Source organism: Sphaerodactylus townsendi, linkage group LG17 (genome assembly GCF_021028975.2).
Source record: "Sphaerodactylus townsendi isolate TG3544 linkage group LG17, MPM_Stown_v2.3, whole genome shotgun sequence".
Taxonomy (NCBI): Eukaryota; Metazoa; Chordata; class Lepidosauria; order Squamata; family Sphaerodactylidae; genus Sphaerodactylus; species Sphaerodactylus townsendi.
The window spans coordinates 16151532-16439889 of record NC_059441.1 but is presented as its reverse complement, the minus strand read 5'-3'; the positions used below and the strand labels follow the sequence as shown (position 1 = coordinate 16439889).

Below are 288358 nucleotides of genomic sequence, written 5' to 3'. Positions count from 1 at the left end.
GCTCTTGTCACTTTTTCAAACCCATTGCATGATTTTATAAACCTCTGTCATGCCCAAGAAGGAAGTGGCATAAGAACAGAAGAACGAGCCTGCTGGATCAGACCAGAGTCCATCTAGTCCAGCACTCTGCTACTCGCAGTGGCCCACCAGGTGCCTTTGGGAGCTCACATGCAGGAGGTGAAAGCAATGACCTTCTCCTGCTGCTGCTGCTCCTGAGCACCTGGTCTGCTAAGGCATTTGCAGATCAAGGAGGATCAAGATTGGTAGCCACAGATCGACTTCTCCTCCATCAATCTGTCCAAGCCCCTTTTAAAGCTATCCAGGTTAGTGGCCATCACCACCTCCTGTGGCAGCGTATTCCAAACACCAATCACTCGTTGTGTGAAGAAGTGTTTCCTTTTATTAGTCCTAATTCTTCCCCCCAGCATTTTCAATGTGTGTCCCCTGGTTCTAGTATTGTGAGAAAGAGAGAGAAAAAAATTATCTCTGTCAACACTTTCTACCCCATGTGTAATTTTATAGACTTCAATCATATCCCCCCTCAGATGTCTCCTCTCCAAACTAAAGAGTCCCAAACGCTGCAGCCTCTCCTCATAAGGAAGGTGCTCCAGTTCCTCAATCATCCTCGTTAAAGGCATGATATAGCCTGATGGTCCCACCAGATCTTGGAAGCCAAGAAGGGTCAGTACTTGGATAGGAGGCCACCAAGAAAGACTCTGCAAAGGAAAGCAATGGCAAACCATTCTGTGGCAGCCATTTTGTGGTTCAGCCCACCACCCTGTGTCAGAATTCCAAGGGGTCAACAGCCTCAAAAGGTTTTGGGACTCTCTGGAGTAGTCAATACTGACCTTAATACTAAAGACATGGAGGCTCACTGGGCGACCTTCAGGCTATTATACACTTTCAACTTAAGAAGAAGAAGAAGAAGAAGAAGAAGAAGAAGAAGAAGAAGAAGAAGAAGAAGAAGAAGAAGAAGAAGAAGAAGAAGAAGAAGAAGAGGAGGAGGAGGAGGAGTTTGGATGTATACCCCCCCCCTTTCTCTCCTGCAGGAGACTCAAAGTGGCTTACAATCTCCTTGCCCTTCCCCTCTCACAACAAACACCATGTGAGGTGGGTGGGGCTGAGAGAGCTCCGACAAGCTGTGACTAGCCCAAGGTCACCCAGCTGGCATGTGTGGGAGTGTACAGGCTAATCTGAATTCCCCAGATAAGCCTCCACAGCTCAAGCGGCAGAGCGGGGAATCAAACCTGGTTCCTCCAGATTAGTTACACGAGCTCTTAACCTCCTATGCCACTGCTGCTCCTTAATGGGCCACACAGGTCTGTGATGATCAAACGGAGGAGATGAGAACGTTTTGGGTTCCCGTTGGGAGAAAGGCAAGATTGTCAGCGAAGTGAGTATATAAATGCAACTGTGACACTGTGAGGTTTCAGGTTTCAAACTGTGACAGGTTTCTTTCCTGGCCAAGTCCACCAGAAAACTACTTAAACAGATTTTCACTGTATCAGTAGCCACATGCTCTTGGACACATTAACATCAACGTATGTCTTTTAACACATTTATAAGGAGAGCGACCAGTGAGTATCTCCTCATGGCCATGCTAACAGGGAGCAGTGAAATCTGTAAGCAGCTGCTATGAGCTGAATTTCAGACTGACACACAGTTTGTTTTTCAGTTCTTGAATAAGCCAGCCCCCCTTATCTCAAGCCGGCCCAACACATTCCTTTTAAAACCGAAGGAGTGTTCCACGGCCTTTTTCTTTTCCTTGTCTTACTTCCAGCAAAAGCCTTTGACCTTGTACTACAAGAACGCTTTTTTTGTTTAGTAAGTGTTATCAGAAATAATAGCAACTGCTGTTAAAAGAAAGGGAAAAAATGTTACTTCAAAATAAGGGACAGAGCCTATTTTGCATGTGAAGAAATAGGATAATTCTATTATGTTCTAAGACACTACTGTTGTTTTAATTATATGTATGTTTTTAGCTGATGTTTTATCTGTACACCACCCTGAGCCCTTTGGGGATAGGGGGGTATATTAAATTTAATAATACTAATACTAATACTAATAATACTAATACTACTACTACTACTACTACTACTACTACTACTACTACTACTACTACTACTACTACTACTACTAATAATAATAATAATTATTATTATTATACTTCTAGATCAGGGGTCTGCAACCTGTGGTTCTCCAGATGTTCATTGACTACAAATCCCATCAGCCCCTGCCAGCATGGCCAACTGGGGCTGATGGGAATTGTAGTCCATGAACATCTGGAGAACCACAGGTTGCAAAACCCTGTTCTAGATTAATGAAGTTCCCTAGGTGAATCCACAATCAGAGTTCACGGACCCACTAAAATAATGAGTTACCGTTTTTGAAGAGCAGACATAATATTCAAATACATTTTCCTGTTTTTTCCTGTACTGCAGGAGCAGCAGTGGCGTAGGAGGTTAAGAGCTCGTATATCTAATCTGGAGGAACCGGGTTTGATTCCCAGCTCTGCCGCCTGAGCTGTGGAGGCTTATCTGGGGAATTCAGATCAGCCTGTGCACTCCCACACACGCCAGCTGGGTGACCTTGGGCTAGTCACAGCTTCTCGGAGCTCTCTCAGCCCCACCTACCCCACAGGGTGTTTGTTGTGAGGGGGGAAGGGCAAGGAGATTGTAAGCCCCTTTGAGTCTCCTACAGGAGAGAAAGGGGGGGATATAAATCCAAACTCTTCTTCTTCTACTGTATTTTCTCTTCCACGGAGATCTCTTCCCTGCAGATAACTGTAAGGAGACTCTCCACAGAGGCAGAAAAAAACACACACATCTGGGCCTGTTCTCAAAAACCTCTAGTTCTGAAGTTACAATATTACTTAAGAAATACCTCCTTGAATTTCAAGCTGGCAAACTGGGATCGCGGACCTTTTGCTAATTTTGCTTCCTTACCATGTCCAGATGTGTTTAAGGGTGTTTTTATCCCTTGTTAGAAGTGACAGTCTCATGCAGCAAGCACTCATCAACTGTGCAATCAATTTCTTGAGACTCATGGTTGCCATATTGTGTGAACAGAGATGCTGTATGTGTTTACTATGCATACACCATTCTGGTACGGAAAAACTGCTAAGTGGAGTTTTCAGAGTTCATGCTAACACATACTGACGATGTACACATACAGTAAATAAACACATTGCCCCTGTTCACACAATGTGGTGACTCTGCGACTCGAGAAATGCTCAGAGAATGCATGGTCCTAATATGCCTGGTTTGGAGGATCCTTGCACAGGTGACTATAATGTCTGAAAAGTACCTTTACAAGACACAAATCTTTCCCTTTAAAATGGAGGGGTGGAACAAGTTTGAAATAATTAGACCCAACCCACCCTCAGCCCTCTTTGCTCGACTCTGAAGTCCCTTCCGCACCCGCAGAATAACGCACTTTCAATCCACTTCCACAATTCTTTGCAAGTGGATTCTGCTGTTCCGCACAGTAAAATCCAGCTGCAAAGTGGATTGAAAGTGCATTATTCCGCATGTGCGGAAGAGCAAATTGAGGCAGCATGACCTCACACTTTGCGTTTTATAGACAGGTCAAGACACATGACCTTTGCCTCATCTCTTCAAGTCCTAATTGGTGATGCTAGGAATGGAATCTGACCTCTGGCATTCATAGCCAGCATTCTGCCGCTACGTAGTGGCCTCTTCAAGGAAAACTCAGCACAGAACAATGCAGTTGTGCAGTTGTGACGTAAATGCAGTTCAGGTTTGGAGGTGGGGGAGTCTGGTGCGATAATCTTGCCCAGTTCACTCCACGGCAAAAGAGGGGTCATAGCTCAACTCATATTAGGAACCTGTGGATCGGGCAGAGGTGTAGCAAGGGGGGAAACGCCCGGTGCACTGGTGCTCCGTCCCATTCCCGGCACGGAACACCCCCGCCACACCTCTGAAACTCCATGCCATGCCACGCCCCCACCACGCCCCCATAAGGGCATGCCCCTGATGCGTTGTGCCCCTTATCCCCTTGGAGTTACGCCTCTGGGATCGAGCTGGTCTTCACTTTGAAACATTTCAGACCAGGAAGAACCACTTAGATCTCCTGCCCACAGCTATATTTGGTTGACACCATGTGTCAAAGCCACAAAGTCTACTCCGCCTGATGCCTCGGGGTCCTTGTTGCTCCCCTTATCTCTGTTTCACATGCACACATTAAGTTGTGTATGTGTGTTGGAACAATCTGCCAGGCTTCACAGCTGGGCAAGACAAGGTAGGGGGAAGGACGGGACGCAAGCCACATCGAAACTGCAGCTGGGGAAGGGACTCTCTGCTCCTCAATTGTTGCTTTCTTCCTCCCCACCTCTCGGCTCTGAGCCTTTCAGACAGAATAATAAACATTGCATTTGGAATGAAAGGAACTTCGGAGGCGCCATGCTGGCTCTCAAGAGCCATTTTGCCTTTCCCCGGCCACAGCAATCAGGGAACAGAAGCACAAGAGATTGCAGGATGCCAGAGAAAGAGGGTTACTTCAGAGCATATGTTTTTGCATTAAGAATCCCTGGACCAAAATGATCCTTACCTCTATGAAGCAGTGCATATCAGGTCCGTGCAGCAGAATTATCTTGCAATGTCTTGACAGAGACGCCCACCTTAGGGAATGGGCTCTCTGGCCCCTTCCGCACCTGCAGAACAATGCACTTTCAATCCACTTTCACAATTGTTTGCAAGTGGATTTTGCTATCCCGTAAAATAAAATTCAGCTGCAAAGTGCGCTGAAAGTGGATTGAGAGTGAATTATTCTGCAGGCGTGGAAGAGGCCCCTGGGGAGACTGGGTGGGGGCAGTGATAGAGCAAAGCTCTGGGGAGACCCCGGCCTGTCTGAGAAGCTGGTAGAGATCTTTCAAGGGTCTGTATAAAGGCAGTCTCATATGTTGGTCTGTATTCTGCTGCCTGCGTGGGCCAAACTTTGTTCAACACTTTCCCATTAATATTCATGGAGAAGGAAACCCAATCTTATTTGGGGCATCCATCCTCAGGTATAAATTATTGCATGAAAAACTGGGGGAGAGGGGAAGAGGGGAAGCAAGGGATGTTTAGGGGTGACCGGGTTCTACATTTGGGCATGTGTAAGGGGGCAAGTTTAACCATAACGGAGTTCGGGGAATGAATCCCAGAACATAGCCCACAACATGCTAACATTGCTGCCAGTTTGGCATTGGAAGTGGCATTTTGGGGTGACATGATGCCAATGTACCTGCCCCCATCCTCCAATTGCTCGCAGAGGATTGCCCTACATATTCATTCATTCATTCATTCATTCATTCATTCATTCATTCATTCATTCATTCATTCATTCATTCATTCATTCATTCATTCATTCATTCATTCATTCATAGGTGGGATCCAACCAGTTCTCACCACTTCTCTAGAAGTGGTTACTCATTTTTTTCTGAGTGCCGAGAAGGGGTTACTAAAGCAACCTCCCTGCCCAATAGGGACTGGAGGTGCGTGTGTGCGGCGGCGCCACTGTTTGAATCCCACCACCATCGGAACCTGTTATTAAAATTTTTGGATCCCACCGCTACATACATACATACATACATACATACATACATACATACATTCATTCATTCATTCATTCATTCATTCATTCATTCATTCATTCATTCATTCATTCATTCATTCAACTTTTATGCTGCTCACCCCCCAAAGGGCTCTGAGCGGTATACAACATAAACAACATAACACGGCCATACAGCCCGGAAACCACACAGCGCCCCAACATAACGTAACTTAACAAAAGAGCACAACTTAAACATAAACACAATATAAATATAGGCTCTAAACATTAAAATAATTAAGGCCATTTAAAACACAGCGTACAAAATATAGCGTCCAGACGATCTAAAAAGCCCCTCTTGAGAGGGAGACAGAAAGGCCCATAGATGAATAAGGGCCGCAGAAGGGGAGAGAGGGGCCCCTTTCACATGTGCAGAATAATGGATTTTCAATCCGCTTTCACAATTGTTTGCAAGTGGTTTTGGCTATTCCGCACAGCTGCAAAGTGCCTTGAAAGTGGATCGAAAGTGCATTATTCTGCAGGTGCGGAAGGGGCTGAAACCGGAGGCCGTTGTGGGGGTCGATTGTTCCTTTCCACAAAGCACACCAGCTTATCCAGAACAAATGCTGGGTGAATGAAAAACAAAGCTGTGTTTGGAAAGGGGAAGAAATACAGAGCCGGGTTCCAAACTAGGATTTTCTGAATCTCAGCCTCTCACAGATGAAAATGTGGGTCCTTGTGTTCCGTTTCTTTGGGCAGTGAGCTGTTTGCAACTTGCATTCTGTTATTTTTGTTCTTTAACTTACAGCAAATATTTAGGAGGCCGGTGCCAAGGAACTGAATTCAGTCTACTCTCTGGATGGGAAATGTATCTGGAAGGTAGTCTGGTTCATTATAAATAATCTGTCTCATTTGGCAACCATCGCTGCTTTTCGGAGACGGCTAGCTGCGAGTTGCGGCCGAGGCCGCTCTATCAGCTGATTATTATTTTACCTCAGGGCATATCAAGGCAGAGTTCAGCCTGTCCTTTGTCACGCTTTATTTCTCCTAAATTAGCTCTGAGAAATACATGATTAATATAGCAACAGCTCGGGTGCCCTGTGGAGACCTCCTCACCATTTGGCCTCATTACCAGTAGGCCGGCAAACGGCCCCGCTGCATAAAATGTCTTCACCAACGTGCCTCCCACATCCGTCCGTCCAGGAGCGACCTTCCCTCAGAGACGCTACCGCCTGCCTCTCCCCCTCCTCTGGTGACGCAAGAAAAGCAAGTAGCAATTTCTCAGCCCGTCACTGTTTTTCTTTTTAAAAAGGTCTGGAATAGATTCCCTCTAATTCACAAAACCTGGTGACTGAAAGTTATTAAACTCTGGAAAGCTTTCCTGTCACCGACATTCAGGATCTTCAGAGGTCTGGGTCACTTCCAGATTTTGACGCCTCGTGTCAGAATCAACAATGGCGACACATGACATGAATATGAAGAAGTTGTCAACTGCTGAAAAATTAATATGTGTTTAAATTTGAGCTTTGAGGCCAAACGGTATCAGTCCTGACAATATTCAGGTTTTTTTTTAAAAATCTTTTTTAAAAATTTGTAAAATACTAAACTTACAAGCAGTGGTGGGATCCAAAAAATTTAGTAACAGGTTCCCTCGCCAGCCCCACCTCAGCAAAGGGGGCAGAGGCGTACCTAGGCAAACCTGAGCCCTGGGCAAAACCTGAGTTGGATACCCCCCCCCCCCCATGGGCAGCCACCCCACCATGACCCCAAAAATTTAGGTCATTTCTAAATCATCATCACATTATAGAAAATGCCCCAACTCACAAATCTGAACACAGCAATGGTGAAACACACAGGTTCTTTGATAGTGACTGGTGAGATAAAAGGTACGAAAGGCTGAGAATCAATGAATTGCAGTACCTGGAAGGGATTAACCCAGTTCAGGGAGTTACATTATTAGTCGCAATTGCTATATGGAACCTTCACGTTCAAAGGCAGGATGCCTCTTGGGGAGGCAAGGGCGTGGAGATGGAAAAGCGGACCCAATTAGTAACCCCCTCTCGGCACACACAAATAATTAGTAACCCACTCTCGGGAACTGGTGAGAACCTGCTGGATCCCACCTCTGCTTACAAGTTAAGTCGCGGTCACAATGCAAATTCTACCACAGGACCATGATGAAGGTGCATGGTTTGAAAAAAATCTCTTTAACTTGATTTGTGACGTTGGTCAAAACTTGTGCACGTAGCAGAATAAAATGAACAGCGGAGAAGATGTCGCAGTAATCGTAGTGCCCAGGATCACAAGAGATTCCGTGACCCTGTGCAGGTTACACAAAACTCAGGACAATCAAGGGAAAGCAGGATTTTGAATTTTGATCGCTGATTTTCTACTTTGTCCATGTGTTGATTAGGTCTTCTGAGCAAAGCTCGATCAAACTGCCCTTTACAGAGTTATTTATTTATTTATATTTATTTATTGGTTATATTTATATACCACCCTCCCCCTTAGGCCCACTGAGTTCCATGGACTGAGGCCCCTTCCGCACATGCAGAATAATGCACTTTCAATCCACTTTCAATGAGCTTTGAAACTAGATTTTACTCTGCGGAATAACAAAATCCACTTTCAAACAATTGTGAAAATGGATTGAATGTGCATTGCTCTGCATGTGTGGGAGGGGCCTTAGAAGGGTATACCTCGGCTTAAGACCACAACGTTTGTCAACATGTACAGATCAGAATGTGGGGTATGCAGATACAATCCTGGATCGCATGCCATCTGCACAGGATTTAGGCGTTCCCAAATGTCAGGATGCATACAAAGAGATTTTGGACTTCTTTCTCGGAACAGAAGGCTTACCATACTGTATCACACAAACGGCTTTGGAAAGTCCCATCCAGACATTTGCCATGTGGCATAGAGGGCTGTTGTTCATGAAACACAAGTACAAAGCTCTCTCGGGTACCCAGAACTAGTTGTGTATGCGCTTTGGACCACATCCAACACATAAAAGTGCTATGCAATAAAACATAATTGGGGGGGGGGACAACCCCTTAATAACAGCTATCAAATCCTCTCTTCTTCATTAAGGATATAAAGCACACGTTCCCAACAAACAGAACACAAACTATGAAATACTGCTTGTCAGTTTTTTATTTGTAGACCACACATTTCATTTCTTACCTCGGGGAATTAATCCCCTTTTCTCTCAGCGTTTTTCTGATACAGAGGGCAGGTCTGTTTCGCTCAACACATTTCCTACTTTGAAAAATCTCCAAAGGAACTTAAAAATCAAGAGAGGAGTCATGAAACTTGACAACACACACACACACACACACACACACACACACACACACACACACACACACACACACACACACGTTTGCTGTAAATACTAATGTGGTTTTGCCTGCCATATAGATTGAGTAACCAAAAGGTTCATAAAAAGCATCAAAAACACGAATTAGGAAATGCATAATTTCATTAAAAACCAGAAAGATATGATGATGATAATGATGATGATGAAGAAGAAGAGGAGGAGGAGGAGGAGGAGGAGGAAGAGGAGGAGTTTGGATTTGTATCTCCCTTTTTCTCTTGCAAGGAGACTCAAAGGGGCTTACAATCTCCTTTCCCTTCCCCCCAGACCTCCCTGCCCAGAGAAATATGTATATCAAGGAAGGGAATACCAAAGTTGTGATGCAGAGACAGGGAATAGCAAACCACCTCTGAAGTCTTTTGACTTGAAACCCCTAAAGGGTGGCTGTGACTTGTTGGCAAAATAACAGTAATAATGACAATGACAACAACAACAACAACTGCACATTTATTTATTTTTCCATTTATACCCCAATGTTCTCCTCAATGGCACCATCTACTAGCCAGGTCTCCAATTAACAAGCGGCACCAATTAAACAAATACTAGGTCTTTCATTCACTTCTTTCCTAATGGCTGGAAGCTCCATGTCAATGAGCAGAGAGGCACCATTTTGATTTTTCATCTCTGGTACCCAAAATGGCGGATCCTGATTGCAAAACACGGAAAGACGGCCATTTTGAACCCTAAACAATATGGTGGTTCTTTGATTCAGTTTTCATATGTAGAAAAACACCCGTCTTGGCTTGTGAAAACACCCTTTATTCCAATCATTTCCAGTTGAATTTCCCCCTTCCTTAGATTCCCATACAGTTAGAGATTTACATTGCTGTTCGCTGCCCTGCGAGCTTGACGGCTGAGTGGTGGCAGCTAAAAATCGTTAAAAGCCACAAAGCTAAAGCAAACAAAGCAGTTAAAAAAGAAAACATGCTTCAAGAATGCAATTGATGGCTGGAAGCGGGAAAAAACCCAAAACAAAACCTTTAATTAAGGCAAGCAACCCATCCATTTAGGAAGCTGCGGTTGGCCCCCAGATATTGAAAGCAGGCAAGCAGGACTTGGCCAATGAATTATTTATTGTGCATTTTTTTACAGCACACTACTGCTCCACCCACCACAACAAACACAGAGACTGTGTTGCGGCATTCACCTGGCACAAACTTGGGAGGCGGCTTCAAACATTTTTAGTGACAAATCTGCTACCCAGATCCCTTGTTCCTCCCATGTTCAAAATGACAGTCAGTCACTTTAACCTGTGTGTCGCCTTGGGGGGAATTAAGATGCACAGTTCGAGTCCTGTAATCCTGTTAGCGCAAAGTGATTCTCAATAGCTCTTGATGGCGCGTAGCAGGATTGCCTCGATGAATTAAAAACAAAACAATTCCGTTTTTTATGTACCTATCAGCGCTTGTTGACAAGCGTTTAAATTGTTTTAATAGCCGGCTCTTATGAAGGTATATATCTTTGTAGTTAAAATCCAATACGTTGCAAACTATCCTCTGCACACCAAATATTAGGAGTTCTAGAGCTCGTACGAAATACTGCAAAATAAATTACACAGCAGTTAGAAATGCTTGGTGGGACACTTGGCTGTACAATATGGAATCTTGGCCAACGATGATTATTGCCTGAATAATGAGATACTCAAGGTAGGGATGTGCTCTCTCTCTCCGCCCCCCCCCCACCGCCCCAGTATTTTTCAGGTTCAAGTTTAATAAACCTATACTTTTTCAAAACATCCACAAAAAGCAGAACCCCTACCTAGTATGGGGTGTTTTTTTCCAGCCTTTTTTTTTTGGAAATTCATAAGAACATAAGAACAAGCCAGCTGGATCAGACCAAAGTCCATCTAGTCCAGCTCTCTGCTACTCGCAGTGGCCCACCAGGTGCCTTTGGGAGCTCACGTGCAGGATGTGAAAGCAATGGCCTTCTGCGGCTGTTGCTCCCGAGCACCTGGTCTGTTAAGGCATTTGCAATCTCAGATCAAGGATTTGCAATCAAGATTTGCAATCTCAGATCAAACGTGAAAAATTCCATGCCTCCCAACTCCATGCAGGTCTCAGAGGTGGCAGGTGATGCAGAGCGGAACCCTGGGTCTAATCAGCCAACAGGTAAGTGAGGGGGAGAAGAAGGGGAATTTCTCTGAGCCTTTTTTAAAATTGCAGAGGCCCAAGTGGCCCCCCAAATGCCATAAAAAATTCAGCATTATTCAGGACCAGCCTTTTGGCTCCCTGAAATCACCACTGTTTTTCTCTCCAGCTTTCCTGAATGCACACCTCTAGTTCAAAGTACTAAAGAGCTTTATTCTTGGCTTGCTAGCTACATGAAGGCCCCAGGTAGCATGACACCCCAGGTAGTATGAGAGCCAGCGTGGTATAGTGGTTAAGAGCAGGTGGAGTCTAATCTGGAGAACTGGGTTTGATTCCCCCACTCCTCCACCTGAGTGGTACAGAATTATCTGGTGAACCAGGTGTGTTTCTGCACTCCTACATTCCTGCTGGGTGACCCTGGGCTAGTCACAGTTTTCTCAGAACTCTCTCAGCCCCACAAGAGGTCTGTTGTGGGGAGAGGAAGGGAAAGGAGCTTGTAGGCCAACTTGACTCTCCTTACAGGAGAGAAAGGTGGGATATAAATCCAAACTCCTGCTCCTGCTCCTGCTCCTGCTCTTCTTCTTCTTCTTCTTCTTCTTCTTCTTCTTCTTCTTCTTCTTCTTCTTCTTCTTCTTCTTCTTCTTCTTCTTCTTCTTCTTCTTCTTCTTCTTCTTCTTCTTCTTCTTCTTCTTCTTCTTCTTCTTCTTCTTCTTCTTCTTCTTCTTCTTCTTCTTCTTCTTCTTCTTCTTCTTCAAACCTAGGTACGAATAATTATCCTCTGAGTCCCACCATTCCATATTTTCCTTCTGTGGCTGACGGGAGGTATTTTTCAACAATAGCCACTGTGGCAAAGAAAGCAACTACTAGAGGATAAACCAAGCATTGACTCCCTCTGGTTGTCTAATGATCATTTTGGGGGCTGAGTAGCTCTAACAGCTGAATTCCTTTGACCCATAGCATCTACCTTCCAAAGTGGCCATTTTCTGCAAGTGAACAAATCTCTGTCACTTGGCGATCAGTTGTAATCCCAGGAGATTTCCAGTCATCCTCAACCTTGCTGTAGAGCCGCAGCCAATCAGAGCCCATCTTTACGGCCTAGCTGGGCCAATGATGTGACTCGGTATAAAGCGGCTTTCTGTACTCGTGAATGAACTGACTTATTCCCTACGTCAAACCGTGCCTCTTCTGGTGGCTCACAGAACACACAGTTCTCCTCTCGAGAGTGTAGACAAGATGCATCTAAAATCTGGGGCATGCCCCTTGAAAATACAGCAGGAAGGAAAGACGTGGAATTTCCAGCCATTTCGACATTTCACAACGAAAACATGCCTCATCTTCATGTGTGGCAGGCTGTAAAGACAAGCCCTCACCTGCAAATGAGTTGGCGCTGTGTCAGCCACCGTCTAAATACTGTTTTGCTTGGAAATCCACTGCCGTAAAAGTTGACCAAAAAAAAGCGAACTGCGATATTGTTAGCTTCTAATCCTTAAAAACAGCTTACTTGAAGCAGCCTCTAACACAGATCCCCACCTTGAGTCAAACAAAGCATAACTCTTCCAAGGGAATGATTTGTTTACGTGAAAAGTCCATAATGCCTGTCGAGAAAAGCAAGACGGACGTCTGCCTTGATGGCTCTTGAATATTGAGGCCCATTTTTGATGCTTCGTGAGTCAATCACATGCACATGGGTACGTAAAAATGGGGATGGCGAAGTATATATTAAGCAGGGTCGGTACTTGGATGGAAGACCCCCAAGGCAGATTTTGAAGAGAACGGGAAGGGCAAACTACCTCTTCTTCATTCCTGAAAATAATCAACCCAGACTCTAGGTGTCAAACTCGTGGTCCTCCAGATGTTATGGACTACAGTTCCCATCATCATGCTGGCAGGGGATGATGAGAACTGTAGTCCATAACATCTGGAGGGCTGTGAACTTGACATCTGTAGTTCTTGCTACTACAATTGATCTCTGGATGACCAAAGTCAACTCTCCTGGATTAAAATGGCCACTTTGGACGGTGGATTCTATGCAACCGTGACCCGTTCCAGACAGCAAATTTAAAGTGGGTTGCAGACATGAACCTGTCCTCGCCCTGGGCTGTTCACACGGCTGATTGTCCCATGGACAGCCAGCACATCGGCCGGGGTGCACACCTTTGCACGGAGGTGCTTCTTTTTAAAAAACTTTTTCCACTTACCAACCACCGATGTGCAGCTACCGTGTTTCCCCGAAAATAAGACAGTGTCTTATATTAATTTTTGCTCCCAAAGATGCACTATGTCTTATTTTCAAGGGATGTCTTATTTTTCTGTGTTCTGTTCGTCGGGCATGCTTCCAAACAAAAACTTTGCTATGTCTTACTTTTGGGGGATGCCTTATATTTCACACTTCAGCAAAACCTCTACTACGTCTTATTTTCCGGGGATGTCTTATATTCGGGGAAACAGGGTATGCAGGCAGGCACACATGAACCCCCAGAGCCTTGCAGATGCCCCACGTCCCCAGAAGTGCCTGAGCTAAACAAAAAGTGGAAAGCGCAGCCGCATGACATGCCCGGACATTCGGTTGGCCGCGGCTGCGAGGCGCGTTAAAACAAAAGAATCGCACAAATCGCAATTCTTGAAAAACCCGGGTTCAGGGGGAAAACGCGGAGCGGACTTGCATTAGGAGCAGGATCCATGCAAAGTTGCGCCCCAACCTGGGTTTTATCCCACCCTTAATCTGTGTTCATTGGTCTGTGCGGAAGGGGTCTATATTATGGTGAGGCACGACTGTGAGGTGCGTTAAAACAAAAGAATCACACAAATTACAATTCTTGAAAAACCCGAGTTGGGGGGGTGGGGAACACAGAGCAGACTTGCATTAGGAGTGGGATCCATGCGAAGTTGCCTCCCCAACCTAGGTTTTATCCTGCCTTTAACCCGTGTTTATTGGCCCGTGCGAAGGGGTCTATATTATGCTGAGGGTCCTCCGCAGGCTCCACCCCCAAAGTCTCCAAGCTCTCAACACTAAACAGGAATGATGCGTCATTGCTCCCAATGAACCAGTGCGTTTGCTGAGGCACATACAATAATTGCAAAACACTTAAACTGAAAAGAAGCAGGCAGCTCAATTTCCAAAATTTTGTTTCTAAGGTGGGACAAGACTATCAAATCATCTCTTGGACGCTGGTAAGAGACAGCGTTTCCCTCTCTTCTGTCTTGTATGTTCGGGATTGCGCTGCACACTGTTGTTTCGATTTAGAGAGGAATTTACATTCCTGCTAGCTTTCCGCTGTGTCATTTGAAATTATCGCTGTTTATCTTGATTTTGATTGCTATCTGGATCTTTCTCGAGTATATTACATTTTGCCCACGGCCATAACTGGCAAGCTATCTCCTCCACCACCAACTGCTATTTGCCATTAAAAAAAAAAAGATCGGGCTGCTTTCGGAGCCAAAAGGGAAGTTGTACATTTACAGCGTATTCCTAGGTAGAGTTACATTCTTCTAAAGCCACTTACTTCAATGGACTTGGAAGGTCGTGTCTCTGTTTTAGGATTGCAGAACTAATGGCTAAATAAAGATGGAAATACGAGTTTTTCCAATTACAGAATGCATAAATAATACACCGAAAAGGAAGGCAGATATCTCCTTTCTGCAAAATGGCCCCCATCCCCCAATTCTAGTACAATCTGCAATTTTGGGTTACTGTAGATCTCCCCTACCCCGGAAAATGGTGCCTGCTGTCCTTTTAACAATTCCTTCTTTATAATAGCAATATGTTACCTCTACCAGATGATAATTTAAATAATGCACTCTAAAAACTCTAATGCTGTTCTGTTTACTTCAAATGCATTCTGAATGCGCCGGGTGACGTGACTCTGGAGGAAATGCTCAAACAGTGGAGCTCAAAAATGGGAGCAGATACAAACCAGGCATGTAATTCCTTCCCTTTGGCTGTCAAGTTGCACCCAACTTATGGTGACCCTGTAGTGCATAGGTGTCAAACTCGCGGCCCTCCAGATGTTACAGACTACAGTTTCCATCATCCCCTGCCAGCATGATGCTGGCAGGGGATGATGGGAATTGTAGTCCATAACATCTGGAGGGCCGCGAGTTTGACACCTGTGCAGTAGGGTATTCAAGACAAGAGATGCTCAGATATGGTGGGCTATTGCCTGGCTCTGCATAGCACCTTTGGGCTTTCTTGTTGGTCTCCTGTCCAAACACTGACCAAGGTCAAGTAACCCTGCGCTACCCATTCCCCAAGGAGTCTCAAAACTACTACTGCTCCTATAAAGTCTGGACCAATTTTCAATGCATCATAACAATGACAGCCAGTGTGGCCTAGTGGTTAGAGAGTCAAACCAGGATCCGGGAGACTCTGCTTTGAATTATACTTGCTGGGTGACCGTGGGCCAGCCACACCCTCTCAGCCTGACCCACCTCACAGGGTGGTTGTTTTGAGGATAACATGGAAGAAAAGAGAACAATATAAGTTGTTTTGGATCCCCATTGGGCCGAAAGTCAGGGGATAAAAAAGCAATAATTAACGAAGTAAACTGTGGACACATCTCCCTGAAGACCTTGTCAAGGCATTTCTCTCCCTCAAGATCCCTTTAATCCAGAGGTGTGCAACCTGCGGCTCTCCAGATGTCCATGGAATACAAATTGGCCAATTCATGGACTACAAATTGGCCAATGGGCCATGCTGGCAGGGGCTGATGGGAATTGTAGTCCATGAACATCTGGAGAGCCGCAGGTTGCAGCCCCCTGCTTCAATCTATCAAAACGCATTTCTATCGTGTGATGTGAAAAACCTCTGGCTGAGAAATTGGAAAGCCGGCGCCAGAGTAGATATTACTGAGCGTGAAAGACCAGAGGTCTGGCAAAATATAGAGTATCTTCCCATCTTGATGTGTTTGGGAATTCAGCAAACTCAATCAAGAACTTGGCTGAACTGGGGGCGTATCAGTGACTCCGGCCCCTGCCTCATCCTTTCAAACGGATTCACTCAACAGGGCTGTACAAGGAAAAGTGACAAACGGCTTTCCGCCTTTGGGAAAGCTGTCAAACGGGCCTGCCTGGGTGACATCTTCATCCCAACCCAGATGTTTCCACTGGTCACTCTACTGCCTTCAGGCGGTCCCCAGTGAGTCTCCAGGGAGCTTTCACGGGGGCGAGAGAATGGCTCGCATTTGCATGTTAAAAGAGGCAAGTCGACTCTGCGAGCTCCTTTGCCGCTGCCTCGCAGAGCGCAGCTCCATATGCGAAGCGTCTCCCCTGCAGATGGCAGGACGGCGCATGCATGGGAATGCCTCCAAAAGCCGCAGCCCTCTCGTTTGTTCGGCGCACAACAGATCGTCCCCGGTGTCCTATAATTCTCTTGTTCAGTGTTGCTAAAATGCCTTGAACTCAGGGAAGGCAGCTGGGTGGCTGGTCAAAGGCTTCGAGGAAATCCAACTTCCAGGGCCGTAGCCAGGAGCCGATGGGGACGGAGGCTGCTGAATGTGGACTGAAGGCTATATAAATTAGTGTGCCTGTTCAAAGACATTTGGGTTCTTCTGTGGGAAGCAGGCCTTGGCCTCCGAGAGGGTTCGTCTTTTGGCAAAGGCGGCGCAAATCAATAAGCAGGTTATGGAACAGACGGGGATGAGCAGGCAGGCCATTGTGTTCGGGGGCGACGGCCATTCACAGTGTCGGCAAGGGGAGATTTGGACGGCCGAGAGCCCGTCTTGGAGCCCGGCCGAAGTATCAGACCCATCTGCTTGATATGATATTTCAGTTGTTTTGGCAGGTTGGCATTCATTCATTAGGGGGGAAAAAAAACACCCAACAGACAAAAGGAAAGGGAAAGAAAAATGACCAAAATAAAAAAAAATCCCTTTGACGATCTGACGTGCCCCGCTCGAAATTAGAAACTAATGAAAACAGACTGTATTTAAGGGATTTTAATATAAATTAAGTCAATGGTGACATCTCCCAAATAGCGCACTCAGAATCAGTCTGTAATAACAGCCTAACAGATGTTGGCACTTTTATTATTAATTATACATTTCATTATCATATGATTATTGTCAAACATCGTTTGACAGCAGAAACACCATCCATGAATCATACACATTTTGCTATCAGAGCGGCTGTCCGTGCCTGAATTTTTAATGTGTCAACTTTAATAAATTAATGCAGCATGTTTGTTTTTTTAAAAAAACAACCTGCCAGCCTCCGATCAAGAATATTTATATGCCTTTGTTAGAAGGAGAGGACACAATATAAATCATTAGAGGATTTTTTAAAAAAATCCAGAAAATCCAGAAAATTCCCCCCCCCATATTGGGGGGGGGGGGGGGAAAGGGGCTCTAACACAGAAGAAGAAGAGTTTGGATTTATACCCCACCTTTCTCTCCTGGAAGGAGACTCAAGGTGGCCTACAAGCTCCTTTCCCTTCCTCTCCCCACAACAGACACCTTGCGAGGTAGGTGGGGCTGAGAGCAGTCAGAGAGAACTGACTAGCCCAAGGTCACCCAGCAAGAATGTAGGAGTGCGGAAACACATCTGGCTCACCAGATAAGCCTCTGGAGGAGTGGGGAATCAAACCCGGTTCTCCAGATTAGAATCCATCTGCTCTTAACCACTACACCACGCTGACTCTCACGTAAGGCCTCTATCTTGCACGTGAATGGTCTGGGGTTCAAATCCTGGCAAGGGGGGGGGGACCGCTATTGAGGTGTACCTTGCTTGCTGCCCACCTTCTCTGCTTTGTTTCTGTCACTTTCCTGTTTTGTACGCATGAAGTCCGAGCATGGTCATAGAAATAAGTCCTTCCCATATTTCATTTATCACAGTGATGGCGAACCTTTTTGAGACCGAGTGCCCAAATTGCAACCAAAAACCCACTTATATATCACAAAGTGCCAACACGGCAATTTAACCTGAATACTGAGGTTTTTGTTTTGAAAAAAACAGTTGCCTCTGAGGCGTGCGTTACTTGGGAGTAAGCTTGGTGGTAGTTGGTGGCTTTGCTTTGAAGCAACCGTGCAACTCTTCCAATGGGTGAATCATGACCCTAGGGGGACCCTAGCCCCATTGCCAGCAACTGATCTTACCCCCAGGTAAAGAATTGCGCTTTAGTTTTTCGCATGAAAATCAGCGGGGTTTAACAGCACTTAACAGGGTTACCTTCACTGCTTCTCCAAAACTAGGTCTTAGGTTTAATGGTGGTCCTTCACGGCCTCTTTTCAATTGGCTGTAAGTGAGGCTGGCCACTGGATTCAGAACTTGTATTTTAATTATCTTTGGTTGTCATTTGAACTAGGCACTTTTGTAAGCTGTGTCGGCTCCTGGCTAGGCCAAGCTAGCCCGATTTTGTTGGATTTCAGAAGTTAAACAGGACCGACCCTGGTTAGTATTTGGATGGGACACCACCAAGGAAGTCCAGGCTGCTACTCAGAAGCCACTGGGTGTTTCTTCCCTTGAAAACCCTATGGCACAAGTGTCAAACTCGCGGCCCTCCAGATGTTATGGAGGGGATGATGGGAACTGTAGTCCATAACATCTGGAGGGCCGCAAGTTTGACTCCTGTGCCCTATGGGGTTGCCATGTTGGCTGCAACATGATGGCAAAATATGGTTCTACATCAGAGTCAAAAGCAGGGTAGTGAAGTACCAAAACAAATGAATGGGAAAAGGATTTGGACTCGCAAGTCTGAAAGAGGTTTCTGCCAGAGATCTTCTGAAGCAGATGCCCGCCAGATTTAATGAAACCAAACTTGAAGGGACTAGGGTCTGACAGGGTAGGAGACAGAGGGGTTAGGTACCACGCTTACGTCCTCAGCTCAATTTAATTAGCAGCAGAAGGCAAAATACCAAATGCGCGCCCACAGCAGGTGTCCTTACGTTAGTCCTTACATTACGAAACAGCCCTGCTGCCAATTCGCAGAGAGAGCAAGTCGGCGTTGCATAGAAATGGAATCCAAGAGCTCTTGACTTCAGCAATAGCTGTAGGGTCGAGCAAATTTAAGAAAAGACCGTATTTCTTTCAATAATGAAGATACAGATGTTCTTGAACAGACAGCTAAATGTCTTTGCTTTGTAATTCTTAAACGTTTTTAACTTTATATTACAAGCACTATGGCTATTTTAATGTTGACTTTTATATCTGCTGTGCCTAGGTTTTTAGGAATAACCTTATTGAAACTTATATGCCAATAAAGGTTCCATACTAAAGAGTAAATTTCACTTCCAATATTTCCCCTCCCCCCCAAATTTAAAGGTGCCCATCTTCAAGTCAAAGGCCGAAGAGATGTATCTTCAAATCATGTTACGGGTAGCCTCGAAATGTCAGTATCAGCACTTTTCTCTGGAAGTACAATAAATGCGTCCACAAGAATATTGGCTACGAGGGACAAAATTTGCCCAGTGTGTCAAATGTGGGTAGATCCGAACTCTCCAATTCAAATGCTGATACGTTTATCTGTATAATTATTCAGGGTTTAGAGATGTCAGGTTTGTTTCTTTGTCTAACAGTTGCTAAGTCGGCATAATCCCTCTCATTCACGGAAACACACTGCAAAAGGCATTAATCTCCAGACGACTTTCGTTTGAAATCATCCAGTGTTGCGTCAAAGACGTTTTCAGGAGAGGATTGTTTTCTGTTTCCTATTTGAGTCGCAATTGTGACGGAGCCAGTGTTAAAGAAAACCAGAAGTGTACCAGGGCCAAATGGCGCCCGGAGACAAATTGTCTCCAGGACGCCCCCAGGCTCTGCCCCCCACCACCCTAGCTCCGCCCCTGATGCCCCCAGGCTTCCCCCCACTGCCCTCAACCCTGCCCATGTCACCATGGACATGGGCAAGGTCTAGGGTGCCCACCTCCCCCCCCAGACTCCCCCTGCTGGCTGGGTTCTGCAGTCTCTTCTGAAGAGAGGGGGGAGTCCAGGGTGGGGTTGAGGGCGCTTGGAGGCAGCAGGAAGTCCTGCTGCCTTGTCGTTTTTTGCGTGCCTCGGATGGGGTCAGGGCACGCGAAAACGAGACAGCAGGATTTCCTGGTCACGTGGGGGGCGATTTTGTGCCCCCCACGTGACCAGAAGAGTGGCGCCCGGGGAGTGGCGCCCCCCACGTGACCAGAAGAGTGGCGCTCTAGGCAGATACGCCACTGAAGAAAACCATAACCGACACTGTCAAACTCCATCAACTTGTAAACTCATGTCTTGGATACCCTTTGCTTTGGGAAGACACTAAAAATTCAAGCAGTCTCAATTTGGGGGACTGAATAAGTTCCCTTACATGGTCTCCCCACTTCAGAATGATACCTTTTCAGTAAGCGTCTTGTGTCATTTCCATTGCTTGCAGTCAATGATTTCTGTTCCTTTGCTGCCATTGCTCACAAGAAAAGCCATTTTAATTTCATTTTCTAAGGCTTATGTTCTTTAATGTACTTATAAGCTATGACTGGAAAATATCCATTATCCAAGAGCTGTGATTGTAACTGTAGATTACTCTTGGTTGAATCACAAAAAATTGTTTAGTGCCAAGAAAGAAAGAAAGAAAGGAAGGAAGGAAGGAAGGAAGGAAGGAAGGAAGGAAGGAAGGAAGGAAGGAAGGAAGAAAGAAAGAAAGAAAGAAAGAAAGAAAGAAAGAAAGAAAGAAAGAAAGAAAGAAAGAAAGAAAGAAAGAAAGAAAGAAAGAAAGAAAGAAAGAAAGAAAGGGGTGTTGGATTATTATTATTATTATAATTATTAATAATAATAATAACAATAATAATAATAATAATAATAATAATAATGATACTACTACTACTACTACTACTACTACTACTACTACTACTAATAATAATAATAATAATAATAATAATAATAATAATAATAATAATAATAATAATAATAATAATTTGTTTAATTTAATATACCGCCCCATCCTCGAAGGGCATGTTTCTTGGGCAGGAGGGGGAGGGGAAATCACAACCTTGACAAAGGAAATTTTATTCCATGGTAGCCCTGCAAATATTCTCTTAAAGTAGGACAGTCTGTTCATTAGCATACTGCTCAATTCTTCACAAAGAGCACTTCCGCACATGCAAAATAATGCACTTTCGATCCACTTTCACAATGGTTTGCAAGTAAATTTTGCTACTCTGCACAATCAAATCCTGCAATGAAAGTGGATTGAAAGTGCTTTTTTTTTGCATGTGCGGAAGTGCCTAAAGTCTGCAATCCCATGCATAACTATTGGTTTAGAAAATTTATATCCTGCCTCCCCTCCCCAGGCTTGCTTGAGACGGCTCACCATTAAAATAGCAAAAACAATGAAAACCACATCAACAAGAACAAATAAAAACAAACTTAATAAAATCAGTATCAATAAAAGCGTTGCCTGCTTAAAGATTTTAGCAGAGAACGGTAGTTGTCACATTCCCTGGACCGAAGAACACCCCTTCTGTCTGGTGCTGGAGGGGTAGCCATGTTGCTCAGAAGTAGGACAGTTAGATATGAGTCCAGAACAGCAGTGGCGTAGGAGGTTAAGAGCTCGTGTATCTAATCTGGAGGAACCGGGTTTGATTCCCTGCTCTGCCACCTGAGCTGTGTAAGCTTATCTGGGGAATTCAGATTACCCTGTACACTCCCACACATGCAAGTTGGGTGACCTTAGTCACAGTTCTTCTGAGCTCTTTCAGCCCCACCTACCTCACAGGGTGTTTGTTGTTAGAGGGGAAAGGCAAGGAGCTTGTAAGCCCCTTTGAGTCTTCTTACAGGAGAGAAAGGGGGGATATAAATCCGACTCTTCTTCTTCTTCTTCTTCTTCTTCTTCTTCTTCTTCTTCTTCTTCTTCTTCTTCTTCTTCTTCTTCTTCTTCTTCTTCTTCTTCTTCTTCTTCTTCTTCTTCTTCTTCTTCTTCTTCTTCTTCTTCTTCTTCTTCTTCTTCAGTAACATATTTTTGTTTATTTGTTTTCTGGGGTGGGGGGAGGGAAGGTTATTCCTGGATGCCCACGGCTCACCCAGACTGTCTGATCCTAGGTTTTCTCAGAACTAATAAATAAATAAATAACATCGAAATATAGACACATCTGGCCTCCCGTGGGCGCAAGGAAGGGGGAGGGGGGAGCTTCTGATGCCATCTGAAATTTATGTAATTTATGCAATTTATGGTTCCTTAATTAGTGGGGGTTGATTGTTTTTAGCTGATTTTAAATGTTAGATATAGGATTGTTGGACACCGCTCTGAGCCCCTCAGGGGAGGGCGGTATACAAATAAAATAAATAAAATAAAATAAAATAAAACTAGTGGGTCCATATCAACTCCTTTCTAGTCCACTGGTTGAATTGAAGGTCCCCAGTATCTGAGGAGGTGAGAGCCAAGAGGAACTCGTCAAGAGAAACAAGTCAGCAAAAATTGCACCTTTCAACAAGAATGGTTAGGAGCACTCAAAGGTGGACTGTGGTTCTGTTGAGAGATTTTACTGTCTCGAGTCCAATTTTTTGGCCGGGGGGAGGGAGGGGGAGGTGGACTACAAATGTTTATACAAGCTATGTCAAGTAGAAACTAGATGCTACAGCCCACAAATCCAAACTCCTCTTCTTTTTTTCCAGATGAAAAATGATTTTGGATTTATATCCCACCTTCCTCTCCTGTAAGGAGACTCAAGGTGGCTTACAAGTTCCTTGCCCTTCCTCTCCCCACAACAGACACCTTGGGAGGCAGGTGGGGCTGAGAGAGCTTGGAAGAAGTGTGACTAGCCCAAGGTCACCCAGTAGGAACGTAGGAGTGCGGAAACACATCTGGTTCACCAGATAAGCCTCTGCCACTCTGGTGGAGGAGTGGGGAATCAAACCCGGTTCTCCAGATTAGAATCCACTTGCTCTTAACCACTACACCACACTGAGATGGAAACAGTAATACCTCCCACCAGTTGTTAAGGGAGTTTTTAAACTACTGCTTGGGACATGTTTCCTTGCCTTACACTGCTATATAGTAACCTCAGGTAAAGGTTTCATTTGGACGTTCAATCCACTTCATCTCTTCCTGTACAGTCACTGTTTCAATAGGAATGTTACTGGCCTTATCAAAGAGCTTTTTGAAACATGATGCTTCCGTTTAATCTACGGCACCTCTAGCAAAGGGATTTGTGTATCGTTCTGACCTAAATTTCCCACAAGCCATATTTGAACCACTGATTGACAGATAAAGCACGGCCCCAACTTTCCTTCCTGGTGACTTTACACCAAGAAAAACCACGCAGAGCCATCACCTGACACCACAGATAACAAGGTCCTTCTTGGATTACCCATCCCTGGTCCTCATAGACCTTGGCCAAAAGCCAATTCCCTGCGTAGTTCAGCCAGCAGTGGACAAGCTATTCACAATAAATAATTTACCCTACAAATGTAGCTCCCTTTTCCTGCTTTGACATCTGTTCGTGAGGAACCTATAGCTTGTTTTGAGTTATTCATTATTCACAGTCAGGGGTCTCGTTTCAGTCAATAAATCTTAGTTTTGTAGGATATCCTAACTTTTCTTGATGCTCAACATGCGAGCAGTTGGTTCACGGAGGGCAGGTCAACCCAATACTTGTCAGTGGCTGGCAGATCCATCTTCCAAGTGGCGATGATTCTCTTATGTGTGCCTGCATAGCTATAAAGACGGCTCTTGGTATTTTTTTTTTTAAATAGAAAAACTATATAGTGCTGGATTCAGCAGGACCAGCTGAGCACAGCTATTCTTCTGGGCTGAAAAGGCTCCCAGGACCAGAGCCTGCAGAGCAAACACCTTGGGGCCAGTGGTGGGATCCAAACATTTTAGTAACAGGTTCCCATGGTGGTGGGATCCAAACTGTGGCGTAGCGCCAATGGGGCTGGGTGGGGCACAACGGGGGCGTGGCCGGGCATTTCGGGGGTGGGGTATTCCTGGGCGGGGCTGTGGCAAGGACGCAGCCGCTGCGCCGGTCCTTGGGCAGGAAACGAATGCACCCAGGCGCAGGCTGCCACACATGCCGGTGCACCTCCTGCTAGACCAGGGGTAGGGAACCTTTAACACTCAAAGAATCATTTGGACCCGTTTTCCATGGGAAAAGAAACACTTGGAGCCGCAAATAATTTTTGACATTTAAAATAAAGATAACACTGTATATATTGGTTTTTTTTTAACCTTTTACTCCGCTCATTCTGGATGCATGGATGCATGGATGCATCCGCCCTGCTGTCTGCAGGGCGGGCAAGGATGGGGCCAGCAGCTCGGCCTCGCCAGCAGCTGGGAAAGCATCTGCCCCGCTTCAATGGGGTGGGAGAGAGGGGAAGCCCGTGGCACGGCCCAGCCAGCTGTGGGCAATTGGTGCACCCGCCCTGCTGCCTGCAGGACGGGCAAGGATGAAGCCAGAGGCTCAGCCTTGCCGGCCGCTGGGAAAGCGCCCGCCCCGCTTCAACAGGGTGGGCGAGAGGGGAAGCCCGCGCCACAGCGCAGCCGGCCGTGGGCAGTTGGTGCGCCTGCCCTGCTGCCTGCAGGGCGGGCAAGGATGGGGCCAGCAGCTTGGCTCATGGAGCCACAGTGCAAGGGCAGAAGAGCCGCAGGTTCCCTACCCCTGTGCTAGACTGCTTCAAGTTCTGTGTGCTACTGCTGAGAGGAGGGGCGTAACTAAGGCAAAAATCACGTGGCAAAATCACCAGTTAGTAACCCCCTCTCGGCACACACAAATAATTAGTAACCTGCTCTCGGGAACCTGTGAGAACCTGCTGGATCCCACCTCTGCTTGGGGCTACTTTCGGCAAATGGCAGCCAGGAGAATCCCTTCAGCTGCACACAAAATGTCTGGTGCAAGCTGAGGGTGAAACTGGCCAGAGAGCCTCTTTCCCCCTCTGACGCCTTTGCTGTCTGCAAAGCACCCAGAAGCGACCTCTTTTTCAGACGTCTCATGTTTTCTTTTGGGCATGCAGAGTAAAAAGAGGCAGTTGCCTCTTTTTAAGGCGTGCGGAATGGACTTTAGTCTCCTGTAAGGTATGCTGGTCTATCTTACATAGAATCAACTCAATAACTTTTATTAGGCATAATTTAAAACAAACAAACAAATAAACAAACAAATAAATAGGGTGCTGTGTGGTTTCCGGGCTGTATGGCCGTGTTCTAGCAGCATTCTCTCCTGACGTTTCGCCTGCATCTGTGGCTGGCATCTTCAGAGGATTTGCCAGCCACAGATGCAGGCGAAACGTCAGGAGAGAATGCTGCTAGAACACGGCCATACAGCCCGGAAACCACACAGCACCCAAGTGATTCGACCATGAAAGCCATCGACAATAAGTAAGTAAGTAAGTAAGTAAGTAAGTAAGTAAGTAAGTAAGTAAGTAAGTAAGTAAGTAAGTAAGTAAGTAAGTAAGTAAGTAAGTAAGTTAGTTAATTAATTAATTAATTAATTAATTAATTAAAAGGGGAGGAAAACAGAATAAAACCTAATCAGATTAACTAAATTTTGTTCAGGGCCAAAGCAAGAAACTTTGCCACACCCTTGGTCCGTTTAGAACAACAATTGTTGAGGAGTATCTGAGTCTTAACCCTGTCAAGTCAAGTCAAGTCAAACCCTGTCAGAAAGAGCAGGTTTTGAGTTTATATACGGCTCAATAAATTGTTTACACAAGTCAGTGTGACGGGGACAATACAATAAAACGTGTTCTGTCATTTCCATCGTGATTGAGGAACATGAACAGGTCCTTTCTTACATAGAATCATAGAACCATAGAATCATAGAGGTGGAAGAGACCCCCAAGGGCCATCAAGTCCAACCCCCTGCAATGCAGGAACACACAATCAAAGCACTCCTATCAGATGGACATCCAGCCTCTCTTTAAAAACCTCCACAGGAGGAGACTCCACCGCTCTGAAGTAGTGTGTTCCACTGTCTAACATCCCTCACTGTCAGGAAGTTTTTTCCTGATGTTCAGGTGGAATCTCCTTTCCTTTACCTTGAACCCATGACTCCTGGTCCTAGCCTTTGGAGCAGCAGAAAACAGGTTTGCTCCCTCACCAACATGGTGATAATACTGAATGTAAAGTGTTTAAACACGGAAGGCTCTTTGTCAGAGGTCTCCAACAACGTATCCGTGGGTGTCCTGGTGCCTGCTGACACCTTTTCCGGTGCCCAGGTCATGTTTTCAGAAAGTAGGTGTGGTCTTATGGGTCTCTTGCCCAGAAGGGCCCCTGACTGGACACCAGAGTTCAGCGCACAAACTTTGCTAGGGTGGTGTCAACCGCTTCCCTCCCAACCGAAGGCTGGATAGTTAGCGGTCTGCTCCAGCAATTTTTGTCTTGATGATTTACTGATGCTGTGGGATGAACTACGATGGGAAATAATGTCAGCTTCACTCCTTCCTGTCTCCTGCAGCGTGCATAAAACTGGCCAATTTGGAAGACAGCTTACTTAACTCCCTTTTTTCGGCATGTGCAAATGGTTGGGTTGAAACGGGCTCCTGGGGCAGTTGGTGACCTCTGCAGTGGTCCTGTCTATTTATATATGCTCATTTGCCTGCATCACCCAAGCTAGCCTGATTGCATCAGATCTCATAAGAGCATAAGAACAAGCCAGCTGGATCTGACCAGAGTCCATCTAGTCCAGCTCTCTGCTACTCGCAGTGGCCCACCAGATGCCTTTGGGAGCTCACATGCAGAGTGTGAAAGCAATGGCCTTCTGCTGCTGCTGCCGCTCCCGAGCACCTGGTCTGCTAAGGCATAAGTGTCAAACTCGTGGCCCTCCTAATGTTATGGACTACAGTTCCCATCATCCCCTGCCAGCATCATGGTGGCAGAGGGTGCTGGGAACTGTAGTCCATAACATCTGGAGGGCCGCGAGTTTGACACCTGTGTGCTAAGGCATTCGCAATCTCAGATCAAGGAGGATCAAGATGGGTAGCCATAGATCGACTTCTCCTCCATCAATCTGTCCAAGCCCCTTTTAAAGCTACTCAGATTAGTCGCCATCACCACCTCCTGTGGCAGCATATTCCAAACACCAATCATGTGTTGCGTGAAGGAACGTTTCCTTTTATTAGTCCTAATTCCTCCCCCCAGGATTTTCAATGTCTGCCCCCTGATTTTAGAAGCTAAGCAAGGTCAGCCCTGGTTAGTACTTGGATGGGAGACCACCAAGATAATCCGGGGTTGGGGGCAGAGACAGGCAACCTTCCTATGTCTCTGGCCTTGAAAACCATACTGGCTTGCCATAAATTGACTGGCACTTCACACGCACACAGGTGGGCTGCAGGTGCTGTTGAGAGGTTTTACACCATGCCTGCAAATTGTCTTGAGCCCCATATTTTGGGGGGTGAGAGCAAGGGAGATGGACTACAAATATTTACACAAGCAAAGTCAAGTAGTAACTAGATCCGTGGTGGCGAACCTACGGCACTCCAGATGTTCATGGACTACAATTCCCATCAGCCCCTGCCAGCAATTGGCCAATTGGCCTTGCTGGCAGGGGCTGATAAGGTATGGTATCTGGAAGAACCTGATTAAGCCACCAATGAACTAGTCGCTCCCGCCCATCTGGGGCTGCTACCAAAAACAGAACCTTTCTGAGCCAGCGTGGCGTAGTGGTTAAGAGCAGGGGCACTCTAATCTGGAGAACTGGGTTTGATTCCCCGCTCTGCCACTTGAGCTGTGGAGGCTTATCTGGTGAACCAGATTAGCTTGTGCGCTCCAACACATGCCAGCTGGGTGACCTTGGGCTAGTTACAATTCTTCAGAACACTCTCAGCCCTACCCACCTCACAGGGTGTTTGTTCTGGCGGGGAGGGAAGGGAAAGGAGATTGTAAGCCCTTTTGAGTCTCCTTACAGGAGAGAAAGGGGGGGGATATAAATCCAAAAGCTGCTCTCCACAGGCCTTGGGAATTGTCCGATCAGACCATTGTACCAACTATTTGTACATTTTGTGCAATCCCAAACAATGCAGAGCGTACACTTTGGCTCGTTTTAACGCTCTGCCTAACGCTATGACTCTTGGCAGGTATAATAACACTCCATATGAGAACATGTTATGCCAATGTAATATGGGCGTTGTTGAGACCATTCAACATGTACTATTGGAATGTCCAATGTACATCTGTCCATTGATAGAGAGCTCAAACGATGTCAGGCTACCATCTACTATGAATTTTCTACTCAACGGTTCCTGTGATCTCGTATGTGAGAATGTTGCGAGTTTTTTGAGGAACTATTTGGTCAGGCGCAATCATTGCTTACATAGTAGTAACAGCTAGAATTATTTTATGTGTGCGTGAATGTTGTGAAGATGTTCAACAACGTTGTTTTTAATGTATTTTAATATTTTTAATGTCTCCAAAGTTAGTGGATAAATGTCTCCCTTTTTACTAACTCTGTAATTTATAATGCCAATAAAGGCTTTGGAATTGGAATTGGATTGTAAGCCCTTTTGAGTCTCCTTACAGGAGAGAAAGGGGGGGATATAAATCCAAACTCTTCGTCTTCCTCCTCCTCCTCCTCCTCTCCGATCCTGGCCCTCTGGCAGCGTGTCGAACACCGCTATGTAAAACTTCCCTGGCTTTTATTTTTGCTCACATTATTAAGTCATGCTTAGAAGTCTATCGTTTCGAAGAGCAAATTTATATATTTAAGAACTGGCACCCAAAACACTTCTAAATCCCAATTAAAAGGCAGACTAATGGAAAAAAGTCCACCTGCTTCCGCTGGAAGGTGAGTAAGGCGACACCAGCCCCATTGTAAAAGCATCATTACTCATGCGTCGGCTGCCTCTACTACAAGAAGCAGATAGCAAAGTTTGTAGCCTAGAGAGCGGATGTCTGGAGGCAGGGCTTTTTTTCTCTTCCTGGTTGCTGGAGCCCCTCCTGGGGGAAAAGAAGCAAGGGCGAGGCTGGGGGGGGATGGACTCGTTCAGGAATCCCTGCCAAGCGACTGACACCACACTACAAGTGACAGGCACTGAGTCGCCGTGGTACGCTATGTATGCACTCAACGAGAGTCATCGGTGTGTGTCATTGTCTGGGCCGGAGTCTCGTTTGGGTGGCATTGCCACATGGATGCTGGCACTAGCAGGTTCTTTCTATTGTTACACAGCCCCGACACAAGCTCTCAACGGGATCCTCAAAAGGAAGGCAATTCAAGAAACGCTGGCCAACCACCAAGATATGAAGAAGAAGGTTAGGTTAGGTTAGAAGAAGAAGAAGAAGAAGAAGAAGAAGAAGAAGAAGAAGAAGCACAAGAAGGAGAAGAAGAAGGACAAGAACAAGGAGGAGGAGGGAGGAGGAGGAGGAGGAGGAGGAGGAGGAGGGAGGGAGAAGTTTGGATTTATATCCCAGCTTTTTTCTCTCCTGTAGGAGACGCTCAAAGGGGCTGGACAATCTCCTTGGCCTCCCTTCCCTCTCCCACAACAGACACCCTGTGAGGCAGTAGTGGGTGGGAGCTGGAGAGAGCTCAGAAGAAGAACTGTGACTCAGCCCAAGGTCACCCAGCTGGGCGTGTATTGGAGTGCACAGACTAATCTGAATTCCCCAGATATGCCTCCCACAGCTCAAGGCTGACAGAGGCCGAGCTGGGGAATCCAAACCTGGTTCCTCCAGATTAGAGATGCACCTGCTCTTCCAAATCCACTACAGCCACTGCTGCTTTTTTTCTATGGAGTGAGACCTCTTTGGTATATCGGCGATGGCAGAAGAGTTTGGATTTATACCCCGTGGTCCTGTGGTAAGGGAGACTCCAAGGGAGCTTATACCAGTGATGATTGCCAGACCTTTAGCACTCCAGATGTTATGTGGACCACAATTCCCATCAGCTCCTTTCTAGCATGGCCCAGGCTTATATATATTTCCTTTCCCTTCCTCTCTCCCACAACAGACTCCTTGTGAGGCAAGGTGGGGCTGAGAAGAGGTATGGAAAAGAATCCGTGGCAAAGATATCCCCAGATCAGGCGTCATGCTGGAAAAGAGCAGGGAAACAAATCCAGTTCTCCAGATAAGTCTGCCACTCATGTGTGTGGAGGAGTGGGGAATCAAACCCTGTTATCCGGATTAGAGTCCACCGCTCTTAACCACTACATCACGGTGGCTCTTGTTTGGGTTTGGAAGTCAGTATTGTCCTCCCTGGCTGGCAGTAGAATCATTAGAATCATAGAGTTGGAAAAAGACCCCAAAAGGGCCATCAGGTAGCCCAACCCTCTGCAATGCAGGAACACTGAGTGAATTAAAAGCACTCCCGACAGATGGCCCTCCCAGCCTCTCACCCTGGAAAACCTGCAAAGAAGGAGACTCCACCACACTCCAAGGTAGTGAATTCCACTGTCGATCAGCCCTTACTGTCAGGAAGTTTTTCCTGATGTTTAGGTGGAATCTCTTTTCCTTTCCCTTAAACCCATTACTCCTGGTCCTAATCTCTAGAGCAGCAGAAAACAAGCTTGCTCCCTCACCAACATGACGTCCCTTCAAATATCTAAACATGGCTATCAGGTCACCTCTTAACCGTCTCTTCACCAAACTAAACTTGAGCATAGGCAGAGGCCAATGGAAATCCTGTTGGAGGGACAAGAGGAAGAAAATCTCATGGTCTTGTAAAGCCCATGCCTTCTATACATGCCCTATCTTAGGAACCCTTTAATGACAGCAACTTACACAATGCACTGCAGTTTATGCCCACACCACACTAAACACACTGGATCTTATGGTTGCTGAGGGTTTTCCGGGCTGTGTGGCTGTGGTCTGGTAGATCTTGTTCCTAACGTTTTGCCTGCATCTGGGGCTGGCATCTTCAGAGGTGTATCACAGAAGGGAGTCTGTTGCACACTGTGTCCAGTCTGTGATAAACCTCTGAAGATGCAGGCAAAATGTTAGGAACAAGCTCTACCAGACCTGACCAACTTTCTAGATACTGGACAAAATGTTAGGAACAAGATCTACCAGACCATGGCCACACAGCCCGGAAAACCCACAACCAGTCAAATCAGTCCGTGAAAGCCTTCGACAATACATTAAACACTGGATCTTATCTGATTTTGGAAGCTAACCTGTGTTTGGGCCTGATGACCTACCCACTGTGTGTGTGAACATCTGTAACTCTAAGGTAGAGCAGGTAATACAACAAATGCAACTTAGAAACACCCAAGGAGCGGCGGGAAGAAGCTGATCTCAGACCCATATTTACAACCCCGATGAAGGAAAATAAATTGCTGCGTTCAATTATTTCACGACGATAACACAACTATAAAACTAAAAAGGTGAAGCCCTAATATCGAGAATTTCCTTTTGCCAAAGCTAAAACTGAAAACAGTGTGATATGCATGGGTTTAAAAATCTCAAAACGAACTCTTGTTTTTCCAGACTCGTCTAGGGTTTTTAAAAAACATCTGCCTGATATGGTAATAACAGGTCCTGGGGCCATATGTTCAAATGCATTAGAAGACTTGATGACTTTGTTCTAGTTTCTTACGGCTAGCAGCCTTTGGAGCCGAAGGAGATAAAGCTGTTTCCGAACCAAGCCTCAAAAGTTGCGGTGCACAAATATGCTGTTTGAACATGCAAGGGCCTTTCCGCACGACACGACAAAAGCGCGAGATAAAAAGGGGGCGCCTGCTTGCTTAAACAGCTCTCCCCGTTCTCCGTGCTGCCTCGTGCCTAGAACTTCTCCTCTGAACGGATCCACGGGGTCACTTCTCAACTCTCTTCAAGTTCCTGCACAAAGCTCCTTCCACATGAAGCTTTTGCTTTAGAGACAAATAGTGTGCAAAACCAGAGATCTCAGACTGAAGAAGAGAAGCAGAGGCGTAGCTCCAAGGGGAAGAGGGGTCTGCGATGCCTGCACTGGTGCGAGCCTGTGAAGTGGTGTGACGAGGGCATTCTGGGGCGTGATAGGGGTGTTCCGGGGTGGGATGGGGGCTTTCCAGGGCAGGACGAGTGCAGAGGCAGAGGTGGGATCCAGCAGGTTCTCACAGGTTCCTGAGAGTAGGTTACTAATTATTTGTGTGTGCTGAGAGGGGATTACTAATTGGTGATTTTGCCACGTAATTTTTGCCGTAGTTATGCCCCTCCTCTCAGCAGTAGCGTGCAGAACTTGAAGCAGTCTAGCAGGAGGTGCACCCGCGTGCGTGGCAGCCTGCGCCTGCGTGCATTCGTTTACCGCCCAAGGACCGGAGCAGTGGCTGCGTCCTTGCCCCGCCCCGCCAGGAATGCCCCGCCCCTGGAATGCCCTGCCCAGCCCCATTGGCGCTATGCCACAGTTTGAATCCCACCACCATGGGGACCTGTTACTAAAATTTTTGGATCCCACCACTGTGCGGAGGACGCATTGGTGCACCCGGCGCTTTCCCCCCTTGCTACGCCTCTGAAGAGAAGAGTTTGGATTTATACCCCGCTTTTCTCAACAGTAAGGAGACTCAAGGCGGCTTACCAACTCCTTCCCTTCCTCTCCCAGCAACAGACACCTCACGAGGCAGGTGGGGCTGAGAGAGGTCTGAGAGAACTGTGACTAGCCCAAGGTTATCCAGTAGACTTCTTGTTTGAGAAGGAGTAGGGAAACAAACCCGGTTCATCAGATTAGAGCCTGCCGCTGATGTGGAGGAGTGGGGGATCAAACCTGGTTCTCCAGATTAGAGTCCACCTGCTTTTGACCACTACACCGCACTGTCTCCCACAATGTGGTAATTTAGCTGCCAAAAAGCAACTGTAGGGATATGAATCAGGACCATGGGCCTAGGAAAGTGCTGTCGTCCCGTTACAGTTTCCCCCACTGAAATGTCCTCTGTGCACTACTTCAGACTCTGGTGTATGTGTGTATAGTGGGGAAGACATGTATGGATACATACGCATCTTCCTCCCCCCTTGCATGCCACCCTCTCCCTATCTCCCCTCCTCCCCTCACTTCCCTTCCCTTGCATGACACTCCTTCCTCCCGCTCCCCTCCCTCCACTAGGGTGGGTGGGCCATGTCTAGATGCTGGGCCCCGCCCCCCTCCTCCCCCCTGCACCACCCACCAGCCCTCTCTCCCCTCCTCCTCCTCACTTCCCTTGATTGACACTCCTTCCTTCCACTCCCCTCCCTCCACTAGGGGGGGTGGGCCATGTCTAGATGCCGGGCCCCTCCCCCTTCCTCCCCCCTTGCATGCCACCCTCTCCCTATCTCCCCTCCTCCCTCACTTCCCTTCCCTTGCATGTAACTCCTCCCCCTCGCTCCCCTTATCTGTTATTTCCTTCACACAGAATCATACTGTCGGTTCGTCGAGATAAACGTTGTCATCACAGACCAGCAGCCCCTGCAAGCTCAAAATGATGGGGGACCCCTGATTTAGGTCCCGTAAATGATGGGGGACCCCTGATTTAGGTCCCGTAAACTCTCCCTCCTGGAGGCCCTCTAAGCAAGCAGTGATTGTCCAAGGTCACGATCTGGTCTCTTGCTTCATACATTACAGGAGATGTCCTAACATTTTAAGCCTGAAGGGGGGGAAAATAGCCTGATTGCCAATAGACGGCGTGGGCATTGTGAAAGAAAGCTGTCCTGCCCCAGGCGTCCCCCAGAACCTCTGCAGACAAAGAGCTCTGATGACTGCCTTTGATAATCTTCACCTGGGTGGGCAGTCTGGGCGTTCTTGCAGGGCGCTGCTTTTAGCACAGGCTGCTTGAGACATGCATGGTTGCAACGATCCCTCTAACACGGGCACTAGCGCAGCATCCGTTGGTCCAAGCTCTGCTCCGTGACAGGTCCCTTCACTGGCCAGATGGCTTCCTGCGCCCACGTCTCCATCTAATTCCCTGTTTTTCCCTTCGCAAATTGCTGATGTTTATCGACATGGCGACTCACCTGTCAGCTGCATGCGAGGCAGATGTTTCCAGCAGTGAGAGAAAAATGCCGAATAAATATAGTTTTGTCAGGGAATGAGATCTCACTAGCCCTGTTTGTAAGCCCTGAGTTTTGGAATCCTTTTTGGCAGAGAGAAAGGCTGGTAATCAAATGCCACTTTTCTGGTGTTCGACTGTTACAAAGAGAGCGTGAACCGTAGTGGTTAAGAGCAGGTGCATTCTAATCTGGAGGAACCGGGTTTGATTCCCCGCTCTGCCGCCTGAGCTTTGGAGGCTATCTGGGAAATTCAGATTAGCCTGTGCACTCCCACACATGCCAGCTGGGTGACCTTGGGCTAGTCACAGCAGATCTCTCAGCCCACATACCTCACAGGGTGTTTGTTGTGAGGAGGGAAGGGCAAGGAGATTGTAAGCCCCTTTGAGTCTCCTACAGGAGAGAAAGGGGGGATATAAATCCAAACTCCTCCTCCTCCTCCTCCTCCTCCTCCTCTTCTTCTTCTTCTTCTTCATCATCGTCGTCATCATCATCATCATCATGGCAATCACCTGATTTCTGTCGGACTAGTATATAAAATTAAGGAATCCAGGAAACATATTTAATGGATGTTTTTAGGGAGCTCCTTTATGTCCCTGGGTTGTTTATTGGCTTATTTTTATGCTGATAATTTGTGATGTTTGTTTATGATTTTTATGGCATAGTTTTTACTGTCTCTAGCAGAACTCTGGAGCAGTGGCGTGCCAATCCCCTAAACAAAGAAATAAACATCCATAGATAATATTGCTATCATCTGGTTTCTGGTACACCCACTAAAATTATTCTCAGGTAAAGTTAATGTAAGTTTTTTTTCTTTGTTCATACCTTGTGAAATCTAGAAGAAGAAGAGCTGGATTTATATCCCCCTTTCTCTCCTGTAGGAGACTCAAAGGGGCTTACAATCTCCTTGCCCTTCCCCCCTCACAACCAACACCCTGTGAGGTAGGCAGGGCTGAGAGAGCTCCATAGAACTGTGACTATCCCTAGGTCACCCAGCTGGCATGTGTGGGAGTGTTCAGGCTAATCTGAATTCCACAGATAGGCCCCCACAGCTCAAGCGGCAGAGCGGGGAATCAAACCCGGTTCCTCCAGATTAGAGTGCACCTGCTGTTAACCACTAGGCCTCTGCTGCTACCAGCATCTACTTGGCATCCGAGATGCATTTTATCAACTATTGATCGTTGTATGTTCAACCGAATGGGTTTCATTTTGGCTACTTTTCCCCCCAGCATGCCAGGAATGCAATCTATGCCACATCCTGTGCCAGGGGTCCTCAATTCAGTGCCCACTAAGTGTTCTTAGAAAGCAGATGGGCATGGATGGATTACTGCAATTTGTTCTAAGTTGGGCAGCCCTTGTAGACAACCCAAAAACTGCAGCTGGTCCGGAACACGGCAGCCCAACTGTTGACTGGGCAAGCCAATCAGAGAATACAATTTGAAACAGCTGCGCTGGTTGCCCTTTTAGTCTCCAAGACCCAATCAGAGGGCTGTTTGTGACCTCTGAAGACCTTCATGGCCGGAGGCCCACATACGTTCCTGTACACCAGCTACAGTTTTCAGGCTGCCCTCTGCTGGTGGTTCCCGGTATTAATCAGAACCTGAGATTCTTTTAGTGGGATTGCCATAGTGCAGGGGTCTGCAACCTGCGGCTCTCCAGATGTTCATGGACTGCAATTCCCATCAGCCCCTGCCAGCATGGCCAATTGGCCATGCTGGCAAAGACTGATGGGATTTGTAGTCCCATGGTTTATCTGGAAGCCGCAGGTCTGGGCTTCACTATAGTGGAACTCTGGCTCTGTGGCATGGGCTCTCTCAAGGTTCCCCCTTGCTTGAGCAGCAGTGGCGTAGGAGGTTAAGAGCTCATGTATCTAATCTGGAGGAGCCGGGTTTGATTCCCAGCTCTGCTGCCTGAGCTGTGGAGGCTTATCTGGGGGATTCAGATTAGCCTGTGCACTCCCACACACGCCAGCTGGGTGACCTTGGGCTAGTCACAGCTTCTCGGAGCTCTCTCAGCCCCATCTACCTCACAGGGTGTTTGTTGTGAGGGGGGAAGGGCAAGGAGATTGTAAGCCCCTTTGAGTCTCCTGCAGGAGAGAAAGGGGGGATATAAATCCAAACTCCTCCTCCTCCTCCTCCTCCTCCTCGTGGTCTTCTTCTTCTTCTTCTTCTTCTTCTTCTTCTTCTTCTTCTTCTTCTTCTTCTTCTTCTTCTTCTTCTTCTTCTTCTTCTTCTTCTTCTTCTTCTTCTTCTTCTTCTTCTTCTTCTTCTTCTTCTTCCTCTTCCTCTTCCTCTTCCTCTTCTTCCTCTTCTTGCTTGATATCCTCAGGAGATACAGCAAATCATGTTTTATAGTCTGTGAATAGCAGACATCTTTTGGGAAGGGAAGTATCTGAGGTTTGTTATTTCACTTTTGGGCTTAACGTGTAATGTTTTAATTACTCCTGCAAGGTGCCTGGAACCAAGAGGAAAGGGCAGATGAAATATTTTAAACGAATCAAGCATTTGAAGCATTTCTTAGAAGGTGGTCTTTAACAGTCCAGGTTACTGACGCCAGCCCCTCGATGCCAATTTCCCTTCCCAAATTCGTTTAGTATCCTGGAACATTGCGGGTTGGAACAACAAAGTTGCAAGACCTGAGTTTAGGGAAATGTTAACGGGCTATGATGTTATCTTGCTGCAGGAGACTTGGTCTGCATCTCAGATCTTTCTCCCGGTTTTATCATATTGTGTCCCAGCCTTTAAGCAAATTTAAAAGGAAGAGGGCCCAAGCAGGAGTTTATCAATACTAATTAACTCTAACTTTGATGTCCATGTGAAGGTTCTCCCAGCAGCTTCCAAATTTGCACAATCTGTTCTGTTAACTAATGAACATTTTAACACAATTTTAACAAATGTATATTTACCTCCACTTACAGATAATTTCGGAGTTATCCAACCAATGGCATGATTTTTGTGGTAACTATTTTGAAGAGTTACTGGTGAAAATTCCCTCAGCTGACTTCATAGTAGCTGGTGATTTTAATGCCAGACTGGAAATGAACAGGCCCTATATGATGCTGTTGGGGTTGACCCAGAGTTCTTACCAGAGGGGCTGCTGTCTATCTAGAATATCTAAAGAACAAGACAATTAATGTAGCTGGAGTTTATTTGTTTAAATTTTGTATCAGTTTCTAATCTGACTATTTTAAATGGCTTGACCAATTTTAACGGATCAAGGTGAATTTACATATCTCAAAAGAGGGTGCAGTGCTCCTGACAAGGTCTAGTATCCTCTAAGATCAGGAAACATGTTAAAGAATTTCAGATTGGTTTTAATCATATGGCGATCATCTACCACTAACTATCACCATATCAATAAACCACTCCTTTTCTGAGGCTAAAACCAGCTAGCCCGTTACAAATTGTTAGAATGAGTTGGCCTAAAATAATACTGGGAAGTCAGCACCATACTCTATTCCCATAAGCTCATGACTAAAGATCACTCACTCTTCAAACTATTAATCCTGTTTGTGTTTTCGCACATTTGAAGAGCTAGCAGAGATTATTGCCACTACTACGATGCACCAGTCATGTGGAAAAGAACCAAATCAAGTCGACATGACCTAGTACTAAATGATGAATACTATATAAACAAGGGACTCTTCACGGAGACATATGCAATCTTTAGAGATACCTCCTGTAGTAACACCTTGGGTACATATTTCTCCCTAAAGAACCAACTTCATAGTATTCTCAAAGACCGTAGAATTGATACTACTAAATGATCACTGGGAGCAACTTGTACAGGCAATAAACTGTAACGACTCAAGGAAGTTTTGGTCCCTTGTATTCAATGACTCAGGTTCACTTAGTTTCCACGCAGCTTGTATACCCAGTCATATCTGGCAGAAATACTTCCTTGATGTTTTTTAATGAGACCCTTCATTTTCCTAATTTGCATGTTTCTGCCTACATAAGCGACAGTCCAGTGGCCTGTCTGTGCAGAAGTGCGTGAAATTGTGCTTAAAATTAAGGACCACAAGGCTCTCAGGACCCGGCGGGTTTCCCCAGAGTTATTCAGAACTTTGTTGACTGGTGGTCCCGGTACTAGCAGCTCTTTTACATCCGTTAATCAAACAGCTCTTGTACCATCAGATTGGACCATGTGATTATAATTCCTGTCTTCCAAAGGGAGATTTTTTGCTCCCTTCAATTACCGAATCCGATTAGTTTAATTGTCCATCACTGGCGAGTATATGCAAAATACTTGCACAATAAACTCTCTTCATGGATTACAGAAAACAAAATCATTGGCCCAGAACAAATAGGATTTCAACATGGGAAATCTACTTTAGATCATTGTTTGATCCTTAGGACTCTCGTCACAAAATACACCAGTGACCAAATCATCCCCTGTTTGTGGCCTTTTTGGACTTAAAGGGGCATTTGACTCTGTCTCCAGAGATCTACTGTGGAAAACTTGTTAATCTAGGAATTGACAGAAGGCTACTTACACTAGTAATGGCCTTACATCATGAAACACTACCTGTCAAGTCAAATGCTCTCCTGATGGTATACTTAGTCCTTATATACCAATTAACAGGGTGTCAAACAGAGGGTGTGTTTTGGCCCCAACCCTATTTAATCTTTTTTAAGTGATCTGGCTTCGCTTTTTGATGGAGGATTCCTCACTGCCCTGCTTTGAATCATATGACCATACCTTTACTTTTGTATGCTGATGGCCTATTATTACTCTCCACGTACAAAGCTGGCTTGAAGCGGCTTACTGGCAGCTGTGTTGAATATTGTAGTCATAATAACCTGGCCTTAATTTTGCAAAGTCAAAATAATGGTTTTGCTTGTTCTTGGAGACCATTTAGTTGGCCAATAAATAATGAACAGCTTGAACAGGTCAAACATGTTTAAATATCTGGGTCTCCATTTTAATTATAACTCCTCTTGGGTTACCCAAAAGGAAATTGGCCGATGAATCAAGCAAACTTAGTTGCAAGGCCATTAGCAGCTATTTTACAAGGTCATGAATTTGTACCTGCAGCCATTAAGGCATTTAATGCTAAAATCACCATGCAATTACTATCACGGAATCCACTGTGGATACAAGCATGGAGCTGCTGATATGGAAAGAGTTCAGTCATGCTTTCTCTATAGTATACTACATTACCTCACTCCAGTCCCATATGCTGCGGTCTGTTTGGAGGTGGGCCAACATCTCTCCATACAAGAGCATGGTGCATGACCTTCCAATTCTGAGATCACGATTGTTGCTTTAACAACTGTCACAAAAGTTTTACCTACCAGGCTCTTTCTTTCATAGCCAAAACCGAGTGGTGGTCGCTTTGTTGAGAAAATCCACAATGGAGTCTATCCTTGGATGCATTGGTTTTAATGAATGCCAATGAGCTAAAGCTGACTATCAAAGAGGTGTATGATCTAAGTATAGTCACCTGATGCAGCAGGCTAATAAATGCTGCTCTCCCTTGCACTTGGGTATACCATTAAAACCCTATACCATGGCCAAGTATTTCCATTTGGTCTTAGAACCCAAGTGCGGCAGAGCCCTGACCCTTGCCAGGTGCAATATTCTCCCTTCAGCTACCACTCAGGGCAGAATACAGAAAGTGCCTTTTAATGAAAGATTTTGTCCCTGCAGTTCAGCTTACGAAGAATCAATCCAACCGCATTGATATTACGCACCACTTACGTTACACGAAGTTTAGCCAGGAATAAATATCTAAACCGTGGATTTAAAACCCCCATTGATAATATTAATATCAATTGTGGTAGCGATGTTGGATTGTGGTTCTGCAAGTGTATTGGAAGCGTTGGCTAACTTTTTGTGCTCTGTCATCCCGTAGCGGTTATGGTACTGGAGATTGTATCATTACACTGAGGTCGCCATTTTTCTGGTATATTGCTGCTGTTTTAATTATGCCATTAAAGGTTTATATATATATAACAGTCCAGGTTGCAAAATATTATGCACTCTTATGTAAGGCCCCGACAACTCATTGTAGCCTCAATGAATTAATTTGATGGTAATTTATTTTATATGGTTAGGTTTTGTTCTGTTTTTAACTGATGGAAAGCCGTAAATAAATTATCTATCTAGCTAAATCCATAAACTTGAAGCATTTCTCAGAAAGTTGGTCTCTGAAAGGATTCGTTTTTTTTTTTAAGTGGGCAAGCCAGTAAACAGGAGGAAAATCCCTGCTGATGGATGCTTACCATGATGTAAACAAATTTTTAAACCAGTTGTGGTAATTTTTGTTCTGATATCACGAGGAGGTAAAATTATCCACCAAAGGAACTATCCCTGCTTTTCCTTTGGGTGATCTAGCTTTGCACTAGAAGAACCATAGATCTAGAAAATTAAATGCTGTTATTTGTTGCAAGGGAGTAAAAAGAAAGAAAGAATTTATTGTACCACTTAAAAACGTGGCAGGATTCTTCCAGCCTCTTATGACCTACTTCTGTTACCGGGTATCAAGGCTGGTACTTAAAAGAAAGCAAAAATAATAATAAAAAAAGAAATCCATATATTTCTGCTTGCTGTTATCTGTCTTGGCACAGGGTGTTTTCCTTTCTGGAACAAACATTTATTATGTAATCGATTGGAAGGCCGTGACACAGAGACCATTTTAATCCTCTTTACTTATTTATGGAATTTCCAAACCACCATTTTTTTCTTGCCAAATGTGCAACTTAAAAGAAACAATTCATATTTAAAACACAACTAAAAATGCTGCTGTAGAAGTCAAGCCATAAAACACAACGGATAAAATATCACTGTAGAACCGAACAGTGTGCTGAGAGCAACTGTGTGGATTATTCATTTGTGTGGATATCTTTACCCCATTTTTCTCTCCAAAAACGGCTTGTGACAACTTTCCTACATGCCCCCCGGTCTCACAACCACCACCCTGTAAAGCAAGCCAGGCTGACAGACGTGCCCGAGCAAGTTTTCATGGTGGACTCTGATGTTGTAAGCTGCTTTGTATTCCGACAGGAGAGAAAAGCAGGGTATAAGTATTGAAATAAATAAAGCTCACGTCTGCTGCAAACTACTTTGGAGGCCTTAAGGAAGCTACTCCTTCTTTGTCCTGGCCATACAGAGATAATAATATCTTTTAGAGTTTGGAGAACATAGAGAACTAGCCTGCTGGATCAGACCAGAGTCCATCTAGTCCAGCTCTCTGCTACTCGCAGTGGCCCACCAGGTGCCTTTGGGAGCTCACATGCAGGAGGTGAAAGCAATGGCCTTCTGCTGCTGCTGCTCCTGAGCACCTGGTCTGCTAAGGCATTTGCAATCTGAGATCAAGGAGGATCAAGATTGGTAGCCACAGATTGACTTCTCCTCCATAAATCTGTCCAAGCCCTTTTTAAAGCTATCCAGGTTAGTGGCCATCACCACCTCCTGTGGCAACATCTTCCAAACACCAATCACACGTTGCGTGAAGAAGTGTTTCCTTTTATTAGTCCCAATTCTTCCCCCCAGCATTTTCAATGTATGCCCCCTGGTTCTAGTATTGTGAGAAAGAGAGAAAAATTTCTCTCTGTCAACATTTTCTACCCCATGCGTAATTTTATAGACTTCAATCATATCCCCCCTCAGCCGTCTCCTCTCCAAACTAAAATTGGCAGCTGCAGCACCTCTCCTCATAAGGAAGGTGCTCCAATCCAAAGGGTAGCAAAGATTGTAGTGCTTTGCATATGCAAAATACTTTGAACACTGAAGGTGCTATACAAATGCTAAGCATTATTACCTAACAGTGGACTGGGAACGGTGATTTTAGCATGAGTGAAGGCATTCCAATACAGGCTGCATTTCTTCAGTAGATACCCCTTTCTCTCTAGATTTTACAGCTAGATTCCACGATGCTTCGATCTCTGAGAATCTGCATTGTATTTAACAGAAGGCCTCAGATGCTGAGAGATTAAAAAGAGAGTCAATGGGTAACCCAAGAGATATAATTTCCCCCCCTCAAGCTCACCAGATAAGATTCCGCGGCTCACGGATGAGCGGGGAATCAAACCCGGTTCTCCAGATTAGATCCACCATGCTTAACCACTATCCCGTGTTGCATCTGGAGGGCCACTGCCAGTCTGAACAGACAATTCTGACCACGATGGACTTATACTCTGATTTAGTATAGACAGTTTCATTCATGTGTTTCTACACAGAGGTGGATTTTTTTTTAAAAGCCCTATATTGTTTGGAGAAGAGACATATGGACCTCAAGTGATTATGTCCAAAGGTCTCCCCCCCTTTTGTAGTATTTTTTAGTAGCAGTGAGCAAGCACAAGCGTGTTAAAAAACCTGGTGCTGATACCGATGATATCCTCACTTTGGAGTCGATGATTATGGCCTTGTGAACACAAGGGAGCTCATATTCCAGACCTGTCTTCAGAAGGGTGAATTTATCCACCGTCGGAGCCTCCCATCTGGTTCCTCTGTGAGCCATCTGGTGACCGGGGAAGGAAGTACTGAAGCATCGCAGCATGCGCCAGGACTGTCTCGGCTCCCAGCCCGAGTTTCACAGGAACAGCTGCCTCCTCGCCCGAACGTTCTCCGAAGCACAAAGCTTCCCAGCTCATCCATTCGCTGCTCACGAACAAAGCCAGCTAACCAACAGAAGTGTAAAAACAACGGCGGACCGACCAGTCAGTTTGAAGCCTCCAAAGTACAAGGGAGCAGAAGCGACTGCGCTCGAGACTCTTGCAGCCAATTTGGTGACGAATTTAAACCGAGCGTCGAGTGTTATGCATGGCTGGGGTTGGGGACCTGCAGCCAGTGTTTCACCTGGCCCGCCAGGTACACCTTTGCATAGCCCAGAGGTCTGCAACCCGCAGCTCTCCAGATGTTTGTGGACTACAATTCCCATCAGCCCCTGCCAGCATGGCCAATTGGTCATGCTGGCAGGGGCTGATGAGTATCAGTCCACGCAGAACTACGAACCCCTGGCATAGCCAAAGGGACTTCTTTCTTCTGAGAGTCAAGAACTTCCATCTCGGTGACAAGAAGAAGAAGACGAGTTTGGATTTATATCCCCCCTTTCTCTCCTGCAGGAGACTCAAAGGGGCTTACAATCTCCTTGCCCTTCCCCCTCACAACAAACACCCTGTGGTGGGGTGGGAGCTGAGAAACTCAAGAAGCTGAGAACTGGCCCCAGTCCTTGGCCGGCGTGTGGGGGAGCGTACAGGCTAATCTGAATTCCCCAGATAAGCCTCCACAGCTCAGGTGGCAGAGCTGGGAATCCCTCTTCCTCAGGTGGATCTCACTGCCTCGGGTGGATCTCACTGCCTTCTCTCGTGATGTTCAAATCAAGGGGAGAGGCCAGTCTGGTTGGTTCTCTTGCCTATAAACCGGGTCTAAACTGCAGTTTACAATCCTGGCTTGCAGGCAAGGGGCCCAGCCACAGACTCATCATTTTAGAAGAAGAAGAGAAGAGAGTTTGGATTTATATCCCCCCTTTCTCTCCTGCAGGAGACTCAAAGGGGCTTACAATCTCCTTGCCCTTCCCCCCTCACAACAAACACCCTGTGAGGTGGGTGGGGCTGAGAGCTCGAGCTGTGACTAGCCCAAGGTCACCCAGCTGGCGTGTGTGGGAGTGTACAGGCTAATCTGAATTCCCCAGATAAGCCTCCACAGCTCAGGTGGCAGAGCTGGGAATCAAACCCGGCTCCTCCTGATTAGATACACGAGCTCTTAACCTCCTACGCCACTGCTGCTCCCAAATTCAGGGTTGCAACAGACTGTGTTTAGTTCTGAGCTAGGAAATCTCCCGTTTCCCAGCTGCATGCAAAGGGAAGAAAGGAGGGAAAGGAGAAGATGGATGTCACCCTAAAGAGATTCCACCTAAACATCAGGAAAAACGTCCTGACAGTCAGGGCTGTTCGACAGTGGAATGCACTACCTCTGAGTGTGGTGGAGGTTTTTAAAGAGATGCTGGACGGCCATCTGTCAGGAGTGCTTTGATTGTGTGTTCCTGCATGGCAGGGGGTTGGACTTGATGGCCCTTCAGGTCTCTTCCAACTCTGTGATTCTATGTGGAAGAGCGGGGAATCATACATCCAGATTAGAGTCCACCACTCTTAACCATGACCCCACGTTGCCTCTCTTTGGGGATATTTTTGACGTGTTTGGGGATATTTGGGGGGGGATATTTTTGAAGAGCTATTCAAGACTGTGTGACTGAACGTGGCCATTCCTCCCCCACCCAAAAAAAATTAACAAGGGATTCTGCAATGGGAGAAGGAGACATAGGAGAAACCAACAGGGTAGTACAGATTTTCTGCTTTCTGTTTCTGTCATGGAAATAACTGAGGTAGGGCTGTTTCTTATAACAAAATGATGACGATGAAGAAGAAGAGTTTGGATTTTTGCCCCACCTTCCTCTCCTGTAAGGAGATTCATACAAGCTCCTTTCTCTTCCTCTCCCCACAACAGACACCTTGTGAGGCAGGTGGGGCTGAGAGAGCTCCGAGAGAACTGTGACTAGCCCAAGTCACCCAGCAGAGTCTGGGAGTGCTGAAGTACATCTGGTCCACCAGGGCCAAACTCGCCCACTCCAGGTGGAGGAGTGGGAATCAAACCGGTTCTCCAGATTGGACCCGCACCTGATCTTAACCACTACACCGCATGCTGGAGAAACCAGCGGGGTAGTACAGATTCACTGTTTTCTGTTTCTGTCATGGAGTACTTAGGAGTAATCTTATTTCAAGATGTTCCTGGGCAAGATGTCACCATAGATGGCTCAGGGGCATCCCTTAAGCTGCAAACAGGGCAGGAGAGCACCTAGAGTTCCTGGACAATGGGAATAAATTTTGCAGAGCTGCATGGCAGCTGTGAAAAAGGCAAACTCTATGCTGGGGATAATTAGGAAAGGAGTTGATAATAAAACTGCAAGGATTGTCATGCCCTTATATAAGGCCGTGGTGCGACCGCACTTGGAGTTCTGTGTTCAGTTCTGGTCGCCACATCTCAAAAAGGATATCGAAGAGATAGAAAAAGTGCAGAGAAGGGCAACGAGGATGATTGAGGGACTGGAGCACCTTCCTTATGAGGAGAGGCTGCAGGGTTTGGGACTCTTTAGTTTGGAGAGGAGACGGCTGAGGGGGGATATGATTGAAGTCTATAAAATTATGCATGGGGTAGAAAATGTTGACAGAGAGAGGCACTAGCTTTCTCACAATACTAGAACCAGGGGCATTCATTGAAAATGCTGGGGGGGATGAATTAAGGACTAATAAAGGAAACACTTCTTCACACATTGCATAATTGGTGTTTGGAATATGCTGCCACAGGAGGTGGTGATGGCCACTAACGTAGATAGCTTTAAAAGGGGCCCGGACAGATTTATGGAGAGAAGTCGATCTATGAAACCCCAATCTCGATCCCCTTTGATCTCAGATTGCAAATGCCTTAGCAGACCAGGTGCTTGGGAGCAGCAACAGCCGCAGAAGGCCATTGCTTTCACATCCTGCCTGTGAGCTCCCGAAGGCACCTGGTGGGCCACTGCGACCAGCAGAGTGCTGGACTAGATGGACTCTGGTCTGATCCAGCAGGCTAGTTCTTATGTTCTTATGTTCTTATGTTTTGCTATAATAAATGTCTCCTTCAATGAGGTCAATGAGAGAGGAGAATCATCCCAAGGTTATCGCAAGTTAAAAAGCAGAAACGAGATCTTGCATTGCCAAGATTCATTTGCCACAGGATTTATGGCTGTACTGAGAAACACGAAGGAAAGTTGAAACACGATCTTTGTGGTGGTTGTTTTAATGCAGATACTGTACATCAGGCACACACTGCCAAGGTACAAAAGCAACAAAAGTACACACCGCTTGCTGCAGATATTCCAGCTGCGGGTGGGGCTACGTCACGAGCCCCCTGCTGTCTATGCACGTCCGTGTACACAATTTTGAATGTCTGAACAGGCTTGCAAAGTCAGTGCCAGGAAGCTGTGTTTCAGCTTCTGGCTGACCATATTTGTCCTAAGCATGCCTCTCGCCCGTATGGGTTCGGCGATGCGCCATGAGAGGGCTACAGTCCCCCCCTCCGTAGAATGTTTATTACTGAGCACTCCATTTTAGAATCAGCGTAGCGGCTAAAATACACCAGGAAATCAATAAGAAGGGGATGGAAAGGAGGCCACTGAAATCGCACTGACTTAATAGGACCAGCTCCCTTGCTGAATTGCTGGGAGTTAAGCAGTGGGCGATGCAGGAGAGCACATAAGAGCAGACTGGAAACAAAGCGGAAAGCGACCGAACCCAGCGATCCTAATTGCCGGGCAGGAACTTGAGTTGGGAAGCAGCGTTCTGAAGGACTCACAACAAGCGAAACTGGGAAAATATTTTTTGCCAAACAAGCCAGCGACAGAACAAAATCTCCGACTACATTTTGAGCAAATGGTATGAATGGTGGCACTCGCTTTCGCACACCTCTCGCAGGTCCAGGACTTGGCTGTAGAGTGACTGTACAGCAGATCTAAGAAAACGCATCGCAAGGGAATACTCACCGTTTTATGTTGCAAGATCGGATCGATGTTACCTCCATATTGAAGGGCGTTTTAAGCGAAAGAGTGTTGCAGGCTGTACCAAAACCTACACCTGCCGGGGGTGATGAAACTGGACTGCCACTTTAGGAAATGTAAGAATTTGAAGATGCGAGGACTTCCCTTATTATCAAAGCCAGTCTCTTAAGCTACTACACTACACCAGTGAAGAAGAAGAAGAAAGAAGAAGAAGAAGAGAGAAAGAAGAAGAAGAAAGAGAGAAAGAAGAGGAAGAAAGAAGAAGAGAGAAGAAAGAAGAAAGAAAGGAGGAGGAGGGAGGGGCCAGCAGCAGCAGGGAGTAATGAAGTAGTAGTAGTTTGGATTTATATCCCCCTTTCTCTCCCTGCAGGGAGACTCAGAGGGGCTTACTGAAATCCTCCTTGCCCTTCCCCTCACCTCAGCAGGTGGGTGGGGCTGAGAGGAGACTCAGAAGAAGAACTGGCCAGTGACTAGCCCAAGGTCCACTTGGCTGGCGTGAATCCCCAGACTGAGCCTCCACAGCTCAGGCAGCTTAGGCCGGAGGAATCCAAACCGGTTCCTCAGATTAGATACGAGCTTTTAACCTCCTACGCCACAGCTGACACTTGAATTCAAAAGTCTTTGTTCATTGGCCAAACGGTAATCATACCTTCTGTGACATCACAGCAGCCTAACCTATGTTGGCTAGAGACAAAGAACAATCAATGAGGAGCCCAGAGGATTTGAGGGAAGAAACTACCGAGTGTTTCCCCGAATATAAGACAAGTGTCTTATATTAATTTTTGTGTCTTATTTTCAGGGGATGTCTTATTTTTTCTGCAATGTTCTGTTAAATGTGGGCATGCTTCCAAACAAAAACTTTGCTATGTCCTTTAGCCTTTGGAGGATGCCTTATATTTCGCACTTCAGCCAAAACCTCTACTAATGTCTTATTTTTAGGGGATGAAGCTTATATTATTAGGAAACAGGGTACAAGCGGTCCAAGAGAGAAAAGAAGGAACAGAAGGAAAACACATTCCCATCATAGCAATGGCCCTTAAGCTAGCCTGAATTCTCTTCAAGACTTGCATTATCTTCCCCTTTAACTATTTTGGGAAATTGAAAAGTCTCAAAGACAGTCCCCGATAAAAACCCCTTACGAAGCAATCTGGATTTAGCGACGGAGCTTCGAGGGCTCCCATTTCTATTGGAGTTACTTATCCTGTTTAATTGGATCGATGGAGACAACCGTAATTACCAGAGATGAGACCTGCTTGTACTGTAATTACTTGTCAATCTTCAGCGCGAGTCGGACTGTAGGATATTTACTGTACATTCTTTCAATTACAAACAGGTTAAAGAGACCGAGATGCGTTGGCGCTAATCATGTTTGTTATTGTGTAAGAGAAAGAACAGGGAAGAAATGGCAGAAGCTAAAAAGGAATTTCTAATCTAGAAGAGGCAACTTTCCTGATTCAAAAGGCCTTAATCCCACAAAAGCTTTACTGCTACATGGTTCTGCAAGATAAACACAATAGTACAAGAGAAATGAGAAGGTTTTGTTTTTTTTTTAAAGACACCACCCTAAAAGTATTGCCAAAGCTATTCTTAGAACTGGCGGTATGCCAGCCATCAGTAAAAGATGCCCACGTTTTTTTCTTCTTCTTGTTTAGCTAAGAAAGAGCTTCTTCTATCCAAAGTGCACGTTAAATCTGAAAATAATTTTAGTTGCTACGGCTGCTCCTTCTAAAGAGGTTTGACGTTATATTAGCACGTGTGCTAGTCGTATGAGACATCGGGAAAAAAAGCAAAGCATTTCGCTAAATATCCGTAGGAGTCAGAATTTACTTAATGCTTGTGAATTAATGGTTATTTGTACGGTTGGAAGACTGTGGAGGACCATTAAAGCTCGAGTAATATTCTTCCGCTAGAGCAGGGTAGGAACCTCGGCTCTCAGATGTTCAGGAACTACAATTCCCATCAGCCCCTACCAGCATGGCCAATTGGCCATGCTGACAGAGGCTGATGGGAATTGTAGTTCCTGAACATCTGGAGAGCCGCAGGTTCCCTACCCCTGCGCTAGAGGTTTCAGACCTACATTACCAGAATGACTTCAAACTTTATTGATGCATCTATACAAAACAGTTATCAAGTTGCTTTTCTCCCCAATAACTGGGACCCCAAACGGATAACAATAAAAACAGCACTAAAACACAATTCCGAAGATAACACCACCAGATAACACCACCCCTAAAATAATCACCTTGTGGAGGCAAATGCCCTTCAAAAGAGTTCTGTTTTACAAGCTCTCCAAAACTAGAAGAAATACATCTTTTAACTTCCTCTGGAAGTTAAACATTGGAACAACCACAGAAAAAGTATGTCAGAAGGGTTAGGACTAAAAGTAGAACCCCAAGAAGAAGAAGAAGAAGAAGAAGAAGAAGAAGAAGAAGAAGAAGAAGAAGAAGAAGAAGAAGAAGAAGAAGAAGAAGAAGAAGAAGAAGAAGAAGAAGAAGGCCTATAAGTTCAATAAAATAAAAAAAAATAAAAGAAGAAGAAGAAGAATTTGATTTACCGGTATATCCCCCCTTTCTCTCCTGTTGGGAGACTCAAAGGGACTGACAATCTCCTTTCCCTTCTCCCCTCACAACAAACACCCTGTGATGTAGGTGGGGCTAAGAGAGCTCACAAGAACTGTGACTAGCCCAAGGTCACCCAGCTACCATGTGTTGGAGTGAACAGGCTAATTTGAATTCCCCAGACAAGCCTCCACAGCTCAGGCGGCAGAGTGGGGAATCAAACCCGGTTCCTCCAGTTTAGAGTACACCTGCTCTTAACCACTACGCCACTGCTGCTCCTCCAAGAGACAGAAATGCTTGCAACCCCACCTTCAGTAGGTCTCTGGAGAAGCATGTTTTTAAATAAGCAAATATGACTTTAAGCAAAACCAACAACAAAAAGGTTACAAGTATTACTTCCGACAATCGGAACTGGACTCAGGAATCAGCATTGCTGGGCAGGTGCCAAGGCCCCCATGATCTTCAGAGGGCCTGTCTCTGCCCCCTTCCGCACATGCAGAATAATGCACTTTCAATCCACTTTCCATGCACTTTGCAACTGTGCGGAATAGCAAAAATCCACTTGCAAACAATTGTGAAAATGGATAGAAAGTGCATTATTCTGCATGTGCGGAAGGGGCTTCTGTCTTGCATTAGCCTACCTGGGTCTGTTCTTTCTGTAGGGTTGGAGCATGGCCCCCTTGCCTATTAACCCCTTCACTTCCTTCTCCATCCCTTGGCAGATGCATGCACACCTCCGCCACCAGTTGGAGCCACCGGCTCTTCTCCTCTTCCTCCCTCCTTCCTCTTCTGGGCTGCCTCAGTCCCCTTTTTGCTCATCTGCCCAACCAAGCTGTTTTGGCATCTCGGAGTAGTGGCTGCCAACCAGAAGAAGACAGCAGGTGAACAATCCGCGCTGGCTGCTCATTTACCGATCTTGGCTGAGCAAAGCCAGCTCAGCGATGCTCTTTGTGCGCCTGAACTTTTTATCCCCAGCACAGCTATTATTTTTCTCTCTTTCTCCCAATACTAGAACCAGGGGGCATCCATTGAAAATGCTAGGGGGAAGGATTAGAACTAATAAAAGGAAACACTTCTCCACACAACGTGTGATTGGTGTTTGGAATATGCTGCCACAGGAGGTGGTGATGGCCGCTAACCTGGATAGCTTTAAAAGGGGCTTGGACAGATTTATGGAGGAGAAGTCGATTTATGGCTCCCAATCTTGATCCTCCTTGATCTGAGATTGCAAATGCCTTAACAGACCAGGTGCTCGGGAGCAGCAGCAGCAGCAGCAGAAGGCCGTTGCTTTCACATCCTGCATGTGAGCTCCCAAAGGCACCTGGTGGGCCACTGTAAGTAGCAGAGAGCTGGATTAGATGGACTCTGGTCTGATCCAGCTGGCTTGTTCTTATGTTCTTCTAATGTTCTTATATTACCGGACAGCCTTTTGCCCGTGGTCCCCCAAACCCCCAAAACAGGACCTGCCTTTAATGCCACAACGTATCAGCAGTGACCTCTTCAGCTTTAAGAGATGTGTTTTGTCTTAGAAAGGTCTGCGGGTCCAAACCATCCCTCAGAAAATAGAGCGAGGGGCGTGGGGTTCTTCGAGCTAAGCACAGGTCTAGGCAGCTGCCTAGCACCGGCAGCTTGGCGTTACCTGAGATTTTAATAACACACTTTACAAACCAGGGGTGGGTGCCCATTATGGGCTGACCTCTTAGTTTAAGTAACAATGGAGAGAAGTGTCCTCCTTCTTATACTTTAATCTTGCCAAATGAGATCCAGACATTTTCCTCAAGGCTCTGATTGATGCTATTTGAAAGCTGAACAACTTGGTTAATTAGGCAGCCCCGCAAAGGGGCTCTCTGAAGTCGCTGAAAAAAGCCATAATTAAAATGGTGCGTTACAGTCATACGTGGAGGCAATCTGCTAGGGGGGGGTGGGGTGCATGTTATTTAAAAGTTCAGTCTCTCCGGCGGACTCCCTCAAAGATTATGCTGCCTTTGCTAAGAGACCCGCACAAGGACTCCGCCATGTGATCTTGCTTCGGAGTGAAAAGGCCCGTCCCTTCATAAAAGGATTAATCAGAGTGGAAGCGAGGAGACAAAAAAGTCTCTTTTCTCTCACTAAGGATCTGGGCGTTCAGCCAGTCCCAGCCTGCTTTGTTTCTTTGGATCTTTAATTCCTAAAACACAACAAAGAAGGAGTCACTTTTCTGGGGCCTCAGAGGCCTCTGGGCTGCAGAGATAGGGCCATGACCGAAATACATTTCCTGTCCTTTGCTTCTCCCTTTGTGCAAATCAAGGCTGTGAGTCTTTACTTTTGCACTGTTTTGGTTTACTGCACCAACTTCTCCCATAAAAAGTATGCATTTTCAATTAGACCTGCGTGCCTCCACGATTCCCTCTCCTGTGTACTCCTAAAGTGCTTGGTTAAGCTGATTTCCTTTAATTGATTCTCAACTACTCTTAACAGTCTGTGCTATATGCAAAACACTTACAAGTCTTCAAGAAGAAGAAGAAGAGCTGAAGATTTATATCTTCCCTTTCTCTCCTATAGGAGACTCAAAGGGGCTTACAAACTCCTTTCCCCTCCCCCTCACAACAAACACCCTGTAGGTGGGGCTGAGAGAGCTCAGAAGAACTGTGACTGGCCGAGGTCACCCAGCTGGCGTGTGTTGGAGTGCACAGGCTAATCTGAATTCCCCAGATAAGCCTCCACAGCTCAAGCAGCAGAGCTGGGAATCAAACCCGGTTCCTCCAGATTAGATACACGAGCTCTTAACCACTCACGCCACTGCTGCTCCTACCAGGTTTTAGTTTCCCCTCTTCTTTTTTTTCTTTAAGTTCTACGAGAAATCGTATTTTTTTGTGCATCTGAAAGTCTCCCCTTCCCCATGGGTAGAAACACCCTGCTTATCCATGACTGGCATGATTTTACTGCTCTTGTGATCACTGCAGGGACTAGACAGTTTACTATTCAGAAGGTAGAACAAATATAAAACATGCATTATACACACACACACACACACACACATATACACTGTACATATAAACACTGTGAGCAGTATGTATCTAAATAATACAGTGTGCATAAATAATGTAAAGAGATCTATAAAACCAATACAGGTGAGCCACCGTGGTGTAGTGGTTAAGAGCAGGTGCACTCGAATCTGGGGAACCAGGGTTTGATTCCTCCCGGCTCTGCCACTTGAGCTGGGAGGCTTACCTGAAGTGAACCAGATTAGTTTTGCAACTCCAATATATGCCAGCTGGGTGACCTTGGACTAGTCACGGTTCTTGACAGCTCTCTCAGCCCCACCCACCACACAGGGTGTTTGATCTGGAGTGGTGGGGAAGGAAAGGAGAGTGTAAGCCCATTTGAGTCTCCTTACAGAAGGGGATATAAATCCAAACTCCTCCTCCTCCTTCATCATAATCATAGCAAAGGATGGTGCTGACCAATGAGCTCAGCACTGCTCTGCTCAAGGTCCAACAGCTGGAGTCTTCCGCTGTCATTCTTGAGGTTCGGTAGCAGAGGGAGGCTAGGGATATTCTCTGTTTGAGCCTCTATTTGTTTTTTTGTGGCTCGTTTATATCTGATCACGATTGAAATTTCAATAAAATTGTTTTCCTTCACCACTGATCTGCTTATTGCCTTTGAATCCTTGGTGGAAGAGACTTCTTTGGCTCTTGGCAAGAGAGAGTCCTGGGCAGACGCCAGTTCAAAAGCCCACTCAACCACAGTAGTAACCGAGTTGCCCTGACCTAGCCGGTATCTCCCCTTCAATTATTCCATGGGCTTGCTGTGAGTTTAGAAGGGGAGAGGACCACAGCTCTATCCCAAGAATGATAAAAAAAGGAGGGATAATAAAAGTTATTACAAAACAACAACAATAAAAAACTTAAAACCGCACTTGCCTTTCAGAAGACTGGCTGCTGAGCGGTGAGACTAGAGAAGGGGGGAAAAAAATGAAACGAATCAATCCATAACATCCTGTTCGTAATGAAACTATATTATTTTACTTTCTAGCACATGTAAACGCTGAAAGAGTAGGTAACCATGAAATGCAGAAGGGGGTAAATATGCAAATAATGTTATTTGGACACACCTCAGCGTGTTAAGTTTGCAAAGACAGATTTAGTCGGCTCCTGCTCGCAACAGACCTGCCTCGCTGTGACGTTGTTTAAGTTACTCGTTTCTTCTGAAAAGCCTATTAAAGTTGGGTGACCCGTGGGCTAGTCCAGTGGTGGCGAACCTATGGCACGGGTGCCAGAGGTGGCACTCAGAGCCCTCTCTGTGGGCACATGCAAACAGAGTCCCCACACACACATGTAGGCTGGCCTGGGCCACTGGGCTCAATTATTAGCATTAAACCTAAGACTTAGTTTTGGGGAGGCAGTGTAGGTAACCCTGTTAAGCGCTGTTAAACCCCACTGATTTTCATGTGAAGAACTAAAGCGCAATCCCTTACCTGGGAGTAAGTTCAGTTGCTGGGAATGGGGCTTGCTTCTGAGTAAACCCTCCTAGGGTCGTGATTCACCTGTTGGAAGAGTTGCACGGTTGCTTCAAAGCAAAGCCACCAACTACCACCAAGCTTACTCCCAGAGCCTTGGAGCCAACTGTTTTTTCTAAACTAAAACATCAGTATTCAGGTTAAATTTCCGTGTTGGCACTTTGTGATGATAAATAAGTGGGTTTTGGGTTGCAATTTGGGCACTTCGGTCTCGAAAAGGTTAAGCCATCACTGTTCTTGAGACTCTCTCAGCCCGCCCACCTCACAGGGTGTTTGTTGTGGGGAGTGGAAAGGAAAAGGAGCTTGTAAGCCCCTTGGAGTCTCCTTACAGGAGAGAAAGGGTGGGGGGGATAAAAATCCATACTCGTCTTCTTTTGCACTATATTTGGTTTGCTGCACTAGTCTTCTTGATTGATTCCCCACTTCAAAAATGAAAAGTAGATACAAACCCGGTTTGGTAAGATTCGGGACCTTTTGAACATGGTTTCATGGTCCCCCACTGCAAACTTCTCCCTTGTTCCCAGAAGCGCAGCAGCCATGCAGGAATCCCCACTGTCAGCCCGAATCAGCAGTGATCGCTCAGGGGCTATCCTGATTGGCTGCTGCGTTGTGCTGAAGCGATTTTTTAAACTTTTCAAACTGACGGATCCGTCTGTGCGAGCATCATGCAGAACGACTCAACGCTGAGATGAAGAAACGGGCGATTAAAACAAAGCCCTGTTTCCACCCGTCTCCGTGTCTCGGATCCACGTGGACTCTGACGATGTAGCACTGCTTTGTATTGCCTTCTACTCAGTCAATCGGATTTAGTCATTGACCGTAAATAAAGTCTTCTTCTTCCAGTTAATCAGTCAAAACTGGCCCCATGTAGAGTCGTATCCACGTGGGATCTCTGGTCTGCGAAATTAAAACAGACTCTTCGCATCATGCACAGCCCACTGCGTTCTCATTGGATGGGAGGCTCTACTTCACTACCAGCGGCAGGAAAAAAAGCGAATCTGGATTCACCCCTCCAACTTCCCCACCACTCCACATTGCCTGCCACACATTTTTTTGAAAAGGTCTACTTCCTTCCAGGTTCTAAAACAACGTGTGTGTGTGGGGCGACAGAAATGGGCTGAATGCACATTCGACGCTGGTGTAGTGGGGAGTTCTGCAGGAAACCTGGATATTTGGATTGACGAGGCGCATTTGTCGCGGAGTGGGAAATTGACCTCCTCCTCCTCCTCCTCCTCCTCCTCCTCCTCCTCCTCCACCCTCCTCCTCCTCCTCTGTGGCTTAGTGTTGATGTGTTTGGGGCTGTGTAAGGATGGGTGGAGGAAGAGGGGAAAAAATGAGGATGGGATGAGTCTGAAATTGTGTGCATTGAGGAATGCTGCTGTATAAAATTTTCGTTGTCGTGCTGTGACAATAAATGCTTATGCTTATTATGCTAACACGGCCATTTTATCCAGGTGAACTGAACTGTATCACCTGGAGCTCAACAAGAGGAGATCTCCAGCTAGTGCCTGGAGGTTGGCAAACCTCTTTGGCATTCATACCCCACCTCTCAAAGTCCACCTTAACACACTATTCCTTGAGGAATGACGAAGCAATCAATAATGCAGCCTCTCCCTGCCCAGAACCGGGAGGTCAACTCTTTGAATAAGTTTTCCCTCAGTCACTTCTGAAGGAAGATAAATCTCTTTTATTGAGCCAGCTGTCAGTAAAACTCCTCTCGCAGATCTGATTCATTCCTGGATCCCGACACGCATTGTAAACAAAGCCCACAGATGGGCGAACTATCTCGACGCAATCAAGATGTATAAATACATACCCCTTTTGGACTTTGCCACTGGATATGAAACATTTCATTTTTAAATACGGGGAAAATGAAGCATTTCAGCTTTTAAGCTGAAGGGCTTCGTCACATACACAACGCTCCACACATCAATAAATCTAACTGCTACAATATATGTTGCTGTAAGAATCTGCAAGTTTTGTTTACCAAGAACTGGAGGGTCCTATTTGGATGAGCAGGGCTAGACCCCCCCTTCAAGTATCCTTAAAGAGATAAATGAATCTGGCCTTCATGCAAGGATATCAATTAGAACAGCTTTAGAGTAGAATTAGAATAGCCTTTTAGAATATTCTATTCAATTAGAATAGAATGGCAACACAACCATCAAAAAATAGCTGTGTTTATGGCCTTCAAAGGTACAGAAGGTAAGTATGGAAAAGCAGTCAGGAAGAAATTTGATTCTTTTGCAATGTAGGTGTAGGATGAGAGTTTTTTTTTACAGATATTCTGGAGTACCAGGTTCAAATTCCTGCTCTGCCCTAGAAGCCTGCTGAGTTCCCTTGAGCCAGTTACATACTCTCAACCTAACCTACCTGGCAGGGGTTGTTGGGAGACAAAATGGAGAGCACAATGATGTAAGCAACGTTGGGGTCCCATTGTGGAAGAAAAAAGTGGAATATAAATGAATAAGAAGTGAGATGGATGGACAGATTGGACAGTTGAGACCCAGGACAGGTAAACTGAGCTTCAAAAAGTATATTCTCCCAGACCTTTGGGTGTAAGATTTTAAATGAAGAAGGAATAAGTAAGGAGCAGCAGTGGTGAGTGGTTAAGAGCAGGTGTACTCTAATCTGGAGGAACTGAGTGATTCCCTGCTCTGCTGCTTGAGCTGTGGGAGGCTTATCTGGGGGAATTCAGATTAGCCTGTGCACTCCCACACACACCTTGGGCTAGTCACAGTGCTTCGGGCTCTTTCAACCCCACCCATCTCACAGGGTGTTTGTTGTGAGGGGGGAAGGGAAAGGAGTTTGTAAGCGCGTTTGAGTCTCTCCTTACAGAAGAGAAAAGGAGCATATAAATCAAAATCCTCCTCCTCCCTCCTCCTCCCTCCTCCTCCTCCTCCCTCCTCCTCCCTCCTCTTCTTCTATTCCCTCCATGTGTCTAAAGCCACCTTTAAAGGTTTATATTTTTTTGATGCATGGGAAAGGGTCAGTTCCTTTGACACATTTAGCAAAAACTTTTCAAACTTTTTCTTGTCGTGCAAATATATATAAAAAGAGTACCATCCAAAACTTTGTCTTATTGAATTGCTAGATTAAATTCTCCCTCTGTAATCCTGGAAGAGGAGGAAGTTTTGATGATGTGTCAGACATGTCTAAACTATCTCTTTAGTGTAACTCATGGGTAGGTTAGTGTGAAGGACGCAGTCACCTTCGTGTGTTGGGCAAGGTATCTGGAATCCCTGATTTAATTATTCATTCCAAGGGGGAATATGGGGAGATTAATGCTCATCACAGCAACCTGTCACTAACCTGTCTGGACCAAATTTATTGCTACCTTGCTGCTGCTTCTGTCAATCATGGGGAAAACCCCAATGACAAATCATAGTTAAAGATGGTCGACCCTTAAAAAAAATGAGAAAATGATTTGAGTCTGCTGTCAATGCTATGCAGAGCGCCACATTTCCATAAATCAGGAAACCAGGGAGAATTAAATGTTGTTCGACGCAGGTTTGGGAACATCATGGATTCAGAGACACTCCAAAATCACTGAAGTCAATAGTGCTACATGAGCATCAAACTTTCTGGGCCATGTTGAGCAGCTGTGGCTGAATTTAGAACAGGGAAGTGTCGTCTTAAACTCTGGCCCCTTCCGCACACGCAAAATAATGCGTTTTCAAACCACTTTCACAACTGTTTGCAAGTGGATTTTGCCATTCCGCACAGCTTCAAAGAGCATTGAAAGCAGTTTGAAAGTGCATTATTCTGCATGTGCGGAATGAGCCTCTGTGACTACAACCAAATATGCCAAGCAATTGGAATCCAACCAGCAGAAGGCACAACTCTGTTGAGAAGGCGAGAGCAGATAGCCCACGCGGAGAGCCAGCGTGGTGTAGTGGTTAAGAGCAGGTGGAGTCTAATCTGGAGAACTGGGTTTGATTCCCCACTCCTCCACCTGAGTGGCAGATGCTTATCTGGTGAACCAGATGTGTTTCCGCACTCCTACATTCCTGCTGGGTGACCTTGAGTTAGTCGCAGTTCTTCGGAAGTCTCTCACCCCACCTATCTCACCAGGTGTCTGTTGTGGGGAGAGGACGGGAAAGGATCTTGGAAGCCACCTTGAGTCTCCTTACAGGAGAGAAAGGTGGGGTATAAATCCAAACTCTTCTTTTCTTCCTGGTATTCATATCATGCCTGGCTAATCCTAAGGGTCCTTATTGCCTGCCAACCAAAGGGAATGATGTGTCAGCTCTCGCCTTCATAGGGTTCTGAGTCATCAGGGCAAGTCCAAGGCCCGGAGTCACTGAAGTCAAGAATAGGGTGATCAACTTCCAGGTAAGGCCTGCAGATCTCCTGCTTTTACAACCACTGTCTAGATTAGCGGTTCTCAACCTTCCTAATGCCGCGACCCTTTAATACAGTTCCTCATGTTGTGGTGACCCTCAACTCTAACATTTATCCATTTTACAGATGGAGAACACTGATACAGAGAGTCTTAGGCGACCCCTGTGAAAGGGTCGTTCGACCCCCAAAGGGGTCCCGACCCACAGGTTGAGAACCACTGGTCTAGGTGACAGAGATCACCTCCCCTGGAGAGAATGGCGGCTTTGGACGGTGGGTTCTGTGGCATATTCTTGGTGGATGTCCCTCCCTTCGCCAAATCCCATCTTCTGCAAGCTTCACTTCTGAAATCTCCAGCTGTTTCCCAACCCAGAACTGGAAATCCTAGTTAGGGATGATGGAACAGAAATGGCCAGGATATTCAGTATAGCAAAACCTAGGACACCTAATCCACGTGCACAGCAGTGGCGTAGTGGTTAAGAGCAGGTGTACTCCAATCTGGAGGAACCGGGTTTGATTCCCCACTCTGCCGCTTGAGCTGTGGAGGCTTATCTGGGGAACTAGATTAGCTTGTGCACTCCCACACACGCCAGCTGGGTGACCTTGAGCTAGTCACAGCTCTACGGAACTCTCTCAGCCCCACCCACCTCACAGGGTGTTTGTTGTGAGGGGGGAAGGGAAAGGAGATTGTAAGCCCCTTTGAGTCTCCTTACAGGAGAGAAAGGGGGGGGGGATATAAATCCAAACTCTTCTTCTTCTACAACAAATCCATAAAATTGCCTTTTAAAACTGAGCGCTCTCAGGGCAAATCTAACCAAATGTATATGCTAACGGGTTCATTTTCACAAAGTCAAAGTTGGTATTTATTTACTAATTACTACCAATTAAAAGGCTGAGGGCACATATGTCTGCCACTAACCAAGACAGAGGAATATGAAGTTATTAAACATTTAAATTAATCGCTGTAAATATCCAAGGGCTAAGCGAAGGGCATCTAAAAAAAGAAAGAAATTAAGGGTCTTTTCAGATTTTTCCTTAGGCCAATTCTTTAGTAGGCCAATACACAATTTCCTGTTCTCAGGGAAAGAGGGAAATAAAAATGTGAGCATTAGAACATTGGGGGGAGAGAGAGTTTAGCCATTGAACAAGTAAAATATATGAAAAAAAATGTTTTCTGTAAGAGCTAAGAGTGCTGTTACTTTATAATAGCAATCATGAGCTGTATAGAATCAGGGTGGCATGGCAGTTACAGTGTTATACTAAAAATGGGGAATTGAATTCAAAATTCTAACTTAAACCTCACAGCGTTTATAGCGTTTAAACCTCACATAGGCCACTCCCTCGTTCTCAGCCTCGATTACCTTGCAGCATTGTTGAGATAAAATGGAAGGAAAGTGATCCGTATATGCCACTCTCAGCTCCGTACAGGAAAAACAAGAACAACACTACTAGCAGTAGCACCATTAACATAGAATCATAGAGTTGAAGAGACCCCAAGGGGCATCAAGTCCAACCCCCAGCAATGCAGGAAGACACAATCAAAGCACTCTCGACATATGTTCATCCAGCCTCTGTAGTAATGCACCGCTGACCCAGCAGCACCGTGGTAGAACGTTGGCACACCAGCGGACCTACGGCCTTCTGGTCGCACCGCACCCCCACTCCTCATCCCCCTATGAGTCACGGGTCATGAACTGTCTGGCTCAGTCACCGGGCGCAGGGACAATGGTCTTGCCCCCAGGTAAGGATTAGGCTCAGACGCTTACGCTCCTCTCCGCACGTAGCCAGGTGAGATCATGCATCACATGATGATCTCCAGGTCTCCCGGTGTACCGCTCATCTCCCTACCCACCTCCTTTACACTCCCGCAATGAAACCCTAATAAAAGGTTCGAGAGACCAGCACAGGGCAGAGCTGTCACGATCACAAATCCAGCTTCCTGTTGCTGACGCTCTCCACCAGATGGAACCTCCTCAGCGTCTCGCCTATTCATGCGCGGCGACGCCTGCGGGATGACTACAAGCTGGTGCGAAACCCGGGGAATCCGCCAGACCTCCCACCCTGCTCACCGTCGCCTGGGAAGGGCGATGCCGAAGTCCGCTGGATCGGTAGCATCCAGGGACCACCGATTTCGGTATCGCCTCGTCCTCCTGGATCGAAGGCGCGGCTCCCAGAGAACAGCGTCCTAGGACACTCGTCGGCCGGAACACCGGTGAGCATGGGAGCAAAAGCAGGGCTTATGACAAGCACGTTGGCCGAACTAAGGCGTTAGCGAAATGCGGCAGGAGTCCCCGTAAAGAGAAGGGATGCGCAAATTGGTTGAGGAGATTGAAGCTCAATGTCCATGGTACCCAGAGGGGGACATTGAATCTTAAGGACTGGGAAGGCGCCAGGCACTCTTCGCACAGAGCCTCGCCCGATGTCACTGCACTACTGATGTGGAGACAATGTTATGTCGCCATCAGCCTGCAGACCCTATGGCTCCCTTGCCGTAGGCAGCCCTCCTTCGATCTTTCACCTTCAGTTTCAACCCGGAATTTTCTCTATCCACTAAATTGGGCGCCCTGTCCTCCTTTTGCCTTGCTCCTCCGCCCATTTCAAATTCTCCAGCGGCTCAGCCGCCCTCTCCTGCTCCGCCTTCATTTTCCGGCAGCCACGCCTCCGTCAGCCCGGCAATGGCGGCGGGTTTCAAACTCTGCATAGAAGCGTATTAGCCCACGATCTGCGAAAGAAACCCTGGCGGAAGACGATGCCGATATTCTCGCATTGTGCCCCGTCCATTTCACAGATACCGAGGGGATGGCATTGTTCGGCGGGTTGTCGAGTACCGCCCCTTAAGCTATAACATCCTCACTGAGCTCCGCAAAGCGATGCGGGACGTAGGAGCCACTAGCCCCTACGTGAGAGGCATGCTGGAGGCAATCGCGAGGAATCACCTAATGGTTCCGGACGACTGGAAGACCACCTGCCGCATGCTCCTGAGCCCTGCACAATTTGTGATCTGGGAAAGCGAGTTCCGCCAGCAGTGCTTCAACAGGGCAGCCACCTCTGGCGGCGCCTACACCGCCCAGCGCTTAGCTTTACGGCTTCGATGCCTTCACCAACCCCAACGATCAGATTGTCCTGCTCTGAGGCCACCCTTACGGTCGCCTCTGGAGTGCGCCTACAAGGCGTTTATCAAGGTTCCCAATGCCGGCCAGCCAACCCAGAGTTTCTCCACCATCCGGCAAAAACCCCAAGAGCCCTATGCCGAGTTTGTGAACAGGCTCCAGGAAGCTCTCAAAAGGCAGGTTGACAACGAGGAGGCCCAGGGCGAACTCCTTAAGCGCCTCGCCAAAGAGAACGCCTCCGCTGAGTGCCGCAAAGCAGTCACAGGCTTAGGTAGGAACCCTGAACTGGCCGACATGCTCAAAGCTTGCCAGGACATCGGGTCTTTAGCCCATCAAGCCAGCCTTCTAGCTGCAGCCCTCTCCGCTGCCCTGAGACAGCCCCGAGACAAGTGTTTCAATTGCAACAAGCCAGGACACCTCCATAAGGGACTGTAGACTGCCCGGCGCGGGGCCTACAGCCCGAACGGAGGGGGGTCTCCCCAGAGGGCGAAGACTCCCAGGGAGGTCTAAGACCGGGTGCTCCCAAAGCCTGCTGGGAAGGCCCGCACCCGGGCATCTCCCCAGCCCGGAACCAAGGCCCGCACCTCAAACCCTTCCCGGAGCTCCCCACGAGATCTTGGCTGCTACAGCTCAGTATAGTGATCACATCCCCACGGACACCATTATGCAGGTCTACCAAACAGCTTCCGCCGCTGAACAGAGTTTTTTCATCATCCCAGGGGTCATCCACTCCATGCACCAGGAAGCCAACCACATCCAGGTATGGACAAACATCCCGCAGAAACTGCCGAAGTTCATCTGAACACCCTGCCTCTATGCTCTCACTTTCGGAGTCTAATCTAAGTTCAGCTAATCTAAATCTCGTTGCTCGCTCCCCCTCTACGTCTATACTTCCTGCTCTGCTAGCCCCTTCTATTTCCAAAGTCACCATGCCTCCGCCAGTGCCACAGAGTGGCACGCATTTCAAAATCTCTGCAAGAGTCCACAATCACTGAACTACAAGCAGCTGTAAGGATCAAATCAGATCTCGTAGCCTCTGAGCCTGTGCAAAGCCCTAAGCTCAAAGCTCCCAGTGGCAGCAAAATCGTCAATACCTCAGAGAGAGCAAGATCTCAAATCAGAGTTGCAATCCTCCTCATTACTTTATGCGCGCTCTGTATGTCTTACCCCCTTTCAAGAGACCCCTAAAATTTTCCCTTCATCAGAGGGATTTGTCCATTGCTTCTAAGCTATGCTCTTATGCTTCAATTAAAGTCTCTCTCCTTTTGATTATGTGTGCCAATGCCTTGAAAGGCTTCACCCATTACAGCATCAACCTTAAACAGGACGCAGCTTCGTGCATGCTCCCTAGGAGGCCCGATGGGACCTGCTTCAGGCCGCCTCCATCTTAGTTTAAACCCTCAAAACTCTTCTTCAAACCTTTCCTTGAGAACCTTTTCCTTCGTCCATCTGAGCCTACACTGCCACATTGGTGGCGCAAGTTTACATATGAAGCCAAAATCATTTTCATGCTCCCACATTCTCTGCTGAGCGCTCCCTGGCTAGTCACAGTGCCAAGGGGGGTCTCTCAGCCACACCTATCTTACACAGCCTCCGCTGTGAAGGTAGGAAGCGAGCTCAAACCGGCCAAAGTCCCCTTACAGGAGGGAAGGTAGAGCTGACTTCCAAACCCTTCCCCCCCCTGCCTTCCTTTCTGCACACCCTCCCTCTTTCTAATGGGCTGACGCACCCCACCTCTAGATCTAGGATCTGATAAGCGGTTTTTTGCAAACCCCTCTCAATTTGCTCCTGTGATCAAACCTCAAGCCCAGGAACTGTTCTCTTTGCATCTTCTCTACATCTTTCCTATAGATGCTATATTACGATATGACTATAATTGTGAATTGTTTAAGTTGCTTTGTAAAACCCACACCTTAGACGGTGATTGGGATTGTTTTACAAACAAACATCCGACCTGGATATGACTCTCCCTTCTCCTAAGCCTTCCGGGCAATTCCCTGCCTTGTATCTCTTAACGCCTTGAATGTTGCAAGTGATCGTTGTCGGAATGGGCCAACTGCGCCTAACGAAAGCTTGGCCAAAACAAACGAAAGAAAGGGGAGTAGTCCCCTATCGACCCAATCAAGGTCTCATCCAGCAGACCATATCCAAAGTATCGTTCTCTATCACTCATTCAAAAAAATTGCTCGCCCCACTCAGGGCTCAGGTCCTCTATTGTCATCTACTAACCCAGCCAGCAGCGCAAACCCCCTGGGGAAAAGCGTTGCTTGTTTTTCTCTTCCATACAGGAGTCCAGCTCGCCATGCCAGGCCAGCCCCATCCCGGAAATGGAGCGGGCCTCCCTGGAGGATCCAACCCAGCCGCCCTGTCGAGAGGGCCCGATGGCCCCCCAGCCTGGGCCGAGATGGGAGGGATCTCTCTGGAGCCAGCACACCCATTCTTCCACAAGTATCACAGCCCCCGCTGGGGCCACCCCTGGGGAACGGCAGCCTGGGCCAGCTGTGGCTCAGAGGTTGATGCAGCGTGTTGCTGCTCCTCATCTAACATAGCTATTCTCTCCCCCTCTCTGCCGCCCCTGGCTGAAGCTTGGAGTTGCAGCCAGGGACATTCCTGATAGATTAACCCTTGGAACTCTCCGCTGTTCTCAGCCGCTTGAATATTGTTGGAACACGCCTTCTCTCACAACCTTGCTCGTGAGAATCACTGAACCTGCAATGCTAAAGACTATCAGTAGCTCTCCCTACGCTCTTGAGAAATCCATGGACTCTAACGCCATCGCTCTGTAGCTTTGGTAGTCAAACAGCAAGAGCCATGCATTGGACAATTATGCAACCACGGGTTGCCTTCCTTCCATACATCATCCAGCCTATGTATCGTTTAGCCATGTTTTATTGCTTACTGTGAACCAACTATTGCTGAAGTTATTGCATGCCTTAATTTTAGAAGTTATGTTATTTGTTGTTGTTGCATTTCCGCCTGTGTCTGCCGGAACTCTCTGCTACCGCCTCACCATCGTTCTGCCTCAGGCTTCACCCCGGAAGCCCAAGCACAGCCACCGCTCCGCCCTTCCCCTCGACCCCCTTGCCGGAGCGACGCGGCGGCTCTAGCCAAGGCGGAGTGTGTTTCCCTCGCAACTTCCCTTGTGGGAGTCCCCGGACTTGTTTCCTGTAACACCAAGACTATTGGCCGGCTGGCCTGTGCCCTTGCGAAGTCTATCAACTCTACCTCCATTGCTCTGGATGCCCTGGCCTCGAAAGCAGCAGGAACTTCGTCAAGCGACTTTAGATAATCGTGCCGCCATTGATTATTTGTTGTTATTGCATCACCAGGGTTGTGAGAATGTACATAATATGTGTTGCTTTAATCTCTCTGATAATTCCCAGTTGATTCATATGAAAGTGCGTGAGTTGCAAGAAGTTGTATCCAATCTGAAATAATGCATGTATTGCCCCATTGGTGGTCAGCCCTCTGGAGCTGGCTGCCGGGAGGATGGTTGAGTGCTATTGTGCAGCTCTGCATTGGTTTGATTGTATGCCCCATCGTCGGGTCTTGTTTTGTTCAATGTGTATCTAATATTGCCTGTAGCGTGTGTAAGAAGCCACTGGAATTTGCCCTGCCCCGCAACCAAGTTCTAACGGTGCACAAGCAGCTCGGTCAACTCGACCAAACAGCGGAGGGGACAAGCGTCCCCCTAAATCGCCCCTCAGCATTTCGGCCTCCCTTCTAAAATGTAAAAAAAGGAGGAGATGTAGTAATGCACCGCTGACCCAGCAGCACCGTGGTAGAACGTTGGCACACCAGCGGACCTACGGCCTTCTGGTCGCACCGCACCCCCACTCCTCATCCCCCTATGAGTCACGGGTCATGAACTGTCTGGCTCAGTCACCGGGCGCAGGGACAATGGTCTTGCCCCCAGGTGAGGATTAGGCTCAGACGCTTACGCTCCTCTCCGCACGTAGCCAGGTGAGATCATGCATCACATGATGATCTCCAGGTCTCCCGGTCTCCCGCTCATCTCCCTACCCACCTCCTTTACACGCCCACAATGAAACCCTAATAAAAGGTGCCAGAGACCAGCACAGGGCAGAGTTGTCAGGATCACGAAATCCCGCGCTTCCTGTTGCTGACGCTCTCCACCAGATGGAACCTCCTCCGCGTCTCGCCTATTCCTTAGCGACGACCCTGCGGGGATGACTACAAGCCTCTCTTTAAAAACCTCCAAAGAAGGAGACTCCACCACACTCTGAGGTAGTGAATTCCACTGTCGAACAGCTCTTACTGTCAGGAAATTTTTCCTGATGTAGGTGGAATCTCTTTTCCTTTACCTTGAACCCATTACTCCTGGTCTCTGGAGCAGTAGAAAACAAGCTTGCTCCCTCACCAACATGACATCCCTTCAAATGTCTAAACATGGCTATCATGTCACCTCTTAACCTTCTCTTCACCAAACTAAACACACCCAGCTCCCTAAGTCTCTCCTCATAGGGCACAGATTCCAGACTTTCTACCATTTTGGTTGCCTTCCTCTGGACCCGTTCCAGCTTGTCAATATCCTTCTTGAATTACAGTGCCCAGAACTGTGCCCAATATTCCAGGCGAGGTCTGACCAATGCAGAATGGAGAGGTACAATTACATCCCTCGATCTAGTAATAATAACAGTAATAATAATAATACAAATAGTAGTACTACTAACCATAGTAATACTACCAGTGGTAACACTAACAGCTCAATCCAGATAGTGAGGTGGCTGGGAATGCACTCACGATTAAATGGACTGTTGCCACCTGTAGAGGCAATTCAGAGATGGTTGGCCATTGGCTGGACATCTTTGTGGTGGCCCATCTAAGAACAAGGCAGGGCCAACCTTGCTTAGCTTCCAAGATTTGATGAGACTGGTCTAGCCTGGGCCATTCACTATTCCTGGTGCAATTTGCATCAAGTCCCGCTCCTTCTTACACCCCCTGTCAGGACAGCTCTTCTGCAGTTCTGCGCTTTGGGATCCAAACTTCTACCCAGCTTGCCAGCGCCTTTGGACAGCTCCAGTGCTGATCTGCATGGAACCTGGCAGCCCTTGACCTACATTATCCTGACAAAGACTGAGCTGAACTCCATCTTGCCCAAATGGGAGAAGGTCTTCTGCAGTCCTCTCTTCAACAACATCCCCAGGAAGTTCTCAAGACTGTGACAAAGGGCTGCAGAAGCAGGCAAAGCCTGCCCTGACCTGGATGTCCCAGGCTAACCTAACTTTGTCAGATCTTGGAAGCTAAGCAGGGCTGGCCCTGGTTAGTATTTGGATGGGACACCACTAAGGAATTCCAGGGTTGTGATGTAGAGGAAGGCAATGGCAAACTACTTCTCTTGCCTTGAAAGTCTCTTGCCTTGAAAACCCTATGAGGTCATCATAAATCGACTGCAACTTGATGGCACTTTAAACGCACAGGGTTTCCAACTGCCTGGATGAGGTCAGCATCATCCACGTGGCCCTCTAAACGCAGCATCCAGCTGAAGCATTTTGGCAGGTATCGGAACTGAGAATGAAACCATCAGGTATCCCGTAGCTGAGTGCACAGGGAGGACACAAGACTGATTTACTGCCTACACATCTATTACCAGAACATTTTAACGACACTGCTGCAGCCATTCCCATTTTAGTCTCTGCCTCAACTTTTACCATGATAAACAAGACTGACTCCCAGCTGGAAATGTCTGAGGGTTAGTCAGAGTGGGGAAGAGAAATGGATGCTCTTTCCCTTTCTGCAGAAGATATTGTGTTATTTTGGTGCGGTGGTTAAGAGTGGTGGATTGTAACCTGTTGAACCGGGTTTGATTCCCCACTCTTACACATGAGTAGTAGACTCTCTCTGGTGAACTGGATCTGTTTCCCCACTCCAAACACATGAACTCTGCTTGATGGCCTTGGGCCAGTCACAGTTCTCTCTGAACTCCCTCAGCCCCACCTACGTCACAAGGTGTTGGTGGTGGGAAGAGAAAGGGAAGGAGCTTGTAGGCCACTTTTGAGATTCCTTCTGATTGTGAAACGCAGCATATAAATCCAAATCCAAACTCTTCATAACTTCGAAATACTTTTAAAAAAGCAGGACAGATGTGTTCATATATAACACTGGTGGTTTTTGTCTTGCATATCTCTGTTCTAACCCCTGACTTGGCCTGGGCTAGCCCAATCCTGTTGGTGTTCAGAAGCTAAGCAGGGTCAGCCCTGGTTGGCATTTGGATGGGAGACCACCAACAAACACCAGGGTGGCTATGCAGAGCTAGGCAAACTACCTCTGCCCATCTGTTACCTTGAAAACCCTATGAGGTCACTGTAAGTCAACTGTTAGTGTTTAAGGTGCCACTGGATATCTGCATTATTAAGCATCTCTCACCAGCAGCGGATGCTGTGGACCTCAGCAGCTGCCCCAACATACTGACCACTGATGCCGGACCTAACATCAATCTTTCCTGTGCCACTAGCTTTCCGTGGCTGAATCTCTTCTTGCTGAGAGATAGACAGGGCTGGCACTCTGGTTCAGTACTTGAGACTCAACCAGCGTGGTGCAGTGGTTAAGAGCAAACCTGGAGAACCGGGTTTGATTCCCCGCTCTGCCACTTGAGCTGTGGAGGCTTATCTGGGGAACCTGATTAGCTTGTGCACTCCAACACATGCCAGCTGGGTGACCTTGGGCTAGTCACAGCTCTTTGGAGCTCTCTCAGCCCCACCCACCTCACAGGGTGTTTGTTGTGGGGGGGGGGGTAAAGAAAAGGAGATTGTAAGCCCATTTGGGTCTCCTACAGGAGAGAAAAGGGGGATACAAATCCTCCTCCTCCTCCTCCTCCTCCTCCTCCTCCTCCTCCTCCTCCTCCTCCTCCTCCTCCTCTTCTTCTTCTTCTTCTTCTTCTTCTTCTTCTTCTTCTTCTTCTTCTTCTTCTTCTTCTTCTTCTTCTTCTTCTTCTTCTTCTTCTTCAACCATGTTGTTAATCATCATTTCAAAAAACAACCCCCAGTTTCTCTTCCGTTTCTCTTCAGGCTGTTGCATGGCTGGACTGTGGCCATCAAGGTGACAGCTCAGCGCTCAAAGTTCCCTGAAACCCAAAATTTATCCATTGGGCTCGGGCAACTCGGCAATTCTTCTGGGCAGGTAACTCCCCCCAAACCCTTTCTCAAAGCGAACCGGGCCTGACAAATTTGATTTACAGAAGGAAAACTTCGGCATGGTGGGCTTTTATCAAAAGCATAAATCTTCCAAGGTGAAATGTGGCAGCAGTAAAATCTTTGTGTGTGTGTGTGTGTGTGTGCGCGCGCTCCTCCCCACAACTGCGACAAACAGGAAAATAATGGCCTAGACGTGCAATTAATAACTGGCCACCGTAATGCTCTCACATCAAGCAAGGCCTATCTCAAGACCGCAGCAGGGGCCGGCAGCTGCGTCCGACAGCTCCGTATTTCACGGAGAGCGTTTGAGGGTGTTAAGAGGATCAGACCAGACACAAGCAGGTGTACGACATGCAGCTTGGGGTGCCAGGCAACCGGCCCTCGGTGTGGCTTCATCATCGATTGTGATTGCATTGCGGCACGGCATCGCTGTCCAAGGAGGCAGAACGAGGCTGCTTCTTTGGCTCACTTCTACACGGCTAGCATCCATCGGGTCTATTGTTAGACTAATTGTTGTTGTTTTCACAGCCATCTCATTTGACTGAGTGCGGTGGGATGGAAATATTTTGAATAATCGTCAGCGTGGCCTAGTGGATTGAGCGTAGAACTGGAATCAAGGGAGGTTTGAAGTTCCACCTCCACCGGGGAAGATTGTTGGGTGACCTTAGGCCAGTGGTGGCGAACCTCTGGCACGGGTGCCAGAGGTGGCACTCAGAGCCCTCTCTGTGGGCACATGCAAACAGAGTGCCCCCCCGCCCACATCTAGGCTGGCCTGGGCTGCTGGGCTCGATTATTAGCATTAAACCTAAGACCTAGTTTGGGGGAAGCAGTGTAGGTAACCCTGTTAAGCGCTATTAAACCCCACTGATTTTCATGCAAAGAACAAAAGCGCAATCCTTTACCTGGGAGTAAGCTCAGTTGCTGGCAATGGGGCTTGCTTCTGAGTAAACCCTCCGAGGGTCGTGATTCACCCGTTGGAAGAGATGTACGGTTGCTTCAAAGCAAAGCCACCGACTACCACCAAGCTTACTCCTGAGTAACGCACGCCTCGGAGCCAACCGTTTTTTCTAAACTAAAACCTCAGTATTCAGGTTAAATTGCCGTGTTGGCACTTTTGCGATAAATAAGTGGGTTTTGGGTTGCAATTTGGGCACTCGGTCTCGAGAAGGTTCGCCATCACTGCCTTAGGCCTATCACAAACTCTGTGTGGCCTACTTCACTGGGTGGTTGTGAAAAAAAAAGGGGGGGGGAGAATGATGTTACAAACTGCTTTGAGTCACAACTGGAGAGAAAAGGGAGACATAAACAAACACAAAGGCAGTGCTATTAACACACATTTTGAGCCTTCTACCCTCTTTCTTGGTCAGTATGTGTTTCTAGTACCTGGGAAAGGAAGTAAGACATAGACATGGCATAGTTGTTAGTATCAGCAGAGTTAAAAAAGCAGCCACTCTGGTTAAGATGAGAAGATCTTTGGTCTTCTTGCACTCACTGCAACCTTCTACCACTCTTGGAAAAGAATACTCTTCACACAAGATGTTTTTTTTCCATAGGAAGGTTTTACTTTTGCAGTTGCAAGGTTACACAAATCTATTCTATGCAGGACTATCAGACTATACAAAAGTCTTCAGCAAGGACAAAGTTCTATACACACACAACTTAACTCAGACTCTATTCCTATCAGAACTTAGCATATACAATACATACATCCAACAGGATACTTTTCCCCACCCAGGCAACAGCCTCTCGTTGGTCTAGAGTTACAGTTGAACTAACCAATCATGTTAAAGGTCAATCGTTGCTACTTCTTGCCCCTCTAGACTGACTGTCTCCGGCCTCTGGGTTTTGCAAACTTCTGCTAACTTAGAAACGACCCTTTTGTGAACTTTTACACTCTTTTAAAATATATCATGACAGTTCGTATCTTGGACTAAGCTTTGGGAGACCTGGGTTCAAATGTACACTCCGTCATGAAGCTCACCTTGGGCCAGTCACAAAAGCTAACCAATCTCACAATATTGTTGTGATAATAATGAAGGCAGGAGGGGCTGTGAGGAGTTTCCTGAAGAAAGAGCAGTATAAAAACATTCTGTAATGACAGAACAAAGGTGTACTAAAACTGTATTGGCACTTTATATTCCTAGGAGAAGACATTAATAAAAAAAAGGTGTTTTTTTTATTAAACTCCCGTCTGTTCTCCTACCTGCAATGGCTTTGGCATACCATTAAAATAATAAACAAACCCTAGCAATTAATTTCAAAGTTTGGTGGAATGCTGATATATAATTACCAATGGAATAATAGAATATTTAATGACCCCTCATCAAAAAAAAAATGTATGCTAACAAACTCCCACGCTGCATAAGCGTGTTCATTTTTTTTGTTCCAGCGCCTGCTGTATAAGGAAAAACAGCTTCGGATTTTTGAAGAACTTAAAAAAAAAAATTCCCCCAAGAGGCTTCTTTTAAAAGAAAACCTGAATATTTTAATTGAATAAATTTGGCTCGGAGTGGTGGAGTTTGTGCTTAATTTGCAGTTCCTGCCCACAAGAGGAGCGCAGACAACCCCACAGGGGCGGTGCGTAGATTACAGCTGACACCAAAAACAAAACAAAAATTTCAGACAGTTTTGGCAGCCCTCGTATTGCTGCGGCTGATAACGTTCCAAGTTCTGGTGGCCTTATTTACAACAGTAAGGGGTCTCGCAAGGCTTGGGACAACTTCCGATATCATTCTTCAAGATTTGGTATTTCACACTCGGGAACGGAAAATGACATATGCGGGTGCCTTTTGCCAAGTCAGCTCAGTTATTTAGCACTGATAGATATGACAGGAAGAACCACATGGGTGTTTATTTGTGTGCAGAAGATGTTTTGTTGTTTGAGCCTTTCCCCCTCCCAGTGGCGTCCTGAGGAAGACAGAAAAACCGGCAGGCAACAGAGAAGTGGTAAGATTTAGGCCCCTTCCGCACATGCAGAATAATGCACTTTCAATCCACTTTCAATGCTCTTTGTCGCTGTGCGGAATAGCAAAATCCACTTGCAAACAATGGTGAAAGTGGATTGAAAGTGCATTCTTCTGCAGGTATCGGAAGGGGCCTCAGAGACACGTGCCCCATCGTTTCCTTTTAAAAATACGAACACACAAAGATGCCTTATATTGACTCTCTTATTCGTCATTTATGTGTTTTATAAAATTTCTACACAGCTTCTCTAGCAACCTGCCGGGCTACAAAATGACATGAATATGAAGAAAGCATGGGGTGTGTGTAAAGTCCTCCAAATCAGGTCCCCTGGAGAAAAGAAGAAGAAGAAGAAGAAGTAGAAGAAGAAGAAGAAGAAGAAGAAGAAGAGGAGGAGGAGGAGGAGGAGGAGGAGGAGGAGGAGTTTGGGTTTATATCCCCCCTTTCTCTCCTGTAGGAGACTCAAAGAGGCTTACAATCTCCTTGCCCTTCTCCCCTCACAACAAACACCCTGTGAGGTAGGTGGGGCTGAGAGAGCTCCAAGAAGCTGTGACTAGCCCAAGGTCACCCAGCTGGCGTGTGTGGGAGTGTACAGGCTAATCTGAATTCCCCAGATAAGCCTCCACAGCTCAGGCGGCAGAGCGTGGAATCAAACCCAGTTCCTCCAGATTAGATACACGAGTTCTTAACCTCCTACACCACTGATGCTCCAAAAGAGCAGTCTCAGAGTCTATGTCACAGAACAGACTTTAGGGCAAACCTCTCTCCAAGTTTTCTCCTCCGAAAGCACCATCCCCAAATCTCCAGGAATTCCCCAGGTCAGAGTTGGCAACCCGACTGCAGACTAAGGAGCTCGACTTCTGGACCGTACCATTCTGACTTCAGGCAAGGTTCCCCAGTGTCCCTTAAAATGCTCTTCTACGTTACATCCAAAGGTGGGATCCAACCAGTTCTCACCACTTCTCTAGAAGTGGTTACTAATTTTTTCTGAGTGCTGAGAAGGGGTTACTAAAGCAACCTCCCTGCCCAATAGGGACTGGAGGTGCGGGTGTGCGGCGGCGCCACTGTTGGAATCCCACCGCCATCGGAACCTGTTATTAAAATTTTTGGATCCCACCACTGGTTACATCTTAAATGTTGTACACTAACAGATCAGGAAAACAGAGATGGTGCAGATCTCCCAAAATGTGCTAGTGAACAACACCCAAAGGGATTTTACATGGGGCAGGAAAGTAAAGATATGCTCTCTGGAACTTCAAGACAGCAAGAACTCACATAATGCCAAGTAACCCACAGCCATTCCCTTCACCCGTGGGACTCACAAACATGTTTTCCAAGACAGGGGCTTTTGAAAATACTTGAGAGGAAGGCTGACTTTTTTTTTTTAAGAAATTAGCCACTGGAATAGATACAGCATGTGGTTTAGTCAGGCAGCCGAAGCCACGTGCCAAAAGCCGGCAGATTGGTTGTTTCCGGACCACTGGCAGAGCATGAATTGCCATCGCAGCTACTAGATCCATTGGACTGAAGTCAGACTTGTATCATGTCATATCCGCGGGCTTATGTCTTCATGTGTGGGCACGTTGCTTTCAAAAAAAGGTTAGACAAATGCGTGGTGCGCAAGGCTATCAATAACTACTAGGCACAGTGGCTCAATGTGGTTAAGAGCAGGTGCACTCTAATCTGGAGGAACCGGGTTTGATTCTGGAGGCTGGAGACAGTCAGTCTAGAGCCAAGTATCTACAGTTAACTTTTAACATGATTGGTGAGTTCAACTGTGACTCTAGACCAATGAGAGGCTGTTGCCAGGGCGAGGGAAAAAGTAGCCATGTTGAATGTATAAGTTGCAATGCATTGTATACGCTAAGTTCAGACTGAGTCTAAGTTGTGAGTGTAGTTCAGTGTGTGTTCATTGTGTTCTTGCTGAAGAGTTCTGTATAGTATTTTTTTTTAAAAAACCTCTGTAGTCTGTGCATGGCCCCAATAAGCAGATTTAAGAATCCACAGGGAAAATGTTGATTCTTAGATATATTGATCATATTGTACATTATATAATTCTGTATTAGGACACAACCTTTTGCAATCTCACACTAATTAAAAAATGTAGGAATCATCCATGCCTTTCCTTCATTGTAGGGGTTTTAAATGTCAACACAAACTTCCCATTCTGAGTATTCAATATGCCTTTAGCAATTACAGCGGGAATATAAACCTGGCCATAGCACACGCAATAACCATAATGAAACCTTTTGCTGGAGTTAGGTGTGCATTAAAAAGGTCTAACGGTTTCATAGCACTAAAATCATTATTACTTTTGAAACAGCTTTAACAAGCAGGCAGTTAAAGAAATTAATTGGCAGAGAGAAGCAAAGAGATGATACATTAAAAGCAAATATTTGCGTCCGTAGAAGCTTAAATGGCAGCTTTGTAAGTCCTATGTGGAGCACGGTGAAAACTTCATAACCTGCTCTGCCTGCTACATCTGAACTGGAAGCATTTCCCGTTGTCAAACAAAAAGGGATTCCTGAATATGGCATTTTTGTAGTGCTGTAGTGTAGTGTCTTTTCATTTGGGTTCATATTTATTTCTTCCATACTACCCACCTCCGTTGGTAGCCTTCACAATTTATGAGTTAAGCTACACACAGTTATGGAATTTTACAGTATTTATATCCTATATGCCACTGTTTCATAAATATAGGCATTTATTTTGACAGCAATTTTAGCTCCTGGATTTTTCTTCACTGATTTCAACGGGTGCAAATCCATTTAGGGCTATCAGGAAAAAAGAGGCTCCAATTGGAAAGCCAAAAAACCAACAGAGACGTTCCAATTTTTATAGTCACAAAATTCAGTAACATTTCCATAAAGAGGGATCACTTAAATAAGGTTTAGAAAGACCCCCAAACACTTTCCATTTCATACAAAACAGATAAAGGACCTTATTTTGGAGTACACTAAGTTACCATCCAGGTGTCACAAACAAGCCACAATTTATTGTCGAAGGCTTTCACGGCCGGATTCAACTGGCTGTGGTGGGTTTTCCGGGCTGTGTGGCCGTGGTCTGTTGGGTCTTGTTCCTAACGTTTCACCTGCATCGGTGGCTGGCATCTTCAGTAACATCGGTGGCTGGCGTCTTCAGTTACACACAGTAACAGAGTTCCCTCTGTGATACACCTCTGAAGATGCCAGCCACCGATGCAGGTGAAACGTTAGGAACAAGATCCACCAGACCACGGCCACTCAGCCCGGAAAACCCATCACTACAAACCACAATTTGCTCGAGCCATGAATGAGTTCTAAACCCTCATACCCCTGCATCCCTTCCTCCTCTCCTAAAGCAAAGCGTTATGACTGAAGACTTTCTGGTTTAGGAAAGTTTTGATTAACCCACAGTTTGTTGCAATGTGAGAATTGCCCCCCATGTTCCTCTGGCAGATACGCCACTGTCTGCATGGAAGTCGGATGAAGGGAGCCATGCTCAACCGTCATCAATTTGAATGCAGCTTAAGGTTTGCAAACCTCTGCCCCTTTCTATAGAAGCAAGACCCGCTGAAGGCAGTGGGAATTGATATTGGGGGTGGAATTAATTTTGTGTCTACCACATTCATTGGTTGAACTTGCCTGGTTTGGTTGCGATAATCAGACACGACCCAGTCACCAGGTGTGTTTGGTTTTGCATCAAACAACTCAAATGACTGCCAAAGAGATGGGCATCCTTTTTAAAAAGAATCCCAACTGCATGAAATCACTGATGGGCAGCCATGAATGTCATTGAGGACTACCCACTGAGTTGTTGGGTAACATAGCTGGGCTGACTTGATTAACCTTCAGCAGTGGCGTAGGAGGTTAAGAGCGCGTGTACTCTAATCTGGAGGAAGCGGGTTTGATTCCCAGCTCTGAAAGGAATAAGTAAGGAGCAGCAGTGGCATAGTGGTTAAGAGCAGGTGTACTCTAATCTGGAGGAACTGAGTTTGATTCCCTGCTCTGCCGCCTGAGCTGTGGAGGCTTATCTGGGGAATTCAGATTAGCCTGTACACTCCCACACACGCCAGCTGGGTGACCTTGGGCTAGTCACAGCTTCTCGGAGCTCTCTCAGCCCCACCTACCTCACAGGGTGTTTGTTGTGAGGGGGGGGAAGGGCAAGGAGATTGTAAGCCCCTTCGAGTCTCCTGCAGGAGAGAAAGGGGGGATATAAATCCAAACTCCTCCTCCTCCTCCTCCTCCTCCTCCTCCTCCTCCTCCTCCTCCTCTTCTTCTTCTTCATTTGCAAATCAATTGACACCACATTGATGAAAAACTGCTAATCGCTTCTGGATCAAAAATTAATTGAAGCTCAGCCAGAGAAGCTGTTGCAGTCTAAAAGATTTCCCAGCCTCCAGATCTGTGTTCTTGGAAGGTGTTTTGCGGCCAGTTGTACTTCTGAAGCAACAGGGACCTAGTGAGTTGCCTGTGACTTTCTTCCAATGAGCCACAGCTTGCCCACAGCGACCCAGCAGTAGAGATTAGAACCGGCAACTTCCCAATTCAGTGCCCGTCCTCGGCCACCGTGTGGCATCCCTTTCGCGGCAGAAGCCGTTCACGCTGTTCAATCGTTCAGAACTCCCCGTTTCGTACAGCGCTAGGCAGCCTCTGTGAAAATGTAGACATCAGATGATCCTTTCACATGTTATCCTTCCCTCTCTGAGGGTTAATGGGGTACAGCTGCAAAGCAGAAGTTCAGGTTCTGAAACACAGCTGGATGGGATCACGGACGTTGCAGATGCCAGAAGTAAAAGTGGAGAGGAGGGGGCATCCCCCCTCCTCCATCATTCTTGGAATGGCAGCTGGTGTAGCTCCAGCCAGAAGCCAGAGTCTGGGATTATCTAGTGGCTATGAAGCCATTGCATCTGAAGCAATTCTGCCCTGTTTTAGAGTTCAGTGTAATACTGACATTTGGCTCCCAGCCACTGGTGTCCGTAGTAGAGAAGACGAGTTTGGATTTATACCCCTTTTCTCTCCTGTAAGGAGATTCAAAGCAGTTTATACACTCCTTCCCTTCCTTTCCTGACAACAGGCCCCTTGTGAGGCAGGTGGGGCTGAGTGAGGCCTGAACAAACTGTGAACAGCCAAAGATCACCCAGCAGGCATTGGGTGTAGGAGTGGGAAAACAAATCCAGTTCACCAGATAAGCATCCACTGCTTATGTGGAAGAGCAGGGAATCGAACCCCATTCTCCAGATTAGAATCCACCTGCTCTTAACCACTACACCACGCTGGCTCTCAAACCCCATTGCCCTGATGAAACCTCGCCACCTGAGGCCGCAGAATAGGTGGTGTAATGGGAAAGGTGACTTGAGGCCGTTCTATTCATCACACACACACACACACACACACACACACACACCAATTTCTGATGTATCTTTATAAGAAGATTATTTTGGATCTATATCCCACCTTTCTCTCCTGCAAGGAGACTCAAGGTGGCCTACAAGCTCTTTTCCCTTCCTCTCTCCACCACAGACACCTGGTGAGGTAGGTTGGGTGAGAGACTTCCGAAGAACTGTGACTAACTCAAGGTCACCCAACAGGAATGTAGGAGTGCGGAAACACATCTGGTTCACCAGATAAGCCTCTGCCACTCAGGTGGTTCACCAGATAAGCCTCTGCCACTCAGGTGGGAATCAAACCCGGTTCTCAAGATTAGAATCCACCCGCTCTTAACCACTACACTCAGCTGTCTCTAACACAACACCTGCCTGATCTCATGGCTGGGCTAATGGGGGAGCCATTATTTTGTTTTTCAGAATTATCTACGGCTCCATTGAGAAACCAATGTGCATCTTCGCAAAACCCTTGAGTTTCCTGCCTTTAGCTACTTAGACCCAAACTATGAGGATTAGGATCTTGTTTTTCCGTCTTTAATTAGGCGAAAGCTGGATGCACTAATTAAGACCACTGAGGGAGAATATTGGCCTATTAAAGGTCAGTACAGCCTACGCTGATTGGCAGCTGTTCTCCAGGGTCTGAGATGGACATCTTGCACTTCACCAAATACCTGGTCCTTTTAACTGAAGCTAGGGACTGAACCTGAGATTTTTTTGTAGGCAAAGCAGATACTCCACCGCTGAGTCGAACTCCCCCAGAGGCACTGCACAGAGTCATGCTATGTATATTTATCTGGAAGTCAACCTCAATGTCCCGCCTTCCTTTACGTTTCTGAAGAACAACGGACATCTGGTGCAAGACCAAGGAAATAGTCTTGTCGACTTCCTGCAATAACTGGTGGTGGACGGGCGTCAAGCCTAAGAACCCACTCAACGACAGACTCTGGGTTTCTATCAGAAGCCTTTATTGAAATGAATACCATGCACCTGCCTCGCAAAGCCAATTCTAACCCGTTCCCCAACTACCCCTTGGCTTCATTCCCTCTACTGCCCACACCCCCTCCTTCTCCTTCCTACACAAGTGAAAAGCGGGAAGAGTGGAAGAAAGCGGAAGTCCATCTCCAAGGCCTTCAAGGAGATAGGGAGCCATCTTCCCAACTCCTGCTTCCCAGTGAAGGCCAGAGATGCCACTGTTATCTACAGTTACTCGCACAGAGGAAAGGAGGGAAAAGATGAAAGACCCAGAAACTCATAGAGGCCCGGTTCAGGAACTAGGGGAGCCCAGACATTAAGCGTTGGTCTTGAGTCTTGACCTTCAAAGCCATTCACGGCCTTGGACCTGCATACCTGAGGGACCGCCTCTCCCCATATCGCCCTGTCAGGCCCCTCCGTTCTTCGGAGGAGGACCTATTGGTGATCCCTGGACCTAAAACAATCAGGCTGGTCCCCACCTGGTGGAGCAGGCTTTCGAGGGAGATCAGGGCCCTGCGGGACCCGCAGACTTTCCGCAGGGCCTGTAAGACGGACCTGTTCTACCAGGCATTTGGCCAGCCTGGTTAAGAACATCGCTACCATTCCATCTGGCCTCCTGTGGGCAAAAGGGTGGGGAGGGATATGTCACCATCTAATGCTATATGGTTCCTGGTTTTATTAAGTGATATTTAGTTCTTTTATACTGCTTTTTAAAGCTGTATTTTATATTATGGTTGTTCACCGCCCTGAGCCCCTTGGGGGAAGGCGGTCTATAAGCCCAATAAACAAACAAACAAATCTCAAAAAGGATATCGAAGAGATAGAAAAAGTGCAGAGAAGGGCAACGAGGATGATTGAAGGATTGGAGCACCTTCCTTATGAGGAGAGGCTGCAGCGTTTGGGACTCCTTAGTTTGGAGAGGAGACGTCTGAGGGGGATATGATTGAAGTCTATAAATTATGCATGGGGTAGAAAATGTTGATAGAGAGAAATTTTTCTCTCTTTCTCACAATACTAGAACCAGGGGGGTTGAAAAATGCTGGGGAAGGGAAGGTTAGGATCAATGTGGAAACACTTCTTCACACAGCGTGTGATTGGTGTTTGGAAGATGCTGCCACAGGAGGTGTCAGTCAGTCAGTCAAGTATTTATTGTTTGAGCCATTGGCTATAACAATACAAAAATACATGCAGTTAAAACAGTAACTTAGTTAAAACAATAATTTAAATTAAAACAATAATTTAGTTTTACATTAAAATATAAATTATGAGTGTTCGCAATCTCTAAATTAAAATGCCCCATCAAATACATCAGATGTTTTTGCAGCTTCTTCAGCTAGTCTAAATTAATCTCCAGTACTTAACAACATTAGTTCAAACAGCGCTTTAAATAGTTTGCTTGTAGTTTCCTAGCCGCCAGGGCAAAAAGAGCCATCTTATAAGAAACATGGGAATCAATATCAGATAATAAGAAAATCAGTTTCTCATCATCGGACAAAAAAGCTGTCCTAGGTAGTATTGGCTCCAAAAACCTTTTCCTTATTTCAGAATATAAAGGACAGGAGAGTATGTAGTGGAAGAGATCCACAGGCGGTGGTGATGGCCACTAACCTGGATAGCTTTAAAAAGGGCTTGGACAGATTTATGGAGGAGAAGTCGATCTATGGCTACCAATCTTGATCCTCTTTGATCTCAGATTGCAAATGCCTTTACAGTCCAGGTGCTCGGGAGCAACAGCCGCAGAAGGCCATTGCTTTCACATCCTGCACATGAGCTCCCAAAGGCACCTGGTGGGCCACTGCGAGTAGCAGAGTGCTGGGCTAGATGGACTCTGGTCTGATCCAGCAGGCAAGTTCTTATGTTCTTATGTTCTTAAACAAACAAAGCATCCCAGCCATACTGACAATGAGAAACGTCTATTCCGCCCTTTTTCATTTGTAGTATTCACCCAATATTACATCATGCAGCACAAGCAAGCTCTCGTTCTGACATTCATCGGGATAATTAATCAACCATCGATATCAAAATTACTTGCGGCACGCCGTCGCGTTAAGCCTTTCTGTGAAGCAGGTTCTAAACCAGGGGTAGGGAACCTGTGGCTCTCCAGATGTTCAGGAACTACAATTCCCATCAGCCCCTGCCAGCATGGCCAACATCTGGAGAGCCGCAGGTTCCCTACCCCTGTTCTAAACACACAGTAGACAATAACAGCCAGCTGTTTTAAGGGTAATTATTTTAGGGAGCCGTCCGCTAATCAGAACGAGCCTATTTTTTGATCCTTTTAATTAGCTTGCTTAACATTCATGATGGAATGAATGGGACGTTTGCTCCCGTCCCCTCGAGCCTCCTTAAAATGGAAATGGCTGCAAAAAACGTTGTTCTGGTGAGGGCAATATTCTTTGAAAAAGAAGGTAATAAATAGTTCTTCAGTCAAGATGTTGGGATAGGCTTCTTCTAATGGGATTGAGGGACACAGTACCTTCCTAGTATGAACTGATGACAGGCGTTGTTTGGCACAGCTGTAAGTAGGGGGGATGCAGGAGGTGAGGCCCCAAATGTAGGCTGCAGTGAGTCCACTCTGCATGGAAACAGGTGCGCCAAGCCACAGAATTTGCAAGCTCAGGTGCATGGCTCACCCAGATTAAATACCGTAGGCTGCATTCTAATGAAGACCAAAGGGCATGAAGAAAGGTGGGACGCTTCCCCGACTGCTATGGAAAGACACTGCTCCAAATGATCCATCTTTAACACTGATTGGTCCAGACAGCACCGTTTGAGTCTTAAAATTGTACCTCACAGAGTCTTTTACAGCCAACTGCCACGCTGACGGGTCGGTACCATCCCTAGACCAAAATGCACCCCAGGTGAGCACAATTTTCAGCATCCCTCCGTTCGCATTTAATAATATCGCTAGTTATTACCCTGGTAGCTGATTTCATGGTCCTGGTGCACAATTTGCATGCATGATTGATGGCTGTCCTAAAAGATGACAGGATAGGCTAAGCATCAAAAGGAGCATTGCATAGTCATGGGGCTTAGTAATTCCAACGGCGCTTGAATATTTGTCATGATTGGAACTGCTGATCTTGTAAAACTTTGCTCAGCTCCGCCGGGCCTTTGGGGAGGCTGCCCATGGACTGCCTGCCCCCCTTGATGTCCCATATAACATCCGTTGTACCACTTTTGGCATTGGATCAGGCGCTGATAAGTACGTGGGATTCTGCTGCTGTTTTGAACACTTTTAATGTGTTCTTTATATTTATATTCTGGATTGTTGTATCTTGTTGTGGCCTTTTGGCCTTACTGTACACTGCTCAGAGCCCTTTGACGGTTGGGTGGTGCACGAAAATTAATACATAATAATAACTCCCTGCTCCCACACACAAACTTGACAGCAGGATGGTCACACAAACAAGTGAGGTTAGTTACTGAAATGAAACATACCCTAAGGTCATTGGAAGGGTTGTGAAATCAACTTGGGGAATTTCTGGAGATTTGGAGGAGGAGGAGGAGGAGGAGAAGAGTTTGGATTTATATCCCCCCTTTCTCTCCTGTAAGGCTTACAATCTCCTTTCCCTCACCCCCCCCCCCACAACAACAAACACCCTGTGAATTGGGTGGGGCTGAGAGAGCTCCAAAGAACTGTAACTAGCCCAAGGTCACCCAGCTGGCATGTGTTGGACTCCACAAGCTAATCTGGTTCCCCAGATAAGCCTCAACAGCTCAAGTGGCAAAGCGGGGAACCAAACCCAGTTCTCCAGATTAGAGTGCACCTGCTCTTAACCACTACGCCACTTCTGCTCCTTGGGGAAGGCAAAGTTTAGGGAGAAGAGGGGATATGACATCATAGAGTCCACCTGCCAAAGCTGCACTTTTCTCCATTGGAACTGATTTTTTTGGAGGTCATTCATACTTCTAGGAGAACTCCAGGCGCCACCTGGAGGTTGGTAACCTCAGCCACGGGAGTCCTATCTCGGGAACTGAAAACATTCCACCCGTCTGCACGAATGACCATCTCTGGACTTTTCCAGAGTCTCTGGACTATTCCAGAGTCCTCAGTGAGCACATCTGAGGAAGCGGGCTTTGGCATCGACAGGCTTAATCTTCCAAGAATCTGGTGCCAGAAGACTCATTGCTTTCTCCTTGCTGCAAGAGATTTGACAGAGCTTCTCCATTCAAACCGCCAACAACAGCAGGTGGCATTTGGGTGGTAAACGAAGAAGGTTTATTCTGGATGATATTACTAAGAGTTGTGAATATTAGGACCTTCCGGGATAATTTGGTTGGCAAAGGCTCACGCCCGTACGCAAACGCGTTGCTGAAAGGTTGAACACAACTGCCGCGGAACCGGATAACCAAAGAAACACCAGATGCCTCCTCACCAGTTGTGCTTATCGGACCACTGAATGCTGTTCCTGGATCGCACAGGTGCAATCCAAAGAGAACGGGGCATGCTTAAATCCTATTGAAATGAACAGGGCACAAATTCAGAGTTCAGTATGTTTCAACCCGCCCTGAGCATGCACAAGTATTTTTTTTGGCTGTGCTGCACCTTCTACTGACCTGGGTGAAAGTTATTCTCACTGTCCAGCAGGGCAGTAAAATCTTGCATGATTCCAACTTGATTGATTTAGGTTCTTATTCAGCATTTGGCCCCAATGAGGACGCTAAGCCCCTTACAATGCCATTCTCAGAGACAGCGTGGTGTAGTGGTTAAGAGCACAGAATCATAGAGTTGGAAGAGACCCCAAGGGCCATCAAGTCCAATCCCCCTGCCATGCAGGAACACACAATCAAAGCACTCCCAACAGATGGCCATCCAGCCTCTGTTTAAAAACCTCCAAAGAAGGAGACTCCACCACACTCCAAGGTAGTACATTCCACTGTCGAACAGCCCTGACTGTCAGGACGTTCTTCCTGATGTTTAGGAGAAATCTCTTTTCCTTCACCTTGAACCCATTACTCCTGGTCTTAGTCTCTGAAGCAGCAGGAAACAAGCTTGCTCCCTCACCATCAAGACATCTCTTCAAATATCTAAACACGGCTATCACGTCACCTCTTAACCTTCTCTTCACCAAAGTAAACATACCCAGCTCCCTCAGTCTCTCCTCATAGGGCCGAGGTGGCGAACCTTTGGCACTCCAGATGTTATGGACTACAATTCCCATCAGCCCCTGGGCATGGATTCCAGACCTTTTACCATTTTGGTTACAGGTGGACTCTTATCTGGAAAACCAAGTTTGATTTCCCACTCCTCCACATAACTCGTATCTGATGAACCAGATTTACTTCTCCACTCCTACATGCCTCTGGTGACTTTGAGCTGGTCACAGTTCTTCGTAACTCTCTCGGCCCCACCTGCCTCGCAAGGTGTCTGTGGTGAGGAGAGGAAGAGAATGTACTCATGTGCCCAAAGCACAATTGCACAGTCTTCCCCCACCCCCACCTTGAGCATTCCTTCCATCACATTTCCCCTGCCAAACCCTAACAAGTGCTGAGTCTGTTTTCGATATTTAGGTGCCTCTGATTAAAAACAAAACAAAGCTCTTCTTTCACTGACCGGCCACGCAGAAGACTCAGAGTGGTCTGAAAGCTTGGTTTGCACCTGCACAAAGAGTTATGCTGCCGCTGTGGATGGAATGGTGTCGAGGGGCCGTTGCTGGCTCAACCCCCCACTTCCCTTCCACTCCCCCCTCCCTGAACTGAGAGCCAACAATATGTCTCTACGGTGTAGATCACAGGTGTCAAACTCGCAGCACTCCAAATGTTATGGACTACAGTTCCCATCATCCCCTGCCAGCATGATGCTGGCAGGGGCTGATGGGAACTGTAGTCCATAATATCTGGAGGGCTGCGAGTTTGACACCTATGGTGTAGATCCGTGGTGGCTAACCTTTGGCACTCCAGATGTTATGGACTACAGTTCCCATCAGCCCCTGCCAGAATGGCCAATTGGCCATGCTGGCAGGGGCTGATGGGAACGGTTGTACATAACATCTGGAGGGCTACGAGTTTGACACCTATGGTGTAGATCCGTGGTGGCTAACCTTTGGCACTCCAGATGTTATGGACTACAGGGGCGTACCTAGGCGAACTTGAGCCCTGGGCAAAACCTGAGTTTGATGCCCCCCCCATGGGTGGCCACCCTCCCCCACCATGACCAAACAATGATTTTTTCCACCAGGTCGTTTCAAAGTCACCATCACATTATAGAACATCCCCCAACTCACAAATCTGAACATAGCAATGGGCCATGCCACACAGCCGAAATAATATTTGGAAAACATTTTGAAAATGTTTTCTAAAATGTTTTTATTACTGCTATGAAAACATTTCTCTTATGGTGTTGTATCCAGTCCCCCCCAATTGGGGGGAAACAGCATCACTTTCAATGTTATTTAAACTGGGGCAGTGATTTCTCCCTTTAAGGTGTGGATTTAAATCTGGGCTCCCTAGTTTAAACAAGTGTTGCTGGAATCCACCCCCAAACAGCATCAGTTTAAATGGTGTTTAAACTGAGGACCTCAGATTCTCCCTTTAAATCCATGCCGAAGGGGGTAGATTTGATAACAACAACAACAACAACAACAACAACAACCTTTATTAGGCACTGGAGAGAATAAAAAGAAAGAAAGAAAAACAAGGCATTGGTGGGAAGGGAGTGAATTTAAAAAGAGAATCTGGGGAAATTTAGGGTGTGCCTGTTGTCAGGGGTGCAATTAGAGATATCGAAAGCACCAAACCCTTTCAGAGTATTCTTCGTGCAGATCTTCTTACTGACGATACCATCTTCAGATTTGGTGAAGTTCGGTTCAGGGTCCAAAGTTATGGACCCTCAAAGGTGTAGCCCTCATCTCCTATTAGCTCCCATTGGAATCAATGGGGGATGGGGGCACTCCCTTTGGGAGTCCATAACCTTGGACTCCCTAAACCAAACCTCACCAAACCTGGGTGATATCATCAGGAGAGTCTCCCAAAAAATCCCTGAAATTTTGGTGCTGCTAGCCTAAAATCTGCGCCCCCTGCAGGCCAAAAAACGGAAAAACACTGAAAATACAAAATCCCTCACAAACCTGCAATTTTGTTGCCCACCACAAGGTGGCGCCCAGGGCAGCTGCCCACTTTGCCCAATGGGAGGTACGCCTCTGATGGACTACAATCCCCATCAGCCCCTACCAGAATGGCCAATTGGCCATGCTGGCAGGGGCTGATGGGAATTGTAGTCCATAACATCTGGAGTGCCAAAGGTTCACCACCACTGGTGTAGATGATCCATATAATGAATCCTGAGTACATGAACACCATGAGGCATCTCTGCGGCAGAGGTCCAGCGTCTTCTTTACGACAGGAAGTGGCATTACCTTCTGTGTGCGCGGGGTGGAAAGGGGTGCAGTTGCTCATTTGGGCAACCTAACAACTTTTTTCCCTGTGTGCTCGCGGGAAAAAGAAAAACAGCGACAGGAGGTCGGGCTTTCAAAAAGGAAAAAATGAAAGCCGTGCATTAGAGCAGGGACATGTAATATCTTCCTGAGATCTGGAGGGAATACTCTGCCCTGCTGAGATTGATATACTGCAAAGGAAACAGCTGGAACATCTTTTATGCCTTTGCACCGATTTCCATTAGACAGGGAGCATATTTTGTCGGGAGGAGTATTGAAGATAGTCCTCCTAGACCTAGACTTTCAGCCAGGGATGTATTTTTCCCCCCAAAAAAATTGATTTTGCACATGTCTGTGCTCTGAGCGATAAAATGTTCAAAATGTCTTCCTCGGCTTTATTTCTATTTCCTGTAGGAGGCCAGCACATCAGCCAAAAGATGTAGGTCGCTGTAAAGTTCAAACGTGGCCAGGGGAGCATTTGAAAGGACTTCCTCACAACAAGATACCACGCTATTTAAATAGACTCTCATCCATATATGCCTTACAGAATTTCTATTTATTTGTTCATTTACTTTGTTCGTATCCCGCCTTTCTCCCCAATAGGGCCTCAGAGCAGTTTACAACATTCTCTTCTCCGGCACTGTAGCCTCACAACAACCCTTTGAGGTAGGCTGAGAGTGTATAACTGGCCCAAGATCACCAAGCAAGTTTCCACAGCTCAAGTAGGAATTTGAACTGGGCTCTCCCAGATCCTAAGTCTGATACTTTAACCACTACACCAGGCTGGCCTTCAAAGCATACAGAAAAGTGTGTTCTTCTACAGAAAAGTGATGTGGCACTGCACCATGGGTTCTGTTTGGTCCAGAGGCTAGCTTCTGAGATGTCTTCAAGGGCAGCTCCACACAAAATGTGGTCCAGCCAGGTCATTTATTTACAGGAAAAGGGGCAGTTAGCACACTGATATAGTCATCTTTATCCTAAGCAGAGTTAAAGCACTTTCTAAACCCACTCACTTTGAAAGGCATAGTTCTGCTAGGAATTGCACTGGTAACACAAAGCGGTAAAAGGCAACTTATGGTAAAGGTTGGTAGAAGGAGGAGGAGGAGGAGGAGGAGGAGGAGGAGGAGGAGGAGGAGGAGGAGGAGGAGAAGGAGAAGGAGAAGGAGAAGGAGAAGAAGAAGAAGAAGAAGAAGGAGAAGGAGAAGAAGGAGAAGAGGAGGAGGAGGAGAAGTTTGGATTTATAGCCCCCCTTTCTCTCCTGTAAGGAGACTGAAAGAGGCTTACAATCTCCTTTCCCTCCCCCCCCCCCACACAACAAACACCCTGTGTGGTAGGTGGGGCTGAGAGAGCTCTGAAGAACTGTGACTAGCCTAAGGTCACCCAGCTGGCATGTGTTGGAGTACACAAGCTAATCTGGTTCACCAGATAAGCCTCCACAGCTCAAGTGGCAGAGCGGGGAATCAAACCCGGTTCCTCCAGATTACAGTGCACCTGCTCTTAACCACTACACCACACTGGCATCTGAAGTCACAAAAGCCTCTTCAAACACACAAAAATCAAGTGTCAGCAGAATTCTTAAGAACAAAAGGCTTTCTCCGTACCTTTCTGACAGATGGCACGGAAAAAAACCCACAAACCCTCAGCCAACGTATTTTATTTCATCTCTGTGTGTGCATATGTGCGGTTGTTTGGTGTTAGGTCTCGGATCCTTAAGCCACCAGACGGACTCTGAAGTATTGATCAGTAGCGTTTATTGAGTAGGCACTGAAGCACCACACTGATAAAGCCGGTTCTGGAATCCACAGTCCCCTTTATCCCCCAAGTGAGCCACCTCCCGTTTCCCCAAGTATTTGTGAAAAACAACCTTTAAAGCTCAGGTGCCCCAAGGTCGGCAGCAGATAGCAAGAGAAAGCCACCTGGCTTCCTGCCCCACGAGATAACGGATGAAACATAGTTCCCACGGGACAGGAGCACCAGGGGAATCCTAGTTGTCTACAAGCGGGTGAAGCCATAAAGTAAAGATCGAGGAAAGAATGCACAGATGGCAGTGGTTACATATATCAGGCTGGTTACGTATATCTTAATAGCGGCAGCAATGTGTTATTTCAAGCAGGTACATGGGCCCGGGAATGCATCTCAAACAACTAGATGGCACCCTCCTGACATTTGGCAACCCCGGTTGTAAATTTTTACAAAGGAAAGATTCCTCGTTGAGATTTGCGGTCAATAATGGACCAAGGCAAAGCTCTTGCTGCTGGTTTATTGACTATTAGAGCTGTCTTTCCTGGCCCTCAAACCTCCCTCCCTCCTTTTCGCTCGCTATTAAAAGGGTAAAATTAGCTCCCTGCACGCACATTTGGCTTCCTTTGTTCTTCCATTGACTCCTGAAGATTCTGGGACTGTTTTAAACCCTCGAATCTTTTTTCTTCTTTAAAAAAACCCATAATACAACAAAAACATCAAAAAGAGTTTCTTACATACGAATCTAAAGGCACCAAAGAGAAGCAGCTGATCTAAGATGAAAAGAAAGAGCAACTGAAGAAACGAAAAATCAGCTCTCACGGAAGCAAGGCACGGACACGGTGTCAGAGATCTCAGGCACCGGCACAGTCAAACTTTTGTGAACTATCGCAGGCTCACGGTAACACCGCGGTGTAGCTGAAGCACCTTTTAAAGTCGATAGTTTGGGTGACTTTTTTAAAAAGAGAGAAATCAAAACAGTTTTGCTTAAAAACAACTAGCCCAATATCACCCAGCATCAGTGGTGGGATCCAAAAATTTTAGTAACAGGTTCCCATGGTGGTGGGATTCAAACTGTGGCGTAGCGCCAATGGGGCGGGGCGGGGCATGATGGGGGTGTGGCCGGGCATTCTGGGGGCGGGGCATTCCTGGGCGGGGCTGTGGCAAGGACGCAGCCGCTGTGCCGGTCCTTGGGTGGGAAATGAACACACGCAGGCGCAGGTTGCCACGCACGCCGGTGCACCTCCTGCTAGACTGCTTCAAGTTCTGCGCGCTACTGCTGAGAGGAGGGGCGTAACTAAGGCAAAAATCACATGGCAAAATCACCCATTAGTAACCCCCTCTCAGCACACACAAATAATTAGTAACCTACTCTCGGGAACCTGTGAGAACCTGCTGGATCCCACATCTGCCCAGCAGGCTTCATGACGAGGAGGGGGGAAACAAATCCAGCTCGCCAGATGAGTCTGCTGTTCATGTGGAGGAGTGGGGGATCAAACCCAGTTCTCCAGATTAGAGTCCACTGCTCTTAACCATGACACCATGCTGGCTCTCTCTTAAGAGACAGAGTTGCAAACACTAGGCCGGAAGGACACCAAATGTACAACCACATCACAATTACGGTACTCTTTGGAAGCGTTATTTAAAATCAAAGTGTGTACGCATACTGATAATACCACGGGGGGGGGGGGGGGGGAAAAGGAATTCAGGTACTGAAATATGCGATGAACTGTAAATGCAAGGCATTCTGTCCACCTTTTAGGAAGAGAAAATGGAACTTAGGGTGTTGTGGGTTTTCCGGGTTGTATGGACGTGTTCCAGTAGCATTTTCTCCTGACGTTTCGCCTGCATCTGCGGCTGCATCTTCAGAGGATCATGAAACTTGGAACTGCTGAGAAATGGAACTACCGAGCTATGCCGAGTGCATTAATTCCACTCTGCAAATGAGATCAGGTAATTCAGAATTTCCAAATTCAGGGGGAGGTTCAGATAAGCAGAATTGCAAAAGGCTCCGTACTCCAAACAGCACGTTTACCTTTTAACAACCCTAGAAGGCAGGTTATGTCTGCAAACGGAATCCTTTGCTACCCAGTAAGTATTACAGCCAAGAGGGGAATCGAACCACAGTTGGTAACTTGAACCCAGCAAAAGAACCTCCTTCCCTATACAGGTGGCCTGACCACTGCAATCACCCCAACATCTGCTTCTGAAAGTGCCTTCCATTACATCTCTGGGTATTTTAGCGGTGACACCTAAAGCTTAGCAAAGCGAGGTAAAATTTAAGTGAGGTTTTTTCCCCTAACTAACATCTGTCTGATATATTGTCGAAGGTTTTCACGGCCGGAATCATGGGGTGCTGTGTGGTTTCCGGACTGTATGGCCATGTTCTAGCGGCATTCTCTCCTGATGTTTCGCCTGCATCTGTGGCTGGCATCTTCAGAGGATCTGATGGTAGGAAAGCAAGTGGAGTATATATACCTGTTGGAGTGTCCAGAATGGGGGAAAGACTATGGTTAACAGACAATGGTTAGAACACGCTAGAACACGGCCATACAGCCCGGAAACCACACAGCACCCCAGTAACATCTGCCTGCTTTGGTCCTTGTTTTGAAAGCTGGCTGTTGCTGATCTGTAAATATATTCCTGCTGCTGATCTGTAGGTATATTTTGATGCAATCTTAGGCCCCTTCCGCACACACAAAATAATGCGTTTTCAAACCACTTTCGCAACTGTTTGCAAGTGGATTTTGCCATTCCACACAGCTTCAAAGAGCATTGAAAGCAGTTTGAAAGTGCATTATTCTGCATGTGCGGAATGAGCCTAAATGTCCTTATTGCTGTGTGGCATGGAGCACATTTGGGAGGCCACACAGAGCACAACTAGGAGTATGCTTTTGAAAACTCTTACAAGGCTCAGACTGTCTTCTGAGCCACGAATAATTGCAAAAAAAATGGCTCCCTTTTGTGATCCACAACAATTCATGCTTTAAAAACAAAACAACACCAAAGAAGCCTCGTTCATTTGAGATACTCGATCATGAGGCGTCAGTTTTTGAAAGGAATAATAAGAAGAGAAGGACATTTTAAATATAAAACCCAGAATGAAAAACCAAAACGAACCACCTGCAATAACAAAGCTGTGTTCGTTTTCAGTCTCCTGGTGAGGCAGGTATTAGGTTTAATGTGTTCATTCAATATGGTATCGCTTTCTAGGCCTGAAATCATTCCATAGCCCTAGACTGAGCTGCATATTCTTTTGAGAACTGTTGTCATTTGCAAGAGGGAAACAGGCGCACACACGAAAAAACTATCTGTAAATTATACAAATCCCCCCCCCCCCCCGCATTACTCCCCCGTCTTTTGCAACAGACTTTATGGTAAGGCTGGGCAAGCAATTTATATGCGTTCCGTTGCTTCTTCTCTGATAAATCAATCTGAAGGGTGATTTGCACTCAAACTATCGAGGATTTAATAATGTACTGATGGACAAAACGGAGATTATGTTGTGTGCATGGGCATTTTGCAGGAATAGGTGTGCGGAGGAATGCGCCGCTGTGTAGGGTCTATGCATATTGGAGCTTAATTGCAAGGCAATTGCAGTCTCTTATTGTGTCACATCCTGGATTTGTGTGGCCAAGACGTGAAAATCATGTATCGGTGCCATTCTCCCCTGAATCTAACTCTGTCTGCAGAATTTAAATTCAATGCGGCATCTTCAAGTGCCTTTCGCTCTCTGTGCTCTGGTTTTTGGGCATCAAAGTTTTAAATATGAGCTGAAGAACAGCATGGGTATTTCCATTCAAGGGACTCCTTGGAATATATGGTTTTAGTTCATTGTTAAGTCTTCCAAGGGAGGGTATTTTAGTTAGCCCCTGTCCCTTTAAGACATTTTCCCAGTAGGCAGTTTCCTTTCTTTACCCAGCAATCCCCTGTTTTAGTTCTAGCCAGTCAGTCAGAGTGAGGTGCTAAGGGTAGTTGGAGACTGGAATATTTGTGACGTACATATTAATATATGGTGGTCCATAGAGCACAAGTTAAGTTTAACAGCAGTTAGAACTAGACAAAGGCTGAAAGAACTGAAAGGAAGCAAGACACAGTGGACTTTCTTGAAAGCAGCCAAGAGAAGACACAGTCTACAGCTTCAAACCTGCTCAAGACAAGCAAGTACTCTGATTTAGGTAGACCCAAGGGAGGAGTTAGGGTCTTAATTCTCTCAAGTAATAAACCGATTGTATGAACTGTTGAACCTGGCTTGGGTCTCCCCCCACTCTGTCCTAGCCAAGTACAGGGCACCAAAAATAGATTCACTTGCGGGACAGAATAGATTCTGTACATCTCCCATTCATTCATTCATTCATTCATTCATTCATTCATTCATTCATTCATTCACTCACTCACTCACTCACTCACTCACTCACTCACTCACTCACTCACTCAGTCACTCAGTCACATTTCAATTTACAGGCCGCCCTCCCCCAGAGGGCTAAGGGCGGCGAACATAAAATATACAACGTAATATAGTAATTTAAAACAACAACAAAATCCAACCTGTTACCAATAGCTATAATAGGAACTATATCAGCTAGATGACAGTAACCCTCCCCCTCAACTGAACCCACTGGAGGCCTAGATGGTAAAATCACACTCCACCCGGCTGGCCAAACCCCTGGGTGGAACAGGTCCGTTTTACAGGCCCTGAGGAAACCCTGCAAGTCCTGCAGGGCCCTGGTCTCACTAGGGAGCCTGTTCCACCAGAGAGGTGGAAGGCATTCCCATCTCTCCCAGGCCCCTTCTGCACCTGCGGAATAATGCCCTTTCAATCCACTTTCAATGCACTTTGCAGCTGGATTTTACTGTGCGGAAGAGCAAAATCCACTTGCAAGCAGTGGCGAAATTGTGGATTGGAAGTGCATTACCCTGTTTCCCCTAATATAAGACATCCCCGAAAAATAAGACATAGTAGAGGTTTTGCTGAAGTGCGAAATATAAGGCATCCCCCGAAAGTAAGACATAGCAAAGTTTTTGTTTGAAAGCATGCCCGACGAACAGAACACAGGGAAAAAAAGACATCCCCTGAAAATAAGACATAGCACATCTTGGGGAGCAAAAATTAATATAAGACACTGTCTTATATTCGGGGAAACACGGTATTCTGCAGGTGCGGAAGGGGCCTCAGAAAACACGCAGCCCAAGCAAAGGAGAACCTGCTTCCGGCACACAAATCAAAGAAGTATTTCTTTCCATGGCGACAAAACCATAAGTCTAAACAGTTAAATGAAGGCCAAACCCCCCCCCCCCCCCCCCCCGGGCCCCTCCACACACATAATGTAGAGGAGCAGCTGAAAGAGAAATATTTGCAGGCTCCTATCGCAGCCACTAGGGAAGTTTGAAGCGGTCCTATAAATGTATCATGACAGTTGAAATTAAATCATCAGCCAAGCTGATTCAAACGCCAAAGACTCCTTTTTTATGACCTTTGCTGGTGAAGTAGTCTGCAAAACCGTTTTGCTCCGTCCATCCTGAAAACGCCTCCAAACAATCAAGCGAGAGGAAGCGAGAGACGCAGAGCCTGCGCGCATTTTGATGCCACTCTGGAAATCTCCAAGTTTGCGCCGCTAAGGTATATTAAATTCTCCGATTAGCCAACGTTTCTTTATTCTCTTTTTAAAAACATTACTCATACGGAAAAAAGCCCCTTCCACCTCCGCCCCTTGAAGCTCTCGAAGCAAAGCGTTTTATGGACTGTTCCTTCGGAAACATTTTCAAGTTTTCCCAATCGCTTTCTCAGAAGATTCCTGGCTTTTCAGTAGAGAGAGAGAGACAGATTAAATTTTCTTTGGAACGCGTCTCCCCTTTCAGAGCAATCAAAGCCAGCCAGGAATTGTCATTCAAAAAAACCCCCCAATGTTTAAAATCTCTTTGTTTTCAAAGTTAATAAGGATTATGTGCTCAACAACCATTGAACGCGTGCCAAGTTTAAGAAACAGAAACACACGGAGTAAGTCGTGTCTTCAGTGTCTATCTGTAAGCCTATTTCTGTCTACATAAGATCCAAAATCCGAGTAATACCAGACACCTAAAATGGCTTAAGACATAAATTCCCTTAAGCAAGCCTCAGACAGACCTGAAGTCATTTAAATGTCTAATTCTCAGTGTTCTTATGCCTGGTAGCGATGTTTACCATCTGCCCAAGTCAGCCTGTTGAGGTAATTGCGACTCTATAAATAGGGGGAACATATGCTGCACATATTTGGGCCTTAACTACAACAGGCTTTGTGTAAGATAGCTGGAAATAACATGAGGATTCAAGTTGACGGAGGTTTCTGGAAGGCTGGCATATTGTTCTTTTCTCTGGTAAGTTCTCCTACTTAGAGCCACGCACAACGGCTTTGCCAACGGTCTCCTCGTCAACAGGTTGCTCTTTCAATTGGTCTACTGAGAAAATTGAGGATCTTCTCGGTTTTCTCCTCAAAACCACTTTGTAAGGTAGGGAAGGCCAAGAGGGGGAATCTGGCACAAGCAAAGTGTGGGTCCAAACCCAAGACTCCCTATACAAAGCTTTAACCATTGCGCACTACAGCCTTAAAACTGACTCACTGGATCAGACTGAAACACATTGAGAACTTCTCGTTAAAATGATGCTTGTAAACAACCAGTTGTTAAATTATTTGAATCCCACCACCGGAACCGGTTGTTAAATTATTTGAATCCCACCGCCTTGTTACACGGCAGATTTAACAATCAAGAAAAGTCAATAAAGGTTAGATTGTGCCCATGTAACATTGACTTAGTCGAATCGTTGACCCACCAATTATTATTCTGTCCCAGTTTCAAGGAAATCAGATCCAAACATGTGAATCTTAATCCTTTATTTTCAACTGATCTCCCTGATATATTTAGATTGCACTACTTGCTGAATAATCCAGATCCTTCCATCTGTGTGACAATAGCAGACTTCCTCTTGGAAATTATCAAATGGCAGAGCAATTTTTACTTAACGTTTTATTCTTTGCTCCGTGTATCCATGTTTTTAACCAGTTTTCTCTTGCTGTATTTGTTTTATTGTTTACTATGCCAATAAAGGCTGGATTGATGGATTATAAATGGGCACCTAGATACACCCAGGGGATGTGGAATGTATTGTACAACCTGATCTCATCAAATCTCAGAAGCTAAGTAGGTCAAGGGCTTGGATGGGAGACCACCATGGAAGGCTTTGCAGAAGAAGACAATGGGAAACCCTCTTTGCTCAGTCACTTGCCTTGAAAACCCGACGCGATTCCCATAAGTCAGCTGAGACTTGACTGTATACCCAAAGATGCATACAGATATCAATCCAACCTTTGTCTGAGGCACAAATGTGCTCCCTGTGGTTTATTTGTCTATTTGATATGTTTATACCTTGCTTCCCCTGAGAGCCAGCATGGTGTAGTGATTAAGAGCGGTGTGGTTCCCCCTCCTACACATGAGGCCTGCTGGGTGACCTTGGGCTAGTCACAGTTCTCTCAGAACTCCCTCAGCCCTACCTACCTCCCAAGGTGTCTGTTGTGGAGAGAGGAAGGAAAGGAGTTTGTAAGCCACTTTGAGGCTCCTTGCGGTTGAGAAAAGTGGGGTATAAATTGAAACTCTTCTTCTTCAGAACTACTTACATCACTGTTCTCCCCACCTCCATGAGAGCCCAAAGGAAGTAAATATGTAAATCAAGAATTTATCCTCACAATCACTTGTGGGTGGTTGGACTGAGCCTGTATGAAGTCACCTGGTGAGTGGGGGAGTGAAACGTGGGTCTATCAAAACCCAGTCTAACGTATAACCACTCCACTACAGTGGCTCTCAAGAGCAAAAGCAAGATTCTAAACCACGGTTTAAAAACTGGTGTAATAAAGAAATAAACCCCAATTTGTCAAAAAGTTGCATATGCTAACAAACTGAAGTTCCTCAAAGATTACTGGTTTTCACGTTCTGAGTGTCAGGTATGACAGGAACAAGTTAATTTTTCTCACACAAATAGGATGTTTTTTTGTGGTATTTAACACAGTAAATGGCCATCACCATTCGATACTGAAATCTGTATCAACATGGTATTTTTATAGCAGCTGGTGCGAATTGCTGATAGACCCTCTCGAAACCACCCAGTTCCCATAGGATGGAATTCCAAAGCAAATCAAACACTTTAAGGGGATCGCTATAGGCAACCCACGATATCCCATGATAGTAAACGAAAGGAAATGCATTTCCAAGAAAGGAAATGCAGAGAAATTGGACCGGTATCAAAGCAAGCAATGCTTCCTGTCCCTCAAGCTGGAGCCATCACACATGCTGGAATTAAATGTTTTTCTGGTCGTAGGGAGAATGGGAACGCTGACGATGATCATTAGGAACATATGGAAGATAACTTTATACTGGCTGTGGGAGCTTTCCTAGGGCTGTTCCTCCATTTATGTCTTGGGACAGCTGCCATTGTTTTGGGGGAGCGTCCAATATTGGATGGGATCAAAAACATTTTAGGGACCTCTAGTTTGACTTCAGGCCCCAACTGGTTCAGATCTGGGAGTACTTTCTCACGAGGGTTCAGATCTGGGAGTACTTTCTCATGAGAACTAAACTAACAAGGAAAACTGTGTGCTCCTCCTCCAATTCTCAGAATTCTAGTTACTTTAACAGGGTCATCCTAAACAGAGTTATACCATTTTAATTCAGTGGATTCAGGAAGGTGTAAGAACATAAGAACATAAGAACTAGCCTGCTGGATCAGACCAGAGTCCATCTAGTCCAGCATTCTGATACTCGCAGTGGCCCACCAGGTGCCTTTGGGAGCTCACATGCAGGAGGTGAAAGCAATGGCCTTCTGCGGCTGCTGCTGCTCCTGAGCACCTGGTCTGCTAAGGCATTTGCAATCTGAGATCAAGGAGGATCAAGATTGGTAGCCATAGATTGACTTCTCCTCCATAAATCTGCCCCAAGCCCTTTTAAAGCTATCCAGGTTAGTGGCCATCACTCACCTTCCTGTGGCAGCATTATTCCAAACACCAATCACACGCTATGGAAGAAGTAGCGTTTCCTCCTTATTAGTCCTAATTCTTCCCTCCAGCATTTTCATAATGAATGCCCCCTGGTTCTAGTATTGTCAGGAGAAAGAGAGAAAAATTTCTCTCTGTCAACATTTTCTACCCCATGCATAATTTTTTATAGACTTCAATCATATCCCCCCCTCAGACGTCTCCTCTCCACACCAACGAGTCCCAACCGCTGCAGCCTTTCCTCCTAAGGAAGGTGCTCCAATCCTTCAATCATCCTCGCGTCTCTAGTCTCTGCACCTTTTTTCTATCTCTTCGATATCCTTTTTGAGATGTGGCGACCAGAACTGAACACAGTACTCCAAGTGCGGTCGCACCACTGCTTTATATAAGGGCATGACAATCTTTGCAGTTTTATTATCAACTCCTTTCCTAATGATCCCCAGCATAGAGTTTGCCTTTTTCACAGCTGCCATGCATTGAGTTGACATTCCCATGGAACTATCAACTAAGACGCCCAAATCCCTTTCCTGGTCTGTGACTGATAGCACTGACCCCTGTAGCGTGTATGTGAAGTTTGGATTTTTTGCCCCTATGTGCATCACTTTACATCACTTTGCCCGAGGGTTGCTGCGGGCAATTCCTGGCGCGCGCCCTGGCTTGCCCACGACCCCGCGCTATGCGGGGGGTCGTCAAAAGGCACCATTTCAAAAGGCGCCAGGAATTACGCGCCTTGAGGGGGCGGAAGAGAGGCAGCGTCAGGGCGGCTGCGTTCTCGCCGCCCCTGAAGTGGGGAAGGCAGCTGGACCCCGCGCTACTTGAGGAGAGTAGCGCGGGGCTTAAGGAAAGTGGGGAAAGGGCCATGGATGTATTTTACAAGTCTGTTTATATTGAAGGCCAAGAGATGTACCACTGGAGAAGGGGTGTTTTCAAAATGTTTCAGCCAGAGAATTGTTTTAAAATGGGATTCATTAAAAACGTTTCAAGGCTGCAAATTAAACGTTTGGGGGTAAAAACAACACAGAACTCCAAGGAAGAAACATTTCATTTATGGCCTCACAGCGTTTTAAATGTTTTGCGTAGAAAGGACCATGGTGAGAAGAATCTCTAGCAGTTATTAGAGCGGCCACCTCTATGCTCTGACTTCAAAATCTCTTGCAAGCATTCAAGAACAGAGCTCCAATGGGTGCATCTGAGCCTTCCTGGATCCCAAAATTCCTAAATACAAAGACTCAAGAAGAAGAAGAAGAGGAAGAAGAAGAAGAAGAAGCAGCAGAAGCAGAAGCAGCAGCAGCAGCAGCAGCAGAAGAAGAAGAAGCAGCAGAAGAAGAAGAGGAGGAGGAGGAGGAGGAGGAGGAGGAGTTTGGATTTATACCCCACTTTTCTCTCATGTAAGGAGATGCAAGATGGTTTACAAGCTCCTTTCCCTTCCTCTTCCCACAACAGACACCTTGTGAGGTAGGCGGGGCTGAGAGAGTTCAGAGAGAACTGTGACTAACCCAAGGAATGTAGGAGTGCATAGGCCCAGCAGGAATGTAGGAGTGTGGAAACACATCTGGTTCACCAGATAAGCCTCTGCCACTCAGGTGGAGGAGTGGGGAATCAAACCTAGTTCTCCGGGTTAGAATCCACCTGCTCTTAACCACTGGCTCTCAGCTGAACCAGATTCCACCACAAGAGCCTATCAGGTCATGGGGCAATTCTGCAGCAACCGATTTGCAAGCTTGAAATTTCCATTCCACATTAAAAGAATGTGATCACCAGTTTCTATTCCATTTTATTCTATTCCAACTTCTATTCCGTTTTGAAGGAACGTGATTACACAGCTGAGACAGTGATGCCAACCTGGGAACTTCTGCCATCGAAGGCTTAGTTGCAAAGCCGGCATTAACTCAATGGGGTGCTTGTGAAATATTAGTATGTAAGTTAGACAGTCAACAGGGCTGCCAAAGGCAAAAAAAAAATATGGCACCACTATGCCTTTCCTGTGACACTCGATCTTTATACTGGTGTCCCCCGAGGCAAGGTTTGTTTGAGGCCGAATACAAAACGTGTCTATAAAACATGTATTGATTACTTTAACCAACTCATTAAATTTGAGTAACCTCTTCTAAGACCATTAGCTTATTCTTTCCCCTCGTTTCCAAGCTGAAAGACACCTTTATGCTAAGGTGAAGAGTACCTTGCAACTACCTCATACTTTTATTGGATAAATTTATGGTTAAGCAGGGGTTCTGGGTTTTGGAAAGGTTCTGGAATTCACAACACAGTGTACAAGCACAAGTTTTTTCCCCTACTTTTCTTTTTTGGTGATCATGTTGCAGAGAAGCATATACATGGCCCGACGCCTTACTACACAGCTATAAACTTGTTTTATTGCCTGTAAAGACATTCAGATGTGAATTCAGGCCATACAGAAAGCCCAATGCCTGCGGGATGGTGTAATATATTTGCCCTGCCAATTGCTACAAGCCCAGTAGTTAGAAAGCACTGCTAGTAGTTGGAGAAGGTGAGAAATGTCCATGTTTTAACAGCAACTTGAGCCCTGAAACTTGGCAAACTGAGTGGGTTTGGTGTTTCCATAAGGTCTAGTATTCCCGCAGATCTTGTGGACTACTGATTTCTGTTCTCCATTCACATGGCCTCTTCAACATCATAGTGGTCATAATTCTTCATCTGTCTAGGATGACTTTTTGGTGCACTGATGTCTGGACCTTCAGACCATTATTCCTGGAAGAAGGAGAAGAAGAAGAAGAAGAAGAAGAAGAAGAAGAAGAAGAAGAAGAAGAAGAAGAAGAAGAAGAAGAAGAAGAAGAAGAAGAAGAAGAAGAAGAAGAAGAAGAAGAAGAAGAAGAAGAAGAAGAAGAAGAAGAAGAAGAAGAAGAAGAAGAAGAAGAAGAAGAAGAAGAAGAAGAAGAAGAAGAAGAAGAAGAGGAGGAGGAGGAGGAGGAGGAGGAGGAGGAGGAGGGAGATGAAGAAGAGGAGGGAGATGAAGGAGAAGAAGAAGGAGATGAAGAAGAAGAAGAAGGAGGAGGAGGAGGAGGAGATGGAGAAGAAGAAGAAGAAGAAGAAGGAGATGAAGAAGAAGGAAAAGGAAAAGGAGATGAAGAAGGAGAAGGAGAAGAAGAAGAAAAAGAAGGAGAAGAAGAAGGAGAAGAAGGAGATGAAGGAGAAGAAGGAGATGTAGGAGATGAAGGAGAAGAAGGAAAAGGAGAAGGAGATGAAGGAGATGAAGAAGAAAGAAAAGGAGAAGAAGGAGATGATGAAGAAGAAGGAGAAGAAAAAGAAGAAGGAGATGAAGGAGGAGGAGGAGGACCACCAGCTACCAATGCTGAGTGAGAATGTGGCTCCAATTCTAGAAACTGGGCAACACAAGCTGCTTAACTGCTGGATATCTGTCTGACACTGCAGTAGTGGCCCCAATCCCCACCTGTAAGAGTGCTGGATTCCCCTCTCTGGTTTGTGGTAGTTCTCCAGAGAAGTGCCATGTGAGACAAATCCTGGATTACAGGCACCGGTCAACAAGATAATGTCTCACATCAGGTACCAAAAAAAGCACACCATGGAGTCATTCATAGATGCCTGTAGTTCAGTGTTAGAAAAGAGAAATGTGTGGGCAATAACAGCAGTTTGAATTACAGGGAAAGCCAACGATATGCGTAAAAGCCTTCAGCGGCGGCTTGTTGTGAAAAGAAGTTGCATTAACTGCTCTCCAGTCAAACGGCCCATTACTAAATTACAGAAATGGCCCACCGAGCTAGTATTAAACTTCTGAAGTAGCGCTCTGAATGTCAGGTTTCCTATTTGTGATGTTAATGTTTCCCGGAATTTCTTCCAGGGCATTCACAAACAACTTCTGCAAGCTCTTCATTGGCTGCTTGTTGTATTCCAGCAAAGACCTTTTGTTCCAGACACGTATATATTTGCAGCTAATGGATATCATGCACTATATCCAATTTAAGGGGAAAGGACGAGACTGCGTTACTTGAACGCAGAAAGTCACAGCCATTGAGGCTGGTTCGTTGCTGTTGATAGTCTCCTCGCTGTTTGCTTTCCAAAAAGTAATTTGCAGACAGAATGGAAGATGACGCTGAACTCACTGGCAAAAGAGAACAGGGGGCTTGAACTCATGAGCCCAGCTCCATACTTCAACACGCAAGCGTCCATTCTGGTTTTCAGCCACCAGTCCTCCAACAGGAGAGACAAAATGTCTCTAAGGCTGATTCCGCACTCACTAACTCAACCTAGGTTTGATCCGTCGGGCTGGAAGTGGCGACGTAGGTCGATTCCTCTGTTACTCCCCACAGCAGCCGAGGTCGTCCTGCTGGAGCCGAGATCAGAGGGCGGGATCACCTTGGTGCATCATTCACTCCTTGTTCCTGATAGGCTGCTGTGTTGCTATGAGCAGCGTGTAATCTGCCCTCCGTTTATGCGCATGGCCATTGCTCCTATACAGAAGCGGAGGGGGAAAAGGTGCGCTTTTCGCCGGCACAGGTCTCCCGTTCCGTGCATGCCCAAGACATTCATCTGTGATTGGCTGAACGGGCGAATCGAGGTGACGGAGATTCCCCACTTCACCAGCTTCGACATGGGTTCGACGTAGGTTCCCCGGAAAACTGTACCTCGGAGGTGGAGTCGGAAATTTAACGGTGGGACAGAGCTGAGCAGGAACGCACCAAACTCGCCGTATGTGGGGAGTACCTATGTCGAACCTAGGTTAAACCTAGGTTGAGTTAGTGAGTGCGGAATCGCCCTTAGAACAACAGGAAGTAGGGACTACATCTGTGAATAGAGTTTCAAGTGGACAGTCATGTTGGCCTCCAAGAGAAGATCTAGATTTGAATCCAGTAGCATCTTAGACCAGCAAGATTTCCAGGAGACCAGCTTTCAAGAATCAAAGAATCAGATAGGACTTGCATTTGACCAAAAGGGCTCTGACCCATAAAGATATCTTGTCAGTCTCTAGATATCAGTCAGTCATTCAGTCATTCTAGATATCTAGATATCTTGTCGTCATTCTAGATATCTTGTCAGTCTCTAAAGTGCTGCCGGACTTGAATCTAGTTCTAACTATCTGTAAACGAAGCTCAAGAATGAGGATCCAACCAAGGAGAGAACACGAAAATAGGTTCCCCACAGTTCCCAACAAGTCCTGACATAGCACTGAACAGGAATTCGGGGAGGTGCTGAGGCACTAGATTTTGCTCGCTGGACAAAAAACACATTCCAGGTTGCATTTCTGACTTGGTCAATTGCTTTCAGCAATTTAATACTTATCTCAGGCAGAGGACTGAAATGTTCTAACTGCCAAAATTCAGAGCAAGAGGTCAACAATAAGTCAAGGAAGCATCTCTAAGAAGCCTTTTAGTCTCATCAGAACCCTGCTGGGTCGCTTGGTTCTTATACCGATTATTCCCTTCTTCTTCTGGTTACTGTACCTCAGCGTAACGACTGAATTGTTTTTAGAGTTATATTTGGTTTTGCACTAAGTCACATTGAGACGCCCCGACACGGATGCTTTCAAACCAGCAGTTAGGACTGGGTGTGGTAGGTTTTCCGGGCTGCGTGGCCGTGGTCTGGTGGATCTTGTTCCTAACGTTTTCCTGCATTTGTGGCTGGCATCTTCAGAGGTGTATCAGAGAGGGAAGTCTGTTACACACTGTGCCCAGTGAGAAGGGAATGTTTTTAGTGGGATATACATTGTCCTTTTCTCAGTACGGGGAACCAGTCAGTAAGTGTTTGGGTGGAACTTCCTATGAAAAGGTATGGTTGATAGTATTGTATTGCGGGGTGGTGGTGGTGGTGGTTCAGGCCAGGGAGTGACTCACATTTGCATTCCCTGCAGCAGCAACAGTCTTAGTGAATGCAAACCCTGTGTCTGGGTGGAGTCCATTGTTCATGGACCTAGCATGCCCTTGGCCTTTGATTCTGGTGTTTTTAATTACTGGTAGCCAAGTTAGTTAAGAGTCTACAGTTAGGAGTTTGTGTGGTTCCTGACCCGTGGCTTCCAGTGGTAAAAAATGCAGTCAAGTGGCAGATATCTTAGGGTGCACCAGCAGGGTTTTCAAGGCAATTCACAAACAAAGGTGGTTTGCCATTGCCAGACTCTGAATAGAAACCCTGGACTTCACTGCTAGTGTCCCATCCAAGTACCATCCAGGGCCAACCCTAGTTAGCTTGAGAGTCAGAGTGATGTAGTGGTTAAGAGCAGGTAGACACTGATCTGGAGAACAGAGTTTGATTCCCCGCTCCTCCACATGAACTATGGAGTCTTATCTGGAGAACTGGATGTGTTTCCCCACTCCTGTACACAAAGCCTGCTGGGTGACCTTGCACTAGTCACAGTTCTCTCAGCCCCACCTACCTCACAAGGTGTCTGCTGTGGGAAGAGGAAGGGAAAGGAGTTTGTAAGTCCCTTTAAGTCTCCTTACAGGAGAGAAAGGAAGGGGAATATAAATCCAAACCTCCTCCTCCTCCTCCTCCTCCTCCTCCTCCTTTCTTCTTCTTCTTCTTCCTCTTCTTCTTCTTCTTCTTCTCCTCCTCCTCCTCCTCCTCCTCCTCCTCCTCCTCCTTCCCCTTCCCCTTCCCCTTCCCCTTCCCCTTCCCCTTCCCCTTCCTCCTCCTCCTCCTTTTGGGATCTGATGATATCAAGGTAGCCTAAGCCATTCAGGTGGCTTTCAGGTTACTTCCTTAATCACGAACCTTTGGTTTAGAGGCCGTATAAATCTAAATATTCTTTCCCCCTTGGTTTGTATTTTGGGATGCCAAAACTGAGGTCCTTGTCAGTGGGGTCAGACCAGGGTTATTTATTTTTTTAAAAAACCCAGATGCCCTTTGCTCCTCTCAATATTTCAGCCTTACAAGACTCATCTTTTATTGCCCAGTTGGCTGTTCAAGATGGTATAGTTACAGCTTGTGTCAGCACCTCTTCTATAAAACCCATTTATGAGAGGTTTATAACTCGAGCTATAAAAAATATCCTCCAGATGAAAGCTGCGACACACAAGTCTCAGATGCGGAGACCCTTTTTTTGCCTTTCCCCCCCTCCCCTCGAGAAAAACCACCCTTTGCAAATTGATTTTGCTATTTCAAGCTTTTATGTGCATAAAGAGCAGTTTACTGATTTAATAATTTTCTTTTGCTTGGATAGCTCAGAAACAGCAGCTGAGCTACCAGGCGGCCTTTCAGAGTTCCAAAAAGCACAAGAGCGAAGCAGGCACACACAGATATACCTGGTTGGAGATTTGGAATCAGATAGGAGACAGCATTCAGCAGTTTTTATCGACACAGAAAGATCAGGAGGATCTTGCAAGAAGCAAACAAAACACACCAAGTTCCTTCACTAAACAAATAACTAAGACTTGTGGACCAGCAGCTATGTTGATGGGTGGAGCACTTCAGAACTGGGAGAGGGGAAAGGTAGGCCAAGCTGTTGATACCCTAGTGGTGTAAATACAGACTCTACTGGAAGAAGAAGAAGAAGAAGAAGAAGAAGAAGAAGAAGAAGAAGAAGAAGAAGAAGAAGAAGAAGAAGAAGAAGAAGAAGAAGAAGAAGAAGAAGAAGAAGAAGAAGAGAAGAAGAAGAAGAAGAAGAAGAAGAAGAAGAAGAAGAAGAAGAAGAAGAAGAAGAAGAAGAATAAAGAAGAAGAAGAAGAGGAAGAAGAAGAAGAAGAAGAAGAAGAAGAAGAAGAAGAAGAAGAAGAAGAAGGAAGAGGAGTTTGGATTTATATCCCCCCTTTCTCTCCTGCAGGAGACTCAAAGGGGCTGACAATCTCCTTGCCCTTCCCCCCTCACAACAAACACCCTGTGAGGTAGGTGGGGCTGAGAGAGCTCCGAGAAGCTGTGACTAGCCCAAGGTCACCCAGCTGGCGTGTGTTCCGAAAAGCTGTGACTAGCTCAAGGTCACCCAGCTGGCGTGTGTGGGAGTGCACAGGCTAATCTGAACTCCCCAGATAAGCCTCCACAGCTCAAGCGGCAGAGCTGGGAATCAAACTCGGTTCCTCCAGATTAGATACATGAGCTCTTAACCTCCTACGCCACTGCTGCTCCTGGACCCAAAGCAAGGACGATATGGATGCTAAACGTACTTTAATTACTCATGAAAAATGTGAGCTGAGATCCGCTGCACAGTATGTTAGTAAGTGTAAACAACATACAAGAATCCAACTGAACATACAAAATACCAAGAGTACATAACGTGACCTCAGACACGCGTGCTAACACTGTGCAATGTAAGTATCCCACTAAGTGGCTAGAGAGAACGCTATTTATCAAGTGGTGCGTATTGTGGTCTCTTATTTGTGTGAACAGCGACGTTTCAAGTATAGTCAAGATCAACGTTTCAAAAGTGCAAGAGAAGAGCACGAGGTCGGCGGTCAACTCTAATCCCATTTCAGGGAAGCATGTCCACTTCATGAGCTCTTTTAGGATTTTGTGGCTAACCCACATCACTTCTGGAACACTCACAATAATTAGATACACATTATATGTAGGCAATACAAAACATGTTGTAATAGACCTTTAACATCACACCAAGGCTAATACAATTGAACTCAAATGCATTCCCATGAAAGTGCAGTGTGCCTCTTCAAACCTCGTACAAAATCTCTATTTTATACATGAATATGTTAAGAACATAAGAACATAAGAATGAGCTGGATCAGATCAGAGTCCATCTAGTCCAGCACTCTGCTACTTGCAGTGGCCCACCAGGTGCCTTTGGGAGCTCACGTGCAGGATGTGAAAGCAATGGCCTTCTGCAGCTGCTGCTCCTGAGCACCTGGTCTGCTAAGGCATTTGCAATCTGAGATCAAGGAGGATCAAGATTGGTAGCCAGAGATCGAATTCTCCTCCATAAATCTGTCCAAGCCCCTTTTAAAGCTATCCAGGTGAGTGGCCATCACCACCTCCTGTGGCAGCATATTCTAAACACCAATCACGCGTTGCGTGAAGAAACGTTTCCTTTTATTAGTCCTAATTCTGCCCCCCAGCATTTTCAATGTATGTCCCATGGTTTTAGTATTGAGAGAAAAATTTCTCTCTGTCAACATTTTCTACCCCATGCATATAGACTTCAATCATATCCCCCCCTCAGATGTCTCCTCTCCAAACTAAAGAGTCCCAAACACTGCAGCCTCTCCTCATAAGGAAGGTGCTCCAGTACGTCAATCATCCTCATTGCCCTTCTCTGCACTTTTTCTATCTCTTCGGTATCCTTTTTGAGATGTGGCGACCAGAACTGAACACAGGACTCCAAGTGCAGTCGCACCACTGCTTTATATAAGGGCATGGCAATCCTTGCAGTTTTATTATCAATTCCTCAGCTTTATTAACAATACCAATGTTCCTATTATCAATATCAATGTTTGCATTACCACAGTGGTGTAACCTGCTGTCACAACTGCCAGTGATTCCCATCTTATATTTGCTGTCTGGTTGGCATCGAAGTTTGGCACGTCCCAGGGAGTGGAGGTATATGTAAGCATATAGACGCTGCCTCACGCTGAATTAAACCATCAAAGTCCATATTGTTGGCACTTCTCTCTCTCTCTCTCTCTCTCTCTCTCTCTCTCTCTCTCTCACACACACACACACACACACACACACACACACACACACACACACACAAGCTAAGGTTAAGAAAAATGAAAAGATGAATTAAAATCATTAAACAAAATCCAAACTGAAAGGAAACAAAAACCAGGCATGGTCTTCAGGGGGAAAAGCACGCCTGTATCTCACTGAACATTACCTCCGCTCAAGATTTCACCTGGCCCAAACCTTTACTAATGACCACGTGAGCCTCCCAAAACATAAACGCGGAGAAGGCAAGCTGCTAACCGGGACACTTTAGAAGGATCTGGAGGTTTCATTACAAAGAAAAACACATTGGAAAAGCAACATTTATTGATTAGACATTCCGCAAGGGCCCATAACTGGCACTGCTAGACTGTTTCTTGCATCAAAATAACTTGGATTCTGTGGTATAGAATAATGACTTGTTGTCTATGACTCACCGTTATTCCACATCAGCCAACATTTCAGACACAACAGGGACACACTTGTAACACTCAAATTCTCATCCCGCGGATTATTCCTGGAGATGTCCCTGTCCCTAAGACTGTTAATACACTGTCAGACCTCCTGCCTGTTATATTTGTTTACTCTGCTAGGACCTTCCAGCGATCTTCCCCTGATTAAAAGCTCAGACAAGTGTCTGTTTGATGTATTGCCGGAGGCTTTCATGGCTGTTGTGGGTTTTCCAGGTTGTGCGGTCAGGTCTGGTCGTTTCTGCTCTTGATGTTTCACCTGGCAACATTTAGGGGAAAATCCCCGTAACTGTCCTAGATGTTATTGGCTGTGGAATGCTGTCAACAGATCCAAACATATCACAGCAAGTATGATGTGCAAAGTGGCAGGTTGTGTGTAGAGCTGGCAACGACTAAGATAGACCCCACCCCCGTCATTAAAAGGTTCCTTCTCATGAAGAGATACATTTCTTTTCCATAAGAACTATAACCTTTTCATTAATTGCTGTTTTAATGGGGTTTTATTGCAACTATTGTTTTATAGTGTTGTTCACCGCCCAGAGCCCTTTGGGGGAGGAGCGGTATATAAAACCAATTATAAATAAATAAATAAATAAATAAATTGGCAGCACTTGCTCTTTTTAGAAGACCTTTCCATTGGTGGAGAGCACGTTTTTTGATCCAACTGTGCAAGGGAAACATTTGGTTAAAAGAGCGAGGATTGTGTGACAAACCAGCTGTGGGGCTAAACCGATTTTGTGTGTTTTCAGTCAATACAGTCACGTGTACCTGAAACCTACCAACCACATGTGATATGGCCAAACATTATCCACAACTCTCCCTTATATGTGCAGTCACCACAATGAATGAATGGGCCAATATGCCTATTTATCATACACATACAGTCTTGGCAGAGGCGTAGCTCCAAGGGGACAAGGGGGGCGCAACGCACCAGGTGCGTGCCTCTGAGGGGGTGTGGCGAGGGTGTTCCGGGGCGGGGGCATTCCGGGGCAGGGGTGGAGGACACACCTGACACACTCCCCCCTTGCTGCGCTGGGGGAAAGCCGACAGGAGCAGAGGTGACTTCGGTTCGGAATACAGTATCTTTGGGGATGCAGACAGATAGGGAGGTTTTAATAATAAAACTGCAAAGATAATAAAACTGCAAAGATTGTCATGCCCTTATATAAAGCAGTGGTGCGATCACATTTGGAGTACTGTGTCCAGTTCTGGTCGCCGCATCTCAAAAAGGATATTGAGGAGATAGAAAAAGTGCAGAGAAGGGCAACAAGGATGATTGAGGGACTGGAGCACCTTCCCTATGAGGAGAGGCTGCAGCGTTTGGGACTCTTTAGTTTGGAGAGGAGACGTCTGAGGGGGGATATGATTGAAGTCTATAAAATTATGCATGGGGTAGAAAATGTTGACAGAGAGAAATTTTGTTCTCTTTCTCACAATACTAGAACCAGGGGGCATCCATTGAAAATGCTGGGGGGAAGAATTAGGACTAATAAAAGGAAACACTTCTTCATGCAACGTGTGATTGGTGTTTGGAATATGCTGCCACAGGAGGTGGTGATAGCCACTAACCTGGATAGCTTTAAAAGGGGCTTGGACAGATTTATGGAGGAGAAGTCGATCTCTGGCTACCAATCTTGATCCTCCTTGATCTCTGATTGCAAATGCCTTAGCAGACCAGGTGCTCGGGAGCAGCAGCAGCAGAAGGCCATTGCTTTCACATCCTGCATGTGAGCTCCCAAAGGCACCTGGTGGGCCACTGCGAGTAGCAGAGAGCTGGACTAGATGGACTCTGGTCTGATCCAGCAGGCTTGTTCTTATGTTCTTATGTTCTTATATGCCTCTGAGTCTTGGTAGGTATGAATATGATGAACCCTGAAAAATCCAGTAGTCAGTTCACACGTTTGCACAACATGATGAACTCACTTCTAGGGAGGATCACGAATGATTGCAATCTCCTACAAAAGACTTTTGTCTCCTGATAATTCCTTAGGAACTGAGAGAGATCAGTTCACATGCCAGTATGCATTTAACTGGCAGTCACCTCACAAGGAATAACATTAAACACAACCGAAGTGGAAGACGGTACGTTTCACTGAAGACCCAAAAGAAATGCACTGCACGTTGGAATGCACTACCTCGGAGTGTGGCGGAGTCTCCTTCTTTGGAGGTTTTTGAAGAGAGGCTGGATGGCCATCTGTCAAGGGTACTTTGAATGTGTGTTCCTGCATTGCAGGGGGTTGGACTTGATGGCCCTTGGGGGTCTCTTCCAACTCTATGCTTCTATGAAATGCAAAACTGTCTTACAGTATGCTGTCCTATCTGACCGTGTTCCGGCCCAATCCTGCCATTTCTCCTGGCAGCGATGTGGGATCCTCTTTCTGGGATGAGTATCTCTAGCTTGCTTCTTGGTTTTACTTTTCAGTATGGGGTATTCAGCTCATAAAGGCAGCTGCTGGCTTTTATACTTCAAAGTGGTGGGGAATATGGATTTTGCTTTGGTGAAGGAATTTGGGTGGGAACTGGCGTCAAAGGGTGGCGTCAAAGGGTGGTGTCGACATGGAACCCGAGTGCTGTGGGAAGGGGAGGAAACGGAGTAAGGATATATTGGAAACTATTTTGACTCTTAGTTCTGTCAACAAACATCCAAATACTTAATCCTGATGCTGGTTTTAATAAAGGAAATCATTTAAACACGAAGTCTCATTACTGAGCAGTCCAGGGACATAACGTATGCTATCAACAGCTCAAAATACAACTCAGCAGCTTGTCAGGACTAAGTTTTGGTTCTTCGAGTCCTCTAGCTCCCACCGCAATGAAGAACTGCCCACCCAAGTGCCCCATATATACTGGAACTGAGGGCAAGAACCCTCATAAATCAATAAAGTTCGTTCCTTTTTATAAAGTTGACTTTGAATGTGTCCAGCCTTACACAGCTCTGCTTTAGAAAATGGCAGACTGCGCTCGCAAAGGTCCCTTAATGTTCATGCGCACGTGTTGATCTACATGTGCGCTAGTGACACAAGATATAGCCATTCCATAGAGCTTCATAGAATCATAGAGTTGGAAGAGTCCACAAGGGCCATCAAGTGCCATGCAGGAAGGCACAATCAAAGCACTCCCAATGTTTGTTCATCCAGCCTTTGTTTAAAAACCTCCAAAGAAGGAGACTCCACCACTCTCCGAGGCAGTGAATTCCACTGTCAAACAGCCCTGACAGTCAGGAAGTTCTTCCTAATGTTTAGGAAGCAGCAGTGGCGTAGGAGCAGTGGCGTAGCAGGTTCTGAACTTCGGTCAGGAAGTTCTTCCTAATGTTTAGGGGAGCAGCAGTGGCATAGGAGGTTAAGAGCTTGTGTATCTAATCTGGAGGAACTGGGTTTGATTCCCAGCTCTGCCGCTTGAGCTGTGGAGGCTTATCTGGGGAATTCAGATTAGCCTGTGCACTCCCACACATGCCAGCTGGGTGACTTTGGGCTTGTCACAGCTTCTCGGAGCTCTCTCAGCCCCACCTACCTCACAGGGTGTTTGTTGTGAGGGGGGAAGGGCAAGGAGATTGTAAGCCTTTGAGTCTCCTACAGGAGAGAAAGGGGGGATATAAATCCAAACTCCTCGCCCCTCCTCAAGCCCCTCCTCGTCCCCTCCCTCGTCCCCTCCCTCGGCCCCTTCTTCTTCTTCTTCTTCTTCTTCTTCTTCTTCTTCTTCTTCTTCTTCTTCTTCTTCTTCTTCTTCTTGTGAGAGATGGAAAAAGTTGCTTTTACACAAAGAAGGTATTATTAAGGGTTTTCCTAAAATGTAAGCCTATAGTAAGTATTTTCACAGATAAACATATTTTAGTGCACAAATAGGCATTATTTAGAAGTCACAAAGAATATAGTCTTCACAGAAAATATAAAGGTTGTTGAACACTAAGTATAATTTAGCTTTATAAAAGTGTATGTAGAGTTCATATAAAGTTCACTTTAAAGATGTTAGAAGTCCAGTTGACTCCAAGGTTATTATGTCTCCTCTTTTGAAGTCCGTTAGTAGGGTTTAAGAGTTTAGTAGGGAAAGTTCATAATACATTTTACGCTTTAAAAATGCTTCTATATTGTAACTAAATAATGAAACTTAAATAATATGTTAATCACTCATGTTCAATATATGTATCCTAATGCTTCATGTGTAATGAATCCTGCTATAAATGTTATTCTCTCAGTTTAAAGTGTAAAATAGCTAAAACAGCTTGCTTCTCTAGATCCTAATCAGTAGGTGCTATTAAGCAGAAACTCCATTCAGAAGCTTCTTAAGGCCTCTAGCTAAAGTCTTTTTCTAAGATGCTTCTGAAGCTTGGTTTCAATAGTCATAAATAATAAGGGAACATGAGTTCTTGTGCCAAACAGACACCTGCTGATAAGAGGGCCCCCTAGCAAGCTTGGGATAGTGTCTTCAAAGCAGGGAGTGGGTCAAGAAAACCTAGATTCTTGTGCCAAGAAGTACCCAGCTTATAGGAGGCTAAGATCCTGTGCCAAGATAGAAGGCCTTTTGATGAAGGGGTAAAATATGATGGTGTCTTCACAGTAAGATAAGGGAACCAAAGACGTGGCAGGTGCATCCAGAGGGCATCCAGAGGAAGGATATATATATCATGAAGATATATATCATGAAGACACGGCATGGATATATATATCATGAAGGCACTACCGAAGGGTTGACAGTTAAAAGGAACCAAATATTAATTACAGGAAATGACCATATAAAGATGTATTAATTGGAAGAGATACCACCTGGTATATGACATAGTATGACTAGATGAATTGTAATAGGCTATGGCCCTCATCTCCTAGCCAATGGAGAAGTGAGGGAGGGATTGGGTAGTCCTGAAAAAGTAATATAAACTGCTGTAGAACAAAGGAAGGGTGTGCCTACTACTGAGTGGACACCCGATCTTACAAGACCGTAAACCAATAAAAGCTTTGTTATCTGCTTCACCAACTTTGTCCAGATTATTTTGAGGGTCCTTGGACCCACGTTTCTAACCTCCTCCTCCTCCTCCTCCTCCTCCTCCTCCTCCTCCTCCTCCTCCTCCTCCTCCTCCTCCTCCTCCTCCTCCTTCTTCTTCTTCTTCTTCTTCTTCTGTGGAATCTCTATTCTTGCACCTTGAAGCCATTACTCTGTGTCCTAGGCCGTTTCTGCACGAATGTGGAAACGGCCGGGTCGGCGTTTATGACGCCGACCCGACGACGCTGGGACCGTCCGCATGGACGGTCCTGGGAACAGCCGGGCAGCCGGCGCCACAGAGCTGGCGCTCGCCGCCAGATGTCCCTCAGGGTTGGCGCCGGAGCCGGGGACATGCCCCTGGTTCTCGCGCCTGCTCCAAGCGTCGCGAAGGCGTGTCCCAGGCCTCAGCGACAGCTGGAGGCCCGGGACAAGGTGAAGTGCCGGGTGGGGGCGCGGCGATGAAGCCGCTGCCGTCACCGCAGCGTTAATTCTCGGCAGCGGCCTCAAGCGTTTCCCCCAAAGCTAGGGGAAGCGCTCTGGGGAAACTTGCCGGCTTCAGGCACCCGGGAGAAGGGCGGCTTAGGGCGGCGCTGCCAGCGTAGCAGCCTCGCCCGATACTGCATATGGCGACCTGGAGGCGGCAAGCACCGTCTCCAGGTCGCCATTCATTGCCCCTGCGGAAACGGCCCTAGTCTCTGGAGCCGCAGAAAACAAGCTTGCCCCCTCTTCAAGAGACCTCTGGAAGAAGCTAAGTCCTGAGGAATAACGACCCTAGCAACTCCTATTTAATTTTTTTTTTAAAAAAGCAGAGATATAATAGGAATTGTGGTTTTCCAGGAACGAGAAAGAACAGGATTCTCCCTTGCAGAAAAGGCCAGATGGAGCATATGGTGTTCTTTTAAATTCATGCAACTAGCTAAAGAAAATTTAATTACGGCTTTAAGCTGAAAAGTTTCCAAAAGAAAAAAAAAAGGAAATCAATCTTGTTCGTTACTAATAAAAAATCTATATATTTATAGATACATACACATGCATTCTCCCAGCATGAATCTCATCTTTCTAAGGTGCATTTAGAATTCTATTAGTGCGCTGTTGAAAGAATGTCATACATTTCTAGCAGCACACTCTGAATTAATTTTTATAGATCTTATTTCCTCCCCCCCCTTTTCTAATTTTTTCCCCCCATTTCCCCCTCACCCACTGTTTGCAAGGCTGTCTTAGAAACTGGGAAATATAATTTTCTTTTCCTCAATATTGTCTTTTTCCATTAGGCAAACATTGATTGTTTTCTCCCCTGTGTTTTGAATGGAGACAAAACGAACGCAGCACCACCGACTTCATTTCACACAAGATTACATAAGGGGTTCGGAAGAGAGGTCGTAATAATAAAAAAAAAGGCCCCATCCGGAGCGACCCCCCTCCCACACCATTTCCACCAGCCCCAATGAATGACAATAATCGCAATGATTGTGTTTATTTCAAATGCTCTGGAAGTCCAGTCTGAAGTTGGAGTACTTATTGTTTCCTTGGGAAGGAATGGAGAGAGAAGACGGCTGTACATAATTCTGCCCATCAATGCTCAACCACATGTATCATGTGCTCTTTTCAGCAGCCTACAATACTAGAACCAGGGGCCATACCTTGAAAATGCTGGGGGGGAAGAATTAGGACTAATAAAGGAAACACTTCTTCACACAACGTGTGACTGGTGTTTGGAATATGCTGCCACAGGAGGTGGTGATGGCCACTAACCTGGATAGCTTTAAAAGGGGCTTGGACAGATTTATGGAGGAGAAGTCGATGTATGGCTCCCAATCTTGACCCTCCTTGATCTGAGGTTGCAAATGCCTGAGCAGACCAGGTGCTCGGGAGCAGCAGCAGCAGCAGAAGGCCATTGCTTTCACCTCCTGCAGGTGAGCTCCCAAAGGCACCTGGTGGGCCACTGCGAGTAGCAGAGAGCTGGACTAGATGGACTCTGGTCTGATCCAGCAGGCTTTTTCTTAGGTTCTTACCCTATTTGGCCAGCTTCACAGAATGGGGGCGGGGTCTAGGGGTGCTAGGTCTTCTCCCACCAGTAGTCCTCAGCACCTGCTGACTCTCAGTAGAATGGGAAGATGGTTGGAAAACTGGTATTGTGGCAACTCTATGGGCAGACCCAGAAGTGACATCATCGCATTGGCATGATGCTGTTGGATTCAACCAAATGGTCTGGTTTTGACACAGAGCTTCAGGTAAATCCTGGAGTGCCACAACAACATCGCTTGCAGGTGCACTGCAGAACTTGACATCGCCGCAATGCCGTCCCCATGTCCCTGCCTCCCCCGGATTCCCACTGGATTCCAGCTACTGACTGGTAACCCTAGTGCAGGGGTCTGCAACCTGCGGCTCTCCAGATGTTCATGGACTACAATTCCCACCAGCCCCTGCCAGCATGGCCAATTGGAGAACCGCAGGGTGCAGACCCTTGCCCTAGTGGGACCAGCAGTTTCAATCTTCACTTTGGTGCACGTTACATGTTTGAAATGATGGGTCTGGGGACAAGCTGGCCGTTTCAGAGCCCAGAATGACAATCACGGCAAAGTTTGTGTTGATTTCAGAGGCATCGAAAAGCAGCAGTTGTGTGCAGAGTTGAGTGGTTGTGGCAAAGTGGTCCTAGAAACAAACCAGAGAGTGAATAAATCATGTTCACCCCTTTCTGTCGGAATAGTACCAGAACAGGGGCACATAGCCAAATATCTTGAACTATTAACTGAACCCCAAAAGAGATGGATTATTACAAGGGCCAGATGCAATACTTTTCCATTGGCCATTACAAAGGGTGGCTACCTCTCTATCCCTCTCCAGGATCGGGTCTGCCCACACTGTAAAAACCAAGGGAGACTCTTGCTCACATTTCATATACATTGACTGTCCAGAGATATGTGGGTTATTAGGGAATTTCTCTCCTGAAGCCGGTCTTAGACAAACCTGAAGGAGACTCTGACTTAACTCTGTTGTGGAGCTTTTGTTAAATCAACACAGAGCCGCGTGCTCTTGGAAAAAGTAGCAGAATTTCTTTTACAAGTGACGAAGATTTTTTTCTGGGTAACGTCCAAAGCCTAAGATACAGCTTTACCTGTCTGTGTTTTGAATGTACTTTTGATTTGTACTTCAGAAATGTCTGTAATGCTCTGGAGCCTATTTTAATATGCCTAATAAAGGTTGTTGTATTAAACCAGAGAGTGAACTGCAGCTCTTGGGCTATATGCCTTGTGATGTGGAGTGACCACAGTACATAAAGCACCCGGGTCAGCCTTTGATGTCTCTCTGCTCCTGATTTGAATGGTTCTTTTCTCCCCTTTTCCTTTAGTCCAGGGGTCTGCAACCTGCGGCTCTCCAGATGTTCATGGACTACAAATCCCATTACCCAAATTGGCCGTGCTGGCAGGGGCTGATGGGATTTGTAGCCCAAGAACATCTGGAGAGCCGCAGGTTGCAGAACCCTGCTTTAGTCCATAACATTGCCATAGCAAACAAGGTTCATTGAAGTCAGTGGGCTTAAGAAGGGCGGAACCCTGATTCAGACAGAACCATTAGGCTAGAAACCACATTTCTCCCCACTACAACCCACCGAATGCCTTAAAAAGCCATTTGTGAAGGTCATGGAACTCTCTGAAGCATCGTTCAATGGAGTGTGAGGGATTGTGCTGGAAGCAAAAACTGCCAGAAGCTCTCCTGAACCCAGAGGAGAAGGCAAGGCATAAACATAAACAAACCACGCACAAAACTCATCCACACAACAGATGTTACGTACGTGAGTTGGCTTCGCTTTCTGAGCGCGAGAATTCCTCACCTGTGAGAACGGCCACCGTCCCATCAACCTGCACGTCTTACGAGGGATGACATGAAGCTGCTCATCCCTGCCTTTTCGATCTGAAAATCCCTGTTTTAATTCTGCTTCTCCACTGCGCAAATCAAACCCACGACTTTGTTTCCTTGCATCACAGAGAAAGCAAACACAGCTCTGGGCGGGCGGGGGGGGGGGGGAGAAGAGTATGCTTTGTTGTGTGATCTATCATGTGATGTCCACTACATGGACAAATACTGTATTTAGGAAAAAACCACACAAGGCTAACAGTTAAAAGCAGGTATGTGGGATATAGGCCCTTTCCACACATGTGCGGAAATGCACCTCCGCCGGCATGAAGTATGCCAGTGGAGGCTCAGAGACTGTTCGCATGCTAGCGTGCGCGCAGCCCTGACTTCTCTTGCAGCCGGAGAGGCGGCTACGCGCAGAGCCGCCTCTCGTGGTCCCCCTCCACTCACCGTCTTGTGCAGCGTCCCTCTGGAGGGCTGCAGAGACCCGCCAATGCTGCCCTGCGACCTCAGGGTATGAGGCAGCATTGCCGGAATCTCTACAGTCCTCCAGAGGGACGCTTTAAACCTGGGCACAAGATGGAGTGATTAACGAAGGAAAACAGCAGCTTCCCAGTGAGGTGCAGGTTCGCACCGCGTTGTGGGAGAACATGCAGCTGTTTTTCAAAACCTCATTGAGCTTAGGGTTTTAGGGGCGGCTTCATGCCACCTAGGGGAAAGTTAGGATGGCGCTACTACGCGAGCAGCAATGCACTCCTGTGTAGAGCGGTCTCCCAGAGGGACGGGCGCTTTTTGTTGTCCCTGGAGCGCTGTATTTGACCTTGTGGAGAAGGGCCATAGTGCAGTTGAGAATTACCTTGACTGCCATTAAGCTACCTTGAGAGGGTGCTGGCGTCCAGCCAAAGATACACTATGTGCTTATTTCAGGGGATGTCTTATTTTTTCTTTGTTCTGTTTGTTGGGCATGCTTTCCAAACAAAACTTTGCACATACGCCTTACTTTCGGGGGGATGCCTTATATTTCAAGCACTTCAGCAAGAAGCCTCTACTACGTCTTATTTTTCAGGGGATGTGTCTTGCCCATATTACGGGGAAACAGGGTATTAAACTCCTCAGGGGAATAGGATAAGGGCGGGGAGAAGTCTGGTGAGACGGAAAGAAGCCGGCTTATATTCAAATGCTAAGATGATGGTACTCTTTCACGGGGATGATTGGGTCTATGCGTTTGGTGCTAAGGAGAGCCATCCAAGTAGCTTTGCAGTGCCAAAGGAAAGCTGGTGCTGAAATTGTGTATCTCTGTTTTTTCCCCCCCACATAAGTTCCAATTCACACTTCCATCACATTTACATGCGTGGACCCACAAGCTTTCCTTTCATGTAAATTGTGAACGAGAGACACCTTTCTCGTTGCGCGCAAGAGATACACACTAGGGAGCCAGAGCCACTCGCGTCTTCCCAGCAGGCGCGCGCCGTACATCTGTGAGTGCTGGAAGACCTGTGTCTTCTCTTCACACTTCCTTCACTCCCCCTCCTCCCGGTGTGAACCCAGCCAATGTTCCTGCTGCCACAAAGCTTTACTAAGTGACAGGAAGCATCCAGGTAAAGGCGGAGGTGTTAATTGGACGCTGCCGTCCAATATCACTCAGCCAAATCTTGCAAAGTCGGCCATTTTTTTAAAACAAAGAAGTGACGGGAAACACTGAATCAGGCTCAGGAGCAATCATTCAAAAGGGATGCATTTTCTAAAAGGAAAACATTCCCTTTACGTGGGCGATATTTCTCAGTCCTAAAATGTCTTTGGAAGAGTCTGCGTTCTTGAAACAAATTCAGGGATGCTCAGGTACTAAGAACTGAAACCTTTTTCCAAGTCCCATAAATTGATCCTAATCCTCTAATACCATTCCCTCCTGAAAAACAGCACTACTCATTTGTTACTGAGCCAGCTGCTCCCTTTCGACAGAATTTTATTAGAAAGAATTGATTTCAGCAGCTCACGCTATTACATTTCAGTGAATGAGATAGTAGTATATCTTCCACCTTGATTGTAGTAAGCAGCTTACTAAAATGAAGGTGGGATAGATATATATATATTCAGTTTCAGTGACCTTTAATAACGTTAAAAACTCACAACCAATGAAATAGTTATAACAAAAATTAGAAGGGGAAGACCATAAAAAATGACTATATAAATAAAATTAATAGACTAACAAAGCTAGTAATTATAGTATATCCATAGTGGTGGGATTCAGCCGGTTCGCACCACTTCGGCAGAACCGGTTGCTAAAATGGGGCTTGTAAACAAACAGTTGTTAAATTATTTGAATCCCACCACCGGAACCGTTCAAAAGGAATGCATTTTCCAAAAAGGAAAATATTGTTAAATTATTTGAATCCTATCACTGTATATCCACCTGCTCATTGATAAATGCTAGTTAGCATGTCCCTTATAAGTTCTCTTGTTCTGTGCAGCAAACTAAGGCAGTGATTTTCGCATCCCGATCTGCTAAAAATAACAAGGTAAGTTCTCTTTCAGTTCTAGATGTGATGGTGTCTGTTAAAGGTCTAATCTAATGAAGACGAGCAAGGCCCATATAGATGTTTGCAGATGCATTCTCTGTCTCAGTAGGCTATAATCTGTTGAGAGACCAACTGAGCATTCCTGACTTTAACACAGGCTAATTTTTCTAGGCAGCTTCATGGTGCTTGAAATTTCTCCAGGATGTTAACAAAACTTGCAAGCTGTATTTTTTCAGTTACATTATAGCTGTACAGCCAAACGCAACAGTTTACTATATTACGCTTCAGCACCACCTGTGCTCACTCTCATATACTTTTGCCAGCTGCGCCAACCTCAAACGCAATCGCTCATCATGTTAAATAATAAAAAAGACAATAACAAGAAGGTGTTTTATCTGCAAAAAACGGCCTCATTTGTGCCAATGTACACAATACATAGACTGCAGGCAGAAGGCCGAAAGCAAGATAGTTCCATCCTCCTTCGCTTTTTAAAGATGGTTCTTATTTGGCTGTCATTAATGTTATGATGCAGACCAATCAAATGCAAGTGTTGTTTTTTTATGTGAAATATGTGAGTGGTCCCATGGTGATGGGCAGAGGAAGTGTGATCTCATTTCCTGCCATATTTGGTCACTGACTGTAAATAAAGTTGTTGTTGTCATCTTCTTCTTCTTCTTCTTCTTCTTCATTTCCTGCATTCCCGATTGCAGCGTCAAAAACACCCACAAGATGTCCTCCAGCTCAGGGGAGAAAGCATATAAGTCTTTGAATGACTCTTGTGTCCTATGCTTCCTCTCCCCTCAGCCCAAAAAAACAACTGTTTTACAGGACTCCCCACAGAGGTGTAGCAAGGGGGGGAAAGCACCCGGCAAGGGGGGGAAAGCACCCCCGCCCTGCCCTGCAGCTCCCCTGTCCTGCCCCGGAACGCCCCACCAAATCCCCAGAACACCCTCACCATGCCCCTGGAATGCCCTCGTCACACCCCCATGGGGGGTGCCCGGTGCATTGCGCACCCCCTGCCCCTTGGAGCTATGTCTCTGACTTCCCAACCTTTTAAAGTCTTTGGATTCTGATACAAGGTGATAGACACAAGCACAAAATGGCGGCCACTGGAGTGGAGCCAAACAGACAGCATCAGGCAGCGTCTACAACTTTTGTAGTAACTCTTTCAACATTTCGGGCAGAAACTCTGTGTAGTGGGAGGTCTTTTAAAATGAACATATTGTTCGAAGGTATTTTCTAGAATACACACAGCTTACTCTCGGTCATGCAGTGAAGATTTTTACCCAGGCATGTGCTGCCTGAGGAAGGTTTAAAAATACCTTCTCAAAGAATCGCGCCTCCAAGAGCCAATCAGAAGCCCTGCTGAGTCCAAGTCCCAAGTGATGCCGCCCACTTTCTAAAAACACTTGGTCGCGTCAGAGAGATCACGCGACTCTTGCATTATAGTTTAGAGTCAGGAGGTGCAATGTATCCCCTGCCCCAAGACAAACTGTTCCAACAGTAAACATTTGACCGGACCATCTCAAGTGGTTGTGCAAACTGATCGTGACTTTTGATTTAAAGGCTTCCATAACTCCTGGAAATGGCTACTTTGGAGTCCAGTGGAGAATTTTTATCATTTTGCAAGTCAAATAAAATAATGGTTTCCGCGGCATTATAGGCCACGGCCTCACTGGCTCCTCACGTTCCAGCCACATAGTGAATTGTAACTGAACTAATTGGGTATCCAAGTCTATTTTGTAGTATAGTTGACATGGGTTATCCTAGCAATACATCCTAAGCCAGTGGTTCTCAACCTTCCTAATGCCACAACCCTTTAATACAGTTCTTCATGTTGTGGTGACCCCCAACCATAAAATTATTTGTGTCTCGGTTCCTAAGACCATCGGAAATATGTGTTTTCCAATGGGTCTTAGGCGACCCCTGTGAAAGGGTCGTTCGACCCCCAAAGGGGTCGCGACCCACAGGTTGAGAACGGCTGTCCTAAGCCAATGGACTTGGAAGGGTATGCTGTTGCTTTGGATGGGACTGTAAGGGTACAATCCTATGCGTGCGTACATGGGAGTAAGAAAGATCGTACTTAATGGGACTTCCTTCTAAGTAGACTTGCCGAAGATTAAACTGTAAAAGCCTAGTCATACGTACAGTAATTTAAGAGCAACCCCATGGAAAGCAATAGAGCTTACTTATGAATATATTCAGGATTGCGTTGCAATATCTGTGCAAATGTACTCAGAAGTAAAACCATTCAATTCAATTGACTCCCAAGTAAATATCTGTAGGAGAATATATAACGATGGGTGACTAAACTCTTCTTTTGTGTAGTTTTTGTTCTTCCGACGACAAAAAGTAGAAAATTGATTTACTTTTTAAAAAAAACTGCCAGCATTGTCAATGATTAAAATGTGTAATAATAAATATGCATAAAGTACAAGGAAGATAAGAATTCCATCTACAAAAACCATTTGGTTTATTAATCTCGATTCACATCCATCCTTCCACCTGCCTTCGGAGGGTTGTTGCTCGGCTAATTGATCACCCGCCATTGCTATCTTCATGAAAAAAAATATCCTTGGCTACAAAATACCAATTGATTGATTCAGGAGTAAGAGTATTATTAATCTGTTTTTAAACAGAGACGTCACGGCAAAAACCCATCAGAGTCCTACAGCTGTCCTTTATCTTACTTATCAGAACACTGATGTTGTAATTCTTTCTTCTTTCACTTGTTTCCTGCGAGGAGCTGGAACGGGCACCACCGTCCCAGGAAAGTCGAAAAACAACCTCAAGGCATAACGAAGCCTAAACAACATCACAGTGATCTTCTCGAGTGCAATTTACTTGATGAATTAGGCCTGTTGGTGACCAAAACAACGCATTTGTGAGGTGACGATGCTAAGTGAGGAAAGCAAAGCTAAGAACTCTGCTTTGGCCCATTCAATAAGAACCCCTCAGAAGACATTTCGTCATCTCCATGTTTAGGCAAGTACACACAATCTAGGAACGCTGTGAGATTCTCCAAGCATATAGATCAGGGGTCTTCAAACTATGGCCCTCCAGATGTTCATAGACTACAATTCCCATGAGCCATAGACTTCAACCCACTTGGCCATGCTGGCGGGGGCTGATGGGAATTGTAGTCCATGAACATCTGGAAGGCCATAGTTTGAAGACCCCTGATATAGATGAACATACTAAATCAGGCCATCATTCATCAAAATCAGTATTGCCTGCTCTGACTGGCAGCTGCCCTCCAGAGTCCTGAGCAGAGATCTTTCCCATCCTTTATTACCTGATCTTTGAGCACGAAAGTATCTTGAGTTGGAACTGTTTTTGTACAATCCCTTCCTCTCCCCGCAACAGGCACCTTGTGGGGTAGGGTAAGAGTTATGACGAAACAGTGACTGGCCAAAGGTCGTTCAGCCAACCTTGCTTAACTTCTAAGATCTGATGATATTGGGCTATCCTGGACTATTACAACCTGACACTTTACCAGCTTCTATTCCCCATTCCTGTCCAACAATGCTGTCTAGAAAGCTTAAATCAGTGGGGAATCTATTCAGTGGTGGAACCTACCGGGTCTGATTCCCCGCTCTGCCGCTTGAGCTGTGGAGGTTTATCTGGTCAACCAGATTAGCCTGTGCACTCCAACACATGTCAGCTGGGTGACTGTGATGGAGAGATTCCGAGGAGGAAATTATCAGAAACCAAAAGGTAACATAGGCATCAGAAGTAGCTTTGATCTCAGGAGAGAGATCCGGAAATCTTATGCAAATGTACCAGAGTAAACTTCAAAAGGCCTGCATTACCTTGTGGCCGGAACAGAGTTTTCCTGAGCCATGAGAGACAAAGGCTAAGGAGATTCCACCTCGGGCCAGGCTAAGGGAACCCACTCCCTGCCACAGCTCTGAGTTTTGAAACAAAGGAATCCTATGAGAATGTACTATGCTGAGGAAACTATGGAGCCTTTGGAGAAGCTGGCCGCTGATGGCGCCCCCTCCCTCCCTCTTTTAACTTCTGTGGGCCTTATTACATCTCTTGGCCTTTCTGTCTCCCTCTCAAGAGGGGCTTTTTAGATCATCTGGACACTATATTTTATATTTTGTACGCTGTGTTTTAAATGGCCTTCATTGTTTTAATGTTTAGAGCCCATATTTATATTGTATTTATATTTAAATTATGAGAGTGCTCTAGTTGTTAGGTTATATTGTGTTGCTTCTGTTGTACACTGCTCAGAGCCCTTCGGGGGTGGGCGGGCGGTATAAAAGTTTAATTAATCATGATGATGATGATGATGATGATGATGATGATGATGATGATGATGATGATGATGATGATGATGATGATGATGATGATGATAATAGTAGAACACGAGAAGGTCACTAGATACCGCGATTTGAAAATCGAGCTTCAGCGTCCATGGCACAAACCAGCTAAGGTCGTCCCAGTGGTAATCGGCACGCTGGGCACCATCCCGAAAACACCAGGGCAGCACTTGAAACATCTTCGAATTGACAAAATAACATCTACTAAATTCAGAAGGCAGCCCTGTTGGGATCCTCGTGACACCTAATAAGCCATTACGCTGATACATTACAACTTCCTAGGCCTCTGGGTGAGGCTCGAATTGTAATGAAGGCCAACAACCAGCTAAAGATCTGGCAGCTGTGAAATCTACAATAATAATTCTTATTTTATGATTTGAAATAGACTTTAAAAATTCAGCAGTTGGAGCGCCTGGCTGGAAAATAATTTGTAGAGGCAAGGCAGGAGCCCTCAGTCTTGATCTCGTAACATGGTGGCAGCGTTGTGATCTCATGACAGTGACCTTGGGTGAATCACAGCTTTTCGGAGCTCTCTCAGCCCCACCTACCTCACAGGGTGTCTGTTGTGGGGAGAGAAAGGGAAAGGAGATTGCCAGCGCCTTTGAGTCTCCTTACAGGAGAGAAAGGGGGGATATACATCCAACTCTTCTTATTCTATTCAAGAACGGATCAACCGGTTATTGCAGCTCAGGTCGGGGCGATGGACTCTCTGCTAAGGAGTCAGTCTGGGGGGAGGAAGGCAGCGGAGAGCAAGTTTTGGAAAGTTGCGTCTCGAAAGGCGCCTCGCCGAGAGAAAAAAACGCCCTTTCTATCAGCTGCAGTTTTGAAGCATCCCTGTTTTCTCTGTTCAAATATTAATTTGAAGCTGCAAAAAAAAATAATAATAATGCTAGGTGGCAGGGCCCGAGGAGGAAATTATCTGTCACGTCAATTCAGAGCTACACATTTTATGCCAAATCGAAACCTGAGGTTCATTCGCACCGCTTTTGACACTTTCGTGTAGCGGGAGAGAGAAGAAAAGCTGGTCTTGCTCAAGGCTGGGTCTCTCTGACACTCAACAACTCCTCTTGCAGCCGCCGTGTCTCGCCCCAGATGTTCACGTTGCCGCAGCTGCGAAAGTGGGATAAACACTCGGCAAGGCACGGAAAAAGCAAAGGACAGCTTGTTTGGCTCTACAGATGGACGTTTTGGAGGGCCCTGGAGGGCCTGGGATTATTTTAAGAGCAGCGCGGAAGAGACGGAAGAAACGGCGATGCTGGCAGAACAAACATCCTTCGTTCCTGTCACAAGAACGATGCTGCTGCGACGTTTGCATTTTGCTTCCTGAACAGGAGTGGACGTAAGAGCGATAATCTGAGCCGCTTGGGGAGATCTGGCCACCTGAGTTCAGAACAGGGGCATAGCTAGGGAAAATGGAGCTGGGGCAGACTCCGTGTTTTCCGCCCCCCCATGGGCCACTGCACCTCCCCACGTCCCACTTACCTTAGCCAATGGCGGGGCGATGGAGAAAGGAGGAGGGATGTGGGCGGAGATTTTCCGCCCCTCCACATGACCCCAACGGTGTCCACCTGGGACACCGGTTCCCACCCCGCCCTGTGGTAGCTTCGCCACTGGTTCACAATTCTACTTGACTCGCCCATTGCTTCCAGAAGGAGCAGCAGTGGCGTAGGAGGTTAAGAGCTCATGTATCTAATCTGGAGGAACTGGGTTTGATTCCCAGCTCTGCCGCCTGAGCTGTGGAGGCTTATCTGGGGAATTCAGATTAGTTTGATTTGCAGGAGGACTCTTTACTCAGATGTTATGGACTACCTCTATCAGCCCCTGCCAGCATGGCCAATTGGCCATGCTGGTAGGGGTTGATGGGGATTGTAGTCCATAACATCTGGAGTGCCAAAGGTTCGCCACCACTGGCCTATACACTCCCACACACGCCAGCTGGGTGACCTTGGGCTAATCACAGCTTCTTGGAACTCTCTCAGCCCCACCCACCACACAGGGTCATTGTTGTGGGGAGAGGGGGGAAGGAGCTTGTAAGCCCTTTTGAGTCTCCTTACAGGAGAGAAAGGGAGATATAAAACCAACTCCTCCTCCTCCTCCTCCTCCTCCTCCTCCTCCTCCTCCTCCTCCTCCTCCTCCTCCTCCTCTTCTTCTTCTTCTTCTTCTTCTTCTTCTTCTTCTTCTTCTTCTTCTTCTTCTTCTTCTTCTTCTTCTTCTTCTTCTTCTTCTTCTTCTTCTTCTTCTTCTTCTTCTTCTTCATTCCTACACTGAGTTGCACAGACCTCTTCAACTTTTATCTTGTTTTCAATCCTCAGGGAGAACCCTTTGAGCTACTGCAAGGAGCTGGTTTGACCAAAACCTAGCAAATATGATAGAACGCAGCCACCCTTAAATAATGTTTGGATGCTGCAGGGCCTGGATGGAATTAGGAAGGCTGTGTGGCTCCTGGAACTCAGGTATAGCTCTGGTTTGCTGGGGATATGAATGCAATAATCCATCCATACTTGGTGGGTGCAGCCCAAGAGAGCTCATGGTCAGGGGACAGCAGAAATAAGCATCGTTTTGACTTTTAAATGTTGCACACAGTATATTTACCTGCAGGGCATTTGTAAATCTTTGCATCATGTCGAACAGCTGCGGAACGTCTTCTACAAATAATACCACCCTGTTTACCAGTGAGTATCCAATAACAAGCCGTGGCCTTGATGATCTAGGCCAGGGGTGACCAACCTATGTCACTCCAGATGTTCATGGACTACAATTCCCATCAGCCCCTGCCAGCATGGCCAATTGAACATCTGGAGCACCACAGGTTGGCCACCCCTGGGTTAGGCTAGCCTGCTCTTGTCAATTCTCAGAAGCTAAGCAAATTCAGAGAGCCAGCATGGCATAATGGTTAAGAGCAGGTGGATTCTAATCTGGGGAACAGGGTTTGTTTCCCCACTCCGCCACATGAGCAGTGGACTCTTATCTGGTGAACCGGATTTGTTTCCCCACTCCTACATTCCTGCTGGGTGACCTTGGGATAGTCACAATTCTTTGGAATTCTCTCAGCCCCACCTACCTCACAAGGTGTCTGTTGTGGGGAGAGGAAGGGAAAAGGAGTTTGTAAGCTGCCTTGAGTCTCCTTAGAAACTCTTCTTCTTGATTAGTATTTGGATGGGAGACCACCAAGGAAGTCAAGGGACAGACAATGGTAAACCAACTCTTGTAGTCTCTTGCTCCTTCTCCCCGGAGAAGAGACGTCCCTTCGGGGGAGGGCGGTATAAAAGTGGAAAAAATAAATAAATAAATAAATAAATAAATAAATAAATAAATAAATAAAAAGCGTACGTGTCCATATTGCTCAACCTTTGAGGAATCTTTGGAGCATGTTCTATTAGTCTGCCCAAAATTCATAGATCTCTGACCTAGTTTGTTTTTTTCAACACCGACTTACTTGTGCCCTCCATATTCCAAATTGAACCGCCTCTTGAACAATGAGGATCCCAGGCAGTTGAAAATGGTGGCCAAGTTCCTGCTCGATATTGTGAAATAAGTTTCTGGCTCTCCTTTCATTTACTTATCTTCTTGAAGTTTGTACTGTATGCACTATGAGCAGTTGTTTTACCCCGTCAAACTCTGGATCATACTACCGCACAGTTTTATCCGTATTTTCTCTTGATGCCTAATAAAGGGCTTTGAAGTTTATAGTCTCTTGCCTTGAAAACCCTACTGGGTTGCCACAAGTCAGTTGTGATTTGGCAGCAACTTTACACCAACACATCCAATGACCTGCAGGCCTCTCAGCAGGAATTCTCTTCTTATGAACATGTGAACATTTGAAAGGTTGGCAGGACAGACCAGTGGTCCATCTAATCCAGAATCCTATGTCACACACTGGCCAGAATCCCTTCTCAATGCTGCCACTTGAGACTGAGGGACCATCGGCAAACAGCAGTCTGCCATAAGAGGAGGGGATCGATGGAAATGGCTGTCCCTTCCAAAGAACTACGTCTCCAAAACTGTGTATCCTGTTACACACTGCAAGAAGAAGACGACTTTATTTACAGTCAATGACCAAATGTATTACAAATCTCCAATTTAGTAAAAATATCTACAACAAAACAAGAATGCAGATCTCTCTCCCGTATTCCCAGCACTATCCATCTAGATATCATTATACATTGTGAACACACCAAACAGCATAAAAATACTAGACAAAACAAAAGTATCTAAGGGGGATGCCATATTCAGATCATTTTTTCTTTTTCATAATGAATAGACAGAATTTTGCTACCCATTTAGTAATATTCCCCTTTTTATCTTGTAATAGTTTTTCACAACAAACTTTACCAAAACAATATGTCATCTTGTGTAGTAGATGTGACAGGCATTTTTTCCTTGCCTCCTCATAAAGGGGACACTTTAATAACATATGCTCTATAGCAGTGGTGGCGAACCTTTGGCACTCCAGATGTTATGGACTACAATTCCCATCAGCCCCTTCCAGCATGGCCAATTGGGAATTGTAGTCCATAACATCTGGAGTGCCAAAGGTTCGCCACCACGGCTCTATAGTTTCTACGAAATTCAGAGAACAAGAACATAACCTTGCAGCATAAGGTATCTTTGGATATTTCCCTTCTAAGCTACACACTGCAAATCGATATTCCCCAAACTCAATTTCCCATCTATTAACAAGAGCCAACTGTTGGCCTGCTGCGTCCCAAACGCGGCTCTTGGATTTGAGTCTCTCTCTTTTCCCACATCGCCACTGTATCTGCAAGGACGTAGACAATCCAAGGCACACAGGATTACTTTAGATGCTCCGCCCCCAATTGCTCCCCAAACAGTATCAAGGGGAGAATGCCTGATGGTTGAATGCGCTAACAGGAGCCCATCAAACATCTGCTAGACATCAGCCTCCCCCCTTCGCCCCTTCTGGGACCATCCCGGAGTGCTTTCAAATTGATTAGGAATCAAATTATCCCAGAAACGGTTGCCAAATCATTTGCCACTTCCCCAAATTACTCTCGGTGGTAGGTGTCACTGTCAGAGCTGGGGCTCCGTGGGACATCTCCGAGCAGAACAAAACAGCCTTCAACATCTGACAGGAGAAAAGAGGCGCGCTCGGTTCACGTTTATTTAGGTTGCGTGTTTACTCTCCAAATTCACTGGAAGAGCCCGAGGAGGTTTGCTGCAATTAGTCGGGAAGGGTAAAAGGCAAACAGCACGACAAAAGAAATAAAACCAAATAAAATCGTGAAGAGTGGCTCTGAAAAGTAGCATGTGAACATATGACAGGTTGCCAGATCAGATCAGTGGTCCATTGAATCCAGAATCCTATGTCACACACTGGCCAGACATTTCCTCCACTGGTCCAACCACAGGGAATAGAGTGATGTTGCCTCCTGCCACTGGGATTCAAAGGTTGACTGCCTCTGAACATGGATGCTCCCTTTAGACACCAGGGCTAGTAGTCACTGAAAAGCCAACCCTCCATGAATCTGCACACTCTTCTTTTTGAGAGCCAGCGTGGTGTAGTAGTTAAGAGCAGGTGCACTCTGATCTAGAGAACTGTGTTTGATTCCCCGCTCTGACACTTGAGCTGTGGAGGCTTATCTGGTGAACCAGATTAGCTTTTACACTCCAATACATGTCAGCAGAGTGACCTTGGGCTAGTCACAGTTCTTTGGAGCTCTCTCAGTCCCATCTACTTCACAGAGTGTTTGTTGTGAGGGGGGAAGGGAAAGGAATTTGTAAGCCCCTTTGAGTCTCCTTCAGGAGAGAAAGGGGGGATAGAAATCCAAACTCCTCCTCCTCCTCCTCCTCCTCCTGCTAGTTCTTGTTCTTGTTCTTCTTGTTCTTGTTCTTCTTGTTCTTGTTCTTCTTGTTCTTGTTCTTCTTCTTCTTCTTCTTCTTCTTCATCCCATGCCTGTGCCATTACTCTACCCTCCAGCAGCAAATTCCACATTTAAATCTCTCCCTGTGTAAAGAAGTACCTCTTTTTGTCCATCCTGAATGTGCTTCCCCTCAGTTTCATTGTATTCCCTGGAGTTCTAGTATTTTGGGAAAGAGAGAAGACGTTTTCTTTGTCAAGATTCTCTGTCCTATGCATAACTTCATACACCTCCGTCATGCCCTTCCTTTTCAGCCTGTTCTAATAGGAAAAGTGCTCCAAACTCCTAATTACCTTGATTGCCCTTTTCTGTTCTTTTTCCAGTTCTAGAATGCTCTTTTTGAAGTATGGTGCACACAGCATTCCAAATGGGGCTACACTATAAATCGATACAGGGGCATTGTAATATTGGCTGTTATAAAATTAGTGCAGGGCCTACTATGTGCTGTCCCACAGAAGGATGATAGTTCCGTCAGTTGAGGTGCAGCGGCTGAGAAAATTGTGTGCTTCCGCACTAGAATATAGTCCCTAACAACTATGAGAATTATCATTTATTTTTTACACACTGCCTTTGTTAAAAACCATTATTTTGCCCATTACTAAATATGGTACTTTGATATAAGAGCATTTATGCCAAAACGTATTTTTACTTTCAAACGGGGGGGTGGGGGGGGGGAGCAGGGCTAGGGAGGCACTAGAACCCAGGTAGAGGATTTTACAACAAAGAAGGTTCAACATGCTTTGTTCTGAGATGGAGGAATATACTATAATCTTGTGTGTTCCTTCATTGCAGGGGGTTGGACTTGATGGCCCTTGGGGTCTCTTCCGGCTCTATGATTCTATGATCTTCTTCTGGAACAGAGTAGAGATTAGGTGTAATTAATCCAGCCATGTAAATTTTATTATATTTAGTTGATTTTGTATTAACTACAACAGCTGTCATTAAATAGCACAAACAACAGTTTAGGGAATCATTTTTTTTTTAAATACATGGCCACGATTTGAAGAGCACTTTTAGATGTACAGAAGGACTTCTGTTCATCCACGTTAGCCGCCCCAATAAATTAGTTTTCAAGGTGCCATAAGATTCCTTTAAATCTTCACTGCAACAGCCGACATCTGGTCCTTGTATGCACAAAACAGTCACATTTCACAGGGAATCCTATGACAGAATGTGACACGAAGCCAAGATTCACAATAAATCTTTCATTGTAATTCTGGAAAATTGCAGTATTTCATCCATAAAGGAGATTACGTACACTCTCACACACACATAAGCCTATATATACACATGCACACACTCATATGTGTGTATATGTAGTGCGTATGCGTATATATACATATATATATATATATATACACACACACATATACTAGCAGGGCACCTGTTCTTCTCTACGCATACTTCATCACAGGCTCTCTATGAATTTCAGGGTGACATTCAGCATGATTTTTTGCAGCCTGTTTGTGAACGTTGGGGTGACATGCAGCATATTTCCTCACAGCCTATCTGTGGACTGATGGGTTTGTTTTCAAATAGGTTCACATGCGTGGTGGAAGGCAGTGTTAAAGTGGTGCACCGTGGTGAAGGACATGAAGCTGGCCCGTTTTTAACTGTCACCCTTAGAATGTTTGTGCAGCATGTCTGTGGACTGAAGGGCTGGTTTGCCCTTAGAATGTTCACGCAGATGGGCAGAGATGAGTAGTTAAAACAGTAAATAGGTAATCTCAAGTAAATCTGAATATTTTGAAAAATCCTTTCTTAGTGAGCACCTAAACCACACAATGAACCCGTGTGCCAAATTTCAACTTTGTAGGTTCGGTGGTTTTTGAGTTCTATTGATGAGTCACTCAGTGAGTCAGTCAGTGGTATTTCGAGTTTATAGATATATACACACACATACCCACTACATATACACACATATGAGTGTGTGCATGTGTATATATGTATATGTGTGTATATACATAAATACACACACACATGTATATGCGTATATATATATAAACACACACAGATATATATACACACACATATACACATATGCACCATATACACACACACACGTGTGTGTATGTATGTATGTATATATGCATATATGTGTGTGTATATTTATGTGTGTGTATGTACATATACATATTTATATATACACATACACACACATACACATGCTTACACACACATATATCTAAAATCACCCACTTTATCTCAATTGTGCATTTGTAGAACAAAGGGGGGAAAATGAGTAAGTGGCACTATTTTCCCCATGCTTCTTGAATTATTTCTTGTCAAGCAAAGTCTGTTTCTTCAGCCAGAACTAATTTAAATCTATCTGTCATTAGACATGATAAATAATACTTAGTGGGGGGTGGGGTGGGGGGGACGACGCACACAATGGCAGCTTGGAAAGTTCTGCTGTATTTCTTCAAACTTCCCAAACAAGTAATCAGAGATAATTGCTTAAAGCTGACTTCAAAAGCTTCTGTTTTAATGCAGCGAGAGACAGCTGCCGGCAAGCGCGCGGCTCTCGCCATCTTAATTATCCGCCCTCCCCCAATCTGTACTGGGTTTATACATGAACAAAGGTGGTACGGAGAGCCAGATTTTATGCTCAGGCTGTAATATCTTGGAAACAGGGCTGCAATTATAGAATTGGTGGAAGCTTATGCAGTGGTGGAGTTTAAGTCAAGTATACCCACAGGTGTTTCTCTTTTCCAAATATCATGATTAACTTCCTTTAAACCTCAGTCTCTGGGCGTATGAGTTGATGGAGGAGAGAAACATCTCTGGAACATGAATTACTGAAGAGCAACCCTTGGCATGATCGATTCTGGCAAAAACCAAACGCTTTGGAGAACGAGGCTTTCCCCCGACCACGGAGAACTCCAAATCCGACTTGGCTCGGCCAATGTTGTTGTATTAAAGAAACATTAAAAGCTGCTGCCCCTCTAGGGGTTAGTTCTGTCCTAGTTCTGTTCCCAAGGCACTGGGAACAGTTCTCCTCAACAGAGAATTCTGGAACAAAGATGGTCCAGGACGTGGCAGAGGAATCCTCAAAAGTCCTGTCATTTTTATGTGGAAAAAGGCTTAGCTATTTGCAGGCATTACTGGTACCTGTTTTTCAGAATTAGATTTCTGGTAGGATCTGTATTTCGTGGCTCTTTGACTCCCTACCTGGTGCAGGTAGTAACTAGCTTGGCAAAATTAGTTAATGATCCTTGTATTTTCTTCGATGCAGCAATCCATTAGACCCCTTCAACACAGGGAATGCCTACGAATCTCTGAAATTGTTGGAATATGTGTGATGCTCTCAGATATAGTAGTGGCCGTAACAAGAGAGTCGGAAGCACCGCCTTAGGAGATTTTATACGGGAGGACAGGAAACAGGAAGCAGGCAGGAAGAGACTGACCTGTTTAAGGTAACTTATGATATTTATATGGGAACTAGTAAGGGAGGGAGACTTTCGTTCTGAATTGTAAATTTTAGGATTTATCGTTTCAGGGCTGTGTTTATTTGGTGGGATTTCTCTTGGGACCTTCATCATCTGAGGCTTCTGTTGCAAAAACGGCCCTAAACTTTGACCCTGGCGGCCACCGCCCACACGGAAGACCAAGAGCAGCAGTGGCGTAGTGGTGAAGAGCAGGTGTATTCTAATCTGGAGGAACCGAGTTTGATTCCCAGCTCTGCCGCTTGAGCTGTGGAGGCTTATCTGAGGAATTCAGATTAGCCTGTGCACTCCAACACATACCAGCTGGGTGACCTTGGGTAGTCACAGTTCTTCTGAGCTCTCTCAGCCCCACCTACCTCACAGGGTGTTTGTTGTGAGGGGGGAAGGAAAAGGAGTTTGTAAGCCAGAAGGGGGGATATAAATCCAAACAACAACAACAACAACAACAACTCCTCCTCCTCCTCCTCCTCCTCCTCCTCCTCCTCCATCTTCATCTTCATCTTCATCTTCATCTTCATCTTCTTCTTCTTCTTCTTCTTCTTCTTCTTCTTCTTCTTCTTCTTCTTCTTCTTCTTCTTCTTCGAAACAGTGGATGGACAGCATTGCTGAAGGCATGTGTGCTGTTAAGCTTACCCATGAAAATGCCCCAAATCGAGATATTTGGTGAAGAAAATGTCAGTGCTAACCCCGTCAAGGGGAATACAGCCCAAGAAGAAGACCACCTTCATCATCTGAGGCCAGGGCACCAGGAGTTTACCTGGAGACTTCCTGAGCCACCTACAAGAAGAAAGAAATGGACTTGGGATTGGTAAACTGTGACAAGGTTTACACTTGAAATAAGACCATGGTTTTGTTGTATTACCAAGTTCTATGTTGATCTATGATTTGTTTAGTGAGAAGTAAAAAAGCCACATTTGTTTTAAATGGTGTACAAGATTCATTCCAAGTTCTGCCGCACAGAAACCTCAAGCTGAGGTTACATTAGCAGGCTGGGAAAAATTAAGGAACTGAACAAATCAGGGGGTAGGGAGTAGAGATGAACAGCTGTAGCTTCCCTCCCCCCCCCCCGAAAAACAATTCTAGCTATTTGAACGATTATTTTCTACCCATCCAGTTCTAGTTCCCCAACAGTGTTTATACAGGAGCCTAAAATATACCATGTACTGTACAAAAATAAAACAAACCAGCAAAGCCATATGCACAATCCAAACAACAGACAAAAGGAAGGCAGGATGGGGAGGAAAGGGGGGGGGGGCTTTGCACTCGACGGGTGTGCGGAAAAGGAAGCAGAGACAATTATAAGTACAAACTATTCAGCAATTAAACGACATGTAGGGAGAGAATGAAGGGAGCAAAATAGATCAAGGCAGAAATACAAGAGAGATGAGGTGTGGGTGTTTTTTTAAATTTCCCAGAGGTGGGCAAAGAAGAAGGCAGTTGTACATTTTGAAAGAGAGCGTTCCACACAGAAAGGGTCAAGAAGCAGCGTGCGGAAAGGTGACTAAGAATGAAGATTAGTATTTGAAGGACAAGGAAGGAGATTAGAGAGAAGCCCGACGGAGGTAGATAAGGAGGAAGAGGTCTACGGAAAACCTTAAAAGGATGGAAGAAAAAAGTTTCTACTTAACGCAAGACAATGCAGCCAGCCGGTGAAGAGAAACACAAAGAGCGGGTAAGATGATTAAAGCAGGAAGAAGGAAAAAATTAAGCAAGCAGAAATGGGCAGAAGAGAGATAATAGGTTTAAGCCAGAGGGCCAGAAAACCGATAAACAAAAACCTGCAATAATCAACACCGGATAAAAAGAATTTGAGGCGAGGGTTTTCGGGAGATCAATGGACAAAGAGAATAAATTTCAGGAACTGGAGAAAGAATGGACAAGACCTCAGGTTCTGGTATCTCTAAATATTCTTCCTTTTCGCGTTGTCCTTTCTTGCTGAACATGTGCTAGTGTTTCCCCAACTCTAAAGAAGGCTCACTTTCACCCAATATCCATCTCCTCTCCAAATATAATATTGTTCCCCCCCTCTCTTTCACCCTCAAAGCACTTGAGTGACATCTGTTCCCCACAGTTTACTTTTCTTTATTCAAACGCCTGTTCTGAGAAAAAAAGATGAACCAAATATAACTCACAAGTTCTGAACTACCAAATTCAAAAACAAAAGAGAGCGGTAACTGAAGGAAAGAATAATAACAAATTCTTCTTCATATTAAGTTTGACATCATGATCGGATATTTCAAAAATAGTAGAAATATAATTTTAAACATTATTTAGATTAGTTATATATTTGGAGACTGTTTGAACATTTCCACTAGCACAAGATGTGCTGGCCTGTTGGTTGTTTGCAGCTAGCAGCTGGGAGCAAATCAGTGGCATTTTGCAATTTCTTCCCTGGTTGTCCATTTGTTTCTGCATCCCAGTTCAAGATGTTAATATTTACTTTTAAAACCCATCACAACTTGGGACTCTTAGACCCAAACAACTACTTCTTGGTGTATGAGCTGGTGGAGTATCTCCATAGCACAAGCTATGGAGCAGCAGTGATGTAGTGGTTAAGAGCAGGTGCATTCTAATCTGGAGGAACCGGGTTTGATTCCCTGCTCTGTCACTTAAGCTGTGAAGGTTTATCTGGGGAATTCAGATTAGCCTGTGCATTCCCACACACGCCAGCTGGGTGACCTTGGGCTAGTCACAGCTTTTCGGAACTCTCTCAGCCCCAACCACCTCACAGGGCATTTGTTGTGAGGGGGGAAGGGCAAGGAGATTGTAAGCCCCTTTGAGTCTCCTACAGGAGAGAAAGGGGGGATATAAATCCAAAACTCCTCGTCCTCTCTTCTTCTTCTTCTTCTTCTTCTTCTTCTTCTTCTTCTTCTTCTTCTTCTTCTTCTTCTTCTTCTTCTTCTTCTTCTTCTTCTTCTTCTGCTTCTTCTGCTTCTGCTTCTGCTTCTGCTTCTCCTCCTCCTCCTCCTCCTCCTCCTCCTCCTTCTATCTAATCCTCTAGTGCTCAGCTGCCAGGATTCTGTTGGATTGCAAAACTGAGCTGTTCAGGAGGACGCTTGTACTGGGCTTGGGAAGGTTTCATTGTGTACTTGGTAACCCACATTACTGTGGTTTGTATTTTTCTGCTCGCAGGCTGATTTGTTGAATACCACTTTACATGTTAACGATAATTTACTTTTATGTTGTTGACGATTGCTTGATTCTGCCACATGCCCTAGGTCCTAATTTTGGGTAAGAAAAACAGGCTTATAAAACATTTAAGCAAAACGTAGGGAAAAAACCCTTTAGTAAGAACATAAAGAAAATGTGTATGCATGTGTGGGAGGGACAGCAATTTAAGCTTGCTATCAAGAGCGAAAGTGGAACTAGAAGCAAGCAGTTTTAAAAAAGGCAAAATACAGAGAATGAAGGGAATGAAGCATTTAATCTTGAGGTGATCAGGGGCCCAATGGGGGGAAAAACTGACAACATTTAAGAGAATGCTTTGCAAAAAGAGTGAAATTAAGAGGAGACAGGTCCAGTCACCCCCAAAGCTGGGGGGGGGGCAACACCCATAAGAGGTTCAAATATATCAGCAGCTGATGAAAGATCAAGAAAATGTATAGGAAAAAAATGTTTGTGAGTTCATGTTGGATAGATCTTTAGTGTTTTTACAAAAAAAAAATCAAGTCTCAGAATATGGTTGGAGAAAACCAGGCTGATATAATAATAATAATAATAAGAAGAAGAAGAATAAGAATAAGAATAAGAATAAGAAGAAGAAGAAGAAGAAGAAGAAGAAGAGGAGGAGGAGGAGGAGGAGGAGGAGGAGGAGGAGTTTGGATTTATATCCCCCCTTTCTCTCCTGTAGGAGACTCAAAGGGGCTTACAATCTCCTTTCCCTTCTCCCCCTTACAACAAACACCCTGTGAGGTAGGTGGGGCTGAGAGAGCTCCGAGAAGCTGTGACTAGCCCAAGGTCACCCAGCTGGCGTGTGTGGGAGTGTACAGGCTAATCTGAATTCCCCAGATAAGGCTCCACAGCTCAGGCGGCAGAGCTGGGAATCAAACCCGGTTCCTCCAGATTAGATACACGAGCTCTTAACCTCCTACGCCACTGCTGCTCCTAGTATCCTCTTTAATTTTTTCCTTCCCGCTCCTTCTTGGCGTAGGAGGTGGGATGATGATAATGGAGAAGGTTGGGAGTGGGGGGGGGGGTTGCCCCACCGCTCTCTGGCGGGTTGCGCATGGGGGGCGATGAGTTGGAAAAGGGGAACTGCAGGAACTCTCCTGTTGGAAAGCCTCCTTAAGAGGGGTGGAGCGAGTCAGAGGTCGGGACGCCCAGCAGGGGCTACCAAGCTTGCGCTCTAGCGCCAGGAAGGGGTCCATCGCTCAACTGGCATCCCCTGCTCCAATCCGGACCGTCGCAGTCAATCCCTCCAGCAGGGAGGCTGAGGAATTTGTTTGGCTCAAGGGAACAGCATTCATGCAGTCCAGGTGCTCCGATCACCCCCCATGCTGCGCCATTTTGCTTCCTGTTAATTCCTTGAAAATGAATACATCTGGTTATGGCCGAATATTCACCCACAACGGGACGTGTTGAGCGATTATTCAACCAAGAGGGGTCGCAGACATGGCTTGGGCAGACAAAGCTCTGCCTCGTCCCGCAATGGAGAAGGCGGGAGGACCGAAAGATGTTTCCTATTCAAGAACTGAGGAAACAATTGCAGGTTTAAACTAATGATGTTCTGTCAGTCATAACAAACTTGTGACAGTCCCTCATGAGATGTTCAAGGCAGGAGAGGAGAAGAGGTGGTTGGCTTAGAGGTGGTTTGCAGAAGACCTTCTTCTGCTTATTTATTTATTTATTTATTGGTTGGTTGGTTGGTTGGTTGGTTGGTTGGTTGGTTGGTTGGTTGGTTGGTTGGTTGGTTGGTTGGTTGGTTGGTTGGATTTATAGGCCGCCTCATCCCCGATGATATGAGCTTAGCAACTCATATTGCTCTTAATGGTCTCCCATTCACTTGAATGGCTGGCCCTGCTTAGCTTCCGACTCTGACAAGCTCAAGCTACTATAAGCTGCTCAGGTTGCCGGCGTGTATGAATGTGGGAGGAAATAACTCAAGAAGAGAGAGATGGACATCATATAAAAACAGGGAAGAGGAACCAAGAGCAATAGCAGAAAGGGTCACAGAGTGCTTCATTTTAGAAAGATGAGAAGCAGCAGAAATAAATGAGGAAAAAGCATAAGGAAGATGGTGCTTGTAAGTTAGAGAATTAAGAGGAAGATGGAATGAAAATTGGGAGAAAAGGTTGATAAAAAGGACTGAAAACCCAGAAATATTGTTGTTAAAATAATCAGGTTTCATTTTCAAGAGGTAACGAAGAAGTAGGCCAAGAAGGAGCGGGAAGGAAAAAATTAAATAGGATACTAGTTGTCAGGACCATGCCTGTCAGTGTCTTGATGTCTTGCTGTGTGTGATTTGCAATTGTTTTCCTGTTTCCCTCTTCCCTTCCTAGCAATCTCCTGTTAGCAATCTCCTGGCACCAGCCCATCCTCAAAGAGGTGTGAAAGGTTCCCAGGTCCTTTGTAGCTTTGTAGTAGAAACTGTAATGGACATTTGGTGTGGGGCGAAATGGGGGGGGGGGATTAAAAGATATAAGTCCTGGATCTGAGCTCTCTAGCTCAGATCCTGCTTTACATTGTTACTCTTCGCATCACCTGGAATAAACTGCTTTTGGACTTTCCTACGGTCTCTGTTATTTCCACATTCGAGAGTCTGACACTAGTAAGATTGTTTAGCAGAGAATAAAGATGATAAAGAGAAGGAAAACCTGAACAAAACTGGATGGATTTAGATTTCTGCCAGAGACCTTGGGGATCCAAACAAAAACAGCCTGAGAAGAGATACAATTGTGGATTAAGAAGAATGGGACAATAACAAAAGGAAACGGGAGGCTGGGAATCTAAAGCACAGCAGAAAATACGGGGGCGGGGGGGACCCGAACAACAACAGAATCCGGAGTTTCTGAGACGGAGGGAAGTTGTCCCCTTGACATCGTTTTAAAAGAACAAAGTTATATTGATTTGCATCCAAAGCAGAGTAGCACCTTTACAATGGATTTAGAAGGGTGTACATAAGAACATAAGAAAGAGCCTGCTGGATCAGACCAGAGTCCATCTAGTCCAGCACTCTGCTACTCGCAGTGGCCCACCAGGTGCCTTTGGGAGCTCACGTGCAGGGTGTGAAAGCAATGGCCTTCTGCTGCTGCTGCTCCTGAGCACCTGGTCTGCTCAGGCATTTGCAATCTCAGATCAAGGAGGATCAAGATTGGTAGCCATAGATTGACTTCTCCTCCATAAATCTGTCCAAGCCCTTTTTAAAGCTATCCAGGTTAGTGGCCATCACCCCCTCCTGTAGCAGCATATTCCAAACACCAGTCACACGTTGCGTGAATAAATGTTTCCTTTTATTAGTCCTAAATCCTTCCCCCCCCCACAGCATTTTCAATGTATGCCCCCTGGTTCTAGTATTGTCAAAATCAAGTTTCAAGTGTCAACTTCAAGGAAGAAGAAGAGTTTTGGATTTATATCCCCCCTTTCTCTCCTGCAGGAGACTCAAAGGGGCTTACAATCTCCTTGCCCTTCCCCCTTCACAACAAACACCTGGTGAGGTAGGTGGGGCTGAGAGAGCTCGGAAGAACTGTGACTAGCCCAAGGTCACCCAGCTGGCGTGTGTGGGAGTGCACAGGCTAATCTGAATTCCCCAGATAAGCCTCCACAGCTCAGGCGGCAGAGCTGGGAATCAAACCCGGTTCCTCCAGATTAGATACATGAGCTCTTAACCTCCTACGCCACTGCTGCTCCTACCAACTTCAATGAACTTAGAAAGGCGTAGCCCTATGCTGGATGGCACATCTGGTCCTTGATTTGTCGCCTACAAGTTGTATGATGCCGTGATCCAACTCCTCCCCCAAATCTTGAAACCAGGACGCATGGCTGGAACGTTCACAGGAGACGTCTTTATCATTTCTGCTAATGAACAGCATTGGAGTTTTGTTATCTCAGGCTCAGTCACTCTTACTCTTTGCCAGCTTTTTCTGCAAGTTTCAAAAAAATTAGTTTTAAGCAGAGATCGAGCCGTTTTGCCCTGACCTTCTCCTAATCATACACATTGAATTAATCAGGGGAAAAAAATTAGATTGCCATTACCAAAGAAACTCAATTTTCTCAAGAGCATGACTGGAGATGAAATATACAATTCTCTCTCATTTGTCTCTGTTCATCCTGAATAGGATTTCTCTCCTGCCTTCCCTGAGTTGTTATTAAAAGACCTTTTTAAAATGTGAGAAACTAAAGGCAAGTAGAGGTGTCAAATTTTTGAAAGTAGCCATTAAATGAAGAAGAGTTGGTTTTTATACCACACTTTCCTCTATCATAAGATGTCTCAAAGCAGTTTAAAATTGCCTTCCCTTCCTCTCCAGCGACAGGCACCTTGTCAGATAGGAGGCTGAGAGAGTTCTGAGAGAACTGTGATCAGGCTAAGGTCACCCAGCAGGCTACATGTGGAGGAGCAGGGAAACAAATCCAGTTCACCAGATTAGAGTCTGCTGCTCTTAACCACTACAGCACGCTGCCTATTGAAAGAAGAAGAAGAGTTTGGATTTACATTCCCCCTTTCTCTCCTGCAGGAGACTCAAAGGGGCTTACATCTCCTTGCCCTTCCCCCCTCACAACAAACACCCTGTGAGGTAGGTGGGGCTGAGAGAGCTCCGAGAAGCTGTGACTAGCCCAAGGTCACCCAGCTGGCGTGTGTGGGAGTGCACAGGCTAATCTGAATTCCCGAGATAAGCCTCCACAGCTCAGGCGGCACAGCTGGGAATCAAACCCGGTTCCTCCAGATTAGATACACGAGCTCTTAACCTCCTACGCCACTGCTGCTCCTGTGACATCAAAATGTTCCTGCATGTTAATCCACTGTCTGGAAAAAGGCACAACAATAAGGTAATCATAGTAACCAGAATAAAGGGTTGTTCTGCAGTGGAGCAGCTAGATTTGAGTCCAGTATAGGTTCGAGTCCAGCAATAAGCTTTTAAGTAAAAGCTTCCTTCTCTGGTATCTGATGGAAGGCGCTCTGATTCTTAAAAGCTGATACCCTGAGAATCTTGTTTGACTCTAAGGTGCTACTGGACTCCAACTGAGCTAGGCCAAGACTAGGAGAACTGGCCCAAATGGACAAAAGAACTAAGTGATACCTTGGCATCACAATAGTTTTAGAAGTAAAATGGGTCTCCAGCAAGCGGCTTTCCACCCAGCTGAGTTCCACTACTGCTGTGCATGGCTATCGTCTTCCTTCAGCAGGTCTTCCTATATGCCTCTTCATAGATGTTGCCCGTTATGGCTATGCTGAACTTTCATTTTAATCTGGAGGTGCTTTCTAATCTGGAGGAACTGGGTTTGATTCCCTGCTCTGACGCCTGAGCTGTGGAGGCTTATCTGGGGAATTCAGATTAGCCTGTGCACTCTCACACATGCCAGCAGGGTGACCTTGGGCTAGTCACAGCTTTTTGGAGTTCTCTCAGCCCCACCCACCTCACAGGGTGTTTGTTGTGAGGGGGGAAGGGCAAGGAGATTGTCAGCCCCTTTGAGTCTCCTGTAGGAAAGGGGAGATGTAAATCCAACTCTTCTTCTTCTTCTTCTTCTTCTTCTTCTTCTTCTTCTTCTTCTTCTTCTTCTTCTTCTTCTTCTTCTTCTTCTTTTCTTCTTCTTCTTCTTCTTCTTCTTCTTCTTCTTCTTCTTCTTCTTCTTCTTCTTCTTCTTCTTCTTCTTCTTCTTCTTCTTCTTGTATATATTCACACAAAGATCGGCTTACATAACCACTTATAAGACCCCTTTGCCTTTCAAGGGTCGACCCGCCGTTCATTAAAAATCTGGTTTTTGCAAATCATGTTAGCATATCCTACTTCTCATATAGCCGTTCAACAAATTTCATTTATTCATAGAAACGGTAAGACTGCATCAATTAAAAGCTGAAGTATTAATTTAAGAGGAATGCATGAGGTTTCCCTTCCATTAAAGCTGAATTCCGATTATTTCTCTCCCCCACAACCAAATTCGTGCCATTAGACAGTCGTCTCATTTGCATTGCCTGCTTATACAATATTAAAAATGAAATGTAATGATGGGTTTCTTTTTTTTTGCTTCTCCAGTTAAACCTGATCATGTTCCATCAGCTGTCAAAGAAATTCTCTTTTGGAGTACTGAAGAGGCTGAGGAGTTCTCATATTATATACAGTATCACAGAATTTGTGTTAACAGGATTTACAACATGAGTACAGCAGAATCATTTTTATAGTACTATATGACACAGTAATATAGTTAGCGACTCATCCTTGGATACTCATACGCTCAAAAATAGCTTTTTGTCAACAAATGGAGCATACAAGCACTTGAAGCTGATGAGATTTAGTTTCGACGATTACAATGCATTTTGGTCCTTGGTCAAATGTTGCGCCCCATGGTGACGTCCTTCGCACATGAATTAAAGCCAGCGCGGTGTAGCGGTTAAGAGCAGGTAGATTCTAATCTGGAGAACTGGGTTTGATCCCCCACTCCTCCACCTGAGTGGCAGAGACTTATCCGGTGAACCAGATGTGTTTCCGCTCTCCTATGTTCCTGCTGGGTGACTTTGGGTTAGTCACAGTTCTTCAGAACTCTCTCAGCCCCACCTGCCTCACAAGGTGTCTGTTGTGGGGAGAGGAAGGGAAAGGAGCTTGTAAGTCACCTTGAGTCTCCTTTCAGGAGAGGAAGGCGGGGTGTAAACCTAAACTCTTCCTCTTTTTCTTCTAAAGATGGAATGTCAGATTTCCAGTAGGAACCTCGACTTCCCTCCACCACAAACTCTACAAAGCTTTAGGCAAGCTACCAATCCCTTAACTTCAGTCCCCACCTTTCCAATACTGTAATACTTATTTTGAAATGTGTATTCCACTGTTGGATCAATAAAACAGGGGGTCTCTAAGCATGTTGGAAGAGAGTATTATGGATACCGTGGATTGCCCCCTCCCCCCAAATAAATGGGTTCCGGATCAAATCAAGCCCAAACTGTGGCTAGAAACTAAAATGGTTAAACCAAGGTTGCTGTCCTTTGGTCACATAATGAGAAGACAAGAGTCGCTGGAAAAGACCGTAATGCTAAGGAAGGCCGAAGGCAGCAGGAAAAAAGGAAGACCCAACATCAGAGGGACTCTACAAAGGAAGTCATGGCTTTCCGTTTGCAAAGTCTGAGTAAAGAAGAAGAAGAAGAAGAAGAAGAGTTTGGATTTATATCCCCCCTTTCTCTCCTGCAGGAGACTCAAAGGGGCTTACAATCTCTTTGCCCTTCCCCCCTCACAACAAACACCCTGTGAGGTGGGTGGGGCTGAGAGAGCTCCGAGAAGCTGTGACTAGCCCAAGGTCACCCAGCTGGCGTGTGTGGGAGTGTACAGGCTAATCTGAATTCCCCAGATAAGCCTCCACAGCTCAGGCGACAGAGCTGGGAATCAAACCCAATTCCTCCAGATTAGATACACGAGCTCTTAACCTCCTACGCCACTGCTGCTATTAATGACAGGTCATTTTGAAGGGCATTGATTCATAGGGTCACCATGAGTTAGAAGAGTCCTGGAGGCACTTAACACACGCAAACTACAAGCTGGTTGAACCTATGGGAACTTTCCAAATTATGAAAATGCGTTCAGGCACCAGTGTCACAGGAAGTTCCAAGTCAAACATCCTGCTGTGATGGCAATAGTAATTTCTCCCTTCTGACCTGAAGATCAGCTCCTCTTCTTATGGGGTGAAGGAAAGCCAGGATTGACTCTTTGCTTTGGGGAAGAGGTAGTGAGATACCAGGGAATACATCATGCGGCACCACGGTACCTCGAAACCTTGCTCACTGTGTTATGATATTCTCAATAAAAACATACGCCAGCATTATCATTTGAAAACACAGCTTCAAACGCTTTCCCGCCAGTCACACCCCAGCCCTTATCTCCAACATCAAAGTTAACATTGGACCTTTCCCCACTTACCCTTGTCGGAGGGTTGCTGCACGCAATTCCTGGTGCACGCCCCGGCTTCCCCATGACCCCGCACTCTGCGCGGGGTCATCAAAAGGCGCCATTTGAAAAGGCGCCAGGAATTACATGCGCTGAGGGGGCGCGAGAGAGGCAGCATTGGGGCGGCTGCGTTCTCGCCGCCCCTGAAGTGGGGAGTGCAGCTGGACCCCGCGCTACTTAAGGAGAGTAGCGCGGGGCTTAAGGTAAGTGGGGAAAGGGCCATTGACCAAAAAATTTAAATAGACTTTTCTGCCTTGGGACATCACTTGGATGCTTAGACAAACTGAAATTTGTATCAGTTTTGCACCAACTTATTCGTCGCACAGTCAATGGATTAAGCTCTCTACCTCTTGCAAGGAGGGAGGGGGATCAATCCCATTATCAAGAACAGAAGGCATCGCACTAACTTATTACACAAAGTAATAATCCTCTGTTGAAACAACACACAATGACACTTGTAACATGAGCAGGCTATATTTATTATAAATAAAAGGGCCCATTGAAGCTTTCAACTCATTAGAGGGAGATCTGGGAAGATGACTTCATTGTAGGAAATCTAAAGAGTTATGAAAGGAATAAAAGATTTATTTATCCATAAATACATCCTCATTAGCAATTCGGTACGAGGCCTTTACAGCTGGATTTGGACGGCTATTAAGCTTTGTTTTGTTTTAATTTGCAAAGGATTTTTTTTAAAAAAATATTTACATTCCTCCCTGTGATGCCGCATATTTAGGGAGCAAAAAAAATTCCTCGGGGTTGACACCGAGGAAGAGAGAAAAATACCATGTAGCTTCATCACCAGTGAGTTTAGAGAATGGATTGTTTGGTCAATTTCACTCCTAGTGATCAGACCTCACTCCATTACTTTGAAAGGGTCTCAGATGTGCCAAAATGTTGTCACATGTTATCCCCCTCTCCTGAATCCCAGCAGACCTGGAGTCTGGCATGGTCTGGTCTAGAACTCTCGCCATGATGAGCAGACCAGAGATTTTCTATCTTTGTTGTGGGGAATATCAGCGATCCTTTTATATCCGGGGATCCTGACTAAGGAACAGGCAAAGCTGACTGTGGTTCCCGGTTCAACCCCTGGTATCTTATTGTTAATGCATTGGTAGCTTTGTTAATGCATTGATATACAGTAGTCTGAATTGTGTGTTTTTGTTTTGTTGTTCTGGTCGTTGACCGTAAATAAATGATTTACGTAAATTACGTAAATAAATGACCGTAAATAAACGATCCAGTTTATTTACATACCCAAAACAGATTTTTTGGTGAATAAACATAGTGTTTAATGCTGAAAACAGTAACAAACAGTAACACTCGGACCAGCTTCAGAGCCAGTGGGCCAATGTCGCACCAGAAAGCTGTCCAAAGAGGTCTGTTTCTGACGCCTCTTTAAGATTTGTCTGAAACGGGGCAAGACATTGTCATTAAACAAGTTGCAGACACGGCAGGCAACAGCTTTGTCCAGGTGATTTTTCTCCACAAACCTCTGCACCTTAAGGCAAATCGATGAAAACTGAAGGCAATGAAAACCGAGGTTCCACTGTAGTGTTGAGGTATTGATATACTGTTAATGTACTATTTATTGTATTGATATTTTGTATTGATATATTGATATACTGTTGATGTGTTGTTTAATGTATTGATATATTGATGCATTGATACAGTGTTGAGGTATTGATATACTGTTAATATACTATTCATTGTACTGATATATTGTATTGATGTATTGATATACTATTGATGTACTGTTTAATGTATTGATATATTGTTAATGCAGTGATATAGAGTTGAGGTATTGATATACTGTTAATGTACTATTTATTGTATTGATATTTTGTATTGATGTATTGATATACTGTTGATGTGTTGTTTAATGTATTGATATATTGATGCATTGATACAGTGATACAGTGCATTGATGCAGTGATATTGATGCATTGATACAGTGTCGCAGTGATATTGATGCATTGATACAGTGATATTGATGCATTGATACAGATATTGCAGTGATATTGATGCATTGATACAGTGTTGAGGTATTGATATACTGTTAATATACTATTCATTGTATTGATATATTGTATTGATGTATTGATATACTATTGATGTACTGTTTAATGTATTGATATATTGTTAATGCAGTGATATAGTGTTGAGGTATTGATATACTGTTAATATACTATTCATTGTATTGATATATTGTATTGATGTATTGATATACTGTTGATGTACTGTTTAATGTATTGATTTATTGTTAATGCAGTGATATAGTGTTGAAATATTGATATACTGTTAATGTACTATTTATTGTATTGAGCCTATCAATATAGAAATATATGGTTGCACATCAAAGCTGCATGGGTTAATTAACTATTCTTTTTACTGTATTTTGCAGTTAAACATGCATAACATAAATATAAATAATTCACCCAACTGTGAACTAATATAAACAATCTTATGTCTTCTAATTCTAACCAAATGCGCTATCAACTTACCTAAACATATAAATCAACACAACATGTTATTACAGAATAATCCATTATATATCTATCAATTCTGTTTTAGGTATGTTCTAATAATGTTCTAAAGTCCAATGTGCTGCCATTGTGGTGTATTTCACAGTTCCATAAATGCATGTTCAATGTTGCACATTGACACAATAATTCTATTTATTGTACTGACATATTGTGTTGATGTATTGATATACTGTTGATGCATTATTTAATGTATTGACATATTGCTGATGCATTGCTATAGTTTGGATTTTGCATTGATTTGTATTGATATGTATTGTTGTAGTGCTGTGGTTAATGCTATTGATAAATTGCTAGGCCGGATGTTTTTAAGTCGCCATCTATATTTTGTTCCTTCTTTTATAGTGCTTATGTATTTAATTAACATTCATTCTGTTTCAGTGAATATTGTTTTGCTATGTTGTTTGCCACCCTGAGCCCTTCAGAGATGGACAGGGCATAAATCGAAATGAATGAATGAATGAATGAATGAATGAATGAATGAATGAATGAATGAATGAATGAATGAATGAATGAATGAATGAATGAATGATATCTCCACCATAATCTGGTCGCTGGTTCTATCCCCAAAACCTCCTGCTTAAATGATTTCAGATATTGGAAAATACATTACACTGGACAAGAACCTAGAGAACTGCTACCAGTCAGTGTAGAGCAACACTGAATTAGATGGAGGGTTGGTCTGACTTCCTCTAAGGCAGTTTCATATGAAGAAGAAGAAGAAGAAGAGTTTGGATTTATATCCCCCCTTTCTCTCCTGCAGGAGACTCGAAGGGGCTTACAATCTCCTTGCCCTTCCCCCCTCACAACAAACACCCTGTGAGGTGGGTGGGGCTGAGAGAGCTCCGAGAAGCTGTGACTAGCCCAAGGTCACCCAGCTGGCGCTACAGTGGGAGTGCACAGGCTAATCTGAATTCCCCAGATAAGCCTCCACAGCTCAGGCGGCAGAGCTGGGAATCAAACCCGGTTCCTCCAGATTAGATACACGAGCTCTTAACCTCCTACGCCACTGCTGCTCTTAAGATCTGTTACTGTAGGCAAGCTTGCAGAGGAAGAGGATTTCCCCATCACTACTAGCTTTCTCTTCAATGTGCAGTCACGGGAGAACATTCATTTCAGTGCAAACACAGAATCCATTTAGACATTACATCTAATCTTTGGGCTTGCTCATTTTCACACGGTTGAGTTGTTTGTGCAAACACCTTTCCAAGTGAGATTATTAAAATAAAACAAGATCAAAACAAATTCATAGGTCTCTGGTTCTCTCACAAGACCGCCTCTGGGATGGGATGCCTATTCGGTAACTCCCAGACTGTGTAGTCAGTAACTCCCAGACTGCAGCTTCCCAATTCTCTGCCTTTAAAGCGGTACGGAAACTATACCACATTAGAGAACCACCAACTTTGCACTGGCGGAATCTCAATGGAAACTTGGGTGAATTTTCCCAGCAAGGGCTTAATCATTCAATAAGCATCCGAAGACTTTAAGGAAAACATTTTCCCCCTTCGGTGGACTCCTCAAGAAAGCCAAGAAGGTACTTCTGCCATGTTTCCTAAACGACAGCATTACAGAAATGCACCTGTCTTCCCCTTGGAAACAAAATGGGATGGAAACAGCCAGATGAGGAGAACTGATTCTTCTCAACTTCTCCAAGTTTGCAAACTTCGCAGGAAGACTGTTGGATTAAATCCCTAGGAACTGAGAGGGATCTAATTCTGAACAGGACAAAGGGTTTACAATAATTCCTACCCCCCATCTCACATTTCTCTGTGCCCAGGATGGCCTCCTGGGATGCTAACTGGAGCAAGTGGGCAAAATATTAGGGAAACGGGATAAGAAAACGTAGAAATCAAAGCCTCAATTCCCTTCTCATTTCTGCCTGGCACTCTGCATAAAGATAGACTTCTTTTGTTTCCGTAATGGATTTTTACAAAGCAGCTGTGGTGGGCTGGTAGCTTTTTGCAATCTGACAAAACAAATATTTCTTTTCACAGAAAAGTACATATGAGTTCTCCCCCTCCTATCACCCAAAATATCTCAGGAAAAAAGCTTTTTAGAACCCAGTGCACGTCTATTTCTTTTCGCAACTCATTTTCCCTTCTCTCTCTCTCTTTTTGTGACAACCAAGGCAATAATTCACAGCTCGCTGGGCCTCTTAAATAACCCCCTTTCTATTTACATGGTAGGCATTCCCCCATTACCCAGCGGGGATCAGAGGACTGGCAGGGACTTATTAGGCATTCTTCAGGCTTTGGAGGTTTAACATACCCCTTCTCTAGTTGGTGTCTTTTTAAAAGATTCCCCTTGCACGGTGACTGTCTCAAAACAGAACAATAATATAACTGTGTCATTTTGTAATTTTGAAGGGCTTCCTTTCCTGGGCTTCATCCAGGCTCCCACGTAAGTCCTTCCAAAGCTCTGGCGTGTTTTTATCACGCTGAGGACTGTTACGGGCCCCCCTCTTCCTCTTTCTATGGGAGATTAAATGAAGTGCTTGAGTTTCTGCGCCGAAACTTTTCATACGTGTATCTGCGCTCAGCCTTGTGCGCCACAGTTAATTTAATCCAGAGGCATTCAGAAGTCTGGGAAAGGACAACATTTTCACCCACGGCTAAATAATGAGAGCTTTCTTAGAGGCCAAAAATGAACTCGAAAAGTGAAAGGAGGGGGGAGTGGGGAAACCAACATATATACACGCAGCACAAGAAAGAGGCATTGTTTGGTTCCATAAAAGTGTTCTTTAGAAACCAATTTAGCAGTCAATAGGCAGGATTAGTCGCTGGAAACCGGGAGTTCAAATGGCTTTATTACCAACTTCCATTTAGTCCGGGGTTAAAAAGAGGTACGCGTATTCGGTTACCAATGGGCATCTTTGGGAAGAGGACCACAAAGACAGCAACAGTAACAAAACTGAACTTCTGGTTAACTCTTGATTTGGGTTGAACTGGAATACAGGGCTAAATGTCCTCCCCCCATTCTTACAGGGGCTTGCTTTCCTCAGGTGACTCATGCCCCAGAAAAGAGCATCCTGGATTTTTAATTCTGAACTTACTGTAATGTAATTATTCCAACCCAATGTTCAGAGAGATGAAGAAAAAGAGGAATGCTTGGTTTTTATACCTTACCCATCTTTCCCTTTAAGTAATCCCAAAGCTTACAATCATCTTGGAACAGACAAAGTCTTTAAGGAGCAGCAGTGGCGTAGCGGTTAAGAGCAGGTGTACTCTAATCTGGAGGAACTGGGTTTGATTCCCCGCTCTGCCGCCTGAGCTCTGGAGGCTTTATCTGGGGAATTCAGATTAGCCTGTGCACTCCAACACATGCCAGCTGGGTGACCTTGGGCGAGTCACAGTTCTTCTGACCTCTCTCAGCCCCACCCACCTCACAGGGTGTTTGTTGTGAGGGGGAAAGGAAAAGGAGTTTGTAAGCCCCTTTGAGTCTCCTATAGGAGAGAAAATGGGGATATAAATCCAACTCTTCTTCTTCTTCTTCTTCTTCTTCTTCTTCTTCTTCTTCTTCTTCTTCTTCTTCTTCTTCTTCTTCTTCTTCTTCTTCTTCTATGATTAGAGCAACAGTAGGGTGGCATGTAGTATGTGTATAAATAAATGGAAGCATTTTGAAAGGGGGGATTCGGGGAAGCTGTTTTGAACAAACTAGCTCCTCGAAACTCAACATGCGGTCCCAGATACTAATTGCTCACGTTCTCAGACATTCATGAAGCATATGTGGGACACACTCGCAATTGCCCCCGCCCCCCCGGAGTCATAAATCTTTCACAGGTACAATTATGTGTGAATTGTGGTCAGAAAAGACACCCCCACTCACTCAACAGCCGAAGTCAGGTGGGTTTGCTGCCGCCAAATTGCAAAATTAAATTTAGATGAACTTAATTAAAAAGTGTGTGTGAGGGGTGTAATTTAATATGGACAATTATCACGCGCTCACTGAAATCCTTTCTTGTGATGGGAAAATATATTAAAGCATGATCCGAAGGCCACATAAAGGCTGAAAGGAGTGTGAACAAAAGGACACGTCAGAAAGTGCAGCCGCAAAAAAAACCTCGATGCACAGACACAGGTGAGCATTCCCAGGTGCCATTACTGGAGAAAGAATGCCTCTGTAAAAACCAACGGACAACTAAAACGCCAGTGAAAAGCTTGTGTGCTTTCAAAATTCCCTCAGAACAAGACATTCTTGAGGGGGCTTGCCAAAAGATCCTCCCCAGCATCATCTCAGAAGATATTTCATCATAAAGCATGAGGGATGACCAACTTACAACAAACAGGAATAGACACAGTATAGTTATTTCAAAGTCTATGACACCTCATATGTCATCCCGGGCAGTCACTTCGTTTTAGAAACTCCCTCCATTCTCCTCCTTCCATCTTGAAGAGAACAACTTCTTCTCTGAGGGGTTGAGCTTCAAAAGGAAGCTTTCAAGGAAATGGTTTCCTCCAAGTGAAATCCAAACAGGGGCATTGTTGCGAGGAAGACCACACCATATCAAACGGTGTTTGGGGAGCAATGACCAATCCTACCGGAAAAGCTCTTGCAAAACCTGTGGGTTGGGCTACTCATGACAACGGAGTGAAATTTTAAGGTTTTATCTGCAGCCGAGGGTTTTATCTGCATTTCGACAACCATAAATTTTTAAGTCTGTTTTTCCTTGATGACGACCGAAGTAAAAAAGCCGGCACTTCAGAGAAAATTTATGCCTGACTTTGTAACAGTTTACCATGGCTTATTTTTTTATAGTGGCTTAAAAACTCCTACCAGAAACTACCAAAACCTGATTATGAGGAGGGTTAACTGTTTTTTTAGTGTTGCAACGGTACTGGTTATATCAAACCTTATAAAATAGCAAGTGTTCAGAAGTCAGGAGGCTGCAAGGCATTCTGGGACACTTCAACCAATATGCACCCACAGAAAGCATAAATACATTTAGCCCAGTTTGCCCCATGATATTAGAATGAAAACACACTGAGAAAGCCCTCCACTACCTACTGGGCACAAGACCCTCTGTGACATAACAGCAACTGAACCAGTGGCAGCAGCGGGTTGAAGAAGAAGAAGAAGAAGAAGAAGAAGAAGAAGAAGAAGAAGAAGAAGGAGGAGGAGGAGGAGGAGGAGGAGGAGGAGGAGGAGGAGGAGGAGGAGGAGGAAGAGGAGGAGGAAGGAGGAGGAGGAGGAGGAGGAGGAGGAGGAAGAGGAAGGAGGAGGAGGAGTTTCGATTTATACCTCACATTTCTCTCTTGTAAGGAGACTCAAGGCGTCTCCTTTCCCTTCTTCTCCTTACAACAGACACCTTGTGAGGTTGGTGGGGCTGAGAGAGTTGAGAGAATTGTGACTAGCCCAAGGTCACCCAGCAGGAATGTAGGAGTGCAGAAACACACCTGGTTCACCAGATAAGCCTCTGCCACTCAGGTGGAGGAGTGGGGAATCAAACCCGGTTCTTCAGATTAGAATCCACCTGCTCTTAACCACTACACCACACTGGCTCTTTTAGTTGTTATTGGGCTGAGCTCTATTATACCATATACCATCTGTTTGTGAGTGGCTCTGAACCTGGTCTTGGGCTGGAATAGAGCAGGGTATAAACCCAGAATAAAGTGAAGCCAGAAGGGCTCAGGCACCTCACATATGACCCAAGGTTGCCCTGATGTTCACAAGTTGTGCTGACCAGAAATCATTCGTTTTGAAAAACAAACTGAATTCATCTCCATTTTTAAAAGGTCCGCTCATTCCACCTCCACTCCCACGTCTGCTCACATGTTTTACTCTTTAAGTCTTAAGCAACACACCATTTCCGTGTCTGAAAGGGTAAGGTTTACCTGCCCAGAGAAGAGTCCTTCTTCCGTGATGGAGTTGAGGATTGGAAGGAGGCAAGCCCAGAGCAATGATTCATGCAGGACCACAACAGGCAGCCTCTTCCTGGTACTGGGGGTCTTGTATAGTGATGAATTAAACTGGTTTCATGTAAACTGGGAGCCTGTGGCTAAGGAACCCGTGCTCTCTCACACATGCACTGGCAATTACGGACATAAAACAGGGTCTCCTTTTGTGACAGAAGAATCTCCAATTTCTTACATTTGTAGGCTCAGGCCCCGTATCCAGCAACAACAAAGGGATGCCATTTCTGTCTGTCGGAGGGAAATGACTAATCTTTACTTTGTTGCTAAGAAAATAACTTCGAATGACAGCATCTCTGCAGGTCTTACCAGTGATCCGTAAATTGCCGGCTTTGATGTTCCCCACTAGGTTGTCTTCAGCTCAGCTAGATGATCCTGTTGAAAGAAGCATTATGTCAGATAGGTGATTTTTTTTAAAAAAAGAACCACAATATTCCACGTTACAGTTTTGGTCTGCGGACGGCTCTAACAAGTCGAATAAGGAAACCACTGAACAAAGAAGGAAGTATTGTCGAAGGCTTTTATGGCCGGAATCACTGGGGTGCTGTGTGGTTTCCAGGCTGTATGGCTGTGTTCTAGCAGCATTCTCTCCTGACGTTTCGCCTGACGTTTCAGATCCTCTGAAGATGCCAGCCACAGATACAGGTGAAACGTCAGGAGAGAATGCTGCCAGAACACGGCCATACAGCCCAGAAACCACACAGTACCCCAAAGAAGGAAGTAGTTCTGCAGATTCAGGCCGAGACTAAGGGAACCGGCATATGGTTTCCCAGAGACGAGTTTGAAAAGCTTCATGAACACAACCACAGCAACCCAAGACAGAAGAACAGAGTGTGGCACTTAATTTTTAAAAGGCATCAAAGGTATGGCGATCCACTGATACAATATATGTATAAATCTGATCCACATAATAAGAAGATATTAATAACAACATGAGAATTGTTTACAATGTATAAATATAGTTATGCTATTTTTCTTTTTCTTTTCTTTCTTCTTTCTTTTAATCTACCGATTCAATACTCAACTACGCTATCTTTTTTTTTGGTTAGAAGAAGAGAAGAAGAAGAGTTTGGATTTATATCCCCCCTTTCTCTCCTGCAGGAGACTCAAAGGGGCTGACAATCTCCGTGCCCTTCCCCCCTCACAACAAACACCCTGTGAGGTAGGTGGGGCTGAGAGAGCTCTGAGAAGCTGGGACTAGCCCAAGGTCACCCAGCTGGCGTGTGTGGGAGTGTACAGGCTAATCTGAATTCCCCAGATAAGCCTCCACAGCTCCACAGCTCAGGCAGCAGAGCGGGGAATCAAACCTGGTTCCTCCAGATTAGATACATGAGCTCTTAACCTCCTACGCCACTGCTGCTGAATAAAGAATCACACTTGCTCTGTCAAAAATTGTATAACTGGAAATCCTTTATCAAAAGAGAAGTCTCCTTTATCACCGTTTCACTTCGTTATATGATACCATATATTACTGAAGTGAATGGGAAACACCTAAGCGCACGCCAGCTTGGTGCAGTGGTTAAGAGCAGGTGCACTCTAATCTGGGGAACAGGGTTTGATTCCCCGCTCTGCCACTTGAGCTGTGGAGGCTTATCTGCGGAACCAGATTAGACTGTGCACTCCAACACATTCCTGCTGGGTGACCTTGGGCGAGTCACAGTTCTTCAGAGCTCTCTCAGCCTCACCTACATCACAAGGTGTTTGTTGTGGAGGGGGGGGGAAGGGAAAGGAGATTGTAAGCCCCTCGGAGTCTCCTTACAGGAGAGAAAGGTGAGATATAAATCCCTCTTCTTCTTTCATTTCCGTTGTTGTTCCAAGAAAGTCTAACTGCAACAGAGAGGAAGGTTTGGGGGGCAATCTGTCTTCACTGGCAGCAGCTCCCCAAAATCTCAGTTGGGAGACTTTTCTACTACCCACCACTGCCTGAGATTGAACTCGAGACCTTCCATATGTTAAGGAGATGCTCTACTAGTGAGTTTCATCCCTTCTCTACAATTCTGTAGAAATTAGACACAATGTCTGCTGAAGCAGCTACAAGAGGATGAAACTGATCTTATAAAGTACATGCTCTCAAACTTGTATGTGACAGAGTAGAGCATGGGGAATACTGCTGTGAGACTTGGGACAGAGGATAGGATTATGTTGAACACCAGATTGCTTTTACCATCACAAAATACACAGAGATCCGAAGTGCTTTAAATACAAGCTCCAGCTCATCAGTAGCAAAAATACATGTTGTACAGACCATGGAGGAGCGGGTAATTCTCCCCAGGACAACTTGCAAAGACAGTAAAAACTTGTCAATGAACAGCAATTAAGGAATGTTTTCTCTGCTGTCTTAATGGGGCCAGCGTGACGTAGTGGTTAAGAGCAGGTGGATTCTAATCTGGAGGAACCGGGTTTGATTCCCCACTCCTCCACCTGTGTGGCAGAGGCTTATCTGGTGAACCAGATGTGTCTCCCCACTCCTCCAAGCCTGCTGGGTGACCTTGGGCTAATCACAGATCTCCCAGAACTCTGTCAGCCCCACCTACCTCACCAGGTGTCTGTTGTGGGGAGAGGCAGGGAAAGGAGCTTGTCAGCCACCTTGAGTCTCTTTACAGGAGAGAATGGTGGGATATAAATCCAAACTCCTCCTCCTCCTTCTTAATATGCTGCTATATTACCCGGGACAATGTTTTTTAAAGCAAAACAAGGTTAAGAAATACAGTTAAAATTACTAATTTCCAGTATAAAATGTGCAACAGTTTCCCAAAAGAGCACATCAGAGCTGTTCAGGAGGTTGGGTATCTTATAACACTCTTGCCACTGAGAACATTGCAAGAAAATGGAATTCGTGTATTTCATGCGTATCTTATTGTATTTATATTGCCAGGGCACACATTGCCAACCCTTTTTGAGCCTGTGGGCACGTTTGGAAATCCGACACAAGGTGGCGGATGCAACCACAAAAGGGCCACTTTGAAAAATGGCGCCACGGACAGGTGCGCTTGTGCACGCACACAGAAGAAGCCTTTTGAGTAAGAGAGAACAGCACGTTACCATCTGCAGTGCAGGATATGGTATGCTTCAATCGGCTGCATTCCCCTGCAGTCCCTTCCTCTTCCCCATTACTATTCCAGGTGTGCTCCTGTGCTGTGCTCAATGCTGCTGGGGGTGGGGAGTTCCCACCCATCTCCCCCTGTCTCTCTGCTCCAGTCGGCCTGCCAGTCCTGTCCAGGGTATCTGCCCTCTCTCTAGCACCGGCTTTCCTCTGCTCTACTGTGCCATGCCCTGGTGGCACTGCACTGTTCAGAGTCCGTTCCCAGACTGCAGTCATTTTCCTAATACCCAGGAACCTTTACTCAGCAATAATGATGATGAAGAAGAAGAAGAAGAAGAAGAGGAGGAGGAAGAGGAGGAGGAAGAGGAGAAGGAGGAGTTTGGATTTATCTCCCATCTTTCTCTCCTGTAAGGAGACTTGAGGTGGCTTACGAGCTCCTTTCCTTTCCTTTCCTTTCCTTTCCTTTCCCCACAACAGACACCTTGAGCAGGAGCAGCAGTGGCGTAGGAGGTTAAGAGCTTGTGTATCTAATCTGGAGGAACCGGGTTTGATTCTCAGCTCTGCCGCCTGAGCTGTGGAGGCTTATCTGGGGAATTCAGATTAGCCTGTACACTCCCACACATGCCAGCTGGGTGACCTTGGGCTAGTCCCAGTTCTTCGGAGCTCTCTCAGCCCCACCTACCTCACAGGGTGTTTGTTGTGAGGGGGGAAGGGCAAGGAGATTGTAAGCCCCTTTGAGTCTCCTGCAGGAGAGAAAGGGGGGATATAAATCCAAACTCTTCTTCTTCTTGGTAGGTGGGGCTGAGAGAGTTCTGAGAGAACTGTGACTGGCCCAAGGTCACCCAGAAGGAATGCAGGAGAGCGGAAACACATCTGGTTCACCGGATAAGCCTCAGCCACTCAGGTGGAGGAGTGGGGGAATCAAACCCGGTTCTCCAGGTTAGAATCCACCTGCTCTGAACCACCACACCATGTTATTATTATTATTATTATTTATTAGATTTTTATACCGCCCTATCCCCGAAGGGCTCTGGGCGGTGACTCTCGGGGAATCACATACACCCATCCCTCTGTGGAAAACATCACCTTCTCTCAACCAGAGTGATCTCACAAGGTAGTTCAGAGCAGAAAGCTTGGAAATGGACCGTATCTGATCTTCTCCGTCCTTACCCAGGAAAGGAGGGGGAAAGATAATGGTCAACTAGGATGCTTTTTGCACTCTGCCCATCTTCTGTAGACTTTGGGGTCAATAGAGGCCCTAAGAAATGGATAAACAGCTACATAAATCTCGTTAAAAGAAATTTGATGTGCATGTTTTCATGTGGAAAAGGGTTATTCCTTTTGATTTCAATGGCATTCCGGATATTTGGAAATGGTGGGTTTTCTGGATTCCAAATCCAAAGCTTCTAACTCCAAATCTGGATTTCAGGGCTAATGCACATCCCTACTTAAACCCAGTTCCCTTGGGGCTTGAAAGCAGTACGTTGCAGAGTCCAGAGGTAACCAAAGAACTACACGGGGAGCTCTGCCTACCGAACAAGGTGGTTTGGAAACCGACCACACCATCATTGCTGGTTGCCACTAAAAATGTGAGGATGATGCAGCCATCAATTATATTTTAGAGCAGTATCAAATTGAACAACTACCTTTTATCACTCCCATATGAAAACACACTTTAAAACGCTCGGAAATATCGCCCTGTCCTTTTGTGCCCAGACAGCAGTGACAAAACCGTGTTTATCGTCCACTCTGTCAAAAAAAGTGTCTTAAAATAAAATGAATATTGGTTGGAGTGGAAAAGAGAAGAAAAGCAGCTACGCACACAAACAGGTGTTCGCAGGCCCTGTTTAATGGAGGAGATAGCGTAGCTGTCATGCAGCGCTTCAGAGAGGCATTTAGATTTCTTGACAAACAGAGGTTTGTGTAGGATGGGCGTGAGCTAGCTGCAGTGCTTGATATGCTTCTCTCATTCTCCCCCTCCCTGGCACAGGGTCTAACTTCAACTTCTCCACAACCTTTATTGGCATACCGTATATACTCGTGTATAAGTCTACCTTTTCAGCACATTTTTTGTGCTGAAAAAGCCCCCCTCGACTTACACGCGAGTGAGGGTCTCACTTAATTCTTGTGTGGCGTTCCCCCTCTCCCGTCTTTGCTCTCTCCTGCCTTCTTCTCTGCCTCCCCCCTTTCAGCTGCTTTCTCAGCCTCCTTCTCTGCTTCGCTCTCCTCTGCCTTCTTCTCTGCCTTCCCCCTTTCAGCCGCTTTCTCTGCCTCTCTGCCTTCTTCTCGGCAGCGGCCGACCCCTGGCTCTCGGCGGGTGACAGCCAGTTGACCTGGGTGAGCTGGACAAGCTGCGAGATGGAGAGGTCGGTGGCAGAGACCTTGGGATTGGTGAGGGGGGGGGGTCAGTGGCAGAGACCCCCAAATAGCGCCCGACCGTATCTATTTTTATAGATATTTGTGGTTTATAGACCCTTGTGGTCTCTTCCAACTGATTCTATGATTCTATGATTTTTTCAAACAAGAATACAGTTGGAGAGAGGCTTGTAACCCCAGTGACAAAAACTAAAGTCCTATCTAGAGCACGACGAGACACCAAACACATCCCCAGCGATACCCAGTCGGATCTATAAAGGCATTTATAGATCCATCAGTTTTCCTTCGTGTCACAAAGAAAACTTGCAGGTTTCTATTAACAATACAAGACATCGCTCCGTTTCTCTGAGAACCTATTACAGTTTAAAATTCACGTATGAATATTTAAACCTTCCTCCAAGTATCGACTTGTCTCTCCCCAGCAATTTCAAAGATCTTGCTTATTAAAATGAAATATTTAAAAATGTGTTAGTTGGATCCTGTGTAACTTTTCTGCTAATGGCAGCGCTTTCTTCTTTGCAGCAGGGGAAAACTGGGGGAGCTAGAAGAAATATTTTCCTAGGAGCCCCTGTGTTTGAATTACCTGGGATATTTCCTTTCTATTCTGCTTTCTGCCCCATCATTGATTCTCTATCCTGGGACTTTCCAAGGTGGAGAGAACCTGTTTGTGATTCTCTTTGCCACCTGAGTTTGCAGCCAGCTACACACCAGTAGCTCCACACAAAAAAATCCAATCTAAAGCAGGTGCAATCTTTATCTGTTGAAAGCATGCCTAAATGTTTTCTGAATCTCGTATTTCAGTACAAACACACAGCACAAACGCACAGATGCAACCGTTCAAAATAATTCTTAATTATGAAAAGCTGCTTATTTTTGCTGGGATTGATGAGCAGGACAGTGGGCGTTTGCTCATTTCAAACAAATTGCAGCAGGTAGCAAATCCTAGAGGTATCCGTAACTCTGATGGTATGGCGTGGCCAATCTCAACCTAGCTGGGGCACTGAGCATCTTTTTTGCAAAGAGAAAGAGATGGGTCTATTGTGCTATTAGCTGAAATACCTTGATTAATAAAAGAAAGATAAAACCTGCCGTGCACCCATCACAACATCAATACAACGGAGATTAGCATGAGCCCAGTCAATATTATTTATTTATCCTGGGAAACAACTCCACTCCACTCCGGTTTCTCCTTTCCTTTCGGAACTGCCTTTCTCCTGCAGCAGACATCATGGCCTTTGTGACATCAGCAGCCAATTCACCAATTGCTACCCTCATCTCAGACTTATTCGCATGCTTAGAATCACCAAATCCGAAAACCAGGAAATGGAGAAAGGCCTCCACATTCCACAGGGACGAATCACAGCAAACGATAATCTCAAGGAAATAGAGAAGAAGTAACTGAACCATTTGCCCACTAAATTTCTAAAATGCTTTCCCTTGTTGCTCAAAGTGGTTTACAATAAAATAAGCCAGTTGAAGCCACTGTAACATTAAAACGTTAACACAAACACTGGTAATCCCCCCCTCCACACACACACACACCGTTAAACACTGTTGAAAGCCTACTTGAACAATACAGGCTTACACTGCTGTCTTATTTGGGAGCAGCAGTGGTGTAGGAGCTTAAGAGCTCGTGTATCTAATCTGGAGGAACCGGGTTTGATTCCTGGCTCTGCCCCCTGAGCTGTGGAGGCTTATCTGGAGAATTCAGAAAAGCCGGGGCACTTCCACACACGCCAGCTGGGTGACCTTGGGCTAGTCACAGCTTCTCGGAGCCCTCTCAGCCCCACCTACCTCACAGGGTGTTTGTTGTGAGGGGGGAAGGGCACGAAGATTGTAAGCCCCTTTGAGTCTCCTGCAGGAGAGAAAGGGGGGATATAAATCCAAACTACGCCTCCTCCTCCTCCTCCTCCTCTTTCTTCTTCTTCTTCTTCTTCTTCTTCTTCTTCTTCTTCTTCTTCTTCTTCTTCTTCTTCTTCTTCTTCTTCTTCTTCTTCGGATTTTTAAAAATTCTTCTTCTTCTTCAGATTTTTAAAAATTCAATTCTACCTAGTTCTGTAAGGTATGTGCTAGGACCCAAGCAGAGCATTCTAAAAAAAAAAAAAAACCAGACAGTCCAGCATGTGGTGGATGGAATTACATTTCTACTTAGATCTTTTGGTGGAAAAGAGTATAGTTTCAACTGGTAGTCCTCTCCATAAAGAATGGAAGAAGAAGTCTAGATTTATACCCTTCCACCCTTTCTCTTCTATAAAGACACTCAAAGGAGTTTACAAACTCCTTTTCCCTTCCTCTTCCCAACAAAGACACCTTTGGAGGCAGGTGGGGCTGAGAGAGTTCTGAGAGAACTGTGAGTAGCCCAAGGTCACCCAGCAGGCTTCGTGTGTAGAAGCAGGAAAACATATCCCGTTCACCAGATAAGAGTCCTGTGCTCATATATGGAGGAATTAGGAATCAAACCTGGTTCTTCACACTAGAGTCCCCCTGCTCTCAACCATTGCACCACACAGGTCTCCTCTTCTTTAAGAAAGGAACAGAGAGCAAACCTGGCTGCAAAGATTTTTCAGAGAGGCACAGTCCTTCAAGCAAGAGGAACCCAGCAGGTATGATCTATAGGGATACTTGAACATCTACTGGTTCGGTTCGCTGGTTGCAAACAGACCTGTTTTTCCAATAATCAGTTTGACAGATCATGGATCTGTTTGTGGTTCTTTGGCTGGTTGTCCCACTGTGTATTACAAGCAATTCTGATTTGGGCGTCTTAGTTGATAGTTCCATGGGAATGTCAATTCAATGCATGGCAGCTGTGAAAAAGGCAAACTCTATGCTGGGGATCATTAGGAAAGGAGTTGATAATAAAACTGCAAGGATTGTCATGCCCTTATATAAAGCAGTGGTGCGACCGCACTTGGAGTCCTGTGTTCAGTTCTGGTTGCCACATCTCAAAAAGGATATCGAAGAGATAGAGAAAGTGCAGAGAAGGGCAACGAGGATGATTGAGGGACTGGAGCACCTCCCTTATGAGGAGAGGCTGCAGCGTTTGGGACTCTTTAGTTTGGAGAGGAGACGTCTGAGGGGGGATATGATTGAAGTCTATAAAATTATGCATGGGGTAGAAAATGTTGACAGGGAGAAATTTTTCTCTCTTTCTCACAGTACTAGAACCAGGGGGCATTCATTGAAAATGCTGGGGGGAAGAATTAGGACTAATAAAAGGAAACACTTCTTCACACAATGTGTGATTGGTGTTTGGAATATGCTGCCACAGGAGGTGGTGATGGCCACTAACCTGGATAGCTTTAAAAAGGGCTTGGACAGATTTATGGAGGAGAAGTCGATCTATGGCTCCCAATCTTGATGCTCCTTGATCTGAGATTGCAAATGCCTTAGCAGACCAGGTGCTCAGGAGCAGCAGCAGCAGAAGGCCATTGCTTTCACATCCTGCACGTGAGCTCCCAAAGGTACCTGGTGGGCCACTGCGAGTAGCAGAGTGCTGGACCAGATGGACTCTGGTCTGACTAGGCAGGCTAGTTCTTATGTTCTTATGATCCGATCAGGAAGCTGAGCTTTGGCAGGCAACCCAAGCAGTTTAAAACAGATCAACCAAGGATGTAGAGAGAATGGAAATAAAGAACATGGAGAACTTCTCTTGGAATGGTCACTCACAAAAAATCAACAATGGCGAATGTCTGGATCCCACCCTGCTGAAAGTGAAGTGGTCCATCCTAGTAGCACATACATAATGTGGGAATGCTGTTCGACTGCTCTAGATCCAAGTTGGCAGGAAGAAGAAGAAGATTTGGATTTATATCCCCCCTTTCTCACCTGTAAGGAGTCTCAAAGGGGCTGACAAACTCCTTTCCCTTCCCCCCTCACAACAAACACCCTGTGAAGTAGGTGGGGCTGAAAGAGCTCAGAAGAACTGTGACTAGCCCAAGGTCACCCAGCTGGCGTGTGTTGCACAAACTAATCTAGTTAACCAGATAAGCCATGCAACTATTAAGCATCACTGAGAGTCTGATTGATTTTATATATAATTATATATTTTAGGCTATGATTTTGTAATTTTTTTATATGCCGATAAAGGCTTTGCATGCATGCCTGCAGATAAGCCTCCACAGCTCAAGTGGCAGAGCGGGGAATCAGACCCAGTTCTCCAGATTAGAGTGCACCTGCTCTTAACCACTACACCACACTGGAGCAGAGGTCACGCCTTTACAGTTACTTTGATTAGCTTTTATCTTTAACCGTATGGCTGATTCCGCATGGGCCAAAAACAGCGGTGTGAAAATGGTGTGAAAACAGTAAAAACCCTTTTACACCATTTTAAACCCTTTCACACCATTTTCACACCGTTTTCACACTGCTGTTTTTGGCCCATGCGGAATCAGCCTAAGAGTCTTTGGGGGCAGGATTGGCAAATGAAGATAACGGAGAGGAAAAATGTGCTCAGAGAGGAATGCTTCCAAGATTGTTTCTCGGCGGCAAAGCCTTCGTCTTCCCTTCCACCGAAACGTTTCTGCATGCAACCTCAAATTAAAAAACCTTGGGTGGAGGCAAGATGATGAAGCCCGTTTGTTTTAATAGTCCCAGCTCCAGCGAGGCACCCTGCCGAAAGAGAGTCGTGATGTGCTTCCCAACTCCCTTCTCAACTGGGGGACGTTGCTGCATCCGCTCAGCCCGACAAACCACACGGGGGCTTCCAAATGTGTCAGATGCGCTCGTTAAAATCCAAATGAGAAGCGAGCAAAAGAGGGAATGTCGAGGTGGTCGCAAGTGGGAGTCAGTTCAGAGCTTTGCAGAGAGCCAAGAAGGCAGGAAAAGATGAATGGCTTTTTCTGACTCGGGGCCAACTTGACAGTAAAGTGAAGCTTACTTGGTTTGAATCAGAGGGATAATCCTTGCTACAGGATCCAGCGGGGTGTAGTGGTTAGAAGCAGGTGGATTCTAATCTGGGAAACCGGGTTTGATTCCTCACTCCTCCACCTGAGTGGCAGAGGCCTATCTGGTGAACCGGATGTGTTTCCGCACTCCTACATTCCTGCTGGGTGACTTTGGGCTAGTCACAGTTCTCTCAGACCTCTCTCAGCCCCACCTACCTCCCAAGGTGTCTGTTGTGGGGAGAGGAAGGGAAAGGAGCTTGTCAGCCACCGTGAGCCTCCTTCCAGGAGAGAAAGGTGGGGTACAAATCCAAATTCTTCTTTTTCTTCTAAAGCAGGGGTCTTCAAACTATGGCCCTCCAGATGTTCATGGACTACAATTCCCATCAGCCCCTGCCAGCATGGCCAAGTGGTAGGGCTCATGGGAATTGTAGTCTATGAACATCTGGAGGGCCATAGTTTGAAGACTCCTGTTCTAAAGGAAGTGCCAGTTTAATGGCGAATCATATCAAAGGCACCCAATCCAAAGTGAGAAAAAAATGAACAGGAAACAAAGTATTCTGAGTATTCACGTATCAAAAAACTGCACTGCTAATTGACAGCACAGCATTCAAAAATCAGACACTCTTGGTAGTGGTTTCTCATGCCGTCTCTGTATTTTGCCAGGTCAAAAGACGCCTGCCTATTGATACTGTTTTACTCTGCAAGGGGCTCATCATTCTGCCTTAAAACAACCCTGCAAGGTAGGCCACAGTGGCATCCTCCACATGTCCCACTGCAGAGGAGAGCAGCAAGACAAAGGGCCGCTTGCCCAACCTAAGCGAGTTGGTCACGGAAATGATATTATAACCTCTGTTTCCAGCTCTGTTTTCTATTCAAAACGAAAGACCAAAACACGGAGCTTGTTCATTTCCTTCCCTTTACTAAGCTCTGTCCTTTACGTTCCAAAACTGCAAGGACGCAGCTGAGCAGGCAAACTACATACAATTGGCCAAGGCCGGTATTTTCTTTGGTCGCTTCCACGCTAAATGAAGGGACCGTGACTCCAACGTTTACCTCAAGGCAGTATTTAGCTCACCAACTCCCGAAATAAGCATGGACTTTTATGGATTTTTAGAGGACTGCCAGCTATTTTCTCGAGTTGGCCTCAGTGATGACAGAGCAGAATAAATACAGGTTTCTGGGCGAGGAAGGGACACAGTGACGGATTGTGGGGCTCAATCTCCATGGCTGGGCTTTAATTTTATTATTATAGAACATCGACGATTCGGGAGGCACAGTTAGACAGCTGGAGTGGCACGTCTCACAAAAAAAAATATATTTCCTGGTCTCGAGTGCAAGTTTCATTCAAGGAGGAGTATATTGTGCTGTATTCACCTCTGCTGGGAGCATAGGATTAGAACCCAAGAACAGGGCATTGATTCTGGACAAGAGTTTGGGACTAGAACTCTGCACGTTGATGTCAAATGTTCTAAGGGGAGAGGGAACACATTTTGAGGCAGGTGCACACATTCCTTCATGGGACTGTACCACTCCTCACCACAAAGCGGGGGACTTCACAGGTGAATGCTGTGTAACATATTTTAATCTCAGCCCTCATGGAATCACAGAATCAATCCAATCCAATCCAATCCAAAAACCTTTATTAGGCACAAAGAATCACAGAGTCATAGGCTCATTCTGCACATGCAGAATAATGCACTTTCAAACTGCTTTCAGTGCTCTTTGAAGCTGTGCAGAATGGCAAAATCCACTTGCAAACAGTTGTGAAAGTGGTTTGAAAATGCATTATTTTGCCTGTGTGGAAGGGGCCATAGAGCTGGAAGAGACCCCAAGGGCATCAAGTCCAACCCCCTGTAACGCAGGAACACACAATCAAAGCACTCCTGACAGATGGCCATCCAGCCTCTCTTTAAAAACCTCCAAAGAAGGAGACTCCACCACACTCCGAGGTAGTGCATTCCTCTGTCATACACTGTCATACAGCCCGTACCCTCAGGAAGTTTTTTTCTGATGTTTAGGTGGAATCTCTTTTCCTTCACCTTGAACCCCTGACTCCTAAACCTAGTCTCCGGAACAGCAGAAATCAAGCTTGCTCCCTCACCAACATGACATCCCTTCAGATACCTAAACATGGCTATCATGTCACCTCTTAACCTTCTCTTCCCCAAACTAAACATACCCAGCTCCCTAAGTCTCTCCTGATCGAGCAAGGATTCCAGACATTTTACCATGTTCAAGGTCGATTCCGCACTTGCGTTATCTACCTAAGTTGGAGCTGCGTTCGACCTAAGTGCTCCGCACAACCACTGGGATCGACGTGGTTTTGTACCAGCTTCGCCCCGTGTAACGGTCAAATTTCCGACTCCAGTTGGGAACTACTACTTTTTCAGGGAACCATGCTCAAACTCAGTTCGATTCCAGTAAAGTGCGGTTTCTCTGGTGCCAGGAGCCCCCCATTCAGCCAATCACAGCTGAGTGTTTCAGGCATGCGTACAGCTGGCCAATCAAAAAATGCCACCTTCGTCCCTCCATTCCTGTGGCAGTTTTTTTAATAACGTGTGTGGGGATAGACGGAACATGGCCGCAGAACAGTAGCCAATCAGAACGGAGCGGCGAAGAGGCACAGGATGATTCCGCCCTCCGAGCTGGGCTCAAGCTGGTTGCAGTGGGGAACAACAATGGCTTCGACCTAGGTTAGTACCCTTCTCAGGGAACTGGGTCGAACCTATTTTACTCATGTGCGGAATCACCCCAAGAAAAGTGTATACCTCGCTCCATTCATATTTTCTTACAGGAGTCTTGCACAGAGTTAGGCTAGCTAGGATGACCATTTTTGTTATGCCACCCAATCAGTGTCATGGACCAATGACTGGTCCCAAAAAGTGTGCTTTTGGGGATGTGCTGCTTTGAACCCCCAAGCCAAAGCAAGCCTTCCAACTGTTACCCCAGACTGGTTTTTCTATATTCGCTGCTTGTGGAAAGCCAACACGAAAGGAAAAATGTTCTCATTTGCTTTCTCCATGCACGGTTAGTCTTAATTCTTCTTGTTGGAGGGAGAAGCAAGCATACAGCCCCCATTGAGAGTTACAGCCCAAAGAGTGTTGTGCGATCCACATCTTCTTAAAGTTGTCAGTCAGCTCGAAGCCTTGAGCTGCCCTTAGCAACATTAAGCCCCCACGAGTAAAGAGAGAGATAGCTGTGATGTTTCAATTCAGCTTCAGAGCACTGACCTTTCCTGCCGCGGGGCAGAGCTGGGGAGTTTCTTTTCCTTTACCAAGGTGAGAATACTAAATGATACAATATAAGATTTGTGATGTTATTAAGAACATAAGAACATAAGAACTAGCCTGCTGGATCAGACCAGAGTCCACCTAGTCCAGCACTCTGCTACTCACAGTGGCCCACCAGGTGCCTTTGGGAGCTCACGTGCAGGATGTGAAAGCAGTGGCCTTCTGCTGCTGCTGCTGCTGCTGCTGCTGCTGCTGCTCCCGAGCACCTGGTCTGCTCAGGCTTTTGCAACCTCAGATCAAGGAGGATCAAGATTGGGAGCCATAGATCGACTTCTCCTCCATAAATCTGTCCAAGCCCTTTTTAAAGCTATTTTATGATTATTGTTGGTTATTATGCAATGTTACGGGATGTAGTGATGTATTATGTTGATGCTGTACTATTATAAACCCAATGTCGGAAAGCTATATATATTATAGCGAGAATGTTGGGTTAAAATACTATGTTATTTATTTATTCATGCCATGTTATGCCATGTTATTCACTTCCTGTTTATTAATGTTATGCTCTTGCTGGTCATTATTGACTATTAGGGTTATTGTTGTTGTTTATTGACATTATGCTTTGTTGGTTACTACTGAATGTCATCATTACTGTTGTTGTTATTCTGCAGCTGTTGTTCACCGCCCTGAGCCCTTCCGGGGTAAGGCGGTACACAAATCTAATAAACCAAACCAATATAAGATGCAATGCAAAGGGCATGCACCAGAGCTTGAGAATACCAGCTGAACTGGAAATCACTGGGGCGGGGGGGGGGGGGCGCCAATGGGAGGTGAAGGTAGAGGAGAATGATTTGGGTGCAGCTTGCAATAATTAAACAGCCCTTCCAGCAGAAGGCAGGTTGGCGGAATCCTTGCGACACGCAAAGCGCTACGTTGCGAATTCTTCGTTACCGAGCGTAGTGCGTCATGCCCAAAAAAATAGAAGAAATCACTCGATTAATTATTTATAGGAATCTATACTACAGATTACTCATCTGACTATATAAAGGGAAGTGGGGGGAACCCGGCAACAGAAACTTTGAAAAATATTCAAACAGCTTCCTAAATGATTGCAGAGAGAGCCCGGACTCTCGACTCGTGAGTTCGGCGGAGAAATATATCACCATCCGGTTCTATGAATGTAATTATGCTGTCGCCAGACCTGACTGATCACTTCTATGGTGTGAAAGAACCATGTGATCTGGCCCGCTATATAATCACTCTTAACGCGCTCCTAAAATACACAAAGGGAGAAGCAAGAGGCAAAGAAGGAACAAATTATCTGACACCCGAGACAGGAAACAAACATTTAAAAATGAAAATAGCTTTCCTAACAGATTGCTGTTGGGAAACAGATAAATGGGGGAAGCAGCCACGCTCTGTATATGTTACATGTTATTCTAATTATGTTTTTTTTCTCTGCTTGGGCGTCATCGGGCTCTTTTCTTCCTCGTGAAAAATGCCCTGGTTCAGTATTACAAGAAACAAAAAAAAATATGAATATGGCTGTACATCACACCCCTCCCCGATGGTTCAAAGATTGATTCCACGTCCAGTTTTCTCTGAGCAGGTGCTCCTATAATCCTAGTCTGGCCTGCAACTAGTGGAAAATCAGGATGCCCGCAGTAAATCATTAATATTCCCCTTCAGCTTGTATACTTCAACACAGCTCCTGAGCAGACAACGTGTTTAAGCGATTTCTCATGTCGACACCCCCAAAGAAATGCCAGCAACGTATTCCAAGACATCTTTGGTACGATAAAAGAGAGAGATCACCCCAAGACAGTCCAATGCTGGCATAAAGAAAAACCTTCAGCAGAACAGTTAGGTGTACTGGCAGCCAGTAGATGCATAGGTGTCAAACTCGCGGTGCTCCAAATGTTGGGGACTACAGTTCCCATCATCCCCTACCAGCATCATGCTGGCAGGGGATGATGGGGACTGTAGTCCATAACATCTGGAGGGCCATGAGTTTGACACCTGTGCAGTAGAGCATGGTCTTTACAAGAGTAATTGTCTGTTGGGATAGCGTGTAGAGCTTCAGTAAGAGGAACCTCAGAGTCTGGCAGGAAGACGCAGTATACCCACCTTATGGAAGGCAGATTAATCTCAGTCTGATCAGCTCTTGCAGGGGAGATCTTTCAAGATGACAATGCCATGTGGAAATGCTTTAGCCAGGGGTCTGCAACCTGCGGCTCTCCAGATGTTCATGGACTACAAATCCCATCAGCCCCTGCCAGCATGGCCAATTGGACATTGTAGTCCATGAACTCCGACTACCTCATTAATCCCATGCGAGCGTAGAATTATGGCAACATATCTTCGTCTGCTGATTAATCCCACCCAGAGGAGAGCCTTGGCTACTGCAAGATGTAATGTGCTGCCATCAGCTCTGCTGGAGGGAAGATTTAAGAATACAGAATGTTCTAAAAGGGTTTGTTCTTGTGATCTGGTTACAGTTGAAACACTTGACCATTCTCTGTTTGTATGCCCTAAATATGATAAGATACGCATGAAATATATGAATTCTATTTTCTTGCAATGTTCTCAGTGGCAAGAGTGTTACAAGATACCCAACCTCCTGAACAGCTCTGATGTGCTCTTTTGCGAGACTGTTGCAAATTTTATACTGGAAATTGGTAATTTTAACTGTGTTTTTAAATCTTGTTTTACTTTGAAATTTTGATTTGTTTTGTATGCCAATAAAGGCTTGTTGTTGTTGTAGTTCATGAACATCTGGAGAGCCACAGGTTGCAGACCCCTGCCTTAGACCAAGTCCAACCCTTGGTCTATTGTGGTCAGTATTGTTCCCTCTGACAGTCAGCAGCCCTCCAGGTTCTCAGGTTAAAGTATTTGACCTTATCTATTTCCTGGCCCTTTTTAGCTAGAGCAGTGGTTCTCATTCTGTGGGTCGGGACCCCTTTGGGGGTCGAACTGCCCTTTCACAGGGGTTGCCTAAGACTCTCTGCATCAGTGTTCTCCATCTGTCAAATGGATAAATGTTAGGGCTGGGGGTCACCACAACATAAGGGACTGTATTAAAGGGTCACGGCATTAGGAAGGTTGAGAACCACTGAGCTAGAGATTCTGGGGACAGAACCAGCGACCTTTTGGATGCAAAGACAACACTCTCGCCATGGTCACTCCTTGTTCAGAAAAGTCTTCAGGAAAGATCAAAATCCAAACCAAGACTCCCATGTTTCTTGCAGATGACTACTTGAAGCAGGTCTGCTCAGAAGTCACATTATATTCAATAGAGATTGCTCCATAAGTGTTCTGAGGACTGCATCTCCAATGGTAATTGAATCCATGGAAGACTCTCCAAGAAACTTTAAGCTGTTTAGAGGTCAGACACACATATGGGAGGAAGCTTCCGCTCAACGGTCTTGACATACTCAGGATGGCTAGGGAGTTGAAGGTCAGAACAAGCTTGTTAAATCGGTTCCAGGGAAGTATCCCAAAAGCCCCTATTTCCAAAGGTCAATCAGTCCTCATTTCGCAGCCCCTGTTCCTTACAAATCACTGCCCTGATCTGGCCATTGGTGGAGATCTTCAGAGTTTTTGCAAAGTTACAGGTTTTCTTGAAGTTTCAAATCTCTTCCTCTGAGCCCCAGTCTCAAGAGATCAAATCCTGAAAAATGTGTGCGGGCGGCATGAATGCCAGATGGCACACATCTGTGAGCACATTCACAGCTGCAACAATTCTGTAATAATCACAAAAGGACCTATTCTGAGAAGAAATGTCTGAAAGGCTTTGGTGTTCATGGAAGAGGTCACGGTCTTCAAGCAGGGATTCTTGAGTGAGAATAGAGTTTTCCATCTGCGAAATTCTGGATGGTATGTGAAGATATCACCCCTGTAACAGATACTCTCTCTGTAGGAAGTTTGCTTCAGGCTACCATTTTTACTGTCTTCAAGGTCTCACTCACTCATATTTATTTGTTTATTCATTTATTGCATTTATATCTCTCCATGTCTCCAAAGACTCAAGGCAGCTGACAGTAAAACATATACAGATTGATTAGCCAGGCATCTGATGAGATACCTCCATTTTGAATGACACAATAATGAACACGAATGATATGAATTGAAAGGTGATCATGTAGAAATGTGGGCAAGACTTCAGGGATTATACTCAACAAGTGGGCACAAATAATTAGTTAGCAAGCCTTTATTGGCATAGACCAGTGATGGCGAACCTATGGCACGGGTGCCAGAGGTGGCACTCAGAGCCCTTTCTGTGGGCACACGTGCACAGAGTTCATCATGTGGAGGGGGGCGGAAAATCACCCCCCCACACACATCTAGGTTAGCCTGGGCACAATCCTTTACCTGGGCGTAAGCTTGGTTGCTGGCAATGGGGCTTGCTTCTGATTAACCCTCCTAGGGTTGTGATTCACCCATTCAAAGTGTCGCACGGTTGCTTCACCAAGCTTACTCCCAAGTAACGTGCACCATGGAGCCAACCATTTTTATTAAACTAAAACCTCAGTATTCAGGTTAAATTGCCGTGTTGGCACTTTGCGATAAATAAGTAGGTTTTGGGTTGCAAATTGGGCACTCGGTCTCGAAAAGGTTCACCATCACTAACATAGACAACAGTACAACAATAATTTAAAAACGGATGAAAAAGCATATACAATACAGGAAATAAATATTAGGTCGAAGGAAATCTACTGGCGTTTAGTAATTTCCAGAAGAAAGTCTGCCATAATCATACAGAGAGAGGGATCAGGATTGTCCAACAAGTAGTGCAATCTAATTAAATCGGGAAGATCGGGTAAATGTAAAGGAGTAAGATTCACATACTTGGATCTGATTTCCTTGAATCTGAGACAGTGTAGTAATTGGTGGGCCAGAGATTCAACTGAGCCATCGTTACATGGGCACAATCTTTTAGCCTTTTCTTGCTTAATAAATCTGCCATGTAACAAGGCAGAAGGCATAACATTAAACCTGGCGAGCATCATGCCTCTCCTTTGAGCAGGGTTTATTAAGCAATACAGGTAGTGTGCCAAGTGACTCCATTCAAATGGGAGAGAAAAATACAGGGGGGAGCACGTTTTCTTGGCTGCGGTGATTAGGGTAGAGAACTCTCTATCCAATAGTTGACCTTTTAATTTTCTATAAGCTTCTGAATAGGACAAAAGGCAAAGTGAATCCACTGACAGTCCAATAGAGGCCATTTTTTCTTCAATTATGGAAAACCAGGGGTTGGGTGTCAGAGAGCAGATGGTGGACCAGGGAATTACAGTCCGAGAAAAAATGAATTCGCAGCCAGAATCTAAAAGCCCTCAGCCAAGCAGCTGATTCCAAGGAGTTTTGACCTAACTCCAGACAAAGGGCTGCATGGGGCACGCTATTTGGGAGTCCAGTTATCTTATGAAAAAAATTGGATTGAAGAGAATTCAAGGAGTGGTTAATAGCTTGAATCCAAATTGGGACTCCGTAAAGCAATCTCGAGGGGACTTCGGCATTGAAAAATTTGAGGGCAGGAGGGATAAAGGAGTGGCCACTGCTGTAAAAGAAACGTAGTAATGCTGACATACTGTTAGATGTAGCTAGGAGAGCGGCCTACCTCTGGATTTGCAGTGGGCACAAATATATTCCATGAAGCGAACAACAACGAAACCAGGGGGCTCGTCTGAACTGTTTCCACACTGAGAATTATTCTTTAATCACATGTTGCCTATTCAGATTATGTCAAAGGCCAATGTTTATGGTTATATGATTACATAGAGATTAAATGTACAGGACGCTTGTTGCACTACTTGTATGGCTCTTAACACATTGTGTAGCCAGCAGCAGAAGGCCATTGCTTTCACCTCCTGCATGTGAGCTCCCAAAGGCACCTGGTGGGCCACTGCGAGTAGCAGAGTGCTGGACTAGATGGACTCTGGTCTGATCCAGCAGGCTAGTTCTTATGTTCTTATGTTCTTAGGCGCAGGTGTCAAACTCACGGCCCTCCAGATGTTATGGACTACAGTTCCCATCATCCCATTATACAGCATGATGCTGGCAGGGGATGATGGGAATTGTAGTCCATAACATCTGGAGGGCCGCGAGTTTGACACCTATGTTCTTAGGTATAGTTTTTTTTTATTTTGAGTTGTTTCAGCTAATCTATAATCTAGTTCTCTTCTTGTGTGTCTGCCTCATATACAGAACATCACCATAACCCAGCCTAGAAGGTACCAAATATTATTGTTGACAGAGAAATACGTAGAGATCAAAATTAGGCCCACTGACCTCAGAGGGTTAAACATGAGTAAATGGTCTTGTTCCGGTAATATAATAAAAAAAACACAATTGCAGCTGTATACACAGCTAGACAAATATTTATAACTTACACTGTTCCAACTTAAGAAAACGCTCAATGTAGTCACCACGCCATCTGATTCTGCCTTCAACCAGACTGTGCTTGGCAGATAAATACCTTCGTATTTTCAATACATATTGCAAGTTATTTCACTGAAATATTTAAATCTGTGCTTAATAAAGCAAGGGAGGCGTCTGAATCACAGAATCCAGGATTCTAATTTTAAAATGATATTCTGAATAGAATAAATTATTAAGCCCCCTGGAAGCTGTTCGGCACGATGAGAGGGCGGAGAAAATAGCCGCACTAAAAGGAGGCTCTTAGCTTATTCTCGCCGGCCTGGTACAGGCCATCTGACAGCATGGATGAGCTCCCCGTTTCATCCCGTGCAATAAGGAGGATACATTTTTAATATTGCCAATACAGGAAGTCTCATTCTCATGCTAAATCAAGGTTAAAGTGTAACTGGAGAAAGATCTGCTTATCTAATTAACTCCCCATACATTGAGAAAGTTATTGCAAGCCTGCTAGCAATAAAAGATTATTGTAATACTCTTTAAATCATTTATTAATTAAGCTTCAGATTATATATTATTGAATGATCAGGAAGCTGAACCCTGTGTATATAGCGGTTCTGATACCACCTCTATTTGTGTAGTAATTGCCAAACTGCTGTTCCCCCCTTTATTCACATCTGTTTCCTTTCAGCAACACAATTTAATCTTCTATGATTTGGAAATATCTGCTATATGATTTCTTGCCTCAATGATATTTTCCTCCAGGAAGAGTAGGAGTCTTGGCCCTGAAAAGCAAAATTCTTCACGTAGCAGAAAGGAAACATTGGAGTTAACCCATTAACTCATTGGTTCAGGTGTCATGGGCCAACCTTGGTAGCTACAGAGAGGTTCCTGCAGGAATACCTACAAGGTTAAATGATAACAGGCTTTGGTGTAAAGTCAAGCTTGGCTGGAGGCATGTTTCAGGACCATGGAGAACGCCAAGACAGACAACTTGTTCCAATGGAGACTGAGCCCTCAAACAGGTCAACAAGGCTCAGACAGAGCCGGTCTCACCCTTCTAGGACAAGGAGCACTTCTTAAAGGGACCGTGTTTATATTTGTAGTCTAAAACTGCTCTGGTGCTCTGAAACCAGCCAGAGAGTATTCCTCAGCCATAGTCAGAGTTTCTGGATCACACTGGCAAGATACTGCTGCCAGAGCCGTCATTAATCACGCTTCCCAACATTAACAATTAAGAGCCTTTCCTACCTAGTCTTTAGCATAAGGTGCAATAATCTATTCCAGTGATGGCGAACCTTTTCGAGACTGAGTGCCCAAATTGCAGCCCAAAACCCACTTATTTATCACAAAGTGCCAACATGGCAATTTAACCTGAATACTGAGGTTTTAGTTTAGAAAAAAAAGTTTGCTCTGAGGCACACATTACTCGGGAGTAAGCTTGGTGAAGCAACCATGCAACACTTCGAATGGGTGTATCATGACCCCAGGAGAGTTTACTCGGAAGCAAGGCCAGCCTAGATATGTGTGTGTGTGGGGGGGGGGATGATTTTCAGCTCCCCCTACATGACGAGGGCTCTGAGTGCCACCTCCAGCACGTGTGCCATAGGTTCGCCACCACTGATCTATTCCATTTCTTGTCCAAGTGATTCAGCCAAATGCATTGCCTATTAGTGGAAACTTCGGTTTCATACTAAGTAGGCAGGTCCGCCATAGATAAGCAGCGACTATTTAAAGTAACGGATTCCTCAGTTTCTTGGCTTCCAAACTGACCTTCCTGTTTTTAGTAATAACCATTTAAACGATCACCCAGAAAATAATTATATTATGGCTGAAATGTAAATTAAGTCAGAATTAACATATGTTAAATATTAAACTGGGATCTCTGCTTGGGTTAATTAGTCCCTCTTTTGAGACCATTACCCTAACTCCTCTTCCACACGTAATGCCATTCTATGTGTAATGTCATAAACAGAACTGATGCATATAACCATTGCATGAAATAAAGGAAAACAGAGAAATTTTGCCATTCAGATTTCCATTACTTTTTCAATAAAACACAAGCATGTATTCTTAACATTGATACCATTTAACTATGAATAAAATATTATCTTATTTCAAAAAACACACAATATTTCTCTGTGCTCCCGAATCTCATTTATCAAAGATTTCAAAACCAGAGGAAAAAATTTAACACACCCTTTCATACCCTCCTACAGCTTACTGATCCTGAATGTGAAACTATTTTTAATCTCTGTCTCTCTTGACAGTTTCAATAATAACTTTCCTCCATATTCTACCAGTTGACATAGGCAACCTTTATTGCCATACGCCTTCATATTCTAAACATAATGTTTTTCTAGCTTGTCAAGAACTCTCTAGATATCCTTTTCTAACAAACTCACCTGGAATGTACGGAAACTTTCTATGCCTAGTTATCTGGAAGAAATTTTTAATCACCACAGGTGACTAGCAAAGCCATCACTGTCAGCCACAAGTACATCTGCACCTGTTTTTACTGTTGGGAATCTGCTCTAGGATATGTAAAGTAAGGACAAAGCTCTCTCTCACTACTAAAGAATCTCCACCTTCCATCGGGCATTCGGAGACAGGTTTCCGAGGGAGAATGGAAATATGGCACCTTCTCAAATTTATAACAACCTTTATTAGGCATATAAAATAGGCTCTAAAGCCTTGGTGGCGAACCTATGGCACTCCAGATGTTCATGGACTACAATTCCCATCAGACCCTGCTGATAAATTTCTAATAGGAAATTTTGCTACTTTTCCCAAGAGCACGACATCTGTATTGTTTAACAGAAGCTCCACAGCAGAGCTGTCAGAGTCTCTTTCAGATTTTTCTAGGGCCAGCCGAGTGGAGAAATTCCTAATACCCACATATCTCGGGCAGTCGAGTATAATGTGAGCATTTCCAAATCCAGTGGCTGTGGGACAGGGACGGAGCTATAAGGGGACCGGGGGGTGCACACTGCACCAGGTGCACGCCTGGGGGGCAGCAAAAATTTCAGGTTTTTTTGTATTTTTTAGTGTTTTTCAGTTTTTGGCCTGCAAGGGGTGCAGTTTTTAGACTAGCAGCACCAAAATTTCAGGGAGTTTTTGGGGGACTCTCCTGGTGATACCACCCAAGTTAGGTGAGGTTTGATTCAGGGGATCCAAAGTTTTGGACTCCCAAAAGGGGTGCCCCCCATCCCCCATTGTTTCCAATGGGAGCTAGTAGGAGATGGGGGCTACACCTTTGAGAGTCCATAACTTTGGACCCCCCTGAGCCAAACTTCACCTAACCTGGGTGGTATCATCAGGAGAGTCTCCTAAAGATACCCTCAAATTTCAATGCTGCTAGCCTAAAAACTGCACCCCCTGCTGGCCAAAAATTGAAAAAACACTAAAAATACAAAAAACACAAACGGACATGGGAGGGGAGGCAGCAAAACTCAGATTTTGCACCGGGCTCCATTTCCCCAATCTACGCCTCTGCCATGGGAGCACAGAATCAAACCAGAGGTGCCACTAAGACACAGACACAAAGTGCAATCCAGCAAATATAAAACACTTTGCACCCAGGTGCACTTTGTTTAAGAAGGATTTTCATTCCCCCTTCGTTGACACTAGAGAACAGAAGTTCACAGACTGTGCTCAGATTTAAAGAAAAGGAGAGCCGGAAGCAAGAGCAGCCAAAAGGGACAGCGCCCCCCCCCCCCCCCCCCCCACAAACACTCACACAATGCCAGGTTGGTTTTCTTCAGACCTACTTCCATTCCTGTCTCTGCTCAGCATTATCAGCCCCAAACAGCTGCTCAATGACTCACGGCACATGCGGTGCTCGAACGGTAAAGCCAAGCTTCGGCTCATTAGCACCTGGAAAACAAAAGGATTTCCAGTCTCTTGCTGACTGCTCTTGAGAAGTCAGTGGGGCTGTTTTGCAGCCTCTTCAAATGCTAAGTTGAAAAAAAAAAGACTCGGCCTCCCCGAAAATGCAAAAGTTTCAGTGGTGCAAACAATGCGAAACAAAACGGGTCCGACTCGGACAAAAAAAAAAAGGCTCCGGGCTGGGCACCAATCGTTGCGTTTGCTGTGGCCATGTGTTTTTTGATGACAACATCAAATTATGATCAGCAGGTGTTAGGTAGTTATCCTGACCAACAATGGGACGTGCAATGAAGACGGCATCTAGTCAGTTAGGAACAGGAAATGCAGCTTCTGGTCCAAGGACAGGAACTAAGGAAGGAGTTCTAGTTTCCGTGGCCAATTTTATTGAACTGTTGCTTACAATTAAGCCTGAATCAGTGAAGCTAGGCCCCTGTTTTGTTTGAATAATCCCTCAGAACACCAATTTAAAGAGGGGCAGCGAAGGCCGAAGCCGTGGATGCAACGTGCTGGTTTCCGGATGCCGCCCGGGTTCCACTACTGTTTCCAGACCTCGGACCTGCTTCTAACAACCTTGACTTTGGCTACTCTTCCTCGGTGTGTATGTTCTTTGGCATGTGACTTTCCAGCTTGCTTGAGCCTGCTTCCTGGATTCTCCCACTGGCCTGACTCATTTAAACTCCGTCTGCTGCTTATCAGTTTGGAATGGCATGGAGGTGGCTACCAGCCTCGGGCTCTGCCGCAGCTGCCAAAACCCTGGGCCTCTGAGCCTCCACAGCGCTGATGCTGTCTTGGCAACATGCCGACCCTGCCCAGCCAACCCACTGGCTTTGACAGACCAAAGGTCTGATTCACTAGGGCTCCTTCCGCACATGCAGAATAATGCACTTTCAATGCACTTTCAATCCCCCCCTGCCTTCCGCTTGTGCACGTTAGGCATTAGGGGCGAGGTGTGATGACGTCATCGGGGAGGTGGGGCCGGGCGGCCTATATAAGGCCAGGCCCGGCCCGACCACCTCCCCACTCTGCCAGCCAGGTTGCATTTAATCTCGGGTTTAGAATCTGGGAGGGTTATTAGTCGCTCCCTTCCAAAGGTAACCCTAACTCAGAAGATTTGCAAAAGTGCCAAACAGTTCTGAAAATCCTAATTTGCTGGCCTTGACAATTTTGCTCTCACTCATTACGCACTCAACAGGTGTTCCTCTTCCGTTCTGTCAGGGATGAGTGACGGGGTGCATAACAGTAAAAGTAATTAGTGGGTCAGTGTAAAAAGGAGATGGGCAAATCTCTTTCCACCCAGCTTTCTTTCAGCTGCTTTCCGGGCTGTATCACCCCATGCGCGTTCCAGTACTGGGCATGCTTTATCATTCTTTATCAGCTGGGATAAAGGCAAGGACCCCTAATGGTTTGCGGACTGTACAGCCATCCCCCCTCTGCTCAAAGGAAGGAGGAGACATGCCCATTCTTCATGTTGTATGCTCCCATTATATAGCAGGGGCGCAGGAATACAAAAGAGTCGAAGCCCAACGGAGAATAAAGTTTAATGAGCAACTGACATCATTACTGGAATCACTGCACAGTTTGCCACGAACAAACAACTTGCTTAAAAACAGAACCAAGAGGGGGGGAAAAAAGAAAAGAAAATTAAAGTTGGCTTGGCCGCTCGCTTCTGCGTTGTCTGCTCACATTTGTTTACTGTCCCTGGACAAGCTACCCCAGGCAGTGGGCATAAAAACCTCACTCGGCTCAAATGATGATTTGGGTTTCACAGATTAACGTTTGCATTTCCTAAAAGTAGTCATTTTGCAAGATGCAAGGAGTTGGCTAGGAATTAGCTGAGCGCAAGCAAAAAAACCCCATCCATTCAGGTAACTACCGGGTGGACGGTCCTGTCAAGCCGACGGCTGTTGCCTTCCATCTTTCTGCGGCACAAACAAGTTTGCTGGGCTGCTCTTTTTGGCCAAGATGGACAGCGCAAATTTAGATAGAAGTCATCTCAGCTGCTTATTGTGGATCAAGCTGAGAGGTATTACAACACAGGTAACAACTCAGGATGACAGAATTAAGATACGCCGGTGAGGACGGGAAGAAGCTCTCGATTTGAATAGGAATTGGTAAAAATTGAGAATCCAAGTAAGCAATCTCCCCAGAGAGATTTATGACATCTTTACCCCCTTCCCAAGTACGGAGTTATAGCCAATTACCTAGCAGCTACTTTACCGGTTGCCCACCGTCGGGCATTTATGTTAGCCAGATTCAACAGTTTTCCTTCAGCCTCTACCAACGGAAGGTATCACCAAATTCCAAAACAACAAAGACTCTGTCGCTGTGGCTCCACTGACTCTCTTACCCATGTCCTCCTAGAGTGCCAAATAAATGCAGATGCACGTCTCAGATTAATCCACCCTTTATTAGTGGCGAGGAAAATTTCTAACCCTACTGTTGCCATACGTTTTCTTCTTGGAGATTACAATGCTCATACAACACGTATGGTAGCTCTATACCTGACAACCATTTTAAAGTGCTAATTTATTCCCACTTTATTACTTTTAACTGTATTTTTTAAATATATATATATATATATATATATATATATATATATATATATATATATATATATACTATATATATATATATATATATATATATATATATATATATATATATATATATATATATATATATATATATATATATATATATATATATATATATATATATATATATATATATATATATAAAATACCAGTACACTAAACCAAATTGGTTCATTATTATTTATTATTTGACATCTTTACCCAGATGCATGCCTGCGCACATTGCCCAACCTCTGTAGAGTCACTAGAGCATATTCTGTTTGCTTGCCCAAAATTTACAGAATTTAGACCTACCGTATATACTCGAGTATTATCTGACTTTTTCAGCACATTTTTAATGCTGAAAAAGCCCTCCAGCTTATACTCGAGTATATATGATAATTCCAAGATGGCAGCCGAAGCTGGGGCTGCTGTGGGAATCCGGCAAGCATGTTGCTGCTTTTTTTTCTAACTCCCCAGAGTTAGTAAAAACTCCCCAGAGTAAAAACAAGCTGTAAGGACAGCCTGCATAGCATTACAACTAGGTTGTGTGTGTGTGTGTGTGTGTGTGTGTTAAAAGAAACTGAGGCATTTCTCTCCTAAGGGTTACCTTTTAAAACAGTGTATTTTTAACAGGGGTTTGCAGGGGTTTTCTCTTTTTCTCCTTGTAAGGTTGCTAAGAGCTGAGACTGCTGGAGGTGGGGCTTAACAGGGGTTAACAGAGGTTACTCTTTGTCCTGGGCTGCTAAAGGTGGGGCTCCTGAGGTGAGTCATTCAGTCTTTAGTTCAGTCTCTGGAACCAGCAGAAAGGAGCAGCAGTGGACAAGGCAACTGGCCAGGAAGAGCAGAGTGACCTGCTGGTGTTCATTTGGAGGGCTTTTCTCCAAAGCCACATCTTTTTAAAACAGTGTATTTTTTTAACAGGGGTTTGCAGAGGGGTTTCTCTTTTTCTCCTTGTAAGGTTGCTAAAGAGCTGAGACTGCTGGAGGTGGGGCTTAACAGGGGTTAACAGAAGTTACTCTTTGTCCTGGGCTGCTAAAGGTGGGAGCTCCTGAGGTGAGTCATTCAGTCACTGGATTCAGTCTCTGGAACCAATGGCGCTAGCGTGCAATTTCTTCTTCTTTTTAAAAATAAATAAATTAATTAATTAATAACATTTTTTGAGGGATAGTAGGTACAGATAGCTCAAAGGGGCACTGACTAAAAGTTTAATATCTAAATATATAAACAAAAGCAGATATGAAGGCAGGAAGCCAGCAGGGGGGATGGGGGGCTTCCCAGTGTTTTGCACTGAGTGTCCACATGTGTATGACTATCTGCCACTAGGCCAGAAGTGGTGGGTGTGCCCTACGCTGCAATGAGCTCCTGGCATACAAGGGAGCGTGTCCATTCTCTTGAAGCCAAGGTGGCTTGAACCTGGAGGCTGAGGGGCAGGGGCAACAAACAAGGCTTTCCAAGGGGACCCAGCAGCCGGGTCCCACTCCCAGTGTGACACCCATCTCTTCAGATGGCATGGAGAATGAAGTCCTAGGTGACAGGGTGCCAGTCTGCGGTGGGGAAGATGTTCCCTTAGATGGGACCCCTTCCTTAGTTGGTGGTCAGATATCCTCGCACTGAGGATGCCCGAGGGAGGTGGGGGGGCTCACTGTAGTGGGTGAGATTGATCATCAGGGAATATAGAGAGTTAGGTTTGTGACAGAATTGATGACCGCATGGTGGCTGCCTGCCACCCTGAGTCGCGAAGGTTGCGGATGTCCACGCTAGAATCCTAGATAGGCTGTTAGACAGTGCTGGGGTGGAGTCAGCAGTTGTGGTCCCACATTGGTACCAATGACATTGGGAAATGTAGCGGGAGGGTTCTGGAAGCTAAATTTAGGCTGCTAGGGAAAAAGGTTAAAATCAGGACCCCCAAGGTGGCATTCTCTGAAATGCTACCTGTTCCACCAGCACTTGGAGGCCCGAGCTAGGCAGCGGAGATACAGGGTCTCAATGCGTGGATGAGAAGGTGAGATTGCAAGGCAGAGGGTTTCAAGATTTGTCAGGAACTAGAAGGGGAACCTTTTTGGGATAAGGCAGGCCTGTACAAAGGGGCGGGCTTCATCTTAACAAAAGAGGAACAGGCTGCTGGCTCAACATTAAAAGGTGGCAGAACAGCTTTTAAACTGATCCCTGGGGAAAGCAGACAGAACTGAGGTGACTTAGGTTAGGAATACAGAAGTCATGGGGATGCAGACAGAGAAGGAGGAGTTTTTTTAAATCAACCCACATACAAGTGAAAAGCACAGCAATGTGATAGAGTGATAGTGTCTACAAAGGCTAGAGGGCAAAACACATAAATCCCAGGTTGGGGACGAGACAGAGTATACAAGTGTCTCTATGCTAATGAGTAAGAAGCATTAGGCCTAAAATGGGAGCTGAATTACAGAGTTTTGAAGGAGGACATTGATATAGTGGGCATCACAGAGACATGAATTGGAATAGAGGGAGAACCAATTGGGATACTGTTATCCCAAGGTTACAGGCTCTACAGGAAGGATAGGACAGGTATTGGGGTGGAGTGGCCCTCTACATCAAAGGAAACATAGTGTCACATAAAATAGACAATGCAGGAGCTGATTCTAGAAGCACTGTGGATATATCAATACCAGGGGTGAAGCATAGTTTAACATTAGGAATATATTATAGATCCCCCTGACCAAAGCACAAGAGGATTCTGAGATGGAAAAAAAAAAAAAATTAGAGAGGCCAACAAAGCAAAATATGCATTGGTATTAAGGTGATTTTAACTATCTATATAAACTGGAAAATGCATGTTCAGGTCATAGTAAGGAGAGAACATTCCCTAGGATATACTAAATGACTGACAACTTAGAGCAGATGGTTGTAGAGACCAACTGGGGAGATGTGATCCTAGATCTAATTCTATGTGAGACCCAGGACCTGGTCTTGAGGAAGTCCAGTGTTGTTGAGCGATAGGGAACAGCGACCACAATGCTGTCAGATTCAGTATCTCTACATCACCAGACAAGTGACAACTACTAATGTAGTACATTTGCCTTCAGAAAGGGAAATTTCTCAAAGATGAAGGGGGATAGTCTTGGGAAGCTGAAGGAAAATCAAAGAGAGTCCATGTCCAGATGCTTGGAGGTTATTTAAAAAACACAGTCAAAAGCTCAGCTGGAGAATGTGCTCATAGGTTAGGAAAGGCAGCCCAGTCAAGAAAGCCACCATGGTTAACAAAGGGGCGTTGAGAGGAAATTATTAGGAAAAAAAAAGATGTCTTTTAGAAAATGGGGTAAACAACGATAAGAATACCAGAAGAACACAAATGGTGGCAAAGAGAAGCAAGTTAGCTGTAAGGGGAGGCAAAAAGGGATTATGAGGAACACCTTGGCTGTGAACATCAAAGACCAGCAACAAACAGTTCTTCAAAATTACATCAAGCAGGAAGCCAGCAGGCGGTAGGCCGTTAGATGACAAAGGAACAAAGAGATTGTGCTAAAGATGACAGGAGGTGCAGAAAAGCTGAATAGAATTCTTTGCATGTCTTCACCCAAAGAGGAGGTGAGAAAATTCCTGCACACACCTGAACCAAGCTTCTTGGGAGTGAGATCAGAGGAACTAACAAAGATAGTGGTAGACAAGGAAGTTCAGCCATTGATAAACTAAATGTTACCAAATCCCCTGGCCCAGATTGCATTCACCCAAAGGTTCTTAAAGAGCTCAAGCATGGGAGTGCTGATCTTCTCACTTTTAATACAACTTATCCTTTGAAATCAGGCTCCATCCCTAGCAGAGACTGGAGATGGCCAATATACCAATCTTTAAGAAAGGATCTAGGAGGGACCAATTACAAGGCCAGTCAGTTTGACATCTGTTCCTGAGTAGAAATTAAGAAAATTGCGAGAATCTATCATTAAGATAAAAGAATTATATAAAACATGTAGAAAAGCAAGACCTGCTGAGAAAGAGTCAGCATGGCTTTGCAAGAGAACAAATCCTGTCTTGACTTACTAGAGTTCTTTGAGGATGTAAACAGGCATGTGGATAAAGAGGGGGAACCAGTGGACATTGTCTGCCAAAAGTTTCCAAAAAAAGGCTTTGACAAGAGAGTTCCTCACCAGAGACTGGTAGAAAACTCAGCAATGAAGGAATAAGAGGGGGAAGTCCTCCTATGGATTAAAACTGGTTGAGAAACAGGAAGCAAGGTGGGTGTAAATGGGAAATTCTCTGTGGAGAGATGTGAGAGGTGGTGTCCCCAAGGATCCCGTTTTGGGACCAGTGCTCTTTAACCTATTCATAAATGATGACCTGGAAGTAGGGGTGGGTAGCAGTGGTGGCCACACAGATGATACCAAATTATGTAGGGTGGTGAGAACACAAAGGATTCGCAGACTCCAAAGCGGACAGAAGTAAATTAGGTAGAGTGGGCTAAATGTAAATGCAGTTCAATGTAAAATGCAAAGTGAAGTGCACATAGGGCAAAAATCCAAACTTCACATACACATGCTACAGGGGTCAGTGCTATCAGTGCAGACCAGGAAAGGTTGAAGTCTTAGGTTGACCCATTAGAGATATCAACTCAATGTATGGCAGCTGTGAAAGACCAAACTCATGCTGGGGATGAGTGGGAAGGAATTGAGAATGAAACTGCAAAGATTGTCATGCCCTTATATAGAAGCTGTGGATGGAGCCGCACTTGGGTACTGTTCAGTTCTGGTAGCCACACATCTCAAAAGGATATTGAAGAGATAGAAAAAGTGCAGCAGAGAAGGCGTGAGGGATGATTGAGGACTGCAGCACCTTCCTTATGAGGAAAGGCTGCAGCGTTTGGGACTCTTTGGTTTGGAGAGGCGTCTGAGGATATGATTGAAGTCTATAAAATTATGCATGGGGTAGAAAATGTTGACAGAGAAATTTTTCTCTCTTTCTCACAATACTAAGTCAGGGGCATTCATTGAAAATGCTGGGGGGGAAAATTAGAGACAATAAAGGAAACACTTCTTCATAGCGTGTGATTGGTGTTTGGAATATGCTGCCACAGGAGGGTGGTGATGGCCACTAACCTGGATAGCTTTAAAAGGGGCTTGGACAGATTTATGGAGGAGAAGTCGATTTATGGCTACCAATCTTGATCCTCTTTGATCTGAGATTGCAAATGCCTTAACAGTCCAGGTGCTCGGGAGCAACAGCCACAGAAGGCCATTGCTTTCACATCCTACATGTGAACTCCCAAAGGCACCTGGTGGGCCACTGCGAGTAGCAGAGAGCTGGACTAGATGGACTCTGGTCTGATCCAGCTGTCTTGTTCTTATGTTCTTATGTTCTTATTGGTGCGTTGCATTCTAGATAAATACAATTCTTCCTATAGTAGTTTACTGCCAAATACTGATGTTGCTGAAGACAAAGACTTTCTTTGGAGCAAAGTTTAGGTTGGCATGGCTATGAATCCCAGAATTATTCTACATTTGGAGGAAAACAGTGGTTCATTTGTGTTCCTAGAGTGCTGGAAAGTTGCTCATCCCTAATGCAAACTCTGTTAAGCAACTCTATCTCATCTTGCTCCCAAATCTTCTGTTTTTAGCTGCTACTGAGTCAAGTTTGAAGGCTTATACTCAAGTCAATAAGTTTCCCAGTTTTTTTGTGGTAACATTAGGTGCCTCGGCTTATATTGGGGTTGGCTTATACTCAAGTATATACGGTAGTTCTTTTCTCAAGGCTCCAACTTTGGCAGGACTGATCTCTACAAATTCCAAATTGAAATATCTCCTGAATAATCAGGACCCAAAGATACTGGAAATATTGGCCAATTTCCTGGTTAATACCCTGAAATAATTTTCTGGGCTTTCCTCCTTGTATTAATGATGTCTGTATATTCCTGATTTTTTTTCCTTTTTACCAGTTGTATAATTCTGTTAAACCCTATCTGGTGCACACAATACTGACGCGCTAGTCCAGGGGTCAGCAGCCTTTGATAATTAAAACTGTATCATAATTGATAGCAAGCTGTCCAAATATGCCTAATTGAAAATATACAACTTAACATTGCTGATCACACATAACAACACAGCACAAGTGTCTGGAATTCATCTCTGAATATCGAGTCCTTCCCAAGGACCTAGGATATTAGAGGTATTTGCGTAGAATATGTGCAGTTCCTAGGAGTGCTGCTTTCTGCAGCATGTGGACTGATGTTCTGTCCAAGTTTAGGCTTTCCAGATGTTTTTCAAGATTTCTTGGGATTCCTCCTAGAGCACCGACTACTAGTGGGACTACTGTTGTTCTTTTTTGCCACAATCGTTCAACTTCAATTTGTAGGTCCTTGTATTTTGTGATCTTTTCCAGCTCTTTGTCCTCTACCCTGCTGTCAACTGGCACAGCAACATCTATGATCCAAACATGTTTCTTCTCTATCACTGTTATGTCTGGGGTGTTGTGTGCCAGGTGTTTGTCTGTCTGTATTCTAAACTCCCAGAGTATTTTTGCTTCTTCATTTTCTGTGGACTTCTCTGGCTTGTGCTCGTACCAGGTCTTGCTACAGGGCAGGCCGTACTTTTTGCAAAGGTTCCAGTGCACCATTGCTGCTAGCCTATTGTGACGTTCGAGATAGTCAGTTTGGGCTATTTTCTTACAACAGCAGATGATGTGCTCCACGGTTTCATCACACTCTTTGCAGAGACGGCACTTTTGGTCATTGTAGGACTTTTCGATTCGTGTCTTTATTGCATTTGTCCGTAATGCTTGCTCCTGGGCAGCAAAAATCAGGCCTTCAGTTTCCTTCTTTAGAGTTCCCCTTCTGAGCCACTCCCATGTTGTTGTTGTTGTTGTTGTTGTTGTTGTTGTTGTTGTTGTTGTTATTATTATTATTATATGGAATCACAGCAGCCAGATCATCTGGTTGGTGCCTGTTTTCATATGCATCAGTTTCTTCCCAAGAACCTAGGTGTCAGGACTGCAACTCCCAGCATGCACCGGCTCCCGCCTTTTTCCAAAAAGAGCGGGAAAGCAAACTGAGAAGCTACATCCCACCGGAGCTTCACGGCCAATGAGAGGCCAGAGGCTGGGCAGAGGGAGAAAGCTGGTTGGTTGTTGTTGAGTTCAGAAATAAAATAAATACTGGAACTGAGGACATGAATCCTCAGTTCCAGCACCCTGTCGTTAGGGCGACATAATCAATAAAGTTCCTTTTCTAAAGCTAGCTTTGTCGAAGTATGTTCAGCCTTACACTAGGAAGTTGTAATGTTTTGGTGTAGCATATGTGCAGATCTCAGCAATGCGGCCTTTTATAATTGATAGATGGAGATCTTATCACTATGTAGGTATTTCAAGTTGTGTTTTTGTTATTACTTAAATTTGTATCCCACCCTTTCCCAATTGAGTTTGGGCTCAGGGCAGCCAACAGCTCAAAAATTTAGACCCAATCAATAATTCATACACAGTTTAAAACCACAACAGTTAAACAGTTAAAATACCCATCAGCGTCCAATTCCAATTTATTTCTCCACTTGGGTGACCAAGGAGAAGATCGAAGGAAAAATAACAAACCAAATAACGTGTTGAGTGATAAACCATAATGCCTCAGCAGCTCAAACACTAGTTGTTGTGAGTTTCTTATTAGGAAGCAGAACTCACAAGGGCTCACTGTAACTCCTAAATATACACGAGCACCCTGCCCGATTATTACAGTGCACTGCAAGTGGTTTGCACTTGGATTACTGGCGTGTGTTTGCCTCTGTCATTTCCCTCTCTGTATGCCCATAACTTTCTCTGCCTTCTATTCCTTCCACATACTAGTTCTTCTAGCCTCCCACTTACGCCTCCAATATATCTTCATGGAAAGATTTTACTTTCCTTTTTTAAAAACACCCACATTTAGTTCTACACTGAGCCACGTTTGGCTCTGGGACCAGAAGTTGCTGACCTTGGCTGTAGTCAAGTCACTTTCGAGCCCACAGAAAGAGCACGAAGGCCTGCCGTACGCAGGAAAATGCCTTTTTATGAAATAATAGGTTGGGGTTGCCCGAAAAGGTCCGGCCATTGTTCAGAGCTGGAGCCGACGGCAACTTCCATTAACTCATCTGTTCTCATAACGGATGAATCTCAAATTACAGCTCAAGACCGAGCGACCCTGCTGTGATAATAAGACCAAAAGCCCCACTTGATGAAGGCTTTCCAAACAGACAGGACGAGATGGCTAATGATGTTTTAAATGGCAGCGGCAACATGAGTTCGCATCCTAATGCTTTCACTGTCGGCTGGGTCATGGGTTTTTTTTTACATTGGTCTAGTAAACAGACAGTGACTCGCTTCACATTTGGCTGACTTGTATACGTAAAAGTGAAAAATAAGTAGGAATTTAAAAAATTGGCCGAAGGCTGGCAAGCTTTGAATCTACCCAGCTCCCAAATTCTTCCCCTGCAGACAAGTCCTTTGAGGTACCACATATAAGTCTTCCCTGTGCCCCTTTATCTATGTCAGCAGCAGTGGCGTAGGAGGTTAAGAGCTCGTGTATCTAATCTGGAGGAACCGGGTTTGATTCCCCACTCTGCCACCTGAGCTGTGGAGGCTTATCTGGGGAATTCAGATTAGCCTGTACACTCCCACACACGTCAGCTGGGTGGCCTTGGGCTAATCACAGCTTCTCGGAGCTCTCTCAGCCCCACCTACCTCACAGGGTGTTTGTTGTGAGGGGGGAAGGGCAAGGAGATTGTAAGCCCCTTTGAGTCTCCTTACAGGAGAGAAAGGGGGGATATAAATCCAAACTCTTCTTCTTCTTCATAGGTGTCAAACTCGCGGCCCTCCAGATGTTATGGACTACAGTTCCCATAATCCCCTGCCAGCATCATGGGCAGATGGCCTAGATCTTGCCCAAAGCTAATAAAATACAATACAATATTATCAGCCGCATCTTTGCATAACAAGTTCCACCCAAACACATTGGTTCCCCACCCTGGGACATGGACAATATTTACCCCGATCTTTTCCTTCTCTCTGGACACAGTGTGTCACATACTTCCCTCTGTAATACACCTCTGAAGATGCCAGCCACAGATGCAGGCGAAACGTTAGGAACAAGATCCACCAGACCACGGCCACACAGCCCGGAAAACCCTCCAGAACCAAATAAACAAAGAATCCACAGCAAGACTCCTGAGCAGCAGAAAGCTTTCAACTCCCAGAGGAAGCCAAATGCCTTCTTGCTCTAGTTTCATCATGGAAATTATTGACTCTCCACCAAGCCTGGCCATGATTCATACATGAGATAAACTTGTAGGCTGCTCCAATAAGAATTAATTGCAATGCTTAAAGAGGTGTCAGGCTTGGCGATTTAAAGTATGGAAAAAGACGCTACGAGTCTCTCCCCGCCCCCCAGCTATACAACACATATTAACTATAACTGAAAAGGTGACAGAGTTCTGGATTAGCGATTAGGGCTTTGTGACCTCATTCCAGTGGGGTTTCCATATTTTGAGTGCAAAAGCTAGATTTAATTTTAATATTATGTTCGTAATGTGGTGTCACGGCTAAGAATACGAGCCACAAACTGGACATAGCTCGAATGAGATCCAGCCTGAGGTCAAAACAGAGACAGGGAAAAATATAATTGTTTTTAAATTGAAAAGCAGCTGTAAGGAGAAATTGCGTTTTTAACAGAGTGATGGAGAGGGGAGGAAATTCTTAACCCTTTTGCTTCTTACCCATTGTCTGTTCAAAACACCCATCACCAAGTTTACTTTTCACCATGTAAAGGGAAAGATACAAAGACCCTATAGAAGAAGAGGAAGAAAAGTTTGGATTTATACTCCACCTTTCCCTCCTGTAAGGAGACTCAAGGTGGCTGACAAGCTCCTTTCCCTTCCTCTCCCCACAACAGACACCCTGTGAGGTAGGTGGGGCTGAGAGAGTTCCGAAGAATTGTGACTAGCCCAAGGTCGCCCAACAGGACTATAGGAGGGCGGAAACACATCTGGTTCACCAGATAAGCCTCTGCCGCTCAGGTGGAGGAGTGGGGAATCAAACCCGGTTCTCCAGATTAGAATCCACCTGCTCTTAACCACTACACCACTGGCTATAGCAGTGGTTCTCAACCTGGGGGTCGGGACCTCTTTGGGAGGTTGAACGACCCTTTCAGAGGGGTCGCCTAAAACTCTCTGCATTAGTGTTCTCCATCTGTAAAATGGATAAATGTTAGGCGTTGGGGGTCACCACAACATGAGGAACTGTATTAAAGGGTCGCGGCATTAGGAAGGTTGAGAACCACTGGGCTATAGGTTTCTTCCTGCCCTCAGTGGGCAAATAAGTAGTAAAGGTAGGATGGTTTTGAGTAGGAAAACAGCAACAAGCGAAAGCATTAAAGCCCTCTTGTCACTCTCACTAAAGAGCTGAAGAAGAGTTGGATTTATATCCCACTTTTATTTTAAGGGGTCTCAAAGTGTGTTCCCTTCCCCTCTTCACAACTGACACCTTGTGAGGTAGGTGGGGCTGAGAGAGTTCTGAGAGAACTGTGACTAGGCCAAGGTCACCCTGTAGGCTTCAAGTGGAGGAGCGGGGAAACAAATCCACTGCACCAGATAAGAGTCCACCACTCCAGAGTCCACTATGCACGACACCACGCTGACTCTTCAACGCTGCTGTTTGGTTGAAACCAAGTTAGGAGACTTTCCGCCTGTCTTCCAGATACTGTTATGGTTGTCCTACAGCCACAAACTCAGAGGTTGGTCTTATATAGAAGTAATTATATGTTGGCAATAGGAAAATAATACCAGAAAGAGTTTTTAGAATTGCCAGTTAGTAACGCACATGGAGTTCTTTGAACACGTTTCACAGGGCTACCCTAAACGGAGGTACCCCCTTCCAAAGAACACTCAAGTCAATAAGCTTAAGAAGGGCGTAACTCTGCTCAGAAGTGAACCATTAAGGAGCAATGTAAACATTAAATATTATTTTTAACCCCCATTTTTTTCTATTTGGACCTTGCTGCTTTCTTCAAGTCAGATGACCCCCCACAGTTTGTTTGTCTCTCCCCAAAATTTCAAACCCCGGCAATGAAATTGTGACTCTGCCAGATTCCAGCTTCACTGGCTAGCAGGACAGCCAGGGTCTTACAATTTGGACCTGGAAAATTTGCCCCCTCCATTTTTGGATTTTTTTTGTAAACGTCTGCCTGATGAAAGGAACTTAAAAGCTTGCACAGTATTTTGTGTCGTTGTGGTTGGCCTAGATAAAAGGCATTACACAATTTTGTTTCTGCTTCTGGATTCTGCAAAGGCCAAGAGCTGTTGAAGGTAGACTTAAAGACAGACATTGGAAAGACTTCTTTATTCCACAAGTAACATGATGGGATTTGCTGCCCGTGAATGGCTACAAGTACAGATGGACAGTGGTGTAGCACCAAGGGGACAAGGGGGTACGTGATGCACTGGGCGTCCGCCGTGGCGGGGCCGTGGCGGGGGCATTCTGGGGTGTGGTGGGGCAGGCAAGGACATGGCAGCGATGCAGGGCACACGCATGCCCCAGGCGCAATTCCCCCTCGCTACGGCTCTGCAGATAGGGTGTCCCAAGTTTGAGGTGCACATCTGTCAGTGGTGGCGAACCTATGGCACTCCAGATGTTCACGGACTAAAATTCCCATCACCCCATGCCAGCATGGCCAATTGGCCATCTGGCAGGGGCCGATGGGAATTGTAGTCCATGATCATCTGGAGTGCCATAGGTTCGCCACCATGGGAGATCTTGCCCAAAGCTAATAATTACTTCTAAGCTGCCATTTCTTCGCTTAGCAGAAAAATCCTTTTTGGAGAGCTTGCGATTCCTCCGGGATTTCTTAATAGTTTGAAACCTTTACATGAAAATAAATCTAACCTTTGACTGCTTTTTTGAAAAGCACAAAGGAAGTTCTTGATTAAATATAAATTAAGGAGTAGCTGCAGGCGCTTAGAAGTACTTTCTAGCTGTACCTGTTAAACCTTGCCTTCTAGCCCTGAGTCATGTCAAACAGCTGCCTCTTCTCATAAAAGAATGAATATTTTATCCAATACACTCCAAGCAGCACTTGTAATATTTTATAAACATTCAGATTTCTTTACAAAAATAAAAAAAACCCCAAATTAACACAGATGTTGCAGGCTCTTGAGAGAAGTGCACAGATTTCTTTTAAAAAGCCTTTGGAGGCTTATATTTTAACTGGAAGCCTCCAAGTCATGTATATTGGAGAGCCCCACCTGTCAAAACAGAATTTATGTAGTATAGTTCCGCCTAACATTTTTCTGGATGGTGTATGGTCTTCACTTGTTTATAAACCACACTGAGTAAAAAAAACAAAAACAAAACCTTTCTGCATGTAAGTTGTAAAATTTGTGACACTTTTACGTCCTTTTTCATTAAAAATGCGCAAATATACAAGTAAACAGCAAATACATCTAGTATCATCAGCTGGCCCACTGTATAGCACAGTTAGGGCAAAACTATTACTTCCTCTACCTGTGGGCACTGCTTGCCTATACGACCTGCATAAGACTGTATTTTTATTGAATCACGAACATATGCATATTTTGGAAATGACGGCCAAGTTTCTTCGTTATGTTATTACAATTTGCTCAAAAAGTTTGTAATTACTATTTTTACTACGTCTTTTACTCATAAGTGTGTTACGTTCTTTTTAATTGTTAGTCCACTTTGGATCTGTTATGCCATTAAAGATTACATGTATGTATGTATGTATGTATGTATGTATGTATGTATGTATGTATGTATGTATGTACCATGTTTCCCTGAAAATAAGACAGTGTCTTATATTAATTTTTGCTCCCAAAGTTGCGCTATGTCTTATTTTCAGGGGATGTCTTATTTTTCTGTGTTCTGTTCGACGGGCATGCTTCCAAACAAAAACTTTGCTACATCTTACTTTCGGGGGATGCCTTATATTTTGCACTTCAGCAAAACCTCCACTATGTCTTATTTTCAGGGGATGTCTTATATTCGGGGAAACAGGGAATGTATGTATGTATGTATATGTATGTATATATGTAGGTAGGTAGGTAGGTAGGCAGGCAGGCAGGCAGGCAGGCAGGCAGGCAGGCAGGTAGGTAGGTATCAAGCTGATAGTTGTAATTTTAAAAGTATTTTAAAACATGGATTACTTTTGAGCAGAAAAGTTTTTCTGTTAAGCTCTGGGAATCAAGAATAAAGTGTGCACCAGTAGGGTGACGACTTTTGTTTAGAAAACCTGTGTTAGTTGCATAATAGAGAAGATGTCTCTCAAAATTTTATTAGTGGTGGTCAATATCAGAAATACTGTATTTGTATTGTCGAAGGCTTTCACGGCCGGAATCACTGGGGTGCTGTATGGTTTCCAGGCTGTATGGCTGTGTTCTAGCAGCATTCTCTCCTGATGTTTCGCCTGCATCTGTGGCTGGCATCTTCAGAGGATCCTCTAAAGATGCCAGCCACAGATGAAGGAGAAACATCAGGAAAGAATGCTGCTAGAACACGGCCATACAGCCCGGAAACCACACAGCACCCCAATACTGTATTTGTAATTAAGTTTCTGTTCTTTGTAATGAAAATAAAGGCCAAGATAACACTGTGTGTATGGTTTACTTGGATTCTAGCCCTTAAAAATGGTGAAATGGCTCTGTTTCCATCGTAACAGTAGAAAGCAGGCTAAAATAAGCCTAATTAGTACAAATTTAACCCAACTCATTAGTACTCCACATCATAAAATTCACACTAAATTAGGTTTTGATACAGCCAAAGTTAAGCACTTTTAAATCACATCAATTTGAACAGCAGAAAGTCCAGCACAATCTGACTTTGACATCTCCCTGAAAACATAAATAATAGAAACAGACGCCTCAAAGAACAGCATCCGAACCCTACTCACAATATTACCTCCAAACGCACAAAAACGCACTGCAATCATTCAACACAAAAATGCAATCTCCCTTCTCTAAGCATGATAAAATGCTGTAAATAACATCTAACTTTAATCCAATCTTATACAATATACCAATTTCAACGCTCTTTCCGTTTCCCAGATTTTGGATAATTGAATTTTAGTAGCTGCCGTTGCCCTTTTCTTCCAGCTTGCAGAAGAAAACGTGGCAACGTTTATTTGTTGCTAGCGGAAGTCTGAAAGTTCACAGGGTTGTTTGCAGGCAACAAAAATGGATCCCTGAATGATTTCCCCAGCGCTTTTCCTTTGGAGCCCCTTTGGAGCGTCTATATGGTTACTTTGGCATACTCTTTTATATTCTGTGATGTTTCTTCCTCACAGTAATCTCATCCAATCAGGTCTCACAGCACAAAGTTTTGGTCTCAAGAAACCACAGCCAGGTTCTCCTCCGTTGATGTAGAAGAAGAAGAAGAGTTTGGATTTATATCCCCCCTTTCTCTCCTGCAGGAGACTCAAAGGGGCTCACAATCTCCTTGCCCTTCCCCCCTCACAACAGACACCCTGTGAGGTAGGTGGGGCTGAGAGAGCTCTGAGAAGCTGTGACTAGCCCAAGGTCACCCAGCTGGCGTGTGTGGGAGTGTACAGGCTAATCTGAATTCCCCAGATAAGCCTCCACAGCTCAGGCGGCAGAGCTGGGAATCAAACCCGGTTCCTCCAGATTAGATACACGAGCTCTTAACCTCCTACGCCACAGGCTGCTCATGTACATGTTCCTGTGACCACATTGTTTGCTCATGTGAAGCAGGGACTTTAGTCTTCGACTGCACCATCTTCTTCACTTGAAATGACCCAGAAAATGTGAGTTTATTGTTTATTTACACCCCACTTTTCTTCCCAGTGAGGGTCCAGAGAAGCTTAGACCATTTTCCTCTCCTCCATTTTAACCTTACAGCACCCCTGTGAGGTAGGTGAGGCTGAGAGCGTGGGGCTGGTCCATAGTCTCCCAACAAGCTTCCACGGCCACATGGGACCTGAATCTCCCAGATCCCAGTCAAAATTCTAGCCACTACACCACACTGTCTCTCCAATGGGCCAAACATCCCTGGGACCACTGTAAGTTGGAATGATCACGCAGTGGGAAGTCCCTTTTCTCCATGAGCCGCAGCTGTGGTTCGCATTGGGCACAGCCCTCTATGACAGGGGTCTGCAACCTGCGGCTCTCCAGATGTTCATGGCCATGCTGGCAGGGGCTGATGGGAATTGTAGTCTATGAACATCTGGAGAGCCGCAGGTTGCAGACCCCTGGGCCCAAATGTGCTTTACTGCTATACTTGCCACCTGGCTCAAAGATAGAGACAGAAGGGTGAAGGCACAAAGAGCTTCAGAGAGAGAAACACTGCCCCCAATAGGCACACATTCACAGCTCTGCTTGCGAGATGTGGAGACCCCCCAATCTATTTGTGAGCTTTTACTGAACCATGCACTGTTCTCAGTGGTGGGATTCAAGTAATTTAATAATCGGTTCTGAAAGGACTCAGTGGTGGGATGACAACCAGTTGCCAGAACTAGATTAAAAGTTTGCAACCGGTTCTACCGAGCTGGTGCGAACAGGGTGAATCCCACCACTAATTGTTCTGATTTGTTTTTAATATTGAGACATGGTTTTAATCGTACACTGCCTTAAGCTGGGCTCCGGAGGGGTGACAAAGAAATCTCCTGCATAAATATATTCAGATGATTAGCAACTTTCTCGCTTATGAATGAAATAATGAAATAAATAAATAAATAAATAAATAAATAAATATATGAAAAAGAGGGTGGGCTATTATTATTTTAAACAAAGAGGAGAGCGATATTGCAAAGTCATGTACACTTACTGGCTGCATTGTGATTCGATGAGCCAACCAAAGTACAGGGAACCCTATTGGCATCCCGGATTACCATTCATGGGAAAACCTAAACCTTTTGCCATCTTTAATCAAATACTTAAACTTCGCTTTCTAGGCTTCCATTTGTGTACCAAATAGGCCTTAATGGATGCACATCAATGTTTCATGATAAACTTAGAGCTGAAGAACTAAGAATTGTGTTCCCTGGGTGGTATTTTTTAAGCCTTTTGGATGGGTAGTTAGACATGCACATTTCAGGAAGAGCTGGCCGTTGAGTAAATCTACCCCGTCACTCTTTTCTGTGCGTCTCCTGCCAGAAAACAGAAGCGCAGTGTGGGTTTTAAGCTCCTTTTGAAATTCACACATATCCCCCCCTTTTAAACAAGATGGCAAACAGCCATTTCGAGGCATAACGATCGGCCCTTTATCTTGGATGACAACCGCACAAGTCCCCCGCGGCATACCACCTCAAGCCCCCCGGCTGCATGTTTTCAGCAGGAAATGACATGTTTAAGGAAAACCTCTCTAAGGTCCCTGTTAATGGGAAATTATGAAAAAGTCCTCCCAAGCATAATTACACACACACACACAAATTCACAATCGGGCATTATGAAGTTCAACACAGTTGATTGAAATGGAAATGAAATTGCTGGTTTAAACTGGAGTGAAATTGCACCGGAAAGCATACAGGAGCACTGCGACGGGAGCTATTTAGACATATTTGCAATGTGTCCCCACTCCCCCACAACTGTGACTTTTCTGGTCAATTTTTTTTAAAAAAAAACTATCCTGCTTTTCCATGAAATTCCACACAGCTTGCAAGCGTCAACATTAAAAGCCAAACGCCATTTACACACACAGCCTGCATTATACATCGGAAACAACTCAAGAATAACATTTTAAAAACAGTCAGAAAGACATTCACAGGAAAGCCTGTTGCAATAACTGATTGACCACGAAAACCTCACTGAAAAACCACTGTCTTATAGGCCTTTTGGGCTGTCATATGGATGGCGGTTTGTGCAACGTTTTTGGGATCTCGCTCCGCAAGATATGATTTAAAAAATGCGTAGGAACAAACAGTAGACATCTGTGACCCATACAGACAACAAGCAAGAACGTGCTTTGGCTAGGCGTTTTGCCGCCCAAGGTGGCAAGCATCAAAACATTAAAACATTTAATATATTAAAGCAGATTTTGACATATTTAAACAATTCAGATAGATGAAATGGACTGGTGCAAGAAAGATAGATGAATAGGCATAATTTTGATTTCAGTATTTATGTATCTGCGTAACTTTAATTTCAGATATACCCATTAGAAGCCTCAAAGAACTGTTGGAAGTTGATTGAACATACTGGCAAACTGAGGAAGACGCACGAAAAACGTTCTATACGCGCGAGACGTTTTTATGTAGAACCTACAGAATTGGGATATGGACTATATGGAACTGAAGCTTTGTTTCTGAACAATGAATTGAATGGACTAAGTGATTATTTATGTTTAGTTATAAGAGTTGGAAGACTTATGCTGTATCTTTAAGAACTTTGTCAGAGAAATAAGGAAATGTAAATACAAATAGAAGAAGAAGAAGAAGAAGAAGAAGAAGAAGAAGAAGAAGAAGAAGAAGAAGAAGAAGAAGAAGAAGAAGAAGAAGAAGAAGAAGAAGAAGAAGAAGAGGACGAGGACGAGGATGAGGACGAGGACGAGATAGGAGGAGGAGTTTTGGATTTATATCCTCCCTTTCTCTCCTGTAGGAGACTCAAAGGGGCTTACAATCTCCTTTCCCTTCCCCCCTGGGGGATACCACACCAAACAAAAATGTCTTCACTGTTAGAGGGAGACAGAAGAAGAGTTTGGATTTATATCCCCCCTTTCTCTCCTGTAGGAGACTCAAAGGGGCTTACAATCTCCTTTCCCTTCCCCCCTCACAACAAACACCCTGTGAGGTGGGTGGGGCTGAGAGAGCTCCGAGAAGCTGTGACTAGCCCAAGGTCACCCAGCTGACGTGTGTGGGAGTGTACAGGCTAATCTGAATTCCACAGATAAGCCTCCACAGCTCAGGCAGCAGAGCTGGGAATCAAATCCGGTTCCTCCAGATTAGATACACGAGCTCTTAACCTCCTACGCCACTGCTGCTCTTGTTAAGTTGTGTTAAGTTGTTTAATTATATGTAAGATCAATATATGAGATTGGACACAGCCAGAGTGCAACGTGTGTATTTTTTAGTTTATTTTGGGCTAACAATTCAGGAAGAACATACAGACATGCAGCATGCATAGTCCAGGGCCACTCTGAACCTTTCGGGGGAGGGTGGTATATAAATTAAATATGCAATACAATAACACTACAACCAGGGAGGAGAGCCATGAAGAGTTACTGGGGGATACCACACCAAACAAAAATGTCTTCACTGTTAGAGGGAGACAGCTCCCCTTGAGAAGGTCCTTCCACAGGTTGCTGTCTGTCTAGATGGGAGAGCACACAGAACAGGTCCTTTGAAAATGGCTAAAGGGGACAGGTGGGCTCAGATGGGAGAAGGTGATCCTTCAGGTCAAGACCAACACCTTGAATTGAGCCTGGAAGCAAATTGGGAGCCAGTGTGAATGAAACAGGACTGGGGTGAATCTGGTCCCTATGACCCATTCCAGTCAATATTGCAGCTGCAGGATTCTGTATCATCTGTCGCTTCTGGACAGTCTTCACAGGAAGTTCCGTTTAGAGCGCACTGCATCTAATCCAGATGTTGCCCAAACATTTCAATCAGTTTGACAAGACTGAAAAAGCTTGTGTGATCGAAAGAGGCAGCTGTAAAACAAAACTTTTATTTTTCTATCCTCTTTTTTTGCTGTTAAGGCGCAGCCGATTTGTGACTACCCCATAGGGTTTTCAAGGCAAGAGACATTCAGAGGTGGTTTGCCATTTCCTGCTTTTGCATGGCCACTCTGGAATTCCTTGGTGATCTCCCCATCCAAGTACTAACCAAGACCATCCTTGTGTTGCTTCTTATGACATTCCTGAGGGGTTTTCAAGGGAAGGGATGAGCAGAGGTGGTTTGCCATTTCCTGCCTCTGCACAGCCGCTCGGGAATTCCTTGGTGACCTCCCCATCCGAGTACTAACCAAGACCATCCTTGTATAACTTCTTATGGCATTCCTGATGGGTTTTCAAGGGAAGGGATGAGCAGAGGTGGTTTGCCATTGCCTGCCTCTGCACAGCCGCTCTGGAATTCCTTGGTGATCTCCCCTTCCAAGTACTAACCAAGACCATCCTTGTGTTGCTTCTTATGACATTCCTGAGGGGTTTTCTGAAGTCTGAAGATCACCCAGAAAGTTTCCATGGCAGAGTGGGGATTTCAACCTGGGTTTCCCAGATCTTAATCTGACACCTTAACCACTACACCATGCTGCCTCTCTCACATCTGATGAATCACAAGATAAGACAAATCTGCAGAAGTTGGGTCACTGGATAGTTCTGATATGCTATTTCTTACCCTGTGCTAAAAAAGCACTAGGCCACCACTATACAGGACAGCGCTGTGATTACATTCGTACAAAGATTAGGATACTGTTCGTAGAAGATAGGCATTACTGTCCAATACCCCACACAGTTGTTGGGGGGGTTTTTTTTGGAAAAAAAACCTGTGGTTAAAAAAAAACTTGTTGACAAGCAAGCTTTCATTAAGACTCAAAGTCATGGTATTGCATGCAGAGAGATGCACACATTTTAACACTCTTGGATTTTCCCAGAACGAGGTTTCCTACAAAGGGGCTCGCTTTAAAAACAAGACCACAAAGGAAGGGTGGAAAAACTCCAGGAAGCCTCAAGCGGTCTTAGAAACGGTAAACAAAGAACAGTTTATCAGTGAGAGGAATACTTGGAAACCGGCCAAATATTATTTTCATGAATCGGCTACCTTAGACCACATTCTGCAGCCTTTCCCTGTACAAATTTCTTTAAAAAAAAAATATGTGATGTCTAATTTAGAAAAGCCAGCTTAACCTTTTCTCAGTCCTCTGACGGGCTAAATTAAGAGGAGTAAACCGAATGCCTTGGCCCAAACACGGACTTGCAAAACAGTACCCGAGAGTTAATCTCGCTTTGGTTTCATGGGAATTTAAAATCAATCTCGCAACGATAAATTGGCTTTTGTTTGTGGTTCGGAGCGAGCAAGATCCAACCAGTGGCTCTTCCCTATTGGTTGGTCCCCGTTCAAAGATTCAGGATTATTTAGGGCACGGAAAAGAATGGGTGAAATGCTTTCCTGCTGTAGTGTGACAAATAATTATATTGTATTGTCGAAGGCTTTCGTGGCCGGAATCATGGGGTGCTGTGTGGTTTCCGGGCTGTATGGCCATGTTCTAGCAGCATTTTCTCCTGACGTTTCGCCTGCATCTGTGGCTGGCATCTTCAGAGGATCTGATGGTAGGAAAGCAAGTGGAGTATATATACCTGTTGGAGTGTCCAGAATGGGGGAAAGACTATGGTTAACAGACAATGGTTCTTTAGTGTAATTAGTGTGTTACATGTGAAACATTGAAATAGTAAATGAATTATAAAATAGATATTACTTGGTATTACATTGATAATAAGCAGTTGGATATACAACCGGTAGTGCATTGATTTCCACAAAATGCCTTAGCAGACCAGGTGCTCGGGAGCAGCAGCAGCAGCAGGCCATTGCTTTCACATCCTGCCTGTGAGTTCCCAAAGGCACCTGGTGGGCCACTGTGAGAAGCAGAGTGCGGGACTCGATGTACTCTGGTCTGATCCAGCAGGCTCGTTCTTATGTTCTTAAGGTGGGGTGGGATGATGGGTGAAAAGGGAAACTGTGGGAAATCACCCTGGGTGGAATCTCGGCACTGCTGTTGGAAGCAGCAACCAAAACAATCGCGGGGCATGGCTCCCTTGTGAAAGCCACCTCTTGGTTGAATATAGGGCTTCAGAAACCAACATGATCTTTCATGCCTTTAGTTCCTCCTGCTAAGTAAGCTTCCGCGGGTGAGATTCCACCACGATCTCCTCCCCCTCTTCCCTTTGAAATTCATGAGCTCCACAGGGCTGCCAAAGGCGGAAACCGGCTTGTATTGTTTCGTGAGTTGGTAGAGGTGACGATACTATTGGTGTAAAGGCCACTTGCTCTGGATTAGTTGGAGAGTTCAGGCATGCCAGTTTTGAGCATCCACTGGAGATGTCTCCAAGGTGCTATTTAATACAGCAGGGTTTTTTTTGGCTGTCCTTGTTTTGCCATTCAAATACACAACTAAGACCCCCCCAAAAAAGCGTATGGGAGGGTTAATTGCTTAGTTTTGGGATCAGCCATTTTGTGTGCGTGTATATGTGGGTATGAGGATTATTTCTTTTCAAAGGATAAAGGTTGGGTGAAAAAGAAAAACGAGGACACACGAGGCCAGTGCGGTTCTAATACATTTTTTATTTTGGATTCAATGCTTTTGTTTTTCTATATTTTAGAATTTCATGCTCTGTTGTGATTATGACCGTTGAAAAGCCAGTTCATTCCCTAAAAACTTTGCAATTGGATCACAGGCCAGTAATGGTCTGAGAAGGGCAACGAGGATGATTGAGGGATTGGAGCACCTCCCTTATGAGGAGAGGCTGCAGCGTTTGGGACTCTTTAGTTTGGAGAGGAGACGTCTGAGGGGGGATATGATTGAAGTCTATAAAATTGTGCATGGGGTAGAAAATGTTGACAGAGAGAAATTTTTCTCTCTTTCTCACAATACTAGAACCAGGGGGCATCCATTGAAAATGCTGGGGGGAAGAATTAGGACTAATAAAAGGAAACACTTCTTCACGCAACGTGTGATTGGCGTTTGGAATATGCTGCCACAGGAGGTGGTGATGGCCACTAACCTGGATAGCTTTAAAAGGGGCTTAGACAGATTTATGGAGGAGAAGTCGATCTATGGCTACCAATCTTGATCCTCCTTGATCTCAGATTGCAAATGCCTTAGCAGACCAGGTGCTCAGGAGCAGCAGCAGCAGAAGGCCATTGCTTTCACATCCTGCAAGTGAGCTCCCAAAGGCACCTGGTGGGCCATTGCGAGTAGCAGAGTGCTGGACTAGATGGACTCTGGTCTGATCCAGCAGGCTAGTTCTTATGTTCTTATGTTCTTATGGTCGCATACAGCAGTCAGCTGGCACCAGTTCAACGCATCATTAACGGGCAGCTGTGGGTTTTCCAGGTTGTGTGTCCGTGGTCTGGTAGCTTTTGCTCCCAACGTTTCACATGCATCTGTGGCTGGCACCTTTGGAGGTCCAGAGGAGGGCAACCAAAATGGTAAACGTTCTGGAGTTCATGCCCTACGAGGAGAGACTTAGGGAGATGGAGATGTTTAGTTTGGTGAAGAGTAGGTCAAGAGATGACATGATAGCCCTGTTTAGATATTTGAAGGGATGTCATGCGGGTGAGGGAGCAAGCTTGATTTCTGCTGTTCCGGAGACTAGGACCAGGAGTCAAGGGTTCAAGGTGAAGGAAAAGAGATTCCACCTAAACATCAGGAAGAACTTCCTAACAGTAAGGGCTATTCAACAGTGGAATACACTACCTGGGAGTGTGGTGGAGTCTCCTTCTTTGGAGGTTTAAAGGATCACATGTATAGCCGTGTCTGGGTTCTTCCCCCGGATTGTTCTCAGAAATAAAATGAAACCTCAGACAACAGTTGTAAAGGTCATGATGGGATGCAGAGCGTTTTACCAAAAAAAGAAAATCATGTACCGGTATGCCTGAAGTCCACTGAGATATTAAGGCTGTATTGAATTGGTCAGATGGAAAATCTAGCGGCCTCCTCAGCTGTGCTGAAGAAAAAGAGGAAGGCCGTTATTCAATTGGAAATTCAAAGGACAAGGAGAAGTGAAAAGTCTGACACAGTCTTGGGTTTATTCTGATAAACATATTTCTGGGAAATACTACTACACCAACATGGGTTTGAAGACTAGGCAAAAACCTGGGATAGAAGGGGGTAGAGATGAGCTGTCCAGGATTGAGAGATTCTGTGGCACACTTTTCTGAGCCAGCGTGGTGTAGTGGTTAAGAGCAGGTGGGTTCTAATCTGGAGAACCGGGTTTGATCCCCCCCTCCTCCACCTGAGTGGCAGAGGCTTATCTGGGGAACCAGATGTGTTTCCGCACTCCTACATTCCTGCTGGGTGACCTTGGGCTAGTCACAGTTCTCTCAGAGCTCTCTCAGCCCCACCTACGTCACAAGTTGTTCTGTTGTGGGGGTGAAGAAGAGAAAGGAGATTGTAAGCCACCCTGAACCTCCTTACAGGAGGGAAAGGTGGGATATAAATCCAAACTCCTCCTCCAGCAGTGGTGTAGGAGGTTAAGAGCTCGTGTATCTAATCTGGAGGAACTGGGTATGATTCCCAGCTCTGCCACCTGAGCTGTGGAGGCTTATCTGGGGAATTCAGATTAGCCTGTACACTCCCACACACGCCAGCTGGGTGATCTTGGGCTAGTCACAGCTTCTCGGAGCTCTCTCAGCCCCACCCACCTCACAGGGTGTTTGTTGTGAGGGGGGAAGGGCAAGGAGATTGTAAGCCCCTTTGAGTCTCCTGCAGGAGAGAAAGGGGGGATATAAATCCAAACTCTTCTTGTTCTTGTTCTTCTTCTTGTTGTTGTTGTTGTTCTTCTTCTTCTTGTTCTTGTTCTTCTTCTTCTTCTTCCTTCTTGTTTCACACAGGAGTTTAACAGCAGCAACATGGGATGACAGGATGTCTTCAAATATTATGGCATGATGAAGATTCTTAGCATTGATTGGGGATATAGATGCAAATGAAAAGATTGGACGAGAGGTCTTCCCCTGGGCTATCCATGACCATCGCAAGGTCGGGCACAATAGTACTGGGAACAATACAGAGCTGGGGAGAAAACTTTTACCAACCTGTCCCTGTTTCCCCCAACATCACTCTTCCCTAACTGTAAGAAACCACAGTTCTGTGCAAAGTCTTCTCACATTGTCCTCATCTATGACCACTGCAGATTCTTTGTCATTGCAAGCCACCGTGAAGACTGACAGACCAAAAGACAAGGCATGAATCTTGCAATTAAATAAATGTTGGCCATGCCAAATAAAAGCAGCTTGGTGTCGTGGTTAGGAACTGGTAGATTCTAATCTGGAAAATCGGGTTTGATTCCCCACTCCTCCACCTGAGTGGCAGAGGCTTATCTGGTGAACCAAATGTGTTTCTGCACTCCTGCATTCCTGCTGGGTGACTTTGGGTTAGTCACAGTTCTTCAGAACTCTCTTAGCCCCACCTACCTCACAAGGTGTCTGTTGTGGGGAGAGGAAGGGAAAGGAGCTTGAAAGCCACCTTGAGTTTCCTTACCAGAGAGAAAGGTGGGGTATAAATCCAAACTTTTCTTCTAAAGGAGGCCAAGACACAATATGCCCAATTCACAGCGTAGATGTTATGTAGATATTCTCCCACTATGAAGTTCTAATCTATCAAAGCTGTGATCTTTCGAGTGGGAGAGGAGAATGTGGAGAAATTTGTTTGGAATCCGGATCAGGGTTGCGACAGACTCCTACGATGACCATAGGAGTCGGCACTTGCAGTATTGTTAGCCAGATCTCATTTTTGTTGGCTGAAATATTCCCTTCAGGCAGTGAATGTACGCCTTTGCCCCTGACTGGACCGAAAATTAAAAAAACCTAGCTATTTCTCCTACAGGTTGGGGAAAGAAAGAAAAGGACAGATTGTTCGTTCAGATATTTTTAAAAAGCTGGAGCGTTCAAAGCTTTCCCCCCTCCAAGATAGCTGCTGGATGCATACCCACGTTGCAAGGATTGTGTACATTATCATAAATATTTGCGAGCATTGATACTAAGACCATTGAATTCTCCTTGCGTGCTACGTATGTGTTGCCATAGGGGCAACACAAGATTACATATTTGTCCAGTAGCCAAAGTTAACTGCTACAGTGCAATATAACGGGTTGTGTCGAGGCCCCTGAGGCAAACCTATTGCTCAAACGAAAAGTCTTGCTTTCCTTTTCTCCCTTGTAACCTGCATTCCTTTGTAAATCCTCACTCTACTGAATGCTATTACTAAAAGCTCACTGAGATACTGCATACAATATGTAAAAGCAGGCTCCTGTGACTTATTGCACCAGTAAATACACCTTTTAATAATACAATTAAATGCATATTTTTTTAATGCTTTGGGATAACAGAAACTGGCAATTTTCTAGCCAGCAAAAGCTTACTGCTTTTCAGAATAGGATCTTCAATTCAACCCCTAATAGATTCATAAGGTTTTTTCTCGTTGAATTCAGGTCGGAAATGGAAATTTTAATAAAATATATTACCAATAATTCTTTCGGAAATGGTCCACCTAAGCGCTTCTTACAATTTAACGCTGATTTTCAGGTCGAGCTGTTCTCGTGGAGCTCTTCAAAGCAACAGTTAACAGTGTTAGGGGTGGGGGCGGGAATCCTCCATCCATTATAAACAACAATAAGATGGCCACAGAATGGAGTGAGTTGATAACGCAATATCACTCCTGGGAGTCTTCTTTTGAACATAAATAACTCAAAACACTCGCGCTGTTGGCAGAGTCTCTGGAGGGCCTTAAAATTTGCTATTCATTCAGCCACTATCTATTTTCCTATATATTTTAGATGAAATTTACACTACACACAAATTCTCCATCGGGCACTCCGGTCCTAGCATTTTGACCCCTATTGTTTTCAGTGGCGTGACGGGCTAAACACTTTAACTTTGATTTAAGGCCGGGGATATTTCCCGACGAAAGCGTCTGTTTGGGGACAGTGGAGCTGCCTCCAGATGTCCACGTTAAAGCAGAGCTGCGTTCATTAAGAAGTGCAGTATTGATTAGAAATGCAATTATGCTGCACAAGCGCATTACAGGCAGGAACTCACATCAAAGGAGGGCTTGTGGAGAAAGCAAGCTTCATGGTTGGAGGGGGCCCTAGGCCAGCTGATCTCCTGTGAACCCCACAATCATGCATAACGGGGATAGCTGAGTTATCTTCTTACAGAAAAGAGGTCTAATGAAACAGTGAAGAGACACAACATCAGAGAGCCAGCATAGTGTAGTGGTTAAGAGCAGGAGGATTCTAATCTGGAGAACCAGGTTTGATTCCCCACTCCTCCACCTGAGTGGCAGAGGCTTATCTGGTGAACCAGATGTGTTTCCCACTCCTGCATTCCTGTTGGGTGGCCTTGGGGTGGTCACAGTTTTCTCAGAACTCTCTCAGCCCCACAAGAGGTCTGTTGTGGGGAGAGGAAGGGAAAGGAACTTGTAGGCCAACTTGAGTCTCCTTACAGGAGAGAAAGATGGAGATGAATCCAAACTCCTCCTCCTCCTCCTCCTCCTCCTCCTCCTCCTCCTCCTCTTCTTCTTCATCATCATTATTGCTGAGTAAAGGTTCCTGGGCATTAGGAAAATGACTGCAGTCTGGGAACGGACTCTGAACAGTGCAGTGCCACCAGGGCATGGCACAGAAGAGCAGAGGAAAGCCAGTGCTAGAGAGAGGGCAGATACCCTGGACAGGACTGGCAGGCCGACTGGAGCAGACAGACAGTGGGAGATGGGTGGGAACTCCCCACCCCCAGCAGCATTGAGCACAGCACAGGAGCACACCTGGAATAGTAATGGGGAAAAGGAAGGGACTGCAGGGGAATGCAGCAGATTGAAGCATAGCATATCCTGCACTGATTCCCCACTCCTCCACCTGAGTGGCTGAGGCTTATCTGGTGAACCAGATGTGTTTCCCACTCCTGCATTCCTGCTGGGTGACCTTAGGCTAGTCACAGTTCTTGGGAACTCTCTCAGCCCCACCTACCTCACAAGGTGTCTGTTGTGGGGAGAAGAAGGGAAAGGAGCTTGTAAGTCACTTTGAGTCTCCTTAAATCCAAACTCTTCTTCTCCTTTCATGGATAAACATTTTAACAGACACATGAAGCCAACCTTCAGCTGGTATGCAAAAATGTGAGGCTAAAGCCCTTGAAATGTAGAAGATGCTAAGGACCCAGGTTCAACTTCCAGCATCATCAGTGAAAACAATCAGGTAAGAGGTCCCAAATCAGGTGAGCTCCCAAAGGCACCTGGTGGGCCACTGTGAGTAGCAGAGTGCTGGACTAGATGGACTCTGGTCTGATCCAGCAGGCTAGTTCTTATGTTCTTATGTTCTTAAGAGGAGGTGTGTAAGACTTCCACCAAACACCCTGGAAAGATGCTGCAGAGTAGACAATACTGTCTTCGATAGATCAATCAAATAGTTTCAATGGCCTGGTTGAGGAGGAGGAGAAGGAGGACAACAAGAAGGAGAATGAAAAGGAGGAGGAGGAGGAGGAGGAGGAAAGCAGAGTTGGTTTTCATATCCCACTTTCCCCCATCTTTAAGGAGTTTCAAAAGTGGCTTACAAACCCCTTCCTTTCCGCTCCCCACAAGACCTCTTTTGAAGTAAGTGGGGCTGAGAAAGTTCTTGAAAGAACTGGGACTTGTCCAAGATTACCCAGCAGTCTTTATGTGTAGGAGTGGGGAAACAAACCTGGTTCACCAGATTAGAGTGGGGAATCTAACTTTTTCCTGCAGATTAGAGTCCACTGGTTTTAATCACTGCGTCACTATGACTCTTCTATGCTCAATCTTCCTGGGTTCAATATTCCACATGGAAAACATGCACTTTTAGGGGTACTATGAATGCATTGGGTGATGTCGGCATTGTAGTTCTGGCCATTCAAAAAAAAATGCCACTTAGATTCTTTCTAATTTGTCTCCGTTGCAGCGAAGCCTCCATCTTGTGTATGCTGACTTTCTTACCCCAAATCTTGTGCAGGAAGCAGCCACCCCTCACAGTATGAAATATCAGGGCCAGTAAACAGGTTTCTGGACATCACAGAGGGCCCCTCCTCACTGTAGGATTCGACCTTAGTTCGACTTGGGTCCGACCCGGGTACTCCGCACAGCCGTAGCGTTGGACTCGTGTCTGACTCGACTCACCCCCCTCTCACCGTTAAATTTTTGAGCTTTACTGGGAGGTAGAACTTCCTGGCGAGCTTGGGTTGCACTCGGAATCTCCCTCACCTTGACTCTGCCGGCCAGCCAATCACAGTGCAGTATTTTCGGCCATGCGCAGAACGGGAGACTCGTGGCGGCAGCAAGAAGTGTGCCTTTAAAAAAATCCTCCTACGTAGCTCCTACGTAGGTAAACGGGGGAAAAAAGGGACGCGCACTCAAGTTTCCCGCCATAGAACGGCAGCCAATCGGGAATGAGGAGAGGAAGACGCGAGGAGTCCTCTGAACTCGGCTCCGGAGACACGAGTCAGCTGCTGTGCGGAGAAATGGAGGAGTCAAGCTCAGGTAACGATTTCCGCAGACACGAGTCAAACCTGAGTCACCTCGTGTGTGCGGAAGGGCCCGGAGACAAAAGGCAGATGAAACCTAACCCAACCATGCTAATTGGCATAGAATAGCTGTCCAAGGGAGAAGCCGTCCCATGAGTCTGGCCGTCAGATAATTCATCAAGGACTCCCTCTAATTGATCAATGTGTTTAGCCTCAAGCATTAGCATTTCTTAAAGAATTTCCCAGTGGAGACCAACTGTCACAGCGATCCATCTGAAGCTACTCAAATTGTCTGCCCAAACTCACCTTCCTGACTTGCTCAGGACTGCTGCCAAAAGACACTTTCTCTCCTGAAAATTCCTCTTTCACCTTAGTTGAAACTTTTCCCAGGAGCCTGGATTCCCTTCTACTGTGACCTCTTCCCAAGCACAGAAAAAGGGATCTTTGGGTTTCAGAATCTGCTGCTTGTCCTATAATTGAGGTCAGAACCCTTCCCCAAAGTTTGATTTTCTTAACCAGCTGACTAAGACCCAAACTATCCTCAACAACACATGGATTTTGCCTTTTACCCTGTCGGATTATTCACTGGCTAGACATTCAGTTCTCTGCCTTGGGAATCAGACTTCTGTGGCGCAGTGGTTAAGAGCAGGTGCATTCTAATCTGGAGGAACCGAGTTTGATTCCCCACTCTGCGGGGAATTCAGATTAGCCTGTGCACTCCCACACACGCCAGCTGGGTGACCTTGGGCTAGTCACAGTTTTTCAGAGCTCCCTCAGCCCCACCTACCTCACAGGGTGTTTGTTGTGAAGGGGGGGGAAGGGAAAGGAGTTTGTAAGCCCCTTTGAGTCTCCTATAGGAGAGAAGGGGGGATATAAATCCTTCTCCTCCTCCCCCTCCCTGATAGGTTAGTAATGACCCTGTGCTTGCACTGCCAGCCAAGCTAAGCACTGGACTTCATGAAATCTAGCTGCAGGACAGCTACCCAGCCCACACCAACTCCAATGGAAAGTATGAAGGCCAAAACAGCACATTAGGAGGTAGTTTATACAAATACCAACACCTTGCTGGGAAGCACAGAGAATAACACTTTTTAGTAATTTAACTGGGGGTTGCAGAGCCACTTACAGTATGCTTCAGGTAAAACCAGATGCTTATACATGTAAACCCAAATTGCCTCGCCAATGTTGGTAGCTCATTCTTGGGGTAACAAGTGGTCGCACTAAAGAATCAAAAGACTGCAATACAGAAGAGGCGGATGGACCACACAAACGCACGGCAAAAAGAGAGAGTAAAAACAATACAGACTAACATGGAATTCACAGTCACGGAATTCACAGTCAGGGAAGAGGGCATTCTCCACGACACCTTTCTTTTAGCTTTCCCTACGTATTTATCTAAGCTTCAAAATAACAGACAAAAGCAGCCACTGTTCTGACAAAAAGAGCTTCAATATTAAAGAGCCGGATAAAAGGGCCCTGGGAATTTTTCCAAATAGAGCTGTTGTGTTTTTTTAAAAAAGACAGAACAACCATTTTAATAATTGACAGAATCCGTCCGCCTTCACAGGCCAGTAGTTCTTTGGTTTCCAGCTAAAAGAGCCAGACTCTCACTTGCCGCTAACAGAAACTGTGGGGCACATTGCCTGTACCAAGGCACAGCGTTGAGATTTTTGCTAAACCAGAAGAGATGTTTATTATTAACCGGAGAAGTCTAGGAAGTGCCAATGGCTTTCCACTTGGGTTGCTGAACCTTGCCTTCGCTGACTGGGGAAGACGTTTGATTGCAAACGACAAGCGAATTAAAGCCAAACAGATACCCTGTTTCCCTGAAAATAAGACAGTGTGTTATATTAATTTTTGCTCCCAAAGATGCGCTATGTCTTGTTTTCAGGGGATGTCTTATTTTTCCGCTCCACAGCTGCATGCTCTGGTGTTCTGTTCGACGGGCATGCTTCCAAACAAAAACTTTGCTACGTCTTACTTTCAGGGGATGCCTTATATTTAGCACTTCAGCAAAACCTCTACTGCGTCTTATTTTCAGGGGATGTCTTATTTTTCCGCTCCACAGCTGCATGCTCTGGTGTTCTGTTCGACGGGAATGCTTCCAAACAAAAACTTTGCTACGTCTTACTTTCAGGGGATGCCTTATATTTAGCACTTCAGCAAAACCTCTACTACGTCTTATTTTCAGGGGATGTCTTATTTTCGGGGAAACAGGGTACCTGACCTATTGAAACACTAACATGTGTTCATGTCAGTGCCAGCGTGTTTCATGTTAGTTTCATGGAGTATAATTTCAGCGAGGCAGCTGTGTTAGTCTGTTAAAGGAAAAAAGATGCAGGAAGTCTTCAGGGACTAGCATGCCACCTTCCTTCTTATCTCACTGAAGTCCCACGTCAGAAAAAGCCAGATCTCTGGATGCCACGGACCCACACTCCATCTAGGGCACACAGCAGAGCCTCCAAATCTGACAAGAATTACTTGGGCCCCTTCTGCACATGCAGAATAATGCACGTACTGACCACTTCCAACATTAATTCTGTGCTGGATTTTTGCGGTGTGGAATAGCACAATGGTTTCTTAAAACACTCAGAAAATGGATTGAAAGTGCGTTATTCTGCATGTGCGGAACGGGCCTTTGCTTATCATTTGGTCTGAGTTAGACCGCATGTCAATTTCACCACCTATTCCTCACTCTCCCCTACAAAACATAAATATTTAAAATGCGAAATTTACAAACATGGATCCCACATGGCCAATGTCAAAGATCTTTTCTTACCTCTTGGACATGCAATAGGCATGAATACTGAAGTGTTCCATATACTTAATTTTTTTTTTAAAAAAAGGAGCAGCAGTGGCGTAGTGGTTAAGAGCAGGTGCATTCTAATCTGAAGCAACCGGGTTTGTTTCCCCGCTCTGTCGCCTGAGCTATGGAGGCTTTATCTGGGGAATTCAGATTAGCCTGGGCACTCCCACACATGCCAGCTGGGTGACCTCGGGCGAGTCACAGTTCTTCGGAGCTCTCTGAGCCCCACCCACCTCACAGGGTCTTTGTTGTGAGGGGGGAAGGGCAAGGAGATTGTAAGCCCCTTTGAGTCTCCTACAGGAGAGAAAGGGGGGATATAAATCCAAATTACTCCTCCCCCTCCCCTCCCCTCCTCCCTTCTTCTTCTTCTTCTTCTTCTTCTTCTTCTTCTTCTTCTTCTTCTTCCTTCTCCTCCTCCTCCTCCTCCTCCTTCTTCTCCTCCTCCTCCTTCTTCTTCTCCTCCTCCTCCTCCTCCTCCTCCTCCTTCTTGTGAGAGTGCTCTGCGGCACAAGGGATGCCATTCTGTTAACTTCAGTTCAAAGCTGGACAAGACAATGATATTCAATGCTAAATGGAGCTTCAGGAAAAAAAAATACTCCCTTCACTACAGCAGGAAATGGAGGCAGCTGTTTATTTTCCTTAAGTGTATTACGACGAATTTAGCTTTAGTATGATTCACAAATGTTCCACTAAAGCTTTTATTCTTCCAGCTGGGCTCACCTATAATCCTATATTGTTGACGAGTTGAGACAGTGACAAATGGCGTCTGGCTCCGCATTTCCCTCCGTGCTCTTGTTTTCATTTGTCTTCGCTGCAATCTTCTTTCGGCGCATTAGCGGTTCAAAGCGCAAGCAAGGCATTGTCTGTTCAAGAATCAGCTGGGCTAAGAAGTCCCCTGTAAAGGTGGCTTCTCGCAACTCTCTTTCCCCCAGGTCTTCTGATTCCGGGGCATCCGCATTACCCCACCCACATTTTGGAGGAGAATTGAGAGAGACTGAACACAAAAGGTGGCTGGGTTGAACTGACCGGGTTGGGTCCAGGCTAAAGTTAAGGGCCATCAAGTCGCTTCCAACTTACAGCGACCCTATGACTTCATGACCTACAAAACATCTTACCATTAAGAGCCTTGTGCAGGTTTTGCGTACTGAAAACATGGCTTCCCTGAGTCACACCTCACGTTGGGTGGTCTTCTTCTCCTGCATCCTTCAACTTTTCCTAGCATTATTGTCTTTTCTAGTGACTCTTGTCTTTTCGTAACATGACCAAGGTACATAGCCTCAGTTTAGTCGTTTTTGCTTAGAGGGAGAGGCTAGGCTGAGTGTGAACAAGAACACACTTATTTGTCTTTTTGGTGGGTCACGGAATCCATAAAACTCTCCTCCAACATCAGGTTTTAAACGACAAACAATGTTACAGTGGAACCTTGGTTTTCATCGGTTTCGGTTTTCATCGGTTCCGGTTTTCATCAATTTTTTTCAGTGAAAAATTTGTCTCGGTTTTCATTTATTTGCCTCGGTTTTCATCAATCTGCGGTCAGGTGCAGGGGTTTGTGGAGAAAAATCACCCGGACAAAGCCTTTGCAGGCCGTGTCAGCAACTTGTTTAATGACAATGTCTTGCCCCATTTCAGACAAATCTTAAAGAGGAGTCAGAAACAGACCTCTTGGGACAGCTTTCTGGTGCGACATTGGCCCACTGGCTCTGAAGCTGGTCCAAGTGTTATTGTTTGTTACTGTTTTCAGCATGAACCACTATGTTTATTCACCAAAAAAAATGTGGTTTTGGTATGTTTTTTCGAGTGCCTAGAACGGATCAATTGGATTTACATTGATTCCTATGGAAAAGTTTGCCTCGGTTTCATCGGTTTCGGTTTTCATTGATTCTTTTCGGACGGATTACCAACGAAAACCGAGGTTCCACTGTATTGGTTTTTTTCTGTCAAGTCACAGCTGACGTAGGGTGACTTCATAGGGTTCTCAAGGCAAGAGTTGTTCAGAGGTGGTTTGCCATTCAGAGGTGGTTTGTCATTGCCTGCCATACGGCTCCAGTATTCCTTGGAGGTCTCCCATCCAAATACCAGGAAGGGTAGACCCTGCCTAGCTTCTGAGATTTGACAAGATCAGGCGAACCTAGAGATAGTCAGGTCAGGGCAGTACACAACGTTAGCAAAATTTAAACAACGTTGGCGAAAGAAGGCAAGTGCCACCGTTAGCAGTCTAGATCGTGTGCAAACACTGGAATGGGCCCCACATTTCATATTCCACACTTAGTCCATCTAATATGATTGATCTGCAGCACAACAGCCCTATTAAAGGAGGACAGATCATATTTACATGTGTGGGCAGAAGATTTTCCACAGGAAAAAACAACACTAATGGAAACATTTCTCACATCCGCAGCTGAGTGCATTTGGAGACGTTCCAGTCAGTTTTTATTGTGCCCTACTTGTTTTATTATATTCATGGTTTTTATCACACCATTGGTTTTTAATTTCTGCAGCCTACCTTAATTCTCCACAAGGCAGACCGTAAATGAAGGAAATAAATAAAACCAGCATATTTAATACGTAAGAGAGCAAGCAGATACATCACAAGTCAGACGCCTGAAATGTCAGCAAAACGAAAATGAAAACTGTTCGCGCAGCTCAAAGCACTTTGCCCTTGCAGAAATCCCTTGCACAACGACCCTGTATGGTAGGCCAGGGTTATTCTTCCCCAATAGTCTTAAAGGCTGACCACAATCCACTTCTCAGGGCACCTACTTCCCACATCTAGAAATGAATAGTTATGGCACTAACCCATTTAGAAAGTGGCCCCTTTATTTCAAACCAGCCAGTCTTTAAGATTGCATCTGTATGGGAGATAGTCTGAACTTGGCCTGGGAACCTAATTTAGCACAACTGTATTGACAAGATGGCTGATTTATAGCAGCAGGACAGACACATGCGAACAAAGAAGATCTGCCTTCCTCCTCCTTAATAAATACACAGGGTCAGAACAAGAAAACATTATTCCTGATAAACTGAACACTACGGAGTTTGATGCAATTGATTGTGGGCTAGAAACAGGCATTCGTGCCACACAACAATTGCTTTTTGAAGCAATCCAGCGAGACATCGGGGAAGTGAAAAATGGACCATGGCGTATGATTTTTTCCTCCTTCCTCCCATGATGCACCGCGTGCAGGAAAGCAACTGGCTCGGGAGCTGCAAAATTGCTTCCTACGTTCCCCGAGACCCGGGTGCTGCTTAATCGGCACTCTGAGAAGCAATATTTCCTGCCCATTGATTGACAAGAAGGTATTGCTTTCAGAAGTGCTGAATCCACAACGCGAAGGAAAAGGGAGAGGATCTCGGCAGACTTGCGGCGACAATGATAAATATAAATCGCGGGAAGGATTGTGCTAATGAGTTGCAGCGACATGCGTCTTGGAAAAGAACGGTTCCGAGGAGAAACGCTTCTGAAGGCAGCCTGAAGACGAACGGCTTTGAGGTCTGGCCTTCTCTAACTGTTTGGCAACTGTTCACGGGTCAGAGCAATATCTTTGCTAGGACTGTGAGCTTTGGCTGAGAATCAAAAAGAATTCGCGGGTTGCATCTGTATGACCCAAAGGTCAACAAGTGAACTCTTACAGCTCATAAGAATGCCACCACAGTGCTGTTTGGTCAGACTACTAGTCCTTCTAATCCAGCTAAATATTTCACACAGTGGTCAACCAGTTGAACATGGTCATACGAACATAAGAAGGAGCCTGCTGGATCAGACGAGAGTCCATCTAGTCCAGCTCTCTGCTACTTGCAGTGGCCCACCAGGTGCCTTTGGGAGCTCACAGGCAGGAGGTGAAAGCAAGGGCCTTCTGCTGCTGCTGCTGCTCCCGAGCACCTGGTCTGCTAAGGCATTTGCAATCTCAGATCAAGGAAGATCAAGATTGGTAGCCACAGATCGACTTCTCCTCCCTCAATCTGTCCAAGCCCCTTATAAGAACATAAGAAAGAGCCTGCTGGATCAGACCAGAGTCCATCTAGTCCAGCACTCTGCTACTCGCAGTGGCCCACCAGGTGCCTTTGGGAGCTCACATGCAGGAGGTGAAAGCAAGGGCCTTCTGCTGCTGCTGCTGCTGCTGCCGAGCACCTTGTCAGCTAAGGCATTTGCAATCTCAGATCAAGGAGGATCAAGATTGGTAGCTATAGATCGACTTCTCCTCCCTCAATCTGTCCAAGCCCCTTATAAGAACATAAGAACAAGCCAGCTGGATCAGACCAGAGTCCATCTAGTCCAGCTCTCTGCTACTCGCAGTGGCCCACCAGGTGCCTTTGGGAGCTCACAGGCAGGAGGTGAAAGCAATGGCCTTCTGCTGCTGCTGCTGCTCCTGAGCACCTAGATATGCTACGTAGTTCTTGGGGTGTGTGGACTTATTGCTGCTCACTGAAGGTAGGTATGTAAAACAAACAATGGTGGTGGAAGGAAGAAAGAAGATGAGATGGTTTTTACACCCCGCTTGTCACAACCATAAAGTGCCTCAAAGTGGCTTACAACCGCCTTCCCTTCCCCTCCCCACAACAGGCACCTTGCGAGGTAGGGAGGGCCGAGAGAGTTCAAAGAGAACCACAAACAGCAAGGTCATCATGTGGAAGAGCAAGCAAAACAAACCTGGTTCACCAGGCAAGACTTCCGTGCTCCTGTGCGGGAGTGGGGGATCAAACCTGGTTCTCCAGATCAGAGCCCCCTGCTATTAACCACCGCACAACGCTGGCTGATCACATTAATCACTCTCCATGTTTAAAGAGTTTTTGCGACGATGAACTCAACAAAGCTATTTCCCTGCTTGTATAAACCAATATGCTCACAAACATATAAACATCTTTACAAAATAAGTTGCTGGGAACTAGGAGCATCCTTTCTGGGGAATTCACTGAAGGGTACTCGTACTGTATACCCATTCATCTTAATGGTTCTTAGCAGGAACAGAGAGAACGGGAGCTGAGGTGTCTCTTGCCCTGTTATTGATATTAGCCAGTATTAAATTTCTCAGAAGAACGAAGCCGGGGGGGGGGGGGGATCCCACTTTAGCTGGAAGGGGAAAGCTTCTACATACCTACTTTTAGCGAGCAGCAATAAGCTCCCACCCACAAGAACTATGTAGCTTATCTGTAGCCTATGTAATTTTTTAAGTCTGTTCACTCTAAGCGTGGATGTTCTCGTTCCACAAAGAAATATTTAATCCGCTTTGGAATCTCTACTAAGCCTTTTGCACAGCTCAAACGATGCTATGCAGTATCAGATCTTGAATACAATTCCTTCTGTAGCCTTCTTGAATTTGGCCTGGGAATGAATATAGCCCCTCTTTTATATCAATGCACCAGGAAGTCAGGGCACGTCCTTGTTAAGATACACGCTCAAATGAAATCCTACTGTCAACTTCATAGATTCAACAGCTAAGACACTTTTAAGGATTCGTCTTAAACATGGATTTCAAACCATCTCAGGAGGCCCCAGGATTCAATGTCTTTATCAGAAAGTTAACCATGTTAGGCAAGCTTCAATAAGCAAGTCCAAAATCCTCGTCCAAATTTCTCGCTGGAGTTTGGGATTCCAGACGACCTGGGCTTGTTTCCAAAGTGGAAGCAAAATACCAGGAATCCTCCTATTTTATTTACTCAGGTATTTATTACTTTGCTTCCCAGTGAGGACTTGAAGCAATTTAAAACGGACTTATCCAACAAGCTTCCACAGCCGAGCAGGGATTCAAACTCGAGGCTCCCAGATTCTAGTCCAGGGGTGGCCAACCTATGGCACCCCAGATGTTTATAGACTACAATTCCCATCAGCCCCTGCCAGCATGGCCAATATGCCATGCTGGCAGGGGCTGATGGGAATTGTAGTCATGAACATCTGGGGTGCCATAGGTTGGCCACCCCTGTCCTAGTCTGACACTCAGACCTTCACAGCACTCTGACTCTCATTTCCAGTTCCTGCACAGAGCTTTGTATGCTTACAGTTCCTTCAGTTAATTAATGCCTTTTCCCCGTCTCTGCATTACCAATGAGCATGGGCCTGCCTCAATTGAAACTTGGAATAAAGCCATCAGGAACTGACTGCATGCATAGCTACATGAATATTCTTCTGTGCAGCGTTTCACCAATCCGTACACAATTGTTATGCGGATTGTTAAAACTCTGCAGGAAAAAGAATCCGGGTGCAATTGCACGTACCATCATTCCAATGGTTGTTTTTTTAATAAAAAAATACTGTATCCATGCACATATGCATACAAGCAACGGAGAAAAAAAACAGAAAGATGCACATGGACTTAAGAAACTCAAAGCCAGCCCCCCCCCCCGCCCCCGCTCATCTTCCATCAGATGTCAACGTATCAAAAGCCCGGCTTCTACCACAAGCCTTATATCAGTGGTGGCGAACCTATGGCACAGGTGCCAGAGGTGGCACTCAGAGCCCTCTCTGTGGGCATGTGTGCACAACGTTCATCGTGGGGGGGGGCGGAAAATTGCCCCCCCCACACACACACACACATCTAGGCTGGCCTGGGCTGCTGGGCACGACGTGTAGGTAACCCTGTTAAGTGCTGTTAAACCCCACTGATTTTCATGGGAAAAACTAAAGTACAATCCTTTACCTGGGAGTAAGCTTGGTTGCTGGCAATGGGGCTTGCTTCTGAGTAAACCCTCCTAGAGTCATGAGTCACCCATTCGAAGAGTTGCTTCAAAGCAAAGCCACCGACTACCACCAAGCTTACTCCCAAGTAATGTGCACCTTGGAGCCAACCGTTTTTTTCTAAACTAAAACATCAGTATTCAGGTTAAATTGCCGTATTGGCACTTTGTGATAAATAAGTGGGTTTTGGGTTGCAGTTTGGGCACTCCGTCTCGAAAAGGTTCACCATCACTGCCTTATATGAACCTAGTAGCAGTAGTAGTAGAAGAAGAAGAAGAAAGAAGGAGAAGATGGAGGAGAAGAAGAAAGAAGAAGAAGAAAAGAAGAAGAGGAAGAGGAGGAGTTTGGATTTATACCCCACTTTTCTTTCCTATAAGGAGACTCATGGTGGCTTACAAGTTAGCAGTTCCCCAACTCATCTCAGGAAGAGCTCCACAATTGCAACGGGAATAAGAGCACTGAGACAATGCCCCCCTCCGTGGAAGTGAGCAGCAACTCTTGCAACCTCAGGCATCCCTCACAACATGCAAGGAGCCCTCAGATGAGGGTTCATTTATATGGTTCAGGCATTCCGTGCAACATGGAAGGAGCCCTCAGACGAGGGCTCATTTGTACGGCTTTATTCTTAACGTCTTAAGAGACTTTAATCCCATTCATCATGATATTTCAGCCTGTTGACAACTATTATGTGCCTTAGACTCTTGCAATGAATTGCCTAAAGATACAGTCAGGCGGTAATTCTTTCCCCCCCCCCAAAAAACGTAACAGAGCAGGGGTACGACAAATGGAGGCGCCGATATTGTTCGCAGGGAGATTAAAAATAGTCCTTCCGATATAATTTGCATCAGCTCATACCAAGCGTCGTCTGTCATTCCACTGGTTGCTCGAAACACATCACCAGTCGCCTTTCAAGCTCTTCGCCATCTTCCCCAGGACATTCCTGAAACCCACGTCATCCCCAAAGCTTCACTAGCTCATTGTTGTCTCCGTGTTCTTCAAACACGCGACAAAACACTTTGCCCCCATTGTGCTCTGCTCCTCGCTGGCGACTGCAAAGGCAAATGATCGGAGGGGATCAAAAAGAGGTCAAGCAAGAGGGGATTTGGAAGTGGGAGAAGTTCTGTCTTTTAAGATGCCCATTCCGCTGATCACACTGGGACCGAACAGTACAGTTTGGCTGAAATGTACATTAAATCTGGAGCAGCCTGTTTGGTTGGGAGTGGGGGAGGAGAAGAGCAGAGTTTTGTGCATAGTGGCGTAGTGGTTAAGAGCAGGGGTCCTCTAATCTGGAGGAACCGGGTTTGATTCCCCGCTCTGCCGCTTGAGCTGTGGAGGCTTATCTGGGGAATTCCTAGCCTGTGCACTCCCACACATGCCAGCTGGGTGACTTTGGACTAGTCACGGTTCTTCTGAGCTCTCTTACCTACCTCACAGGGTGTTTGTTGGGGGGGGGGAGGGAAAGGAATTTGTGAGCCCCTTTGAGTCTCCTTACATGAGAGAAAGGGGGGATATAAATCCAACTCTTCTTTTTCATATCCCGTCCTATGCTTAAGACAACTTACAACCAAAAAAGACTTTTATTTCTGGACAATTCACTTGTTCAAAATGAAATGTGCTTCTGGATTAGGCACGCATGCAAAATTGAGGTTCTCGGTTGGGGCGTTTATCTCCTAAACTTTTCCCTTAGGGAACTGAACAGGTTTTAAGACACCAAATTTACCAATTAGTTAATTAATGTGGCTAGGTTTCAGGTTCAGTTCCGAATCACCATTCTATTTCAAGTCAAGTCAAGTCAAGTCAAGGGACCTTTATTGGCTTAGTAATAATACAATGTTGTTCGTTCGTTCAACTGAATAAGGAAAGAAAAAACTAGCATAAGAATATAGAATGAATTTGTATACATTAAAAAGATGAGAAAAAGGGGGAAGGAAGGCATTGTTCAAATTTTGCTCCAGGCGCTCTGGCTTATGCACAAGTCAAGAAATTCGGCAACTGCATCATTTACATCGCTGCCGGGATTGTCTAATAAAAAGATAATCTTTTGTAAATTAGACGCGTGCTCTTTTTTTAATCAGCAGGGTTGATAAATATTTGGTTCTGGGTACGGCGGGAAGGGGGCAGCAGAGTAGGATATGGTCTGTGGAGTCTACACAATTTCCATTGCATATACATAGCCCCACCTACCTCACAGGGTGTTTGTTGTGAGGGGGGAAGGGCACGGAGATTGTAAGCCCCTTTGAGTCTCCTGCAGGAGAGAAAGGGGGATATAAATCCAAACTCTTCTTCTTCTTTGATGATAGGGAGTTTTGGTTAATACAGCTGATGGAAGAGCATCGCATTCTATTTCAGTAGCTGCGAGGTTGAGTTTCTCAGGAGGGTTTACCTGATTGCTTATAGATGTACACAAGATTAAATTGTGCCAAACCCCTCACCGTATTATCATGATAAGTGTAGCATTATTAGCAGGAGTCCTAAATGCGCGATTCCAAAAGGAAAAGCGTATCAGTCTGTTGCTGCGAAGTTACACAGAATCTCAAAATAATGCAATGGATTGAGGAGATTCCTCTCTCCATCAAAGAAGGTTCATGTGTTTAGATGTGCTTGATGCGTTCTTGCATGGAAGTAGCTAGCAAAGCATATGGTAACCTTTGCTGGATCAAACCAAAGGCCCCCTATTTTGTTGCTAACATTGGCAAATGCAAGGCACGGCTCCTGCCCTCCCTGGCATCAGACCATTCAGGGTGCAAGACCACACCTGGGCAAGGGGGAAGAATCCTTTCATATACCTATCTGTCATATGTTAATGGGCCTATTGTTCTTCATCACTGGGCTTGGTAACATAGCGAAGTAGGCAACATTGCCAAGGGCTTCCAGAAGGAGGTAGGACAAGAAGAGAGGGTTTAGGCCAGTGGTGGCGAACCTATGGCACAGGTGCCAGAGGTGGCACTCAGAGCCCTTTTTGTGGGCACGCGAGCTGTCGCCCCAGTTTGGCCACTCAGCAGTGGCATAGTACCAAGGGGGCGAGGGGTGCGCGACGCACCGGGCATGCACCCCTGCGGGGGTGTGGCGAGGATGTTCCAGGGACAGGTGTGTTTCAGGACATTCCGGGGGCATTCCAGGGCAGGGTGGGGGCGTGGCAGGGGCACAGGGCGCACGAATGCCCCAGATACAGCTTCCCCTCGCTCCGCCCCCGGCACTCAGTCTCTAAAAGGTTCGCCATCACTGGTTTAGGCAATAAGACTATCACTTGGCCTTGAGACACTCAGAACTCCATAACAAAGCTTTCCACACCTTGTTGTTCTACTGATCTGTGGGAACATGGGAAGGGGTGTCCAAGCAGAAAAAGAAGGGAATAAATATGTTCGCAGGAAGCAGGCTCCCCAGATCTGGCTTCCTGCTTCTTGGGTCCTTGCAGATAACCCAATAAAGACTTCTGATTGCATATCCAGAGTCAAATGTATTGATCGTTGTACCAAGACCTAACAGCAAACCAGATGCCCCTGGAAGGTTTACAAGAAAGATACAGAGAGGCCAAAGTTGCCCCTTTGGAGCAGCAGTGGCGTAGGAGGTTAAGAGCACGGGTATCTAATCTGGAGGAACCGGGTTTGATTCCCAGCTCTGCCGCCTGAGCTGTGAAGGCTTATCTGGGAAATTCAGATTAGCGTGTACACTCCCACACACGCCAGCTGGGTGACCTTGGGCTAGTCACAGCTTCTCGGAGCTCTCTCAGCCCCACCTACCTCACAGGGTGTTTGTTGTGAGGGGGGGAAGGGGAAGGAGATTGTAAGCCCCTTTGAGTCTCCTGCAAATCCAAACTCTTCTTCTTCTTCTTCTTCCCTCTGAAAGGGGAGGTTCAGTTCAGTTGACATGGCTAAGTTGAGTTCATACCCACTTGGTTCATTTCCATGGCTGACACTTAAAACCTATGCAGAGTTACACCTTCTATGTAACTCTGCATAAGATGATCCCAGACATCTACATCCCACTGGTTTAACTTAAGTATTTCCACTCCTAGTATGATACACACAAACACACACATTAAGGCAGACATACAGAAATCCGCCTTGCAGAGGCAGGGAAAGGTTTCAAATCTAACAGCAAATAATACATCAAAAACTAGGCGCAATGTATTTTCCCCTTGAAAAGAAAAAAAAAAGAAAGAAAGTGAACACTTGGAAAACTTCTCTCTGTTTTTGGCAAGGGAAACCCATTAATCATTTGTTCTCTTTTTCCCCAGTGCTGGTAATAAGGCTTTTATGTAAAGCTCTTTGCTTTACACACTGTCTCACCACAGCGAGTTGCGTTCAGGAAACTCAAAGCCCCAAAATATTGTACAGGTACGCTGAAACGTCTCACTTGAATTCATTTTTGTGATGCTTGAAAAGCAAACACACACAGGGGGTGATTCTGGACAATGAAAACATATTTTTATTGTTCCGATATGTTCGGCCTCTCTGAAAACCCTTCTTTTCGGGGAATCTTTTCACCTTTGCAAATTATTTGGTTAAGGGCAGTGAGGGCAAAGTCGTTAAGAGGGCAGCCATAAGCAGGTCAACTCAGAAGTCTACTCATTCAGTTCAAAGATGCTTACTCCCAAGATAGTGTTCATTGGGGTTTTCTAGGGAAATGGCATGTACTTTTTGTGCAGGACATCAACGGAAGCTCTGATATGGTAACAAACAAAACTCACATCAGTAGCCGTAGTCAGTGATGGCAAAGGACAGCGAGGGCAGCCAAAGCAGTAAGAAGAATGGATGCTAAATTGCATTGGAACACCACAAAATTTGGCAAGGCAATTCTTGGCCGCTGGTTCAAACACACTGATCTTGAAACAAACACCACAATGAGTGGGTGTTTAATGCAGACTCAGACAAAGTTTATGCCAGAAGTTGGACCTAACACTTCATCTATGACTCACTCTTTGGGGGGAAAAAAACTAGATTGGACCTGTGTACTGATCTTACACTTCACAGCACAAATATTTCACTTGGCATAGTTCCCTGTAAATATAGCATTCAACTAGTAGATGCAGGAACGACACAGTATATTAACGGAATCATGTACTTCATGCAGATTTTCCCACTGTCCTGTGAACTTACTTGGATAGTTTCAAGGGTGACTGTACATATACAAAAGCAGACGTCCAGTGGTGGGATCCAAAAATTTTAGTAACAGGTTCCCATGGTGGTGGGATTCAAATTGTGGCGTAGCGCCAATGGGGCACAATGGGGGCGTGGCTGGGCATTCCGGGGGCGGGGCATTCCTGGGCGGGGCCGTGGCAAGGACGCAGCCGCTGCGCCGGTCCTTGGGTGGGAAACGAATGTACGCAGGTGCAGGCTGCCACGCACGCTGGCGCACCTCCTGCTAGACTGCTTCAAGTTCTGCACGCTACTGCTGAGAGGAGGGGCGTAACTAAGGCAAAAATCACATGGCAAAATCACCAATTAGTAACCCCCTCTCGGCACACACAAATAATTCGTAACCTACTCTCAGGAACCTGTGAGAACCTGCTGGATCCCACCTCTGCAGACATCCCACCAGATATGTGACTATATGCACGGTCACGACAGGGGTTTGGTTCTGGACCCAATTCAAAGTGCTGCTGCTTCTTCCTAAGGTCCTAAACGGCTCGGCACAAAGGTACTTGAAGGGTCCGTCCTGCCTGTATTGTCTTCTCAAGCTCTGCTTTCCGTGCCTTGCAGAACAGGTGGCGGAGCCTCAAGGCTTTGGAACGCCCTTCCACCTTGAGTCTCAACCGGTAGGTAGTTTCCTTTCCTTCGGCTGGCAGGTCGAAACATTCCTGTTTTAACGGAGTGGTTTCGCCTCTTTAACGGGCCTTTTGCAATCCGCTGCGCATGCAAAGACCGTTTTACAAATATCCTTCTCGGCTGCTCAATGTTTGCTTTATGCTGTTTTAATGCCCGAGCTTGTTTGTGATGCCTCCTCTTTGTTGTTTTGCTTCTGCTGCATGTTGCCTTTAGCAGGTCTCTGGAGAGGCAGCGTACACGTTTTCCAAATAAATGCATAACCTCCAGTGCATCAGAGACAGATTCCAGCGCTCGCCCTAATGGCTGTGATACTTCTGTCAGCTGAAAGTTCCCGTGGATAGAACAGCATCGGATACAGATAAGGCACAGGTACAGACATTAAAATACGTCAGCATTTGCGTTTTTCTGGGGGTGCCCAGACACAGTATGAGCCGTTGCAAACTCGCAGATAACGACAACAATAGTTCCACAGGGGGATCGTGACATAAAGAGCCATTTGTCCTCACACAACTGTTCAGAAAAAAAAGGGGGGGACGAAAGGGGGATAGGGAGAAAGAGGCCAGTGTGGTTTATAACATAGCTCCGGGCGCAAGAGTCATGCAAGAAAACTCATTAGAGCTTTTCTCCTTATCGTAAGAATTCCGATTAAGCCGAAAAAACATGCTCCGCTCCGGGCCAAACAAGCAAGTGTGTCATCGTGTATAGATCTCTTTTATGTAATTCTTGTAAATCATCTTCTGGAAGATGATTTTAAGTGGTGAAGTGTAATTAGGATAATTGCTGCTTTGCAAAGTAGCAATAAGTTGTACCCAGTAGGGATAGGCAAGCCGCTCTGAAGGGTGGGGGAGGGGGGTTGGGCAGGGAAGGGAAGGAAAGAGAAGATGGAGTTTCAAGGCAGGCAGCAGAACTGAAGATGTAATTAGTCAGAACAGGTTTCAAGCCGTCAAAAATGATAAACAGGCGCTGAAGTGTTTTTTAAAACCAACCGCTTCGATAATGCACTTGACAAACTGCCCTGTTTTCCTCGACAGTGGACAAGGCTTAATGCCCTACTGGGCATCGTGAAGGTTGTATGGACTGCCTTGCTGGAGGAAAGCCAAAGACCTCTGCATGAATGGAAGAGGGTCAGCTTGATATGCAGGTCTTGGGGTTCGATTCCCAGCACCTCCAGTTAAAGGGCGTGAAAGACCCTGCCAGTCTGAGCAGACAATAATTACTTTAATAATGAGAGCCAGAGTGGTGTGGTGGTTAAGAGCAGGTGGATCCTAATCTGGAGAACCGGGTTGGATTCCCCACTCCTCCACCTGAGTGGCGGAGGCTTATCTGGTGAACCAGATGTGTTTCCGCCCTCCTGCATTCCTGTCGGGCTAGTCGCAGTTCTTCGGAACTCTCTCTTCAACCCACCTACCTCACAAGGTGTCTGTTGTGGGGAGAGGAAGGGAAAGGAGCTTGTAAGCCACCTTGAGTCTCCTTACAGGAGAGAAAGGTGAAGTATAAATCCAGACTCTTTCATCTCCTCTTAATGATCTGATTCAGTATCAGGCAACTGCATGTTTCCTTCTCGGTGAGTGCTCTTGTTGAACAGCAACCTATTCCCAATCACCTTCAGGGAACTCGTTCCAACCTGTGTACTGTGTGAAATGGGGCAATTGGACTGCCCCACTGAGGTTTGCCCCAGTATTTCAACTCCCAAGCAAAACTGCAAGAATGAATAGGCACAAACATTTTATAAATGTCCGGGCCCTGCGGGACCTTGGTGAGTTCCACAGGGCCTGCAAGACGGAGCTATTCCACCGGGCTTTTGGAGGGGCCGGCTGTGGCCCTACTGCCCCCCACCAAAACCGAATTTAAGGCTGCCGGTTCCCATCTTTTTATTTCCATCTTTTATTACAGTTGGGCCTGATTTACTGATTCCATCGCGGGCCCTTCCTATTCCCTCCCTTTCTTTTGGCCTTAGATCGGGTGCCGTTTCAAACAACTCCTGTTTTATAAAAACTTTGGTTGTTTTAATTTCTAGCTTTCTGCTGTTTGAAATTGCTGCACAGGTTTTAAAGGATTAATGTTTTTAATGTTTTTATGTTGTTGATTTGCTGTTCGGTAGAACAGCCGTACTGTGAGCCGCCTCGAGCCCTTCGGGGATGAGGCGGCCTATAAGTTGAATGAATGAATGAATGGATGGATGGATGGATGGATGGATGAATGGATGGATGGATGGATGGATGGATGGATGGATGGATGGATGGATGGATGGATGGATGGATGGATGGATGGATGGATGGATGGATGGATGGATGGATGGATGGATGGATGGATGGATGGATGGATGGATGGATGGATGGATGGATGGATGAATGAGTTTGGACCTGGCTTAAAAAGATGGGTTTTTTTTCCTTTTCTATTTACACTTTTCCCACAGAGGATGCTGGTAATTAGCTACCCAAATATGTTTCGAGCTGGTGTTTGTATGTGTATGTGCGGAGGGAATGGTCATCCATCACCAGTTCTAGCAGAGATCTTTCCCTGTATCCCACACACACATTTAATATCCCCGTGGTCATCAAAATCACAGCTCCTGCAATCTTCCTCACCCATCTGCTAGGAGGGGCAGGAGCAGAAGAGGACGCAGGTGCTTCAAAGGGGCAGAAAGCAACATCTCCTGCAATAAGTGTACGAATTGCAATTGGATATCGTTTGGGTGGATATTTACAGCACCGTTTACTCATTTGTTTAAACAAAAGGAAGTCTCTCCTGACACAAAGTCCAAACTCCGGAAGAAATACGGCCACAGCACTATATTATTTCTTCCTTAAAGGAACAGGCGCCTTGAGATATTGCGCACACTTCTGCAACTTTTACAGCGTCCAAGACATAAATCCCTTTTTCAATTAACATTTCCTCTCAATTTGTTTCGTTTCAGCTACAGGAAATGTCGATGACGTGCATTTGCATAACTCGCTGGCGGGTGTGGGACAGCCGACTCCACTAGGGCCGGAATCCTTAAAATCTTACAGCAGGTAAGATTTTGACAAAGTTCCTCACCAGAGACTATTGAGAAAACTCAGCAATGAAGGAATAAGAGGGGAAGTCCTCCTATGGATTAAAAACTGGTTGAGAAACAGGAAGCAAAGAGTGGGTGTAAATGGGAAATCTCACCAATGGAGATGTAGGAGTGGTGTCCCCATGATCCGTATTAGACCAGTGCTCTTTAACCTATTCATAAATGACCTGGAAGTAGGGTGGGTAGCGTGGTACAAGCTTGGTGATGATCAAATTATGTAGGTGGTGAGAACCAAAGGATTGGCAGCAGGAGTCCCGCTGACCTTGATAAATTAGGTGAGTGGCCAGAAATGGCAATGCAGTTCAATGTAGCAAAATGCAAAGTGATGCACATAGGGGCAAAAAATCCAAACTTCACATACATGCTACAGGGGTCAGTGCTATCAGTCACAGACCAGGAAAGGGATTTGGGCTGCCTTAGCTGATAGAAGTCCATGGAATGTCAACTCAATGTATGGCAGCTGTGAAAAGGCAAACTCTAAGGGGATAATTGTGAAAGGAATTGAGAATAAAACTGCAAAGATTGTCATGCCCTTATATAAAGCTGGGAAAGGACCGCACTTGGAGTACTGTGGTTCAGTTCTGGGTCGCCACATCTCAAAAAAAGGATGAAGAGATAGAAAAGCAGAGAAGGGCGACGAGGATGATTGAGGACTGCAGCACCTTCCTTATGAGGAAAGGCTGCAGCTGCCGAATTCTTTAGTTTGGAGAGGAGACGTCTGAGGGGGGATATGATTGGAAGTCTATAAATTATGCATGGGGTAGAAAATGTTGACAGAGAGAAATTTTTTCTTCTCACAATACTAGGAACCAGGCATTGAAAATGCTGCTGGGGAAGAATGAACTAATAAAGGAAACACTTCTTCACGAACGGTGATTGAAGTTTGGAATATGCCACAGGTAGGATGGCCACTAACCTGATAGGCTTTTAAAAAGGGGCTCGGACAGATTTATGGAGGAGAAGTCGATTTATGGCTACCAATCTTGATCCTCTTGATCTGAGATTGCAAATGTCTTAACAGACCAGGGTGCCCGGAGCAACAGCCACAGAAGGCCATTAGTTTTCTGACTCTACACATGTGAACTTAAAGGCACCTGGTGGGCCACTGCGAGTAGCAGAGAGCTGGACTAGATGGACTCTGGTCTGATCCAGCTGGCTTGTTCTTATGTTCTTATGTTCTTAGGTTGAAGAATTCGGAGATTTCCAACATGGAATACTAAACAGCAAGAAGTCGTCTTTCCCGCACTGCCAAATCTTTGGTTGTATACCTACATTTGTAATAGAATTCAAACAGGCTACCACATTTCAGATTCAAACCCCTACATGACCATCGTTATGTTTGTCGTTTTCCCACCTACACTGATAGAAGAGAAGAAAAAGTATTTATTTATACCCTGATTTTCTCTACCTTTAAGGAGTCTCTACTTTTAAGGGAGCAGAAGTGGCGTAGGAGGTTAAGAGCTCATGTATCTAATCTGGAGGAACCGGGTTTGATTCCCAGCTCTGCCGCCTGAGCTGTGGAGGCTTATCTGGGGAATTCAGATTAGCCTGTACACTCCCACACACGCCAGCTGGGTGACCTTGGGCGAGTCACAGCTTCTGGGAGCTCTCTCAGCCCCACCTACCTCACAGGGTGTTTGTTGTGAGGGGGGAAGGGCAGGGAGATTGTCAGCCCCTTTGAGTCTCCTGCAGGAGAGAAAGGGGGGATATAAATCCAAACTCCTCCTCCTCCTCCTCCTCCTCCTCCTCCTTCTTCTTCTAGCAACTTACAAGCTCCTTTCCCTTCCTCTCCCTGCAATAGACATCTTATGAGGAAGGTGGGGCTGAGAGAGTTTGGAAAGAACTTTGACTGGCCCAAGGTCATTTGTGTGCAGGAGCTGGAAAACAAACCTGGTTGTCTAGAGTCCACTGCTCCCAACTACTACACCAGTGGTTCTCAACCTGGGGGTTGAACGACCCTTTCACAGTTGCGCCTAAGACTCTCTGCATCAGTGTTCTCCATCGGTAAAATGGATAAATGTTAGGGTTGGGGGTCACCACAACATGATGAACTGTATTAAAGGGTCGCAGCATTAGGAAGGTTGAGAACCACTGGTCTAACCTAACAGGGTAGAAACAGAAATGAAGAGGAAAGACCTGTCTCTGCCATTCTGATCTTTCTTCCGGAAGGGCGGAGTGAAAAGTTTTGAATGTCTTTTGGTTCAAGCTCACCGCATGCAGACAATTTTGCAGTCGGCTGCTCTTAATGACCAGTTACCCAGTTTAGCTCACGTTGGGTTTTTAAATTGCACGCCACCACTGACCAGTTTCAGAAAAGGATTTAGACACTTAAATACACATATTTATAATATGCATATATAAAAACAGACACTTAGGTTACAAAACAACACTCAGGGCATTTGCTCTTGAAAACAAGGTGGGGGGAATGTTTTTTTGTTTTATATAACGTTTAAACATCTTCAATTTTCATTCACATGCACTCAAAATAAAGAGCAGGAGAATTGCCAATATTTCCTTCAGGGGAAATATGCCTTAACAGAGGTTATTTTGTGCTTCTTATTTATTTATTTATTTTTGGTGCCTTGCCTTACAGCGGCCAAGTGAGGTTTAATAACACTTTGTTTTATGAAGGATCATAAAAAAACGGTAGGAAAGCAATTTTATATGGCCCGCATGGACTTAAATAAACACGCTGCCACTACAATTGACATTTAAATGTTTGGAGTCGGCTCTGCTGGGATCAATAACCTCACATTTCCCTTCCTTTATTTTTCTACAGAGTCGGTTACTTGTAATTATAATCGGAGGACTCTCAAAGTCCAGACACGTTGGCAACCGGGTTTTTACTTTTAGATTTCACTTTTAGGAAACTTTTCAGAAGTTCAAGACACACCATGGGATGCAGCCCGAAAAATATTATAGTTCTAATCCAGTGGTTCTCAACCTTCCTAATGCCGCAACCCTTCAATACAGCTCCTCATGTTGTGGTGACCCCCAACCCTAACATGTATCCATTTTACAGATGGAGAACACTGATGCAGAGAGTCTTAGGTGATCCCTCTGAAAGGGTTGTTCAACCCCCAAAGGGGTCCCGCCCCCCAGGTTGAGAACCACTGGTCCCGTGGTGGCGAACCTTTGGCACTCCAGATATTATGGACTACAATTCCCATCTGCCCCTGCCAGCATGGCTAATTGGCCATGCTGGCAGGGGGTGATGGGAATTGTAGTCCATAACATCTGGAGTGCCAAAGGTTCGCCACCACTGCACTGGTCTAATCCATAGGTGTCAAATTCACGGCCCTCCAAATATTACAGACTACAGTTCCCATCATGATGCTGGCAGGGGATGATGGGAACTGTAGTCCATAACATCTGGAGGGCCGCGAGTTTGACACCTGTGGTCTAATCCATTAATGGGGCTCAGCGTTGAGCCAAGCACATGATCAGAATTGCTTGACCCCCCTCTCCCATGCTCTTCAAAGCCCGGAACAATGAAATCTTTCCTTGTGTTTCACCTCCACCAGCTTTGCAACAGAGCCCCAGAAACCTGAGACAGAAGATCGCTATTCTGCTCAAATTGTGTGGGATGTCCTTGAATGAATACTTTATTGAGCCTTTGAACCTGTTCTAAAACAGAAGAAGAAAAAGGAGGAGAAGGAGGAAGAAGAGGAGGAGTTTGGATTTATGTCCCACCTTTCTCTCCTGTACAGAACAGAATTTTGTTATCCAATCCAATCCAAAAACCTTTATTAGGCATAAAATCCAGAAAATGTCGAACATTCCAGATACATTAAAAGGATCACTGTTACACATCTTGTAAGACACGAATTAAAAACGTAGCAACTGCTTCCGAAATTTCTACATTAGAATTGTTCAAGAGCTTGAACATTTTTAATTTGTCAGAAAGAAGCAAAAATCCTGATGGTAATAAAGCTCTCAGATAATTTCTAATGTTATTATACTTCAAAGAATTTTATTATTACGGTCAAAGACCAGCCCTTAAAAGTTCCTACAACATTTCATCAATAAAATACCTATATACACAACTGATGTACTTTCAGTGGTTGCACAAGCCCATACAATAAAATATACAGTTACATAAAAATAACCTCCAGATTCAATTCCTTAGATGGGTTTCTCTCCTGTAAGGAAATTCAAAGGGCTTACAAACGCTTTCCCCTTCTTCTCCCCACAACGGACACTTTGGGAGGTAGATGGGGCTGAGAGAGTTCCAAAAAACTGTGACTAGCCCATGGTCACTCAGCAGGAATGGAGGAGAGGGGAAACAAATTCACCAGATTAGAGTCTGCCTCTCCAGTGGAAGAGTGGGGAATCAAACCTGGTTCTCCAGATTAGAGCCCACCTGCTCTTAACCACTACACCATGCTGGGTCTCTGCATTTCAGATATAGTGCTCCCAGCTGCTGATCTGCCCAACTTGGGTTGCAGTTACGTTCTGCAGTGGCCTTCCCTTACTCTCTGTATTCTGTTAAATAATGTTGATTCAGACACACGGAGTAATCATTTGTCAATCAGAGAAGCGCTCTGATGCCTCTGGGTTAATGATAATGCTGGCTTCCCTCCATTTCTTTCCCTCTGTAGCAGCCCATGAGTGAAGGAGGAGAAAGGGGAAAAAACTTATTACCCATCAGGAATAAATAATTCACCTATCTTTAACCTCCCCACTGCTTGGAAAAGCATCCTTTGCGGCACAACTTCTTCGCTAGGCATCCATATGAGAAATGATGTTTATAATTTATTTAATACCCGTTGCCAACGCCCGAGGAAGGAAAGTTTAAAAGTAATGTCAACAGACAAAGGATCAGTCTCGGAGTCATCCACCTAACCTCGTGTTCCTCCCGGAGGCAACAGCCAATCAGATTTCATCCAGGGCCATTCTATTATTCATGCAAGGAGATGCCGATCATAACTGCAATATGAAAGATGCGGTGGCGTCCGAGCGGTTTGAAATATCACGAACCTCAGCCACCGGTTATTAGTCAAGATCTCGGGAATTTCATTTCAAAGGACCTGAAGCAGAAGTCCTTTTTTAAAAAAAGAGTGAGAGAATAATAAAGGAAGTAATTGATGTGCCCGTTTGGGGAACCGAGCTTTATTTCAGCAACAAAGAGCAAATAAAACCTGTCACTTTAAAACACACACACATACACACACGGAAGGCAATGCAAAGCAAAACCAATGCTATAGTGGGACACCAGAGATAGTTTTAGAGAAGAGATGGTTAGCATGGATATAGATTCAACACCTTTTTTAAAAAAATCAATGCCACTATTTATTACTGCAAACTAAAGGAAAAAGGTAAACATCAAGGTGTAAGAATCAGGTCAGTACTGACCCATGGGGTGTTGTCCAGAGGCGTAGCTCCAAGGGGACAGGGGGTAGGCACGACACACCGGGCACGTGCCTCTGTGAGGGTGTGGCGAGGGTGTTCCGGGGGCATGACGGGGGCGTTCGGGGGGTGTTCCGGGGCAGGGGTGCTCCGGGGCGGGACAGGGGCAGAGGATGCACTGGTTAACCGGGAGCTTTTCCCCCTTGCTACACCTCTGGTGCTGTCAACATCATGATGTTTACTAAACAGGCAGACTGTGTTTATGGGGTGGTTTGCCTTTCCCTTCCCCAGCCATCTGCACTTTACCCACTTTACCATCCTCAGAAGGATGGCAGGCCGAGTTAACTTGAGCCAGCTACCTGAAACTGACTTCCGTCGGGATTGAACTCAAGTTGTGACCGGAGCTTCGGCTGCAGTACTGAAGCTCACCACTCCGTGCCACAGGGCTCCCTAAACAAAGCTCATGATTAAATCACATCAGACGGTGACCAGGGAGTCCCTAATTTGAAGCCACCCCCTGGGGCAGTGCAGGGGGTTCGACAGCATTTCCAGGTTGCCCTGCCCCAGTCACATAAAGTCAAGGATTTAAAGAGGGCAGTTGCCAAAAAGCATGGCTACTGCCAGATATTCATGAAAATGGAACACTTCCCCCCCCACCCCCGAATTTTCCTTTAGGGATACCTACAATGGTAACCATTTGCTAAACAGCCACTAGTTTCTGCAAAGGAAATGCCCTTGAGACAGCTGTCTAAGAATTCAGCTAAAAATGTTTACAAATTTAAAGAGGTGACCAAGTGAACATTTTCATCTCTGGTTCATCCTGGCTCTAAGTACACAACATGGCCCTGACCAACAGGTTGTCCTACAGTAAGGTGACCAGATAGTCACCTTTGCTAACCGGGAAAGGCAGGTGGGCGGCCCCCCATGCGCGCGCGTGTGTGCGCGCGCACACTCGTGCAGCCGCAGGAGCGCACAGCCTTCTGGGGCGCTGCCGTTTCCCGCCCTGTCACAGGACGGGAAATGGCAGCGCCCCAGAAGGCCATGCCCCTGCGGCCGCGTGCGCATGCGCGTGGCCACAGGAGCGCACAGCCTTCTGGGGCACTGCTGTTTCCTATCCTGTGACAGGGCGGGAAACGGCAGCGCCCCAGAATGCTGTGTGCTCCTGCGGCCGCGTGGGAGGCTGCCGCACTGCCTTGCGCCCCAGAAGGCAGTGCGGTAGCCTTCCAAAACCCGGGACTTTGGGGAAAACCTGCGGGACGCGGGACAAGTTCGTTAAAGGCGGGAATGTCCCGCCAAAAGCGGGACGGCTGGTCACCATATCCTACAGGTTTTTTTTAAACAGCCCAGAAAAAGACCAGAGAATCTGACCCCAACCGCAGAATTGTAAGAGTGCGTCCTCTTCAACCAAGGCCAAGATCCAGCGGTAGAAAATTCATGGAAAAACCCTTCCCTAATCTCACCAGATGCCATGCCCAAGAAGGGCATGATTGAGGGACTAGAGCACCTTCCTTATGAGGAGAGGCTGCAGCATTTGGGACTCTTTAGTTTGGAGAGGAGACGTCTGAGGGGGGATATGATTGAAGTTTATAAAATTATGCATGGGGTAGAAAATGTTGACTGAGAGAAATGTTTCTCTCTTTCTCACAATACTAGAACCAGGGGGCATCCATTGAAAATTCTGGGGGGAAGAATTAGGACTAATAAAAGGAAACACTTCTTCACACAACGTGTGATTGGTGTTTGGAATATGCAGTCACAGGAGGTGGTGATGGCCACTAACCTGGATAGCTTTTAAAAGGGCTTGGACAGATTGATGGAGGAGAAGTCGATCTATGGCTACCAATCTTGGTCCTCCTTGATCTCAGATTGCAAATGCCTTAGCAGACCAGGTGCTCGGGAGCAGCAGCAGCAGCAACAGCAGAAGGCCATTGCTTTCACTTCCTGCATGTGAGCTCCCAAGGGCACCTGGTGGGCCACTGCGAGTAGCAGAGTGCTGGACTAGATGGACTCTGGTCTGATCCAGCAGGCTAGTTCTTATGTTCTTATGTAAGGGCAATCACTTTCTCTTCAATTGTTGCCAGATGTTTAAAGGCTGGGATCGAGAGAGCAAAGTAGCTGAGAGACAGCTTTGGGGTTCGCCCTTCCGGGCGTCCAATTCTGAAAGAAAGGTACATTCCGCGCCGGCTCGGCACTTGACTTCCCTTCCCAACTCCAGTCTGCCTCTTTAAACTTTAAAACTGCATAGTAAGTCCCATCTCGTTTTATTAAAAATAATGTGCATAATTAAGAACCCTTTTGATCTACTGAATACGTGTGGCACTTCATTATACGAAGAACTTAAGTGACTAATTTTCTCAGCCTGCAAGTGCATCTATTATGTATGTGCAAAAACCATTTCAGAAAACCTGAAAAAAAGGATAATTGGGGGGGGGGGGCGATGAATAAACAGGACACACTGTGCCACCGTCTTGTAGGTGTTTCTTCAACCTCACCCGACTTTATTGTACTCTTTCATTCACTAATTCCATTTTGCTTGCTCGGTTGCTTCGGTGAAACCCCTAAACCCACAGTTTCAGCACATCAACGCACAGAACAGCCTTCGCAATTCACACCAGTAAATAGAAGTTCTATACAAAAAAATCCTCAAAACGCATTCCTTCCCCTTCTTCTGTACTTACCTTTTTATCTATATAAAAAAAGGTATATAATTTCATTTTGATTGTGGTTTGACTGAGCAGAGTAATGCGTAGGGAATTAATGTAAAGGTTCAATCAAAAAGTGTGCTAAAATAACTGTTTTCTTCCATACAATGGCACTGCAAAAATTAACTTCCATTATTAATATGGCTCCTGATAGCAACTGTGACGGGGAGGGAAGAACGTGTGCTAATTTGCACCTGGCTAATATGGAAAGTGCTTGATAAATGTTTTGATAATATTATACTGCTTCGTTCCCCACACCCAACCAAATATTACATCCGCAGCATCAAAAAAAAGACCTCCGGGTGGCAGCAATAGGTAGAGATGTGAAGGAAAGAGGCTTGAAAGGGTAGATGTAAAGGAAGCCACGCTTCCAGCTAACCATTTAATAATTTGCAAATCAGATCTTTATACATGCAGAAGACCTAGAGAAGAAGAAGAAGAAGAAGAAGAAGAAGAAGAAGAAGAAGAAGAAGACTACGACGATGAAGAAGAAGATGAAGATGAAGAAGAAGGAGAAGGAGGAGGAGGAGGAGGAGAAGAAGGAGAAGGAAAAGAAGAAGAAGACGACGACGACGATGAAGAAGAAGATGAAGATGAAGATGAAGAAGAAGAGTTGGATTTATACCCCCCCTTTCTGTTAGGAGACTTAAAGAGGCTTACAAACTCCTTTCCCTCCCCCCCCCACAACAAATACCCTGTGAGGTGGCTGAGAGAGCTCCAAAGAACTGTGACTACCCCAAGGTCACCCAGCTGGCATGTATTGGAGTACACAAGCTAATCTAGGTCACCAGATAAACTTCCACAGTTTAAGCGGCAGAGAAGGGAACCAAACCCAGTTCTCCAGATTAGAGTGCTTCTTTGGCGCTCTCTCAGCCCCACTTAACCAGTACACCATGCTGGCTCTCCAGTGATCCAGAAAACACCCCACCTGCTAAAAAGTAAACATAACAGGAAAATATATTGTCTAAGGTTTTCACAGCCACAATCCACTGAGTGTCATGGATTTTCTGGGTTGTACTGTGTGGTCGTGGTTTGGTAGTTTTTGCTCCTAACATTTCCCCCACTTTTACGGCTGGCATCTTCAGAGGCATTTCACAGTAAGATGGGCTTCCGTGGCAAGAAACACAACTTTCCGTGAGAGAAAGGCATCTTACTGCAACGTGCCTCTGAAGATGCCAGCCACAGATGTGGGTGAAACGTTAGCAGCAAAAACTACCAGACCCTGGCCACGTAGCCCGGAAAAAGCACAATACCAGTAACAGGAAGTGTTCTCACTAAAGATGGTTGGAGAAGAATACAAGGTCATGGGAGTTAGAGCTTCCAAGGTGGATACAATAGGGAGCTGGGTACAATAGGAAGCATTCAAATGTTTGTTTGGGAGTGGTGGAGGAGAGCAACAGGGTTTTTGTGCATACCCCTCCCTACGCTTAAGACAACTTTCTGGACAGTTCACTTGTTCTAAATGTGCTTCTGGATTAGGAATGCATGCAAAATCACAAATTTGGGACTTCTGCTAAGCTACACTTATGATAATGCATTGGTGGGGTTGGGGCACAATTTAATTTGTAAGGCAGTGATGGCGAACCTATGGCACTCCAGAGGTCCATGGACTACAATTCCCATCAGCCCCTGCCAGCATGGCCAATGGGCTGATGGGAATTGTAGTCCATGAACATCTGGAGTGCCATAGGTTTGCCACCGCTGCTGTAAGGAATCTCAAAGCAGCTTACAAACTCCTTCCCTTCCTCTCCCCACAACAGGCACCTTGCGAAGTAGGTGAGCTGGGGAGAGTTCTGAGAGAACTGTGACTGGCCCAAAGTCACCCAGCAGGCTTCATGTGCAGGAGTGGGGAAGCAAATCTGGCTCACCAGATTAGAGTCCTCGGCTCATATGGAGGGACAGGGAATCAAATCCGGTTCTCCAGATTAGAGTCCACTGCTCTTAACCGCTATGCTGGCCAACAGTGTAATTTCAGCCTCCAGGTAAGAAGGGCAGGATATTTGGACGCTCTACACCAGAGGTCTGCAACCTGTGGCTCTCCAGATGTTCATGGACTACAAATCCAATTGGCCATGCTGGCAGGGACTAATGGGAATTGTAGTCCATGAACATCTGGAGAGCCACAGGTTGCAGACCTCTGCTCTACACACAGGGGAAAATGTCTGTGTAGGAAACTAGCAAGCCGTGGAGAAAAGGAGATGGATCACTTTCAAACATTTCCCCACCCATCACGGAGAATTCAGCAGAGTCTATGAAAAGTACCTCCAGTTGCTGTTAACTGGCTGTCCTCGAACTGTGCACATTGATCAGAGCAGAGGTAGGCGAACAATAGTTACTATTTGAACTAATCACTTGAACACTTTCAGATCTTGTTTTATTAAGGGGGGGAAGTTAAGAAATCTGGAAGACTCTAATCATGTTTTTATAGCCTTTAAAAATAAATCCTAATTACGGAGCATTCTCTCTTTTCTCGGGAAGCAATTTTCTCCCCTTAACAAGCAGCACTGCGTGTTCTCTTAAGAAAATACCAGAAGCATCCTTTCCCCCACCCCTCAGAAATCTTCAAAAGGAGGGAGTTGATGATGAATAGATATTAAAAGCTCCAATTTTACACATTTTGAATCTAAAAGCAACTTTCCAGCACCAAAAAGAGAGAAAGTCAATTCGCAGAACAAAACGCCTATTCAGTTCATATCAAATTTGTCATAGGCGGAGTGGTTTCCATCAATGAGAAAAGGAGTATTTGGAGAAATGATTCGGTTTTGTTTGCTGAATTGTAAACAAATTGAGTTTGGACAGTCAGTGGAGGGGTACATCTCCAAGCATAAAACTATCAAGCACACCTGACTTACTCCGAAAACCAAAGGAGAGGAGACTATAATAAGGTGACCAGATGGTCACCTTTGTAACCCGGGATGGGTGGGTAGGTGGGCGGCCGCGCGCGCGAGCGCATTTGCGCGCAGCCGCAGGAGCACACTACCTTCTGGGGCACTCCCATTTCCCACCCTGTGACAGGGTGGGAAACGGGAGCGCCCCAGAAGGCAGTGCTCCTGCGGCTGCGTGCGTGGGAGGCTGCCGCACTGCCTTGCGCCCCAGAAGGCAGTGCAGCAGCCTTCCAAAAATCGGGACACTTGAAAAAACCCGCGGGGCGTGGGACAAATTGTTTTAAGGCGGGACTGTCCCGCCAAAAGCGGGATGTCTGGTCAGCCTAGACTATAAACAAATAGGGCTTAGGTGTCAAACTTGCAGCCCTCCAGATGTTATGGGCCACAGTTCCCATCATCCCTTGCCAGAATCATGCTAGCAAGGGATGATGGGAACTGTAGTCCATAACATCTGGAGGGCTGTGAGTTTGACACCTGTGAGATAGGGGAAACCAAAATCTCAACAATGCTCCAAAAACAGGGCAAGAGGCTTCTGCAGGCAAGCAGTTTGAGCTCACAAAATGGCCTCTTAAAGGGACAGAACACAAACGAAGCCTTTAAAAAAAAAATTCAGCCAAAAGAATCGCATTTAAAACATTTCTGAGGTTGCAAATCGAATGTTTTGGGGAAATAAACAATGCAGAACTCCATATAGGAAACCTTTTATTTCCTGCTCCAAAATGTTTTAAAGCGTCTGTGTGGAAAGGCCTTGATCTTGCTGAATTTTTCTCTTGCATACACCCTGGCTCTCCAATCTACAGATGCAGATAAAAAAATTAAAAATCAGTTACTGAAGTTGTCGTGCTTTGCTCCAAGTAAACACAAAATAGAGGGTTGTTGCAGGTTTTCAAAGGCGCAGCGGGTAAGAAGAGATTACGCTTCTTCACAAGGAAAGCTGTGCAAACCCAGCATTACTGATCATATACCTCCGCTAGCTCTTAATTCATCTGAAAAACTCTACATATTATGTTTCCCTGCCTCGAGATCTTCATTCACAAATAAAGACTCGCATCGGGTACCAAAGGGTAACTACCACTTCTGACGGAACCATTCTTTAACTTTTACAAACCTACACATTAGACAGGAACTAAATTGCCTTTTGAAATGGAAAAAGCCAGGGAGGTGTATCAGTGGCAGAAAGGATGTATGAGAAGAATTAACTGCAGCAATAATCCTCTTAAGCGAATTGTACTTCTGCTAAAGAAGGATGGGGGGGGGGGAGGCAATCTGGGGAGAGGGAGAAGCAAGTGATTTATAGCCTAGGAATTTGAAAGCCGAGATTACGATGTAGCTTATTCCACATGCCAGTCAAACACGATCCAACAGTGCCCCGTTTACAAAACAGGAGCAGCCAGCCGGAGTTGGCAAAAGGTTTCCAGACCTTCCGCAAGCCAGTTTTCTTTAGTGTGCTTTCCTACACAGTGTGTTTTCCTACACAGACCGCTGTACCAGTTTAAGGCCCTGCAACCAGTTTTCTTTAGATGCAGGTGTGTTTTGCTACACAGACTGCTGTACCAGTTTAAGGCCATGCAAACAGTTTTCTTTAGGTGCAGGCATGTTTTCCTACACAAACGGCCGTACCAATTTAAGGCCCTGAAACCAGTTTTCTTCAGGTCCAGGTGTGTTTTCCTACACAGACCGCTGTACCAGTTTAAGGCTCTGCAACCAGTTTTCTTTAGATGCAGGTGTGTTTTCCTACACAGACTGCTGTACCAGTTTAAGGCGATACAACCAGTTTTCTTTAGATGCAGGTGTGTTTTCCTACACAGACCACTGTACCAGTTTAAGGCCCTGCAACCAGTTTTATTTAGGTGCAGGTGTGTTTTCCTACACAGACCACTGTACCAGTTTAAGGCCCTGCAACCAGTTTTCTTTAGGTGCAGGTGTGTTTTCCTACACAAACGGCTGTACCAGTTTAAGGCCCTGCAACCAGTTTTCTTTAGATGCAGGTGTGTTTTCCTACACAGACCGCTGTACCAGTTTAAGGCCCTGAAACCAGTTTTCTTTAGGTGCAGGTGTATTTTCCTACCCAAACGGCTGTACCAGTTTAAGGCCCTGCAACCAGTTTTCTTTAGATGCAGGTGTGTTTTCCTACACAAACGGCTGTACCAGTTTAAGGCCCTGCAACCAGTTTTCTTTAGCTGCGGGTATGTTTTCCTACACAGACCGCTGTACCAGTTTAAGGCCCTGCAACCAGTTTTATTTAGATGCAGGTGTGTTTTCCTACACAGACCGCTGTACCAGTTTAAGGCAATGCAACCAGTTTTCTTTAGATGCAGGTGTGTTTTCCTACACAGACTGCTGTACCAGTTTAAGGCCCTGATAAAACGGAGGACAGAAGAATGATGTAAGCAACTTATGATCCCTATAGGAAAAACAGAAGCTCACAAATAATCACAGCCAAAATAATCACATCACAGCCTAAAGATAATGCTTTCTTCTTCACCTTCCAATGGGTAAAGCCCTTCTTGATTGCTATGGTGACAGAGGTGCTGACCACTCACCATTGACTTACAGCTTCTTTGATGGATTTGCAAGGGAAGAAATGTTCAGAGATGGTTTGCCATTGCCTTTCTCTGCTCAGTGACCCTGGGCTTCCTTTATGGTCTCCCATCCCAGTACTAACCAGGCAGTGGTGGGATCCAAAAATTTTAGTAACAGGTTCCCATGGTGGTGGGATTCAAACTGTGGCGTAGCACCAATGAGGCTGGGCAGGGCACGACGGGGGCGTGGCCTGGCATTCTGGGGAGCGGGGCATTCCTGGGCGGGGCTGTGGCAAGGACGCAGCCACTGCGCCGGTCCTTGGGCGGGAAACGAATGTACGCAGACGCAGGCTGCCAAACACGCCGGTGCACCTCCTGCTAGACTGCTTCAAGTTCTGCGCGCTACTGCTGAGAGGAGGGGCGTAACTAAGGCAAAAATCACGTGGCAAAATCACCAATTAGTAACCCCCTCTCGGCACACACAAATAATTAGTAACCTACTCTCGGGAACCTGTGAGAACCTGCTGGATCCCGCCTCTGTAACCAGGGCCAATCCTGCTTCGCTTCTGACATCTGGCAAGATCAGGCTAGCTTGGACCACTTAGGTCAGGTCAGTTTTTGAACCGACTGTAACAGGTTCACGTCCTGAACCAACAGCAAAAGTCAGTTCCCTACAACATTGACTTTTGTGGCAGATTTCTTCTGCTGAGGGCAACAAATTAAAAAACCAGTCCTTCTCCTTCCCAGCCATCCCATTTTTTTCCCCTCCAGCTTGTTTTTGTGGCTCATCTGTCACGTAGCACACAGAAAAAAACACACAAATGCCACGTACCAGAGTTGCCTGAAAACCAATTGCTTCTGGGACATAACTCTTGGGTGGCAATTCTGCCTCTGAAATCCGCAAGGAGGCTTCGAATCCAAGGTCAAGGAGGAAAACATTGGCCAGCTCATCCATCTGACAGGGAAGAGCACAGACAACCTCGCCAAGACACCTTCGTCTGTTTGACCAGAAAAATTAATCGACAGGCCTGTACCAAATGTCTTTGGTCGAACCGGGGGCACTTGAAGGATCCGGCAGAAAGATTTACAATCATGAAAGTCACTGGCAGAAGATTTACAATAATGCATGTCACTCATCCTTAAGCTTTGTCCTTTGAAGGCTCCTGTGTCACAGGATGGACTTTTCGCAACGCCTTTTGCATTGTCCATAAGGAAACAATAGAAATCACTTTATCCACCAACACATCGAGGGGGGAGAGGTAGAAGTTATAAGGAAACACAAATCATGTAATCTTTCTATTGAATGGATGGGTCAGAAGGAATGAAGGAATGTTTTCTCTCTCCCACTCCCCCACTGGCAAGGACTCAAAGCAGCAGTGGCATAGGAGGTTAAGAGCAGGTGCACTCTGATCTGGAGGAACCGGGTTTGATTCCCAGCTCTGCCGCTTGAGTTGTGGAGGCTTCTCTGGGGAATTCAGATTAGCCTGTGCACTCCCACACATGCCAGCTGGGTGACCTTGGGCTAGTCACAGCTTCTCGGAGCTCTCTCAGCCCCACCCACCTCACAGGGTGTTTGTTGTGAGGGGGGAAGGGCAAGGAGATTGTAAGCCCCTTTGAGTCTCCTATAGGAGAGAAAGGGGGATATAAATCCAAACTCCTCCTCCTCCCCCTCCCAGAAAAAATGGATTGGTACAGTTTAGCTTACCCAAAATGTAGCAAAATATTAATGCTTTCCTCCCGTTATATTGCAGTCGTGGAAAGAGCCATCAAACCACACCTGGGTTATGGAACCCCATAGAGCTCTCAGGGCAAGAGAGGTTCGGATGGAGTTTGCCATTGCCTGCCTTTGTGTAGCCACCCTGGACTTTCTTGGTCATCTCCCATCCAAATGCCAACCAGAGCTGACCCTTGTTAGTTTCTAAGATCTGATTAGATCAGGCTAACCCGATCCCACTCATATTATAGTGCAGTGGTGACGAACCTTTGGCACTCCAGATGTTATGAACTACAATTCCCATCAGTCCCAATTGGCCATGCTGGCAGGGGCTGATGGGAATTGTAGTCCATAACCATCTGGAGTGCCAAAGGTTCGCCACCACGGTTATAGTGCATTCATTTCGTAATATTCTATATTTATGAAAAATGGAAACAATCCTGAGCCCAGAAGGGAAAGGGCGGTGTAAAAATCTCACAAATAAATAAATAAAATGGAGGAACAGAGAAAGATGTAAGCTGGTTTGGGTTCCCCTCAGTGGTGGGATTCAAATAATTTAACAGCCAGTTCTGGTGGTTGGATTCAAATAATTTAAGAACATAAGAAGAAGAACAGAAGAACAAGCCAGCTGGATCAGACCAGAGTCCATCTAGTCCAGCATTCTGCTACTCGCAGTGGCCCACCAGGTGCCTTTGGGAGCTCACAAACACCATTTTAACAACCGGTTATGCTGAAGGGGTGTGAACCTGCTGAATCCCACCCCTGGTCCGCCTATTGGGGAGAAATGAAAGGTATAAATGAAGTAAATAACCAAGTTCCCAAATCAATGTTCTTTGTAAGCCACATGGCTGCATAGATACAGTATTGGTGCCACACACATTGGGTGGTCACCAATAGGGGGAGCTCTCACAGAGCTTTCGACAGGAGGCTCTGTGTCATTCAGTAGTGGGGAACTTCTGTGCAGATCCCTGCCACGGGCAGTGGTGGCAAACCTTTGGCACTCCAGATGTTATGGACTACAATTCCCATCAGCCCCAACTGACCATGCTGGCAAGGGCTGATGGGAATTGTAGTCCATAAAATCTGGAGTGCCAAAGGTTCGCCACCACTGGGTTAGAGGGACTATCGCACCCAACGAATTGCACAAAATGATTCTGCAGATGTCCTTTCAAATACTTCCTTGAAACTTCTTCTGGTAGACTGGGGCTCCCCAGACTGCAAAAAGTACCAGCTGAATGGACTTTTTGTTGTTGTTTTCCAAAAATGCAGAAGTGATCCCTCTGTAATAGACACATTCAACTGACCTCCCCCCCACACCCCCTGGCCTCTGAGCCAACAAAGGGTAAAGGGCCAAAAACAAATCCACACAGAAGGAATGATACAGACGCAGGCATAACTCATGAACTTTCCTAGTCTCTGACACTTGTCAGCTTTCATTTATTTAGATTTTTTCCCTCCGGTGCTTTGAGGACTAATCTAAACCTTCAAGCCCTTTTTGAACACAGCGGCCTTTAAAAACACACAGACAAAAATGAAAGTTGACCAAATGGTCACAGGGGATGAGCCATGTAGTAGTAGTAGTAGTAGTAGTAGTAGTAGTAGTAGTAGTAGTAGTAGTAGTAGTAGTAGTAGTAGGAGGAGGAGGAGGAGGAGGAGGAGGAGGAGGAGGAGTTTGGATTTATATCCCCCCTTTCTCTCCTGTAGGAGACTCAAAGGGGCTTACAATCTCCTTGCCCTTCCCCCCTCACAACAAACACCCTGTGAGGTGGGTGGGGCTGAGAGAGCTCCGAAAAGCTGTGACTTGCCCAAGGTCACCCAGCTGGTGTGTGTGGGAGTGCATAGGCTAATCTGAATTTCCCAGATAAGCCTCCACAACTCAAGCGGCAGAGCAGGGAATCAAACCCGGTTCCTCCAGATCAGAGTGCACCTGCTCTTAGCCACTACGCCATTGTACCCACCGATGGAACTGAATGAAGAGCATCCACGCCCGCTTCTTAAAGAACAGAAATCCTAAATTCACTTCCTGTATGACCCTCCTTCCCTTCTCTCTAAACTTGCTAATTCCAAAGGCACGTGTATTAAGAACTCAATCAAGCCAAAGCTGAAACACACCCAACATATCCAAGCAATAGGTTGCCTTAGATGGAAGTATCTGATTGCTCCATCTACCAACCTTCCAACATTTTCTAATGAACTCCTTCAGCAACAAGGAACTACTAACAAATTATGTTCCTCAGACCTCTGTTCCCCCATTCCTAGAGGTTTAAAGTGTTATCACAGGCTTATCCACATACCAACTCATTGTTGTAAACTAGGGCGAAAAAGAGTGGCCAGGCCAAAATCACCCAGTGGATTCCACAACTAAGCAAGAGGTTGAACTGAAGAACTTGAATAAAGGAACCTAAATCTAGGTTGTCATACAAGCCATGTTGGATCACACCAAGGTTTTGTTATTAAGTGGCCAATCTGATAGAACTTCTCAAGTGAAGCATGAAGGCAAGTCTAAGTCTTAATGAACCAAGATGGAAACGTTTACCACAGCTCTACACATGAAACAAAGGAGCAAGGAGCACACAAACTTGGACATGGTCACTTCACACACAAGCTGTGACTCAGCCACAATGCCTGAACAACTGAAGTCAAAACACTCTGCTTTATAAACCCCCTTTCACGCCCTCAAGGAGGCAGAATGATATGGTATGGTACAGAAATATCACCAGATCTCAGGAGATAAGAAGTACTTGGATGGGAGACCACCAAGGAAGACTCAACAGAGGAAGACCATGACAAACTACCTCTTGTACCTCAGTTGCCTTGGGAGCCCCTTGTTGGGGTCACCATAAATCAGTTGCAGCTAGATGGCACATGGATACATAATGTTCCCAAGCCATCAGTTAACATTCATTCTTCATTAAGGCATCCATTTATTTATTTGCTTCAGTTATAGTCAACCTCTCTCACTTGGACTCCAGACAGACTACAAACGTGAATAAGTATTCAGCCGATCAGCAAGTGTAACCCCCATGCTCAGAATGGGTTGACCCAGAAAGGGGTGGAGACCCAAAGCAGGAGAAGGCTGCAGAGCTCATGTAGTTGGAGGAGACAAGGCTACCAGACTCGGACCTTGGTTGTATAAGCCCTTAACACCTTGTTAAGGGTTCTTTTTTATGTTTGTAATGGGTGAGAGTTCTCCTGGAAACCTTCATCATGTTGAATCCTGTTCATCAAGCCCTTGGAGTCTTCAGGAGCCAACCCACTTGCAAAGAAGAATTGGACTTGGCAGTATCAGTAGACTGTAAATATAAGGACTTGAAAATGCAACCTGAACAGGACCTTGAAGTGTGATGTTAAATGTTGATGTTATATGTTATTTGTTAAGAAAGTAAACCATTCTGTTTTTAAAAATTGTTGTTGCAAACTCATTCCAAGTTCTGCCCCACAGAACCCACAAGCTGAGGTTACACAAGCAATTTATTTATTTATTTATTTATTTATTTATTTATTTATTTATTTATTTATTTATTTATTTATTTGTTCCACTTTTATACTGCCCTCCCCCAAAGGGCTCATGAAGTATAAGAAATTATGAAGTATGATTTTTTGAAAAACCATTTGAATTTAACAACAAAGGTTCACTAACCAGACATCTTGTTTCAATTCTGTCACCTCTTATGCCAAACAGTTATTTGCAACGTATTTAATATTATCAAAGCTTTATAAGGTGGGATTCTAAATTCTGTAGTGAGTTCTAAGATTTCTACTGATGTTCTCCATCCTGTGCAAAGCTGAAATGCACAAAGTGAAGTCTAAATTAGATATAAAACCTTAAGATCTTGCATCACAGACCGGATTTGTCTACACTGTTGACCCACCTATAATAAAATCTGACAAAAGTTAAAAGAGGAAAACGCTGAACTATTTGTGAAATATCCAAATGCGTTAATAAACACCACCACTGGAAGTGTTTACAGATAATGAAGTACTAAGGTCAACCTTCACCCAACATTTAAGAGTTCCAGAGTGAAAAATTCTGCCAACTAACCTATAAAAGGAATTCAGCACGACTTTCTTCAGGTCAAGAGAAAAGCAATATCGTAGCAGAGCGATATAAACCAAAGAGCCAAAACAGAAAAGTGAAACGATGCCAGATTTCACACTTCTTTTATTAGCTATTTTTCATTTCACAAAGAACATAAAACTTCCATCAGATACTGAAAAGCTATATAAAAAGCCTGCCTTCCAAACGTCATTTTTTCCCCTTCAGAAGTGGCCGCAAAGCGGCAGCCTTCATATGTTATGAATCCTAACAGGGCAGGAAAGATGTTAGGCGAGAATTAGAACAGAAGCACTATCTCCAAGGGGAGGCATCCTTAGCCCTAAAGAAGTGATGGCGAACCTATGGCATGGGTGCCAGAGGTGGCACTTGGAGCCCTTTCTATGGGCACGCGCACACAGAGTTCATCATGTGGGGGGTGGAAAATCACCCCCCCACACACCCACATCTAGGCTGGCCTGGGCCACTGAGCATGATGTGCGCGCACCACAGTGAGCAGGAAGGACTCGGCTGGCAGGCCTGGTGCCTGTGCTCCGGGTGGCTGCAGACTGAGGGGGGGGGGGGAGCGCAGAGGAGACAGAGATGCTAGAGCGGCACAGAGCAGCGCATGCAGGACTTGCTGGAGGCTAGAGCAGGCTGGCCCCTGCTCGAGCAGGTGGGGCGGAGGAAGAGTGAGCCAACCGTTTTTTTTCTAAACTAAAACCTCAGCATTCAGGTTAAATTGCCAGGTTGGCACTTGGCGATAAATAAGAAGGGTTTGGATTGCAATTTGGACACTCGGTCTCAAAAAGGTTCGCCATCACTGCCCTAAAGGGTGATGAATCCCACGCCAAAACAACAGCACAAGGGAAATGGGCAGTGGTGAGATTCAGTCGGTTCGCACCGGTTCGACTGAACCAGTAGCTAATTTTTCCCTTAGTTCACCAAACTGGCTGAATCCCACTACTGCCCATTTCCGTTGTGCTGATGAGGGATTAATCACCGAGCCCCCTCCCTCGCCCTTCCAGGATAAGCTGCAGCCGCCACCTTCCCTCATCTCCTCCCCTGGAGACCCAACATCCGCACCAACCAGGTAAGTGGTCAGCAGGGGGGAGTGGGGGGGGGCAAGTGGTGGTGGGGGTCTGTCAGATACATTAACAGAATCCCACCACTGGAAATGGGGAACCAAAGGATAAACTCAGCTCCAGAATAGCGGTCCCCCAATAGGAAACTCATCTTGCAGGACTTTCCAGGGGGTTTTGTAGCAATTTTGAGAGCTGGATAGACTCAGTGGTGGCTCTGATTCCTTTCCTGCTTTTGAACCAAACTTGGCTCCTGAAAGAAATCAACAAACCAAGACCGACGACATTGGAAACTCAGCCTGACTGTTCCTCGGGGATGGGATTCTCGGCCAAACTGGATGGAAGTGTGCCCTGCATCGCTTCCCATCTCTGTTGAGGGTGGAGGACTGAACAGAAAGAAGCCATCCTGTGTCAAACATGGCAGAACATTTCTCAGCGTGGAGGTCTGCTGTTCCATCTAATTGCCAGCACATACAATAGCGGTCACACCACCACACTACGAGTACCCCAACCTCTATTCTGCGTCACTGGCTTTCAATCATACATAATAAATGAGCACAGAGATTCTTTTAAAAACAAAATAAAACTGGGAAAGATTTATAAGGGGAGGGGCTGTATACAGGGCTGTCCTTTTCAGAGTGCCACAGCGGGTGGTGATGGCCACTAACCTGAATAGCTTTAAAAAGGGCTTGGACAGATTTATGGAGGAGAATTCGATCTCTGGCTACCAATCTTGATCCTCCTCCTTGATCTGAGATTGCAAATGCCATAGCAGACCAGGTGCTCAGGAGCAGCAGCAGCAGAAGGCCATTGCTTTCACATCCTGCATGTGAGCTCCCAAAGGCACCTGGTGGGCCACTGCAAGTAGCAGAATGATGGACTAGGTGGACTCTGATCTGATCCAGCAGGCTAGTTCTTATGTTCTTATGAGTGAGTGGGGCAGTGTTAATAGCTAGCTAGCATATCCCTCTTGTTTCTACTTTCTACTTATTGTACCAATATTAATTTTGTTTTACTGTTTTTCACTGCTCTGTGAGCCACCTTCCCAATTTTGAACTGAAAGGTGAAGGAGTTTTTTCCCACCTAAATAAATCCTTTTCCCAACCTTGCAAGTAAACACAGTAAAGAAGAAAGAAAGAAAACAGTAGAAAGAAGAGGAGGAGGAGGCGCTTGGATTTATATCCCCCCTTTCTCTCCTGTAAGGAGACTCAAAGGGGCTTACAACTCAACAACAACAACCACCTTTATTAGGCATATAAAATAGGCTCTAGAGCAGGGGTCTGCAACCTGCAGCTCTCCAGATGTCCGTGGACTACAATTCCCATCTGATGGGATTTGTAGTCCATGAACATCTGGGGAGCCGCAGGTTGCAGACCCCTGCTCTAGAGAATTACTAGACATTTGTGAAGTACAAAACAAGAATACATTCAAAACACAGAAGAACTGTGACTAGCCCAAGGTCACCCAGCTGGCATGTGTTGGAGTGCACAAGTTAATCTGGTTCCCCAGATAAGCCTCCACAGCTCAAGCGGCAGAGCGGGAATCAAACCCGGTTCTCCAGATTACAGTGCACCTGCTCTTAACCTCTACACCGCGCTGGCTCCATTTACCTCACATGGCATGTGAATATATGAAGTGGCCATATACTGAGTCAGATCCTTGGTATTGTCTGCTGAGACTGGCAGTGGCTCTCTCAGGTCTCAAGCTAAAGACTTTCACATCGCTTGCTGCTCAATCCTTTTTATAGCTGTGGATGCTGGGATTGAACCTGGATCATAAGAACATAAGAACAAGCCAGCTGGATCAGACCAGAGTCCATCTAGTCCAGCTCTCTGCTACTCGCAGTGGCCCACCGGGTGCCTTTGGGAGCTCACATGCAGGATGTGAAAGCAATGGCCTTCTGCGGCTGTTGCTCCCGATCACCCGGTCTGTTAAGGCTTTTGCAATCTCAGATCAAAGAGGATCAAGATTGGTAGCCACAAATCGACTTCTCCTCCATAAATCTGTCCAAGCCCTTTTTAAAGCTATCCAGGTGAGTGGCCATCACCACCTCCTGTGGCAGCATATTCCAAACGCCAATCACACGTTGCGTGAAGAAGTGTTTCCTTTTATTAGTCCTAATTCTCTCCCCCCCCCCCCCAGCATTTTCAATGAATGCCCCCTGGTTCTAGTATTGTGAGAAAGAGAGAAAAATTTATCTCTGTCAACATTTTCTACCCCATGCATCATTTTATAGACTTCAATCATATCCCCCCTCAGACGTCTGCTCTCCAAACTAAAGAGTCCCAAACGCTGCAGCCTCTCCTCATAAGGAAGGTGCTCCAGTCCCTCAATCATCCTTGTTGCCCTTCTCGATCCTTCCACGTTCCTAGCAGATACGCTACCACTGAGTGACAGCCCTTCCCCCTGGCTCATATTTCCATCCCTCTCTTCAGCCAAAAGGGAGTTCCAAAAGAGCTGGTTCACAGGAAGAAAAACGCAAGGCAAACAACAATTAAAATCCCACAAAAACATGCTCCTCGGGGAGAGGCTGTCAGCTATTTGCTTCCTGCCTTCTCCCTGGCGGTCCCTGCAACAGAAGCCGCGGGGAATGAAATCCACAGCTGCCGCCGGACCCAGGGAATAAGAACACGCTATCTGTTGCAAACACAGCATTCCACTAAACACGGGGCTGCGTACGAGGCCAATTCTTTCAAAGCACGCACACATATCGGTCTCTCTGGGTGGAGCCGCGTGGCACCATTTGCTGAATCGCTAACAGCAAATGACAGAGAGCCCGGTTCCAAAGGGGCCAGAAGCTCTTTTGTCTCTTGAGTTCCCACTGAACTGCAGTGACACCTTCTGGTAAGAGAAAGAGGCTCGAATCTTCTTTTTTTTTCATTGTCTCCTTATGAACTTTGACAGCAAAGATATTGTGTGGCTCCCCCACCCCCCACTGGCAAGCAAGAGACGGTCTTCTGCCCTCGGATGGGGAATAAGAGGCATCAAACTCCGAATCTCCCCCGCCTATCAATCGGCAAGTCGCACAGGCTCTTGAGTCTCTTCCCGAGTCAAGAATTGCAATAAGTGCCTTTAAGGAGCAGAGGCTTAGACTTGCAAAAGAGCCTGCCTTGTTTCAATGTTTAAACAGACAAAGCCTGCAAAGAGCTAAGAGCTGAGAACTGCAATAAGCACCATGAATCTTGCAAGCCTGTTTTTGCAAATCTCCAATGAGGTGCAATGCTTAGAGCGCCAGCCTAGGGTCTGGGAGATGCCAGTTTGAATCCCCAATCAGCCATACAAGCAGACAAGCCTTTATTTTAAAATAAGTGGAGTGTGTGTAGTGGGGGGTGGGAATGGAATGGAGGGGGAGAGAATATCAGCTCTAGTTTTGGGACTTCCTGGGGTGATGAGCTCTGTGCCTTTAAGGCTGTTGATGGGCAGATCTAAGAGAACCAGGTGAAGGAAAGGTGGTCAGACAAACTGTTATGCTGGCTGTGGGCTGCCTCCTCACATGTAATCAGAAGAACGTGAGGAGAGCCCACTGCAAGCCCACTGCGCAGAGAACAGGCTCTAGATAGGTGACCTATGCATAATAAGAACATAAGAACTAGCCTGCTGGATCAGACCAGAGTCCATCTAGTCCAGCACTCTGCTACTCGCAGTGGCCCACCAGGTGCCTTTGGGAACTCACATGCAGGAGGTGAAAGCAATGGCCTTCTGCTGCTGCTGTTCCTGAGCACCTGGTCTGCTAAGGCATTTGCAAACTCAGATCAAGAAGGATCAAGATTGGTAGCCATAGATTGACTTCTCCATAAATCTGTCCAAGCCCCCTTTAAAGCTATCCAGGTTAGTGGCCATCACCACCGCCTGTGGCAGCATATTCCAAAAACCAATCACACGTTGGATGAAGAAGTGTTTCCTTTTATTAGTCCTAATTCTTCCCCCCCAGCATTTTCAATGGATGCCCCCTGGTTCTAGTATTGTGAGAAAGAGAGAAACATTTATCTCTGTCAACATTTTCTATCCCATGCATAATTTTATAGACTTTAATCATATCCCCCCTCAGACGTCTCCTCTCCAAACTAAAGAGTCCCAAACGCTGCAGCCTCTCCTCATAAGGAAGGTGCTCCAGTCCCTCAATCATCCTCGTTGCCCTTCTCTGCACTTTTTCTATCTCTTCAGCCATGACGTCATCAAATCAGCCATGATGTCATCAAAAGTGAATGAAAGCACAGGAAATCCACACACTCACGCTAACATTTTGGTAAGGAGTATCCCAGAGAGAACAGAAACTGGTTTTCAGCACTACCAAATCGGTACAAAGAGTACAAACAGTGTTTATTGCACAAAGCCAAAGGCTGTTACAATAAAACACAAAGAACATGAAACGTACATCGTAAATAAATAACATCACTATTCCAAACAATATTCATCAAAACAATTCAACCTTCGGCTATAGCCCTTCACTCCTGTTTTCTTAGACACAGTAAACAGCGGCTCCCTATGCAAAGCTCGCCACTCTGTGTCCGAGAGGAAAGATCGGCTTCTTCTGCTTCCAAGGAAAAATTTAAGCCACTCTAAAGTGCTGTAAGAAATTTGGTTCTAGGCTCTGCATTAATCTTTTGGGGAACAGCAATCATCAAATAAAGCTACTGGCATGATCCGATACTGAACGGATGTGAAGGATACCCTGAGACTGCAGAAAGTGAAGTCGGTCAGGTTGGGGGCTCTCATGTGGTTCCTTTTGAGCAATTTAAATCAAAGTGAAAATCTGAAGCTGGGATCTACGACAGCAGAAAAGGATTTGCCAAAAAACGAGGCAAAGCTTCTGCTCGACCTTGCATCAAAAAAGGACCTTTTCTTGCACAGGTTCCGATTGGAATAAAACTATTCTCAAAAGTTTAAAGTTATTGCTTCTAATGTAGCCAGTCCAGGTGGTGGCTCCCTAAATACAGAGGGATGTTGCTTAGGGATCCATGCCTGGAAGCCCCGCCCCACTCTTGGCAGGCTCGGCACCTGATTGGCTGCCCAAGCCCAGCCAAGTCCAGTCACCCCAGCCCACAATAGCCAAAGAGGAAATCCTTCTTGGTCACTTGCTCCCCAGCTTTGCGGCTGCCCCGGATAAATTCAGGCAGGTGGGCGGCCATTGCTTCTCGCACAGATTTAGATCAGAATATAATTATTCTCAAAAGTTTACCATCATTGTTTCAAGTCAACATTCATGATAACAGCCCGGAAACCACACAGCACCAAAATTCATGATAACACTTAGTATGTTTACAGTGCTTTCAAAGAGTCAACCATTATCTCTAATTTTTACGACAACCCTGTAAGATAGACAAGAATCATCCTCTTTCCAGTGGCATTGCTATCCTAAGAAGAAGTACACACCCTCCTCGAGCCACTGAAGTCAACGGGCTCAGAAGGGCGACAGTCTGGCTTCAGAGTACATTGCGAGCTTGGTTTGAGGCCGAAGGCAGAAGTCGCAAATGAACCTGTGACCACCCAGACTACAGCTTATTCTTAGCCTCTACATTCCTCCACCTTTTCCTTCATTATTATTTATTTATTATTATTATTTATTGGGTTTATAGACCGCCCTCCCGGAGGGCTCAGGGCGGTGAACAACATGTAAGTAGAGCACAATATCAAGTTAAAAACCAGTAGATATAAATTAGTACGGCTCTAATAAAAATAAACCCTACCCCATTAAAATACTACATTATTAAAATTACATTAATATAAGATGGCACCTGCTGTCAACTCCCCCAAAAACCCCTAGGGGAGGGCGGTAGGATCCGCTAGATGTTATAAAAGAAGAGGAGAGGGAGGGGGCCCCAGTCAACGGCTAGGCTCCCCAAAGGCCCGGTGGAACAGCTCCGTCTTGCAGGCCCTGCGGAACTCAGCAAGATCTCGCAGGGCCCGGACAGCTGGTGGGAGAGCGTTCCACCAGGCAAGGGCCAGAGCTGTAAAGGCTCTGGCCCGAGTGGAGGCCAGCCGTATCATTGAGGGGCCAGGGATCACCAGTAAGTTGGCCTCTGCCGAGCGCAGAGACCAATTCGGGACATATGGGGGTCTTGCTTCCAAATATGAGTTCTGCAGACACGCATGCCGACTGGTGAATCATTTCCTTTCGCTGTCACTCAAGTGAAAATGAGAAAAGCAATGTCCATTGTGGGCCTTTCCCCCATAAACCCCCCCACACACAAATCACCTTTAGGGAGGTAATTATGACTTCTTTAAAACTACTTTGCACATACTGCAAAGCAATCAGGAAAATTCACCCAACAGCAGCAGACTTTCAGTGTCAAACCGTCTGCCAGGGTGTAAAAACGGGGCATCAACACATTCCGCACTACTCCCAGCGCCAGCACATCTGTCGAAAGACATGTTGCGGAACGTTAAATTGGGGGGGGAGAGAGGGGGGAGAAAGACACCACGTCACTTAACAAGCAGGCAAAAAGTCAAAAACAGCCACGTTCCTCCTTCTGCTGCGAACGAAATTATGAAGAGCCTAATTGGAAAGCAATTTCTGCAAGTTTTAAGCACAGATGAATTTTTCTCCTTTCCAAAAAAAACAAAAACAAAACCACCCCATTTGGTGACAAATGGTGTCTACTAAAGTTTCAGATGCTGCGGATAATAAGATGAGTGAAGCAAGTTTGCGGGGGGGAAAAAACACAGCAAATTGATTACAAGTGCACAGACACAAACACACCGAACGCTGAAGAGGTTTATGGGATTTGGAGGCATTCAGTACTTAATGCTCATCGTACTTCTGAGAACATAAACACCCACTGGGCAAACAGTTCTCTCTTCATGTCTCTGGCAGTGCGCGTGTGTGTGCGGGGGAAAGAGGGTCACCTGTGAGCCCCGTGCAGCACAACATACCCAAAAGCTTGCTATCACACCTTCCATGCCACTCATGTGGAGGAGCGGGGAGTCAAACTCAGTTCTCTAGATGAGAATCCACCACCCTTACACTATACCAGGCGTCTGCAACCTGTGGCTCTCCCGATGTTCATGGACTACAATTCCCATCAGCCAATTGGCCATGCTGGCAAGGTCTGTTGGGAATTGTAGTTCATGAACATCGGGAGAGCCGCAAGTTGCAGACCCCTGCACTATACAGACAGGATTTGAACGTGCAGTCCGGTAAGCAGAAAGACTACTGAATTAAAAAATACATTACTGCAAAACAGCATCACTTATCTTGAGCAACATGCAAGTTAAGGAAATATAGCTTTATCTCTGAGGTTGCATTCAAAACAATATTTAAAAGCCACTTAGGAGAAATCCCGATGCATTCTGGGCTCCCTCTGGCCTTCACACTGCATTTTGCAAGGTATTAACCACCTAATTTTTCATTTTGCCACATCCACATTTATAGGCTGTTTTATGTACTGTGACTGGTCACTGAATACCAAAGCAAGACAACAGCATTCAAATTCCACTAGATATGGGGGTTTCACATATGGAAATAGTCATTTCTCTCTCAAACAATGTGCAACCCAACTCCCTCCCACTGTGCCCAGGTATTTTAAAAGGAAACACAAACACAGAATCTCTCCTTCATTCCCCATGCAAGTTTCTCTAATTACCTGGTCTTGCCTCTGGAGCAGCAGTGGTGAATTAGAGACCTGCCATTCCTCGAGTCTTCATTTCCGGACTCTGGACAGACAACTGCGCACGCGCAGCTCACCATAGGTTTCGGTACTTATACCAAGATTCCTTTTCTGCGCCGTGTGAGTGTGTTTACGTGCCGTTACGGACAGCCACCTGTAAGGGGGACAAAGTGAAGCACAAACTGAACACTGTTGCAAAGCAGCCATGAACAACAGAGCTACACAAATTACTTCAGAAATTCTCCGAGTTAAACTGGAAAGCAAACCAAATACACACCAAATCAAGGGGATGGGAAGAGCAATAAGAGAATATGGAATATGCTGCCACAGGAGGGGGTGATGGCCACTAACCTGGATAGCTTCAAAAGGGGCTTGGACAGATTTACGGAGGAGAATCGATGGCTACCAATCTTGATCCTCCTTGATCTGAGGTTGCAAATGCCATAGCAGACCAGGTGCTCGGGAACAGCAGCAGCAGCAGCAGAAGGCCATTGCTTTCACCTCCTGCATGTGAGCTCCCAAAGGCACCTGGTGGGCCACTGCGAGTAGCAGAGAGCTGGACTAGATGGACTCTGGTCTGATCCAGCAGGCTCTTTCTGATGTTCTTAGGAGAAGGGTGCCTACTTTTCCCTTAACGATCCCCACCCACACACACTCATTCAACACAATCTCAAATGTTCTCCCTTTTGGTTATCTTTGTGTTTTGTTCAGGCATTTAATTATGTATTAAACAAAGCGTAATTTAAATTATGCCAGCACTTCTCAACAGCTGTCAACATCTGAGGAGCCAGAAGGTATAGATGCGAGGCACTTTATTTAAACAGAAGAATGAAGCCATTGATGGAAAACTGCTGATTCCATTTTTTTAAAAAAAAATACTGCAGATGTTTTAGCATGTTACATAAAGTTGCATATGGATGGGAGCCGCCAAACCCAACCCATGAGATTCGCTGTCTTGCTTTAGCTTGAAAGATGCCAACCACAAAAATGATGCTCTCAGACACACAAACATTTTGTTTAGCAACTAAGCATGAATTGTGACCAAAAAGTAGCAGTTCCTTTCTTAATATAATTACTTCTGTCTTTTCCCAAGAAAACCCAGAAGCTGATAGTATGGTCCCCTCAATTAGGCTTCCTAATCAGTTGTTAGAACTCTTTCTATAAACCAAGTTCCACTAATACTCAAGTTAATCACATGATTGGGATCTCATTTAACATCTGTCCTAGCCCTTATTTAACATCTAGCCTAGCCCTTATTTAACATCTGTCCTTTGCTGTCATAGAAGGTACTCTGGGATCAGGACCTACAACATACCATTGGATCTTGAATTCACACAGCAAATTTCATTCTGATGTCTCAGCTTCAATGTTACAATACATTTTGCATTTTCCTTTTCCTTGAAGACAGGCAGGGAGGGGTCAAGGCAGCATCCCACCTGAACACACACACCAAATTTCATCCCAATATCTCCATGTTCAAGAGAGATACCAAGCAAAGAACGATGTTGCAAGCAAATACAACGCTGAATAAGCAGGTTGCGTTCAACAAAAGATCACTTGGCTTAGTCAGCTGGCTGATGAAGAAGACATTAAAGTCCACTTTTGAGTCATTTTTGTCCACCCCACTGGAAAGTGGTGACACACCTGAATGTGCAAACAAATACAAATAGAAGAAGAAGAAGAAGAAGAAGAAGAAGAAGAAGAAGAAGAAGAAGAAGAAGAAGAAGAAGAAGAAGAAGAAGAAGAAGAAGAAGAAGAAGAAGAAGAAGAAGAAGAAGAAGAAGAAGAAGAAGAAGAAGAAGAAGAAGAAGAAGAAGAAGAAGAAGAAGAAGAAGAAGAAGAGTTGGATTTATATCCCCCCTTTCTCTCCTGTAATGAGACTCAAAGGGGCTTGCAAACTTGTCCCCCCCCCCTCCAACAACAAACACCCTGTGAGGTAGGTGGGTCTGAGGGAGTTCTGAAGAACTGTGAATAGCCCAAGGTCAATATCTATCTATCTATCTATCTATCTATCTATCTATCTATCTATCTATCTATCTATCTATCTATCTATCTATCTATCTATCTATCTATCTATCTATCTATCTATCTATCTATCTATCTATCTATCTATCTATCTATCTATCTATCTATCTATCTATCTATCTATCTATCTATCTATCTATCTATCTATCTATCTATCTATCTATCTATCTATCTATCTATCTATCTATCTATCTATCTATCTATCTATCTATCTATCTATCTCCCTCCCTCCCCCCCCTCTCTCTCTATATATGTGTGTGTGTGTGTGTGTATCTGTATCTATCTATCTATATGTATATATGTATATGTGTATCTATCTCTATCTCTATCTCTCTATCTGTCTGTCTCTCTATGTCTATGTCTATATATATACATATAACGAGCCATTATATATGCATAATGAGCCAGAGACACTAGCCCTAGGTCACCCAGCTGGCATGTGCTGGAGTGCACAAGCTGATCTGGTTCACCAGATAAGCATCCAAAGCTCAAGTGGTAGAGCGGGGAATCAAACCCGGTTCTTCAGAGCAGAGCACACCTGCTCTTAACCGCAACACCACGCTGGCCCCTCTACCTTCACCACACCCCTGTGACTTGACTCTTCAGCCAGCCTTCTGAATGCTTTATTCCTGCACATGTGCAGACAAAACCTGGGCAAACAAACCAAGTGTCGCATAAAACCAATGAACAAACAAATAAATTGCATCATTTACCTTTTTCCATCCTGGAACTCAAAACAGCCAGGAAACAGTACATCCCTTAGCTTCACTGAGGCCACTGTTACTAGGGAGCTTTCCAACCAGACCCTAGGACCCATGACGTTTTCATGAGGGTAAATAATAACAACAATCCAAATCATCAGCTGCTTGCTACCCAAGCTAGACAGTCTAATCCTGAGCAATGATACTGAATGCTTCATTTGAAAGAAAAAGGAATCAGTCATGCATTCTCTCCAGCCCATTTCTGTTCCATGTTGAATTTGGAGCCATCCCAGTCTAAATTATACATCGCGCGAGCCAAACATGGATCATTCACCAGTGCATGGCACAGTATACAATATCTACTATTTCCCCAGTATCTTCATTTTCACCACTGCTGAAAATGGGCGGGGCAAGCAGATTCCATCACAAACCGAAGGGAAGGGTTGGTGCCTGAAAAACACAGGAGGCCATTGATAGGAGGAACCATTGGCTCAAAGAACATAAGAACATAAGAACAAGCCAGCTGGATCAGACCAGAGTCCATCTAGTCCAGCTCTCTGCTACTCGCAGTGGCCCACCAGGTGCCTTTGGGAGCTCACGTGCAGGAGGTGAAAGCAATGGCCTTCTGCGGCTGTTGCTCCCGAGCACCTGGACTGGCTCAAAGGTACGCCCAAGTGATCTTGCTCTTCATCACAGGTGTCAAACTCGCGACCCTCCAGATGTTATGGACTTCAGTTCCCATCATCCCCTGCCAGCATGAGCAATTAACCATGCTGGCAGGAGATGATGGGAACTGTAGTCCATAACATCTGGAGGGCCATAAGTTTGACCATGCTGGCAGGGGATGATGGGAACTGAAGTCCATAACATCTGGAGGGCCACGAGTTTGACACCTATGCTCTTCATATAGGGAAATGAAGATTCTGGTAGCCGATTTCAGAGCATTTTCTGGGATTTCCTCCAAACTCTAACAGGTTGCTATTTGAAGTCGCCTTCTTTTCGTATTAAGGAAAGGGTATAATTTTGTTTCAGAGAGATGCTGTCGGAAGAATTTAGTCAATTTAGTCAGTTATAGACAAGCTTGTTGTACACAACCTTTGGTTGGATCATGTGTTTTTAAGGTTATAGGCATATTTTACATACAATCACTTTGAAACTGTTTCAGGAAAGGCAGATGATAAATGTTTTAATGAATAAGGTGATTCCTCGCCTGAGCCCTCTGGGGGAGGGCGGTATATAAGTGTAATAAATAAATAAATAAATAAATAAATAAATAAATAAATAAATAAATAAATAAATAAATGTACAGCCTCTGCAGTTATGTCCCACTGCAGACATGAACATCCCAGAAAGAAAACACAGGGAAAAAATGTTGGGAAACCCTTTTTTTCTTTCACAGAACACTGGAAGAAAAACTCTTATGAAATACTTTCTCTTTTGGAATGAGGGAAATGTTTTGTTTTTTTAAACATAAGGTTTTAGTCACTCAAACCATGTAGGATGGAGATGCTGATGTACAGATCTATAGCATTAACAAATGGAAATTCCTGTGTTTACATTATCTTGGGAAATGCACGATTGAAATGTCACTAATTTGTGACAGTTTGCAGCACTCTCTCTATCTTGCATTGGGTATATTAGGTATTTTGCTCAAGGTAGCAAGACACGTTCAGGTTTGATAAGTTTCTATTTTTCCCAAAAAGAACTAGTAGGGAGCACACTGTTTTCTCCCATAACTTCAAAATTTCTACAGATTTTACATCTCATATACCCCAAAGGCTGCTGTCCCTAGACACAGCCATCTGGGGGAGCATTTGACGAAAGACACTTCTTCAACATGCTGCAGTGTTTTCTAGGAGCCACAGCTAAACACAGATCAGGTTTTTAATGCCCTTTAGGATTAATGACAAATCACGGGATATTCTGATGACACCAGAAAAGCAGGTGCTTGAATTCTGGATCTCACCCAACACTAAAGCAAAGCAAATTGTCAAGAGAACCACTGGATACAGAAAGACAAAAGCACAAACCAAACAGAAAGTCACAGAGAATCTGCTACTATCCACTGATATCAGAGATTTCTGGTTGCATTCTTTATTCTAAAATCTACTTTTGAAGACTAGGAAGAAAAACTAAAAACAGATATTTGCCCCAGACAACTGTTGGGATGATGGGATTTTCAAAACACATCTCAGTTGTAATGACCTGACATTGGAATTCCAAGGTAAGCATCACAATGTCCCACACAGGGACGTTGGTGATGAGCAGAAGATAAAAGCACAGAAAAATAAAAAAAACTGAATAAATAAGTAGCTGGAAATCAGCTGTTGTGTATATCTCTACCAGTTTATCTCCATTCTGGTGAGAGCCCAAGTCTTAGGGAAAAAAGGAAGGCATTGCAGTCTGTTCTCATTATTAGCTCATTAACTTCCTCTTAATTTGTCTACATGGCAAAGTCACAGTAAGAAGTGACTGGATGAATGGGACAGAACTCCCGTGAAAGTAATGTTTTTCCAGAACTGAAAAGATGACCTCCAACCCAATTGATCGGTCAAGGCAACCAAGAACCGAGAGGATTAGCCGAGAGGAAAGTTAAAAGCAAGGAGAGCATTTGATTGGGAATTGATCTGATTGAGAAAAGGAAAAGATCAATAAAGAAGAAGAACAGATTGAAAGGCTACAAGAATCAGCCGATGAACTGAAAGGAATCTGAATGGAGAACACAGGCCTGTGTAGAGTTTGTTACAGTAGTTATAGGTGAGTGTAAATAATATATGGGACAGGATCTGTGTTTCAAAGTGCTGCCCCAAATTTAACTTTTGTTATAGCTACACTAATTGGGATTTGGGCTTACATTGATAAAGAATCCATGAGACAGGAAAGAATAGAGCCCTAAAGAAGAAGAAGAAGAGGAGGAAGAAGAACAAGAAGAAGAAGAAGAAGAAGAAGAAGAAGAAGAAGAAGAAGAAAAAGAAGAAAAAGAAGAAAAAGAAGAAAAAGAAGAATAGGAGGAGGAGGAGTTTGGATTTATATTCCCCCTTTCTCTCCTGTAAGGAGACTCAACGGGGCTTACAATCTCCTTGCCCTTCCCCCCGCCAACAACAAACACCCTTTGAGGTGGGTGGGGCTGAGAGAGCTCTGAATGATTTTGACTAGCCCAAGGTCACCCAGCTGTTGGAGAGCACAAGCTAATCTGGTTCCCCAGATAAGCCTCCACAGCTGAAGTGGCAGAGCGGGGAATCAAATCCAGTTCACCAGATTAGAGTGCCCCTGCTCTGAACCACTACACTACGCTGGCTAAAGGAATGACTGAATGTACGAACCTGTTTATTCATTGAGATCTGTCCAAGAGTCCATTCTCTAGGTCAGTGGTGGTGAACCTTTGGCACTCCAGATGTTATGGACTACAATTCCCATCAGCCCTTGCCAGCATGGCCAATTGGCCATGCTGGCAGGGGCTGTTGGGAATTGTAATCCATAACATCTGGAGTGCCAAAGGTTCGCCACCACGGCTCTAGGTCCTCCCACAACTAAGGTCGAGCAGGTGATGACCAAACATACAGAGATGCATGCGTGCATGTGCGCACGCGCACACACACACAAGTCCAACTCATACAGAGTTGGTTTACTGGTCTATCAAAGTCAGTATTGCCTTCTCAGACTAGCTGCCGCTCTCCAGCATCCTAGGCAGAGATCACCTGATCCCTTTCACTTAAGTTTCCAAGGATCGAACCTGGAACCTTGCTGCAGGCAAGCAAAGGGTCTACTGCAGGGGTAGGGAACCTTTAACACTCAAAGAGCCATTTGGACCCGTTTTCCACGGGAAAAGAAAACACTTGGAGCTGCAAATAATTTTTGACATTTAAAATAAAGATAACACTGTATATATTGGGTTTTTTTACCTTTTACTCCGCACATTCTGAGACGCGCATGGATGCGTCCGCCCTGCTGCCTGCAAGGCGGGCAAGGATGGGGCCAGCAGCTCGGCCTCGCCGGCCGCCGGGAAAGCACCCACCCCCGCTCCAATGGGTCAGGCGAGAGGGGAAGTCCGCGGCGCAGCCCAGCCAGCCGCGGGCAGTTGGTGCGCCCACCCTGCTGCCTGCAGGCCGGGCAAGGATGGAGCCAGCGGCTCGGCTCGTGGAGCCGCAGCGCAAGGGCAGAAGAGCCGCATGCGGCTCTCGAGCCGCAGGTTCCCTACCCCTGGTCTACTGGGATGTGGAGCAGAAAGCAGGTCTCTATTTCACCTTCCAGCTCAGTCAAGATGTAGGCAATTAAGAAACAGCCGGTGCCTCTAAGCAGCGACTGAGTCTTCTCTGGGGAGTCCTGTTTCATGCTTTCAGAAACCTGGTTGTAAAGTTAACGACAAAGGCAGAGAAGTGGGCTTGAGAAAGTTAGGGACACAACGTTGCAGGTTATATCCTCATACGTTTCTCCAAGGGAATTAGGCAACCAGTGCAGACACAGAGGGGGGTCTTCCTGAATGACTGATTGCATTACGCTATCCAGCATTGGTCTACCTGTGCCGTGCGCGTCTCACGAAATGATGCAGCTATCTGCATCACAATAGCTGGATGCTAAGAATAGTCACACGCTTGCAAGACGGCTTCCTGAGGGTGCAATTCTTTACATCCACTGCTTTAACGTATTCCTGCGTACAGCAATGCAGGTGTTCAACAATAGCTTGCAAATTCAGGTGCTCAAAATTGCAGGGGAATGGAGGAGATGCTCTTAGGGCCAAACTAGACCTCACAGGATTCACAAGCTCAACCCATGGATGTAGCTGCCGTCTTAGAAATCACTTTGGGCCATTAAAAATGCCATGATTCTATTGGTTTTTATAACTATCTGTCACTGGGCCCGGAGGGAGAATGACAAAACAGAGACGGCTTCTTTCCTCGTGGTCATGGCCTTACACCAGGGGTCTTCAAACTATGGCCCTCCAGATGTTCATGGACTACAATTCCCATCAGCCCCTGCCAGCATGGCTAAGTGGCAGGGCTGATGGGAATTGTAGTTCATGAACATCTAGGGGGCCATAGTTTGAAGACCCCTGCCTTACACGCATGCATGAAAACGGCCACCCATTGTGGACGTTAAGACTGGAGAAGTTCCCTGTATGTCACCTCTCTACATTCTTGCTTGAGGCAAATTACAAGTAAACGGTATACCATAAAATAATAAACTATCATTAGCTATAGGTAGCCGCACTTGTCAGCTACATTTGATTCCAGTAGCACCTAGATATCCATGAGCTGATACCCAGTGGTGGGATTCGGCCGGTTCGCACCACTTCGACAGAACCGGTTGTTAAAATGGTGCCTGCAAACAACTACTTGTTAAATTATTTGAATCCCACCACCGGAACCGGTTGTTAAATTATTTGAATCCCACATAAGAACAAGCCAGCTGGATCAGACCAGAGTCCATCTAGTCCAGCTCTCTGCTACTCGCAGTGGCCCACCAGGTGCCTTTGGGAGCTCACATGCAGGAGGTGAAAGCAATGGCCTTCTGCGGCTGTTGCTCCCAATCACCTACCTAGTTCAAAGGCATTTGCAATCTCAGATCAAAGAGAATCACATTGCAGTCACAAAATCGACTTCTCCTCCACCAATCTGTCTCAAGCTCCTGAAAAGCTGTCTCAGGCTGGTGGGCTATCACCACCTCCTGTGGCAGCATATTCCAAACACCAAACACACGTTGCGTTAAGAAGTGTTTCCTTTTATTAGTCCTAATTCTTCCCCCCAGCATTTTCAATGTATGCCCCCTGGTTCTACCCCTAAGATCTTATTGGTCTGCAATATGCTACCGACCCCTGACTGTTTAACATCCAGCCATTCCATTTGAAGACATCCACAGACAAGGGATGGGTTTCTATGTGGGGGACTCTCTAGGTAAACAGGCGATCTCCTTTATAAATTAACTAAATCAAAAACTGGTTTGGTGATGTCTGAAAATGCTTGTCAGTTGAAGTCGAGGGCAAGCAAGAAGGAATCATATGCTCAAAGTCCCTGACAAATCTAAAAGAAGTGTGGAGAGGGAGACGGTGCCTTTTGGCAACTAGCCCCTAAATTGTCCCAGTCCCCACCATCTACCACTTTGTGGGCTCTCAGCTTTCTGCATTAAGATCACTTCTGACATTTTAAGCTCCTCTTGGACATTGGTTTGAGAACCCTAAAAAACCCTATGTCACCCTGCCTCATTTCACAGCCATATGGAATCGCATTCCCAGGACACAGATCCTACTCCAGGGCAAGAAGACAACCAAAAAAGGGGGGCCTAGTTCCCTTGGAATTTTACAAGCATATCTGCATCCTTACATTTTCTCCATTGATACTTTTTTGCTCTAAGACCGTATTAATGGCATTATCTCATTCTAAAAGTTGGATTCAACCAGACAGAGCCACATTCATTAGTAGAAATACAGAAGTGCGATATTTTTCAAGTCCATCCATCTGTGAAAATGTATATTGATACACTGGAAGCCCCAGGCTGGGATCTAGAACAGGGGTCTGCAACCTGCAGCTCTTTCAGCCTTATACTGCGGCTCCGCGTGGCCTGGAGGTTGGAGGGTTGGAGGGTAGAGTGGGCGTGCCCCTCCAGCCCTGCAGAGCAGTGCTGGATGGAAAGGTGAGTGGAGGGGCCAAACCGGAGGCTAGTGGAGGGGCCAAACTGCTTTTCGTGTCCCCTCCACTCACCTCTCCTACCAGCGCTGCTCTGGAGGGCTGGAGGGACACACCCACGCTGCCCTCCGACCCCTGGAGGTCGGAGGGTAGCATGGGCATGTCCCTCCAGAGAAGCTGCCATCCCCACTCTGCCATCCCTGCAGCCACCACCACCCCTCTGCCCCACAGAGCAGGCAGGCAGAGGGGGTTTCCCTGACCAGCGCCACTGCCTTCTGCAGCGCTAGAGGTGGCGGCCCCGAACAGACCACAGCCTCCCTCCCCCCCTCTTCCCCACGGAGCAGGCAGCTGCCTGCTCCATGGGGCAGAGGAGGTTTCCCTGCCCAGTGCCTCCCAGCACTGGAAGGAAAGGTGAGTGGAGGGGCCAAACCGGACTCTCCGGCTCGGTAGATCTTTGGGGCCGTGGAAAACGGGTCCAAACGGCTCTTTGGGTGGTAGAGGTTGCCGACCCCTGATCTAGAACAAACCGTCTTCAGGGTAAGATCCTTGAACTGGGAAATGGCAGGGATGAAAACATAAGACCCTCTCTGTGCAAATCTTGTCTTCTCTTGTTCACCTTTCACTCCCTATCTCCAGGAAGTTCTCAAGTCAGAGTTGGCAACCCTAAGTCCCAACCCAAAGAGACAGCAATGGTACAATTTGTCATTTCAGTGTGACGGGCTGAATCCAGAGAGCATCGGATGTCAATTTCATTTAATGAAGCAGCTACCCGTTAAGTAGCTGTCTGTCAAGTGCTTGCTCTGCTCATGACTTGCGTTCGATCCAGATAAAAGTTGATGTGACGTAGCCAGTTCAAGGCCCTTGAGAACCTTCCATCCTTGGGAGGCCAGTAAAATGAGTGTCCAGCTTGCTGGGAGTAAAATGCAGATGACTGGGGAAGCCAAAGGCAAACCACCCTGTAAACAGTCTGCCTAGTAAACACTGGGATGTGACGTCATCCCATTGGTCAGTAATGACCCAGTGTTTGCACAGGGGACTAATTTTACCTATCTAGTCCACGTACATATTCTTAGAAGAAGAGGAGTTTGGATTTATATCCCCCCCTTTCTCTCCTGTAAGGAGACTCAAAGGGGCTTAAAATCGCCTCCCCCCCACCCCACAACACATGCCTTGTGAGGTGGGTGAGGCTAAGAGAGCTCCCAAGAAACGTGACTAGCCCAAGGTCACCCAGCTGGCGTGTGTTGGAGTGCACAAGCTAATCTGGTTCACCAGATAAGCCTCCACAGCTCAAGTGGCAGAGCGGGGAATCAAACCCGGTTCTCTAGATTAGAGTGCACCTGCTCTTAACCACCACCATGCTGGCTCTCTTACACGTTATCGGTTCTGTTTCCAATTTGAGTTAAGGTGAATTAAGATGCAGAGAGTCAGAAAACCCAGAAGACACAGACTTTAGAAAGCACAGGCATCAGAAATGCACAGATTCCTCAGGTACACACACTCCTGAAATGTACAGCGAGTCCTTAAGCCACCCTTCCAAGCTCTGGAAAAATGCAGACAGCTACATAAAAATTGTAAACGAATCCTTATAATTCCATGTTGCATCCCCAAGCACAGTGCATTTCTGATCCGGAGAGCTTTTCCACACCTTTTGCCAACTCATTAGGGTTACACAACCAACCCTGCCTCCCTAACACTCTGTAACTCTATGGCATGTGGTTCTGCAACCACTCAATCATCCTGTTTCTGTTTTCAGTGCACATTAAGTTCTTCTTAAGTCTGATTTGGAAACATGTGGCAGTCGTAGCATCGCTGAGAGTCCTCTCTCCTGTAAGCAGCAGTGGCGTAGGAGGTTAAGAGCTCGTGTATCTAATCTGGAGGAACAGGGTTTGATTCCCAGCTCTGCCACCTGAGCTGTGGAGGCTTATCTGGGGAATTCAGATTAGCCTGTGCACTCCCACACACGCCAGCTGGGTGACCTTGGGTTAGTCACAGCTCTTCGGAGCTCTCTCAGCCCCACCTACCTCACAGGGTGTTTGTTGTGAGGGGGGAAGGGCAAGGAGATTGTAATTGGGGGGGGGGGGGGGTGGGGGGGGGGGGGGGTGGGGGGGGGGGGGGGTGGGGGGGGGGGGGGGTGGGGGGGGGGGGGGGTGGGGGGGGGGGGGGGTGGGGGGGGGGGGGGGTGGGGGGGGGGGGGGGTGGGGGGGGGGGGGGGTGGGGGGGGGGGGGGGTGGGGGGGGGGGGGGGTGGGGGGGGGGGGGGGTGGGGGGGGGGGGGGGTGGGGGGGGGGGGGGGTGGGGGGGGGGGGGGGTGGGGGGGGGGGGGGGTGGGGGGGGGGGGGGGTGGGGGGGGGGGGGGGTGGGGGGGGGGGGGGGTGGGGGGGGGGGGGGGTGGGGGGGGGGGGGGGTGGGGGGGGGGGGGGGTGGGGGGGGGGGGGGGTGGGGGGGGGGGGGGGTGGGGGGGGGGGGGGGTGGGGGGGGGGGGGGGTGGGGGGGGGGGGGGGTGGGGGGGGGGGGGGGTGGGGGGGGGGGGGGGTGGGGGGGGGGGGGGGTGGGGGGGGGGGGGGGTGGGGGGGGGGGGGGGTGGGGGGGGGGGGGGGTGGGGGGGGGGGGGGGTGGGGGGGGGGGGGGGTGGGGGGGGGGGGGGGTGGGGGGGGGGGGGGGTGGGGGGGGGGGGGGGTGGGGGGGGGGGGGGGTGGGGGGGGGGGGGGGTGGGGGGGGGGGGGGGTGGGGGGGGGGGGGGGTGGGGGGGGGGGGGGGTGGGGGGGGGGGGGGGTGGGGGGGGGGGGGGGTGGGGGGGGGGGGGGGTGGGGGGGGGGGGGGGTGGGGGGGGGGGGGGGTGGGGGGGGGGGGGGGTGGGGGGGGGGGGGGGTGGGGGGGGGGGGGGGTGGGGGGGGGGGGGGGTGGGGGGGGGGGGGGGTGGGGGGGGGGGGGGGTGGGGGGGGGGGGGGGTGGGGGGGGGGGGGGGTGGGGGGGGGGGGGGGTGGGGGGGGGGGGGGGTGGGGGGGGGGGGGGGTGGGGGGGGGGGGGGGTGGGGGGGGGGGGGGGTGGGGGGGGGGGGGGGTGGGGGGGGGGGGGGGTGGGGGGGGGGGGGGGTGGGGGGGGGGGGGGGTGGGGGGGGGGGGGGGTGGGGGGGGGGGGGGGTGGGGGGGGGGGGGGGTGGGGGGGGGGGGGGGTGGGGGGGGGGGGGGGTGGGGGGGGGGGGGGGTGGGGGGGGGGGGGGGTGGGGGGGGGGGGGGGTGGGGGGGGGGGGGGGTGGGGGGGGGGGGGGGTGGGGGGGGGGGGGGGTGGGGGGGGGGGGGGGTGGGGGGGGGGGGGGGTGGGGGGGGGGGGGGGTGGGGGGGGGGGGGGGTGGGGGGGGGGGGGGGTGGGGGGGGGGGGGGGTGGGGGGGGGGGGGGGTGGGGGGGGGGGGGGGTGGGGGGGGGGGGGGGTGGGGGGGGGGGGGGGTGGGGGGGGGGGGGGGTGGGGGGGGGGGGGGGTGGGGGGGGGGGGGGGTGGGGGGGGGGGGGGGTGGGGGGGGGGGGGGGTGGGGGGGGGGGGGGGTGGGGGGGGGGGGGGGTGGGGGGGGGGGGGGGTGGGGGGGGGGGGGGGTGGGGGGGGGGGGGGGTGGGGGGGGGGGGGGGTGGGGGGGGGGGGGGGTGGGGGGGGGGGGGGGTGGGGGGGGGGGGGGGTGGGGGGGGGGGGGGGTGGGGGGGGGGGGGGGTGGGGGGGGGGGGGGGTGGGGGGGGGGGGGGGTGGGGGGGGGGGGGGGTGGGGGGGGGGGGGGGTGGGGGGGGGGGGGGGTGGGGGGGGGGGGGGGTGGGGGGGGGGGGGGGTGGGGGGGGGGGGGGGTGGGGGGGGGGGGGGGTGGGGGGGGGGGGGGGTGGGGGGGGGGGGGGGTGGGGGGGGGGGGGGGTGGGGGGGGGGGGGGGTGGGGGGGGGGGGGGGTGGGGGGGGGGGGGGGTGGGGGGGGGGGGGGGTGGGGGGGGGGGGGGGTGGGGGGGGGGGGGGGTGGGGGGGGGGGGGGGTGGGGGGGGGGGGGGGTGGGGGGGGGGGGGGGTGGGGGGGGGGGGGGGTGGGGGGGGGGGGGGGTGGGGGGGGGGGGGGGTGGGGGGGGGGGGGGGTGGGGGGGGGGGGGGGTGGGGGGGGGGGGGGGTGGGGGGGGGGGGGGGTGGGGGGGGGGGGGGGTGGGGGGGGGGGGGGGTGGGGGGGGGGGGGGGTGGGGGGGGGGGGGGGTGGGGGGGGGGGGGGGTGGGGGGGGGGGGGGGTGGGGGGGGGGGGGGGTGGGGGGGGGGGGGGGTGGGGGGGGGGGGGGGTGGGGGGGGGGGGGGGTGGGGGGGGGGGGGGGTGGGGGGGGGGGGGGGTGGGGGGGGGGGGGGGTGGGGGGGGGGGGGGGTGGGGGGGGGGGGGGGTGGGGGGGGGGGGGGGTGGGGGGGGGGGGGGGTGGGGGGGGGGGGGGGTGGGGGGGGGGGGGGGTGGGGGGGGGGGGGGGTGGGGGGGGGGGGGGGTGGGGGGGGGGGGGGGTGGGGGGGGGGGGGGGTGGGGGGGGGGGGGGGTGGGGGGGGGGGGGGGTGGGGGGGGGGGGGGGTGGGGGGGGGGGGGGGTGGGGGGGGGGGGGGGTGGGGGGGGGGGGGGGTGGGGGGGGGGGGGGGTGGGGGGGGGGGGGGGTGGGGGGGGGGGGGGGTGGGGGGGGGGGGGGGTGGGGGGGGGGGGGGGTGGGGGGGGGGGGGGGTGGGGGGGGGGGGGGGTGGGGGGGGGGGGGGGTGGGGGGGGGGGGGGGTGGGGGGGGGGGGGGGTGGGGGGGGGGGGGGGTGGGGGGGGGGGGGGGTGGGGGGGGGGGGGGGTGGGGGGGGGGGGGGGTGGGGGGGGGGGGGGGTGGGGGGGGGGGGGGGTGGGGGGGGGGGGGGGTGGGGGGGGGGGGGGGTGGGGGGGGGGGGGGGTGGGGGGGGGGGGGGGTGGGGGGGGGGGGGGGTGGGGGGGGGGGGGGGTGGGGGGGGGGGGGGGTGGGGGGGGGGGGGGGTGGGGGGGGGGGGGGGTGGGGGGGGGGGGGGGTGGGGGGGGGGGGGGGTGGGGGGGGGGGGGGGTGGGGGGGGGGGGGGGTGGGGGGGGGGGGGGGTGGGGGGGGGGGGGGGTGGGGGGGGGGGGGGGTGGGGGGGGGGGGGGGTGGGGGGGGGGGGGGGTGGGGGGGGGGGGGGGTGGGGGGGGGGGGGGGTGGGGGGGGGGGGGGGTGGGGGGGGGGGGGGGTGGGGGGGGGGGGGGGTGGGGGGGGGGGGGGGTGGGGGGGGGGGGGGGTGGGGGGGGGGGGGGGTGGGGGGGGGGGGGGGTGGGGGGGGGGGGGGGTGGGGGGGGGGGGGGGTGGGGGGGGGGGGGGGTGGGGGGGGGGGGGGGTGGGGGGGGGGGGGGGTGGGGGGGGGGGGGGGTGGGGGGGGGGGGGGGTGGGGGGGGGGGGGGGTGGGGGGGGGGGGGGGTGGGGGGGGGGGGGGGTGGGGGGGGGGGGGGGTGGGGGGGGGGGGGGGTGGGGGGGGGGGGGGGTGGGGGGGGGGGGGGGTGGGGGGGGGGGGGGGTGGGGGGGGGGGGGGGTGGGGGGGGGGGGGGGTGGGGGGGGGGGGGGGTGGGGGGGGGGGGGGGTGGGGGGGGGGGGGGGTGGGGGGGGGGGGGGGTGGGGGGGGGGGGGGGTGGGGGGGGGGGGGGGTGGGGGGGGGGGGGGGTGGGGGGGGGGGGGGGTGGGGGGGGGGGGGGGTGGGGGGGGGGGGGGGTGGGGGGGGGGGGGGGTGGGGGGGGGGGGGGGTGGGGGGGGGGGGGGGTGGGGGGGGGGGGGGGTGGGGGGGGGGGGGGGTGGGGGGGGGGGGGGGTGGGGGGGGGGGGGGGTGGGGGGGGGGGGGGGTGGGGGGGGGGGGGGGTGGGGGGGGGGGGGGGTGGGGGGGGGGGGGGGTGGGGGGGGGGGGGGGTGGGGGGGGGGGGGGGTGGGGGGGGGGGGGGGTGGGGGGGGGGGGGGGTGGGGGGGGGGGGGGGTGGGGGGGGGGGGGGGTGGGGGGGGGGGGGGGTGGGGGGGGGGGGGGGTGGGGGGGGGGGGGGGTGGGGGGGGGGGGGGGTGGGGGGGGGGGGGGGTGGGGGGGGGGGGGGGTGGGGGGGGGGGGGGGTGGGGGGGGGGGGGGGTGGGGGGGGGGGGGGGTGGGGGGGGGGGGGGGTGGGGGGGGGGGGGGGTGGGGGGGGGGGGGGGTGGGGGGGGGGGGGGGTGGGGGGGGGGGGGGGTGGGGGGGGGGGGGGGTGGGGGGGGGGGGGGGTGGGGGGGGGGGGGGGTGGGGGGGGGGGGGGGTGGGGGGGGGGGGGGGTGGGGGGGGGGGGGGGTGGGGGGGGGGGGGGGTGGGGGGGGGGGGGGGTGGGGGGGGGGGGGGGTGGGGGGGGGGGGGGGTGGGGGGGGGGGGGGGTGGGGGGGGGGGGGGGTGGGGGGGGGGGGGGGTGGGGGGGGGGGGGGGTGGGGGGGGGGGGGGGTGGGGGGGGGGGGGGGTGGGGGGGGGGGGGGGTGGGGGGGGGGGGGGGTGGGGGGGGGGGGGGGTGGGGGGGGGGGGGGGTGGGGGGGGGGGGGGGTGGGGGGGGGGGGGGGTGGGGGGGGGGGGGGGTGGGGGGGGGGGGGGGTGGGGGGGGGGGGGGGTGGGGGGGGGGGGGGGTGGGGGGGGGGGGGGGTGGGGGGGGGGGGGGGTGGGGGGGGGGGGGGGTGGGGGGGGGGGGGGGTGGGGGGGGGGGGGGGTGGGGGGGGGGGGGGGTGGGGGGGGGGGGGGGTGGGGGGGGGGGGGGGTGGGGGGGGGGGGGGGTGGGGGGGGGGGGGGGTGGGGGGGGGGGGGGGTGGGGGGGGGGGGGGGTGGGGGGGGGGGGGGGTGGGGGGGGGGGGGGGTGGGGGGGGGGGGGGGTGGGGGGGGGGGGGGGTGGGGGGGGGGGGGGGTGGGGGGGGGGGGGGGTGGGGGGGGGGGGGGGTGGGGGGGGGGGGGGGTGGGGGGGGGGGGGGGTGGGGGGGGGGGGGGGTGGGGGGGGGGGGGGGTGGGGGGGGGGGGGGGTGGGGGGGGGGGGGGGTGGGGGGGGGGGGGGGTGGGGGGGGGGGGGGGTGGGGGGGGGGGGGGGTGGGGGGGGGGGGGGGTGGGGGGGGGGGGGGGTGGGGGGGGGGGGGGGTGGGGGGGGGGGGGGGTGGGGGGGGGGGGGGGTGGGGGGGGGGGGGGGTGGGGGGGGGGGGGGGTGGGGGGGGGGGGGGGTGGGGGGGGGGGGGGGTGGGGGGGGGGGGGGGTGGGGGGGGGGGGGGGTGGGGGGGGGGGGGGGTGGGGGGGGGGGGGGGTGGGGGGGGGGGGGGGTGGGGGGGGGGGGGGGTGGGGGGGGGGGGGGGTGGGGGGGGGGGGGGGTGGGGGGGGGGGGGGGTGGGGGGGGGGGGGGGTGGGGGGGGGGGGGGGTGGGGGGGGGGGGGGGTGGGGGGGGGGGGGGGTGGGGGGGGGGGGGGGTGGGGGGGGGGGGGGGTGGGGGGGGGGGGGGGTGGGGGGGGGGGGGGGTGGGGGGGGGGGGGGGTGGGGGGGGGGGGGGGTGGGGGGGGGGGGGGGTGGGGGGGGGGGGGGGTGGGGGGGGGGGGGGGTGGGGGGGGGGGGGGGTGGGGGGGGGGGGGGGTGGGGGGGGGGGGGGGTGGGGGGGGGGGGGGGTGGGGGGGGGGGGGGGTGGGGGGGGGGGGGGGTGGGGGGGGGGGGGGGTGGGGGGGGGGGGGGGTGGGGGGGGGGGGGGGTGGGGGGGGGGGGGGGTGGGGGGGGGGGGGGGTGGGGGGGGGGGGGGGTGGGGGGGGGGGGGGGTGGGGGGGGGGGGGGGTGGGGGGGGGGGGGGGTGGGGGGGGGGGGGGGTGGGGGGGGGGGGGGGTGGGGGGGGGGGGGGGTGGGGGGGGGGGGGGGTGGGGGGGGGGGGGGGTGGGGGGGGGGGGGGGTGGGGGGGGGGGGGGGTGGGGGGGGGGGGGGGTGGGGGGGGGGGGGGGTGGGGGGGGGGGGGGGTGGGGGGGGGGGGGGGTGGGGGGGGGGGGGGGTGGGGGGGGGGGGGGGTGGGGGGGGGGGGGGGTGGGGGGGGGGGGGGGTGGGGGGGGGGGGGGGTGGGGGGGGGGGGGGGTGGGGGGGGGGGGGGGTGGGGGGGGGGGGGGGTGGGGGGGGGGGGGGGTGGGGGGGGGGGGGGGTGGGGGGGGGGGGGGGTGGGGGGGGGGGGGGGTGGGGGGGGGGGGGGGTGGGGGGGGGGGGGGGTGGGGGGGGGGGGGGGTGGGGGGGGGGGGGGGTGGGGGGGGGGGGGGGTGGGGGGGGGGGGGGGTGGGGGGGGGGGGGGGTGGGGGGGGGGGGGGGTGGGGGGGGGGGGGGGTGGGGGGGGGGGGGGGTGGGGGGGGGGGGGGGTGGGGGGGGGGGGGGGTGGGGGGGGGGGGGGGTGGGGGGGGGGGGGGGTGGGGGGGGGGGGGGGTGGGGGGGGGGGGGGGTGGGGGGGGGGGGGGGTGGGGGGGGGGGGGGGTGGGGGGGGGGGGGGGTGGGGGGGGGGGGGGGTGGGGGGGGGGGGGGGTGGGGGGGGGGGGGGGTGGGGGGGGGGGGGGGTGGGGGGGGGGGGGGGTGGGGGGGGGGGGGGGTGGGGGGGGGGGGGGGTGGGGGGGGGGGGGGGTGGGGGGGGGGGGGGGTGGGGGGGGGGGGGGGTGGGGGGGGGGGGGGGTGGGGGGGGGGGGGGGTGGGGGGGGGGGGGGGTGGGGGGGGGGGGGGGTGGGGGGGGGGGGGGGTGGGGGGGGGGGGGGGTGGGGGGGGGGGGGGGTGGGGGGGGGGGGGGGTGGGGGGGGGGGGGGGTGGGGGGGGGGGGGGGTGGGGGGGGGGGGGGGTGGGGGGGGGGGGGGGTGGGGGGGGGGGGGGGTGGGGGGGGGGGGGGGTGGGGGGGGGGGGGGGTGGGGGGGGGGGGGGGTGGGGGGGGGGGGGGGTGGGGGGGGGGGGGGGTGGGGGGGGGGGGGGGTGGGGGGGGGGGGGGGTGGGGGGGGGGGGGGGTGGGGGGGGGGGGGGGTGGGGGGGGGGGGGGGTGGGGGGGGGGGGGGGTGGGGGGGGGGGGGGGTGGGGGGGGGGGGGGGTGGGGGGGGGGGGGGGTGGGGGGGGGGGGGGGTGGGGGGGGGGGGGGGTGGGGGGGGGGGGGGGTGGGGGGGGGGGGGGGTGGGGGGGGGGGGGGGTGGGGGGGGGGGGGGGTGGGGGGGGGGGGGGGTGGGGGGGGGGGGGGGTGGGGGGGGGGGGGGGTGGGGGGGGGGGGGGGTGGGGGGGGGGGGGGGTGGGGGGGGGGGGGGGTGGGGGGGGGGGGGGGTGGGGGGGGGGGGGGGTGGGGGGGGGGGGGGGTGGGGGGGGGGGGGGGTGGGGGGGGGGGGGGGTGGGGGGGGGGGGGGGTGGGGGGGGGGGGGGGTGGGGGGGGGGGGGGGTGGGGGGGGGGGGGGGTGGGGGGGGGGGGGGGTGGGGGGGGGGGGGGGTGGGGGGGGGGGGGGGTGGGGGGGGGGGGGGGTGGGGGGGGGGGGGGGTGGGGGGGGGGGGGGGTGGGGGGGGGGGGGGGTGGGGGGGGGGGGGGGTGGGGGGGGGGGGGGGTGGGGGGGGGGGGGGGTGGGGGGGGGGGGGGGTGGGGGGGGGGGGGGGTGGGGGGGGGGGGGGGTGGGGGGGGGGGGGGGTGGGGGGGGGGGGGGGTGGGGGGGGGGGGGGGTGGGGGGGGGGGGGGGTGGGGGGGGGGGGGGGTGGGGGGGGGGGGGGGTGGGGGGGGGGGGGGGTGGGGGGGGGGGGGGGTGGGGGGGGGGGGGGGTGGGGGGGGGGGGGGGTGGGGGGGGGGGGGGGTGGGGGGGGGGGGGGGTGGGGGGGGGGGGGGGTGGGGGGGGGGGGGGGTGGGGGGGGGGGGGGGTGGGGGGGGGGGGGGGTGGGGGGGGGGGGGGGTGGGGGGGGGGGGGGGTGGGGGGGGGGGGGGGTGGGGGGGGGGGGGGGTGGGGGGGGGGGGGGGTGGGGGGGGGGGGGGGTGGGGGGGGGGGGGGGTGGGGGGGGGGGGGGGTGGGGGGGGGGGGGGGTGGGGGGGGGGGGGGGTGGGGGGGGGGGGGGGTGGGGGGGGGGGGGGGTGGGGGGGGGGGGGGGTGGGGGGGGGGGGGGGTGGGGGGGGGGGGGGGTGGGGGGGGGGGGGGGTGGGGGGGGGGGGGGGTGGGGGGGGGGGGGGGTGGGGGGGGGGGGGGGTGGGGGGGGGGGGGGGTGGGGGGGGGGGGGGGTGGGGGGGGGGGGGGGTGGGGGGGGGGGGGGGTGGGGGGGGGGGGGGGTGGGGGGGGGGGGGGGTGGGGGGGGGGGGGGGTGGGGGGGGGGGGGGGTGGGGGGGGGGGGGGGTGGGGGGGGGGGGGGGTGGGGGGGGGGGGGGGTGGGGGGGGGGGGGGGTGGGGGGGGGGGGGGGTGGGGGGGGGGGGGGGTGGGGGGGGGGGGGGGTGGGGGGGGGGGGGGGTGGGGGGGGGGGGGGGTGGGGGGGGGGGGGGGTGGGGGGGGGGGGGGGTGGGGGGGGGGGGGGGTGGGGGGGGGGGGGGGTGGGGGGGGGGGGGGGTGGGGGGGGGGGGGGGTGGGGGGGGGGGGGGGTGGGGGGGGGGGGGGGTGGGGGGGGGGGGGGGTGGGGGGGGGGGGGGGTGGGGGGGGGGGGGGGTGGGGGGGGGGGGGGGTGGGGGGGGGGGGGGGTGGGGGGGGGGGGGGGTGGGGGGGGGGGGGGGTGGGGGGGGGGGGGGGTGGGGGGGGGGGGGGGTGGGGGGGGGGGGGGGTGGGGGGGGGGGGGGGTGGGGGGGGGGGGGGGTGGGGGGGGGGGGGGGTGGGGGGGGGGGGGGGTGGGGGGGGGGGGGGGTGGGGGGGGGGGGGGGTGGGGGGGGGGGGGGGTGGGGGGGGGGGGGGGTGGGGGGGGGGGGGGGTGGGGGGGGGGGGGGGTGGGGGGGGGGGGGGGTGGGGGGGGGGGGGGGTGGGGGGGGGGGGGGGTGGGGGGGGGGGGGGGTGGGGGGGGGGGGGGGTGGGGGGGGGGGGGGGTGGGGGGGGGGGGGGGTGGGGGGGGGGGGGGGTGGGGGGGGGGGGGGGTGGGGGGGGGGGGGGGTGGGGGGGGGGGGGGGTGGGGGGGGGGGGGGGTGGGGGGGGGGGGGGGTGGGGGGGGGGGGGGGTGGGGGGGGGGGGGGGTGGGGGGGGGGGGGGGTGGGGGGGGGGGGGGGTGGGGGGGGGGGGGGGTGGGGGGGGGGGGGGGTGGGGGGGGGGGGGGGTGGGGGGGGGGGGGGGTGGGGGGGGGGGGGGGTGGGGGGGGGGGGGGGTGGGGGGGGGGGGGGGTGGGGGGGGGGGGGGGTGGGGGGGGGGGGGGGTGGGGGGGGGGGGGGGTGGGGGGGGGGGGGGGTGGGGGGGGGGGGGGGTGGGGGGGGGGGGGGGTGGGGGGGGGGGGGGGTGGGGGGGGGGGGGGGTGGGGGGGGGGGGGGGTGGGGGGGGGGGGGGGTGGGGGGGGGGGGGGGTGGGGGGGGGGGGGGGTGGGGGGGGGGGGGGGTGGGGGGGGGGGGGGGTGGGGGGGGGGGGGGGTGGGGGGGGGGGGGGGTGGGGGGGGGGGGGGGTGGGGGGGGGGGGGGGTGGGGGGGGGGGGGGGTGGGGGGGGGGGGGGGTGGGGGGGGGGGGGGGTGGGGGGGGGGGGGGGTGGGGGGGGGGGGGGGTGGGGGGGGGGGGGGGTGGGGGGGGGGGGGGGTGGGGGGGGGGGGGGGTGGGGGGGGGGGGGGGTGGGGGGGGGGGGGGGTGGGGGGGGGGGGGGGTGGGGGGGGGGGGGGGTGGGGGGGGGGGGGGGTGGGGGGGGGGGGGGGTGGGGGGGGGGGGGGGTGGGGGGGGGGGGGGGTGGGGGGGGGGGGGGGTGGGGGGGGGGGGGGGTGGGGGGGGGGGGGGGTGGGGGGGGGGGGGGGTGGGGGGGGGGGGGGGTGGGGGGGGGGGGGGGTGGGGGGGGGGGGGGGTGGGGGGGGGGGGGGGTGGGGGGGGGGGGGGGTGGGGGGGGGGGGGGGTGGGGGGGGGGGGGGGTGGGGGGGGGGGGGGGTGGGGGGGGGGGGGGGTGGGGGGGGGGGGGGGTGGGGGGGGGGGGGGGTGGGGGGGGGGGGGGGTGGGGGGGGGGGGGGGTGGGGGGGGGGGGGGGTGGGGGGGGGGGGGGGTGGGGGGGGGGGGGGGTGGGGGGGGGGGGGGGTGGGGGGGGGGGGGGGTGGGGGGGGGGGGGGGTGGGGGGGGGGGGGGGTGGGGGGGGGGGGGGGTGGGGGGGGGGGGGGGTGGGGGGGGGGGGGGGTGGGGGGGGGGGGGGGTGGGGGGGGGGGGGGGTGGGGGGGGGGGGGGGTGGGGGGGGGGGGGGGTGGGGGGGGGGGGGGGTGGGGGGGGGGGGGGGTGGGGGGGGGGGGGGGTGGGGGGGGGGGGGGGTGGGGGGGGGGGGGGGTGGGGGGGGGGGGGGGTGGGGGGGGGGGGGGGTGGGGGGGGGGGGGGGTGGGGGGGGGGGGGGGTGGGGGGGGGGGGGGGTGGGGGGGGGGGGGGGTGGGGGGGGGGGGGGGTGGGGGGGGGGGGGGGTGGGGGGGGGGGGGGGTGGGGGGGGGGGGGGGTGGGGGGGGGGGGGGGTGGGGGGGGGGGGGGGTGGGGGGGGGGGGGGGTGGGGGGGGGGGGGGGTGGGGGGGGGGGGGGGTGGGGGGGGGGGGGGGTGGGGGGGGGGGGGGGTGGGGGGGGGGGGGGGTGGGGGGGGGGGGGGGTGGGGGGGGGGGGGGGTGGGGGGGGGGGGGGGTGGGGGGGGGGGGGGGTGGGGGGGGGGGGGGGTGGGGGGGGGGGGGGGTGGGGGGGGGGGGGGGTGGGGGGGGGGGGGGGTGGGGGGGGGGGGGGGTGGGGGGGGGGGGGGGTGGGGGGGGGGGGGGGTGGGGGGGGGGGGGGGTGGGGGGGGGGGGGGGTGGGGGGGGGGGGGGGTGGGGGGGGGGGGGGGTGGGGGGGGGGGGGGGTGGGGGGGGGGGGGGGTGGGGGGGGGGGGGGGTGGGGGGGGGGGGGGGTGGGGGGGGGGGGGGGTGGGGGGGGGGGGGGGTGGGGGGGGGGGGGGGTGGGGGGGGGGGGGGGTGGGGGGGGGGGGGGGTGGGGGGGGGGGGGGGTGGGGGGGGGGGGGGGTGGGGGGGGGGGGGGGTGGGGGGGGGGGGGGGTGGGGGGGGGGGGGGGTGGGGGGGGGGGGGGGTGGGGGGGGGGGGGGGTGGGGGGGGGGGGGGGTGGGGGGGGGGGGGGGTGGGGGGGGGGGGGGGTGGGGGGGGGGGGGGGTGGGGGGGGGGGGGGGTGGGGGGGGGGGGGGGTGGGGGGGGGGGGGGGTGGGGGGGGGGGGGGGTGGGGGGGGGGGGGGGTGGGGGGGGGGGGGGGTGGGGGGGGGGGGGGGTGGGGGGGGGGGGGGGTGGGGGGGGGGGGGGGTGGGGGGGGGGGGGGGTGGGGGGGGGGGGGGGTGGGGGGGGGGGGGGGTGGGGGGGGGGGGGGGTGGGGGGGGGGGGGGGTGGGGGGGGGGGGGGGTGGGGGGGGGGGGGGGTGGGGGGGGGGGGGGGTGGGGGGGGGGGGGGGTGGGGGGGGGGGGGGGTGGGGGGGGGGGGGGGTGGGGGGGGGGGGGGGTGGGGGGGGGGGGGGGTGGGGGGGGGGGGGGGTGGGGGGGGGGGGGGGTGGGGGGGGGGGGGGGTGGGGGGGGGGGGGGGTGGGGGGGGGGGGGGGTGGGGGGGGGGGGGGGTGGGGGGGGGGGGGGGTGGGGGGGGGGGGGGGTGGGGGGGGGGGGGGGTGGGGGGGGGGGGGGGTGGGGGGGGGGGGGGGTGGGGGGGGGGGGGGGTGGGGGGGGGGGGGGGTGGGGGGGGGGGGGGGTGGGGGGGGGGGGGGGTGGGGGGGGGGGGGGGTGGGGGGGGGGGGGGGTGGGGGGGGGGGGGGGTGGGGGGGGGGGGGGGTGGGGGGGGGGGGGGGTGGGGGGGGGGGGGGGTGGGGGGGGGGGGGGGTGGGGGGGGGGGGGGGTGGGGGGGGGGGGGGGTGGGGGGGGGGGGGGGTGGGGGGGGGGGGGGGTGGGGGGGGGGGGGGGTGGGGGGGGGGGGGGGTGGGGGGGGGGGGGGGTGGGGGGGGGGGGGGGTGGGGGGGGGGGGGGGTGGGGGGGGGGGGGGGTGGGGGGGGGGGGGGGTGGGGGGGGGGGGGGGTGGGGGGGGGGGGGGGTGGGGGGGGGGGGGGGTGGGGGGGGGGGGGGGTGGGGGGGGGGGGGGGTGGGGGGGGGGGGGGGTGGGGGGGGGGGGGGGTGGGGGGGGGGGGGGGTGGGGGGGGGGGGGGGTGGGGGGGGGGGGGGGTGGGGGGGGGGGGGGGTGGGGGGGGGGGGGGGTGGGGGGGGGGGGGGGTGGGGGGGGGGGGGGGTGGGGGGGGGGGGGGGTGGGGGGGGGGGGGGGTGGGGGGGGGGGGGGGTGGGGGGGGGGGGGGGTGGGGGGGGGGGGGGGTGGGGGGGGGGGGGGGTGGGGGGGGGGGGGGGTGGGGGGGGGGGGGGGTGGGGGGGGGGGGGGGTGGGGGGGGGGGGGGGTGGGGGGGGGGGGGGGTGGGGGGGGGGGGGGGTGGGGGGGGGGGGGGGTGGGGGGGGGGGGGGGTGGGGGGGGGGGGGGGTGGGGGGGGGGGGGGGTGGGGGGGGGGGGGGGTGGGGGGGGGGGGGGGTGGGGGGGGGGGGGGGTGGGGGGGGGGGGGGGTGGGGGGGGGGGGGGGTGGGGGGGGGGGGGGGTGGGGGGGGGGGGGGGTGGGGGGGGGGGGGGGTGGGGGGGGGGGGGGGTGGGGGGGGGGGGGGGTGGGGGGGGGGGGGGGTGGGGGGGGGGGGGGGTGGGGGGGGGGGGGGGTGGGGGGGGGGGGGGGTGGGGGGGGGGGGGGGTGGGGGGGGGGGGGGGTGGGGGGGGGGGGGGGTGGGGGGGGGGGGGGGTGGGGGGGGGGGGGGGTGGGGGGGGGGGGGGGTGGGGGGGGGGGGGGGTGGGGGGGGGGGGGGGTGGGGGGGGGGGGGGGTGGGGGGGGGGGGGGGTGGGGGGGGGGGGGGGTGGGGGGGGGGGGGGGTGGGGGGGGGGGGGGGTGGGGGGGGGGGGGGGTGGGGGGGGGGGGGGGTGGGGGGGGGGGGGGGTGGGGGGGGGGGGGGGTGGGGGGGGGGGGGGGTGGGGGGGGGGGGGGGTGGGGGGGGGGGGGGGTGGGGGGGGGGGGGGGTGGGGGGGGGGGGGGGTGGGGGGGGGGGGGGGTGGGGGGGGGGGGGGGTGGGGGGGGGGGGGGGTGGGGGGGGGGGGGGGTGGGGGGGGGGGGGGGTGGGGGGGGGGGGGGGTGGGGGGGGGGGGGGGTGGGGGGGGGGGGGGGTGGGGGGGGGGGGGGGTGGGGGGGGGGGGGGGTGGGGGGGGGGGGGGGTGGGGGGGGGGGGGGGTGGGGGGGGGGGGGGGTGGGGGGGGGGGGGGGTGGGGGGGGGGGGGGGTGGGGGGGGGGGGGGGTGGGGGGGGGGGGGGGTGGGGGGGGGGGGGGGTGGGGGGGGGGGGGGGTGGGGGGGGGGGGGGGTGGGGGGGGGGGGGGGTGGGGGGGGGGGGGGGTGGGGGGGGGGGGGGGTGGGGGGGGGGGGGGGTGGGGGGGGGGGGGGGTGGGGGGGGGGGGGGGTGGGGGGGGGGGGGGGTGGGGGGGGGGGGGGGTGGGGGGGGGGGGGGGTGGGGGGGGGGGGGGGTGGGGGGGGGGGGGGGTGGGGGGGGGGGGGGGTGGGGGGGGGGGGGGGTGGGGGGGGGGGGGGGTGGGGGGGGGGGGGGGTGGGGGGGGGGGGGGGTGGGGGGGGGGGGGGGTGGGGGGGGGGGGGGGTGGGGGGGGGGGGGGGTGGGGGGGGGGGGGGGTGGGGGGGGGGGGGGGTGGGGGGGGGGGGGGGTGGGGGGGGGGGGGGGTGGGGGGGGGGGGGGGTGGGGGGGGGGGGGGGTGGGGGGGGGGGGGGGTGGGGGGGGGGGGGGGTGGGGGGGGGGGGGGGTGGGGGGGGGGGGGGGTGGGGGGGGGGGGGGGTGGGGGGGGGGGGGGGTGGGGGGGGGGGGGGGTGGGGGGGGGGGGGGGTGGGGGGGGGGGGGGGTGGGGGGGGGGGGGGGTGGGGGGGGGGGGGGGTGGGGGGGGGGGGGGGTGGGGGGGGGGGGGGGTGGGGGGGGGGGGGGGTGGGGGGGGGGGGGGGTGGGGGGGGGGGGGGGTGGGGGGGGGGGGGGGTGGGGGGGGGGGGGGGTGGGGGGGGGGGGGGGTGGGGGGGGGGGGGGGTGGGGGGGGGGGGGGGTGGGGGGGGGGGGGGGTGGGGGGGGGGGGGGGTGGGGGGGGGGGGGGGTGGGGGGGGGGGGGGGTGGGGGGGGGGGGGGGTGGGGGGGGGGGGGGGTGGGGGGGGGGGGGGGTGGGGGGGGGGGGGGGTGGGGGGGGGGGGGGGTGGGGGGGGGGGGGGGTGGGGGGGGGGGGGGGTGGGGGGGGGGGGGGGTGGGGGGGGGGGGGGGTGGGGGGGGGGGGGGGTGGGGGGGGGGGGGGGTGGGGGGGGGGGGGGGTGGGGGGGGGGGGGGGTGGGGGGGGGGGGGGGTGGGGGGGGGGGGGGGTGGGGGGGGGGGGGGGTGGGGGGGGGGGGGGGTGGGGGGGGGGGGGGGTGGGGGGGGGGGGGGGTGGGGGGGGGGGGGGGTGGGGGGGGGGGGGGGTGGGGGGGGGGGGGGGTGGGGGGGGGGGGGGGTGGGGGGGGGGGGGGGTGGGGGGGGGGGGGGGTGGGGGGGGGGGGGGGTGGGGGGGGGGGGGGGTGGGGGGGGGGGGGGGTGGGGGGGGGGGGGGGTGGGGGGGGGGGGGGGTGGGGGGGGGGGGGGGTGGGGGGGGGGGGGGGTGGGGGGGGGGGGGGGTGGGGGGGGGGGGGGGTGGGGGGGGGGGGGGGTGGGGGGGGGGGGGGGTGGGGGGGGGGGGGGGTGGGGGGGGGGGGGGGTGGGGGGGGGGGGGGGTGGGGGGGGGGGGGGGTGGGGGGGGGGGGGGGTGGGGGGGGGGGGGGGTGGGGGGGGGGGGGGGTGGGGGGGGGGGGGGGTGGGGGGGGGGGGGGGTGGGGGGGGGGGGGGGTGGGGGGAGAATGCTGCTAGAACACGGCCATATAGCCCGGAAACCACACAGCACTCCAGTGATTTCGGCCATGAAAGCCTTCGACAACACCTTGCTGTTGCTTCCAACTTTTTGTATGAAGGTTATCTGCTTGATCAATAGACACTTCATACTTCTGGTGTGAGTGAGCTCTCACTGGAATAAACTTACTTAGTTTTTAAGATGCCAAGGATTCCTGTTATGTTTGCTGCTATCAACCAGACATGTGGAATTAAGAAAATTAAACAGCATAATTTACAAAGGGTTTTTTTGCTGTTTCCATAGTCACACGAACCTACAAAGCTACCTTAGGTGGAATTAAACTATTGGTCTACTGACCTTAGTGTTTTCTAATCTGATTGGTTGTGGCTGTCCAGAGTGACAGGTGAGAAAGAGCTTTCCCAGAACTTGTTACCTGAGTTCCTTTGACTGGCGAAGGGGAGAGGGGTTAAAGAAGTTTTTAGATAGTTTTGGAATTGTATTTTAATGGTGTTTCAGGAGTGCACCCTGCCCAGGGAGATTGGTGATGGGCAGGAAATAAACGTACAGTCAAATAAATAAATAGTGAATGAGCAGCAATTTTCCAAATGCGGAAATAAATATCCATATGAAGAAGAAATTCCCAATGCGTCGCTTCCGTTGTAGGAACAAAGGCAGGTATTTTGGAACGCTGGCAGTGTGACACATATTCTAAATGGGCATCCCATTGCAAGGTTTTAAATGGGTCGATTAATAAATGGAATTGTTAGCCAATTAATCACTGAAGCGCAGCTTTAACTAGTGGTGGTCTTAACACATATTTTTAGGCTAATCTGCCTTTGTTGCATCACAGTGCCGGGTAACAGGAAGATATTTTTTTTTCAAATCGCCCTTTTGCTCCTAACTATATTTCACGGCGCTTTTTGTTTATTAAACTATAAAATTATCTTGCACTGATTACCGTGTCTCCAAAAGGCACCCATTACGTAGTCTGGGGTGATGTGCAAATTAATTTTAATGTAAGCAATTAATCAAGGGAAAAGGCAGGCTATTAGTCCACTAAAGTTCTTTAATCAGCCCCAGCGTTTTGCAATATTTTCGTAGTGCTTAGCCGGTTTTAGCCAACAAATCATCGGTGCCTGAAACGGGAGGCCTCAATGAAACTGCAAACATAACAGAAAAATTCATTCAGGATTTCGTTGGGGCCAAGGGTGGCCTCATTCATGTCCAGACGCTCAATCAATGCATTTCCTCTTTTGCAAGTACTTTTATAAGTGCATGTGGATGCATTTGTGATGTACAATTGATCTGCAGGGTTCACTCGTGCAGACAGAGCAGGGGCCTGCTTATGCAGAAGTAGGATCTTGGAGGAGACTGCAAAGACCATTTAGTCCAACCTCCTGACCGATGGCCATCCAGCCTCTCTTTAAAAATCCTCCAAAGGAGACTCCACCACCCCTCCGAGGCTGTGCATTCCACTATCAAACAGCCCTGACTGTCAGGAACTCCTTCCTAATGTTTAGGTGGATTTTTTCCCCCTGTACCTTGAATCCATCACTCCTTGTCCTAGTCTCTGGAGCAGCACAAAAACAAGCTTGCTCCTTCTTCAACATGACATCCCTTCAAATATTTAAACATGGCTATCATGTCACCCCTTAACCTTCTCTTCTCCAGACATACATACCCAGCTCCCTAAGCTGCTCTTCGCAGGGCATGGAATCCAGACCTTCTACCATATACCAACTGAGCCCCACTCATTTCAGCGAGCAGGACCCTGTTCACACATTGCAGTGAATACAAGCACAATCTGAGTACAGCATACACTTGATTGTCCTTTATATGTTATACTCTTCTTATGTTCAATGCGTGTTCTGCAGCACATGGGATTCTCCAGACACTGGTCCCTGGCTTCATTTGTAAAGCAAATGCAGGCTGGCTCTTGGTTGCAAATAGATGTGTGCCCATAAATTCAGGGGGTGCATGCATTCACTGTAACGTAGGTGCCATGGCACACCAGCCTGCAAGTTCCAAGCTGTCGATTTGGGAGTCTGGGCAATCCAAGCTAGAAAAACGAGGGCGATTGGATTCTTCAGGACCTGAGACAGCTCCCTTCTACAAGCATCCTTTTCAACGTAGGTGTCAAACTCGCGGCCCTCCAGATGTTATGGACTACAGTTCCCATCATCCCCTGCCAGCATCATGCTGTAGTCCATGGGACTACATGGGAACTGTAGTCCATAACATCTGGAGGGCCGCGAGTTTGACACCTGTGCTTTACAACACTCCTTATAAAATAGGACTCAGATCTGCTTTTCTACTGTCAGCCCGATCCAAAGGATTAACCTCCCGCTGCAGGATTTGCCCTCCCCAGGGTACTTGTCCCAGAAGAACAGCAACTCCTGCACCCCTGCCAGCATAATGGGGGTGGTCTGGAGGTGTGGCTGGGGAGGACTCGACGCTCGTCGGCTTCCACCTAGCCCAGTGGTGGCGAAACTTTGGCACTCCAGATGTTATGGACTACAGTTCCCATCAGCCCCTGCCAGCACGCCAATTGGCCATGCTGGCAGCGGCTGATGGGAATTGTAGTCCATAACATCTGGAGTGCCAAAGGTTCACCACCACGGACCTAGCCATTGCCTTGACAGCATGGTGCCTGGGGATTTGGACTTATGCCACCTTTTGGTGGCACAAGTTTATTAAGGGAAATGGGGGCTTTCTGGGGGTCATGGAGGCTTTTTTGCAGTTTTTGGCTCCCCTTGCAACTGAAAAGCCCCGTTGCAAATGGCGGAGCAGCCACATCTGGGTATCTGACGGGCTGCCCACCTGACAAAGGGAGTTTTACCCCTCAAAATCAGACGCTCTGAAACTCTTGGTGGATTCTAAGGAGCTACTGGACTCGAAAGTAACTGTTCTGCTGCTCGCCGATTTGGCTACCTTCTGAAACTGTCTTCCTAGGAGAGTTCCGCTGAAAGGACAGAAGAGCGCCAACGGGCACCTGAGAGTTCCAGGCTGGGGGGTGGGTGGAGATTTTGGGGGTGGAGCCTGAGGAGGGTGGGCTTGTGGCAGGAAGGGGCTTCACTGGGTTATAATGCCATAGAGTCCACCTTCCAAAGTTGCTTGCTGGGTGACCATACACATTCTGTACAACAGCATGGCTAAGAGCAGGTGGATTCTAATCTGGAGAACCGGGTTGGATTCCCCGCTCCTCCACCTGAGTGGCAAAGGCTTATCTGGCAAACCAGATGTGTTTCCACACTCCTACATCCCTGCTGGGTGACCTTGGGCTAGTCACAGTTCTTCAGAACTCTCTCAGCCCCACCTACCTCACAAGGTGCCTGTTGTGGGGAGAGGAAGGGAAAGGAGCTTGTAAGCCACCTTGAGTCTCCTTACAGGAGAAAAAAGTGGGGTATAAATCCAAACTTCTTCTTCTAAATGACCTTCCCTTTGTAAGGTCTTTTCCTCTCACTACCTTGCTGTTGTTTGCAACTTTTTGTATAAAGGTTATCTGCTTGATCAATGGACACTTTATACTTCTGGTGTGAGTGAGCTCTCGCTGGAATAAACTTACTTAGTTTTTAAGATGCCAAGGATTCCAGTTATGTTTGCTGCTATCAACCAGACATGTGGAATTAAGAAAATAAAACAGCATATAATAAGCCACATTGAGCCTCATTACAGGAGAGAAAGGTGGGGTTTAAATCCAAACTCCTCCTCCTCCTTCTTCGTCCTCCTCCTCCTCCTCCTTCTTCTCAGCCCAACCTACCGTGCAGGGCTGTTGTGAGGACAGAATGCGTCCTCGCTGGGGAGAAAAGCAGTGGTACAAAGTAAAGAAATAAATAGTGAAGGAATGAAGGGTACACGATCACAGGCTGTTGCCAAGTCCTGCCTTCCTTTTAATGTATTATTTCAGTCAGTTTCAGCTTTGGAACGTGCTGTTCGGGAAAGTAATAGTTCAGACCTGGCTGTAGGACAATGGCATTTAACAATGACTAAAAGCTGAAACTCTGCTTTTAAGCTGCCCATGCTCCTTGCTGTTTCATGTTAAAGAAAGTGAAAATTATCCTGATCACAGTGGATCTGATATCGAGGGAGGAGGAGCTGCCTCTTCCAAGTCCGCCGGGTTTGCCGAGGAAAAGCTTGTGGGAACGCAAGACCCATTTCAGCAATTTCTTGACATTTCTAATTGCTGCAGGCAACACAAAGCAAGCAAGCCACGGCGGAGAGGAAGAAAGGGAATTTGGCAGAGATTTGAGATAAATGGGACTGATATTGTAACTCCATAAAGACAGCGTCCATAAGACATTTGGGTAAGATCTTTATTATTATCCATTATTTATTAAGTGCATCTGGCACGGAAATGAAAATCAATGAGGCCCTTCCCAGCTGACTTGAAAGAGTTGCAAAATCAGGCTGGAAAAGGCAACCATTAAAGATGATAAACTCCATTTTCATACTTTTCCTCATTTTAGTTCAAGCCCCTTTTTTTCCCTGACAGCAATAGATGGGCAGTGACCGCCTCCTGGGAAGAATACTGTGATTTGGAGAGAAAAAGAAGAGTTTGAATTTTATCCTCCCCCCCTTTCTCTCCTGTAAGAAGAGAGGGGGGCTTCCAAATTTCATTCCTCTCCCCACTACAGACATCTTGTGAGGTAGGTGGGGCTGAGAGAGTTCAGAGAGAACTGTGACCGGCCCAAAGTCACCCAGCAGGAATGTAGGAGTTGGGAAACACACCAGACCAGATTGGAGTCTGTTGATCATGTGGAGGAGTGGGGAATCATAAGAACATAAGAGCATAAGAACTGGCCCGCTGGATCAGACCAGAGTCCATCTAGTCCAGCACTCTGCTACTCGCAGTGGCCCACCAGGTGCCTTTGGGAGCTCACGTGCAGGAGGTGAAAGCAATGGCCTGCTGCTGCTGCTGCTCCTGAGCACCTGGTCTGCTAAGGCATTTGCAATCTGAGATCAAGGAGGATCATGACTGGCAGCCATAGATCAACTTCTCCATAAATCTGTCCAAGCCCTTTTTAAAGACATCCAGGTTAGTGGCCATCACCACCTCCTGTGGCAGCATATTCCAAACACCAATCACACGTTGTGTGAAGAAGTGTTTCCTTTTATTAGTCCTAATTCTTCCCCCCAGCATTTTCAATGAATGCCCCCTGGTTCTAGTATTGTGAGAAAGAGAGAAAAATTACTAGAACCAGGGGGCATTCATTGAAAATGCTGGGGGGAAGAATTAGGACTAATAAAAGGAAACACTTCTTCACACAATCAAACTCGGTTCTCCAGATTAGAGTCCACCTGCTCTTAACCACTACACCACGCTGGGTATAAATCCTAACTCCTCCCCCTCCTCCCCCCTCTGTTTAATGCATTTTTTATCTTCCTCTTCCTCCAAAGAACTCAGGCAGACATACATCATTATCTCCTCCTTCATTTGGTCCTCACAACAACCCTGCACGGTAGGCAAGTTTGCGAGAGAATGAATGGCCCACGGGCACCCACTCAGCAAACAGGGATTTGAACTGGTGTCTCCAATGATGACACCCCATTGGCTTCAGATAGGATAGACTGAGAGCTTATTGCTTTCCTGTTGTCTCCACGCTTGACAGCACAGCCTGATCTAGGGGTCGAGCTGTCAATCATACAGTTTATAAATCTGCGCATTGGACTGAAGTCTTTGTGCTTGCTGGTCTGCATCAGAAATCTCTTCCCCCTTCCCTACCAAGACCTCCCCCCCCCCAAAAAAAATACACAAGATTCAGGACGGTGATAATAAAAATGTCAGCTCTGCTGCGTGTCCAGCAAATTACTCCATGCAGAGAAACGCTACTGAGCTTAATACCCGGTTTGCATTCCGCTACCCTGTAAAACAGATAATACCCTATAATATAACACCATCCCCAGAATAATACATAATACTACGGATAAAAAAGGAGCAGCAAATTGTAATATAACATCATTTCCTATTCAGGGCATTACATCCCACTGAACAAACCAGAATATCTGAAAACCTGTTTTAAAATGGAGGTCCCTGTAATAGAGTTCCAGAAAGAAATGCTGCTATGGTCCCCGTTGTTATTGGGGTTTTTTTTAATTAAACAACTAGAGAGATAGTGTTAGTTTTTTTTAAAAGTTTTGTAGAGAGGCTACAAAATGTTGTAGACCGCCCTGAGCCCTCAGGGGGAGGGCGGAATATAAAACTAATAATAAATAAAAAAAATGATACACACGTGATTGTTGTGGACTTTCCGGGCTGTGTGGCCGTGGTCTGGTAGATCTTGTTCCTAACGTTTCACCTGCATCTGTGGCTGGCATCTTCAGAAGTGTATCACAGAGAGAACATAACACGCTTCCCTCTGTGATACACCTCTGAAGATGCCAGCCACAGATGCATGGCGAAACGTTAGGAACAAGATCTTCCAGACCACGGCCACACAGCCCGGAAATCCCTCAACAACCAGTTGAGTCAAGCCATGAGAGCCTTTGACAATACATCATACACACATATTGGGAGATAGTGCTGTCTTAAAACAAAAACCACTCAAAAAATAATATCAGCTGCCCATTAAAAGCAGGCTGTTTCGTAACTGGTAAACCAGAGACCAATTTTTCCCGCGCAGATAAAACCCATGCTTGTAAAACGAGAACAGCCTATGGAACGATTTAGTGCGACAAGCAGTAATTGAAAAACCAAACACAGTATGGACAGGCATCGATCCGTGTGATTTGAATAAAGTCATAAAATATAATCTGATCAGAACAAAGAGAGAGATGTCGAATAGGGATGCATGTCTTGCTTAACTGTAGATCCAAGAGAGCGTGAAAAAAATCAGCCTAGACAGCTTGCACCTGCCAGTTCTATCTGGATCGCACTGGTGCCTCCTTTATATAGGTCCCCCCAAAAGGCACTTGTGCACTGTAAAATTTGGTCCCTTCCTATCTGTACTAGTTCATCTCCAGGGTGACCCGATTCCCTTCTGGCTGGCCCAGGGGCCATCACAGCAATTTTTATGGGGGTATGAATAACAGTGAGCCACAACGCGCATGGCTTTTGTACATCTTACAAAAACAACACACACCATTAGAGCAGATGGTGGCAGTAAGCAATCCAACTAAATTATGTGCGGCTTCTCAAAGAGCAACAGATCCTGTCCTGGAGTAGCAGTGGCGTGGCGGTTAAGAGCAGGTGCAGTCTAATCTGGGGAACCGGGTTTGATTCCCCACTAGAGCTGGGGAACTTGATTAGCCTGTGCACTCCGACACATGCCAGCTGGGTGACCTTGGGCTAGTCACAGTTCTTGGAGCTCTCTCAGCCGCACCCAACTCACAGGATATTTGTTGGGGGGGAGGGAAACGAGTTTTAAAGCCCCTTTGAGTCTCCTTACAGGAGAGAAAGGGGGGTATAAATCCAAACTCCTCCTCCTCCTTCCTCCTCCTCTTTCTTCTTCTTCTTCTTCTTCTTCTTCCTCTTCTTCCTCCTCCTCCTCCTCCTCTTCTTCTTCTTCTTCCTCCTCCTCCTCTTCTTCTTCCTCCTCCTCCTCTTCTCCTCCTCTTCTTATTATTTTTCTTCTTCTTCCTCCTCCTCCTCCTCCTCCTCTTCTTCTTCTTCCTCCTCCTCCTCCTCCTCTTCTTCTTCCTCCTCCTCCTCCTCCTCCTCCTCTTCTTCTTCTTCTTCCTCCTCCTCCTCTTCTTATTCTTTTTCTTCTTCTTCCTCCTCCTCCTCCTCCTCCTCTTCTTCTTCCTCCTCCTCCTCCTCCTCCTCTCCTTCTTCTTCTTCTTCCTCCTCCTCCTCTTCTTATTCTTTTTCTTCTTCCTCCTCCTCCTCCTCCTCTCCTCCTCCTCCTCCTCCTCTCCTCCTCCTCCTCCTCCTCTTCTTCTTCTTCTTCTTCCTCCTCCTCCTCCTCTTCTTCTTCCTCCTCCTCCTCCTCCTCTCCTTCTTCTTCTTCTTCTTCCTCCTCCTCCTCTTCTTATTCTTTTTCTTCTTCTTCTTCTTCCTCCTCCTCCTCTTCTTCTTCCTCCTCCTCTTCTTCTTCCTCCTCCTCCTCTCCTTCTTCTTCTTCTTCTTCTTCTTCTTCTTCTTCTTCCTCCTCCTCCTCTTCTTATTCTTTTTCTTCTTCCTCCTCCTCTCCTCCTCCTCCTCCTCCTCCTCCTCTTCTTCTTCTTCTTCCTCCTCCTCCTCCTCCTCCTCCTCTTCTTCCTCCTCCTCCTCCTCCTCTCCTTCTTCTTCTTCCTCCTCCTCCTCTTCTTATTCTTTTTCTTCTTCCTCCTCCTCCTCCTCCTCCTCCAAAGCACTACTGGATGAAATATTAACCCATGGTTTCACAATGGTTAAAAACGGGACTGCCTCTTCAGATTTCCTAACCCGTGCCCAACAAAGATTTATAGCAAGTATAACACTTAAGGCACATGCTTTCCTTTTTCCTTTTTTTTGTTCTTGCATGGCTCCCACTTAAGAATTGATCCACAAAAGACCAATCAGGCCAAGAGATAAATGGCTCCAGCCCTCTCTTCCCACTCCCTGAAGCCTCCACCTTTCACCCTGCTAAGTAGACAATGGGGTTTTCACTCTGGCTACATGAGTAATGTATGCCGCATTGTTCCCTCCCACCTTTTCGACGGCACACTGGGTGATCTAAAATGGCATCTTTTAAAAACTACTTGTAGAGGAGGCTATTCCCCCCCCCCCCACACGCGTGGGGCCATTTGGAGTCATTTGCTGGTTTTCATAACGGACGGCAGCTCATTAAGAGTTCCTCTCCCTGAACCTGTAAAAACCGTAAATGGGCCGGCTTTAATAGCACCTACATCAATGAAACACTGTAAAGATCAAGAAAGATAATGATCGCCGACCACTTTGTGCATTTTAAAAGACCTGGTAAATTACACCTGCTCGATATTTCTTGGCTGAAGCCTGTCGGAGGGGCTCTAACGGGAGGGTCCTGGCTTATGACCTGCCAAGGTCTTTGCAGATACGTTTAGAACCTAGAAGGTACCCGCTTCCAGCCTGAAAAGTAAATTTCTGAGTGTTGTGACCTTGGAATGGCAGAGAGTTTGGAAAGCATAAAATTAGGGGGAAAATACTTTCCCAGAAGTCTATCTCCCCAGTGACCAGAGGCGTAGCAAGGGGGAAAGACCCCAATGCACTGGTGTGTCCTCCGCCCTGCCCCAGAACGCCCCCGCCCCCGAAACACCCCTGGAATGCCCCACCACACCCCCGCAGGGGCGCAAGCCTAGTGTGTCATGCACCCCCCCGTTCCCTTGGAGCTACGCCTCTGCCAGTGACAAATTAGAGTCCTCCGTCCGTCCGTCCGTCCGTCCGTCCGTCCGTCCGTCCGTCCGTCCGTCCGTCCGTCCGTCCGTCCGTCCGTCCGTCTGTCTGTCTGTCTATCTATCATTATATTTATATACTGCCCTATCCCCTAAGGGCTCTGGGCGGTAAACAACAGGATAATGTTACATAGCAACAATAACAATAATAAATAATATATCATTACATCATCAAACATAAAAACATAAAATTACAGCGTTCTACATAACTACGCGGCGTCCAACATTAAAACTATCAATAAAACTCTACCAGAGAGGGGGATGGTAAGTCAGGATGACATAAGCTCCCAGAATGTTAAAAGGGAGAGACAAAGGGCACACACCATCAGCGGCTGGCTTCCCTAAAGGCCCGGTGGAACAACTCGGTCTTACAGGCCCTGAGGAACTCTCCAAGATCCCGCAGGGCCTGGACAGTTGGAGGAAGAGTGTTCCACCAGGCTGGGGCCAGGGCAGTAAAAGCCCTGGCCCGGGTGGAGGCCAGCCGTGTCATTGAGGGGCCGGGAATTCATGGGCATCTTTGACCTTCTGCCATAGGGTAGTTCCTGAGGAGTTCCTGGGGGCTGGGACGGTTGCATGGGCACTAGCTCAATGTGTTATGTCACTTCCAGCCCAAAAAAGGAAATGACATCATCCCATCATGACAGAGCCCTAGGATTTGCACAAGTAGTGGCCCAGCACGATGGCATCATTTCCACTTTTGTACAGAAAATGATGTAGCACCTCGTACCAATGTTAGCAAGCCAATATTTCCCCTGCTGCCTGTGAAATTGTGGTGGGGAGCAAGGACCACTCTCTCCTACATATTTCTGAGCCTAAGGAATGCAAACATAGAAGGTCGCTGTGTAAACAAGGAAGTTGCGCGAGCCTGACACTTTGAACAGCCGTGCCACTCAGAGCAGAAGGGTTTGTTAAGGGGAAACACAGGCCTGCCACTGAAAATGGCATCCCTTTGTTGAACTCTCCCACTCCGTATTGTGTAGCCAAACATTTCCCATTCTTGGATATATCATCATGTTCTATCGCTAAGGCTACTTGACATTGAAAATCAATTGCTTTCTACTCAATACATGAAGGGCGTTTTACCGGAGGGCTCCCACCGTCTTCCCTTCAGTAAAGGGCTACCAAGGTACTTTTACAATATATCTTCACCATATCTCCCACGTACCCTAATGCTAGCCCGACTGAATGCCCTACCTTCAGCAGTCCTGAGCGGCAGATTTCTCCAGATCCCATACCAACAAAGAACGTGTCCCTGCTCACAAAAAGCCATCGAAACAATCGAGCACATCCTCCTAGATTGCGAACTATATACTTCATCTAGAAGACAATTTATAGACCCATACACTGAGAACTATGCCAACTCACCAGACAAGGTTAAATCCGTCTTTCTGCTTTGTGATCAGTCTCCTCAGAGATCCCTAGACGTTGCCAAATTCCTGGCGCTGGCACAGCAGATTCGCCACAGATTTTAGTTTATTTATTTATTTATTGTTTTAACTGCTGGAAATGTTCGAACCTACTTATTTTAACTTGATTCTCCTCAACCTCCCTGTTGTATTTTAGACTTATGCCAATAAAAAGGTTGATGATGATGATGTTGTATTTTTTTTTCCTGCCGCTCTTATGACGGTGAGTGGGGTCTGGAAACCGGCAATGTGATGTTGACAGATCAGAGGATAAATTTTTATCGTGTGGGGTGGAGGGGCAAGGGAGAGAGCCCCGCAATTTCCTTGCCTGGCGATCCAAGACCTCCAGGGGGCAGGTGGACAATTTCAAGCAACTTCATACCACTATAGGGTTGGGCGAAAACAAACAGAAATGTTACCTGCAACAATAATATTTGTCCGCCCACACACGAGAACTGAGTAACAAATATTGCAGTCTGAGAAAAGATACCTTGCAATAACTAACACCACT

The 288358-nt window shown here is 48.1% G+C and overlaps 1 long non-coding RNA gene across 1 annotated transcript; it reads right to left on the bottom strand.

Annotated features, from left to right (window-relative positions):
* Positions 1-117121: 117121 nt before the first annotated feature.
* LOC125446126 lies at positions 117122-250853 on the bottom strand. The gene is made up of 3 exons (XR_007246370.1): positions 250685-250853; positions 150334-150399; positions 117122-117581 (listed from the first exon to the last, which is right to left on the bottom strand). It is a non-coding gene; the product is annotated as an uncharacterized LOC125446126 (long non-coding RNA).
* Between the last annotated feature and the right edge of the window lie 37505 nt (positions 250854-288358).